General features: G+C 38.3%; 1 protein-coding gene, 2 long non-coding RNA genes and 2 pseudogenes across 15 annotated transcripts; 3 read left to right on the top strand and 2 right to left on the bottom strand.

Moving 5' to 3' along the window:
* Positions 1-7974: 7974 nt before the first annotated feature.
* Positions 7975-10507, top strand: LOC144309696 (bromodomain-containing protein 3-like; annotated as a pseudogene).
* A 49692-nt stretch (positions 10508-60199) lies between these two features.
* On the top strand, positions 60200-226949 carry LOC144309699 (outer dynein arm-docking complex subunit 2-like). 12 transcript variants are annotated; one of them, XM_077890802.1, is made up of 23 exons: positions 60200-60273; positions 64628-64745; positions 64846-64876; positions 65469-65528; positions 69676-69803; positions 93221-93481; positions 99583-99740; positions 102603-102795; positions 103419-103525; positions 103704-103840; positions 106166-106282; positions 125131-125336; positions 126717-126815; positions 134699-134846; positions 153168-153314; positions 153931-154140; positions 156874-157116; positions 157639-157749; positions 159707-159861; positions 161624-161866; positions 191536-191650; positions 224877-225065; positions 226337-226949. In XM_077890802.1, exons 6-23 carry the CDS (start codon positions 93258-93260, stop codon positions 226562-226564), a joined length of 3030 nt encoding a protein of 1009 aa, XP_077746928.1. In that variant the 5' UTR covers positions 60200-60273; positions 64628-64745; positions 64846-64876; positions 65469-65528; positions 69676-69803; positions 93221-93257; the 3' UTR covers positions 226565-226949. The 12 variants fall into 12 exon arrangements, with proteins under 12 accessions (XP_077746928.1, XP_077746933.1, XP_077746929.1 ...); XM_077890807.1 differs by lacking the exon at positions 226337-226949 and adding an exon at positions 217298-217365; XM_077890803.1 differs by lacking the exon at positions 64846-64876.
* Positions 103730-105770, bottom strand: LOC144309701 (uncharacterized). 2 transcript variants are annotated; one of them, XR_013375614.1, is made up of 3 exons: positions 105680-105770; positions 104567-105232; positions 103730-103988 (listed from the first exon to the last, which is right to left on the bottom strand). It is a non-coding gene; the product is annotated as an uncharacterized LOC144309701 (long non-coding RNA). The 2 variants fall into 2 exon arrangements; XR_013375615.1 differs by having other exon boundaries at positions 103730-104089; positions 105117-105232.
* LOC144309702 (uncharacterized) lies at positions 158460-159899 on the bottom strand. Its single transcript, XR_013375616.1, has 2 exons — positions 159421-159899; positions 158460-158628 (listed from the first exon to the last, which is right to left on the bottom strand). It is a non-coding gene; the product is annotated as an uncharacterized LOC144309702 (long non-coding RNA).
* On the top strand, positions 209232-214345 carry LOC144309703 (serine/threonine-protein phosphatase PP1-gamma catalytic subunit pseudogene; annotated as a pseudogene).
* Positions 226950-237119: the final 10170 nt, after the last annotated feature.

The following is a 237119-nucleotide window of genomic DNA, read 5'->3' as shown; positions in this document are numbered from 1 at the left end:
AATTAAGTGTATGCTTTGGGCTCAGGTCATGATCCCCAGGGTCCCCAGCAGGGAATTTGCTTCTCCCTCTCCCTCTACCCCTACTCATGCTCTCCCTCCCTCTCTCAAGTAAATAAGTAAAATATGTGAAAAAAAGAAAAAAACAAAGTAAAACTATAAAAAGAGAGAACAAAAAGGTCATTATTTAATGATAAAAAGGTCAACACATCAACAAGATATAACAACTAGATATTTATGGAACCAACATCAAAGCATCCGAATAAATAAAGCAAAAAAGAACAGAGGTAAGAGATGAAATAAACACTAATACAATAACAGTTAAAGACTTTAACATGTTACACTCAACAATAGTAGATTATCCAAGGAATCTATAAGTTAATAGCAGATTTGAACAATGCTAGAGGCCCAATGGACTTAGACGTATACAAAACATTCTGTGCAATAACAGCCAAACACATTCTTCTTAAGTGCACATGGAACATTGTCTAGGATAGACTATATGGTAGGCCATAAAACAGGCCATACCAAATTTGAGAAAATTAAAACCATATCAAATATTTTTCTCTGACCACAATGATGTGAAAAGAAGTTGAGGGCAGCCCGGGTGGCTCAGCAGTTTAGCGCCGCCTTCAGCCCAGGGCGTGATCCTGGAGACCTGGGATTGAGTCCTGCATGCTGCTCCCTGCATGGAGCCTTCTTCTCCGTCTCCTGTGTCTCTGCATCTCTCTCTCTCTCTCTCTCTCTCATGAATAAATAAATAAATAAAACCTTTTTTAAAAAAAGACAATAGAAGTTGAAAATAAGGAAAACAGGAAAATTCATGAATACTCAGAAATTAAATAACACATTCCTGAACAATCAATGAATCCAAAAAAAATGGGGGGGAATAAAAGTTCCTTGAGACAAATGAAAATGGAAACATTACAAAAATTAAGGGGTGAAGCAAAAGCATTTCTAGGAGGAAAGTTCATACCAATAAATGTCTACATTAAAAGGCAAGAAATATTCCAAATAAATAACCTAACTCTATCCTTAATGAACCAGAAAATAACTGAGCCCAAAGTTAGCAAAGAAAATGGAAAACAATGAAGATTAGAGCAGAAATAAATGAAATGGAGAAATTAAAAACAATAGAAAAGTTAACCAAACTAATAGTTGTTTCTTTGAAAAGATAAACAAAATTGATACATTTTAACAGGAAAAAAAAGAACTCAAATTACAAAATTATAAGTGAAAAGGGAGATATTACAATGAATACCACAAAGGTACAAAAATTCATACAAGGTTACTACAAACAACTATACACCAGGAAACTGACAACTGAGAAGATATAAAAAAATGTCTTTGAAACATACAACTTACTAAAATGGCATCAGGAATAAATAGAAAATAAATAGACTAATTACTAGTAAGGAGAGTGAATCAGAAAAGGAAGAAAGGAAGAAAGGAAGGAAGGAAGGAAGGAAGGAAGGAAGGAAGGAAGGAAGGAAAGAAGGAAGGAAACAGAGAACAAAGGAAAGAAAGAGAAAGAGAAAAAGAAAAAAGAAAAAAGAAAAAAAAAACAGAAAAAGAAGTTCCTATGAAGAAAAGCCTAGAACCAGATGGCTTCACTGGTATATTTTACCAAACTTCTAAGAATTAATATACCAATATTCTCAAACTTCTCCAAAAAAACAAAAAGCAGAGAACATTCCCAATAAGCCTTATGAGGTCAGCACTATCTTCATGCTGAAAGACAGATGAGAACCCTACTAAAAAAGAAAACTATAGGCCAATATCCCTGATGATTATAAATGTGAACATTCTCAGCAAAATACTAGAAAAGATATCAGCAGCCTATTAAAAGGACCATTCACCATAATCAACTTGGATTTATCCCTGGGATGAAAGGATGGCTCAAAATATGGAAATCGATCAATGTGATACATCACATTAATAGAGTGAAAGAAAAGAATCCTATTATCATCTCAATAGACACAGAAAAAGCATTTGACAAAATCCAACAGTCATTCATGAAAAAAACAGTTAACAAATGAGGTATGGAAGTAACATGCCTCAAAATAATAAAGGCCATATTGACAAGCCCATAGCTGATGTCACACTCAATGGTGAAAGGTTGAAAGCTTTTCTTCCAAAATCAGGAACAAGATAAGGTGCCCACTCTCACCACTCCTCTTCAATATAGTACTAAAAGTCCTAGCTAGAGCAATTAGTCAACAAACAGAAAAGGCATCAGAATTCAAAAGGTAGAAGTAAAATGGTCTCTGTTTGCAAATAACATGTTTTTGTATAGAGAAAATCCTAAATATTCAACAAAAAAACTGTTAAAATAATCAACAAATTGAGCCAAGTTGTAAGACACAAAATTGACATACAAAATAAAATTTCTATAGTAACAAATTTTCTGAAAAGGAAATAAAGAAACATATCCAATTTATAATTGCATGAAAAACAATAAAATACTTAGGAATAAATTTAAGGAAGTGAAAGATCTATGCTAACAACTGTAAGACAATGATGAAAGCAATTGAAGAAGACATAAATGAATGGAAAGATAGGGCAGCCCAGGTGGCTCAGGAGTTTAGTGCCACCTTCGGCCCAGGGTGTGATCCTGGAGACCCAGGATCAAGTCCCACGTTGGGTTCCCTGCATGGAGCCTGCTTCTCCCTCTGCCTCTGCCTGTGTCTCTGTTTCTTTCTCTGTATCTTTCATGAATAAATCAATAAAGTCTTTTAAAAAATGGAAAGGTATCCTATGTTACTGGACTGCAAGAATCACTATTATTAAAATGTCAATACTACCAAAAACCATCTATAGATCAATGCAGTCCCTATTGAGATTCCAGTGGCTTTTTTTATTTTAGCAAAATTCGAAAAAAAAAAAAACCTAAAATTTATATGAAGCAAAAAAAAAAAAAAAAAAAAAAAGCAAAGAAATCCCGAGAAAGAACAAGGCATGAGGCATTATTGTTCCTGATTTTTTATATTTATTATAAAGCCATGGTCACTAAAACAGTAGAGTACTGGCACAGAAGCAAAGAGAACAATGGAATAAAGAATTCAGACACAAATCCAAGCATATATGGTCAACAAATATTTGACAAGCGAGTCAAGAATGCTCAATGAAGAATTGTCTCTTCAATAAATGATGTTGCAGCAAATGGATACTCACATGTAAAAGAATGAAACTGAAAAAAAAAAAAAAAAAAAAAAAGAATGAAACTGGGCCCATAGCTTACACCACTCACAACATTAACTCAAAATTAAATAAATGCTTAACTGTGAGACCTGAAACCATGAGACTCCTAGAAGTAAAACACAGGATAAAAGCTCCTTGACACTGGTCTTGGTAATTATATTTTGGAAATCACACCTAAAATGTAACCAAAAAATAAAAAATAGACAAGTGGGAATACATCAAACTAAAAAGTTTCTTCACACCTGAGGAAGCCATCAACTAATTGAAAAGACAGCCTACAGAACAGAGAAAAAATATTCACAAACCATATATCTGATAAGGGATTAATAGCCAAACCAAATAAATAATGCACATAACTCTATGGCAGAAAAATCACCCAATTTAAAAATGAGCAAAAAACCTAATAACCATTTTTCAAAAAAAGATACACAGATAGGCAACAGGTATATGAAAAGATGTTCAACACTTCTAGTCATTAGGGAAATACAAATTAAAACTACAATGAGATACCACCTCATGCCTGTTAGAATGGCCATCATCCAAAAGACAAAAGATAACAAATGCTGGTATGGATGTAGAGGAAAGGGAACCCTTGTGCACTCTTGGGGGCGGTGTGTGTTGTAAACTGGTACAGCCACTGTGGAAAACAGAATGAAGGCTCCTCAAAAATTAAAAATAGAACTAGTTACAGTCCATTTCTGGGAATGTATCCAAAGGAATTGAAAACACAAGAAAAGATAAATGAACCTCCCGATACACAGCAGCATTATTTATAATAGCAGAAACAGGGAAACAATCGAAGTGTCCAATGATGGAGGAATGGTTAGAGCAGTTGTGGCATATATGGTTGACTCCTGAACAACGAGGTGTGATCCTCCACATAGTTGAAAATCTGCATATAAAATTTGACTTTCCAAAATTAAGAGGCAGACTCTTAATAGCTTACCGTTGACTGGAAGCCTTACTAATAGCATAAACAGTCAACTAATACATACTTTGTTTACGCATTATATATTGTATTCTCACAATTAGGTAAACTAAAGAAAGGAAGGCGCTATGATGTATACCTTAAACCTCATTCAGTGATGTATGTCAACTATCTCTCAATAAAAGTGAAAAGAGATGAAAAGATACAATTGTCACTTGCTTTTTTGAAATATTTGCAGTAGCCTCCTACTGACTCCTCTTTCCTGAAGGACCCTAGAGGTCCAAGTTGGGAGTCATTAATCCAGTGAGGGAGGGGGGGAATGTGCTTCTCCCCCCGCCACTATCAGAGTCTTTAGTATCACCCAAGAATCTTCTATTTCTCCATTAGTCCTAGTTTCCAAGGCAAAATTTCCATAGTGATCACCACCACAGCTCCCCACCTTGCAGAGTCTACCCCTGTATACTCCATCACTCCTCTGTTACCACAGATAAATTGTTTGGGTTCCTAGCAGAGGCCATTCTCTACTCATATACTGGGTCACATCCTCTCTTGGCTATTCAACAACTCCATCTCTCCAGAAAATCCTCCCCCCTCTTGCATCATGCACACTATCCTTCTTTATTCTCCACACCTCTTCCACAAGCCTAGAGAAACATGTTGGTAAACTCTCTTGGCCCCATTTCATGTAAGAGCCACCACCTCATTTATCAGTTTTCCTAAATGAAGTCTTAGAGGTTGATGAAAATTATAACTTTCCAATTTTCTCTTGAGCTCCCTCCAATCAAGCTTTCTCCTCTTGCTAAGATCCACAATTACTTCATAACATTGTATCCGAAGTCAATTCGCAGTCCTCATCTTGGTCTATCAGCAATATGTGACAGTTAACCAGGTTTTCCACTATCCTGAAACACTGAGAACTTGCCTTTCAAGACAGTAAATTTTCTGAATTTCCTTCCTTCTTTCCTCATTGTTCCTTTCTTCATCTCTGCTGGTTCTTCCTTTGACCTTGTTTCTAGATCTTTGATCTTCTATCTTCATTACTTTAGAGAACTCTTCTAGTTGCAGGATTTAAGTGTCATCTCTATGCTGATGTCTCACCAATCTGTATCTCCAGCCTGAACCTCTTCCTTGAACTCCAGATTCATATATCTAATTCTCTATTAGACATTTTTTTTCTGGGCAGCCCAGGTGGCTCAGCGGTTTAGCACCACCTTCAGCCCAGGGTGTGATCCTGGAGCCCCGGGATCAAGTCCCATATCGGGCTCCCTGCATGGAGCTAGCTTCTCCCTCTGCCTATGTCTCTGCCTGCCTCTCTCTCTCTCTCTCTCTCTGTCTCTCTCTCTCTCACACACACACATAAATAAAATCTTTAAAAATATATATTTAAAAAATACATCTTTTCCTGAATATCTAACTGGCATCTCCAATGTAATACAACCAGGAATGATCTTCTGAGCTTTTCCTTCAAACATTCAAACATAAGTTTTTCTTAGAGACTCCTAAGGTCTTAGCAGACAGATTGTGAACCTTGGTTGCATGTTATAGTCACATGGGGGGCCTGAGTTCCACCTCCCAATGATTGTAACCCAATTGGTCATGGCATCCAGAGTTTTAGAAGCTCTCTATGTAGCTTCTCCAAAGAAGCCAAGATTGAGGACTGTAGCTCTGGATGGGTTGCTTCTTCCTTTAACCTCAAATCCTATTATTTTTTCCCCATAAACACTCTCCTCCAGCCACACTGGTCCCCTTGCTATTGCTCAACTCACCAAATATGCTCCCCTTTCAATTCCTTCTTTGTGCCTGGAACACTTTTACCTAAAATAGCCTTAAGATTTATTTCCTTATCTTTTCAAGTCTTTGCTTTAAATCACTGTGTCATTGAGATCTACTATGACCACCCTATTTAAGTTTGCAAAGTTCTCTGCCAACCACATCATTTCCCCATTACCCTTACCAGGACTTTTTTTTTTCCTTCAGCATTATGCCCTTCAAAAAGATGTAATTTACTCATTTATTATAGGTTCAGTCTCTCCCCAGTTAGGAAGCAGACTCTGAGAGCAGAGGAATATCTGCATCTTTGCTTACTGTGGGATCTCAGATCATGCATGATATATAGCAGGTACTCAAAAAACGAGCACTAGTGACATTCCTTTTTCTAATATGAAATTTTCTCCTTTCTCATTTTCATCAAATTCTTGGTTCTGTTTAAGAGTTAGACCTATTTGCTGGTATCCCAAAACAACCCTACTTAATAGTTCATCCACTTCTAATTTTTTTCCAAAGGCTTATCTTTCCTTACATTTCCTTAATTATGAGCTTCTCCTTAGGGTTTAGTATTTGACCCTTTATCCTTATTTATATTTACACTTAACAACCTCTCTCCTTTGAAAAGAGGAGACTTCATTTTTCAGACTTCAGCTAGAATGGAAAATTTAAAGTGGTGCCGCCATGTCAAAGTTTTAGTTAAGAACACTGGACCTTCCTCTCACCCAGGTAAATCCAGTACAGTATCAAAGCTTCAATTATTTATGTCAATAAATCCAAATATTGTTTCTCTAATGCACTGTTCTCTTATTAGTGTCAAAAAAAAGTAATGATCTCCTCCCTCCCTCCTGCTCCCCCCCCCCCACTCTATATCTTATAAGTCAAGATAAAAATTCAGGAGTATTACTTAAAACATCCCTTTTCCCTTTCTCCCAAAACTCAGCCAAGCGTTTCTTTATTCTACTTATTAAATTTTTATTATGACCTATCTCTTCCATGTCATTTCTGTTCATGATAATCTCTTACCTTTCCTCTTAAAGCCTCCCAACTGAAACCATTATTTCCCTACTTTCCCCTTCAATACATTCTACACACTGCCAAAGTATAAACATTTAAAGACCTTTAAAATTCATGCAATTGCATTAAAATCCTTAAATGGCTTTCGTATTATTTAGTATAATAATCCTTACCATGGTTACCCTTCAATACATTCTACACACTGCCAAAGTATAAACATTTAAAGACCTTTAAAATTCATGCAATTGCATTAAAATCCTTAAATGGCTTTCGTATTATTTAGTATAATAATCCTTACCATGGTTAAGCTAATACTCAACAAACTTCTCTTGCACATAAGCTCAAACTATCACAGTTTCTTTAATAAATCAAGATTACTTTCCTCCTCACTCATTTTAATGCCTTACCACAGTCCATTTCTTCTGTTTGGAACCTCCCATTTATGTTCACTTAGCTATTCAAATTCATTCTATCACATCCTTTTAAAAGTTAATGAGATTCATATAGTCAATGGATCTTGACAAAGGACTAGACAACACAGTGAAAGAAAAGGACAGTATTTTCAACAAATGATAATGTAAAACTGGACACCACATGCAAAAATACTGAGTCCAGACACAGACTTCACATCCTTCACAAATATAAACTCAGATCACAGTTCTAAATATAAAATGCAGAATTATAAAACCTCTGCAAGATAATGTAGGAGAAAATGCAGGTGAACTTGGGTATGGCTATGATTTTGATCCAACACCAGGGCATAATCCATGAAAGAAATAACTGATACACTGGACTCCATTAAAATTTTCTGTTCTGCAAACAGCAATGTCAAGAGAATAAGAAGACAAAGCACAGAGTTGGAGAAAATATTTACAAAAGAACCATCTAATAAAGAACTGTTATCCAGAATCTATATAGGGAGCGGAGGGACGGCCGTCGGAGCCGCCGAGGCCAAGTGCTGCCTGGCTGGGCCTACAAAGGGGATGTCAGGCCTCCAAAAGGAGCGCAGTGGAAGCGAGGGCCTCCCTGAGCCGCTGCTGTGACGGCCAGTGAGCGAGCCGCGGAGGATGTCCACCACCAGGACGGTCGCGCCCGCGGGGATCCCGGGGAACCCGCGGGAGGTCTCCAACCCCGCCAAGCCTGGCCGCAAGACCAAGCAGCTGCAGTACCGCAGAACGTGGTGGTAAAGACGCCCTGGAATCACCAGCTCGCCTGGCCCTTCTACCAGCCCGTGGATGCAATCAAGCTAAACTTGCCCGATTACCATAAAATCATAAACACCCAATGGATATGGGGACTATTCAGAAGAGACTAGAAAATAATTATTACTGGAGCGCCAGCGAATGCGTGCAGGACTTCCACACCATGTTTACAAATTGTTACATTTACAACAAGCCCACAGATGACACAGTGCTAACGGCCCAAGCCTTAGAGAAAATTTTTCTGCAGAGAGTGGCCCAGGTGCCCCAGGACGAAGTTGAATTATTACCCCCTGCTCCGAAGGGCAAAGGCCGGAACGCGGCGCAGGAACCCGGAGTGCAGGTGGGCAGCAAGTGGTGGCCGTGTCCTCTGTCTCCCCAGCAACCCCCTTCCAGAGCGTCCCCCCACTGTCTCCAGACGCCTGTCATTGCTGCCCCCCCTCTGCCAACCATTACCGCAAACATCACGTCGGTCCCTGCGCCCCCGCCGCCGCCCCACCCCCTCCCTCGACGCCCATCATCCATCCCTGTGGTCCCTCCCACAGCGCCTGTCGTCAAGGAAAAGGGTGCAAAGCGGAAAGCAGCCACCACGACGCCCACTCCATCCGCGAGCCGGAGCGAATCGCCGCCGCCATCGTCAGACCCCAAGCAGGCCGAGGTGGGGGCTCGGCGAGAGAGTGGGGGCCGCCCCATCGCACCGCCCTGGAAGGGTCTAGAGGACGGCGAGGTGCCTCAGCATGCGGGCCGGAAGGGCGAGCTGCCGAGCACTCGCGGCACTGTGACAGCGTCCTCGAGGAAAGGCCGTGCAAGAAGCGTGCGGCCTGCGCCTGGCCCTTCTCCAGCCGGTGGACGCCGAGGCCCTGGAGCTGCACGACTACCACGACGTCACCGAGCACCCGATGGACCTCAGCACTGTCAAGAAGACGGACAGTCGCGAGTGCCCAGACGCGCAGGGCTTCGCTGCTGACATCCGGTTCATGTTCTCCAGCTGTTACCAGTACAACCCCCAGGCCACAAGGTGGTGGCCGTGGCCAGGAAGCTGCGGCCGTGTTTGAGGTGCGGTTTGCTAAGATGCCGGCTGAGCCGGGGGAGGCGCCGGCCCTGCCTGCGCCCGCAGCCCCCGTGCTGAGCAGGGGCGCCGAGAGCAGCCGCAGCAGCGAGGAGAGCTCGGAGGAGGAGGAGGAGGAGGAGGAGGAGGAGGAGGAGGAGGAGGAGGAGGAGGAGGAAGAGGAGGAGGAAGAGGAGGAGGAAGAGGAGGAGGAGGAGGAAGAGGAGGAGGAAGAGGAGGAGGAGGAGGAGGAGGAGGAGGAGGAGCAGGAGCGGGCCCGGCTGGCGGAGCTGCAGGAGCAGCTGAAGGCTGTGCACGAGCAGCTCGCCGCCCTGTCGCGGGCCCGGGAACAAGCCAGAGAGGAAGAAGGAGCCGAAGGGAAAGGAGGAGAAGGAGGAGGACGCGGACGAAGACGAGGACACGGAGAGGCACAAGGCCAAGTCTGAGGACGAGAAGGCCAAGGGGGCCCCGCCGCCAAGCAGGCCCAACCGAAGAGGGCTCCCGCCGAGAAGGCCGGCAGCGCAGCCAGGCCAGCAGGCAGCCGAAGCAGGGCGGCAAGCAGGCATCGGCCTCGACGACCCGGAGAGGAGGAGCGAGGCCTGCCCGTGAGCTAGGCCGAGGGCGCCAGCTCAGCCTAGACCACCCGGCTGCCCGGGGACACGGGGCTGCGGGGTCCACTTCATCCAGTCCCGGAGCCCTCGCTCAGGGACCCAGGCCTGAGCAGAGAGAGATTGACTTTGAGCCTCTGAAACCCACCACTGTGCGGGAGCTAGAGAGATGCGTCAAGTGTTGTTGACAGGAAAAGCCAAGGGAGCCTTTCTCCACGAGCGGGAAGAAGCAGGCGGCCAAGTCCAAGGAGGAGTTAGCTCCGGAAAGGAAGGAGTCGGAGACGCGCGGCAGGACGTCCGTGGGCAGCTGAACAACAACGAGAAGCCTGCCAAGGAGGAGAAAGCGGGCTCTGCGCCCTCGGGAGGGCCGCCCGGCTCAGCAGCAGCAGCAGCTCCTCGGTCCGGGAGCAGCAGTTCGGCGGATCCAGCTCCACTGCAGCGACTCAGACTGAGCGCTGGACTCGCACATCAGGACAAAACCAGCGAAGTCGCACCCGCCGGAACTCTGCAGTGTCCCTTGCTCTGGTTGATCTGCTGCTCTGGTTCCGCGCCTGCAGGTTTTCTTTAAAACTCAGTGTTACGGAATCCAGGGATCCCGGGTGGCGCAGCGGTTTGGCGCCTGCCTCTGGCCCAGGGCGCGATCCTGGAGCCCCGGGATCGAGTCCCACGTCGGGCTCCCGGTGCATGGAGCCTGCTTCTCCCTCTGCCTGTGTCTCTGCCTCTCTCTCTCTCTCTCTCTCTCTCTCTGTGACTATCATAAATAAATAAAAATTAAAAAAGATAAATAAACTCAGTGTTATGGAATCTTCCAGTTTTGGCTTTAATAGGTCTAAGATCTTTCTCGTGTGTATGTGAGGCTTTATGAGAAGGTGTGAACCCGCATAAAGCCTTCCCTTCCTTACTGAGTTGAGTTGCTTGGAGACGGCAACTTCAAACGCTGACCTGATGACCGTAGAAAACCATGTCAGATGTGATCTGAAGTTTCTTGCAAAGCCCCTTTCTTATGCCCAAGCTGGTCTGTAGCTCCAGAAAGCATTGTTTGAAAGGAAGTTTCTCTGAGATGGTACTGCACCGAAGGCTGTCAGCTTTGCAAACAGGCGATGTCTCTGTCCCCCCAGCTCAGCCCCGCGGCTGGGGTCACCTCTTGCTGCAGGGTGGGGGGACTGTGGAGGTGCTGCGGGCTCCAGTCCGGGCTTCTGCAGGGGTGGGGAGAGGCGGGTGGGCACCGAGGGAGGGGCCTCGGGAGCTCCTGGGAGGGAACACGGGGGCGCGTGTGCCACGGGCAGCTTTCCATACACTGAAACTTTTACCTCAACTGAAAAAAAAAAAGATAAAAAAAAAAAAAACAAAACTAAACTAAAGGAGACTTTTTTGTAAGGTTCAGCAGTTTTCTACGAAAATCTAATGTAAATTTCACTATCTACATGGTAAAGTTCTGCAAGGCAAGGAGACATGGGCTGCTAAGGAAACTTGGTGTTGACTAGGGGAGGATCATTGTCTCTTCTTATACTTTTCATACACACTGCTAGTATGAAAATAGAAACAAAATGGACCAGAGCGATACTTACGGGAGAAAAGAAAAAGACTTGAGAAGTTCTGACATACAAGCAAAAACAAAAACAAAAAATGCCCCTTATAGTTCTAATTTATAACTTTTAGAGTGAAGAACAATGATCTTGCAGAAAAATAAAATCCAAAGGAGCTCAAAGAAAAGGCACAGGAAAAAAAACTACTCTCTCCATAGACATCCTTGATAATGTAACTCATTGAAATTTAATCTTGAATAATCATAGAAAAATACTTTCTTATTAAATATGGATCTTATTCTCAATAGAATTTTCAAATAAGAAAAATATTTTATTTTTTTGTCTTGACTCCATAGTATATACTTTATGTTTTATTATTTATTTCTACTGACCTGAATTTCTCTAATCCAGCAACATAATTATCTACGGCAAAGATTCTTCAAAATACCATGGGTTATTTACCAGATTTTACTTGTCTACAAAAAATATATATTTTCCCCCAGTCAGTGATCAGTGACTCCATAAATGGGAAGGAATGGACTTTTTCTCCATTTCTTGGTTTTATGTCACAGTAACGATGAAACTTTTACCTCAACAACTTCTCATTCCAGTCTTTTACAATCACTTCTGTCGAGGGACTGTGTTTGTTCACTGCCAAACAGTGTCTAAATTATAACTTGAGGACAATATGAAGATGACAATGAAAATCCAGTTTACTAAGAAGAAAACAACTAGATACCCTTCTTTCTACAAGGACTTATTTATGAATATGCACTTAATAAAAAATAAGATGCTCGATAATTAACAAATTTAGGTTTATTCTGCAGTTACGTTTATAGAAAAGAGCATAAACTGGAAAAGAAAATAGTCGCTTCATTCCCCATCTTCTATTTTAGGAAGACTTTAAATCTATAATGAAGTTTAAAAATGCCAAATCTCACACACAAAAAAACACTTTCTTGAAACATTTTTTTCACAATATATGCAGAAAAAGCACAGCCCTAAATAGAAGACCAAGACGCACACACACACACACACACACACACACACACACACAAATCCACATGCTCAATATATTCACAGCAAAAAAACATAAGGGGTGGGCAATTCAGGCTTTCTCCCAAAGCATACATGGGATGAAAGAAATTCCTAAATCTCAATGCAGAATAGAACAATTACTACCAGAGGGTAATGAATTAATGAAAACATGAATACAGTTACTACTGGAACTGGCTTCCGAAGCACCAACACACAAACTCATTCAAGACTCTCTTTTAGATCTCAGCTACAGAAATGCCAACCAACATGCCTATATTTAGCAGATATAGTAGTTTGAGGAAAAGCTACAATTAGTATTTTTAGCTTGAAAATGAATATCAGGGATCCCTGGGTGGCGCAGCGGTTTGGCGCCTGCCTTTGGCCCAGGGCGCGGTCCTGGAGACCCGGGATCGAATCCCACGTCGGGCTCCTGGTGCATGGAGCCTGCTTCTCCATCTGCCTGTGTCTCTGCCCCCCCCCTCTCTCTCTCTCTCTTTCTCTCTCTCTGTGACTATCATAAATAAATAAAAAAAATTAAAAAAAAGAAAATGAACATCATAAAAATAATAAATCACTCCTTTTTTCCTATATTGCTCCACCTGTCTTTGCTTAGCCTTTACTGAATCCAAATGCTAAGTATTGACTTATGTGGTTTTCCTGTGAACAGATAAAGTAGAAAATGAGAAATAGTTTAGATCTCAAAAAAAAAAGCACATGACTCAAAAGTTTGCAGGCAGAAATAAATTACAGTGATCAAAAATATTGTTTGGGAATATTAAAATATCTTTACTGTGTACAGAGTTGTTTATGAAAACTTTGGCTTTCTCATCTACATTATACCATGGAGAATAGAACAAAATAATGTAAAAATGTCCTGTTTACACAACGTAGACTTGAGAAAATGCACCACTGGTGCTACTTGATGTATGAAATCTTCATTTTCCAGTATATGGGTTATTTTCTGGGACTAAATCAAGCTCAGTGTATTTTAGTCTGAGAAAGCTAATATGTTTTCACAAAAATAGAAACTTCTGAAGAGTATCTTCATGACCATGAGAGGATTAAAAGCAAATTTCAAAATGCACTTTAAGCACAGACAAACTAGAACATTTCTATTTTGTTGCTTTGACTGTTTTTTTTTAACACAGTGACCCTTAAGGGAAAAAAATGGGTGGGGGGCAAGGTGGCAGGAAGATAGGCTTCATAAAATACACTTAGGTTGAATTAAAGTAGTTGTAGTTTAGTATTTTAAATAAGGAAACATTCAATTAAATAATCAAGATTCTCAATAATCTGCAAATTGCTATAACCTCTAGTTTTGAAATCCCCAATTTTTGAAAAAAATTCTTTTTTCATGCCAAAATTGTGTTAAAACATATGTTTGGTATTCTCTTTCCTAAAAAGTTTGGAGATATTTTAGAAGCACCCAAAACCTAAATCCATGGCAAATTTAATAACTCTTTGGAGGTAAGTAATAGTCTCATCTAAAAGAAAGAGAAATCGAGTTGGGTTACAGATGCTTACAAAAATGAGAAAATTAGGATAAATTTCATTAAAAATATTAAATATCTGAAATTCTAGATTGCCAGTATTCCTTTTAAGGAGGATTTATGTTTATGAATAGAAATCCTCAGGGTGGTATTGTGTTTTTCTCCTCATAGGAAACGCCTGTTTTGTCAAGCAATTAAGGTTCTCTGTGGAGAAACTGATATGTCAGTCAGTCCACCACCAGACTCTCAGCCTAAAATCCATGGGCTTCTCTCCCTTTGCTGCAAAACAAAGACCCCTACTCTTATTCTCCTGAACTCTTTGTCTTTTCCTCAACTCAAGTGTCAGAATTTTTAACACATAGATTCATAAAAATGGGGTAAAAAAAAACAATTTCTATAAATAAAACAGATCCACAGTATAACATTACCTCTGCCAAAAAATCAGACAAAGAAATAAAAATAAATACTCTAGAAATTTGGAGCTCATTTGCTAATTTTCTAACTCAATTCACTATGATCGTGGGTCCATAGCCAAATCATGGTCTCCTATCCTCTTTTCAACTATCTTATTAAATGTAATGTGATTAAATAAATAATTACTAAAGGGAAAGGATATTCTTTTTATTTAAAAAAAAGAACATGAAGAATCACATCACCAAGATGGCAACATAGGATATTCCTGACTTCACTCCCCTCCCAAAACAAATGAACAACTATTCAAGAGCAAGACAAAAAAAAAAAAAAAAAAAGCAAGACAACATTGAAAGAACCCTAGAACATGATGGTGAGGTACTCCCCACACCTCAGAGGCCAAGACAAACTGCATAGGAAGAGAAGGGGCCACACGCTGGCTGCACTTCCTCCCCCAAATCCAGGCCATTTCAGCACCAACCTGAGGTCTCAACTGAGCCTCCAATTCTTCCAGTGGGAAAAGAGAGCACAGGGGGGAATAGCCAGCCCCCCAACTCAGCACTGTGGCTGCTTTGTTTGAACCCCTACTCTGATCTCATGCCTACACAGGGATTGCTGGAAAACTATAAGGTTCAAACACTGGGATTCTAACTGTGACAAAGAATAGGAGAGAGGCTTGCAACAACTAGCATACGACCTTGGCCGACCAAGTTCATACTTGCAGTGTCCAAGTAATAATACCAACCAGCGGCTTTCCTCATTATCAGAACCAAGATGGATATATACTCTGACCAGGGAATTAGCAGAATATAGATCTTATTTATTCTGATCAAATGAATACTGTTGACCATAGAGCCAAGTTTGCCTAAGCCCAGGCAGGGAACTGAATCACAGCTCCCTTCCTCGACTGTGGAGAGTATCTTCTAGTCCAATTTGACAAGAAGGGCTGGAGAAAACTCCTGAAAGCTTTGTGACCCAATAGCAGTCAAGCTGAGAAGCTGGTAGAATTGAAGTTGCACAGCGGCCCTGTTTGGTCAGGGAACTTGGGGAATGGATCAGCCTGAGTTGAAACAACAAACAAAGAACAATAGCAGCTTTAACTGCTTCTCCCACTGCACCCAGACAGGGAATCTAATTCATAACCCTGCTCATTGTTGAATGCCATCAGTCTATCCAACCAGAGAATCTAACCAAAGCACAAGGAAAGCTCTGTAGCCCATCCAACAGCCCTACCTACAGTGGCATTTGAACAAAGAGCATAGCCTGTGGCTTCCCCAGTCTGCAGAGCAAAACCAGTGGCCTCACCTGACCAAGCAACTCAGTGCAGACACTACACTGATTCGGGTCCACCAACAATGAGCTATACAGACCCTGGTTCTATCTGCTGTCGTGCTAGGGAAGGGAAACTAATTCATAGTCTTATCTACTGCTGAATATAGTAGCCAGTCCAGACCATCCATGAAGCCTAACCAGATTAGGAGAGAATCCAAGCAATTGTAGAGAAGCCAGGCAACTGCAAAGCCCATCCTATAGCTTTTCTTAGGGAGGGAACCAAGCTGGCAGTCCTATACAACTCTCTCAGTCACTGGAACATCTCCTATCCCTGACCTTAAAGTATGAAGCATGGCCCCATCCAAGAAAAGACCACAATAGCAGACCCCATTTGCCCAAAGAAATTACCAGCAAATGCCCAGAAACTGAAACTGAGCTGAATGGTGAAGAAGTGTCTCTGCCAAAGCAAACTTGTCAAGTATGGAATTGGAGCCCAATTACTTAAATGCACAGATTCCAACATCAGGAATCAAAGATCACACACACAAAAAAAATCAGGTAAATAGGACACCACCAAAATAAACTCATAAAGATCCAAAAGCTAAACCTTAATAAATGGAGATCTAGGAACTGTCAGAAAGAATTCAAAGTGAACCACCTTTAGGAAGTTAGTGAACTACAAAACACACAAACACAGACACACACAGAAAAGCAAATGAAATTAGGAAAATAATGAATAATAAAAATGAGAACTTTGAAAGAGCAACCATCAAAAACAAATCCAAATATAATTCTTAGATTTGAAAAATAAGTAAACTGAAGAATTCAACAGAAAATGTCAAAAGTAGACTCAACCATGCAGAAGAGGGAATCAGTAACTTGAAAGAGAAGTCATGGAAAATAATCTAGAGGAGCAAAATGAAAAAAGAATGACAGAGTGAAAAATCCTACGGGAATTATAAATCACAATCAAAAGGAATGACATTTGCATTATAGGAATTTCCTGAAGGAGACAAGAAAGGGAGAAAGACCAGTAATGGCTGAAATGTCCCCTAATCTAGGGGAAAAAATGAACATCCAGATTCATCAGGTCCAGAGGACCTCAAATAGGATGAACCTGAATAGGGCTACACTGAGACACATTATAGTCAAACTGCCAAAAGTCAAAGACAAAGAAAGAATTTTAAGAGCAGTGCAGGAAAAAGTTACACACAAGGGAACACCCAAAAGATTATTTACACATTTCTCACAAAAACATTTTAGTCAAAAATCAAAACAAAACATTTTAATCAAGGAATGGGATGACATACTCAAACTATTGGAGGAAAATAACTGTCAACCAAGTATTCTATATTGGCTAAACTGTCCCTTGAAACAAAGCAAGGATAAAGACTTCCCTGAGCAAATAACCAGTAAAGGAGTTCCTTATCACTATATCTACCTTACAAAAGATGCTAATGGAAGTTCTTTAAGTAAAGGAACAATAATGATCACAAAAACATAAAAAGATAGCAAAAATCTCAGTGGTAATGGTAAACATACAGTCATATATTCTGCAATATGGTAACAGGGATAGTTAATTCACTTAAAACTCTAGCTGAAGTTTTAAAAAATGTACTAAAAATAACTATGTTAATCTGTTATTACACAATGTAAAAGCGATAACCAAAAAGGAGGAGAGGGAGTAAAAGTGTAAAGGTTATCAATTTTATCAAAGTTGTATCAGTTTAAAATGAGATGTTATAAGTTTAAGATATTATATGTAAGCCTCATTGTAATTACTAGGAAAATCCTTTAGTAATTACATAAAACATAGATAGGGACTCAAAGCACAATGATACCAAAAGATATCAAAACACACCCTAAAAAAGTAACAGGTTTAAATAAGAAATAATGGGTGTACAAAATAACCAGAGAATAATGAACAAAATGGCAATAGTAAATCCTTATCTATAAATAATTACTTTAGTTGTAAACAGATTTCTTCAATTAAAAGCCACAAAATGGCTAAATGGATTAAAAACCATACCCAACATTATGGTGCCTAAAAAAGACTCACTTTACCCTCAAAGACACACAGAATAAAGCGATGAAAAAAGACGTTTCAAGCAAATGGCACTAAATTACTGGCACTAAATTTACTTACATTACATGTATTATAAAAATGATATGAGATAAAGAAGGTTATTATATAATGAGAAAATGACCAATGCTTTAATAAGATAATAACTATTGTAAATATTTTGTGCATAACGTTGGAATACCTGAATATATATAAGGCAGAAACTGACAAAGCTCAGAGGAGAAATCAACAGTAATGCAATGGATAGATCATCCAGAGAACCAATCAGGAAACAGTATACCTAAAAAACATTACAGACCAAACAGACCTAACACATACATAGAACATTCTCTTCAACAATGGCAGAACAGATATTTTTATCAAGCAGGCAGGGAATACTTTTTAGAACAGACCATAAACTTTGCCACAAAACAAGTCTTAGCAAACTCAGGAAGACTGAAATTACACCAAATATCTTTTTTGACTACCGTGCATGAAATTAAAAATCAATCCCAACAGGAAAGCTGGAAAACTCATGACCATATGCAAATTAAATAACACTCTCCTTAAAACCATTTGATCAATTGATAGTTAAAGGAGAAATAGGAAAGGTTTTTTTATTTTTTATTTTTTGAGACAAACAAAAATGAAAGTACAACATACCAGAACTTGTGGGCTATAATAAAAGCAATTCTAATTGGAAGTTCACAGCAATAAACATCTACATTAAGAAGCAAAAAAAGATCCTAAATAAGTAACCTAAGTCTCTGAGCCTTAAGGAACCAGAAAAAGTGGAACTGAGTCCAAAATTAGAAGAAATAAAAATGAAAGTAAACATAAATGAAATAGAGAATAGAAAAACAATAGAAAGGAATAGCCAAAGTGGGAGCTGGTTCTTTGAAAAGATAAATAAACCCTTAGGCAAACCCTTACGTACACTAACAAAGAAAAGGCAAAGGACCCAAATCAATAAAATTATAAATGTAAAAAAGCACATTACAAGTGATACTACAGAAATACAAAGATCTTAACAATATACCAATATACTACACAACATAGAATAAATGAAAAAAATTATCTGAAATGTACAACTTACCAAGAATGAATCAGGAAAAATTAGAAAATGCAACTAGACCATCTACTAGTTAGATGATTGAATAAGTAATCAAAAATGCCCCAAGGGGGAATAAACATTGTTAAAATGACCACAGGACGCAAAGCAATCTACAGATTTAATAAAATCTCCATCTACCAACAGCACTTTTCACAGACCTACATAATCCTAAAATTTGTATGGACCCACAAAAAACCCCAAAGAGCCAAAGCAATCTTGAAAAAGAAAAACAGAACTAGAAGTAGCACAATCCCAGATTTCCAGTTATATTGCAAAGCTGTAGTAATGAAAATCATATAGTACTGGCACAAAAATAGGCACATGGATCAAGAACAGAACAGAGGGCCCAGAAATAAGCCTGCAGTTATTAGGTTAATTAATCTACAACAAAGGAGGCAGGAATATGCAATGGGAAAACGTCTCTTAACTAAAAGGTTCTGGGAAAACTGGACATTGAGAGCTTGTTTGGAGGTTCTAGCAGGGGAGCGCAGCTACTCGTATACCCTTGACCGAAGAACGGTCCTCCTCTATTGGGGATGGTCGTCGTCTTCCACCGAGCACGCAGCTTCGGGAGGGACGCACATGGAGCAGTGAGAGAGGAAGGGGACACCCGCCTAGCCAGCCAGATCAGCCGAATCAACCCTGGTGATCAATGGGGTGACAGGTGTCGCAGCCAGATCGCCCTCACATCCAACAGCTACAAGCAAATGATTGAAGTTGGACCTACACCATACACAAAAATAAACTCACAATGGATTAAGGACCTAATTGGGAGACTTGAAACCATAAAAATCCCAGAAGACAACATATCTGATATCAGCCACAGAAACATTTTTCTAGATATGTCTCTAAAGCAAGAGAAATAAGAACAAAAATAAATTATTGCAACTACATCAAAATAAAAACTTGTGCATAGCAAAGGAAACCACCAAGAAAAGACAACCTACTGAATGAGAGAAGATATTTACAAATGACATATCTGATAAGGGATATCCAAAATATATAAAGAACTTCTACACTGAATGCCAAAAAAACCAATCCAATTTAAAAATGGGCAGAAGACATGAACAAACATTTCTCCAAAGATGATATGCAGATGGCCCACAGACACATGAAAAGATGCTCAACATCACTCACCATCAGGGAAATGCAAATCAAAACTGCAATGAGATATTACCTCACATGGGTCAGAATGGCTAAAATTAACAACACAGGAAACAGATGTTGGCAAGTATATGAAGAAAAAGGAACTTTTGTGCAATAATGGTGGGAATGCAAACTCAAGTGCATCCATTGTGGTAAACAACTTGGGATTTCCTCACAAAATTAAATATAGAAGTTCTATATGATCCAGTAATTCCACTGCTGGGTATTTACCCAAAGAATATGAAAACACTAATTTGAAAGATACATGCATCCCTATGTTTGCTGAAATATTATTTTTAATAGCCAAATTATTGAAGCAGTTCAAGCATCCATCAATAGGTGAAAGGATAAGAAGAGGTTGTGGGGATCCCCAGGTGGCTCAGCAGTTTAGCGCCACCTTTGGCCCAGGGCATGATCCTGGGGTCCCGGGACTGAGTACCACATCGGGCTCCCTACATAGGGCCTGCTTCTCCCTCTGCCTGTGTCGCTGTGTCTCTGCTCCCCCCCGTCTCTCTCTCTCTCTCTCTCTCTCATAAATAAAATCTTAAAAAAAGAAGAGGTGGTGGACACACACACACACACACACACACACACACACACACACTAGAATATTACCCAGCCATAAAGAAAAAAAGAAATCTTGCCATTTGCAACAACATGGAATGATCTTAGAGGGTATAATGCTAAATGAAATAAGTCAGAGAAAGATAAATCCCATATGATTTCACTCACATGTGGAATTTAAGAAACAAAACAAAAAAGACATACCTAAAACAGACTTTTTAAAAAAAATTTATTTATAATAGTCACAGAGAGAGAGAGAGAGAGAGGCAGAGACACAGGCAGAGGGAGAAGCAGGCTCCATGCACCGGGAACCCGACGTGGGACTCGATCCCCAGTCTCCAGGATCGCCCCCTGGGCCAAAGGCAGGCGCAACTGCTGCGCCACCCAGGGATCCCTAAAACAGACTTTTAAATATAGAAAACAAACTGGTGGTTGACAGAGGGGAGGTAGGTGGGAAGATATGAGCAATGAGTGAAGGGGATTAAGAGTACATTCATTATGATGAGCACTAAGTAATGTATAGAGTTCCTGAATCGCTTTATTGTATGCTTGAAACTAATATAACACTGTATGTTAACTATAGTGGAATTTTTAAAATAAATAATTTTTTAAAGCTGCAACCTCCCTCCCCACATGAGTATCTCCCTATTATCATTACCTGATTAGTTTTTCTCCATACTATAAACATTTTACTTCTTTAATAGCCTACATTCCACTTCTTAAATTTTTTAAAAGATTTTATTTATTTATTCATGAGAGACACACACAGAGAGAGGCAGAAAAACAGGAAGAGAGAGAAGCAGGCTCCATGCAGGAAGCCCAATGTGGGACTCAGTCCCAGGACTCCAGGATCACACCCTGAGCCAAAGGCAGATGCTCAACTGCTGAGCCATCCAGGCGTCCCTCCACTTCTTAAATATAAACTCACCTAGGGCAAAGACTTTTTGTCATTTTGATCAGTGCTCATTCCTGGCATATAAAAAGTGCTCAATAAATATATGTTGAGTAAAAAAAAAAAATGTCCCAAAGAAGAAAAGTCCAGGACCCGGTGGATTCACTGTGAATTTTACCAAACATTTAAATTAAGATTTAAAACCAATACTTATCAAATTCTCCATAAAATTAATAATGAAGGAACACTCTCAAACTCATTTTAGGAGGCTAGCATTATCCTGATAACAAAATCAGAAAAGAATGCTACTAGAAAGAAAAGAAAACTACAGGCCAATATCCTAATGATTATAGATGCAAAAATTCTCAACAAAGTACTAACAAAAAATTCAGTAGCCTATGGGGCACCTGGGTGGCTCAGTCAGTTAAGCATCTGCCTTCAGCTCAGGTCATGATCTCAGGGTTCTGAGAGTGAGCCCTGCATCAGGCTCCTCTGCCCCTCACTTGGTTTGTGCTTTCTCTCTTACTCTCTCAAGTAAAATCTTTAAAAAAAATTCAGCGGCCTATCAAAAGAATCATTAAAAGGATAATTGACCATATTCAAGTGGGATTTATCCCTGGGTTGAAAGGATGGTTCAAAATATGGAAATCGATCAATGTGATACATCACATTAATAGAATGAAAGAAAAGAATCCTATGATCATCTCAATAGACACAGAAAAAGCATTTGACAAAATCTAACATTTATGAAAAAACAGTTAACAAATTAGGTATGGAAGTAACATACCTCAATATACTAAAAACCATATATGCCAAGCCCATAGCTGATATCATACTCAATGGTGAAAGTTTGAAAGCTTTTCTTCCAAGATCAGCAACAAGATAAGGTGCCCACTCTCATCATTCCTATGCAATATAGAAATAAAAGTCCTAGCTAGAGCAATCAGTAACTAGCTAACTAAATAAATGCCATCAGAATTTTTTTTTTTAATGTATGGTCTCTGTTTGAAGATGATTTGTTTTTATATAAAGAAAATCCTAAAAACTCAACCAAAAGCCTGTTACACCAACCAACAAATGCAATAAAGTTACAGGACACAAAATCAGCATACAAAATTTAAAAGAATTTCTACATAGCAACAGCAGATTTTCTGAAAAGAAACTTATCCCATTTTGCAATTGCATCAAAAACAGTAACATACTTAGGAATAAGTTTAACTGAGAAAGTGAAAGATATCTACCCTGAAAACTAGAAGGCATTGATAAAAGCAATCCAGGAAGACACAAACTGGATTAAAAAATTTAATACTATTAAAATGTCAATACTACCAAAAGCCATCCATAGAGTCAATGAAATCCCTATCAAGATTCCAATGGCTTTTTTTCCCCGAAGGAAACCACTCCTAAAATTTATATGGAACCAAAAGAGATCTCAAATAGGCAAAGAAATCACGAGAAAAAAGAACAAAGCAGGAGGCATCAGTCTTCCTGATTTCCAGCCATACTATAAAGTTCTAGTTACCAAAACATTATGGTACTGGCACAAAAATGGATAAGGGATCAATAGAAAGAATAGAAACCCAAAAAATAGACCCAAACACATAAAGTCAACAAATATTTGACAGGCAAGACAACAATACTGTATGAAGGAAGGACAATCTGTTCAATAAATGATGCTGGGGTAACTAAATATTCACATGTAAAAGAATGAAATTGGACCCATATCTTACACCACTTATAAATATTAACCAAAAATGGATTAAGACTTAAGTGTGAGACACGAAATTCCAAAAATAAAACATAGGACCAAATTTCCTTGACATGGGTCTTAGGGATCATTTTTTTGCTACAACATCTCATGCAAAAGCAACAAAGTCAAAAATAACTAATGTAGTATGACTACACTAAAAATCTTTTGCACTCTACAGAAACTATCCACAAAGTGAAAAGACTACCTACAAACTGGTAAAAAAGCATTTATAAACCATTTATCTTCTAAGGGATCACTATACAAAACATAACTCATGAAATTCAATAGCAAAAACCAAATAAGTCCATTAAGAAATGGCAAAGAACATGCATAGACATTTCTCCTAAGAAGATATATAAAGGGTCAACAAGCACATGGGAAAAGACATTCAACAGGGATGCCTGGGTGGCTCAGGGGTTAAGGGTCAGCCCTTGGCTCAGTGCATGATCCCAGGATCTTGGGAATCAGTCCCACATTAGGCTCCCTGCAGGGAGCCTGCTTCTGTCTCTGCCTCTGTGTGTCTCTTATGAATAAAAAAATAAAATCTTAAAAAAAAGACATTCGACATCACTAGTCATTAGGGAAATGCAAATTAAAGCTACAATATCCCTTCACACCTGTTAGAATTGCTACTATGCAATTGATAAATTATCGAACCCTGCATCTGCAGCTAAGTATGTACTACATGTTGGCTAATTCAATTTAATTTTTTAAAAAAGAAAAAGGGTTGCCTACATGAAGCAAAAAAAGAAAAAGAGTGGGTTCTACCAAAAGAGAACAATTATTGGCATAGCTGTAGAGGAAAGGGAATCCTTGCTGATAGGATTGTAAATTCATGCATCCAATATGGAAAACAGCATGGAGAATCCTAAAAAAAAAAAAAAAAAAAAAAAAAAAAAAAGATCTAGTTAGGATCTAGCAATTCCACCTCTGAGAATATACTGAAGGAAACAAAAACACTAATGCAAAAAGATACCTGCACCCGCATTGTCACAGCAGCAGTATTTACAAAAGCCAAGACATGGAAACAACCTAAGTGTCCATCAGTAAGTTAATGAATAAAGAAGTAGTGGTATGCATACACAGATACACACTTCTCTTCTGAATAGCTCCTACAGTGTTTGGCTTTGTTAGCAGACAGCACAAGTCAGATACCACAAAACACAGCGTGTAGGAAGCTTCTCCTTTTGGTTCCAGTGCACTTATTGGTTTTCCTTTCCTTTTCTTTTCTTTTCTTTTCTTTTCTTTTCTTTTCTTTTCTTTTCTTTTCTTTTCTTTTCTTTTCTTTTCTTTGTTGTTGTTTTGTTTTTTTTGTTTTTGTTTTTTTGTTTTTTTTGGCTTGTTTGCTTTGGCCCTGTGACTGCTAGCAATTTAAAGCAACCCAGTTACAGTCCTCCTTCAGTGAGTTTTACAGGCATCCTGATGAATAAATTCTCCCTTTCCCTACCAGCTACTAACCAAATCTAGGTCACAATATCCCGGCAAATTTTTCTACCTTCCAATGGGTCCCAGTAACACACCCTCTCCAATAAAGTCTAAAACTCATTTTTCGGATATGGGGGGGGTGCTCTCATCCAAAATGATGCCTCCCTTGGACTGTCTGTGTCAGAACTAGAAGTAGTAAGTTGCTCCTCACATCTGTCATTCCTCTCTTCCTATTGTTTTGTTTTTGTTTCTCGTTGTACATAACTACTCTTTAAAATTACATAGTTATTCTTTTTATTACATTTTCCTTGTTCACATTTCTAGTGTGGTTTCTGTCTCCTGAATGGACACAAACTGTTAAGAAAGTCTATAAAATGAGGCTAGTAATAGTGACTCCTTAGATTGGTTTTCATGATTATAGGAGTTATATGGATAAAGTTCTTTTTTTGATAAGATTTCATTTATTTATTTATTCATGAGAGACATACAGAGAGAGAGGCAGGGACACAGGCAGAAGGAGAAGCAGGCTCCATGCAGGAAGCCCGATGGGGACTCGATCCCAGGACTCCAGGATCATGCCCTATGCCGAAGGCAGGCTCTAAACTGCTGAGCTACCCAGGCAATCCCTAGATAAAGTTCTTAAACCATGTAGATTGGTAATAGTCTTTATCTATTCAGAGACAGGTTTACAACTGGTAATCCCTGTCAAAACTTTCAATAGATAATTCTTGTAACAAAAACAAAAAAATTTAAGAAATTCCTGCTGAGAAATTATCTACCTTCTTCTTTTTAAAAAAAAAATTATCTACCTTCTAAAGAACACATTCTCCAATCCTTAGAGTTGTAACAACACCTTGTTTAGACCTCTATTCTAATTACAGTACAACCCTACTATATACAAACTATTTCTTACCCAAAGGACTCAGCTTCTTGAGGAAAATCGTCACATTTTATTATTTACTGAATCTCTTGGTATAGTATAGATGCTCATGTAGGTTTGTGATGAGTCAGAGTACAGCTACCTTGCCAACATATCACAACCCAACAATGTCCCTGATTTTTCTCAACTCTCTTTTTAAAAATATTTTATTTAGTCATGACAGAGAGAGAGAGAGAGAGAGAGAGAGAGAGAGAAAGGCAGAGAGAGAGGAGGAAGGAGAAGCAGGCTCAATGTGGGGCTCGATCCCAGGGCCCTGGGATCACGACCCAAGCCGAAGGCAGATGCCTAAACAACTGAACTACCCAGGCACCCTTTTTCTCATCGCTCTGATCTACATTCTGCATGGATTGCTGAAAGAGTCTTCCCAATAGTATGCTCCACCAAACTTCATAAAAATAACCATGCCCCTATATTATCTTGACTCAAAACTACTTGAGTTTCATTTCAGGTATCGGTAGATCAATAAAATCTGATATTCCTATAACCTTCCCTCTTGCCTGACTTAAAGATCTTCAACAGGAATTAAATAATTTTGCAAAACATTGTCCACCAACCCCATCCCCTCCTTTTCCTTAGTAATTTTCAAGGGACAGTAGGATAACTTTAGAGTCATATAAGTATAATGCAGAAAGAACGGATGCACTGCCTTCAGAAAGGAAAAACTTAAAAGAGACCTTCAAAGATTTGTAAACATACAACCAAGCGAGATCTATAGTTTTATGACCAACTTATTTATTGGTACACTATAGTTTGAAAGAATATTCTTCAGTATTATATAGTCTTCTGCCATTAATTTTACTTGAATGGCAATTGTTTAGAGTAAGAGCTAGCGTTCTTATATATACGAAAAAAATTAGTAAAGGAATTTTTATACTATACCCTTGTTCTTGTCTTTTGAGTTCTATCTTGCATTTATTTCAAATTCTACACTCCAACACAGCAAAACCAAAAGTTAAAGAGGTTTTCTTTTTTTGCTACTGTTTTAAAGCTAATCTGGTTTGCTTTCAACTGCAAGTCATTTTAGTTTTATAAAGGTCTCCATTCTGGCTGACTTCATTAAATATTCACTTGAGTAGTGTGCACTTTACATTCAGAGAGTAAATATGACAGTATTCCCCTCTTGTCTCTGGTTTTGTTCTCTGGGGTTTCACAGTTACCCAAGGTCAACCGCACTGCAGGAAGCAGATGATCTTTTTTCTGATGTATGGTCAAAAGGTCAATAGTAGGTTGCCTTTTGTTTTGTTGATTGTTTCCTTTGCTGTGCAAAACCCTTTTATTTTCGTATAGTCCCAATACTTTATTTTTGCTTTTATCTCCCTTGTCTCAGAAGACATATCTAGAAAAATGTTTTGGCTTATGTCAGAGACGTAAGAAAGCCTGTGCTCGTTTCTAGGATTTTTATGGTTTCAGGTCTCACATTTATGTCTTTAATTCATTTTGAGTTTATTTTTATGTATGGTATAAGAAAGTGGTCCAGTTTCATTTGTTTACATGTCGCTGACCAATTTTCCCAGTTTCCTTTGTTGAAGAGACTTTTTCCAACTGGATACTCTTGCCTCTTTTATTGAAGATTAATTGATCACATAGTTGTAGGTTTATTTCTGCGTTTTCTATTGGTCATTGGTCATTGCGTCTATTTTTGTGCCAGTACCATATGGTTTTGACTCCAACACCTTTGTAATAGAACTTGAAGTCCAGAATTGTGATACTTTCAGCTTTTGTTTTAAAAATTGCTTTGACCATTTGGAGTCTTTTGTGGTTCCATATATATTTTATAATTTTTTTTATTTCTATGAAAAACGCTCTTGGCATTTTCATAGGGACTGTATTAAATCTGTAGATTGTTGTGGATAGTATAGATATTTCAACAAAATTTGTTCTTCCCATCCATGGGCAAAGAATATTTTTCCCTTTATTTGTGTTGTATTCAATTTCTTTCACCAGTGTTTTATAGTTTTGAGAGGGACAGGTCCTTCAACTGTTTGGTTAAGCTTATTCCCTGGTATCTTATTATATTAGGTGCAATCTATTGAATGGGAGAAGATATTTGTAAATGGTTTATCTAAAAAAGTTTTAATATTCCTTTCTGATATTTCCTACCCATTTTTTCTCCCTTCCCTTTTATTCCCTTTCACTATTATTTATATTCCCCAAATGAATGAGACAGTATAATGTTTGTCCTTCTCCGACTGACTTATTTCACTCAGCATAATACCCTCCAGTTCCATCCACGTTGAAGCAAATGGTGGGTATTGGTCATTTCTAATGGCTGAGGAATATTCCATTGTATACATAAACCACATCTTCTTTATCCATTCATCTTTCGATGGACACCGAGGCTCCTTCCACAGTTTGGCTATTGTGGACATTGCTGCTAGAAACATCGGGGTGCAGGTGTCCCGTCGTTTCATTGCATCTGTATCTTTGGGGTAAATCCCCAGCAGTGCAATTGCTGGGTCGTAGGGCAGGTCTATTTTTAACTCTTTGAGGAACCTCCACACAGTTTTCCAGAGTGGCTGCACCACTTCACATTCTCACCAACAGTGCAAGAGGGTTCCCTTTCCTCTGCATCCTCTCCAACATTTGTGGTTTCCTGTCTTGTTAATTTTCCCCATTCTCACTGGTGTGAGGTGGTATCTCATTGTGGTTTTGATTTGTATTTTCCTGATGGCAAGTGATGCCGAGCATTTTCTCATGTGCATGTTGGCCATGTCTAGGTCTTCCTCTGTGAGATTTCTGTTCATGTCTTTTGCCCATTTCATGATTGGATTGTTTGTTTCTTTGCTGTTGAGTTGAGTAAGTTCTTTATAGATCTTGGAAACTAGCCCTTTACCTGATAGTCATTCGCAAATATCTTCTCCCATTCTGTAGGTTGTCTTTTAGTTTTGTTGACTGTATCCTTTGCTGTGCAAAAGCTTCTTATCTTGATGAAGTCCCAATAGTTCATTGGTCTTTTTTTTTAATTTTTATTTATTTATGATAGTCACAGAGAGAGAGAGAGAGAGAGAGAGAGAGGCAGAGACATAGGCAGAGGGAGAAGCAGGCTCCATGCACTGAGAGCCCGACATGGGATTCGATCCCAGGTCTCCAAGATCGCGCCCTGGGCCAAAGGCAGGTGCCAAACCGCTGCGCCACCCAGGGATCCCTAGTTCATTGGTCTTGATTGCAACCACTTAACAGCCATTTTAGTGTGAAAGTAACCATAGATGATGTGTAAACAAGTGGATATGGCTAAGTCCCAATAAAACATTATTTACTTAAGCTGGTGGTTGGCCAGATTTGTTCTTAAGATTATAGTAGTCTATTTCCTTCTAGAGTTACTTTGCCCCATACTAAAGTGTACCTTTCTGGAGTTCCTACTGAATACCCTGTGTATTCACCAATCTCTCTCCACTCTGGCTGGTAGAAATTCACATATATATGGCCCTCTGTGGATTCTGGCAGTTTTTCAGTTTATAGCTCCTAGTTATTGCTGTCTTAGAAGTTTGTTTTCTATCTATCCTTTGGGATTTTACCTACAAATATAAAAGCTAGATTCCAAGACTTAAGCATATCTCTTGATCTTCTTCTCTGTCTAGCTCCCTTTCCTCCACCACCCAGTATTGAAAATTCTAGATGTTCCAAACTCTATCTCCTCCTATGTGTAAGCCCATTTTCTGGTAGGCTGACCCTTTAGGAGTTATAGTTCATAAGTGCCTCCATGCAGAAATCTAGGGGTGATCATAGGGTGTGCCTTTTTTCACACAGTCCTGTGTTTCCTTATGTTCAATATCTGAAAACACTTGTTTTATGTATTTTGCCCAAGTTTCTAGTTGTTTGTTGCTGAAGAATAATTTCATACTATTTTTTTTTACTGTTTCTTACTGTGTTTAAATTGGGCACAAATTACTTAATCTTGATATTCTAATTGTCTCTGATTTGACCAGTAAGTTTCTCTAAAAGCTGGCTCCTTAAACCTTTCATTCTAATGCTATAATTTTTTGAGCACTTTCTTATTTTCTGGTACAGAAACAAATCTAGGCTCATTTTGAATTTTTTTTTGTTTTTAGTTCTAAACAGACCATTTTCTCAAGGGGACCTGGCTCATTTTAATGTGAAATAGTATTTAAATAGAGGTTGGGATAGAGGAGTGACATTTAATTATGTTAAAATATCACATGGCTATCTTTTGTTTAATGGACCATAAAGGGTCAAAGGAGATCAGAAAGGAAAGCATTGTAATAAAGTCACACAAAATGATAGTCACTTAGACCAAAATAGTAATGGTGAAAAATTGTATATGAGTTATGAGATAAAAAGTTGTATACACACACTACTGGGGCCAATACTTAGTTAGAAGGTGGGCCTCTATTCAAAATTTGGTTTGGATGTTAAGACTGACAATACCAGTGGCACCTGGACGGCTCAGTCAGTTAAACATCTGCCTTCAGTTCAGGTTATGATCCTAGGGTCCTGGGATCAAGCCCCATGTTTGGCTCCCTGCTCAGCAGGAGAGTCTGCTTCTCCCCCTCTCTCTGTCACTCTCCTGCTTGTGAGCTTTCACTCAAATAGAAAAAAAAAACTACTTTCAGACATGCCTTGGAGCTACCCTTATGTCACAGAAAGCCTCATTATGTGAGTAATAGACATTTTCAATCCTTTTTAAGAGACCAAGGAAAAGAAACTGACTTAGAGTTTTATGGTATTTGGAAGATGGGTCTGGGGTGAGAATTTCTGTGCATTGATAAGGGCATACTTGGTGTGAACCTCCTGCCAATAAGGGAAGCACCTGGACTATCTTATTAGGTTTCCAGATGTGGAACACAAAGGAAGAGCTGTCAGCAATCAAGTCTAACATCAAGAAGTAGAGTCAGACTCTATTACACAGAGCTCCTTACAAGATTTGTTTTGCCTCTGAGTAACTGGTGTTGTAGAGTTGCCATAGACACAGTTGAAGAAAGCTATTAACTTGAAAAAAATTTGGAGGGGAAGAATCAGAGTTTGCATTTCAGCATGTTAAGCTTCAGATTCAGTCTCTAAGATTTATTTGCATTGGAGATTTTTTACTTTCATAATTTGTTCTTTTTTACCAAAAAAAAAAAAAAACCCTGCCCACTAAGAAGGTCTCTGCCTAATGTAAATAAAATATTTTTACTAAAAATCAAAGTTACATAATTTCATAGAAGCTTTAATCCCAGAATCACTTAAAGATATACATCCTCCCTTAGTAGCTGATTTCTTTGGACAAAACAACAGACATGGAAAATAATTTGGAAATAGGTAAATAACATTAGTCGATAATTTTGATTATTGCTTGATATTTAGCAAAAAGGTGTTTTATTGGTAGGATACATGATAGCAGTAAAATTGTCTTTATTAATGTGAAGGGTTTTCTGTTCAAAATTAATATTATGTAATATTTAAATTATTGTATTTTTAAATTATGTAGCTATTATGTTTTAGAACTTAAAAATTATGATTATTCCAAAATATGAGCTGTATTGATTCTGTAATATATTGGGATTTGTAATGTGATTCCATTTAGAAACATGTTCAAATTATTTTCTTATTTGCTTTAAAAGGATTAAATATAAGCTTGATTCAGTCTCTTTGGAGAAAAGTATCTCAAGAACCAGTTTTGTTTTTACTCCCCAAATAAACTGGAATTGACGGAATCAATACAAATGCCTACTTGTGTAAAATTAAATGATCTAGTAATTTCACAGGTTTTCAACAGTCCCATGAGAAATAATTCATCTGGTGGTCAACACCACCATTTCTCTTCCTTGGTGGTCTCGTCTTGTGATAGTTGACCTGGATCACTGCTCTTCTTTTCAAGTCAATAGATTTAAAAAATAGTTCAGAAGATAATAGACCTGGGTGCAAATTGTACCTCTGCTATCAAAAAATCATCAAGTCATTTAACATCTATAATCCTCATTTATCTTTCATCTATGAATGGAGGTTAATGTAAATGATCTCCATTTCTAGGTAGCTCAGGAATGCTTTAATGTTCTGATTCTGAGTCAAGCTCTGTGATTGAAACATTAAAGGTCTTTTGCCTTACCCCCAATCTGCTAAAACTGAACTGGGCAGCTAAATACAAATAGTTTAATCCCACGCTGCAAGAAAAGAAAATGTTAGCAATTAACCCAGACAAGAAAGTTTTGTTAGAGGCAGAATGCATGGTTGAAACTTATTTTCAAAAGCTTTGCAAGTGTAAAGGGCATTTAATTAGGCAATTTTGAACAAGCAGTCCAGAAACAGCTTAACACACAAAATGGCTAGAAGCTTCCAGAACACTAGTCTTCTCCCCCAGTGGTTTCTACATGACATCACATCCATCTCCTCCCACTTCTTCCCTCTTAGCCTTCTATTTTCTAAAATGTGGGACTGACGGAGGACATGAAAGCTTCTTTGTAAAATCTTTGAAGATTTTAATCAGCAGGAGATTTTAGCTTCCAGAACACCTTCCCAACTTACTTCTCAGCTCTAATCCACACCAATCCTCAGCCACCAGACAACTCCAGGCCATAGAAGCTCAAGTAGAAGTAAAATAGGGAGGCATTATTGGTTCCTCTACCTACCAGATAGGAAAGACAGGAAGGAAGAAAGTCTCAGATACCATAGTGTCACAGAGCCTGGGAAGTAGATATTCCAAGATGGATCTTCAAATGGCTTTTTCTACTGAAATATTGTTACCCTGGTGCTATGCCCTATTGTAATATTAGAGCAGGATAACAATTATACCCTAAATGTGAATATGGAACTGCTTTGTCATTTCCAGAGCACTGTATTTCACTTCTCCGTTTATTTGACTCATATTTTTTAGTCACCTACTAATGGCCAGGCACTGTTCTAGATGCTGAGAATATCAACAGTAGTCTCTTCAATGAGCTTAGCTAATTAAGCCAAGTCTCATAGCTGAGAAGTATCAATACCAGGATTCAAACTCAGGTCTTCAAAAACATTGCCCTTTATTTTAAGCTTTGTGGGAAAAAATATTTATTGTTGACATTGCTATGTAGGCAAATTGGTTCTAAAATTCTAAATGATTGACAGATATATGTGCATTTTGAAGGAAAAAAATCTGTTAGAAAGTTGAATATTACTTATATATTCATACACCTGCTTTTGAAGAAGTACCATGTATCTATTTGGTTTCTGATAAATCTTGAAATGTGTGGGTGGTAATGGAATAGACTTCCAAATACAACATAATACATAAGCTCTGAGTACCCTAAAGATTTTGTTTCAGGATAAAAAATTGAAAGCCTCACTTTGGCTTTCAGATCTAATTTATATCCTTGAACTTACAGGAAATGCTGTATGTGAGGCGACTTGGGATACTTTCCTAGATCAGTAAAATGATACTTGATTTTTTTTTTCATTTTGAGTAATCCTCGTGAGTGATCTATTGGGCAAAACCCTGGAGGGGACCAGGAGAGAAGGATAGGAGTCAGATAACTCACATTCCTAAGAACACCATGTTTCTTTATGTGTTAAAGTGAATCTACTCTTACTAGCTTTTAAGCTAAGTAAGGATGTCATGTAGTTTCAGATGTGTTAGTAGTATTTCCTCATCTTCATTTGTTTTCTGTCTTCTAGGTATCTGTCCCCCTGGCTTTCGAGAATGTCAGAACGGCAAATGTTATAAACCAGAGCAAAGCTGTAATTTTGTAGATGACTGTGGAGATGAGACTGATGAAAATGAATGTGGTACCTCCTGTACTTTTGAGAGAGGCTGGTGTGGCTGGCAAAACTCCTTGGTTGAAAACTTTGGGCTTTGGGAGTTGGCTCTCATCAAACCCTAAGACCTCCCAAAGACCACACACTTGGAAACAAAAAAGGTAGGTTATGAGTCTTTTACAGCATCTCTAGAGAGATTACTCTGGTACCATGGCAAGCGAGGCAAACATTTGGTGAGCGTATTTGTCTCCTGGGGCTGCCATCACAAAGTACCAGAGATGTAAGCCACAGGCATTGTTGCACAGTTCTGGAAGCTAGAAGTGTGCGATTAAGGTGTCAGCACAACTGGTTCCTTTTGAGGGCTGTGAGGGGAAATCACCAATTCTTTGCTTCTCTCTTAGCTGCTGTAGACTCACACGTTACTTGGCTTGTAGGTGGCATTCTCATGTGTCTTTACATTGTCTTCCCTCTGTGCACGTCTGTCTCTGTGTCTGAATTTATCCTTTTCATTACGACACATTCTTAGTATGGATTGAGGCCTGCCCTGATGACTTCATTCTAATTTGGTCATCCATAAAGGGCCTATTTTGAAATAAGATCACGTTCACAGGGGAATGGAATTGGGACTCCATCATCTTTGGGGGAGTGGGGGATGCGGGGATGCAATTCGACACATAACGGGGGAGTTACCAAATTTTAATATCATTCTAATAATTGTAGATAGATGATAATTTATGCTGCCATCGGGCACTTTTCCTAAATGGCATAATTTATAATTAATAACCCAAAATTCTATCACTCATGTGATCATTCCTATGTCATATAGTTTTTCAGATTCTCAAATTTCTCATCTGCAAATGGAAAGAATCAAGTTTTCCCTGTGTCCCAAACAAGGATTAGAGAAATGGGATGATATGTGTGAAGGAAGGTAGTTGGGAAGCTGCAGAGGTGCTGTGTCGATGTGACTGTAAGGTCACACATGTCAGAAGTGTTGGGAATGCCTCAATTTTGCCATGAGTAAATGAGGTCAAGTCTCAGACTCAATGGTCAAGGGATGTCAGTAAAGAAGGGACCTCGAATTCCTGGAAGCTATAGAATAGGAAAGATGGTGTCTAAGTGTGGAAACTCCATGGGCTTATGATGAAACAGAGCCCTCCAGGAGCCCAAACTAACCACACCAGAGAAAGAAAGGTCTGAGCCCCGTGCAAACACTCAGGTCTACGTACATAAAAGTATTTGGATACACAAATGTAAAACTCAATATCTTTTTTTAAGATGTATTTATTTATTCATGAGAGACACAGAGCAAGAGAGAGACAGAGGCAGAAGCAGAGGGAGAAGCAGGCTCCCTGCAGGTAGTCCAATACGGGACTCCATCCCCATAAGCCAAAGGCAGACACTCAACCGCTGAGCCACCCAGGCATCCCAAAACTCAATATCCTTCATGGTACATAATAAGATTCTCAGCATTTTACTTGTGCATTCCGTAGGTGACTGAATTTGTGAAAGTACACCGTAATTCCTTTATATATTTTTTGTAGATAGTATCTTTGCATTGTTTTACAAGTGGGTAGTTTAGGGGGTCCATGAAATGATTTCTATAACTATTTTGTTGCTTCAGTGGCATAAATATCCTGTCACATCGGTTAATCTGCATTCTGTGAAGTACTTTGCTCAAAGCACAGACAGTTGGAAATTGTTCTGTCAGTGAGCTAGAAGCAAGGCTATTGGGTTTTCTTTCTGTTTCAAATGGAAATGCCTGTGGCAGCTCATAGCCTATGAAATATACTTAAAAACCCTAAGTAAGATGGAGGAGCTAAAATGATCCCCTCATTCTTGTTCGTGCCCTGTCTGAATGCCGTCCTTGTTCCTAGGACACTTCTTGTATCTGGAGGCTACTCCATTGGGTCTTCGGGGTGAAGAAGCACACCTCAAGAGTGCTGTGTGGCAAGAATCCAGCACTGCCCGCACCCTAAGCTTCTGGTATTTCCTATCTGCAAAAGCCACGGGGTCCATTCAGTCCTCATTAAGGTAGGATCTTTGCCTGTGATTCCTCTGGGCTTATCAAAGTGCCCTACAGGCCGTCCATGGCCAAAGGGAGTTTTTACAGTTCTGCTACCTTGGCCAGAAGAAGCTTCCTTTCATCTGGGATGGGAGCTTCTACTTGTGGTTCACATGTTCTGTGGGGGTTGATAAGCAGGGCATGGGAACTAGCTTTGAGCTCAACATCATACCCTGTGATTATGACTGAATCCCAGAGACTCCTTTTATGATAACATGTAGTCTAAGACTCATAAATTTCTTCTTGCTGTTTTGACGTTTCCTTCCCTATCCTTCTCAGAAAAAAAAAAAAAGATTATTTGTACATCTGAAGGGAGAGTGACTTTCCATTTTAACTTCTGTTTGAGCAATCATTAAGGGAACTAATATTAGACATTTTGGTTCTAACCACACCATGCAAAGGACCGAACTGCTCCGGAGAATGATCAAGGTGTGATTACATTGAACTGCTTATTAACTATGACACAACAATGCATTTTCTTAGTGATGATTCATTGGATGTTTCTGTGAGGGCTTTAATTTAGTATAACAAAGTGACAGTGTTCAGGGAGCAAAATAACAACGTATATATTAATATTAATAAGACCTGATTCATATACCTTTACTCTTTGGCAAGTTAAAACAGCAGCAAAAACGAGATGAGTGTGCATGCACGTGTGTGTGTGTGTGTGTGTGTGTTCATTTGAGGAATTTAGTTAGAGTTCTGAGAGAGCTGGCTTTAAAAACATGCTCTAGAGGCCACTGCTGTTTTATCACACACGAGCTTTGCTGAAGTACCCTAGCACTGTTGGAGAACGCCTGACTAGAATACTGAATACCGAATCTCTTTCGGAATAGGTGATGGCTGAATAGTCTGCATTTTATCCAAAAACCGAGTTAACTGTATATTTTAGGGTTATTCGATAATCAGAAATGCCTACCTAATAAAACACGTGCAGCAAATACCACTGTGATTTATGCTTGCATATAAATGTAGGAGCTTAAATATAATGCTTAAAGTTTGCACAAGAGTGTTCTGCAAGTACATTGCCGCATGTGACACCTGGCTACACAGGGAAGGATTTCTCAGGTGAAAGATTTTGCTCTGCCTTGTGGACTTTGCTTTAGTATTTGTTTCCCTCACATTCACCTTAGTCTCTCTTCTATCATAGTAACAAACTTTATATTACTAATAAAATGTATAATTAAACTATTGTGAGAGAGAAGTCTTCCTGTCAAGTCATGTTGAACTCCTATGATTCCTCCGATTGATTCCTATAGATATTTAACAGTATTTTTAAAAAACTATCTTTCTGCTATGTTTTTTTAAAACCCAGTAACACTTTTTTTTAAGAAAAAAAAACATGATTATCTTCATTTAGTGATATTTATTGCAAAAGAGAAATCTTTCATCGTGTATATTATATTCAGGAATTTTAGAGCAATCGTTTTATTTTGGTAATTAATATAATACATATTTTTGATCATCATTACAAAGTACTTCTTAGGCTTCTCTCTTTGTGGAACCATGCTGGATTTTAACCTGCTCATTAATTTGAAAGCATCCTAGCCAGATGGCAGACATGATAGGAGCAAGAATTCTGCCTTCTATGTATTTATTTCTTTACTTCTTGTCTTTTGAAATGGTCTCAATTTATGCAGGTGTTGCCTCTGGCTCAGTCTCCTCTGTCTCTTCTCAGGAATATCTCCTTCTGTGTTTCCCTCTTTTGCCTCCATACCAAACCCAACACAATCTGGTAGATTGAGCTTTTTGCAAAACTTTCCTTGACCAATTTTGCCCACCATGATTACTCCTCAGAATAAGAAGCTGTGTCCTTCACAGCTCCAAAAAATTCTTCTTTTTCACTAAATGTTCAATTATACTTATTCTGTTTCAACAGGCAGGTCATAAAATCTTGAGAGCAAGACCTTGAAATTTTAGGCTTTTTGTCCTTCTGGGCTCTTCAGAGAAGGGCCTGCAGAAGAGGAGTGGTGCTAGGCCAAAGCACCTCTTTTGGGGACAGTCCTTGTGAAGGAGCGACTGTTATGGGTTACCTGCACAAAAGTAAAATCTAGTCTGGGAAGAGAGGGTAGTTCAAGATGATGGTGTAGGAATACCCTAAATGCAACTCTTTCCTTAGACACAACAAATTTCTAGCTATACATGTAATAATTTTCCTCTGTAAACAAACAAGGAAAGCCCCCTCCCCCCGTGAGAACTAGATGACTAGCCTTTCCACAGTAAGAGACAAAAAAGACACTTTGCAAAGGATAGGAGAGGAAGAGACATGGCCTCCCTGGGCCCTGTCCCGGATGCAATAACCCCACAATAGGGACCAAAAGAATCATAGAACTATAAGGAACATATATCCCACTCTAAAAGGGCTCATCTGCAAATGCATTCACATGGAGATCTAGCACAAGAGGAATAGACTTGAAAGCACCTAAACCATAAGAAGGGAGATGCACTAATTTTAAAATGACTGCCAGAGGGTCAGGAACCTGTGAGGACATTATCCAGGGATGGAAGTGCTGGTGTGTCCATTTTTGCCACTCATCCTAACTTCCTGACGATAGAACAAATGTGTGCCATCTTTGGTGCCCTCCCTCTAGCTAACACATGAAGGTCATGGTCTGCTCTCCCTGCCACATAACGAGGCTGGGGGAAGCTCCCCACATTTCATTCACTCTGTGCATTATCGGAGCTGCATCAAGACCAGGTGAGTGACAGAGCCCGTCTCCCTCATGTAGCAGCCAAGCCACAAGCAGGTCAGATGAGCACCCTGAACTCTACCTATCTGATGCATAAATGGAGTGGGCAAGTGGTGGGAGCCCTGATCTCCCTGCACAGCAACTGTGGCTCTATCAGAGCCAGCAGACTTACTCAAACCATACTGCAGATGCCCATAGAGTGCCTGGTTCTGGTGGCCAGGGGAGGTTGTGCTTCTGGCTCACATGGAAAAACTCCTACATAAGACTACTCTCTCAAGATGAAGGAAGGTAGCCATTTCACCCAATACATACAGAGAAACAGAGAGAGGCAAAATGAGGAGACAGAGGAATATATCCAAACAGCAAGGAAACTCCTCAGAGAAAGACCTTAATGAAACTGAGATAAGCAACACACTTAATAAAGAACTCATAGTAATGGCCATAAAGAGGCTCACAGATCTCAGGAGAAGAATGGATGAACACAGCAAGAACTTCTGCAGGGAGTTAGGAACTAGATGAAAATACCAAAGAGAAGTTAAATCTGAACTGAGAAACGCACTGTAGGGGTTCAACAGCAGAACGGATGGAATAGAAACGTGAATCAGTAAAACAGAAGCAAATCCATGGAAAACACCCAATCACAGCAGGAAAATGAAAGCAAAAAAGAGTTTTTAAAAAGACAAAATGCCTTAAGGGACCACTGGGACAGTATCAAGCAGAATAACATTTTCATTATAGGAGTCACGGGAGGAGAGAGAGAGAAAGGGCCAGGAAAATTCTCAAAGAAATAATGGCAGAAAACTTACCTAATTCAGGGAAGGGAATAAATATTCAAGTCCAGAAAGCCCAGAGAGTTTCAAATAAGGTGAATCCAGTGATGCCTGGGTGGCTCAGTTGGATGAGTGAGCAGCTCTTGGTTTTGTCTCAGGTCGTGATCTTGTGGGTTATAGGATTGAGCCCTCACGTTGGGCTCCGCACTCAGTGGGCGGGTTGCTTGAAGATTCTTTCCCTCTCACCTTCCTCCTGCTCTCTTTCTCTCTCTCTCTCTCCCCCCATAAATAAATAAATAAGTCTTTTTAAAAAAGAGAAAAGATGAATCCAAAGAGAAACACACCAAGGAACACTATAATTAAAATAGTAAAAATTAATAATAAAGAGAAGATACTGAAAGCAAGAGAAAAGCAACACGCTGTATAAAAGGGAGCCATTATAACTCTATCAGAAGGTTTCTCAGCAGGAAATTTATAGGTCAGAAGGGCATGCATGGCATAATATATTCAAAGTTCTGAAAGGGAAGAACTCCCAACCAAGAATTCTCTACCTGGCAAGTCTCTCATTCAGAATTGAAGAAGAGATTAAGAGTTTTCCAGGAAGCAGAAGCTAAAGGAGTTCATCACCACTGAACCCAACCATACAAAAAATGTAAAGAATGCTTTTCTAAGCTAAAACGAAAAGGTACTAATTACTAGTAAGAAAACTAAAGAAAAAAATGAGAGAAAACTAAGAAAACAAATGAGAGTTAAAAATCTAACCGGAAGGACAAGTAATCAAGGTAGTGAGTGGATCAACAACTTATAAAACAAATATGAAGGGTAAAAGACAAAGGTAGTACAATAAAACTACCGCAATGAGTTAAGGGATAAATAAAATAAAAAATATGTTAAATGTGTTATCAACAATATAAAAATGCAGAAGAGAGGAGTACAAATATAAAACTTTGGGATACGTTCAAAATTAACTTACTGTCAACTTAAAGGAGACAGTTATATACATGTTATATGTGAACCAGACCATAACCACAAAGAAGAAAGCTTATAGTTAAGAACACAAAAGTAAAAGACAAAGCAATCTAAATATAAAGAAAACAAACACGAAGTAACAAACCAAGAAAGGAACAGAGAAGGACAACAATAACAGTGAGGAAACAATTAACAAGATGACAGTAAGTACATACCTAGAAATAGTGACTTTAAGTGTAAGGGAACTATCCTTCAATCAAAAGACATGGGATGGCTAAATGGATAAGGAAAACAAGACTCTTCTATAGGCTGCCTTATCCAAACCTCAATGAGGTATCACCTCACACCTATCAGAATGGCTATTATCAAAAACACAAGACATAAGTGTTGGTGAGGATGTGGGAACCCTCCTACACTGTTGGTGGGAATGCAAACTGGTTCAGCCACTGTGGAAATCAGTATAAAATTTTCCTCAAAAATTTTTCAAAAATAGAACTACCGTGTGATCCAGCAATTCCACTTATGGGTATTTATACAAAGAAAACAAAAACACTAATTGGAAAATATATATGCATGCCTGTGTTTCCTGCAGCATTATTTACTATAGCCAAGTCATGGAAGTAACCCTAAGTGTCCATTGAGATAAATGTTAAAGAAGATGTGATATACAAAAGAATATTGTTCAACTGTAAAAAAAAAAAAAAAAAAAAAAAAGAATGAAATCTTACCATTTGCAACAACACAGATACACTTTAAAGGCATTGTGTTAAGTGAGTAAATCAGAAAAAGACAACTACCATATGCTTTCACTTATGTGTAGAATCTAAAAAAAAAGCAAACAAACAAAACAGAAAGATACAGACGACAAACTAGTGGTTGCCAGAGGGGAGAGGGTCAGGGGACAGTTGGAATAGGTAAAGGGGATTAAGAGTTACAAACTTCCAGTTATAAAATAAGTAATTTATGGGCATGCAATGTACAGTCTATGGAATATAGTCAATAACATTGCAATAATTTTTTATACTAACAGGTAGTAACCAGACCTCTCCAGGCGATCATTTCATAATATGCAAAAATATTGAATCGCAATACTATACACCCGAGACTAATATAATATTCCACGTCAATTATAATTCAATAAAAAGTCTGATCTGAAAAATTTGTATTCTGAGATACATACATGCAATCAGATGCAAAAGCTATGCAACCATTGAGCAATAATTCAATATCAATGTTGTTGGAAAGGGTAGTTCTGATTAGACATCACAACCACAGTAGTGGATGCATTCATTGAACATCAAATATTTAATATTTATTGAACATAATACTTAATACTATTTTATGTAATTAATTCTTAGCACAACCCTCTGAGTTAAAATGCAAGTTCCATTTTACTGAAGGATGGGTAAAGGGAGCTTCATAGAAACGTCTACCTAACTAGTCACTGACAGGCTGGGACTTTGAATCTAGGTATATTTACATCCAAAACTTACATTTTTACCCTCACCTTTATTCCCAAGAGTTTTTCACTGATACTATGAGTTCTGCTTTTATAATGAAACACAGATTCTGTTTTAGAGAGATCTATTTTCATTGGCTCAAATCATGGAATAATTTTCTTTTTTAGGAAAACAAAATGAGTAATAGTTCCTAGCATGCATATTTGTGACTCTTAAACTACTCTTGTATTTTTTTTTAAATTTATTTATTTATTTATGATAGTCACACAGAGAGAGAGAGAGAGGCAGAGACATAGGCAGAGGGAGAAGCAGGCTCCATGCACCGGGAGCCCGACGTGGGATTCGATTCCGGGTCTCCAGGATCGCGCCCTGGGCCAAAGGCAGGCGCCAAACCGCCGCGCCACCCAGGGATCCCTACTCTTGTATTAAAGGAGTTAATTTAGGGAAGTATCAGGATAGCAAAACTATTTGTTTAGGAAACATTTAGTAAAGAGCTGTACAATTTTCCATATTCTATATATTATATTTTTATTCTATATTGCTTGCCTACCGTCACATGAGAATTAATTTTCACTAAAGTGATATATCTGGAACAAATGTAATCTTTTTTGTCTTAAGGTGATGAGTGAATTACGCAAAGATGGAAAAAAGTATTTCATTGAGAAATTATTTTTTTCTTTCCTTTGAATTTCCTTTAGTTATATATGTAGAAACACACAAAATAAAATGAAGTGACTTTTTCAAGAGAAATAACTTTTTAAAACATAACGAATTTTTTAAATAACATTGGACAATTTACCATATAGGAGGATAGATCTGTCACTCATTTCTTGGACCAAACCACATTGCGAGTAGGATTTAATCGATGGTAACTGGTTATGTCTTCATTTATGATGAGTCAATGAAAACTCAGAGGGACTAAATATTAAGTCAAAGGTTGTAAGTAAGTGGATGAGCTAGGACTTTAACTCAGGTGATTAAAAATTAAGCTTAGAATGTTACACAATCGGTTTTGTTTCTGTCTTTCTATAGAGGAAAATCAGATGTTGATAATTTAAATTACATTGCCAGGTCTTTTTCTGATTTAGTAATTCTTTTTTTCAAAAAATTTTACTCATTCTTGATAACATGTCTCCTTTTACTTATATTTACTTACCTTTTACTCATTTACATCCAGCATTAAATTTCTTGTGAAGTGTAAATGTATTGCTTTTCAGATCATCTAAGATTTAAAACAAAAAATGAACCAAGTGCTCAGAGGTAGAACAAAGCCGTGTTACATAAAAGTCAACTTGTTTTTACAAATATATTTAATTTTACCTGTTTTTCTGGCTACTTGTTTTCTGATCGGGTTAATTATGGATGAGTTATATGTAGATTTTAATGCTCAAAAAATAATTTGAGAGGAGTTTTTAAATGTACCTGTGTTTGTTGTTTTCATAGGTAAAAGTCTGTTTAACCTCATCAGGAAACAAAAGACTTTTGCATCTTTTCAGCCAGCCATTTGAATAAATGCAGGAACACCTGCTACCTGAAGAGTATTATTATGTTTTGGAACTACTCCATCTGTAATAAACTGTTGAGATTTTAATCAAGATGACTGTGTGCTGTAGGGAATTTTGACTGAAGGCATTCAGGGCTGTTACACTGTTATGATAGAAAAAAATAATATATTCAAGCCAGAAGTGGAGAAAAATAATGTATTTCAGGAGCGTCCTCCTGATTATAGCAACCTAGTTATGCTGAAAGACCATTGCTAAATTAGTTCATTGTTTTATCTTGCTTAGTGGTTCAGAGAATTTTAGAGCAGATGGGGTCACCTGTAATTTGTTTAAACTATTCATTGAGAGATAAAGGGGCTAAGATTATGAGGTTATATTTCTTGCCCCGGCTCACATGGTGTTTTAAGAACAAGAATATGAGTCCAGTTTTTTCTGACTTCTAATTTAGAGCTCTGATATTTATCTATCTGGAAATTCTATCTGAAGATCATATGAAGTATGGAAATACAGATTTTGTTCAATAGGCTCTGAAAAATGTCAAATCAACAAACGAAAGGCCAGATCCCTTTGCCTACTTAGAAGACTGGTTGTTCTGGGTCTGCTTTTACCCGGAAGCTAGTGAACAGTGAGCCTCAGTTTTGTGTAAGGGTTAATCGACAAAGCAAACATTCTCCATCCTTCCTAACTCACGACTATGCCATCCCTGACACATATGCTCACCACAGTCCTACTCTGAGAAGATTTACAACTAATCGCTAACACTACAGGTGTCTAACTATTGGAGTGTGTCAGAAACATTTTCGGATTTAGGCGTATTTTGATCTGTCCAGACTACCAAACGTCTGATACTATTTTAGTCATCTTGGCATTTTATTCATTATTTCAGAGAAAGGAATATAGAAAACATGGATAGAGAAGATACATAGAATCAGGATATAGAAAGTCGATTTTTTTTCAAAGACTGTCTTGTAGATTTTAGATTGTAAATTGATTAAACTAAATCTTTAGTGCCAGAACTTCACTTGCTTTTCCAGAATTGCTTTAGCATGTTAGCAATTCAATTTACATGATTTTGGCTATATTATATATTGACCTGGACCAGATTGAGAGAGAAAACAGTTTGATTTTGGCATTTTAAGCTATAGCACACAAGTAGCAACTTGTGTTTTATTAAATTAGTTGTCACAGGCTCACAGTGCCCTGATTTATATAAAATCAATGTTCCTTTTTATCATCTTGGGGAGTGTGGCAATATTTGTTCAAGGCATAGTTTTGACTGAGATTTTTCTAAAGTTCTTTCTACCCCCCGCCCCCGCCATGATTTACCTCTTTCAGATGTCTTGAATGCTACCCACTATGGCTTCTGAGAAGCTGGTGCCTCTGGAGTCCCTTGTGTCATGAAGAGAGAATTTCTGTTAAGATGCTAACAATTTTAATTGAATTTAATTTTAATTGATTTAGTTTCTCTTTTAACAGAATGATATGGCCAATTCTAAAGAATATAACTTTCATACCATTTTTGCTATTTTCCTTTCATTTCTTGTCCCACAACTGTTGCTACTCTTGTGATCGATTTCCAGTTACAAACTGGTTCCTTTTTTCCCATATGATGTGCTAATTCTTTTGCACTTGTTAAGTCTCTTAATCTTCAGAATAAATTTACAAGATATCGATATTTTATCCTAATTTTTCAGGCCACAGAATTCAGACCCAGGTTATATAAATTGTAATAGTATAATCAGCATTAAAAACCAATTCTAACTCCAAAATCCATCCTCTAAACCATTGCATTCAACTTCTGCTATTAGAACTTAAAAAGGTTCTCGTATCCAGGAAACAGTAATATTAGTGATGATCAGTGCTTTCTAGGGGCTCTGATCCACATATGTTAGAAAGGGGAAGTGATTACTTTGTGTTAAGCAATTATTATAGTTTCGTTTGTTTTCTAACTTAGCTTGTCAACAGCTGGTAACAGTAATTATGTTTATCTAAACCATTCTGCCTCACATCTACCATAATTCAAAAATTTCAAAATCATATTTAATAGCATTTTAAAGTTAGTGAGGAAAGAATGAATTAGAAACCATGTAATTTAATTTTTGTAAGAGCAAAGCTAGCTAGATAAAATCTCTTAATTATATTATTTTTTGTTCAGGGTCTTCCTCTCTCTTGGCTTTTTAAACTTGGTCAATAACAATTTTTCCCTCTGAAGATAGAGACATTGTAAATTAAAAGCAGAATTCTTCACAGTCACCAGTTCTCTTTTTAAAAAAGATTTTTTTTATTTTTATTTTTAGAGACAGAGTGCACACATGTGGGGGGACGGGGAGAGGGAGAGGATCTTCAGGAGTCTCCATGCCGAGCATAGAGTCACATGTAGGGCTTGATCCCAAGACCCTGAGATCATGACCTGAGCAGAAACCAAGAGTTGGACACTTAACCAACTGAGCCACCCAGGCTCACAGCAACCAGTGGTTCTTAATCATGTGTGTTATGTATCTCTGTGTGTCACAAATCTCTTTGGCAGTCTGATGAACTTCTTAATAATACTGTTTTATTTTTTTAATAATAAATTTATTTTTTATTGGTGTTCAATTTGCCAACATACAGAATAACACCCAGTGCTCATCCCGTCAAGTGCCCCCCTCAGTGCCCGTCACCCATTCACCCCCAATAATACTGTTTTAAATATATGAAACAAAATACTAGAATTACAAAGGAAACAATACCAATTATTAAAATATTTTTAAATCCCAAATTTTGACTTAGTAAATTAGTAAATTAGTAAATGTATATTAAGTGACAAGGTCTGAAGGAGAATGGAATAAACACAAATGACTGATAAGCATAAGTGACATTCTTGAGATATTTTCAGTTCTACAAAGTGATATTAAAGCTTTTTTTTATCATTGGTGAGAGAGTCACAGGTACTACTATTACCATGATGTATTGCTTGCATTCATGATTAAAGAAAACACCAAATTTTAGTTGAGGTTACCAAAAATAAAGATGTATTTCCCTCATCCATGTTACACTCTCTTGAAAACCAGTACCTCATATATAAGAAGCCTTGAAAAGTTTTCATTGTGTTCAGCATTTACATTTATTTGTTAAGAAAAATCAGTGTGTCTTCAGTTTCCAGTAACTGAAGCACAAAGACACTGAAGATAGCATTCTATCTGAACCAAGTTCAGAACAGGTGAATTGTACATAGACGTAGGTGACACCACAGCAAAGAACTGGTTCAGCAGGCTAGGTATCAGGTTCACAGCCAGGTACAAGCAGCCATTTACGGGCTTGCTGCTGGGGGATTAATATATTGAGATTTTTCACCCAGATTATGAGTTGTTTTTTTCAAAAGTCAGAAGTAGCTAGTACTATAAAATAGGGGAGAAGGCAGAGAAGAGAAACTGTTGGAATCTACCTAGTTTAAGATGTCATTAGCTAGTTGCTTCACAGGTTTACTGTTCATTTGTTTACAGAAAAGTCATAGGTTGCAATTGTGTACAGAGTTGCCTCCTGTAGGAATCCCATGTGCCAGTTAATTTCACTTGTTTGTTTCCTGCTAATGTTCGCTTTTTAACTGTTTCAAACAAATTTCTCATGGGAAAACAGTCCTTTGTTCTCTCACTACATTTCTTTCTTTCTTTCTTTCTTTCTTTCTTTCTTTCTTTCTTTCTTTCTTTCTTTCTTTCTTTCTTTCTTTCTTTCTTCTTTTTTTAAAAGGACATTGCCTGAAAAATCACAATAGTCCTCAGCACATGGTGGTAAATCTTTTGGAATTCACAGGTTCTCATCAGTTAATTTTTTTTTTATTTTTATTTATTTATGATAGGCACACAGTGAGAGAGAGAGAGGCAGAGACACAGGCAGAGGGAGAAGCAGGCTCCATGCACCGGGAGCCCGATGTGGGATTCGATCCCGGGTCTCCAGGATCGCGCCCTGGGCCAAAGGCAGGCGCTAAACCGCTGCACCACCCAGGGATCCCTCATCAGTTAATTTTTAATGCCTGCTCTGTTAATTTTCTATGCAGCCTGTAACATAGGCTTCTATCAATATAAGTTGGAATTGCTTATCTGTGGGTTGATTATTCTAACCGAAATCACATCTCTGACTCAGAGGCTGCTACAAGATTGGCGATCTGTGTTTACTAATTATAGATCACAGTTAGCAATCTTTGCTCTATAAGAGATGAATATATCACATGCTCCTATTTGTACTCTTTGGTGAATTTCAGCTAAAACAAATGTTTAAAACCTATTCTTTAACAATGAAGAAATATTTAGGCCCAAATTCACATTTTCCAGATGAGTTCATCTCTTTACATCTTCTAAAGAGGCCAGGAATATTTTCTATTAATGTGTGAGTTGTTTCAACAAAGGCCCTCGGCGAGTTCTGCTGGGATTCCGCTTCTGTGGATAGCATTATGTGACACATAAATTAAAAAAAAAAATCTGGGCACTTTAGGGTATACTGTGCACTAATTTATACAGTCTATTGCTAACTAACCATTTCTTTATTGGACTACAACTTTCCTTTGCAAATACTGAGTTCTGTCTCAGTCCCTACTCTGTCCAGGCCTTACTTCTAATTCATGCACTCAAACAAATCTTTGCTGAGCTTCTACTAAATATACTCCTAGCTGACATGAAGCTTGTGAGTTTGAAGTGGAATTAACTGTTTGCAAAAGGCAGCTGTATGCCAGTCAGTCTTTCTACCAGAAGCGGCCAATGCTCTCCCATTAGTCCTTGGGTGTTCTTCAGTATTTAATTGTCCTCTTTCTGAAATTATCCTCTTTCTGAGAAGTGACTTATGACTTCCTGTACTGTATTCTTGGAATGGAACCTTTCCAAGCCTGCACCCTCCCTGAATGGCTTTGTATCCCATACCCCTGGGGCTTTTTTCATGGTCCTACTACCCTGCTGGATGACTCTGTGCATAAAGCTCTGTTTTCCAATGACTAGGAAGCTTTAATGATGAGCAGAGACTGCATCTGCCTTGTTTACTGTCCTATTTCTAGCTGTAGCAGAGTGCCTAGCATATAGTAGTTACTTTAATTGCATGAGTGAAAGGACAAGCAGTGCATAATTACATGCCAGTTACCTACAAAAAGCATTTAATATTCTAGGAATTCAAAAATTATCTAGGAATTCAAAGGCTATCACATGTTTATGTACTGAGAGTGTTGGGAGGAAATAAGAAAAAATTGAACTGGATTTTGAGAGTTAAGGATTTGGATAAATAGAGCAAAGAAGAGAGGGTATTTCAAATGAGAAAACAGAAACATAGGGAAGCATAAGATGCAATCAAAAGACCTTGAATTTACCAATTATCAGTAACTAAAGATATAATATTAAGGAAAAGTAATAAAGTAAGCATTAATTTAACTCTTCAGTTTATATCTGATACTGCAAAGTAACTGTTATTCAACACAATATTGCTTACACTTATTTTTATAGTTGTCAGTTGTTTCTGATGTGTTATCTTTACCTTTTGTCCTTTTTTGGGGGAATACTCTATTTTATCCATGTATTTAATTTTTACTGAAGTATAAATGATATACAAGATAATATTAAGGTATATATCATAGTGATTTGATATTTTTACATGTTACAAAATGATCCCCATGATAAATCTGCTTGTCATCTCCCACTATGTGAAGTTAATACAATACTATTGACTATATTCCCTATGTAGTACATTACATCCCCATGACTTATTTCTTTTATAACTGGAAGTTTGTGCCATTTAATCCACTTCACCACATTTACCTGTTTCCCCCATCAACTCGTATCCCCTCTGGTAGCCTATAGTTTGTTTCTTGTACCTATGAGTCTGCTTGTTTTGTGTTGTGTTTTTAGAGTTCACATATAAGAGAAATCATAAAGTTTTTCTCTTCTTCTGTCTGACATATTTCACTTAGTGTAATAGCACTGATCTAAGTCCATCCATGTTGTTGCAAATGGAAAGATGTCATTCATTTTTATGGTTGAGTAATATTCTGTTGGATATACCTACCACATCTTCTTTCTTCATTCATCTATCACTGGACCATTAGGCTGCTTCCACATCTTGGCTGTTGTAAATAATGTTGCAGTAAACCTAGGGTGCATATATTTCTTCAAATTGGTGTGTTCATTTTCTTTGGATAAATAAGTGAAATTGCTGGATCATATGATAATTCTAAATTTAATTTTTTGAAGAACCTCTAAAATGTTTTCCATAGTGGCTGCACCAATATACATTCCTCCCAACAGTGCGTTGGAATTCCCTTTTCTCCACAGACTCCAACACTTGCTGTTTTTGTATTTTTGAAAGTTAATCTGGCTGGAGTGATTTGCATTTTTCCCTGATGTTGAGTGACGTTGAGCACCTTTCCATATGCCTGTTAGCTATGTTTGTCTTCTTTGGGAAGATGTCTATTGAAGTTCTCTACTCGTTTTTAAATCAGATTGCTTTTTAAATATTCAGTTGTATAAATTCTTTCTGTATTTTGGATGCTAACTCCTTATTGAATATATGATGTGCAAATATCTCCCCCCATTTGGTAGGTTGCCTTTTTGTTTTGTTGATGGTTTCCTTCACTGTGCAAAAGATTTTTACTTTGATGTAATTTCATTTGTTTGTGTTAACCTTCGTTCTCCTTCCCTGAGGAGGCTGGTCCAAAAAAATGTTGCTAAGATGAATGTCAAAAGTTTATCGCCTGCATTTTCTTCTAGGAGTTTTATGGTTTCAGGTCCTACATTCAGGTCTTTAGTCCATTTTGAATTTATTTTTTGTATATGGTAGTAAGATAGTGGTTAAATTTCATTCTTCTACATGTGGCTGTCCAATTTTCCCAAAATTATTTCCTGAAGAGAATGTCTTCTCCATTGTGTGTTCTTGCCTCCTTTGTCATAGATTAATTGACCATAAATATGTGGATTTATTTCCAGGGTCTCTATTTCATTGACCTAAGGATTTTTGTGTCAGTACCATACTGTTTTGATTACTATAGTTTGAAATTAGGGACCATTATGCCTCCAGCTTTGTTCTGTGTCAAGATTATTTTGGCTATTTTGAGTCTTTCATGGTTTCATACAAATTTTAAGGATTCTTTGTTCTAGTTATGTGCAGAGTGTCACCAGTATATTGATGGGAATTGTATTGAATCTGTAGATTCCTTTGAGTAGCATAGACATTGTAACAATATTAATTCTTCCAATCCTTCCAATCCATAGCACAGTATATCTTTCCATTTATTTGTGTTGTCCTCAGTTTCTTTTTTCAGTATTTTATAGTTTTAAGGATACAAGTTTTTCACCTCCTTGATTAAATTTATCCCTAAGCTTTTTTTTTATTTTGATGCAGTTGTAAATGAGATTGCATCATTAATTTCTTTTTCTCATAGTTACTAGTGTAGGGAAGAAACACAATGAATTTCTCCGTATGCTAATTTTGTATCCTATAACTTTATGAAATTCACTTATTAGCTCTAATAATTTTTTGGAGTCCTTAGGGCTTTCTATATATAGTGTAATGCCATCTGCAAATAACGACAGTTTTACTTCTTCATTTTCAATTTTTCTGCGTTTTTTTAATTATCTAATTGCTATGGCTAGGACTTTTAATACCATATTGAATGAAAGTGACAAGGTTGGGCATCCTTGTCTTGTTTCTGATCTTTGAGGAAAACCTTCAGTTTTCACCACTGAGTATAATGTTAACTGTGGGTTTGACATATATGGCCTTTATTACGTTGAGATATATTTCTTTTATACACACTTTGTTGAGACTTTTTTTTATCATAAATGGAAGTTGAATTTTATGATATGCTTTTTCTACACCTGTTGAGAAAAATCATATGATGTTTATTCTTCATTTTGTTGATGTGGGTACATCATGTTGATTTGTGAGTGTCGAACCATTCTTCCATCCCTGAAATAAATCCCATTTGATTATAATGCATTCTCCTTTTAACGTGTGTTGAATTAGGTTTGCTAATATTTTGTTGAGGGTTTTCATATCTGTGTTCATCAGAGACTCTGGCATGTGATTTTCTTTTTGTGTGATGTCTTTGGATTTGATATCAGGGCAGTGCTAGCCACTTAAAATGAATTTGGAAGCCTTCCTTTCTCTTCAGTTCTTTTTAGGGGGAGAGGAATAATTTGAGAGTTATAGGGCTTTAACTATTTGGTATAACCATCAGTGAAGCTGTCCAGTCCTTGTTTTGGGGAGTTTTTATTCCTAATTCATTTTCATTATTCATCATTGACCACTAAGATCTTATTTAAAACAAATAATTTTGAAGATATTATTTATTTGAGAGAGAGAGAGAGAGAGAGAGAGAGAGAGACCACACAAACAGAGGGAGAAAGAGGGAGAGAAAAAGCAGGCTCCCTGCTGAGGAGGGAGCTGGATATTGGTTTCATACCCAGTACCCTGGAATCCTGACCTGAGCTGAAGGCAGATGTTTAATTGACTGAGCCACCCAGGCATCCCTATAATTGACCTACTAAGGTCTTCTGTATCTTCATGATTCAGTGTTGGAAGATTGTGCATTTTTAGGAATTTATCCTTTTTTTTCTAGGTCTTTCAGTATGGTTATGTATAATTGTTTCTGGCCATCTCTTATAGTGTTTTTGTATTTTGTGGTGTCAAGTGTAACATCCTCTACATTTCTTTTTTATTTTCTTCAATCTTTTTTTCTTTTTTTAATTTATGATAGTCAGAGAGAGAGAGAGAGAGAGAGAGAGAGAGAGGCAGAGACACAGGCAGATGGAGAAGCAGGCTCCATGCACCAGGAGCCTGACGTGGGATTCGATCCCGGGTCTCCAGGATCGCGCCCCGGGCCAAAGGCAGGCGCCAAACCGCTGCGCCACCCAGGGATCCCAAGATTTTATTTATTTATTCATGAGAGACACAAGCAGAGGGTGAAGCAGGCTCCACGCAGGGAGCCCGATGTGGGACTCGATCCTGGGTCTCTAGGATCATGCCCTGAGCCAAAGGCAGGTGGAAAACCACTGAGCCGCTTGGCCTGCCCTTCCTCTACATTTCTGGTTGTATTTGTTAATAAATTTATTTTTTATTGGTGTTCAATTTGCCAACATACAGAATAACACCCAGTGCTCATCCCGTCAAGTGCCCCCCTCAGTGCCCGTCACCCATTCACCCCCACCCCCCGCCATCCTCCCCTTCCACCACCCCTAGTTCATTTCCCAGAGTTAGGAGTCTTCATGTTCTGCCTCCCTTTCTGATATTTCCTACCCATTTCTTCTCCTTTCCCTTCTATTCACTTTCAGTATTATTTATATTCCCCAAATGAATGAGACCATATAATGTTTGTCCTTCTCCGATTGACTTATTTCACTCAGCATAATACCCTCCAGTTCCATCCACGTTGAAGCAAACGGTGGGTATTTGTCATTTCTAATGGCTGAGGAATATTCCATTGTATACATAGACCACATCTTCTTTATCCATTCATCTTTCGATGGACACCGAGGCTCCTTCCACAGTTAGGTTATTGTGGACATTGCTGCTAGAAACATCGGGGTGCAGGTGTCCCGGCCTTTCATTGCATCTGTACCCTTGGGGTAAATCCCCAGCAGTGCAATTGCTGGGTCGTAGGGCAGGTCTATTTTTAACTCTTTGAGGAACCTCCACACAGTTTTCCAGAGTGGCTGCACCATTTCACATTCCCACCAACAGTGCAAGAGGGTTCCCTTTTCTCTACATCCTCTCCATCATTTGTGGTTTCCTGTCTTGTTAATTTTCCCCATCGTCACTGGTGTGAGGTGGTATCTCATTGTGGTTTTGATTTGTATTTCCCTGATGGCAAGTGATGCACAGCATTTTCTCATGTGCGTGTTAGCCATGTCTATGTCTTCCTCTGTGAGATTTCTCTTCATGTTTTTTGCCCATTTCATGATTGGATTGTTTGTTTCTTTGGTGTTGAGTTTAATAAGTTCTTTATAGATCTTGGAAATTAGTCCTTCATCTGATATGTCATTTGCAAATATCTTCTCCCATTCTGTAGGTTGTCTTTTAGTTTTTTTGACTGTATCCTTTGCTGTGCAAAAGCTTCTTATCTTGATGAAATCCCAATAGTTCATTTTTTGCTTTTGTTTCTTTTGCCTTTGTGGATGTATCTTGCAAGATGTTACTGTGGCCAAGTTCAAAACGGGTGTTGCCTGTGTTCTCCTCTAGGATTTTGATGGAATCTTGTCTCACATTTAGATCTTTCAACCATTTGGGTTTATCTTTGTGTATGGTGAAAGAGAGTGGTCTAGTTTCATTCTACTGCATATGGATGTCCAATTTTCCCAGCACCATTTATTGAAGAGACTGTCTTTCTTCCAGTGGATAGTCTTTCCTCCTTTGTCGAATAATAGTTGACCATAAAGTTGAGTGTCCACTTCTGGGTTCTCTATTCTGTTCCCCTGATCTATGTGTCTGTTTTTGTGCCAATACCACACTGTCTTGATGACCACAGCTTTGTAGTACAACCTGAAATCTGGCATTGTGATGCCCCCAGATATGGTTTTCTTTTTTAAAATTCCCCTGGCTTTTCGGGGTCTTTTCTGATTCCACACAAATTGTAAAATAATTTACTCTAACTCTCTGAAGAAAGTCCATGGTATTTTGATAGGGATTGCATTAAACGTGTAAATTGCCCTACGTAACATTGACATTTTCACAATATTAATTCTGCCAATTCATGAGCATGGAATATTTTTCCATCTCTTTGTGTCTTCCTCAATTTCTTTCAGAAGTGTTCTATAGTTTTTAGGGTGTTGTTAGGTGTAGATCCTTTACCTCTTTGGTGAGGTTTATTCCTAGGTATCTTATGCTTTTGGTTGCAATTGTAAATGGGATGGACTCCTTAATTTCCCTTTCTTCAGTCTCATTGTTAGTGTATAGAAACGTCACTGACTTCTGGGAATTGATTTTGTATCCTGCCACGCTGCCAAATTGCTGTAGGAGTTCTAGCAATCTTGGGGTGGAGGCTTTTGGGGTTTCTATGTAGAGTATCATGTCATCGGTGAAGAGGGAGTGTTTGACTTCTTCTTTGCCAATCTGAATGCCTTTAATATCTTTTTGTTGTCTGATTGCTGAGGCTAGGACTTCCAGTACTATCTTGAATAGCAGTGGTGGGCGTGGTCATCCTGTCTTGGTCCTGATCTTAGGGGAAAGGCTCCCAGTGATTCCCCATTGAGAATTATATTTGCTGTGTGCTTTTCGTAGATGGCTTTTAGGATGTTGAGGAATGTTCCCTCTCTCACAACACTCTGAAGTGTTTTGATCAGGAATGGCCGCTGTGTTTTGTAAAATGCTTTCACTGCATCTAATGAGAGGATCATATGGTTCTTGGCTTTTCTCTTGCTGATATGATAAATCACATTGATTGTTTTATGAGTGTTGTACTAGCCTTGTGTCCCGGGAATAAATCGTACTTGGTCATGGTGAATAATTTTCTTAAGGTACTGCTGGATCCTATTGGCTAGTATCTTGTTGAGAATTTTTGCATCCATGTTCATCAGGGATATTGGTCTGTAATTCTCCTTTTTGGTGGGGTCTTTGTCTGCTTTTGAAATTAAGGTGATGCTGGCCTCATAGAACGAATTTGGATGTACTCCATCTCTTTCTATCTTTCCAATCAGCTTTAGTAGAATAGACATGGTTTCTTCTTTAAACGTTTGATAGAATTCCCCTGGGAAGCCATCTGGCCCTGGACTTTTGTGTCTTGGGTTTTGATGACTGCTTCAATTTCCTCCCTGATTATTGGCCGGTTCATGTTTTCTATTTCTTCCTGTTCCAGTTTTGGTAGTTTGTGGCTTTCCAGAAATATGTCCATTTCTTCTAGATTGCCTGATTTATTGGCATATAGCTGTTCATAATATGTTTTTAAAATCTTTTGTATTTCCTTGGTGTTGGTAGTGATCTCTCCTTTCTCATTCATGATTTCATTAATTTGAGTCTTCTCTCTTTTCTTTTTAAAGGGTGAATAATGGTTTATCTATGTTATTAATTCTTTCAAAGAACCAACTCCTGGTTTTGTTTGATCTGTTCCACAGTTCTTCTGGTCTCGATTTCGTTGAGTTCTGCTCGAATCTTTATTAACTCTCTTCTGCTGGGTGTAGGATCTATTTGCTGTTTTTTTTTTTTTTTCTCTAGGTCCTTTAGGTGTAAGGTTAGCTTTTGTATTTGAGTTCTTTCCAGCTTTTGGATGGCTGCTAGTATTGTGATGTATTTCCCCCTCAGGACTGCTTTTGGTGTATCCCAAAGGTTTTAAATGGTAGTATATTCATTCTCATTAGTTTCCATGAATCTTTTTAATTTCTCCTTAATTTCCTGGTTGACCCTTTCATCTTTTAGCAGGATGGTCCTTAACCTCCACGTGTTTGAAGTCTTTCCAAACTTCTTGTTGTGATTTAGTTCTAATTTCAAGGCATCATGGTCTGAGAATATGCAGGGGACGATCCCAATCTTTGGGTATCGGCTCAGATCCAATTTGTGACCCAGTATGTGGTCTATTCTGGAGAAAGTTCCATGTGCACTTGAGAAGAATGTATTTTCAGTTGAGTTTGGATATAAAGTTCTGTAGATATCTGTGAAATCCATCTGGTCCAGTGTATCATTTAAAGCTCTCGTTTCTTTGGAGATGTTGTGTTTAGGAAACTATCAAGTGTAGAAAGCGCTAGATTGAAGTCACAAAGTATAAGTGTATTATTATCTAAGTACGTCTTCACTTTGGTTATTAATTGATTGATATATTTGGCAGCCTCCACATTCGCGGCATATATATTGAGGATTGTTAAGTCCTCTTGTTGGATAGATCCTTTAATTATGATATAGTGTCCCTCTTCATCTCTCACTGCGGTCTTCGGGGTACGTTTTAGTTTATCGGATATAAGGATGGCTACCCCTGCTTTCTTTTGAGGACCATTCGAATGGTAAATGGTTCTCCAACCTTTTATTTTCAGGCTGTAGGTGTCCTTCTGTCTAAAATGAGTCTCTTGTAGACAGCAAATAGACAGGTCCTGCTTTTTTATCCAGTCTGGCAGCCTGCACCTTTTGATGGGGTCATTAAGCCCGTTCACGTTCAGAGTTACTATTGAAAGATATGAGTTTAGTGTCATCATGATACTTATTCAGTCCCTGTTTTTGTGGATTGTTCCAGTGGACTTCTTCTTAAAGGGGAATTTTGAGAGTCCCCCTTAAAATTTCTTGCAGAGCTGGTTTGGAGGTCACATATTCTTTCAGTTCCTGCCTGTCTTGGAAGCTCTTTCTTTCTCCTTCCATTCTGATTGAGATCCTTGCTGGATAAAGTATTCTCGGTTGCATGTGTTTCTCATTTAGGACCCTGACTATATCCTGCCAGCCCTTTCTGGCTTGCCAGGTCTCTGTGGAGAGGTCTGCAGTTACTCTAATACTCCTCCCCATAAAAGTCAGGGATTTCTTGTCTCTTGCTGCTTTAAGGATCTTCTCTTTATCTTTGGAATTTGCAAGCTTCACCATTAAATGTCGAGGTGTTGAACAGTTTTTATTCATTTCAGGGGGTGGAATCTCTCTATTTCCTGGATATGAATGCCTGTTTCCCTTCCCAGATTAGCAAAGTTTTCAGATATGATTTGTTCAAATACATATTCTGGGCCTCTGTCACATTTGGCGCCCTCTGGAACCCCAATGAAACGTAGGTTTTTCTTCCTCAGGCTGTCATTTATTTCCCTTAATCTATCCTCATGGTCCTTTACTTGTTTGTCTCTTTTTTCCTCATTTCCCTCTTTGCCATCAACTTGTCTTCTATGTCACTCACTCGTTCTTCTACCTTGTTAACCCTCATCATTAGAACTTCTAGTTTGGATTGTGTCTCATTCAATTGATTTTTAATTTCTGCCTGATTAGCTCTAAATTCTGCAGTCATGAAGTCTCTTGAGTCCTTTTTGCTTTTTTCTAGAGCCACCAGTAGCTTTATAATAATGCTTCTGAATTGGCTTTCTGACATTGAATTGTAATCCAGATTTTGTAACTCTATGGGAGAGAGGATGTTTCTGATTCGTTCTTTTGAGGTGAGGTTTTCCTTCTAGTCATTTTGCTCAGTGCAGAGTGCCCAAAAACATGTTGTATTGGGAAAAGGAGAAAAAGAGAGGAGAGAAAGACGGAAAGAAAAGAAAAAAGAAGAAAGAAAAAAGGAAGAAAAAAGGAAGAAAAAGAGAAGAAAAAGAAAAAAAGAAAGGAAAAAAGGGGTGGGGGAAGCAAACAGAAATAAAAAAATAACAACAACAACAACAAAACAAGGGGGAATATCGTCTGATTCTGTATCCTGCAAGTCGCTTGTCTTACCCTGGAACTTTCCAGTGCTGCTTGGTCAATAACTTGTTTTTCCCCTGTCCTTCTCGCTGGTCTTCTGGGGGAGGGTCTATTGTGCTGATTTTCAGTTGTTAGCACTTGGGGGAGCTGCTCAACCCCCTGCCTGGTGCAGGGCTCAGTGGGGGTTGTTTACCCCGTGAGGCCCCAGTGCGCAGGCGCCAGCGAGGGGCTCCCAGCGTGCACTGGGCTCGAGCGCGGTCCCCCGGACTGACGGCCAGCCGACCCTGCGGACAGACGGGCCACAAAGCATGTCGCCCTGCGCCTTCTGAACCGCGAGCGCCCGAGGATGTCAGCGCTGAGGAAGGTGCGAGCCGCGGGGACCGAGCTGCCGGGGCGACCGGTCGCGGGCTGCGCGGCGGCCTCGTCCCTCGCGGCGCCTGGGTGCCTCGCCGGCGGTGCTTCCCGGACCCTGCACTCCCGCGGCGTGGGTGCGGCGCGGACTGTTCCGGGCAGACGGGCGGGTTGCAGGAGCTGCGGTGCCTGAGGAGGGGGCGGCGTCCGGCTCCCGCGCGGCAGCGGCGAGGGCCCAGGGGCCCAGGCGGAAGCGGCTCGTGTTTAGGGCAGCGCCAGCGGCGGACAGACGGTCCCTGAACAGCTCGAGAGCCTCCGTCCACGTCGCCCGAGGCAGCAAGTGCCGGGTCTGTCCTCCGGATGCGGGGCACCGCCCCTGGGGGGACGCGCGCTACCTTCGTGTCGCCCTGGCACCGGCCGCGCAGGCGCGCTGGGACCGTGGGGCTGCGGGCGAGCTGCACTTGCTGCAGGCTACCGCCGCCTTGAGCGCCAGGGGACCCGCGCCACAGGTGGCATCCGGGGCGGGGCCTGCGCGCCGGCAGGGGTGGGGGAGCGGTGGGGCGGAAGGAACCCCGGACGACAGAGCGCGGCGCTGCCTGGGCTCCCCGCGCTCGCCTGGCCCTTCCCCAGGTGCCTCCGCGCGCCGGCCGGCCCCCAGCGCGCCAGGCCTCCGGGGCGCCCAGTGCGCAGGCGCCAGCGGCGGGCTCCGAGCGTGTGCCGGGCTGGAGCGCGGTGGGGCGCGTGGCGGCGGCGGCGGGGGAGCGGTGGGGCGGAAGGACCCCCGGACGACAGGGCGCGGTGCTGCCTGGGCTCCCCGGTGCGGGTGTGGCCCCTCCCCAGGTGCCTCCGCACTCAGGCGGCCCCCAGCGTGCGGGGCCTCCCGGTCGACCAGTGCGCAGGCGCCGGCGGGGGGCTCCCAGCGTGCACTGCGCTCGAGCGCGGTCCCCCGGACTGACGGCCAGCCCTGCGGATGGACGGGCCGTGTGCCCTGTCGCCCTGCGCCTGCTGAACTCCGAGCGCCCGAGGATGTCTGCGATGAGGAAGGTACGGGCCGCGGGCGGGGCGCGGGCAGGGACCCCGAGCTGCAGGGGTGACCGGTCGTGGTCTGCGCGCTGCGGCCTGGTGCCTCGCCGGCGGTGCTTCCCGGACCCTGCACTCCCGCGGCGTGGGTGCGGCGCGGACTGTTCCGGGCAGACGGGCGGGTTGCAGGAGCTGCGGTGCCTGAGGAGGGGGCGGCGTCCGGCTCCCGCGCGGCAGCGGCGAGGGCCCAGGGGCCCAGGCGGAAGCGGCTCGTGTTTAGGGCAGCGCCAGCGGCGGACAGACGGTCCCTGAACAGCTCGAGAGCCTCCGTCCACGTCGCCCGAGGCAGCAAGTGCCGGGTCTGTCCTCCGGATGCGGGGCACCGCCCCTGGGGGGACGCGCGCTACCTTCGTGTCGCCCTGGCACCGGCCGCGCAGGCGCGCTGGGACCGTGGGGCTGCGGGCGAGCTGCACTTGCTGCAGGCTACCGCCGCCTTGAGCGCCAGGGGACCCGCGCCACAGGTGGCATCCGGGGCGGGGCCTGCGCGCCGGCAGGGGCGGGGGAGCGGTGGGGCGGAAGGAACCCCGGAGACGACAGGGCGCGGCGCTGCCTGGGCTCCCCGCGCTCGCCTGGCCCTTCCCCAGGTGCCTCCGCGCGCCGGCCGGCCCCCAGCGCGCCAGGCCTCCGGGGCGCCCAGTGCGCAGGCGCCAGCGGCGGGCTCCGAGCGTGTGCCGGGCTGGAGCGCGGTGGGGCGCGTGGCGGCGGCGGCGGGGGAGCGGTGGGGCGGAAGGACCCCCGGACGACAGGGCGCGGTGCTGCCTGGGCTCCCCGGTGCGGGTGTGGCCCCTCCCCAGGTGCCTCCGCACTCAGGCGGCCCCCAGCGTGCGGGGCCTCCCGGTCGACCAGTGCGCAGGCGCCGGCGGGGGGCTCCCAGCGTGCACTGCGCTCGAGCGCGGTCCCCCGGACTGACGGCCAGCCCTGCGGATGGACGGGCCGTGTGCCCTGTCGCCCTGCGCCTGCTGAACTCCGAGCGCCCGAGGATATCTGCGATGAGGAAGGTACGGGCCGCGGGCGGGGCGCGGGCAGGGACCCCGAGCTGCAGGGGTGACCGGTCGTGGTCTGCGCGCTGCGGCCTGGTGCCTCGCCGGCGGTGCTTCCCGGACCCGGCACTCCCGCGGCGTGGTTGCGGCGCGGACTGTTCCGGGCAGACAGGCGGGCTGGAGGAGCTGCGGGGCCTGAGGAGGGGGCGGCGTCCGGCTCCCGCAGGGCAGCGGCGAGGGCCCAGGGGCCCAGGCGGAAGTGGCTCGTGTTTAGGGCAGCGCGAGCGGTGGACAGACGGTCCCTGGACAGCTCGAGAGCCTCCGTCCACGTCGCCCGAGGCAGCAAGTGCCGGGTCTGTCCTCCGGATGCGGGGCACCGCCCCTGGGGGGACGCGCGCTACCTTCGTGTCGCCCTGGCACCGGCCGCGCAGGCGCGCTGGGACCGTGGGGCTGCGGGCGAGCTGCACTTGCTGCAGGCTACCGCCGCCTTGAGCGCCAGGGGACCCGCGCCACAGGTGGCATCCGGGGTGGGGCCTGCGCGCCGGCAGGGGCGGGGGAGCGGTGGGGCGGAAGGATCCCCGGACGCCATGCTCGGCGCTGCCTGGGCTCCCCGCGCTTGCCTGGCCCTTCCCCAGATGCCTCCGCGCGCCGGCCGGCCCCCAGCGCGCCAAGCCTCCGGGGCGCCCAGTGTGCAGGCGCCAGCGGAGGGCTCTGAGCGTGTGCCGGGCTGGAGCGCGGTGGGGCGCGTGGCGGCGGCGGCGGCGGCGGGGGAGCGGTGGGGCGGAAGGACCCCCCGGACGACAGGGCGCGGTGCTGCCTGGGCTCCCTGGTGCGGGTGTGGCCCCTCCCCAGGTGCCTTCGCACTCAGGCCGGCCCCCAGCGTGCGGGGCCTCCCGGTCGACCAGTGCGCAGGCGCCGGCGGGGGGCTCCCAGCGTGCACTGCGCTCGAGCGCGGTCCCCGGGACTGAAGGCCAGCCCTGCGGGTGGACGGGCCGTGTGCCCTGTCGCCCTGCGCCTGCTGAACTCCGAGCACCCGAGGATGTCTGCGCTGAGGAAGGTGCGGGCCGCGGGCGGGGCGCGGGCAGGGACCCGGAGCTGCAGGGGTGACCGGTCGTGGGCTGCGCGCGGCGGCTTGGTGCCTCGCCGGCGGTGCTTCCCGGACCCTGCACTCCCGCGGCGTGGGTGCGGCGCGGACTGTTCCGGGCAGACGGGCGGGCTGGAGGAGCTGCGGGGCCTGAGGAGGGGGCGGCGTCCGGCTCCCGCGGGGCAGCCGCGAGGGCCCAGGGGCCCAGGCGGAAGCGGCTCGTGTTTAGGGCAGCGCCAGCGGCGGACAGACGGTCTCTGGACAGCTCGAGAGCCTCCGGCCACGCCGCCCGAGGCAGCTAGTGTCCGGTCCGTCCTCCGGCTGCGGGGCACCGCCCCTGGGGGGACGCGCGCTACCTTCGCTTCGCCCTGGCACCGGCCGCGCTGCGGCGCTGGGACCTTGTTGCGGCCAGCGAGCAGCACGCGCCTCAGGCTAACGGCCGCATAGGGCACCCGGCGAGCCCGCGCCACAGGTGGCATTCGGGGCGGGGACTGCCCGCGGGCTGCGGGGTGGCGGAGGCGCGGCGCTTGCCTGGGCTCCCCGCGCTTGCCTGGCCCTTCCCAGGTGCCTCCGCGCGCCGGGCGGCCCCCAGCGCACCAGGCCTCCGGGGCGCCCAGTGTGCAGGCGCCGGCGGGGGGCTCCGAGCGTGTGCGGGGCTGGAGCGCGGTGGGACGCGTGGCGGCGGCGGCGGCGGCCCCGGCCCCGCGGATTGTTGGCTGGCGGTGCGGATGGACGGACGGGCCACAACGCATGTCGCCCTTCGCCTTCTGAACTCAGAGCGCTCGAGGATGTCGGCGCTGAGGAAGGTGCGAACCGCCGGGGCCGCGGGCGGGGAGCGGGCAGGGACCCAGAGCTGCAGGGGCCACGGTAGCGGGCTGCACGCGGCGGCCTCCTCCCTCGCCCGGGCTGGCTGTCTCGCTGGCGGGGCCTCCCGGACCACGTGCTGCCGGGGCATGGGTGCGGCGCAGACTGCGATGGGCTGGTTTTCATGATCTCCTAGTACTTATCTGTTGCTTTTTAAAATTTTTTCCTTGTTGATGATTTTGAAAAGCCATAGTTTAAATATCGGGGCCGTATAATTAAAAAGAAATCGATTATCTTCAGAAGTTGATTTTTTAGATGTGTTTTCTATTTTATTTGTAAAAGGTTTTACTTATTGATTTGTGAGAGAGACAGTGAGAGGCAGAGACCCAGGCAGAGGGAGAAGCAGGCTCCCCATAGGAAGCCCAATGTGGGGCTGGGTCCTGGGCCAGAATCACGCCCTGAGCCAAAGTTAGACGCTCAGCTTCTTAATCACCCAGATGTCCCTGTGTTTCCTATTTTAACTTATATAATAAGGCATATGTCATCAATCTCAAAGTGATTTGCTATTTGGTTACTCCCCCAGACGCCTTTCAGGTTTCATCCACAGATTAGAAATTATAGGGATCTTTCACTTTATGTGTTTTATGCGGATGCTTATTCCTCTGCTCCTCTTGGTGGTTCATTCGAGAACCAAACTTTTTGAAGTGGAGTAAAGGTATAGACAGAATTCTAGTAAGGGGCAGTTGCCACTTGAGGAAGTCTTAAGAAATCACTTTATTATTTTTTAAAACTCTTTTTTTTTTTAAGATTTTATTCATTCATAAGAGAGCCACACAGAGACAGAGAGAGAGAGTTAGAGACACAGGCAGAGGGAGAAGCAGGCTCCATGCAGGGAGTCCATCAAGCCCTGGCCCAAAGGCAGTGCTAAACTGCTGAGCCACCCGGGCTGCCCAATTTTTAAAATGTTTTTATCAGGGACGCCTGGGTGGCTCAGTGCTGAAGCGTCAGCCTTCAGCCCAGGGTGTGATCCTGGAGTCCCGGGATCGAGTCCCACTTTGGGCTGCCTGCATGGAGCCTGCTTCTCTTTCTGCCTATGTCTCTGCCTCTCTCTCTCTCTCTCTCTGTCCGTCTCATGAATAAATAAAATCTTTTAAAAATTCATCAAATGCCTCTTTTGTGCCAACCACAGGACTACGTGCCTTGTTCCCTTGCATTCTTATAACAATGTTAACCACCACTTCTCCTCTTGCTTTAACTGTACTTTGAGATAACTGTGGATTCATGTGTTGGAAGACATAATACAGATCCCGTGTACCCTTGACCCTGCTTCCTCCAGTGGTGACATCTCGCATAGTTATGGTAACCACGTGGGTACATCGTCACTGATGCAGTCCCTTAGGCTTTTTCAGATTTTACCTGTGTTATATGCACACACTTGTGTATCTGCATACGTATGTATATTTTTTCCTGTCCAGTTTACTATAGGTGTAGATTCCGTTTCTTTTGAACATATGATGGAAAGAAGGCTGAGGTAAGTTATGGGGGGTAAATGAAGTATAGACCTGGTTTGAATCTAGGTCTGTTTGACTCAGAGTTTTGATTTTTCAATAGCAGTAGCGATGGACACTCCTGGGTGATGCAGTGGGTTGAGTGTCTGACTGTTGGTCTCAGCTCCAGCCATGATCAGGGTCATGATTTGGAGCTTCGTGTCAAGCTCCATGCTGAGCGTGGAGTCTGCTTAAGATTCTGTCTCCCTCTGCCCCTGTCCCCTGCCTCTCTGTAAAATAAATTAATCCTAAAAAAAATAATAGTCCTGATGAATAACAGGAATAACAACAATAGCTGAAGCTCACTAAGTTACATATGAAATAGACTATTTACCATATGCCGGGGCTGTTCTAATACATTACCTCAGTTATCGCCCCCCCCCCCAGAACTATACCTCATAAATTATGTTATAGTTGAACTAGTATTATTAATTAAACTAACCATATTTCCAAGGAACAAGGAATTCCTTTTGTTGCTCCTAAATCAATAATAAAATAGCGAAATTCTACCTCCTTTTTACCTAATTTTCAATTTGAACCTCTGACCTTAATCGCTGATCTTGGCAATTGTCATGTTTTTAAAGTTGTGTGTATCTGTGTACGTGTAAAGTGAGACCTGCATTATTATACATCGAATTATGTTGGGACACCTTACAAATAGTTTTATGAAATCATCAATAAGAGCTAGCTTAGGCATGATGCCAGGTTTTTAAGGGAATAAGTGTAAATCATCAAGAATACTTAAGAATGTAATAGGGAGACATTTTCTTCCCCCTAAAGTAGAATAGATCTTTTTGGCCACATGCAGTCCCAGGAATGTTGGAGTTTAACGTCTCATGTTACAGATCCAGCTTTCCAAGGCAAAGCGAATACATTTGGTGAATGATCACTGATTATCAGAATATGATAATACTTTAGGAAGATAATAGATAGACTAATCAGCAGGCCATAATTTATGATTCTTTGCTAGTTACATATCTTGTAAAGCTGTCCCTGTGATGAACAGCAGCACTTCAGAGCAGGAATAACAGCACGCTCCTGTGTCGTAGATCCCAGGAGGTTTCGGTGCTCTTGTAGACAGCAGACAGAAATAAAAGGAAGTTTCTCCTTTTTACCTCGTATAATCCCACTGGAAAGTGAAACGTGTGCTGAGAGTTGATACTGACTTCTTCTAGGTCACCTCCCTGCAGAGGCCCCGGGCAGGCACTGTCGTAACAGTTCTTGGACAGGAGTCTGATGGGCCCCAAAGGAGGTGGGAGGGTTTCTGCAACAGGCTACTGGTGGAACAGGGTGCTACTGTCTAGCCCCAGGAAGCTTCTAATGAGGAGGGCCCCGAGGAACCTGCATCCTTTTCCTTAACTCTTTCAGAGGGTACGGCATACGCCCAGATTGGAGTTAAAGGTAAACTCAGTTCTGTGTAGCTTGTGGTTGTTGCTTTTTGAAAAATGAGCAGCTACAAGAAAGCAACACCACGTATGGCTTAATAGGCCTTAGCTTTTTGGAACTTGAATTTGGATGTAGATAACGCAGATGGTTTTGAAGCTATATATCATTAGGAACTCTTTGGAAACCACAAAACCTTTTTAATGGGCCACTCTATCAATTTTCTGCTCTTCTAAGGAGTTTTTCCTATTCATGACTCCTTTTGATCTTTGGCTAACACTGAGGCAAATGTAGTGACGATTTAGTTTTCTTCTTCCTCTGAAAGCTTGTACACGTTTTCTGCCTCGGGTTGTGTCCGCTTGGATGCCTGGAGAATGTTGACAAAGGAAAGGTTAGGCTAGCCTGTTGATGCTACATATTTGGGCTTTAAAAATCAAAAAGGTTCCTTGGCTTCCGCGGAGAAGCATTCTGCTTGATGGCCCAGATTACTGATCCAGTAAAAACGACATGTTCCAGCCATCCTTCACACACCTTAAGTGAAATTAATGAGATCACTCTATGGTTACGCTTTGTGTTTTATTTTCACTTTCTAGGTCTGTATGAGCTGTTGGCTGTTGTGCAGGCCGGCTGGGGCCACGTGTGGACAGCCAGGAAGACCTGACCTTCCTCTGGGATATGTTTGGTGAGAAAAGCCTGCATTCACCGGTAAAGGTAAAACCATGCTGATGTCAGATTCTCTTGGTGGGAAAACATATGGAAAAATATTTTGTCATCTCATGCTTTGTTCTGTCCTCCCCTACTCTCTATGCAGAAGTTACTCGTCGAGCACCATTTTCCTTTAGGTTAGTGATTTCTGAATTGTATTCATGAAACATTTCCTTAATGTGTGACCAAAAAGCTATTCCCTTTTTCATTTTCACTTTGATTTCGCTACTCTAGATTTTTGTTTATTATGTGTGAATCTGGATCTCAAAAGAAATTCTCTCAACATTTCTTCTTTGTCATATTTGCTCTAGATTATTTTTTTCATATTTGCCGTTTACTCAATTTAAGAAGTTTCCGTTTATTCTGTGTAAAATGACTTTTTAAATGACTAGCCATTGGACTTTGTCAAGTGCTTTTTATTTATTTATTTTTTTTTTTTAATTTTTTTTTGCTTTTTATTTATTTATTGTAATGATCATATGATTTGTTTCCTGTCAGTCTCAACATAGGAAAGTTCTTTGGTTTTTGACATTTTTTTTTTTTACTGATTTTTGACTGTTCAACTGGCTATCATTGGACTATTATTTGAGATAACCTAATTTGTTCATGATTTGTTCTCCTTTACATATAATCTGCTGGAGTTAGTTGACTCCTAGTTTATTTAGAACTTTAATGTCTCCTTTTATGAGACTTCAGCCCATAATTTTGCTTTCTTATCTCTCTCATCAGATCTTCACAATATCCTGGGTAGCCTTATGTTGTGAGGTGGAAGTCTCTACTCTTCTGTGGGTAAGTTTATGAAAGACTGAAGTTCGTTTGTCCTTTAGCAGAACTGACTTGTTGGGTTCCTTGGGCCTGGATGTTTTCTTTTTGATAAGGATATTGGTAACTATTTTAAAGATGACAAGAACGTTTAGGCTTTCTATTTCTTCTTGATTAGTTTTAATGATTCATATTTTTCTAAGATTTGGTCCATTTCAACTACATTGTCAAATTTCTGAAAAGGTTGCTTATAATATTTCACATGTGCAGTTTCTATGCTAATTGTTTTTCTTCTTGGTCCTGATATTGGTACTTATTGCCCTTTCTTCTCTTTCCTCAATATTGCCAGAGTTTTGGCATTAGTCTTTTTAGATATAAACCTTTGGCCTTATTAATTTTCCTCATTGTATATTAGTTTTTATTTCATTGACTTTTTTAAAAAAAATTCTTTTTCTTGTTATGAACGTTTGTTCATAAATTTTCAACCTTCTTCTTTTCCTAACGTTAGCATTTAAGGCCATTTCTCCCAAGGTACTGGTTTTCTTAACTTAGAATCATTTTGTAGTTGCTTACTTAGACTTCTTGAATTTACAAATAAGGATTTTTTTAATCTATCTTGTTCCTGATTTCTACCTTAATTGCTTTGAGGTCAGAAAACCTAATTTGCATTATTTCAGTCCTTTGAAATGTGTTTACACTTTACGGCCAGCTACATATTCAATATCTGTAATGTATCCTGTCTGTGTCTAAAAAGAAGGTATATTCTGCAGTCATTAAGTATAGTTTTCTGTATGTGTCTGTAGATCAAGTTTGTAAACCTATTCAAATATTCTGTGTTTTCACTGATTTTTGTTCGTTTATTCTCTGTTACCAAGAGAAGTATGGTAAAAAAGTTTCCCATTATGACCATGGTTTTCTTCTTGCAGTTCTGTTCAGTTTTTTTTTGTGGTTTTTTTTTTTTAATTTAATTCATTTATCGGACACTGAAGAAGCAGGAGGAGTGACAGGCAGAGAGAGAGAGAGAGGGAGAAGCAGGCTCCCCCCTGGAGCAAGGACCCTGATGTGGGCCTTGATTCCAGGACCCTGGAATCTTGTCGGGAGTTGAAGGCAGGTGCTTAACCGGCTGAGCCACCCAGGCTCCCTCTGTTCATTTTTTGTTGTATATATTTAAATTTGTTATTAAATATAAATTTGTTATTTTGCTGGTGAATTACTACACTTTATACTTTTTAATAGAGTTTATTTTAAAGTAGATATGTTTTTGTTGCCATTTGCAGGATATCTTTTCCTATCCTTTTATTGTCAACTATTCCATATTCCTGCTTTATTACAGCTTTTGTGAATTACAGTTGGAGCTTTCTGAGGTAACAAGTCAGAAGTCTTTACTTTCAGCTAGAATATCTTCACTACAGTTCATTATGACGTATGATCTTTATAATTTAAAATCTGACGTATTTTGTGTTTTCTTGTCCTGATTTTTCTTTGTTTCTTTTGGATTGGTTAGGGTTTTCCCTGCATACAGTTGAGAAGTTAAAACATTCTCTTTCTGTTATTTGAGTGGCTACCTTAGAAATTATGACATGAATCCTTTATTATAAAATCCTATCTTAATCTGTCTATTGTCATCTGGAAAAGATCCAGAAATCTTAGCGCACTTTTGCCGCATATACTTTCCTGCCAACTTCAGTGCTATTGTGTCCTGTATTTTAATTCTCTCTAGAAAACAAACAGAAAAACAAAAACCCCTCACAACCTTGAAGACATCCTTATTTTGCTTTACATCAACGTCATTATTCATTTAGTATAACCACCATTTTGTTTGTTCTAGTCCCAATCTTACAGCTCAGCCTTGTCATCCAGGCTGATTTTTCACCTGTTTAATGTAAAAAAGCTCTAGAATCTCCTGTATTGAGGGTTTGTGGCTATCAAACTATGTCTTTCAGTGAATCAGTACAAGTTTTTATTTCCTTCCATTTTTTTTTCGTTTTATTAAATTATAATCGATATATGACACACTAGTTTCAGGCGTGCAACATAAAATTTGGCATTTGTATATCTTGCACAATGAACACCATAGTAAGTCTAGTTAACATCTCTCTGCATGCACAGTCACGCCATTTGTTTTCTTGTGCTAAGAACTTTTCAGACGTATTTTCTGAAAACAACTTTCAAATTTGCAATATGTTATTATTGACTATAGTCACCATGCTGTGCGTAAATTCATTTTGTAAGAGGATGATGGGACTCTTGATCCCCTTTATCCGTTTTTACCCACACAGCCTCACCCCCTTCCCTTTTGGCAACCACCCATGTATTCTCTGTATTTCTGACTTTATTTGTTGTTTAGTTTCAGGTATAAGTTAAATCATACCATATCTGTCTTTCTCTGTCTGACTTTTTTCACTTAGCATAATACCCTTCAGATTCATGCCAGTTGCAAATGGCTAATTTATTTTATGGCTGAATAGTATTCCTTTTTTTTTTTTTTTTTTTTTTTTGCTGAATAGTATTCGTGTGTGTGTGTGTGTGTGTGTGTGTGTGTGTAAATCTTTTCCCATTCATCCCTCAAAGGAAGGACACTTTGGTTATTTCCATATCTTGGCTATTGTAAATAATGCTGCAGTGAACATAGAGGTACATGTATCCTTTTGAATCTTCAGATAAATACCCAAAAGTGGAATTGCAGGATCATGTGGGAGTTGTATTTTTAAGTTTTTGACTGTTCTCCAGATTATTTTCTGTGGTGGCCGCACCAATTTACAACCTCACCAACGGTGCACTAGGGTCCCCCTTTGCCCACAGCCTCATCAGTACTTATTTTTTCTTGTCTTTCTGATATTGGCCTTTCTCAGAGGTGTGAAGCGATATCTCACTGTGATTTTGATTTGCATTACTCTGATGATTTGTGATGTTGAGCATCTTCCCGTGTGCCTGTTGGTGATCAGTATGTCGTCTTTGGGAAAACGTCTATTCAGATCCTCTGTCCATTTTTTAATATTGAATTGTTTGTTTCTTGTTGATATTGAGCTATATGAATTTCTGTATATATTTTGGCTGTTAACCCCTTATTGGATAGAATTGGCAGTTCTTCTTCCTTCTATTCGGTAGATTGCCTTTTTTGTTGTTGATGATTTCCTTTGCTGTGCAGAAGCTTTTTAGTTTTATGTTATCTCATTAATTTATTTTTGTTTTTTGATGCCACTGCCTTTGGAATCATAAGATCCAAAAAGGAAAAAAAAAATCTCCAAGAGTGATGTCAGAGAGCTTACGACCCATGTTTTCTTCTAGGAGTTTAATGATTTCAGGATTTTCATTCCAGTCTTTAATCCATTTTGAGTTAATTTCTTTGTATGGTGTGAGATGATGGCCCAGTTTCAGTCTTTTATATGTAGGTGTCTAGGTTTCCCAGCACCATTTATTGAAGAGATTGTCTTTCTCCGTTGTATATTCTTGCCTCTTTTCTTGTAAAGTAATTGGCCTTATATGCCTGGGTTTATTTCGGGGCTCTCTTTTCTGTCCCACGAATCTGTGTGTGTGTTTTTATGCCAATACCATACATTTTGATTACTTTAGTTGTTAGATACTACAGCTTGAATTCAAGGAGTGTAATGTCTCAGACTTGTCCTTTCTCAAGATTTGCTTTGGCTGCTTGGGATCTTTTGTGGTTCTATACAAATCTTACGATTGTTGTATTTCTGTGAAAAATGCCACTAGAATTTCAATAGAGGTTGCCTTGACTCTGTAGATTGCTCTGGTCAGTATGGACATTTTTGCAATATTCTTCATGAGCATGGAATATCTTTCCACTTATTAGTGTCATTGTCTCTCCTCAGTGTCCTATAGTTTTCAGAGTATAGATCATTCACCTCCTTGGTTAAATTTATTCTTGGGTATTTTTTCATGCAATTTTAAATGGGATTTGTTTTCTTAGTCTCTCTTCCTGATAGTTTGTTGTTGGTGTACACAAGTGTGACAGAATTGTGTATATCAGTTTTGTACCTGCAACTTTACTGAATTTATTTAGAAATAAGGTTAGAACTAATGTTCTAACAGTCTTTTTTTTCCACAGAGTCGTTAGGGTTTTCTGTGTATAAAATTGTATCATCTACAAACAGTGATGGTTTTACTTCTTCCTTTACAATTTGGTTCCAATTTCTTTCTTTTTCCTTCCTAGCTGCTGTGGCCAAGACTTCCAATACTGTGTTAGCATCCTCGCCTTGTTCCTGATGTTAAGCAGGAAGCTTTTCCCTGTTGAGCATGATGCTAGCTGTGCACTGGTCATACGTGGCCTTACATTTTGAGGTACATTTGGTCTATACCCACTTTGTTGAGTTTTTCTGGGGTTTAATCCTGGTCTTTCATTGGGAACATGTTTATCTGTTTCCTCATGTTGCCTGACTTTGTATGTATGTATGTCTTTGTGTTAGGTGAAACAGCTATCTCTTCTAGTCCTGAAGGTGTGGCTGTGTGTGGGTGAACATTTTTGTTTATAGTAGCCTTGCTTCAGTGTTTGGTTGTCTCTCATACTGTTTCCCCAATTATTCTAGACCTGTGGGGCTCACAAACACAATCCACCCTGGCCCCAGAGTCTCATATTCAGTAGGCATCCCCTGTGTGGGTTGCATGTACCTGCTGGCTTGGAGGCCTCTGGCAGTGGGAGTGTAACTAGAGGTCAGGGCACTGGCCTCCTGCTTCTGGCAGGGCCGTGGCAGCAGTATGGAGGGGGAAGGAGGTACTAGAAGGTTATGGGAATGCAAAAATAGCTCCTGCCAGCATTGGCAGTAGCAAGGTAGAGAAAGCGTAAATATGGCACCCTCCGGTATCTTTTGTCTTTGGAGGGAATCTGAGTGGGCTTTTGCCCTTCTGGTAGATGCTTTAAGATTAGCAAATGGAACCCCTTCACATCTGGTCTAGGCTCCTTTCAAACTGGTGCTTTTGTACTGGGTCCTGAGGCAAATGAGTCTGATTGTGAGCCCTGTAAAAGCAGAGCCTGCACTCAGTACAGCCCTAGGAGTCTCCTGGACGGAAGCTCCACTGGTTTCCAAAGCCAGGTGCTTTGGGGGCTGTCTGTCTGGTGCATCTCCCATGGGTCATGGTGCCTGATGAGTAGTACAGATTCCCTCCCTCAGGGAGGGGTTCTGTATTTGTGCAACCCCTCCTCCATAGGTCGTTGCATGGGGGGAGGTGAGGTTTTCGGCAAAAATACAACTACATCTGTCTCTCCTCCCTGTCTGTTTAATTCTTCGTTGTGGAGTAGCTGTCCTGCTCAGAGATAATTGTTTTATATGTAGCTGTAGATATATTGTGTCTGTTGAGGGAAAGGATTTCAGAAGTTTTTATGTGACTATCTTGAATGATCTCCCTGTTTGCCTGTGTTCTTTTTTTTTTTTTTTTAGATTTTATTTATTTAGTTGTGAGAGAGGCAGACACACAGGCAGAGGGAGAAGCAGGCTCCAAGCAGGGAGCCCAACAAGGGACTTGATCCCAGGACCTCGACCCAGGCCACCTGCGTCTTCTTGAATGGCATTTTTAGTAAGCAAAGAATGCTAGTTAGGCTCTTGTTATCTATCTGTGTATCTATCTCTCTATCTATCTATCTATCATCTATCTATTTATATTTCAGTATAGTGAAAGATGATGAAATGATTATTCCTAAAATTTCTAGTTAGAGGTCAGCTGTCAGGATCTCTGATTTGAAGTAATCTTTCAAAGCATGTTTTTTTCCTCTGGCTCTTTTAAAGACTTCAATACATACATAACTTTTTTTCTTTTAAATAAGTTCTGTTTACTTCTTTTAAAAATGTTCGGCCCAAGTGTGGCAGGATACAAAATCAATGCCCAGAATTCAGTGGCATTTCTGTACACTAACAATGAGACTGAAGAAAGAGAAATTACAGAGTCAATCCCTTTTACAATTGCACCCAAAAGCATAAGATGCCTAGGAATAAACCTAACCAAATAGGTAAAGGATGTATACCCTAAAAACTACAGAACACTTCTGAAAGAAAGTGAGGAAGACACAAAGTGATGGAAAAATACTCCATGCTCAAGGATTGGAAGAATTAATATTGTGAAAATGTCAGTGATCACCCAAGGCAATTTACACGTTTATTTTTATTTATTTTTTAATTTTTATTTACTTATGATAGTCACAGAGAGAGAGAGAGAGAGGCAAAGACACAGGCAGAGGGAGAAGCAGGCTCCATGCACCGGGAGCCCGATCCCGGGTCTCCAGGATCACGCCCTGGGCCAAAGGCAGGTGCTAAACCGCTGCGCCACCCAGGGATCCCAATTTACACGTTTAATACAATCCCTATCAAAATGCCATGGACTTCTTCAGAGAGTTGGAACAAAGTATTATAAGATTTGTGTGCGGGATCCCTGGGTGGCGCAGCGGTTTGGCGCCTATCTTTGGCCCAGGGCGCGATCCTGGAGACCCGGGATTGAATCCCACATCGGGCTCCCGAGGCATGGAGCCTGCTCCTCCCTCTGCCTGTGTCTCCGCCTCTCTCTCTCTCTCTCTCTCTGTGACTATCATAAATAATAAATAAAAAAATTAAAAAAAAAAAAAAAGATTTGTGTGGAATCTGAAAAAACCCCAAATAGCCAGGGGAATCTTAAAAAAGAAAACCATAGCCATGGGCATCACAATGCCAGATTTCAGGTTGTACTACAAAGCCGTGGTCATCAAGACAGTGTGGTACTGGCACAAAAACAGACACATAGATCAATGGAACAGAAATGAGAATCCAGAAGTGGACCCTCAACTTTATGGTCAACTAATATTTGACAAAGGAGGAAAGACTATCCACTGGAAAAAAGACAGTCTCTTCAGTAAATGGTGCTGGAAAATTGGACATCCACATGCAGAAGAATGAAACTAGACCACTCTCTTGCACCATATACAAAGATAAAATGATGAAAGATCTAAATGTGAAAGAAGAATCCATCAAAATCCTAGAGGAAAACATAGGCAACTCCCTTTTCGAACTTGGCCACAGTAACTTCTTGCAAGATACATCCATGAAGGCAAGAGAAACAAAAGCAAAAATGAACTATGGGGACTTCATCAAGGTAAGAAGCTTTTGCACAGCAAAAGATACAGTCAACAAAACTAAAAGACAACTACAGAATGGCAGAAGATATTGGCAAATGACTTCTCAGTTAAAGGCCTAGTATCCAAGATCTGTAAAGAACTTCTTAAACTCAACAGCAAAGAAACAAACAATCCAATCAAGATACGGGCAAAAGACATGAACAGAAATCTCACAGAGGAAGACACAGACATGGCCAAGAAGCACATGAGAAAATGCTCCGCATCACTGGCCATCAGAGAAATACAAATCAAAACCACAATGAGATACCACCTCACACCAGTGAGAATGGGGAAGATTAACAAGGCAGGAAACCACAAAAGTTGGAGAGGATGCGGAGAAAAGGGAACCCTCTTGCACTGTTGGTAGGAATGTGCAATGGTGCAGCCACCCTGGAAAACTGTGTGGAGGTTCCTCAAAGAGTTAAAAATAGACCTGCCCTAGGACCCAGCAATTGCACTGCTAGGGATTTATCCCAAAGATACAAATGCAATGAAACGCCAGGACACTTGCACCTCGATGTTTCTAGCAGCGGTGTCCACAATAGCTAAACTGTGGAAGGAGCCTCGGTGTCCATCGAAAGATGAATGGGTAAAGAAGATGTGGTTTATGTATACAATGGAATATTACTCAGCCATTAGAAATGACCAATACCCATCATTTGTTTCGACGTGGATGGACCTGGAGGGTATTATGCTGTGTGAAATAAGTCCATCGGAGAAGGACAAACATTTTATGGTCTCATTCATTTGGGGAATATAAAAAATAATGAAAGGGATTAAAGGGGAAAGAAAAAATGAGTGGGAAATATCAGAAAGGGAGACAGAACATGACAGACTCCTAACTCTGGGAAACGAACTAGGGGTAGTTGAAGGGGAGGTGGGTGGCAGGTGGGGGTAACTGGGTGGCGGGTACTGATGGGGGCACTTACTTGATGGGATGAGCACTGAGTGTTATTCTGTATGGTGGCAAATTGAGCACCAATAAAAAATAAATTTATTAAAAAAAAAAGAAAAAAAATGTTTGGCCAACATTCAAATTGTTTATACCATAGGCTCATCTTAAGAAACCTGGTTAACCTTTATTTCCAACATCAAAAGCATGAAGTTCCATTCTTAAAGCAGTAGATTTGAAAGAAGAAAGGTTTTGACTATATCACTGCAATATTGCCACTTGCAGAAGCCCTTTGAAGTAACTAGAATGGACTTTATTGGCCTTGCCAATGTCCTACAAATGTTTTGTTTTCATATTTCATTTAAAACATGAATTATTTTTCCCTTTTGATGTTGAGTGTATTTCATCATGGAAAATCAGCATCTTCAACTTGCTCTTTTTTCTTCAAATGGCTTCCAAAATGAGGTATACTCTGGAGTTTTGAATGGATCATGTTTTTATTTTTACAGTTCTCTTCCATAGCAAATCAAGCTCATTAGGTATGTGGCTGACCGCAAGCTGTTCTGTGTGAACAGAAAGCAGCGTGTGATTTGGCATTTGGATACAACTTTTGTTGGGGGGAGATCAGTACATAGAGCTTCATTCTTAAATTAAACCAGGACACTTGTTCTTGTCCTTGTTACTGCTCCTCAAGTATTTATGAATGAAGCAAAAAGTCGTCTTCATGTAATAATGGGTTTTCATTTTTATTTCATTTTTATTTAATTTTTAAGATTTTATTTATTCATGAGACACACACACAGCGAGAGAGAGGCAGAGACACAGGCAGAGGGTGAAGCAGACTCCAAGCAGGGAGCCAGATGTCGGACTCGATCCCCGGTCCCCAGGATCAGGCCCTGGACCGAAGCTGGCGCTAAACTGCAGAGCCACCCGGGCTGCCCTGGATTTTTCATTTTTAAACAGGAAAATCACTTAGTGGCATTTCTCACAGTAGCTCTTAGAGGTGGGCTTTCACTTCTGTTCTATTAATAGTTTTCTTGTAAGGTAAATATCTGCTAGCATACTTACTACATGTTAGCCAGTGACTCTGCTACATTGCGTACTCTTGCTATTACAAAAAGCCCAACCGTCATTTCTCCTTTTGTTGAGTTTTTCAAATGAATGGCTTTATTTATTACAGTGGGTAATAGCAGTAGACTTTCCTGCAGTGACTGTACTGTACTGTATGTATTCAATAAATACTGTTAATTGGTGACAGAAATTTATACACAAAAGAAGCAGGTGAATCAGACTAGACCAGATCTAGAGGGAGATACAGAAGCAAATTCTCTATTTGTTACCCTGTCGTCTGTTAGATTTAATATATTATTCTGAGTGAAGTAAGTCAGTCGGAGAGGGACAAACATCATATGGTCTCATTCATTCGGGGAATATAAAAACTAGTGAAAGGGATTCAAGGGGACAGGAAAGAAAATGAGTGGGAAATATCAGTGAGGGTGACAGCACATAAGAGACACCTAACTCTGGGAAACGAACAAGGGGTGGTGGAAGGGGAGGTCGGCCGGGGTTGGGGTGACAGGGTGACTGGCACTGAGGGGGGCACTTGACGGGATGAGCATCGGGTGTTGTAGTATATGTTGGCCAATCGAACCCCAATAACAAATATACAAAAAATAAGGGAAAAAGAATTAAAAATAGATAAAAATAAACTTCATTTAAAAAGGTTTAATATATCATCTTATTGTGATTATTATCTTAGTCTTTACAGAAATGCCATGTAAACAAGTTGCTGAATATGTTGTGTCTCATGGCATTGTACAGAACTTTGTATGTGCAACAGTCCTCTCATACAGGAATTCTGCCAATAATTTTCATTCATTATGTAGTTTTTGTCTTTCATTTTGAGACTCATTGTATAATCTTAATGGCAGTGGTGTGATTTCTCTTTTAGCTGTAAGGAGTACAATGTTTCATAATGTACATGTAGTTGGCTTTTATTTTTCAGTTTTTCTTTAAGGTAAGATACATGTATAAAATTTGCCATTTTTACCATGTTAACGTACAATGTAATGGCATTAGGTATATTCAGAATGTCGTGCAAACGTCCCCACTCTCTATTTCCAAAACCTTCTCATCACTCTACACAGAAACTCTGTGGCTGTTAAGCGCTACCTTCCCTTGTTGCCCACCCCCAGCTCCGGCAACCACCATTCTACGCTTTGTCTCTATATTTTAACTGTTTTACATAGTTCACATAAGTGGAACTATACAGTACTTGCCCTTTTGTAACTATACCACTCCATGCAATGCTTTCAAGGTTTGTCCATGTTGTAGCATGTATCAGAATCTCCTTCTCTTTCATGGTTGAATGACATTGCACTATGTGTATACACTGCATGTTGTTTGTCCATTTGTCTGTTGATGGACACTTGCATGTGTCCACCTTTTGGCTATTGTGAATGGTGCTGCAATGGACATTGCTGTACAACTATCTGTTTTGAGTCCCGATTGCGGTTCTTTTGGGTAGACACTTAGCAGCTGAAATGCCTGCTTATATAGTAATTCTGTTTAGGCTTGTGAGAAGGAACCATCAAAGTGTTTTCCGTGGAGTCTGCACCATTTTACATTCCTACCAGCATTATATGAGGGTTCCAATTTCTCCATATCCTCATCACTACCTGTTACACTGAGTAATTTTTGATTATAGCCATTCTCGTGGGCATGAAGTGGTAGTTCATTGTGGTTTTGATTTGCATTTCCCTAATGACTAATGATGTTGAGCATGTTTTCAGGTAGTCTTTGGCGATCTGATTGCCTTTTTGTTGTTGAGTTTGGCATTTTTTATATATTTTAGATATTAAACCCTTATCATATTTTCGCCTTGCAAATATTTTTTCCCCTTGTGTAGGCTATCATTTCACTTGTCTGATAGTATCCTTTGTACAAAAGTTCTAATTTCTATAAAGATCAGTGTCCATTTTATCTTGTGCTGCTTATGCTCTTGGTAGCATATCTAAGAATCTCTTTGCAAACCCAAGGTTATGAGGATTTACCCCTTGATTTAAAATTTGAGCTAATTTTTTGTGTATGGTGTGAGATAGGGATCTAAGAATCTACATTCTTGTGCATGTAGGAATCCAGTTGTCCTGTATAGTCTATTTTGTTTTCATCTCTATTTTTAGTGGCTATCAGTTTTTATCCTAGAAAGCGTTAGTTTGTGCTTTCTCTGGAAACAGTTTATTGGCAAAAGGTCGATGTCCTTAATTTAAAAATTATTGGAGAAATTTGGTGGCTTCATGACACTTTATAACGGAATTTCTTAAATGACAAAGCCCTGGAGGTGGGGGAAATTAGCTCTCAGGATAAAGAAAACCTAATTCTTATTATTGTACTTTGTATTCTGACACTGTTTGGGTGGCTTATTATTTTTTTTGGTTGTTTTTGTGAAATAAATGCATTTTCAGTTCCACTTCTGGCATAGCTAGATTCACTCTCAGTGAAGGTCGGAACCCTGTTAGCTTTCTCTGTTGATGTTGTTATTCTGTGGTCCATTTATCTAGTAATAATACATAGTAGGAAAAGGCCAGTTACAATTAATCTGCATTAAACAGGTACGAAAAGAGCAAGAAAATGGTGGGGGAAGTGAACAGAACTTTATGTAGGAACAGGAAATATAAAATGTGACCACATTTGAAATGTAATTAAGAATATTGTAGGTTACAGTTGTAACTGCTAATTCTTAGCATGGATGCATTGTATCCTGCTGAATTTTCCTTTGTTGGCATAATATTGCTGCCAACATTTTATAATAGCACTTTGACTTTTCCAGTTAAAAGGGCAGTTTAACAAAAATATTTGAAGACTTTAGTTTCTCCAGTAGTATTTGGTTTTTGTTCATTTTTAAAGTTCGGTATTCAGATTGTTCCCTTTCAAAGTGGGGAGTTTTGTCAGATATGTTACATTTTTCTCAGTTGCTGACTAGCAGACCTCTTTCAGAGGCTTGTTTACCACCAGCATCACTTCGTCATCATTTTCATCAGCCCTGTGAAGTCCTGTATTTTTGCAGTCATGTTAATGGCATCCAAGGTAAAAACTAATGACAGCATAGAGGGCATGTATTAGGTGGGAAGAAATGTTTAAATGAGGGCTGGTATGAACATTGTCAGTTTATTGGTGAATATCATAATGTCTATATTCCTGTAACCTTGGATTGTTTGGGAATTAGATCCTAAATATTCAGAAGATAGGAACCTCTATGTTTATATTAGTATTTTCTTTATTTTCCCAACATTTGTTAGAGAGAGAGAGAGAGAGGAGAGGGGTAGAAGGAGGAGAGAGAATCTCAAGCAGATTCCACACTGAGTCCAGAGCCCAACATGGGGCTCAATCTCATGACCCAAAGACCATGACCTGAGCCAAGATCAAGAGTTGGATGCTTAATCAAGTCAGCCACCCAGACACCTCTGTATTGCTATATTCAATGACTAGGCTTTTATGAACTAATTTGAAGTCTTTTACCTATCTTAGTTAATTGAATATATGACTTGAGATAATTATAGTTGTATAGTAGAAATTTTCCAAACACAATGGTGATAAGCAATGCTGCGATATTATTATAGCTAAAATTGGTAGAGATTCCAGTGTTCACACATTCATTCTTCATTCAGCGAATATTTACGGAGCCACCTACTGTGGCAAGCCCTGTGCTAAGACAGTTGGAATTCAGCAGTGAGTGACATAGATAAATGTCTTTGCCCCCTTGTGGCTGGTATTTGACTAGGAAAGACTGAACCATAGACAAGACAAATGATGTATCCATCACAGGTTGTGATAAGCACCAAGAAACCTCAAGTGGCTGAGGGGCTGTGTGGAGATTTTAGGAAGGGAGACCAGGGGACCCCACTAAGATGCCATTTGGGGAAAGGCCTGTGTGAGCAGGCCTCTAATTTTTCTAATTTTCTCTAATTTTGAGTGGCATCCATGTGCACAGAGTGTGTCTTTGTCCTTCCTTGTGTGTGGGCCTGTCTTCTCCCAAGAATGTGTGAATAGGGAGTGACTGACTCTTGGCTTCCTTTTTTTTTTTTTTTTTTTTTTTTTCCTGGCTTCCATATGGTATCTCCTCTTTTCTGTCCCTGCACACCTTGGCGGTTTTTTGTTTGTTTTTGTGTTTCAGACTTTTCAGTCACATTCTTTTTTTTTAATAAATTTATTTTTTATTGGTGTTCAATTTGCCAACATATAGAATAACACCCAGTGCTCATCCCATCAAGTGCCCCCCTCAGTGCCCGTCACCCAGTCACCCCCCCCCCACCTCTACTTCCACCACCCCTAGTTCGTTTCCCAGAGTTAGGAGTCTCTCATGGTCTGTCTCCCTTTCTGATATTTCCCACTCATTTTTTTCTCCTTTCCCCTTTATTCCCTTTCACTATTTTTTATATTCCCCAAATGAATGAGACCATATAATGTTTGTCCTTCTCCAATTGACTTATTTCACACAGCATAATACCCTCCAGTTCCATCCACATCGAAGCAAATGGTGGGTATTGGTCATTTCTAATGGCTGAGGAATATTCCATTGTATACATAAACCACATCTTCTTTATCCATTCATCTGTCAATGGACACCGAGGCTCCTTCCACAGTTTGGCTATTGTGGACATTGCTGCTAGAAACATCGGGGTGCAGGTGTCCCGGCGTTTCATTGCATCTGTATCTTTGGGGTAAATCCCCAGCAGTGCAATTGCTGGGTCGTAGGGCAGGTCTATTTTTAACTGTTTGAGGAACCTCCACACCATTTTCCAGAGTGGCTGCACCAGTTCACATTCCCACCAACAGTGTAAGAGGGTTCCCCTTTCTCCACATCCTCTCCAACATTTGTTGTTTCCTATCTTGTTAATGTTCCCCATTCTCACTGGTGTCAGGTGGTATCTCATTGTGGTTTTGATTCGTATTTCCCTGATGGCAAGTGATGCAGAGCATTTTCTCATGTGCATGTTGGCCATGTCTAGGTCTTCCTCTGTAAAATTTCTGTTCATGTCTTTTGCCCATTTCATGATTGGATTGTTTGTTTCTTTGATGTTGAGTTTAATAAGTTCTTTATAGATCTTGGAAACTAGCCCTTTATCTGATACGTCATTTGCAAATATCTTCTCCCATTCTGTAGGTTGTCTTTGAGTTTTGTTGACTGTATCCTTTGCTGTGCAAAAGCTTCTTATCTTGATGAAGTCCCAATAGTTCATTTTTGCTTTTGTTTCTCTTGCCTTCGTGGATGTATCTTGCAAGAAGTTACGTGGCCAAGTTCAAAAAGAGTGTTGCCTGTGTTCTTCTCTAAGATTTTGATGGAATCTTGTCTCACATTTAGATCTTTCATCCATTTTGAGTTTATCTTTGTGTATGGTGCAAGAGAGTGGTCTAGTTTCATTCTCAGTCACATTCTTCTAATCCTAAAATTTCTTCACCTAAATTAACCATAAAGTAAGTTTTCTCTCTATCACGTTGTATCTTTCCAGAGTGTGTGAGTATAAGACAGCGTGTCTGTGAATCCACTCAGAGCCTTTGCAGAATTCTGCGAAACACTCTTATGTAAACATTTCCCATGGTTTTGAACAATGACTGGCATGGTACTTGTCTTGGCAACTTAATTTTTGTTCCATCTTCACAGGAAACTTTGGAAATGGTAACTTTTTCCCCTTTCCATTCATTTGTTTCACTCTGGAAATGAAAATAATCCATTTCAGAGTGGTGATATGCAAATTACAGATTGACAAAGTGTGGTCAGTAGATTCCAGGAACTAATATTAATGACGTTGAAGTATTGACATAGTTGGAGAAGCTAGCTTTAAAAGATATATGGCAATGAAATACTGTTAAAAGTACCCTTGGGTTATAATAGACTCCAAGTCTGAGAACAGATTCCCTTTTAGTTAATACAGTATTCACTGGGATCCCTGGGTGGCGCAGCGGTTTGGCGCCTGCCTTTGGCCCAGGGCGCGATCCTGGAGACCCGGGATCGAATCCCACATCAGGCTCCCGGTGCATGGAGCCTGCTTCTCCCTCTGCCTATGTCTCTGCCTCTCTCTCTCTCTCTCTCTCTCTCTGTGACTATCATAAATAAATAAAAATTTAAAAAAAAAATACCGTATTCACTATTTTCTGTATAAGAATAGGTTCTTTAAGGGACTTACTCCCTTTTATTTTCACCTTTGGAAACCATTGTCGTTGATGAGTATGTTATGAACATCCCCTCATATGGCAGAAAGTGAGAATTTCCTTTAAGCGTGTAAAGACAGACCACCATGGATGAAAACCTAACTTAGTAGAAAGTTGTTTATATTATCCATGGCCAGTGCTTTTGAATTGCATGTTTTCTTTCATCACTATGTGTGATAGCTTTAAAAAAACATGTATATAAATATGCATTAACAATCACTGTGTGTGACATTTAGTTTACCTCTTTAGTGCTGTCTCTAGTTAGAAAATAACAATTAACTTTGATATTATAAATAATATTTAACAAACAACTGATTTTTAGAAAGCTTGTATTTTTTATAGCCATGTATTAGGGCCTGAGAAACAGACAAAACTAGACGATTTGCAGATTTCTGTGTTGTCAAGTGAATAAACACATGAAATCATGTTTATAAATACCCAGATTCCTTGCAGATGTTTTTAGTGGACTCTATTTTTAGGCACTACTGGGTTGAACCACACAATATTAATTAGTACCTAGTAAATAGTAATATAAATACTTAGACTAAATGATTCCTATTATTTACAAAGTATACCATTGATTTTTGCAAATGGCTGGTATGTCAGGATGGGTTAGGTTGTGCTTTGGCAGCAAACAATTCCAAGAATAAATGTTCATTTCTGGCTCATGCTCTCTGTCCATTGCACACTGGTGGGGTGCTCAGCTCCATGTCCTCTCTGTCAGGATTGTGCTGGTGGAGGTGCCATTCCCTTGAACATTGGACAGCTTGGGAAAGAGATGTAAGATTCTCTTAAACGCGTCTTCCCGGGAGGGACAAACCTGATGCTTTCTTTTTATGGGTCAGGGCAAGTCATAAGACCCAAACTTACTTCAAGGAGGTGGGGAAGTGCCGTTCTCTTCCCAGGTGCCTGGAAGAGGAGAAGGCACAGAAATATTGTGGGGTTGCACCACTGTTTAACCACAGTTCGAAAATTTTCCAAAGTAAATGAGTGTCATGAAATTTACTACATTATCTACTTTGGTGTAGCAGTTGGGTTGTCAGTTATAATTGATAGTGATGATTAAAACCATTTACTGTACCCCTAATTTATAGTGTAATCCCCTGGTGTTAGTATCTCTTCCCAGAAAAGTGTGCATTTAACTACACCAATAATTTTTTCTTACAGATTTTATTTATTTGAGAGAGAGAGAGAGGGAGAGAGAGAGAAGGGAGCAAACGTGTGCACATGAGCATGAGCTGAGTAAGGGGCAGAGGGAGAAGCAGGGTCCTCGCTGAGCAGGGAGCCCGCACTGGGGCTCCATCTCTGGACCCTGAAATCGTGACCTGAGCAGAAGGCAGACACTGCACCAGCTGAGCCACCCAGGCGCCCCTAATTACAACGGTGATTTATGTTTGAGTCTTGAGTTCCAAGACTGCCACGCGTGCTCTACAATGCAGGCTGGCTTGTATTTGCAAATGCTGCTTAAATCAGTTTGCTTGTTGATAGAAATAAGCTTTCCTATCTCTTATAATAATCTCGGGATTATTGGGCCACTATCCTGGCTACTGTTAATTTTTTAAAAATATTTTATTTATTCATTCATGAGAGAGACATAGAGAGACAGAGACACAGGCAGAGGGAGAAGCAGGCTCCATGCAGGGAGCCCAATGTGGGACTCGATCCCTTGTCCCCAGGATCACAACCTGGGCTGAAGACGGCGCTAAACTGCTGAGCCACCCGGGCTGCCCCTGGCTACTGTTTAATTTGTAGTAATTTCATTTCTTCCTTAGTCTGTCTTTGAGTGTCACACTCATGTTTTTAATTGTAAAGTGTGTAACATAGAATTTACCATAGTGGCCACTGTTAAGCATTCAGTTCAGTAGTATTAAGTATATTCATATTGTTGTGTAACAGATCTCCAGAACTTTTTTTTTAATATGGCAAAACTGAAACTCTGTACACATCAAACAACTCCCCGTTTCTCCTGCCCTCCTCACCCTTGGCAACCACCATTCTATTTTCTGTTTCTGTGAGTTTGGCTACTTTTGATACCTTATAAAAATACAGCTACACAGTTTTCTTTTTCTGACTGGCTTATTTCACTTAGTGTAATATTCTCAAGTTTCACTCATGTTATAGCATGTGACAGGATCTCCTCCTTTTTTTTAAGGTGAATGATATTCCATTGTTTGTGTGTGTCTGTGTGTGTGTATAAACCACATTTTGTTTATTCATCTATTGATGGACATTTGATTTGCTTTAACCTCTTGGCTATTGTGAATAATGCTGCAATGAATGTGAATTTGCAAATATCTCTTTGAGCTCCTACTTTCAATTCTTTTGGGTATATAAGCCAAAGTGGAATTGTTCAGGGTCACATGGCAATTTCATTTTTAATTTTCGAGGAACTTTCATACTGTTTTCCATAGTGGCTGGACCACTGTAGATTCTCACCAACAGGGCACAAAGTTCCAGTTTCTTTACATTATTGCCAGCAGTTGTTATTTTTTGTGTTTTGTTTTGTTTTTAGATAGTGGCTATAAGGTGATACCTCTTTGTAATTTTATTTGTACTTTCTTTAATGATTAATGATATTGAACGTCTTTTCATGTGCTCATTGGAGAAATGTCTGTTCAAGTTCTTTGCTCATGTATTTTTGTTGAGTTGTAGGAGCTCTTTACATATTCTGGATATTAACCCCTTATCAGATATATGATATGCAAATATTTTCTTCCATTCTGTAGGTTGTCTTTTCACTCTGTTGATTGCTTACTTTATTTCCCAGAAGTTTTCAAAGATTTTATGTAGTCCTATTTATTTTTATTTGTTGCCTCTGCTTTTGGTTTCATATCCAAGAAATCATTCCCAAATTCAATGTCTTGAAGCTTACATGTGAGCAGGGAAACCTGTTTTCTTGTTAAGAGTTTTACAGGTCTTATTTCATGTTAATTTTTGTATACAGTATATGGTAAGGATCCAACATAACTCTTTTGCATGTGAATATTCAGTTTTGCCAACACCACTTGTTGAAGTGATTGTCCTTTCCCTATTGAGTAGTTCTGGCACCTTGGTTGAAGATCATTCATCCTGAGAGTGTTTTTTTATTTTTATTTTTATTTTTTTTATGATAGTCACACAGAGAGAGAGAGAGAGAGAGAAGCAGAGACACAGGCAGAGGGAGAAGCAGGCTCCATGCACCGGGAGCCCGACGTGGGATTCGATCCTGGGTCTCCAGGATCGCACCCTGGGCCAAAGGCAGGCACCAAACCACTGCGCCACCCAGGGATCCCCCTGAGAGTGTTTTTGAGATTATATGCCAGAGAGTATTTTTCCTGGGTTCTCTATTCTGTTTCGTTGGTCTGTATGTCTGTCTTTATGCCAGTCTATCTGTGTTTTGATTACTGAAGCTTCATAATATGATTTGATATCAGGAACTGTGAAGTCTCAAACTTTTTTCTTCTTTTTCAATATTGTTTTGGGTTTTCAGAGTTTCTTGAGATCCCATTTTAGGGCAGTTTTTCTGTTTCTGCCAAAAATAGGATTTTTGATAAGAGTTATAATGAATCTGTTGATTGCTTTGGGTGCAATGGACATTTTAACAATTTTATTTGCATCTTTAATTTTTTTCAGCAGTGTTTTGCAGTTTTTCACTCTATGGGTCTTTTACTTTGTTAGTTGAGTTTATTCTTAAGTCTCTTATTCTTTTTGACACTTTTGTCAATGCGATTGTTTTCTTATTGTCCTTTTGTTTGTGGTTTGTGTTTGAAAACTCAGTTATTTTATTTTGTGGTGATTTTGTATCCTGCAAGTTTGCTGAATTTGTTTAGTAGTCTAATAATTTGGGTGTGTGTGTGTATGTGTAATCTTTTGGGCTTTGTGCATATAAGATCATGTAGTGTTACCTGTGAGCAGAGATAACTTCTTCTTTCCTAATTTATTTCTTGCCAAATTGCAAAGAAATTTTTACTTCTAGTGCTCTCTTGAATAGCGGTAGTGAGGGTGAACATCAATACTTTGTTCATCTTCGAGGAAAAGCTTTCAGTCTTTTAGCATGGAGTATGATGTTAGCTGTGAACTTTTTATATATGGCCTTTATATATTGAGATAGTTTCCTTCTATTGCTAGTTTATTGCTTTAATTGTGAAAGGTATTTAATTAGTCAAATGGATTGAGATGATCATGTGGTTTTGTTCTTCATTCAGATAACATGATATATCACATTTTGTATGATGAACCATCCTTACATCCGTAGGATAAATTCAACTTGGTAATGGTGTGTAATCCTTTAAATGTGCCATTCAACTCAGTTTGCTAGTATTTTAAAAGGATTTTAAAATTACTGTTCTTCAGGCATATTGGTCTATAGTTTTCTTGTAGTATCTTGTTTTGCTTTGCTATCAGAGGAATGTTGGCCTCAGAATGAGCTTGGAAGTATTCCTTGCTCTTCAAATTTGGGGAAGAATTTGATGAGTTTTGGTGTTAATTCTCTACATGGTTAGTAGAATGCTCTCATGAAGTCATGTGGCCCTGGGCTTTAATATGCTGGAGGTTTTTGATTACTGTTTCATATCCTTATTGGATATTGGTCTGTTCAGATTTTAAATTTAAGCCATTGACTTTGTAGGTTGTTTATTTCTAGGGATTTATCCATTCTACGTTATCAAACTTATTGGTGTATGGTTGTTAAGAGTCTATTATGGTCCTTTTAATTTCTGTGACATCAGTTGTTATGTCTCCTTTTTCATTTCTGATTTTAGTTATTTGAGTCATCTTTTATTCTTAGCCTAGCTAAGGGTTTATTAATTTTGTTGATCTTTTGAAAACAACTTTTGTTTCATTAATTTTTTCTGTTATATCTTTGCTCTAATAATTTCCTTTCTTTGCTAACATTGTTCTTTTTGTAGTTCCTTGAGTTATAAAGTTGGGTTACTGATTTTAGATTTCTCTCTCTCTCTCTTTTTTTTAAATGTAAGTGTTTATAGCTATAAACCTCACTCTTAGCACTGCTTTCGTTATATAAGATTTGATACATTGTGTTTTCATTTTTATTTGCCTGAAGATATTTTCTAATTTCCCTTGTGATTTATTCTTTGGCTCACTGGTTGTTTAAATCTGTGTTGCTTAATTTCCACATATTTGTGGATTTTTATTTTTCCTTCTGTTTTTCATTTCTGGTTTCATTCCATTGAGGTCAGAAAAGATACTTGGTGTGAGTTCAGACTTCTTAAATTTGTTAAGACTTGTTTTGTGGTCTAACATGTGGTCTGTCCTGGAAAATGTTCTGTGTGTGCTTGAGAAAAATGTGCATTTTCTTGTTGTTGCATAGAGTCCTCCATGTATGATTGTTTGGTGCATTTAGTCTACAGTATTGTTCAAGTCCTCTGTTATCTCATTGATTTTTGTTTGGTGGTTCTTTCTTTTGAATGAATGACATTGAAGTCTTCTCTTACTGTGTTGATGCCAGTGTTTGCTTCAAAAATTTAGGAGTTCTGATGTCAGGTGTTTACATATTTATAATTGTCAAAGCTTCTTGGTGAATTGACCCTTTTATCATTATATAATGTCCTATTTTGTGTTTTGTTAGTTTTTGACTTCATCTCTTTTGTCTATTAGTATGGCCACCCTGCTCTCTTTTGGTTAACATTTTCATGGGATATCTTTTTTCCATCTTTTCATTTTCAGCTTATGTGTATCATTAGATCTAAAGTTTGTATCTAGTAGACAGCATGTGGTTGGTCTTTTTTTTTTTTTTGTATGTTTTTTTATTGGAGTTTGATTTGCCTATATATATATATATATATATATATGGCATAACACCCAGTGCTCATGCCATCAAGTGCCCCCCTTAGTGCCTGTCACCCAGTAATCCCACCCTCCCGCCCAACCTGCCTTTCTACCACCCCTTGTTCGTTTCCCAGAGTTAGGTGTCTCCCATGTCCTGTACCCTCACTGATATTTCCCACTCATTTTCTCTCCTTTCCCCTTTATTCCCTTTCACTATTTTTTATATTCCCCAAATGAATGAGACTTGTTTTTTTAAATCCATTCAGCCACTCTGTCTTTTGATTAGGGAGTTTAATCCATTTACATTTAAAGTAATTACTGATAGCGACGCCTGGGTGGCTCAGCGGTTGAGCATCTGCCTTTGGCTCAGGGCATGATCCTGGAGTTCTGGGATCGAGTCCCACATTAGGCTTCCTGCGAGGAGTCTGCTTCTCCCTCTGCCTATGTCTCTGCCTCTCTGTGTCTCTCCTGAATAAATAAATAAAATCTTTAAGAAAAAGTAATTACTGATAAGGATGGTATTTTATTCCCATTTTCTTAATTGTTTTCTGTATGTCTTGTAAGTTTTTTGTCCCTCTTTTCTTTTACTACTGCCTTTTCTTTGTGTTTTAGTGAGTTTTTTTTGGACACATGCCCTTTTAATTACCTTTTGTGTATTTTCTACAGTTTTTTTTTTTTTTGTGGTTTCTCTGGGTATTACATAAAATATCTTCATGATTTCAGTTTATTTTAACCTGATGGCTTTAGTTGCATACAAAAACTCTACTCCTTTATGTCTCTGTCCCTCCACCTTCCCTGCTTTGTTAGTGATGTCACAAATTGTGCCTTTTCATATTGTGTGTCTGTTAACATAGATTTATACTTTAATGCTTTTTCCTTTTAAATCCTATAAAAGAATGAAAAATGATTTATGCACCAACGTTAGGGTTCTGTTTTTGGCCTAAGTATTTACCTTTACTGGAGAGCTTTATATTTTCTATGGTTTTGTGTTGTCTAGGGTCCTTTGTTTCATCTCCAAGGGCAATCCTTTAGTATTTTTTGTGTGGCATGTCCAGTGGTGATTGACTCCATCAGCTTTTATCTGGCTGGGAAAGTCTTAATGTCTTCATCTTTATTTTTTTTATTTTATTATTTTTTTTATAGTTTTGCCTGTTTTATTTTATTTTAATTTTTTTTTTATTTATGATAGTCACAGAGAGAGAGAGAGAGAGAGAGAGAGAGAGAGGCAGAGACATAGGCCGAGGGAGAAGCAGGCTCCATGCACCGGGAACCCGATGTGGGATTCGATCCCGCGTCTCCAGGATCGCGCCCTGGGCCAAAGGCAGGCGCCAAACCGCTGCGCCACCCAGGGATCCCTGTCTTCATCTTTAAAGGATGACTTTATAGATACAGTATTCTTGGTAGTTCTTTTCTTTCAGCATATTGAATATACCATACTGCTGCCCTCTGACCTGCAAAATATCTGCAGAGACATTGGCTTTGAATCAACAGAGGTTCTCATTTACATGAGGAGTCCATTTTCTCATGCTACATTCAAGATTGCTTTTTTCCTGTAACTTTTCAGTTTACTATATGTGGTGCTGAAGTGAGCACAGCTTTTCAGTTTCATTATAATGTGTTTCAGTGTTGGTCTCTTTGCATTTACCCTAATTGGAGTTCATTCAGCTTCTTGAATTTATATATCCATTTTTTTGCCTCAAATTTGGAAAAATTTCAGCCACTATTTCTTTAAATAGGCTCTCTATCTCTTTCCTACTTTTCCTGGGTCTCCCATAATGCATAGATAGACTTTTTGTAGTGTCCTGTATAGCCCATAGACTCTCTTTACTTTCCATCATTCCTTTTTTTTTTTCCATTCCTGTGACTCAGTAATTTCACATGATGTTTTCTAGTTTGCTGATTCTTTCTTCTGCTTGATCAAATCTTTTTTTTTTTTTTTTTTTTTGCTTGATCAAATCTGAAGTTGAATCTGTTTAGTGCATTTTTCAGTTTAATCATTGTATTCTTCAGCTACAAAGTTTATTTACCTTTTTTAAAAAGTGTTTTTGTGTCAATATTCTTATTTTGTTCATGCATTATTTCCCTGATTTCATTTAGGTATCTTTTGTGTTGTCTTTTAGCATCTTTAGTAGAGCATCTTTAGAATTATTATTTTAAATTACTTCTCAGGTAATTCATAGATCTTCATTTCTTAAGGGTTGGTTGTGGTGCTTTATTTTGCTCGTTTGATGGAACCATCTTTAACTGTTTTCCTTTGGGCCTTTTGATCTTTTGAGATTAGGGCATTTGAAAAGACAATGATCTCTTTTAGTGTGTTATTTTTTTTTTAAGTTTTTGTTTATTGATTCTTAAGAGACGGGAGGGGGGGAGACGGGGGGGCGGGGGGGGGCGGGGGCGGGGGGGGGGGCGGGGGCGGGGGCGGGCTCGGGCCTCCCCTCCGCGGGGCGGCGACACTCCGCGCGGCGGGGCGTTGAGTGTTTACCGCGCGCCCTAGCAACTGGCGGGCGCGCGGCTGGCGGCGCGGGGCGCGGGGCGCTGGGCGCAGTGCGGACGCGGAGCGGGGCGCTGCAGGTGAGTGCGGCCGTTGGGCGCAGGGCGGCCGCCAGGGACTCGCCGCCGCCTCTCCGCGCCGGGCCCCGCCGCTCCCGCCCGCCCCGCGCAGGGGTCCTTGCAGCCTAACGCGGCGGGGTTCGAGCAATGGGGGCCTCTCTCGCCCGCTCCCCTCGTCTCCTCGGGCCGCGGCCCGCCCTGTCCCGGCCCTCTCCCTCCCCTCCCCTCCCCGCAGACCCCCTGCCCGGGCGCCTCCTGCTCCTCGGCTCCCGAGCCGAGCCCCTCTCCGCGGCTCAGGCGACTCCCGGCGCCTCCCCTTCCTCCTACCCTCCGCCCCTGCAGCTCGCCCTCCTTCCACCTACCGTCCTCCTCCCTGCGCCTTCCTGCCGGCGCCCCCTGCCCCCTCACCCCTACAGACTGAGCTCCGGCTCTAACTAACGCCTGTCGCCGTCTGCTCGGTGTTTTCACGCAGGCTTTAAGTGTACGTGGATTCAGGGCCCTGCACATGCCAGTTCTGAAATTCTGATTTTTCTGTAGCTTCATCATTCCCAGAATGGCACGTGTATGCGCCGACTCCCAATCTGTGTTACCAGCCACATTTCTAGATCTCAGCGTGGATGCTCACCTTCCCTTAGCTCTGTTTCTGCTCAAGCGTTACAGAAATTATTCACGGACGGGTTTCATTTTTTTTAATGCTACGGGAAGCTTGCAGCTAATCCTTAAAAAAGAAAAACAAGCTGTGTTACAGTGATTTGATTCGGACAGAAAATGAGTAGAATAATAGACAAAATGAATATAAATGATTTTCCATTTATGAGAACACGTGCACAGAAACTTTTCTCCATTTAATCATTAAACTTTTCAACAGTCGCACCTTAATTCAAAGATACTTACTACATATTCATGTGTATTCGTTGTAACTGTGGTTCTTAGGCCAAAAGGACTCCTGGATTGGCAGTGGGTAGAAACTGGGGAACAGCCTGTTTTGATTAAAAAAAAAAAAATTTAGTTTTGTATTTTTACCTGAGTTACACAGACCTTTTTTTTTTTTTTTTTTAACACCCCTGGGACTAGTGGAATAAATACGGTTCTCCTGCTAAATGAGGCTATTAGAAATGTCCTAGACTTAACATGAAAAGCTTTAGATTACACTGTTTTCTTTTTGTAATTTATTCACTTACGCCTACAAAGTACTTCTTTCTCTTTCTCTGTCCGTCTCTCTTTTTTTTAAAAAAAAGATGTTATTCATGAGAGACACAGAGAGAGGCAGGCTCCTCACAAGGAACTGGATGCAGGATTCGATTCCAGACCCAGGATCATGCCCTGAGCCAAAGGCAGACGCTCAACAGCTGAGCCGCCCAGGCTGTCCCTCTTTCTTTCTCTCTCTGCTCTCACTCTCATTTTTAAAGGCTTTTTCTACCTATCTTGTTCAAGATTTTGATACACTTTTCCCCCCTAATAATATTTTTTGCCTTCTGGGTTGTCCCAGACCCTCCTGAAATTTTCTTAGACCTCAAATCAAGCCTGTTCATTGTTGCAGCTCCTGCCTTTCCAGATTTAGAAAAACAATTTGAAGAGATACAAACGTGTTATTTTTGTATAGACATTTATCATGATGAAGACCTTTTTGCATTTCTTAGCTCTTTTTAAAGTGTCTTTCAGGAAGTTGCTGTATGGGGTGTTGACTGCTGCTACAGTCTTATATAATCTATGTATGTCCACATTTTCCTTTTAAAAAGTACAAGAAGGAAATGATACACATGTTGTAGTTTTATAAGACCACTGAAACAAGTGGTATGCTTAAGATTAAAAATAAATTGTGCACATAAGACTTTCTATATGTGATAAAGCTGTTTGCACTTATTCTTAGCTTGCACTTACTCTCTTAATACTGGCAAACTCAACAGTGTTACTGATGTAAGCATCAGTACAGGCTTACATGTTTGGAATCAAGCAATAGAAACAAACTACTAGAATACTAAAATAAATGCACACGAAAAAATCTGTACCCTAATTGTATATATTTTATAATTGTATGTATTTGTATATATAAGTATATACACAGATATAAAAATATATATACCTATTTATGTACACATATATCAGCCATTCTTAGCCCTGAGAACTATCATTTTTTATAACAAATATTTTGTAATGCCTTCTTTGCTACTCCAAAATCAAAATCCTAGGTAGTAATTCTACATGTGTGCATAGTTTAAATGTAGGATAGGATATCTTTAAATGTAGATAGGATATCTAGATCAGTGGCTCTCAGTGAGGCAGTACTCATAACTCAGAAGTATTATTAACCATATTTCATTATCAAAATGATATTGGCTACTTCCTGGGACCCCAGGATCATAGCCTGAGCCCAAAGGCAGACACTCAACCACTGAGCCACCCAGGTGCCCTGATGTCTGACATTCTTGGTCCTCATCACTAAATCCCAATGATGTCCCCTAACTGTAAAATAAAGGAAAATTAAAAGGTAAATAATTGCAATACAGTAATAGTATGTAAATGCTCAGGTACCACTACACTAGAATATGTAGTGAAGTAGTCAGGTGCTCCAGCCTTACATAGAATTATATACTGTGAATGCAGTAGCTCCAAATGCAGGCTGATGTAAACACATCATTGAAACTTAAATTGTGTGACCAGCATGGCCATCAATGGTGTGATTTTCCAAAATACTGAGCTCTTGGTAGACTTCCATATAAGACAGAATATATACAACCTTCCTTTGACTTACATGATAGTTGCAATCCTGGAAAATTCAGTGTATGTCAAAACTGTGGAAAAATTACTTTGTAAAGTGGAGTTAGATTCTTAGCGCAGGTATTACTTATCTGAAGTTTTTCGCCCACCAGATGCCTAAAGAGTGTAGTATAATTCTGTCTGGGGACTGTTGTGCACATTGCAGGACATCAGACATTATTTTTTAAGAGTTTATTTATTTATGAGAGACAGAGAGAGGCAGAGACGTAGGCAGAGAGAGAAGCAGGCTCCCTGTGGGGAGCCTGATGCGGGACTCAATCCCAGGACCCGCTCCTGGGACCCCAGGATCACACCCTGAGCCAAAGGCAGACTCAACCACTGAGCCACCCGGGTGCCCTGATGTCTGACATTCTTGGTCCTCATTACTAAATCCCAATGATGTCCCCTTCCTATCATTTTGATAATGAAATATCCTTAATAATATTTCTGAATTATGAGTATTGCCTCATTGAGAGCCACTGATCTAGATATCCTGTTACTAGATTTAGTGCAGTACAAAACCCAAAATCCCCAAGTCATTTCCGAAGGGTCCTGGTACTTCGGAGCTTTAGTAATAATGGGGGAAAGCTAATTCTATTCTATATTTAACTTTATCACCATTCTAATATTCTGGAAGGAAGCCTTTCATGATCCTATTAGTGAAAAATCAAACAAGTATAGACTATCAGGGAAAAAAAAGCCTTAAATGTTCACAGTGAGAACTTGCTTGCTAACTCGGCTTTTACTCAATGTTGCAGATAATGTTCTCTTTTTAAAGAAAGTCAGAATAACAGAGTTCAGTTTGACAGCATGGTTCTAAATTATGCACTGCCCAGCCCAGAAGAGCCTTTGGCTCCAGCAAACCTGTTGGACCAAAGGCCTTGATGCCATCTTCCCCCAGCTCTTCCTTCCACTGTTGGGAGTTTTCTGTTTCTGTTTTCTGCCCAGTTATTTGAGCTTTTCTTTCTGGGGCCCAGGGAAATGAGAAAGTTATTTGCTTAGGGCAAATAGATACTAGAAAATCCAAGTGCCTGTCAGTTTTACTTAGAGCTAGCCCAGTAAAAATGAATATTTCTGTTGCATTAAGGAGCAATTTGATGATGAAAAAAAATTGACCACTAAGATTAAGAAGCAGAATATGGGGATCCCTGGGTGGCGCAGCGGTTTGGCGCCTGCCTTTGGCCCAGGGCGCGATCCTGGAGACGCGGGATCGAATCCCACGTCAGGCTCCCGGTGCATGGAGCCTGCTTCTCCTTCTGCCTATGTCTCTGCCTCTCTCTCTCTCTCTCTCTGTGACTATCATAAATAAATAAAATCTTTAAAAAAAAAAAAAAAAAAAAAAAAGAAGCAGAATATGTGTTGGATGGCTTAAAGGCTTGAAAGTGAGAACGGTTCCAGGAAAAAGGTGATTGCCATCCTGTGTTTCTAACTCTTTCCACTCTGATGCAGGGTGTGTGGTGAGCTCAGATCTGAGCATTGACTGAGCATGGGGGTGGCTCTGACAAGGTCTGCACAGTGGACTGCTGCTGGATATGGGACCAGAACCCTGGAAATTACTCCACTGAATGAAGTGATATTGAAAGAAATTGTGATGTTTGTGGAGAGTTTTATCTACAAACATCCTCAAGAAGCAAAATATGTTTTTGTAGAACCACTTGAATGGAAAACAAACTTGGACCCCTCAGCATTTGAATCAGGATATATTGTCAGGTAAGCTGGTAAAGAGCTTCTAGAGTTTAATGTCTTTATTGTACATATTTTGATAAATGAGTTGTAGGTTTTGGGCAAGTAATTTAACATCTGTGAATCTCAGAAATATTCTGACCCAGGAATTGCAATCAGGAGGCACTCTGCTGAAATCTGGGAACATTCTGTTTAGCACAACAAAATTATGTATGTATGTATGTATGTATGTATGTATGTATGTATGTATGTATGTATGTATTTATGAGAGAGAGAGAGAGAGAGAAGATGAGCAGGGGCAGGGGCAGAGGGAGAAGCAGACTCCTGGCTGGGTAGGGAGCCAGCCAGACACTGAGCTCTATCCCAGGACCCTGAGATCATGACTTGAGCCAAAGGCAGACCCTTAACCGACTGAGCCACCCAGGCACCCCTAATTATTTCTTTCTATCTATCTATCTATCTATCATCTATCTATCTATCTATCTATCTATCTATCTATCTATCTAGATGTTATTTATTCATGAGAGACACAGAGAGAGAGGCAGAGATACAGGCAGAGGGAGAAGCAGGCTCCCTACAGAGAGCCTGTTGTGAGACTCAATCCCAGGACCCTGGGATCATGACCTGAGCTGAAGGCAGATGCTCAACCACTGAGCCACCCCGGTGCCCTGGCACTCCTAATTTTTAAATTTTGATTTGAATTTCTTTTGATAGGGGATGCATTCTTGAGTTCACCACACTCCAACAATTGTTGTTGCTTTATGTTTGGGCTTTCCACTCATCTATACAACCCTACAGGTGTCAGTAGGCATTGGTTTTGTGACCTCTGCTATAGGCAAAATCCCTTCTGGTATTAAAATCTATTAATTCCTGGGGAGTGGTAAATTTCCCTCAATATATGGGAGAGGCTAATTAGCAATTAGCATTGTCCTCAAATGAGAACCTTCCAAATCTGAGATTTAAGAAAAACCTACCTCTACCTCAAACAGGGAGCTGTCAACTTAGCTCTAGAGAGCTTAGATAAAAAATATATATGTATTTATATAAATGTAATCATAATTATATAGGAGCAATTGACATTTGCATATGTAAATCTTTTTTGTTGTTTTGGTCAGCTTCAGTTTATTTTCCACTTTCAGGCATCGGGATCCTCTTTTCTGCCACCGTGTTCCTCCTTAATTTTGCATATGAACTTTTAAAGTGTGACATTATCAAAGACAGGTCACTAATCAGTCAAATCTTCTTATACATGCCTTTTCCACTTTTTCCCTTTGGGATTATTTGTGAGAATAAACTCTGAATTTCATTTTTAGTACTGAAAAACCTTTTTTGAACTGTATTTCAGGAGTGTTTGGTTCTGTTGTCATGCTCTACCTTCTCTCTGAATTTCCTGAAGCCTTTTTCTAAAATTGTATTTTATTTCTAACTCTGCCTATGGTCACTTCCTCCCAAAGTGCTTGTCATTATTCATTGCTCCCACTTAAGTTCAGTGTAGTGTCACATGTTGTTTTTTCTAACCTTTGAAAGATGAACTCATCTGCAAAACCATATAGTTCAAAAACATATGAACTACTTAGTACAGAGATGAATTTAAAGCAGATGTCATAAGAGTATCAAGAGCGTCATTGTATCTTACCTCTGTTTATTTTGTGTTCCAAGGACAAACATGACCACATCTGCAACCTACTTAGGTGGGCTGTTACACATACCTCAATCATATCACTGTTTCTCTTTCTTTATCCTTATCCAATTGCTTTTTGCTCTATTTCCATTCTTATACCTCTGCATACAGTCTTTTTTTTTTTTTTCATACAGTCTTTATGCATAGAGGTCCCTCTTAAGCAGGAAGTCTCAACATTTTGGCACATATATGTTTTGAACCAACTACCTCTTGATTGTCTTCCTTCTGTCAAATTTACTGGACACCTTTTCCTTGGGCCAGTTTTTCTATCCATTATTCTTATTTCTGACTTTTATTGGTGATATCTTTGACCTCGGAAGGGAAAAGAGGGTCTGAAAGTAGCATTTGTTGTAGTTGAAGGAAACCATGCCATTGTGGCTGGATGAAAACCAGGTGGGTACTGATAGTCCTGAAGAAGGCAAAGGATACAGCTGAGATTTTGGTAGTTATGGAAAATTCTAAATGTTTACACATCCAAGTCTTGACCACTCCCCTTGCTCTACCCCCACCCCCCCAAACCAAAGAACTGTCAGCAACCCATAGCCACTTGGTATGCTGTGTCCACCAACATAACAAAAGTGATATAGACCAGAGATGCCCTCAATGGCTGGAAGAACGTACCATTAAAAGAGTCCCGGCTACCTCATTCTTTGCCCTTTTGTACACATGCACTGTTCTTGCTTAGGCTGCTGGCCCTTAGGACACCTTTTATTCATTTATTTAAAGGGTGGAGGGTCAACTGCTGTCCTTTCAGATAGGATTCAGCTCTGTAAGTCCACATAAATATGGATACCTAAGTCATCATAAAGGCTTTGAGTTTGGAGCCTCTGGATGCATTTCTACCAAACCACAATATTATTGGATGTTTTAGGATATTTCTTCTTCCTCTTGGGACTATATGTTCTCTCAGCCTTTTGTTCCAAAACAAGTCAGTTTTATTTACATGGAAAGTCTGTTGAAGTAAGTAAGCTACCCTCTTTTGTTGATCTCTTTTATATTCGCACTTGAGGCCTCATTTCTCATTTGATGTTGCACATCTCCAAATGTACTCTTTGCAGCAGTCCTTAAAAAATTGATCAGCCTTCTTCTGAATTAGGCTAACAGACATCTGACATTGAAACTGATCTGCTCATCATGCACTGAAAAAAGGTTTTACATGTCGTCACCCATCTTCTTTTGTGCAGATCATTGTTGAGTAGATAGGCATGGCACTGTCCACATGTTAGATGACTTACTCTTTTCTTTTAGAATCATTTCCAATGTACAACCCTTCATTCTATAATAACACTGGTCATCGTCTTTCCATGTTCATTGTTTTGGGGAAAATAACTCCACTTTCATTCTAATGGAAATCATAGGTCTCCTTGTATTACCATTTTCAATTGCTTTTGTTCTTATCAGACAGAATGAGATAACTAATCTTTCTAAAACACTCCAGAATGAAACCCAAGTCCACTGTAAGCTAAGGACAAATGACACCCTTCAATGATTAACACCATATGGTGGTGGTATACAGAGCTCAGTTGCTTTGACTCATTAGAATGTAGCTCAGGAAATATAAAGACTGGATAAGTGTTCAGAATCACTTAGTGACAATGTTATTATCAGTTCTTTTCTTTTTTGGTAAAATTACGATTTTGACTCATGTCAGCTTTAATACTGTGATATTTTAGCTTCTAATGTCTCTCTGCTGTCTCAATGATATGTCTGAGTTGGGACAAAATTCTCTCCTGGTAAGAGTGCTGTGTAGATGAGGAGTTGAGCCCCGAGCAGTGACCCTCTTCCCCCTGTCCTGCCCACCGCCCTCACAATTCATACCTTTCTGATTCCTAGTTTTCTTTTTTCTTTTGTAAATCTCTACAGGCATCTTTTTTATTGTTGACTTCCCAATACTCCTTGGTAATGGGCATTGTTTGATCCTTTTACCTTCTTGTTCTAGTTCTCTTATCAATGTCATGAAGGATCAGTTACATGATCTCTGATCTTAAAATTGTATTGTTTTATGAGATGATAATTATTATGTTTTGGTAAAACTTTTCTAAAAGATTTTATTTATTTGAGAGAGAGAGAGAGAGAGAGAGCAAGCAGATGGGGGGGTGGAACAAAGGGAGAGGGACAAGCAGACGCCTCACTGACTGTGGAGCTCAACCAGGGCTTGATCTCATGACCCTGAGATCACGACCTGATCAGAAACCAAGAGTCAGACACTTAACCAACAGAGCCACATGGGTGCCCCATATTTTGGTGAAATGTCCAAATTATGCTATTAAAATCGATGGCCATAACGTTTGTTACTTGAGCTCTTTGTTTTTTGTTCCTGAGAATTACTAACTAGTTTTGCAACTGTAGCTTTATATCTCTTGTTATTTTTTAGGCTCATTTATTGAGTAATTACTATGTTCTGGACACTAAACTAGACACTGGGGATGAAATAAATGTGACATTTTTCTGCTCTCTCACCTTATAGCATAAAGCTATAGTATTTTCAGCTGCCCTCCACAATTACAGTTTGAAAGTCTTTTGATCAGGTCAGTGGATTTCATTTGCAGCACATTTATCTTGACCTCACAAGATGGGCATAGTATTTTTTCTTTCCAGAATCTCTTTCTTCCAGTATTAGAAACTGCAAACCCCGAAACAAACCTGCTCTTCCACATCCTCCCTGGAGCTGGCATTTAGTTCCTACTGCTTTGCTGAGTTACAGGCTTCAACTGGTGGGAGCAATGAAATATGTGTCCTGTGCCCTTGACTTCTCCCATATCTTACCAGGAGTTTCACCTTCTCAAGTTCAGTGGCTTGATATTGTTGGCATTCAGTCAGCTTATAACTTAGTCTTGTCATCATCCACTTAGCACATGTGACCAACCTGGCACAGACCTTTAAGAAATCTCAAACCTGAAGACATTATTCCAAAAGCTTTATTTTAGAGAAAACACACATTTTGTATACAACACACATCACTGGTCAGCCTAGAAATCTTCTATTCGTTTATTCCTCTTCTATTTATTGAGTACCTTCTGTGTACAATTACTATGTAAGTTACTTCCTATGTGAGTTACTATGAAAGTTACTGCTGGAAGAACAGTGGGAAAGCCTGGTAAAAGTCCCTGTATTAGCCTCCTATTGCTGCTGTAACAAATTTTCACATACTTAGTGACTTAAAATAATGCAGATTTAATTTCTTAGGGTTCTGGAGGTGAAAAGACTAAAATAAGTGTGTAGGGTTAAAATCAAGGCGTTGGCAGGGCTGTGTTCCTTCTGGGGGCTGAAGGAAGATCCATTCTTGTCTTCTCCAGCTTCTGGAGGCCACCTACATTCCATAGCTTCTGGCTCTGTGTTACTCTGAACCCTGTTTCCATGTCACGTTGGCTTTTCTGACTTGACCCTCCTGCACATTTCAGAATAGTCTTCCCATCTCAAGATCCTTAACTTAATCCATCTGCATGGTCTCTCTTGCCATGTAAGATAAGGCATTTGTGGGCCTCGGGTGTTAGGATGTGGACATCCGTGGCAAGCCACTAGTCTGCCTCCATGATCTCTATCTTCTTCCTTTTCTAGTGAAATCGTGCTGGTAGTACATCTGAGTCTGAGTCTGTCAGGTTTACTTTTTCTGATGAACTGGCAATACACCACATCTGTTTATCTGCCTTACAATTTAAAATATGTTAGATCAGGTCTTAAGAGGAGAGCAGTTTTTCCAGGGATATCCATATCTAATAAAAACCTAGGTAGCTTAGTTAATGTTGTACGTGGTAGAAATCTATAGAAATATCACTGCCGTAAAAACATCTTAATATTTCTTAAATGCTGACCTAAAAAAAATAATTAAAATGGGCAGAAAGACAAATCTAGGAGACCCAGAAATTTCTGATCAGGAAAAGTCCATTTAGAAAAACTGCTTATTATCCTAAAGTAAACCAAATTAGGGGGTTTGGAGTGGGAAAACATCCACAGAGGGAACCTAGTTTGTCTCTCTCTCTTTCTCTTTTTTATAGCTTTTTGTTCATAAACACAGAGTAGCCAAGAAGATTTCTAACCACTAATTACTGTGGTGTAAACTTTATAAATAAAATAACTTTAGAAATCCCCAAAACATGAATGGTCCTGTAGAACCAGTGATTTTTTTAAAGTTGTCCAACACATTGTTAGAAAAACAAAACCAAAAACTGTGATTGAGTTCATGTAAGTATTCAAGACGTGGCTTAAAATGTTCTTCCTGGGTATATCATGTTGCTAACTATGGTTGCTAATAAGCCTGGGAACTTAGGGATCTGAGTGTGGACAAATGAGGAAAAGACATGAGCTTTTAACAAGAAGTACTTATATTTTGTGTTTTATAATGAGCCAGAGGGATGATTTGTCAGAATGTCTTATGTTTAACTTCACTAGCATCCAGGTAAGCTTAAGATTTTATTTATTTATTTATTTATTTATTTTTATTTCCTAGTGAAACAACAGTCAAGTCAGAAGAAGTTGATAAAGATGGGCAGCCTTTGCTGTTCCTCTCTGTGGCACACATTAAGATCAGGAGCTTGGGGCAGCTGTCACGTTTGCTGCTTATTGCCAAAGACAGAAAGCTGAAGGAAGCACAGGCTTGTATCAAAGGTGATATTTATGCTCCAGTCTATGACTTGAACTTTTAGAAACATAATCATGGGGGAGGGGGAGTTGCAGTCTCTTGAAAAAAGTTCCGTGACCTAAAAGGCAAAAAGTCCTATGTTCGACTTTGTAAAAATGTCATTCATTTTTCTTGGCTGAATGTCATGCTCATATCAAGTTTCTACTTTAAACTGAAAGGCCTAATACTTTACCACTAGCAAGCTTCTAGATTTCTAATTTTAGCATGTGGTTTAAAGAGAGGCTTCCTCACTTCTGGAAAGACCAGAGGCCTGTATCCTCTAAGGTCTACACAGGAGAGAAGACAGATTAGTGGGGCCTGCACCAAACTCCACCCTCTACCCTCAGGCCTGCTGTGACGGATGATGCTCGGTTTCCTCTAAAATGTATGCAGCAAAGATAGCCCAGAGTAATCTCACTTTCCATTGGTCTCAGTAATGTTCCTTTGTAGGTTGCATAGCTTTGTGGAGGTAGTTACATTCACTCAATGGGAAACGTTTTCCTCTTCATTAAGGATGTAGATTTTCATTATTGTCTAAGCATCTAACATGCGTAAAAGAATGTGACCAATTGCCTGGAGCAATTGTTTTCTGAATTTTTCTTATGAGTAGAAATACCTAACAGTACGTAATGGTGTCATATACATGTTTTGCCTGTTTGGAATCATGTGACTAGAAGGACTCAAGCATGAGGTGCCTGGTCTTGCCTCTAATCATTCTTTGCTGTGTCTACTGCTATGACGTGGGAAGATGAACCTTTAAAAAAAATATTCTTTAGGATGTAAATCTTATGAGATGCCTGGGTGGCTCAGCGGTTAAGCGTCTGCCTTCAGCCCAGGGTGTGATCTTGGAGACCCGGGATCAGAGTCCCACATCGGGCTCCTTGCCTGCAGCCTCCTTCTCCCTCTGCCTCTGCCTGTGTCTCTGCCTCTCTCCCTATGACTCTAATGAATGAGTAAATAAATAAAATATTTTTTTAAAAAAAGATGTGAACCTTAGGACAGCAGCCTTTTCTTCTCTCTTGCCTACTCTTCATTATTAGGCTATCTATCTATCTATACCTCATAGCTACCCTGCTGAGGAGGAATGAAATCTTAAGAGTAAAGTTGAATTCAAGGAGGTTGGTAATAGCATTAATTTCAACTTAGTGCATGAACTTAATACATAGACTGGCTGCTATATATCTAGTTTGGCTAAATGTGTATCCTTTGCTGCATTTTGTCCTTTCTGTAAGAGCTCTAGGTACAACTCTTAGTTTTGGGTCCAGATTCCATGGTGCAGGGCAATTTGGGGGGCAGGTTTGTGTCTTTCCCCAGAATTCATATAATACCTTTTTCCATGAGTCTTAATGAGATGACTGCTGTAAGGATGATTGAGATGCTCAAAAAGTAGATGATTCCTAGATCTCTTTTCCCTGCCCCTCCCCTTGTGTGTTTTTTTCTAAGAAGCCCTAAGCCTTTTCTGCTATTTCCTGGTGCCAGAGTCCATCTCCCACTGCAGAGTTAATGCCATCACTGTGCTTCACTCATTTCAATCAGGTGGAGCTTTCTGAACTAGTCCCATGGGCCTCCTTGTTCAAATACATATATATTTCATCTTATTTAAATTCCTCCTTTCCAAATATGGCTTTGCCCTCTTCTTCCTCACTTGCAACTACATGGTTCTTTGGCTTTCACCAAATTCTTTTAACCATCTCTAGAGTTTTAACCATCTCTAGAGTCTACTTTCACACCTATGTCAGCCTTGATCATGAATTAGTATTGGAGTTTTTCACTGTAACTTTGGTATGTGTGTGAGTACTGGCCAGATTTGTTTTTCCAACTTGAACATAAAAAGGCATTGAAAATATAAGCATTGGGATCCCTGGGTGGCGCAACGGTTTAGCGCCTGCCTTTGGCCCAGGGCGCGATCCTGGAGACCCGGGATCGAATCCCACGTCGGGCTCCCGGTGCGTGGAGCCTGCTTCTCCCTCTGCCTATGTCTCTGCCTCTCTCTCTCTCACTGTGTGTCTATCATTCATAAATAAATAAATAAATAAATAAATAAATAAATAAATAAATATTAAAAAAAAAGAATATTTCTTAAAAAAAAAAAAAAAGAAAATATAAGCATTTTGAGGGATCCCTGGGTGGCGCAGCGGTTTGGCGCCTGCCTTTGGCCCAGGGCGCGATCCTGGAGACACAGGATCGAATCCCACGTCGGGCTCCCGGTGCATGGAGCCTGCTTCTCCCTCTGCCTGTGTCTCTGCCTCTCTCTCTCTCTCTCTCTTTCACTGCGTGCCTATCATAAATAAATAAAAAAAAATTAAAAAAAAAGAAAGAAAATATAAGCACTTTGAACAGGTGGAAAAGACTGGTGGTAGATCTTTAGACTGAGAAAACCATGCTGTTTTGGAAAGAAAGCATTTGTGAACACTAAGCCTCAGTGGTTACATACACACACACACACACACGTACACACACACAGTTCTAGTGATGATTCTTCTAAGGAGACCAGTATTTCTCTATCTTCAAATCAGTTCTGGATACACTAATTGAATGACCATGCTGGACAATGCCCTACAGTCAATTAAAAAAAAAGAAAAAAAAAAAGAAGGTCTTGTTCTTTGTCTTATGAGAGATATGATATAGATAGATGATACTGCAGTACAAGGTAGAGAATCTCAAGGAGTACAAGAAAGTTCCTAAATGCAGTAGAATCTGAGAAGTTGAGATTAATTCAAATTGGGTCCATGAGAGAAAGCTTAATGAAGGAAGCACATTTGGGTGGGCTTCAGAGGACTTGTTAGTCATTATTTTTCTTACAACAGAAGACAAGAGAATCATTTTTATTTATTTACTTGTTTGATCAGCTAACAGAGATCCTGTAACAAAAATCCTGGGTTTGGATTATAACACGGTGAAAGAAGACACATCCAGAGTAAATATTCTTGATAAAATTACCAAAGATGAAGATCCTGAGAGTGAGATAAAGATGAAGGTTGGCATGCTGCTTAAGCAACTGGATCTGCACCTACTGAATCATTCTCTAAAACGTATTTCATTGTGAGTCTTTTTAGAAAAAAGAAACCTCTAAAAGTTAGTTACAAAAAATGCTTTCAGAATTTTTTTAAACATACACAAATTATAGGAGTTGTTATTGATTTAACAGTAGATTTTAGGGTATTGCATGGATATTTCTAATTCTAAAATGTAAAGATTTACTGTTAGCTTTGCTAGAGCTTTCTATGGGGTTTCACCTGATTCTGAGGACATGAAGTGGCCTTGTTATTTTCACTCTCCTCAGACAATTAAATAGATGGTTAAATAGTAATGCAAATATCATATAGACTTTGTAAGGTTTAAAACTTGTTCATTTTTGTAGTTTTTTTTCTAGTATTATGCTATTACCACTAAGAAATGAAATGAATTTTTAAACGAATTTATTTAATGTTGCATTAAATATGAATCACTGGTTTCTTGATGTCTTGACAGTGTTGTAAGGCTATAACACAGCTAAAACTAACTGCAACATTTTTGTTGTTGTATAATTTGACTACAATTTTAATTATAAAAAGTGATATTCCTCCTCCCACCAGCCCCCCCCTTGCTAAAATGGTATATTTTCATCTGTTTTCTGGAGATTCTCTTTTAGAGTGTTAAAATGCATTTCTTATCATTCATTTCAGACAAATCTGTTTAAACCCAACAACTGTTAAGAACGATATAAAACTGCTGAAACATTTCTCAGGAAAAGGAGAACAAACTGTCTTGGAATCTATTGACTATACTTCAGGTTTCTATTATTCTCAGATTTGCTTTGTGTTATGTAAAATAATTATTATTTCCAAATGCTTCAATAGCTACATTAGGATTGAGTATTTGAAAAAAACTGTAATCATATTTATTTCTTTTTAAAGATAACATATTTTATTTTTCAGAGCTCCTTTTAATTGATCGATAATTGGTTTCAGATTATGAATTTTCAAATGGATGTCGAGCCCCACCTTGGAGACAAATTCATGGGGAAATTTGTTACGTGCTGGTAAAACCCCATGATGTTGAAACTCTGTGTGTTACTTGTAGTACAGAAGGAGTATTTTTAAATGGCGTAAGTAATTTTTTAAGAACCATGTTGTCTTTGGTGCTTGGCTCCATCTCTGTAAATGCAGGCATGTCTCCAGGACTGAATGCTGATGGCCACAGAAAATGCGATTCTGTTCTGTTGGGTTGAAGCAGATCCCTTTGCTATGTGTTTGCTGAGCAAATCCAAAACCATTTCAGAATGAGCCTCGGTGTTCCCCATTGCAGGTCATTAAATCAGTCTTCTAAGAAATGACCGTCAAAGGAACCCACGCCACTTTATAAAATGAAAACCTCTGTAACGATCAGTTCACTGATTGATTGATTAATTAATTAATTAATTAATTATACAAGTATTCGGGCAAATAAGAGGTGGCTGAGGTAACACAGAAGCAGTAACTATAGCTTTTGCCCTAAGTGTTGAGAGGACAAAGGGAAGGAATTAAAATGTGGGAGCTTGGAGGAAGCACCCCCAAGAAGCTGGGACCCATGTGTCTGGGGAGGGAGCACCACCAGGCTGTGCTGGTTCCTTAGGGTCTCAGAAGATGTCCTTGCAGAGCTGGGACTTAGACCTCTGAGGAGGGGACCCTGCTTACATTGGTTATGGTCCCTTGGGAGTTCAGAGGGGGGACTCCCACAGAGCTGGGATCCATATCTCTGAAGAATGGTCGCTTCCAGGCTATGCTGGAGCACAGGGGGTCTCATGAAACTGGCACCCAGATGTCAGAGGAGTACAATGCCCAGGAGCTGGTACCTCAGGAGCTCAGAGGAGAGGATCTTTGCAGAACCAGCAGAGCTGAGACCCAGACCTTGGAAGAGGGAGACCTGGTTGGTTTGTAATGGGATTCTAAGGAGTTGTAATGAGCCAGGTTCTGGGAACATAGGGAAAAACCCCTGGGAACTGGAACCAACTGTTGCTACTGGAAGCAGCTGCCACTGCCAGGGTTCACTGCTGGGGACAGGGGACGAGGAGCTGGGAGCAGTCCCTTTCTCCCTCCTCCAGCTTTACAGTCTTCCTTTTACTTGCTGCTAACTGAAGCTGACTAGGGAGAAACACAGCATTCCAGATTCCCACCCCTGAGCACTAAGCAGGGTGGTGGCCTTCTGAATCTTCCACATGAACACATTTTATTTTTTGTCTCATACCTGTTCACTGAACTTACTAGGTGGTCAGCTTTCCCCTTGGCAACCCTGCCCTTGGTGTCTTCAATGTAATGTGGGGCCTCACAGGCAATATCTGCAGGGAGAACCTAAATCCTTAGTGGGGATTCCTCATCACAGGGGACTGTTGGGAGAATTGCTACCTCTTGGTTTGGATTGGCTTCAAAATGTGAGTGCCACTTTCTTGATGACCAGCAAGCATCTCATCTGACTTGCCTTATGGTGCATTTCTTCTCAGCATGATCTTCTCAGATTATATCTGCACAGAGGGGGGAGATGAGCTAAATATGATTTAGCCTTTGGTTTGTTTTGATACTCTAAGAAAGTGAAATTTCCAATCAGAAAATAAGAGACTTTGACCTTCTAGAGTGGGGCAAGGACACTTTGTTCCTATCAAGAGCTACTAATCTACATATACCTTTATTTGATATGGAAATATCTAAGTGTTCCTCTCAATTTCAAGAATGAAAGATAAGGAACATGATTCAATAATTACGACAAAATGCATGGCACGCCTGAGTTATATGGGTGTATATGATGTTTTGTGTATGTGTGTGGTTACGTATATATAAAAAGCACACTATGGGTTTTTATATATACATTTGGTTAAGGCAGAGCCAAATCTTTTCTATTAGGATAGGTGACGAAAGGAAAGAGACAAAAAGAAAGAGGTATGGAGAAAAAGGTTGGAGTGTCAGGTGCTTACATGGAGGTTGTAACTCTAGAAAATAATCCCATAGCAACCTCTTTACACACAGAACAAGAACAGAGTGTGACAAATGGAAACAAGCTTTTCTATGGTGGCATTCTAATCTTGGGACCTTTTATGACTTCATCAGATTCTCTTGAAGTCATAATGTTTTTTTTTTTTGTGTGTGTTTTGTTTTTTTGCATTAGAGGAGTGCAGAGGGAAGGAAGCTCTCCATTCTTTGCTAACTAGCAAAATGCCCTACATGCATATAGGAGGTACTCAGTAAAAGCATAATGTATGGATGATGGATGGGTGGATGAGTGGATGGACGGACAAATGGATAACTTTAAGAAGGAAGAATTCTGCCCATATTTTTGATGTATAAAAACTGCCACATGGATCCTCGAGAGAAGAAAACAATATGTGGCCTTGGGTTGTGATGTATTGATCAGGTTCAAATGCTACTACATTAATAATTGCACCAAACTTTTTCTTCCAAAGGGCAAAACAGAAGATGAGGGGGAAATTAATTATGAGAGAAAAAGTGAAATTTATAAAGACCTTGTCACATTTTTAAAAGAAAAATCGGCAAAATTTTCAGAAAATATGTTTAAACAGGTAAGTTTACAGAATCTTGAAATATCATAGCATAGTGTTACTTGACATGTTACCTTCTGTTGAGAATAATTCTATTTTTGGACCCTGTTTATAATTTTTAGAGAGTTTTTCACAATATATTACATAAGAAATATTATAAGTGGAGTACTTCAAGGAAGTTTCTGAACCTCTTTAGGTAATAGGTGTAAAATATGTCAGATTGCTTTCTAAAAAAGCACTTTTTATCTTTCCTTTTGAATTTATAATGCTAAGAACAAAGCAGTCATCCCTGTTAATGAAGCCTAGATGTTTTGATTATTTTTATCTTTTCTGGGCATCCCATGATTACTAACTAGTTGGATTGTCTCAGTAAGTGTGTCAACTGCATATGCATAAGAACTGTACTTTCTCTGTGTCTTGCATGGTTTTTGAAATAGTTTTTGAGGTGGACAAAGGAATCAGTTAATACAGTTATTAAATCTTGATTGAAGCTGATGTGGGTAAGAAGCAATATGCAAGAAATACTAAAGTGATACACTTAAGCCCCAGGCTGATTCTCAAGATGATGTCAATTCCACAAATCCTACATCAGACAGTTTATCAGATCTGTTATTTTCCTTCTGACACTGCCACTTCCAGAGCACTCTATTTTCTTACTATTCTGCTGCTGCTCTTGTCCTGAAACGTCTCTCTGTCATCATCCTGTGAGTTTTTTTCCCCTGGTGTTTGATCACCTATTTCCTGGACTCTAGTTTTCCTTTGTTGTTGTTATAATATACCTGTACAAAACATAAAATTTGTCATTTTAACTACTTCGAGTGTATCACTGAGTGGCATTAATTATGTGCAGCCATTACTACTGTCCATTTCCAAATCTTTTTCATCATCTCAAACTAAAACTGTTCCCATTAAGCAGTAACCTCCTCATGCCTACTTCCCCAGCTCCTAGGAACCTCTAATCTACTTTTTGGTTTCTCGATTTCTAATCAAATATAAATTTGCCTTTCCTAGGTATTTCAGAGAAGTGGAATCGTAAATTTGTACTTTGGTGCTTGGCTTATTACATTTAGCATAATATGTTCAAGGTCCATCCATGTTGTAGCATGTGTCGGAACTTCATTCCTTTTTGTGGCTGAATAATATTCCATTCGTGTATATAACCACATTTTGTTTATCAGTAAATCTATTGTTGGACACTTGGGTTGTTTCCACTTTTTGATTATGGTGAAAAATGCTATAAATATTGGCTTACAAGTAACTGAGTCCCTGTTTTAATTTTGGAGGTTACCTAGGAGTGGAATTTCTGTGTCATATGCTAATTCTGTATTTAACTTTTAGAGGAAGTACCAAACTGTACCTAGATTGAACCATTTTATGCTCCTGTAGAAGGATTCCAGCTTCTCCACATTACCACCAATACTTGTTATTTTCTGTGTGTGATTGTGTGTTTTTTTATGATAGATATCCTAGTAAGTATGAAGTATGGTATTCCATTATAGTTTGGATTTCCATTTCCCTAATAGTAATGTTTAGCATATTTCCATATTATTGGGAATTTGTATATTTATTTTAAGAAATGTCTATTCAAGTCCTTTGCCCATTAAAAAATGGGTAGTCTTTTGTTGTTGAGTTGTAGGAATTCTTTATATATTGTGACTATTAATCCCTTATCAGATAGAATATTTGCAGATATTTTCTCCCATTCTGTGGGTTGTCTTCACTCATCTTGATAGTGTTCTTTAATGCACAAACATTTTTAATTTTGATAAAGTCCAACAAATACATTTTTTCTTGCCTATATTTTTGGTATCATAAGAAACCATTGCCAAAGCCAAGGTAATGAAGATTTGCCCTGTTTTCATCTAATAATGTCATGGTGTTATCTCTAAGTCTTTGATTCATTTTGAGTTAAGTTTTGTATAGGGTGTAAGTAAAGTAATGTGCAATTTAATTCTTTTTGCATGTGGATATCCGGTTTTCCGGGCACCATTTGTTGAAGAGATTGTTCTTTCCCCATTGAAAGTTCTTGGTATCCTTGTTGAAAATCAATTTGCCATAGATGTAGAGGTTTATTTTTGGACTCTTTATTCTATTATTTTTTGTCTGCCCTTATACAAGTCCCATACTATTTTGATTATCTTTGTGGTAGTTTTGAAATTGAGAAGTATGACTCCTCAAACTTTGTTCTTGTTTTTTAAAGACTGCTTTAGCTATTTAGGTTCCCTTGACTTTTAGGTTTGGTTTTACCATTTTTGAAAAAAAACAGCATTAGGCTTTTGATTGGGATTACATTGAATTTATAGATTGCTTTGTATAACATTGTTGTCTTAACAATATTATTTCTTCCAATCCATGAACATGGGGTGTCTTTCCATTTGTTTTTGTTTCCTTTAACTTTTTTTATCAGCAGTGTTTTATAGTTTTCAGTGTCTTCTTTTGCCTCCTTGGTTAAATTTATTTCTAAGCATTATATTCTTTTGGATGCTATTGAATGGAATTGTTTCCTTAATTTCCTTTTTGATTGTTCACTGCTAATGAGGAGAAATGGAACTGTTTTTTTTTTTTTTAGTGTTGAAATCAGATCTGGCTTTTGAATGTGAAATTCAAAATCACATCCTGCAACTTTACTGAATTCATTTATTAACTCAGTTTTTTTTTAATCTTTAGGTCTTTCTACATAAAAGATCATGTCATCTGCAAATAGTTTTACTTCTTTTCAATTTGCGTGTTTTTAAATTTCTTTTTCTTTTCTTTTTTTTAAGATTTTATTTATTTAACAGAGAGAGAGAAAGAGCGAGCGAGCAGAAGCAGGGGGAGTAGCAGGCAGAGGGAGAGGGAGAGGCAGGCTTCCTAGCCTGCCCGGTGCCGCTTAGATTTCTTTTTCTTGTCTAATTACTATGGCTAGACCTTTTAGGATTTTGCACTGAATAGAAGCAGTGAACACTATCTCCATATTTATTCCTGATATTGGGGGAAAGCTTTCAGGCTTTCACCACTGAATGTGATATTTGCTGTAGGCTTTTCATATATGGTCTTTATTATGTTGAAGTTCCCTTCCATTTAGTTTTCCTTTTGTTGGTATATCCCATCATTTTGGTGGAGCTTCCTGAGTAAAAGAGGCATATAACAGGGAAAAAATTGAGGGTTAGCATATGAAAATATCTTTATTTTTCTCTCTGTTATTGTTTCTATAATGATAGTTCAAAAACAATTTTTACTTAGAATTTTAGAGGCATTTTTTTCCTACGTGGCCTGTTTTGACTTTTCCCATCTAACAAAGCCTTTAGGATCCTTATTCCAGATGTTCTGTAATTTTAATGATGATATGGTTGGTGCTGGTTTTGTTTGTTTTTCATTAATGATGACATATGTCCTTCAAAACTAGAAAAATACTTTTTTTGGTATCACATCTTTAATCATTCCTTCTTCTCTGTTCTCTTACTAGTTGGGTGTTGGGCTTCTGAGATTGATCCTCTGATTTTCTTTTCTGTCACCCACCTGCAAATATTCTTTTATTTTCAAAACATTGTACATATCTTTAAAATTTAAGGTCTCATATTTTTAACATTTTATTTCCAGGTGTATATCTCCACAGATCATATGCTTTCATTTCTCTTGGGGTAAAATCTAGGAATAAACAGCAAGATCATATGGTTGCATGCTTAACTTTTTAAGCAATGGGTAAACTGCTTTCCAAAGCGGTGGTAATATTTTACATACACACTGGCAGTGTATGAGACTTCCAGTTCTTCTGTATATTCGTCAATAACTGGTATGGTCAGTCCTCTAATTGTAGACATTCTAATAGGTGTGTGTACTAATATCTCACTGGGTTTTAATTTGCATTTCTTGAATGCATTTTTTCATATGTTTATTTGCCATTTATATATCATATATGTCTATTAGATCTTTCACCCAGTTTTTTTTTATTGGGTTGTTTGATTTCTTTACTGAGTTGTAAGAGCTCTTTTATATATATTTTTGGCTTACGTAATCTATTAGATATATGGCTTGTAAATATGATCTTCTGGTTGTGGCTTGTCATTTCATTCTCCAATCAGTATATCTTCCAAAGAGCAAATGTCCTCAATTTTAATGAAGTCCAACTTGTTAATTTTTTCTTTATAGTGTTGTATCTCATAAAGCTTTGCCAAACCCAGTATCAGAAAGATTTTCTCCAGTGTTTTTTTCCTAAAAGTTTTCAAATGTTAGGTTTTACATTAAGGCCTTTAAATTTAATTTTTGTACATAATATGAGGTGTGGATCAAAGTTCTTTTTTTTTCTTTTGCATATAAATATCTAGTTTTTCCAGCACCATTTGTTGAAAAAGCCATCCTTTCTCCATTGAATTACTTTTATACCTTTGTCTAAAATCAGTTGTCCGTTTGTATGGGTGTGATCTGTTTGTCTATTTTTATACCAGTAGCACACTCTTTGGATTATTGTAGCTTTATAATAAGTCTGGAAGTCAGGTAGTATATGTCCTTCAATGTTTTCTTTTTCAAACTTGTTTGTCTATTTTACATCTTTTGCATATCCATTAGAATGTTAAGGTCAGCTTGTCAATTTCTTCATAAAAAGCCTGAAAGATGGGATGCCTGGGTGGCTCAGCAGTTGAACGCCTGCATTTGTCCCAGGGCATGATCCTGGAGTCCCGGGATCGAGTCCCACATCAGGCTCTCTGCATGGAGCCTGCTTTTACCTCTCCCAATGTCTCTGCCTCTCTCTCTGTGTCTCTCATGAATAAATAATAAATAAAATCTTTTAAAAAATGCCTGAAAGAATTATGGTTGAGATTATGATGAATCTATAGATCAATTTAGAAAGAGCTAATGTCTTAACAATACTGAGGTTTCCAATCCATGAACAGAGTATGTCTCGCCATTTATTTAGGCCTTCAGTTTCTCAGCAATATTTTGTAATTTTCAATGCACAGGTCTTGCATATATCTCGTGAAACCTACTTATAAATATTTCATATTTTAAGAGTGTTAAAAAAGAAAACCACAGGCCCAAAGTGGCATTACTTAGGCCAAGTCAACACTCAAGAATTATATTATTATATATTATATTATATTATTATTATTTATACCTAAATAACTGCAATTTCAACCACCCAGGAATGTAACTTATAACAAGTCAATTGGAATTTCCTGGTCAATACTAGGATATTTACTGATTTACCCCTTCTGCTTCTCTTAAGAGGGCAACCTTGTCTAAAGAATACATTCCTTGCTAATAAATTCCTGTTTTCAAATGGTCTCTCTGCCTTTAAAATTATTTCTTTTGTTTAGCTCAGTGGAACATTTGTCTGCTAGCTACATGGGATGCTGCTGGCTTCATGAATCAATTAATAAAGCTAGTTAGATCTTCAAAGTTGAATCTAACTTCAAAGTTGAATTTTTATTTAAAAAGGCTACGGTTAATGGTAGTTTTAAAATTTTAATTTGTGATTATCTGTTGCTACTATATAAAAATTCACTTGATTTTTATATATCATTTTTATATTCTGAAACATTTACTAGTTTTAGTGTCTGGTTCATAGATCCCAGAGGGTTTCTTATGTATGTGATTATATTGACTGTATATAATGATCATTTTGCCTCTTCCTTTTCAGTCTCAGTGCCTTTTTTTGTCTTTTCTTAATGCATTATCTGGAACCTCCAGCACAGAATTATATAGAAGTAGTCTCTTGCTCCTGGTGGTAAAGGAAAAACTTTCAGTTTCTCATTATTAAGTATGTGTTAGCTGTATATGACATTTATAAGATTGAAGAAGTTCCCCTTTATTTCAGATTGTTGAAAACTTTTATTAGGTATAGATATTGGATAAAAACAGAAAGGGAGACTAACCATAAGAGATTCAACTATAGAGAACAAACTGAGGGTTACTGGAGGGGAGGTGGGTGTGGGGGATGGGAGAATGGGATGTTGGGCATTAAGGGAGGGCATTTGATGTAGTGAACACTGGGTATTATATGCAACTGATGAATCACTAAATTCTACCCCAAAATCAATAATACACTGTATGTTTACTAATTTAAATTTAAATAAAACCAAAACAAAAAGGAATGGATGTTGGATTTTACCAAATGATTACCTATTAAGAAAATTACATGTTTTTTTTTCTTTCTTAGTTTGTTAATGTAATAAATTACATTGATGAGCTTTAAAAAAATAACCATACATTTCTGGAACAAAGCTCATTTGTTCAGGATGTAGTATCATTTTTATATATTATTGGATCTAACTTGCTAAGATTTTAAGTGTCACATCTATATTTATAAGGTTTTGATGTGTAGTTTTCTTTAATATCTTTGGTTTTGGTTATCAGAGTGATACTGGCCTTATAAAATGAGTTGGGAAGTTTTTTTTTTCCTCTCCAATTTCTGAAAGAGTTTGTGTAGAATTGATATTGTTTCTTTCTTACATGTTTGGTAGTGAAGTCATCTGGGCCTGGACTGTCCTTTGTAGGTAAGTTGTTAAACAACAGATTTCAGTGTCTTTACTAGTTTGGGCCAGGCTGGTTATCTGTTTCTTCTTGAGGAAGTTATGGTAATCTTTATTTTTTTTTACTTATTTAAAAAATGATTCTGTTGGAGTAAAGTATACATATACTTTATATATGTATACATATATATATGTAAAGTATACATAACCTTTTGCCATTTTATTTTTTAATTTAAATAATCTCTATCCCAATCTCTATCCCCAGACTTTCAACCCCAAGATCAAGAGCTGCGTGCTCTACTGACTGAGCCAGCCAGGCACCCTGGTAGATTGTCTTTAAAGGAAATTGTCCATTTCATCTATGTCACATGTATTGGTGTAAACTTGTTTATGGTTATTCTTTTATTCATCTTTTAATGTCTGTAGACTATGTAGCTATTGTTACCTCTCTCACTTCTAATATTGGTCATTGGTGTTTTATTTTTTCTTGACTCATCTGGGTAGAGGTCTCTTGATTTTCTGTTTCCTCAGAGACTTAGCTTTTAGTTTCATTGATTTTTCTCTGTGTGTTTTTTTCTACTTCACTTTGGTATTTATTATTTCTTCTCTTCTTTTTACCTTGTGTAAAAAATCATGTGGTTTTTGGTGCTAAGTTCTTTCATATTCTTGCTGATTTTCTATCAGTTGTTGAGAGAGAAGTTTTGAAGTATTCAACTATAATTATGGATTTGTCTAATTTTTCTCTTAGTTCTGTTTTTGTATTTGAAGCTCTGTATATGCATTTAATATTGCTATATCTTCTTGATTGATCATTTTATCATCATGTAATGTCCCTCTCTGTCCTTCATGATTTTCCTTTTGCTGAAGTCTACTTAATTGGATACATTTATAGCCACTCCTGCTTTCTTTTAACCATTGTTTGCATGTTATATCTTTCTTTCCTATTATTTTCTTTTTTAATATAATTTTTTAAAGATTTTATTTATTTATTTTAGACAGAGAAAGTGAGTGAGAGAGTACAAGCGGGGGGAGGGGCAGAGGGAGAAGCAGACTCCCAGCTGAGCAGGGAGCCCAATGTGGGGCTCTATCCCAGGACCCTGTGAGCATGACCTGAGCTGAAGGCAGATGCTTAACCGACTGAGCCACCCAGCACCCATCTTTCCTATTACTTTCATGCTACATATATTGTTATATTTGAAGTGAGTTTCTTGTAAACAGCAGATAGTTGAGTCATTTTAAAAATAAATTTGTGTAACTCAATTGATGTATCTACTGATGTGTTTAGATAATATCCATTTAATTATTGATACGTTAGAGCTTACACTTGCCACTTTACTTTTATTTTGTGTTCCTCCTAGTTTTCATTTTTGTTTTCTTTTTCCTGTGGTTTCTGCAGATTACTTGAACATTTTTTAGAATTCTATTTTGATTTATCCATAGTGTTTTTTTTTTATTGGTGTTCAATTTACTAACATACAGAATAACACCCAGTGCCCGTCACCCATTCACTCCCACCCCCCGCCCTCCTCCCCTTCTACCACCCCTAGTTCATTTCCCAGAGTTAGCAATCTTTACGTTCTGTCTCCCTTTCTGATATTTCCCACACATTTCTTCTCCCTTCCCTTATATTCCCTTTCACTATTATTTATATTCCCCAAATGAATGAGAACATATAATGTTTGTCCTTCTCCGACTGACTTACTTCACTCAGCATAATACCCTCCAGTTCCATCCACGTTGAAGCAAATGGTGGGTATTTGTCATTTCTAATAGCTGAGTAATATTCCATTGTATACATAAACCACATCTTCTTTATCCATTCATCTTTCGATGGACACCGAGGCTCCTTCCACAGTTTGGCTATCGTGGCCATTGCTGCTAGAAACATCGGGGTGCAGGTGTCCCGGCGTTTCATTGCATTTGTATCTTTGGGGTAAATCCCCAACAGTGCAATTGCTGGGTCGTAGGGCAGGTATATTTTTAACTGTTTGAGGAACCTCCACACAGGTTTCCAGAGTGGCTGCACCAGTTCACATTCCCACCAACAGTGTAAGAGGGTTCCCTTTTCTCCACATCCTCTCCAACATTTGTTGTTTCCTGCCTTGTTAATTTTCCCCATTCTCACTGGTGTGAGGTGGTATCTCATTGTAGTTTTGATTTGTATTTCCCTGATGGCAAGTGATGCAGAGCATTTTCTCATATGCATGTTGGCCATGTCTATGTCTTCCTCTGTGAGATTTCTGTTCATGTCTTTTGCCCATTTCATGATTGGATTGTTTGTTTCTTTGGTGTTGAGTTTGAGAAGTTCTTTATAGATCTTGGAAACTAGCCCTTTATCTGATATGTCATTTGCAAATATCTTCTCCCATTCTGTAGGTTGTCTTTGAGTTTTGTTGACTGTATCCTTTGCTGTGCAAAAGCTTCTTATCTTGATGAAGTCCCAATAGTTCATTTTTGCTTTTGTTTCTCTTGCCTTCGTGGATGTATCTTGCAAGAAGTTACTATGGCCGAGTTCAAAAAGGGTGTTGCCTGTGTTCTTCTCTAGGATTCTGATGGAATCTTGTCTCACATTTAGATCTTTCATCCATTTTGAGTTTATCTTTGTGTCTGGTGCAAGAGAGTGGTCTAGTTTCATTCTTCTGCATGTGGATGTCCAATTTTCCCAGCACCATTTATTGAAGAGACTGTCTTTCTTCCAATGGATAGTCTTTCCTCCTTTATCGAATATTAGTTGCCCATAAAGTTCAGGGTCCACTTCTGGATTCTCTATTCTGTTCCACTGATCTATGTGTCTGTTTTTGTGCCAGTACCACACTGTCTTGATGACCACGGCTTTGTAGTACAACCTGAAATCTGGCATTGTGATGCCCCCAGATATGGTTTTCTTTTTTAAAATTCCCCTGGCTATTCGGGGTCTTTTCTGATTCCACACAAATCTTAAAATAATTTGTTCTAACTCTCTGAAGAAAGTCCATGGTATTTTGATAGGGATTGCATTAAACGTGTATATTGCCCTGGGTAACATTGACATTTTCACAATATTAATTCTGCCAATCCATGAGCATGGAATATTTTTCCATCTCTTTGTGTCTTCCTCAATTTCTTTCAGAAGTGTTCTATAGTTTTGAGGGTATAGATCCTTTACATCTTTGGTGAGGTTTATTCCTAGGTATCTTATGCTTTTGGTTGCAATTGTAAATGGGATTGACTCCTTCATTTCTCTTTCTTCAGTCTCATTGTTAGTGTATAGAAATGCCACTGACTTCTGGGCATTGATTTTGTATCCTGCCACGCTACCAAATTGCTGTAGGAGTTCTAGCAATCTTGGGGTGGAGACTTTTGGGTTTTCTATGTAGAGTATCATGTCATCGGCGAAGAGGGAGAGTTTGACTTCTTCCTTGCCAATTTGAATGCCTTTAATGTCTTTTTGTTTTCTGATTGCTGAGGCTAGGACTTCCAGTACTATGTTGAACAGCAGTGGTGAGAGTGGACATCCCTGTCTTGTTCCTGATCTTAGGGGAAAGGCTCCCAGTGCTTCCCCATTGAGAATGATATTTGCTGTGGGCTTTTCATAGATGGCTTTTAAGATGTCGAGGAATGTTCCCTCTATCCCTACACTCTGAAGAGTTTTGATCAGGAATGGATGCTGTATTTTGTCAAATGCTTTCTCTGCATCCAATGAGAGGATCATATGGTTCTTGTTTTTTCTCTTGCTGATATGATGAATCACATTGATTTTTTTACGGGTGTTGAACCAGCCTTGTGTCCCAGGGATAAATCCTACTTGGTCATGGTGAATCATTTTCTTAATGTACTTTTGGATCCTATTGGCCAGTATCTTGTTGAGAATTTTTGCATCCATGTTCATCAGGGATATTGGTCTGTAATTCTCCTTTTTGGCGGGGTCTTTGTCTGGCTTTGGAATTAAGGTGATGCTGGCTTCATAGAACGAATTTGGAAGTACTCCATCTCTTTCTATCTTTCCAAACAGCTTTAGGAGAATAGGTATGGTTTCTTCTTTAAACGTTTGATAAAATTCCCCTGGGAAGCCATCTGGCCCTGGACTCTTGTGTCTTGGGAGGTTTTTGATGACTGCTTCAATTTCCTCCCTGGTTATTGGCCTGTTCAGGTTTTCTATTTCTTCCTGTTCCAGTTTTGGTAGTTTGTGGCTTTCCAGGAATGCGTCCATTTCTTCTAGATTGCCTAATTTATTGGCGTATAGCTGTTCATAATATGTTTTTAAAATCGTTTGTATTTCCTTGGTGTTGGTAGTGATCTCTCCTTTCTCATTCATGATTTTATTAATTGGAGTCTTCTCTCTCTTCTTTTTAATAAGGCTGGCTAATGGTTTATCTATCTTATTAATTCTTTCAAAGAACCAACTCCTGGTTCTGTTGATCTGTTCCACAGTTCTTCTGGTCTCGATTTCGTTGAGTTGTGCTCGAATCTTTATTAGCTCCCTTCTTCTCTTGGGTGTAGGATGTATTTGCTGTTTTTTCTCTAGCTCCTTTATGTGTAAGGTTAGCTTTTGTATTTGAGTTCTTTCCAGTTTTTGAATGGATGCTTGTATTGCGATGTATTTCCCCCTTAGGACTGCTTTTGCTGCATCCCAAAGATTTTGAACGGTTGTATCTTCATTCTCATTAGTTTCCATGAATCTTTTTAATTCTTCCTTAATTTCCTGGTTGACCCTTTTATCTTTTAGCAGGATGGTCCTTAACCTCCATGTGTTTGAGGTCCTTCCAAACTTCTTGTTGTGATTTAGTTCTAATTTCATGGCATTATGGTCCGAGAATATGCAGGGGACAATCCCAATCTTTTGGTATCGGTTCAGACCCGATTTGTGACCCAATATGTGGTCTATTCTGGAGAAAGTTCCATGTGCGCTTGAGAAGAATGTGTATTCAGTTGAGTTTGGATGTAAAGTTCTGTAGATATCTGTGAAATCCATCTGGTCCAGTGTATCATTTAAAGCTCTCGTTTCTTTGGAGATGTTGTGCTTAGAAGACCTATCGAGTATAGAAAGAGCTAGATTGAAGTCACCAAGTATAAGTGTATTATTATCTAAGTATTTCTTCACTTTGGTTAATAATTGATGTATATATTTGGCAGCTCCCACATTCGGAGCATATATATTGAGGATTGTTAAGTCCTCTTGTTGAATAGATCCTTTAAGTATGATATAGTGTCCCTCTTCATCTCTCACTACAGTCTTTGGGGTAAATTTTAGTTTATCTGATATAAGGATGGCTACCCCTGCTTTCTTTTGAGGACCATTCGAATGGTAAATGGTTCTCCAACCTTTTATTTTCAGGCTGTAGGTGTCCTTCTGTCTAAAATGAGTCTCTTGTAGACAGCAAATAGATGGGTCCTGCTTTTTTATCCAGTCTGAAACCCTGCGCCTTTTGATGGGGTCATTAAGCCCGTTCACATTCAGAGTTACTATTGAGAGATATGAGTTTAGTGTCATCATGATATCTATTCAGTCTTTGTTTTTGTGGACTGTTCCACTGAACTTCTTCTTAAAGGGGAATTTTAAGAGTCCCCCTTAAAATTTCTTGCAGAGCTGGTTTGGAGGTCACATATTCTTTTAGTTGCTGCCTGTCTTGGAAGCTCTTTATCTCTCCTTCCATTTTGAATGAGAGCCTTGCCGGATAAAGTATTCTTGGTTGCATGTTCTTCTCATTTAGGACCCTGAATATATCCTGCCAGCCCTTTCTGGCCTGCCAGGTCTCTGTGGAGAGGTCTGCTGTTACCCTAATACTCCTCCCCATAAAAGTCAGGGATTTCTTGTCTCTTGCTGCTTTAAGGATCTTCTCTTTATCTTTGGAATTTGCAAGCTTCACAATTAAATGTCGAGGTGTTGAACGGTTTTTATTGATTTTAGGGGGGGATCTCTCTATTTCCTGGATCTGAATGCCTGTTTCCCTTCCCAGATTAGGAAAGTTTTCAGCTAGAATTTGTTCAAATACATATTCTGGCCCTCTGTCCCTTTCGGCGCCCTCGGGAACCCCAATTAAACGTAGGTTTTTCTTCCTCAGGCTGTCGTTTATTTCCCTTAATCTATCTTCATGGTCTTTTAATTGTTTGTCTCTTTTTTCCTCAGTTTCCCTCTTTGCTATCAACTTGTCTTCTATGTCACTCACTCGTTCTTCCACCTCGTTAACCCTCATCGTTAGGACTTCTAGTTTGGATTGCATCTCATTCAATTGATTTTTAATTTCTGCCTGATTAGCTCTAAATTCTGCAGTCATGAAGTCTCTTGAGTCCTTTATACTTTTTTCTAGACCCACCAGTAGGTGTATAATAGTGCTTCTGAATTGGCTTTCTGACATTGAATTGTCATCCAGATTTTGTAACTCTGTGGGAGAGAGGACTGTTTCTGATTCTTTCTTTTGAGGTGAGGTTTTCCTTCTAGTCAGTTTGCTCAGTGCAGAGTGGCCAAAAGCAAGTTGTATTGGGTAAAAGAGAAAAAGAGAGGAGAGAAAGAAGGAAAGAAAAGAGAAAGAAAAAAAAGGTAAGAAAAAAAACGAAAAAAAAAAAGGAAGAAAAAGAGAAAGAAAAAGAAAGGAGAAAAAAAGGGGGTGGGGGAAGGAAACAAATCAAAAAGCAAAACAAAACAAAAACAAAACAAAAAACAAAAAAAGAACCACAGGGGAGTATCTTCTGATTCTGTGTACTTTAAGTCCCTTGGCTTCTCCTGGAAGTTGTCCGTCTAGCTGGTGTTCTGGGGGAGGGGCCTGTTGTGCTGATTTTCAGGTGTTAGCAGTTGGGGGAGCTGCTGTGCCCCTGCCTGGTGCAGGGCTCAGTGGGGGTTGTTTACCCCGTGAGGCCGCAGGAGGAACAGCCCCAGTGGCGGGGCAGCTCTGGAAACTTGGATTCAGCTCTGGCAGGAACTCCGTCTGCAGGGCCTGGAGGCTCCGGGGCGGGGCCGCTGATCTGCTCATTCGGGGCAGGAGCGTCCTCGCTGTCCTGGGCCCTCCCGGCCTCTGCCTGTCCCGGGGGAGGCCGGATCCTGGGCTGTGTCCCGGCGCCCTGTGCTCCGGTGCCTGCGCTGTTGGATTCGAGCTCCCGGGCTGCGCAGCCCCCTCCCCGGAGCTGCCGCCCGAGCCCCTCCGAGCTGCTCCTGGAACCGCGCAGCCCCCTCCGCACGGAGCCTCTTCCTCTGCCCGAGCCCCTCCGAGCTGCTCCCGCCCCGCAGCCCCCTCCGCGGAGCCGCCGCCCGAGCCCCTCCTGGCTGCTCCGGTCCCGCCGGGTCCCACCGTGCGCGCTGCAGCCCTTAGGGAGCTCGGCGCACTCTCCTGGGTGCGCAGTTGCTCTGTTCCTGTCCCGGGGAACCCGAGGGCATCCCCGCCCTCCTGGGTCCTGCTCCACCCCCTGGAGCCCCTTTCCCCCGGGAAGGTCGGTGCAGCTCCTGCTCCTCCGGGACGGGGCTCTCCTGTCCTGGGGACACCTGCCCCGGCCTCAGCCCGGCTCCTCGCGGGGCCCCTCCCCCTTGGAGGCCTTTGTTTCTTTATTTCTTTTTCCCCGTCTTCCTACCTTGATAGAAGCGCGAACTCTTCTCACTGTTGCATTCCAGCTGGTCTCTCTTTAAATCTCAGGCCGAATTCATAGATTTTCAGGATGATTGGAAGGTTTTCTAGGTAGTTTGGTGGAGACAGGTGATTTGGAGACCCTACTCTTCCGCCATCTTGCTCCTCTATCCATAGTGTTTTGAATGTACCTCTTTGTAAAGATTTTGCATGTTTGTGGTTACTATGAGTATTGTACCATATATACCTATGTAATCAATTATAATCTACTATTTGACATTATACCAGTTTGAGCAAAGTACAGAAACCATGTCGCCTTCAAACAATAATTGTGTATGACTTAATCCCTTGCAACTCCCTGAGATGTCACACAAAAAAACTGTCAGCATAGTCTTTCTTTACAAATATACTATGAGAATTTATGTCATTTCTCTTTCAACATAAACTTCTTGCAAAAGCTATAATACTATTACACTGATGGGACTGAAAAAATAAATACAATTTTAGTAACCAAAAAAAAAAAAAAAGTATCTTCTTTTAAGTCCCTTTACCTCTCTCATTTGTAATTGTCTTTATTTCCTCCATATTCATTGCTAACTGTATAAGACAGCATTATGTTTTGCTTCAAACATCAAACTTCATTTAAAAAACTCAAAAGCAGAATGAATGTCTTTTGTATTTACCTACACTTTTATTCTTTTCCATTGTTTTTCTTTTTTTGCTGTTGCAAGTTTCTTCTTTTATCATAGTCTTTCTGTTTAAGAACTTACTCTTTTAGGTTAAGTTTGTTGATGACAGCTTCTCTTCATTTTCCCTCATCTGAGAATTTCTTGACCTCCCCTTCATTTCTGAAGGAATATTTTCACTGGATATAGTATCCCAGGCTGACAATTCTTTACTTCCAGTGTTTAAAAAATGTTTCTTCTGGCTTCCATGATTATCTGTTATTATTTTAATTGTTTTCCTCTTAAAAGCAAAATATTGTTTATGTCTCATGGCTGTTAAGAATTTTCCTTGTCTTTAGTTTGTCGAGTTTGATTTTTGTGTGTGTGTCTTGGCATGGATAACTTTGTTTGTTTAGGGTTTCCTCAGCTTCTTGAATCTTAGATTTATGTCTTTTTCCAAGTTTGAGAAAATTTCAAATCTTGTTAGAATACATTTTTAGTCTGACTCCCTTCCTCTTCTCTTTCTGTTACTCTGATGACATGAATTTTGGAAGTTTTGTTGTGGCCTCACAGATCTTGAGGTTCTATCATTTTTTTTTGCAATGAATTTTCCCTTCTTTATTCATACTGAGTAATTTCATGGAAGGTCATGGATTCTTCCCCTCTGTCCTCTCCATCATATTGTTAGGCCTATCCAGTGAGGTTTTTTTTTTTTTTTTTTTTTTTGGTTCATAAATTTCAGTTTCAAAATTTCTTTTTGAAAAAAAAAAATAAAAAAAAATAAATAAAAATAAAATAAAAAAATTTCTTTTTGGTTCTTCTTCATGTCTTTTATTTACTTGTTGAGGCTTTTTAGTTTGTTTTAAGTCTTGAAAATTGCTCACTGAAGCATTTTTATGATGGCAGCTTTAAATTCATATCAAATTATTCCAACATCTATTTCATCTTGGTATAAACATTATTCCTACATTATCCTTTCTCATTCAAGTTGTGATCTTTCTGGTTCTTGGTAGGATGAATGATCTTTTATTGTCTTGGACATTTGGGGCATTATGTTGTGAAACTATGGATTTTATTTAGATCTTTTGTTTTAGCAGGCCTTCTCTGGTACTTTGCTGGTGGAGTCTGGAGGTCCTGCAAGATCTGAGTTCTTCACTTTCCATTGACAACTCTGGTGGAATAGTATGCTTCATTACCGTTGGACAGGGGTGGAAGTTCAGTTCCTATGAAGCCTCTGCTGACGCTACCTTGGCTGATAGGGAGGGAGAGTGCCTTCTTACATGCTTCCCATGGGGCCTCCACTTAACCCATGGGAGATGAGCCCATTGCTGCTTTGAGGTGGTGATTTTATTGCATTTCTTGAGATGATTGCACGATTATCCTTCTTTTGTCTGTTGATGACTTTTTTGAGTAATTCTGGAGTAAATCCCAATTCATCATTATGTCTTACCCTATTTGACATTACTGGATGAAATTTGATAGTATTTTACTGAGGATATTTGCATCTATAATCATGAAAGGTATGGGTTAGTAGTTATTTTTTAACATCTTTATCTGGTGTTGGTAGCTGGGTAATGTGGCCTCAGAAAATGAATTGGGAAATATTCACTTACTTTTCTTCTTTCTAGAATTCTTCATACAAATTAGATATTATTCCTTTCTTAAATATTTGATACAATTCACCAGTGAAGCCATCTGTGCCTGTAGCTTTCTTTATTGGAATGTTTTTATATTGAGAATTTGATTTCTTTAATAGATATAGAGCTAGTCCAGTTTCTTCTTCTTGAGCCTTGGTAGTTTGTGTGTTTCAGTGAATTCTTACATTTTATCCAACTTATCTAATTTATTGGCATCAAGTATGGCATTCCATTATTATCCTTTAATGTCTGGAAGATCTTTTGTGATGACTGCTCTTTCAATTCTGATATGGATCATTTGAGTCTTCTCTCTTTTTATTCTTGATTAATCTGGAAAGAAGTGGTTGATTTTATTTAAAGAACAGTTATTTGTTTCATTGATTTTTTTGGCTGCTTTCCTTTTTATTTGATTTCTGCTCTTGATGATTTTATTTTCCTTCTGATTTTTTTGGGTTTAATTTGCTCTTATTTAATCTCTTAATTTGGAAGTTTAGCCATTCATTTGAGACCTTTATTTTTTCTACTATAAAGTTTTATCCTGTAAATTTCTATATGAACACTACATGAACTACATCCCATAGATTTTGATATGTTTTCAGGCACATTAATATATCTGAAGATTTTCTAGTTATCTTTCTTTTACTGGTTTCTGGTTTAATTCCATTGAATTAAGAGAAGGTTTTTTTTTTTTTTTTTTTCATATGATTTTAGTCCTTTTAGCTTTGTAGATGTTTGTTTTATGGACCAAAATGTGGTCAATTTTGGTGATTTCTTTTTTGTTCGAGAGGAGTATGTGTCCTGCTGCCATTGGGTAGTATGTTCTATAATTGTCAGTTTTGTCAATGTAATTGATAGTATTGCTCAGTTCTCTATATTATTAATTTTTGTGTGCTTATTTTATTGATTACTGAAAGAGGAGTTTTTGAAGTCTCATAATTGTGGGCTTATCTATTTTTCTTTGTAGTTACATTTTTTTCTAAATGTACTTTGAAGTTCTGTTGTTTGGTGAATATACAATAAGAGTTGTGTTGACTGTCATTATGTGTCTCCCTTTTTAGGTCTGATAATATTTTGTTTTTAAGTCCATTTTGTTTGATTTTAATGTAACCATTCCTGCATTTTTTGATTATTGGTCGTATGGAAAGTGGGTTTTTAAATACCTTTTTCATCCAATTCAATCCAGTTTCTTTTAACTGAAGTTTTAAATCATTTTTATTTAATGTAACTAGGGATTGATTTGAATTTAAATTTACTAATTTGCTACTTGTTTCTTTTTTGTCTCATTTGTTCTTTGTTATTTTTTCTCTCTTTTCCTGCCCTTTTTGTATTAATTGAGCCTTTAAAAATGATTGTTTTATTTACGCTTTTTGTCAGTTATGCTTCTTAAAAGTTTCATGGTGACTGCCCTAGGGCTCATAATGTATATCTCTAATTTATCCTACCCACCTTTAAATACTGTCTTACCATTTCACAAAGACTTTAAGAACTTACCACAGTAACCTTCAGTGCCTCTCCCTACCCTTGGCACTATTGTCATGCATTTTACTTTTGTATGCTATTAACCCCTCAACACAACGATACTATTTTTACATTAGAGAATCAATTACATTTTAGAATGATTAAAAATAATATGAGGAGTCTTTTATATTTTTACCATTTCTACAGATTTTCATTTCTTTGTATAGATGTGGTATAGTCCTCTTTCTGGTATGTTATTCCTTCTGAATGAAGAACTTCATCGCCATTTCTTTAGCACAGGCCTTCCGGAAGTGAACAAGAATTCTCTGGTTTTGATCATCTATGAAAGTCTTTATTTTGCCCTTATTTTTGAAAGCTTTTTTTTTTTTTTAATCTCTATTTAGAATTTTGGGTTGGCAGGTCTTTTTTAAAAAAAATATTTTAAAGATGTCATTCTCTTTTCCTTTGGCTTGCATTGTTTCTGATAAGTCTTTTTTAATAATTATATTTCTTCCTCTGTCATGTGTCTTTTAAATATAATGACTTCCTCTGTCATGTGTCTTTTATCTCTGGCTAACTGCAAAATATGCTTTTAATCCTTTGTTTCAGAAATTTATACATGATGTGTCCCAGTCAATATAGCATCTGAGTTTAGATATTTTTTTAAAAGATTTTATTTATTCATGAAAGACACACAGAGAGAGGCAGAGACATAGGCAGAGGGAGAAGCAGGCCCCTTGCGGGGAGCCTGATGTGGAACTCAATCCTGGGACCCCAGGATCACACCCTGAGCCAAAGACAGACACTCAACCACTGAACCACCCAGGCAGCCCTTGAGTTTAGATCTGTCTGGCAGTAGTGAGGAGTGAGTAGGTCTAACCCTGCTGTTGTATCTGTGTGTGCTGCAGTGGGGAGGGGAGCTTAGGAACATCACATTTCTGGCAACGTCACTCCAGTAGAGACCTGAGTCCTGAAGTGGCCCTTCTCTAGTGTGTGTCACTAAGCAACACAAGTTAGAGGCATCAGAGACTTCATTTTCTGAAGTTATCACTTTTTAATTTTCAGATAGCACAAAACAATTCAGAAGTGATGTCATTGTAAAAATTACTGTTTTTTTTGTACATAAAGGATATTAGATTCACTGAAGAATGGAAAAAAGAAAATGAAGAGCCTAAGGAGGTACCTAAGAAGGAAGAAGCAGACGCCCTTCCTAAAGCTTTTCTTGCTTCAAGCAAGAATATACTAGAGAAGAACCAAATTAACTTCGGGAAGTTTCAAATGACCAAGAGATTAGAGCCAACTTTAAACTGGAAGGCCACTGTTGATTTCAAAAAGTATGTAGAAATTTGCATGAGGGCTTCTCTGATACATCCTCAGTAACCACATTTGCCTAGTTGTTAGTTTATGTCATGGGAGAAAGTCCAGAGTAGATGTTGACATGTCCCTCCATAATACAAGTCAGTCCCTCCCTGCTCTTCATATTCCAAGTAGAAGTATTTGGCGTGAATACGGCTTATGTGTGGGCACCAGAAGGGAAGGCAAGAGCACCATTGACTCAATTGGTAGGTCAGGGCTAATATCACGTGAAAAAGATGATAAAAGACATGGAGGAATCTCACGGGCAATGTAAACGCAGTGGTAGGGACCTGAAGAAGTTAAGTGCTAGGTGAATTTAGAATGATTAAAATTATGTGAAGTGAATCAGGGAAATCTTGATAGAGACAGCATCTTATCTATTAACAGAACTTTAAGTAAATACCACAGAAAGGCTAGAGCCTCCAAAATATTAACAGGCTTAAGTGAAGCGGACACTAATTTAAAGAATGTCTGACATACAAAACGAGTTCCACTTAGGGACGTCTTTAAATAGGTACCTAAGCACAGATTAAGGCCCTGTGTTTCATAAAAGCCGGCAGTCGGAGATGCCAAGGACACTTTTTAAATTAGCATATAGCTTACAAATTTCAGCCTATTTTTAATGTTCCATGCGGTCCCCGATTGGGTAAAGCAAGAAGTGGCTCCCAGCTGGTCACAGGGGACCCTCACTTGCAGGGATTCTGAGAACCACGGAGTGAGTACATGTTGCCAGCAAACCCAGAGAGCAGATGGAAGGAGTCCTGGGGAAAAAGGAGATGCTCTTGTTCCTCTAATTCTCATCAATTTTGAGGTGTTTGATCTCTGTGACTCCTATCTGAAGGAGTATGAAAATGACAAATACACAGGCTGCTCTGTTATGCTGGAAGGTGAATCTTAAAATACCACTCTTCCCACGTCCTGGCATTTTTCAGTTATGAGTTTACCTAGCCACTATGTAATGAAAACCCACTATGTGCCAAGGACCACGCTAAACCTGGGAATCCCTGGAAAACCAGATCCAGGCCCTGTGGCAGAGTCGGGTGGGGAAGGGAAGTAACCAGGCAACTTTCACCCAGGGCAGGATGTGCCCAGAGTAGAAGGCTCCGAGTGAAGGGGCCTGCAGAGTGACAGTTCCTAGTACTTGGTCCTTATAAAAGAAATACTGGCCAAAATGTGCCTGAAAGACTGAAGGGACATCCCAGGTGTCAGATGAGGCTGGAACTCATACAGTTATTTTCTGTATTAGGAAAACATGTCACACGGGTGCATGAAAATGATGAAATCTTTAGGTACATTTCTATTTTTAATTTCCTATCAATCCACAATAAGTTAATTTTAAAATGTTAATATATTTTTAGGCACAAAAGCTTACTAAGAGACACTCAAGAGAAAAAACATAGAGGAAGACTTGAAAGGTCAGGACCACCTGTTTCACCTGGAAGAGCACAGTTAGTTCGGTACGTATCTATTAAAAGGAACCATCCTTTAAAGCCACCCTTTACCCAGTGGGCTAGATAGCATGCAAATTTCTGGTGTTCTTATCATTACATCGGGGTCCTCTACTGGACCCTTGGACCAACTAGTATTGACTAGTTATAAAAATGATAATACTGAATTTCTTTGAATATATTTGCAAGATATCCTTTTAGTGAAGAGTTCCTTGAAACACAGGCATCTATTGGTACTAGTTAACTCTCTGTAAACAAATGAATTTAATGCTAATTGCCATGAGTTGAGTGATAGGAGAACTGGGCTCTTTGCTGATCTCTTACTTTTGAACAATCCTATCATAGCAAGGGTAAGTCATCTTCCTGAGCCTCATTTTACTCATCACTGGTGGCACTGCCAATCCTAAAGTGATAGATGTTATTTCTCATTAAAACAGCCATCAGGGCAGCGCGGGTGGCTCAGCGGTTTAGCGCCGCCTTCGGCCCAGGGTGTGATCCTGGAGTCCCGGGATCTAGTCCCACATCGGGCTCCCTGCATGGAGCCTGCTTCTTCCACTGCCTATGTCTCTGCCTCTCTCTCTCTTTCTGTGTCTCATGAATAAATAAATAAAATATTTTAAAAAACAGCCATCAATAGAAGGCTAGTAAACTTCTGACTCCATTTTCATTTTGACAACAAAAGCGGCATATGTGGAGGAGGGTCAGCTACTTTTGTTAGTAAGTTTGGGGTAGTAGTGGGAAGAAATGCAGACATTTCACATTATAAAGTTTGTGCACACAGAAAAAGAAGAAACTTTAAGACACCCTACTACATTAATCCTATATTCTTGGGTTCAACATAATAAATTATTTGATTTATTTGACTATTTTTAAAACTTTTTATTTTGAATTAATTACAGATTCACAGAATGCTGCAAATATAGTACAGAGGAATCTCATACCCTTCACCTAGCTTCTCCCAGTGGTTGCATCTTGCATAACTATCCTACAGCACTGAAACCAGGAGACTGATATTGATATAATGTGCATGTATCATTTTCTATCACTTTATTCCATGTAGATGTGTGTGATGACCATGTCAGTCAGTGTGTGGAAGGGTTCCATCACCACTGGGAAGCCACTCTTGCCACCTCTTTATAGTTATGCCCACACCTCTTCCCTATAATCCTAACTCCTGGCAACCATTAACCTGTTATCCACTTCTATAATTTTATCATTTTGGGAATATCATGTAAATGGAATTATACACTTTTGATATTGACTTTGTTTTCATCACTATAATACCCCTAAGATCCATCTAAGTTGTTGCATATGTTCATAGTGCAATCGTTTTTTTTTATTTATTTATTTATTTATTTATTTATTTATTTATTTATTTATTAATTATTTTTGCTGAGTAGCATTCCATGGTGTGGTTGTACCATCATTTATTTAATTATTCACCTATTGGGAGCATTTTCATTGTTTGCAGCTTTTGGATATTAAAAATAAAGATGCTATGAACAATCATATAAAGGCTTTTATATGGATGAAGTTTTCATTTCTCTAAGATAAATGCCCAATTGCTGACACATAATAATTGTGTAGCTTTTTAAGAAACTATCTAACTTTTCCAGACTGGCTGTACCATTTAGTTCCCATCAAACACTTAGGGGAAACTGAGTTTATCCTCATCCTTGCCTTTGCATCCAAACTTTTTTTTGGTTTTGGTTTTGAGCTATTCTACAAGATGTATAGTATTATTTCATCATGGTCTTAGCATTTCCCTAATGGCTAGTGATGTTGAACATCTTTTCATGGGCTTATTGCCATCCATATATATTCTCTAGTGAAATGTCTCTTTGTCTTTTGTTTTTTATGTTCTAATCAGATCACTTTTTAAATGTTGAGTTTCGAGAGTTCTTTATTCTGGATATCCTTGATTGAATATGTAGTATGCAAATATTTCCTTCTCCCTGTAAGTTGTTTTCTCATCCTTTTTATAGAGTCTCTCTCATAGAATAACGTTTTACTATTGATGAGGTTCAATTTATCAATGTTTTCTTTTATGGGTTGTTTTGTTTTTATTTTTAATATGTTTATTTTAGAGATAAAGAGAGAGAGAGTGCATGGGGAAGAGAAGGGGAGAGGGAGAGAGTCTCAAGCAGGCAGACCCTGTGCAGGGCTCAATCTTACATCCCTGAGATTGTGACCTGGGCCCAAACCAAGAGACGGATGCTCAACTGACTGAGCTACCCAGGTTCCTGTATGGGTTGTATTTTTGATGTCATGTCTAAGAAGTCCTCATGAAGCCCTTGGTCCTTAAGATTATCACCTATTGACAAACATTATATGTTCTCATTCATTTGGGGAATATAAATAATAGTGAAAGGGAAAATAAGGGAAGGGAGAAGAAATGTGTGGGAAATATCAGAAAGGGAGACAGAACATAAAGACTGCTAACTCTGGGAAACGAACTAGGGGTGGTAGAAGGGGAGGAGGGCGGGGGGTGGGAGTGAATGGGTGACGGGCACTGGGTGTTATTCTGTATGTTAGTAAATTGAACACCAATAAAAAAATAAAATAAAAAAAAAAAAAAAAAAAAAAAAAGATTATCACCTATTTTTTCTAAAAATGTTTATAGTTTTACATTATAAAGCCTATGGCCTTTTTCTTATTTTTAGTGTGAGACTTTGGTCAAGATTTAGTTGTTGTTGTTTTTTTGTTTGCTTTGTTTTTTTTTAAGTGGAGGTCCAATTTCTCCAGCACTATTTAATGAAAAGGTTATCTTTCCACCATTGAATTACTTTTGTATCTTTCTTCAAAATCAGTTCGGTGTACATATGTGGGGCTATTCTGGGTATCTGTTCTATTCCACTGATTTTTTTCTTTTCATCTAGCCCCTTACCACTACCACACAATCTGTATTACTGTAGCTGTATAGTAAATTTTGAAGTCTGGAAAAGTGATTTCTCTCACTTTTTTTTTTTTCAAAAATTGCTTTTAGTTATTCTAGTTCCTTTCCTTTCTGCATAAATTTTAGAATAATCTTGCTATATCTCCAACAGAAAAAAATCACTGATGATTTTCTTGGAAATTACATTAAATATCTATTAATTTGGGAAGAATTGATATTTTTACTATGTAGACTCTTCCAATCCATGAATATTATATATCTCGGTTTATTTAAGTATTTGATTACTTTCACTAATGTTTTATGGTTTTCAGCATACAAGTCTTGTGTATTTTTTCTTAGATTTACAACTAGAAGTGGAAGTTCCAGTGCTGTATTGGTCAGCAGTGATCAAAGTGAACAATAGCCTTGTTTGTTCTCAATCTTAAGGGAAAAGTATTTAGTCTTTCACCATTAAGTATGATGATGGTGTAGGTTTTTGTACAAATATTCTTTATCAAGTTGATAAAGGTCCCTTCTGTTCTTGGTTTTCTGAACATTTTTATTCACATTTGGGTGTTCATTTTGGTCAAATCTTTTTTCTACATCAATTGTATAATCATGTCATTTTTCTTCTATAGGCTGTTAGTGTGGTTGATTACACTGATTGATTTTTGAATACCAAATCAGCCTTGCATCTCTGTAGTAACCCCACTTGGTCATAGTGCACTCATCCTATTTATAGGTAGCTGAATTACATGTGCTTAATATTATGTTAAGAATTTTTGCATCCACAATCTTGAGAGTATTGTATTGGTTTTTGTTTTTGTTTGCACTGTCTTTGGTTTGATATCAGGCTTTGTAAAATGAGTTCCCTCCTATTCTATTTTCTAGAAGAGATCATATAAAATTTGGTGTTCTTCTGTGTGGTAAAATTCTACAGTGAAGCTATCTGGGTCTAAAGACTTCTGTTTTGGGTTTTTTAATTGTGAATTAAATTCTCTTAATAATTGTGCTATTCAAATTATGTGTTTCATATTGGGCAAGTTGTGATAGTTTATACTTTAAAAGAACGGTCCATTTTATCTAGATTGTCAAATTTATGTGTGTATAGTTGTTCATAGTTTTCTCTTATTATTCTTTTGTTGTCTGCAGGATCTGTAGTGATATCCCATGTTTCATTGTTGGTACTGGTATTTGTGTCTTTTCTTTTTCTTGTCAGTTATACTAGAGTTTTGTCAATTTTATTGATCTTTTCTTTAAGCAGCTTTTTGTTACTGATTTTTCAAATTGTTTTTCTGTTTTAATTTTACTGATTTCTGCTCTTTAGTATTTCCTTTTTTGTTTGCATTGGGTTTACTTTATTCTTTTTTCTAGTTTCTTTAGACTTAAGTTTAGATTATTGAATTGAGACTTCTCTTTTCCAATGCAAACATTTAGTGCTATATAATTCCCTTTATGCACTGTGTTAGCTGTTATCTGTGTACAAAAGTTTTTGATATGTTGTATTTTCATTTTAATTTCTGTTCAGTGTGGCTTTTTTTTTTTTTTAATTTCCCTTGAGGCTCGCTTCTTGGACCCAAGTGCATTTTTTGTTTGTTTGTTTCCAGACTCTTGGAGATTTTTCGTCTTCTGTTTGTTATTGATTTTTTTTTGTTTGATTTCATTATGGGCAATGAGCACACACTATATAATTTTAGTTCTTTTAAATTTGTTGAGGTTTTGTGTGGTCACACTATCTTGGTATAGAGTCTTTGGGTGCTTAAAAGAATGTAGAGCCTGCTGCTGTTGGAGTATTCTATAAAAGTGGATTAAATCATATTGTTTGGTGGTGTTGATTTCTTTTATATCCTAGCTTATTTTCAGTCCAGTTGTTCCACAAATTGATGAGAGAGTAGTATTGATGTCTCTAAGTATAATTTTTCTGTTTCTCATTTTAGTTCTATTTTTGCTTTATGCATTTTGCAGCTCTGCTGTTTGGTGTGTACATATTTGGGATTGATATGTCTCTGTCATTATGTAATGTTCCTCTATATGCCTTGTCATTTTCTTTTTATTGATGTCTACCTAATCAGATTATTTTATAGACACTTCTGCTTTCTTTTGATTGTTTACATGGTGGGTTTTTTTCCTCTTTTTCTTTCAAACTAATGATATTATATCATTACATTTGAAATGAGTTCCATGTAGGTAGCATTTGGTTGATTCTCTTTTCTTTTTCTTTTTGGTACAGTAAGTTAAATTCTTTTAATTGGTGTATTTAGAACTTTTACCTTTAATGTCATTATTATGTTAGGGCTTAAGTTTGTCATTATATATATATTTTTTTCTGTTCATTGTTTTTGTTTGTTTTGGTTTTGGTTTTCTTTCTCTCCATTCTCTCTAACCCTTTCTTCCATGAATGTCTTTTTTATCTATTACCTTTTGGAGCATGGTAAAAGAATGGGTAATTTTTAGGTTTTAATAATGTTTGAGATTCTATGATTCTCTTAATTTTTCTGAATCTTATTTAAATTTTATGTTTTAGCAGGTTTCCTCCTACATCACATTGGTGGAATAAGATGTGTATTGTCTCCTCAGGTTAGAGAAGGAAATTACAAATTTTCAATTAGGCCTTCATTGACAACTTGGGGAGGTGAGCGAGGGGCTTCTCATCATTTTTAACTGGTAATGGAAGTTCAAGCTCTGACTAGGTCTCTGTGGGTAACAGAGAGGAAGAGACTCTGTTTATTTGTCAGTGGGGTTGGGGTTGGTGGAAATTCTGACTCTCCATTAGGTCTCTTCTGACACAGGGATTAGGGAGTTTTGTTGTAGTCTGATAAAGGTAGAACACTCTTCTCTTAGCATTGTTAGCAGAAGTGGGGGTGAGCCACAGTGTTTTCTGTGGTGTTGACTAGAATAGATCATCTGTTGCCTAAAAGTTTTCTATCTTGTTAAGCTGTTCCTTTTCTGGTCCTCTGAGTAGAAAGAGCAGGCTTTTCTTAGGTGCTTTTTTCCCTGTGCCCACTGATAATTCTGCATCACTATCTTCTCTAGTACCCAATCTGGAATACACGAGACAAAAAACCCAAGGAACTCACCATTGTGTTGCTCCTCAAGTCTGTAGATCCTTAAATAGTCTTTCTTCTCCTTTCAACCTGTCAGAGTCCTATCGTGTTTGTTTTATATATAATATCCAGGATTTTTATGTACTTAAGATCTACTTCATCTTTCCTAAACTAAATGTTTGGCCTTACATGTTTCAATTTTAAGTCAAATTTTAGTGAGTCAAAAAAAAATTTAGTGAGTCAGAGAATTCTAGAGTAATAGATAAGGGTAAAGGGGTAGTATATCCAAGCAACAACCATTACTCTGACAAAAATGTGAACTTCTCTATGTCTCTTCTTAAGTGGATATAATGATGTAGTAGAGAAGTATTTCTTAAGGTGGAGTTCATAGGTCAGTGAAACATTGAGATTTGCTTATTTTTACCTCCCAAATGTATGGTTGCTATGGGACAGGACCGGAAGGGAACCTCATAAAATAGGGAAAGCCATTTAAGGTTATATGTCAAAGGGTTCATCATTGGAAAAAGAGAACAGCTTTCCTTTGAGGTACTGATTTTTTTTTTTAACATGATTCGAGAGTGATTGGGTCAACCCAGTGCACCTTGCTCTTAACTCCAGGAGCTTGCTAGGCTAAGGGAAAGTACATTTAGAGATTCTCTGGAGGATATAGGTTATTTAGTATATGTTTCAATCTGGGACCTTTGAGTTAAATTTACATTGGTTCTTAAGTAAGCCTTATCTACCAGATTTTGCTCTGGAACCAAACCAGGTTCCTGACATTTGTTGGACAAGAGAATACATTAAACTGAAACTCATCATGTGGCTTGATGAATTGGAACAGGCACTTCAGTTCAGGATTTCAGTTTCACTCCACTGCAGCCCAGACAGCACAGGAGCATCATTCTGCATGACTCTCTGTGCAAAAGCACCTTTCAAAAAAAAAAAAAATCTTAAAAATTTATAAAACTCAGGGGCGCTTGGGTGAGTCAGTCAGTTAAGCATCTGCCTTCAGCTCAGGTCATGATCCCAGAATCCTGGGATCAAGCCCTGGCTCCACTTCAGGCTCCCTGTTCAGCACGGAGTCCGCTTCTCCCACCTGCTCTACCTATCCCCTGCTCATGCTCTATCTCTCAAATAAATAAACAGAAGATCTTTTTAAAAATTAATAAAACTTGAAAGTTACTTCTGTGCAATTATTAGAAATATGCTTTCTCCTTTGCTTCAAAACAGAATGAGGAAAGACATTGAGAGAAGAGATCACACAGGGGGATTGGAGGGAAGAGAGGATGGAGCGAAAGAGAAAATGAGAATGAATTAGATATGGTGATGAAAGCTTGAGTGAACTTGCTGGTATCCATGGCCCTGATGTTGAGTTAGAAGCTTCTAGAGCAGTGAGGAACAAAGTGTACTCCCTTTCATAAAAGAGACACCCTTCCTGTGGGCATTTGCAGTGCTGCCCAATTGAACTCTCCCTGATGATAGAAATGGTTTCTATCTAAGCTTCTGGTATAGTAGGTGAGTGTTGAGAGCTTGAAATGTGGCTATTTTGACTGAAAAACTGAAATTTTAATTGTATTTCATTTCAATTTGATAAATAAATATAAACATGATTCAATCAATAAATTTAAATAAATATAAACATAAATAACCAGAAGATATTTAACTTCTATGACTTGTGGCTGCCTTTTTGTACAGCACAGCCATAGGACATATACTTAATGCCTTTGTTCATTTCTTACTATTTTCTTTATTATTATTGCATACAAAGCAATAATAATGAACTGCACCTGGTACAGAGACAGGGATTTATTCATCTCCTTGCTTAGATCTTAGCAAAGATCTTTAGAACTCAGAAGGTATTGGTACCTTATACATTGCTTATGTTCATATTGCTGAAATATTAATGATTATAACCACATCCATTTTGTAGCATAAATATGTTTATTATATGTGGTGGTTGTTACTGTTCTTAGTAAGAGTGCTGAGAAGATTGAGGAAATTCTTAGTGACAGCTCCTCAGAGAATGAGGAAGATGAAGAACCACCTGATCGTCGTCAGGAAGCAAATGCAGATTTGTCATCTGAATATTGGCAAATTCAGAAACTGGTGAAATATTTAAAGGTAAGACAAACCTCTTTGTATTGTGTTTACAATGATTCTTTTAATTCCTTTCCTAAAAATGTATATTCTACTTCCAAATTGATTATATATGTATATATATATATATTTTTTTTTTTCAAATAAGAGTAGTAAAAACTCCCGTTATTATTTAAATGTGCATGGGGAATGGTCTTATTACCCTGTGTGCACAGGGGAAGGTCTTATTACCCTGAGGATAGCACGGTTAGTCCTCGTGGAGCAGCCGGTCTGCCTGGTACCAACCCTTTCCCCTGGGCCATGGTAGCCAGCAGCTATTATGACTTGCCATCATTTTACACCTTGCAGTATGCTGTGGCATCAAGAACATGGATTTGTTTTAAAGTTGGACTATAATTTCTAGGCTGTGTTACTTACCAACAGTATAGCTGTTGATTATAGCTTTGAGCCTTATTTTTCTTAACCTATGGAAAATAGGTTAATACCTGTCCTATAGGATTACTTCAGGGTTGGTAAAGCATATTTGAAAGATGTGGATAGTGTTTGGTACATTGTAGATACTTAAAATATGTATCAGTCCCTTTTCATTACTCTCAACATAATATGTGTAAACACATGTTACATAATAATGGCCTATATAATGTATTTAAGACATGAATGGGGGCAGGGCAGGGAAAATGATTTGCCAAAACCCAGATTAATATCAGTGGATAACTGATATTGATAATGTCTAGGTAGGCCAGGACTAAAGCAATAGTTGAGAAGTACTCGTAAAAACATTTTTACTTAACTCATAGTTTCCTCCAGCTTTTCTACATGATTGAGTGAATCAAGGGCATTTGCCAATGGCTTTGCAATATGTAAAGATATTTATGTGGCTCCTAAATTACTTAAGGCTACTTTTCTGGTGCCCTTGAGGTCCTTCAAAGCTGACAGGTAAAATAGTTTATACATACATTTTTGTGAATTCAATAAACATCCTCTGCATGGACACAGCTTTGTAGCTGAGAAAGTTGCTTTAGAAGAAAAATATGCCCCCTTTCTTAGCATGGTCCCAGCTGCAATTCCCTGTATTTCTCAGGAAAAAAAAATCTATGTTTTCCTGAATCCCAAGAAAAATTAGTCAAGAAATTGGGAAAAAGTATTCTAATTCTCCACTGTAACATAGATTTCAATGGCCAGACCAGGATCCAGGCAAGCAAATCAAAGATTTTCATCATTAAAAAAGGATGGGAGCTTCTGTGAAGCAAATCCTAATGCCCACCTTAGGTACTATGCTTTTGAAAGCCTAGTTATTAAATGCTTTGTTTTAAAATTTCATCTTAAGAATAATATCTTTTAAATAGTAAATATTTTTATATCAACTTCAATTTTTAAAATGGCTTTGATTTGGCATTTATTTCGTGGTAATGTTCCCCTCTTTTAGTGGAGATCATTTTTCATGTTATTGCAATAGATATGTTTGAGGTTTTTTTTAATAGAAAACCTCTGAAATTTTTAGCATATCTATTACAAAAAATGATATACTATTTATTATTATGGAAAACTTTTAGGATCATCATTATCACCTAAAAATATATAAATACAATTTGGGAAAAAACATGGAATGATTATCATTTCAAGAATTCCTAAGAATTTGGAGATCTTACTCTGGGATCTTGAATATTCCTATCCTAGGAATTTGGAAACTATCTGGAGCACAGGCTGGAGGTCAGGCCCCATGGTCAGGCACATGCCCTTGGTGGGCGTCTTTGCATACAAATCATGCAGTCAACATAGTGGTTCAGCCTAGCATGCACAGCACCAATGTTCAGACTCAGAAGACCTTCCTGATGGTAGGAAGGTCCGTGGATCTTCCCACCATCTCTCCTGTACTCATAAAGCACATGTCACTCTGGGGGGGGGGGGGGAGGGAAATGCATCAGAGAATTTTGCCATCTAGCATTTGAACAACTTGAGCCAGATGGGAGCCCTGGTGTTTATACAAATAATTCTGGTCTGTTAACTTTATTTCATTAGTCAAAGGAAATAAAGAGTCAACAGGAAAGACGCATGGATGGACCAGGAGGCACACTACCAGAGCAGTTAGAAGCATGACCTTCCATGTTAGAAAGATTCTAATTGGGTCAGGCGTCTGCCACTTACTGGCTCAGTAGCCTTGAGGTATTTGACTGACCTCTGTGAGTTTCAGTTTGTTTTCTCATTGGTCAAGTTGGCAAAAACAAAGGTTCTCATGTTTTATGATTATTATGAAAAAGATCTGACACATATAAAGTGCTTAGCAGAAAGTACTCAGTACTCGTTAGTAATAATAATGGCTTCTGTTACATATTATTATTATTATAGACAACATATGGTGTGGAGTCTTCTGGACTTGCAAAGCTGGCCTTCAACTTTTGCTTTAAATTTTCTAGCAACCAATAAAAGGAGGGAAATACAGAGTTAATACCATGAGGGAAAGACTCTTACCATCATGAGGTAGAAATAGCCCAGTTGCCAATGTGTGTAACTGATCCTGGTACTAAGAGCAGAAAGAATTTTCTCCCTGAGGATTTAATGAAGCAGACAGTGAGTGTGGTAGTGAATGACATCCTTAATAATATCCTCCCAGTGAACATGGCAATGAGCGTTTCTCGTAATAGCCTAACTATTGGATAACTATCTTGAGTTTTTCGACTATTTAGGATAAGTCCATATAAATCAGGCCAAAAAGGGATGCACTATTTCTGTCCCAGAACAGCTAAGGAAAACATTTATTGATGAAGTGCTACTTAAGCTTGCACAAGTTATTCATCAATAAATCATGTGCAAATGTGATACTTTTGGCCAGACAGTAAATTGCTTGGAATTATTATAGTTCCCACAGGTAGATATTCTTAACATAGCCAATAAAAGAAAAAGTATATCTACAAATGATTTCAAGCTTTTTGACACAGATAAATGTTTTATATGGGGACACAAAAGGATATTAAAAGTCTATGAAATGCAAAATTGAATGTCTCTAGGTAATCTCAAAATAAATACACCTGACATTTTAATTGCAGACTTATGCCTTAAATGTAGACTTACACTAGTAGAAAAATGTTAATGTTGACCTGACTTTCTACTTACCATTTTCCAAGTACAGCAATGTCTGTAATTGTTGAAAAAAATTTGATGAGCTCATTAATACCCAAACAGGTCAATGAACTATAGCTTGTTATTTATCCAGAGCTATGAGCTCAGATCTTGGCATGTAAGTAAAGGGAATTTATATTTAATTATTTGGCTTTGACATACATTCATTTCAACTTACAAGTTTTATATATGCATATATTCTTTTAATCTAGATTTTTAGAATACAATTTAATTTTTAAACTAATGAAGACTTTGCATTTTTACTTTTTAACCTTCCAACTTCTTCCTCCCCCCACACACATAACAGATGACTCTGTACCCGAGTTCTAAAAGAAGCAATAAACCACCTTTTCAGCTTCCTTAGCAAGAAACACATTCTTTCTTCTGCTATCTTTATGGTTCAACTTGTCTGTCTTGTCAGCTACTCAAATGGAAAGACCATATTAAACTCACTTCTATGTCTTGCAGAGTGCCTAGCCAGTGAGTACAGGCTTGTCTCTCAACCCTCTGCTCAGGAGGTGTGATGGGGAGAGAATGGGTTCCCAAAGGGCCAGGCTGTGCTGTTCTTCATGCTCAGCTCCTTGAGAGCAGTTTTTCCTCCCTGTGAGCCAGAGTCATTCCTTCTGCTCTTGACATCTTTCCCACCTTCTCTTACCCTCTCCCTTTCCTGTTCCCTTTCTCCATGTAGATATGCAATTTTATTGCTGTATATTCTAGCTTTCTATGGGTATTATTTTTCCCCTGGCCAGGGCTGCTTTAAAATCTCGCAATTAAAATGTTTTGCTTTGGATCGATTCCAGCAATTGGGGAAGATAGTTTGTTAAGGTGCATCCCACACTGATTCTGTGAAGTTTTGTAAAATGTGGAAGTTTTACTACTCAACCAGTTACATTCACAAAGAACCCCTTTATGAAATAGGAGGAGAGTTGCAGAATTTTATTTTGTTTGGAAATGTGGATTAGTCACAAGTATTATAGTATTATAAGTTAATACAAATGGGTACTCTTCAGTCAAGTGAGAGAAAATGTTGAACAGTTGTAACTATAAGTAGGTCTGCATTTCATACACATTATACCTATCATGAAACTGAAGAATGAATTTCTGGACACAAGGTTTCAAGCCTATTGAAATCTATTACTGTGTGGATTGGAGAAGGATTGGGTATGGAACTTAATACTATAGGATAAATAAATCCAGGAGAAAATTGAGGAGGCTATAGAGTGATGCCAAGAATGTGACTGGTTAAGATTTTAGGTAGTTTGGAGGGATCACAGAGACTGGGTCTAGAATCCTGCTCTATCTCCCTTATAGGCATTTCCTTGTCACTTGAGGATAAGATGTCAATACTACTCTGGCATTACCTCCAGGCTCAGATGGGAGATTATTAGCAAGCGGGCTTGTAGATGTCTGCCGCTACTCTGAAGTGCTTCATCTCAGCTGGTCTTGTTCCTGGGTCCTTGAGGCAATAATGGAAGCATCTGGGGTCAATCCCCAGGGCCATCTTCCCAGGTGTGCCTCCTCCTTGCAGGATGCCTATTTCTACACCTGGGATTTTGATCAGAGCCCAGCCAGGGGATCAGGATGATGAAAGCAGGGATTTAGAAAGTTGAGTCCAGCAGTAGGTGGTCTACATAATGAATCAGACTGGGAAGAGACAGAAGACCAGTAACCAGGGGGTTGCAGTGATCAGAGTGTGCTGGGGGCTTTGAATAGGATACTGTCCTTGGAAGTATCTTGGAAGCAGCAAAGAAATGGCTAGGAAAGGAAGCAGGTCAGTTTATGAGGAGGCTTGGGTTTGGATCAGATTGAGTTTGAAAAAATGAAATACCCAAATAGAAATGCCCATGCCGTAGTTGGAAATAAAGGACTGAAGCTCACATTATTCATTAAAAATCGAACTACTGCTTCTGGACCCAAGGGCATGAATGAGCATGTGAAGCATTGTGCCTGTTTTTGTCTTTTTATTCATGAAGGAATATGACCTCTTAATAACTAATCAGAAAGTAGCTGCCTCCCATTCCAGTTAGTACAACCAAGGCAAGTTTTTTTTAAAGATTTTATTTATTCACTCACAAGAGACACACAGAGAGAGGCAGAGACAATGGAAGAGGGAGAAGCAGGCTCCCTATGGGGAGCCCAATATGGGACTCAATCCCAGGACCCTGGGATCACGACCTGAGCCAAAGGCAGATGTTCAACTGCTGAGCCACCCAGCCATCCCCCAAAGCGATATTTTTAGATCAAAATTCCATTATTATTCCAATAGAAGTCTTTCCTTAAATATTAGTTTGCCAGCTTACAAACAGATTGATTCATCAGCTTTTTTTTTTAAAAATCTTAAAGTAGGGATCCCTGGGTGGCGCAGTGGTTTGGCGCCTGCCTTTGGCCCAGGGCGCGATCCTGGAGACCCGGGATCGAATCCCACGTCGGGCTCCCTGCATGGAGCCTGCTTCTCCCTCTGCCTGTGTCTCTGCCTCTCTCTCTCTCTCTCACTATCATAAATAAATAAAAATTAAAAAAAAAAAAAAAGCTTTAAAAAAAAAATCTTAAAGTAACATTTTATTTGGTAATTTTATGCAACTAGCCAGTAGATAAAAAAAGATTAATTAAAGAAAGATAGGAAAGTTTGAAGCAAAAAGAGAACAATGTTTATTTTTAAAGTAAGGTTCCCTCCAGTTGAAAGCTCCTACACCCTAAAACCATAAGGAACTATGGTTCCTTCCTATGATGAAGTCAGGGAAAGATGGGGTTTTTAATGTAAATTCACAAATGTGGTATCATTCTTAAATGTTAAATCTGTGCAGTCGTTGTTCCCAAGTCCTGGGGGATGGTGATATTGTCCAGACATGTGTCACTCAGTGGAGAATGGCTAATGCTGGCTGCTGAGTGACATCATATGATCACAACTGGGCATCACCACACATTCATTCTCTTCCCCCAGCCACCATGTTGTGAGGGTGGTGCCTAATTTTTTTTTAATTGTCTTTGATCAAATTCGTGAAACACTGGTGTTTATTTCACCTTTCATGTGAGCCAGGGGTCTTGCTAGTTACTCTCCTGCTCTGTTACGTATCTGCAAATTGAGATCTCTCAGGCCATGAAAAGTGAAGTTACCCCCCAGCTTTGCAGTGACCAAGACTCTGTTCCACAGTGAGCAGAATCACATCAGAAACTCAAAGAATCACATCAGAAATTCCACAAGGCTTCCCAGGAGACCCCGCAGGCTCTGTCCTTGGCATGTTTTAGATTTCCCCGTCTGGAAGGGGATTCGCTGCAGAGACATTTTGAAACTTTAAAACCTTTGTTAAAGACTACTTTTGTGGCATTCAGTTCCTTAATAATCTTTCATGAGCTGATTAAACACACACACAACCACCTTAATTGGTTAAAGAGTTCTTCTAAGTGGTAATTGGGAGTTATGTGATTTTTCATTGCAGGAATTTGATGTACTTTACAGTCAATTACAGTTAATTAAATTCCTTTCCCCTTACTCGGGTTTTGGGTATGGAGGTGCAGGTAGTGTGATCCTTATTTCATTGGTGGAAAAGCTGAGAAATAGTTCACTCTGGGCCACACAGAAGGCGAGGTGGCCGTGGGCCAGGCTGATGTTCAGGCTTCTATCTTTACTGCCTGTTGCCTAGTTATTCTGTTCCTCTGTCAAGAAACTCAGGACACAGAGGGCCTTCAGGCCTTGCTGTTGTGTCCTCCTATTTACTCTCTTGTTTGGTTTTCTTCATTTGAGTAAGAAACTAAATAAACAGGGAGCATTTCTAAACAAAGGAATTCAATGTTCATTTCTGGAAGGCACTATGAGAGTGTGCTCTTTGGCTAAGTTTATACTGAAAGAGATGGAGAAGATTGTGATAGAACAGTGTTATTTGTGTTCAGCAGAATCCTTAAAAAAATGGAAAAAATGGTCACTTTTTATATATTCAAATGAATGGCAGTAGTTAGAAAGCAAAGTTACTACCACCTTCCTGAGAAAGTCTTTAAGTTAATACATGTGGTGTTGCATTGATGTGGGTTAACTTTTAAAAAAATGTCTCCATGACAAAAGAGTTTTATCCTTTAAAAAAAAAAACACTGTTAGAAATCATAAGATATTTTAAATTGCATCACCTAAAAAATTTCTACTTAGTAGAATTTGCACTTATGTTTTCTTAAATACTGCAAGGTAAGTCATGAACATACTTTAAGTACTTGGATTACTTGAGTTGTGTGTCACTTGTATATTTATATATTGCCCCCCAAAAAAATGATCCTTTGTTACAAAGGAGGTCATGAAAGTGACGGAGAGTCTCCTCATCTCCACAGAGGAATCTGTATTCCACAAATAAACTAATTGAGCTTTTTAGTTTTTGAGCTATAAGCTCTTTTTGCCCCTTGGGTATCATAAACAAGAGTGGAGAAAAGCAAAGATAACTGGATAAGAACGATAAAGTAATGCTACTGAATCATAACACTTCATACCACCATTGGCTGACATTATACAACCACATCAACTTACCTACTGGAAAATGACGATGTTAAAAATCTCAAGGGAGCTCCCTTAAGCTTTAACTCATTCATTCATTCATTCATTCATAAATGTACCTGTGAGCCCGCCCAGCTAGAATACAATTCTATGATATTACACATTGCTCATCTAGCTAGTCATAAGATATTTGATTGTAAAGAACTTTGCTATCAAACTTTTATGTGACTTCTGTTCAGTTTTATGTAATCTGAAAATGTAAAATGGGGGGAATTTGTTGCTCAGTGTATTGCCAGCAACACTATTGTTTGTTCCTCAAAGTATGCTTTCCCCCAAATTTACTTGAGAGGCTAAATAAATGGTAGAAAAGTAGCGTTGCCTAGTTCCCAGTTTGTATAATGCTTTAGGCTGCTTTACTTTTTATTGAAAAAACACATATTCAGGTCCTATTATAAAAGTTTGCACATTGAAGAATCTATAAATAGAAGAGTTAGGGAGTAAAAGGTACCAGATTTGGTATAAGTGATCTTTTCATTTTATATGCATATACTTGTACTGTACTCATTATTAGAAATTGCATATTTGTAGGAAAAATATTAAACTCTAGGTCCCATTGTGGTCCACTAGCCTTTGCTAGTCCCACTGGCAAAGGCTGTGGCTCCTTTCCCAGCTCCTGCTGTCTGGGGGTGTGTGGCTGGCTGTGGCCTTCTGATATTTCTGGGACATGCAGGGCATTGCAGAAGCACACGTTTCTCTTCTAGCCCTCCCTTATCTCTTTTCTGTATTTAAGTTATTTAAATCTTATAAAAATAATACATTAATATATACCCTAAAATTTAAGCCATGCAAAAGAATAACAGGGAAAGCCCCCTTCCAGATGTTTCTGTTTATATAAATATACATATGAAATTTTTATGTATGAAATGAAGTCAGACTACTTGTTATGTGACATTTTGCATTTTATATTTAATGTTTTCTTGGTGATCCTCCATATCTGCCTCAGTTCTTCTAATTACAACATTGTTTTGTACTATATGAATATATCAATAATTTATGTAACAGTTCCCTTACTGATAACATTTTGCCTTGTCTCCCAGATCAATTTTTATTATTACAACATTGTAAATATTTTTACATATTCTTTGGATATGTATCCTATTTCTGTAGGATAGCTACTTTGAAGTAGAATTGCTTGGGTCAAAGACTGTGTACATTTAAAATTTTGATAGTTCTAATGGGGAGGTGTTGTTCAATTGGTACAAAATTTTAGTTTCACAAGCTCTAGAGAGCTGCACAGCATAGTTAACAATATTGAATTGTACATTTAAAAAATGTAAGAGGGTATTTGATCTCATGGTAAGTGTAAGTATGACAAAAAGGGAAGAGACATAAGAAAACTTTTGGAGGCAATGGATGTTCCTGTTATCTTGATTGTGGTGATGGTTTCACAGATGTACGCATGTGTCCCAACTCGTTTTTTGCATATCAGTTCCACCTCAATCTATTTTAAACAAGAAACAATATATGCACAATGAAGTTAGAGAAGTATTACAATGAAATTTTAAAATTTAAAGAGAAATAATGAAAAGTAATAAACTGACCAAGCTTGGTTTGAATAAAAAAAAATTTTGTAGCTACTTACACAAAGCAAATACTAGTTTACACTCAATTAGTAATATACCAATGATTTTTGACCTTGAACACAGTGAAATCAGCCAGGCTCCTAAAAACTAAACAAAGCAAAAATCTCAATGCTCAGGTAATATTCATGGAAGTTTTAAACCAATTGGTGTGAAGTGGGATCTAGGCAGATTGTCTTTAAAATCTTTCCAGGGTGTTAAAATTATTTGTTTAGAAATAAGGTTCATTGTTACAAATTCTCACTAATCTACAGTCTTTTTTTATTTTGGCCAATTCCAAATGGGGAGAGAATGTATCTTTTTTATATATATAAATTTATTTTTTATTGGTGTTCAATTTGCCAACATATAGAATAACACCCAGTGCTCATCCCATCATGTGCCCCCCTCAGTGCCCGCCACCCAGTCACCCTCACCCCCCGCCCACCTCCCCCTCCACCACCCCTAGTTCGTTTCTCAGAGTTAGGAGTCTCTCATGTTCTGTCTCCCTTTCTGATATTTCCCACTCATTTTTTTCTCCTTTCCCCTTTGCTCCCTTTCACTACTTTTTATATTCCCCAAATGAACGAGACCATATAATGTTTGTCCTTCTCCGATTGACTTATTTCACTCAGCATAATACCCTCCAGTTCCATCCACATCGAAGCAAATGTTGGGTATTTGTCGTTTCTAATTGCTGAGGAATATTCCATTGTATACATAGACCACATCTTCTTTATCCATTCATCTTTCGATGGACACCGAGGCTCCTTCCACAGTTAGGCTATTGTGGACATTGCTGCTAGAAACATCGGGGTGCAGGTGTCCCGGCGTTTCACTGCATCTGTATCTTTGGGGTAAATCCCCAGCAGTGCAATTGCTGGGTCGTAGGGCAGGTCTATTTTTAACTCTTTGAGGAACCTCCACACAGTTTTCCAGAGTGGCTGCACCAGTTCACATTCCCACCAACAGTGCAAGAGGGTTCCCTTTTCTCTGCATCCTCTCCAACGTTTGTGGTTTCCTGCCTTGTTAATTTTCCCCATCCTCACTGGTGTGAGGTGGTATCTCATTGTGGTTTTGATTTGTATTTCCCTGATGGCAAGTGATGCAGAGCATTTTCTCATGTGCATGTTGGCCATGTCTATGTCTTCCTCTGTGAGATTTCTCTTCATGTCTTTTGCCCATTTCATGATTGGATTGTTTGTTTCTTTGGTGTTGAGTTTAATAAGTTCTTTATAGGTCTTGGAAACTAGCCCTTTATCTGATACGTCATTTGCAAATATCTTCTCCCATTCTGTAGGTTGTCTTTTAGTTTTGTTGACTGTATCCTTTGCTGTGCAAAAGCTTCTTATCTTGATGAAGTCCCAATAGTTCATTTTTGCTTTTGTTTCTCTTGCCTTCGTGGATGTATCTTGCAAGAAGTTACTGTGGCCGAGTTCAAAAAGGGTGTTGCCTGTGTTCTCCTCTAGGATTTTGATGGAATCTTGTCTCACATTTAGATCTTTCATCCATTTTGAGCTTATCTTTGTGTCTGGTGCAAGAGAGTGGTCTAGTTTCATTCTTCTGCATGTGGATGTCCAATTTTCCCGGCACCATTTATTGAAGAGACTCTCTTTCTTCCAATGGATAGTCTTTCCTCCTTTGTCGAATATTAGTTGACCATAAAGTTGAGGGTCCACTTCTGGGTTCTCTATTCTGTTCCATTGATCTATGTGTCTGTTTTTGTGCCAGTACCACACTGTCTTGATGACCACAGCTTTGTAGTACAACCTGAAATCTGGCATTGTGATGCCCCCAGCTATGGTTTTCTTTTTTAAAATTCCCCTGGCTATTCAGGGTCTTTTCTGATTCCACACAAATCTTAAAATAATTTGTTCCAACTGAGAGAATGTATCTTGTGTGAATTTGCATATTCCTGATTAGTAGTGAAGTTGATAAATATTTTCATGTGTCCAATAACCATTGCATTGTATATCTTGCCTATTTTTCTGTGGTTGTGTTTTGAATCTTAATACAAATTAACCCTTTGTTATAGTATTTGTAAGTATTTTCTTTCAGTTTCTCATGTCTTTTTATCTACTCTTCTGTTTGAAAACTTTAAAATTGTACATTAGTAAATATATTGATTTTCCTTCATAGCTTATAAAATTTTGTGTATTAAGAGCTAAGAAGATTTTTCTGATGTCATTTCAAGAGAACAAAAATTTTTTATTTCCTCCTTGTAGGTTTATAGTTTTAAAAAAATGTTTAGAAGTTGCTTCTATCTTGATGTCATTTTATGTATAGTGTGAGGCAGGGATCTAATTTTACTTTTTTTTTTCTTTGATGGAGATTCAGTTGTATCAACACAGATAATTGGCTTCTCCACTCTTTCCTCAAGTGATCTGAGATATTACCTATATCAAGTATTGTCATCTCATATGTGAGAGTTTCTTTCTGGATCCTTCTCTATTACATTGAGTTATTTGGATGCTCCCATGCCAGGCCCATGCTGTTTTAATTACTGCTACTTTGGTGTATTTTAATACTTGATTGGCCAGAGAGTTTTCTTAAATTCTTTAAAACTACTTTTTGCATATTTTCCATTCCAGATCATTTTTAGAAAAGTTGAAAATCAAATAAAAAAAAAAACCCTCAAAAATGCTACCGGGGATTTTGGCTGGTCTACATGAATTTATAAATTATTTTGGATAAATTGCAATTTTTTCAAGCTTTTATTTAAATTCCAGTTAGTTAACCACAGTGTAATATTAGCTTCAGGTGTACAACTTAGTGATTCAGCACTTAAATACAACACCCGGCGTCCATCACAACAAATGCTCTCCTTAATCCCCATCCCCTACTTAACACCTCCCTGCCTCCCCCCTCCCTTCTGGTAGCCATCAGTTTGTTCTTTCTAGTTAAGAGTCTGTTTCTTTTTCTTGGTTTTCCTTTCTTCCCACCCCCATGTTCATTTTTTTTAATTCTTAAATTCCACATATGAGTGAAATCCTATGGTATTTGTCTTTCTCTAACTGACCTATTTCAATTAGCATTATACTCGCTCTATCCATGCCATTGCAAATGGCAAGATTTCACTCTTTTGATGGCTGAGTAATATTCCGTTGTATATATGCCACATCTTCTTTATCCATTCATCAGTCAATGGACATTTGGGCTTTTTCCATAATTTGGCTATTGTTGATAATGCTGCTATAAATATTCCCTTTTTCCATTCCCTTTGAATTAGTATATTTGTATCCTTTGGTTAATGCTGCTATTTCCTGTATTATAATTTTATCCATTCTGACTGGTGTGAGGTGATATCTCATTGTAGTTTTAATTTGTATGTCCCTAATGATGAGTGATGTTGAAAATTTTTTAATGTGTGTCTGTTGGCCATCTGGATATCTTCTTTGGAGAAATGTCTGTTTATATCTTCTTTCCATTTTTTAATTGGGTTGTGTTTTGGGTGTTGAGTTTTATAAATTCTTTATAGATTTTGGATACCAACTCTTTGTCAACTCGTATGTCATTTGTAAAAATCTTTTCCCATCCCATAGGTTGCCTTTTAGTTTTATTGATTGTTTCCTTTGCTGTGTAGAAGCTTTTTATCTGATGAAGTTCCAGTAGTTAATATTTGCATTTATTTTCCTTGCCTCAAGAGAAGCTGATGTCAAAGGTTAGGGCTGATGTCAAAGAGGTTGCTGCCTGTGTTCTCCTCTAGGATTTTAATGATTTCCTGTCTCACATTTAGGTCTTTAATCCATCTTGAATTTATTTCTGTGGATGGTGTAAGAAAAAGATCTACTTTCAATCTTTAGCATGTCGCTGTCCAGTTTTTCCAACACTTTGTTGGAGAGACTATCTTTTTTCCATTAGATATTCTTTCTTGCATTGTCAAAGATTAATTGACCATATAGTTGTGGGCTTGCAAATTTTAATATCATTCAGTTATCCTATTCAGGAACATGGTATGACCATTCATTTATTTTTAAATTTGTATGTATTTTAGTAAAACTTAATAGCTTCTTTTCCACATATTTTCAACATACTGTGAGATTTACTCCTTGATATTTTTGTTATTATTTTGCTAATACTGGCATGGGAACATTTTTCAAATTATGCATTGTGATTTGTTATTCCTAGTGTATGGGGGAGTTACTCATTTTTAATGTGGCCCTTATATCCACTTTATTGAGCTATTTTTATTAATTATCATAATTATTCAGTATAGTCTTCCAAATCTTTTTAGAAAGGCAGTTATATTTGCTACAAATTTTTCCTCATTGCAGTGACTAGGACATTCCAGCAGATTATCTATTTCTGTAAATGTTCCATGTCTGTTTAAAAGGAATGTGTAGGGAATGCTTGCATTGTTCCTTACCCATTCCCAATAAAAATTCTCAGCAAGCTTGTAATACAACAGTTTGAGTCTAATTTCTTTTTTCCTCTGGAACAATATTTTCTCATTTTCTTTCCTGGAGTTCTATTGAGTCTCATCTCTTGAGTCTTAGGTTTATGAGTGCTGAATCATCAGTATAAAGCCAGTTTGCAAATAAACAGAAAGCAAAGCAATATATTTTACTATTTTGACTTACGTGCTCATATGCCATTCACTCTGAGCATTGACTTTTTACCATTTCTCATCCTGGGACATGAAGAGTATCTGTAAGCCAACCTCTGTGCTGGGTGCCAGGCCCTCTGTCATCATTAATAAACAGTCACTGGCAGGCTTCACTTTTCTTGCTCTCTGAGTGGCATATTTGGAGGAAAAAATGCTGAAATCATTGAAAGTCAGTTGGATGGCTGTGTGATGGCTGTATCTCCTCACCAGGTCTCACCCACTGCCCCTTGATTACAGACGGTGGGGAGCAAAAGAAGGGCCTCCACTCCCGATTGTGCCTCTGACTGCCTTCTTATCTCACTGTCACCATGTGGGACTCTACAGGAAGCTCCAAATGATGGCTCTGGGAGCATGTAGCCTATCAGAGTTTCGTCTACTTGTTTTATAGTATCCTTTTCTGAATCAAGTTACTTGAAGTCTTTATGACACAAATAAGTATCCTTGACCTCTTAATCCCAGTTACCTCCTCTCTGGATAGCTGTAGTAACCTGCATGGTCTCCATATGTTCCATCTGCCCCCTCCCTACAGGGGGCCCTTTAGCTGGAATGATCTTTTAAAAATGTACGCAACTCATGTGAGTCCTCCCACTCTCCTCCAAAACAATACCCTTGAATATTTCCTATTAATCTTGAATGAAGATTAAAATCCTCAACCTGGCCTATGGGTGCAGCAGATTCCTTTGCCCACTTAATTTTTTAGCTCATCTTGGATCATTTGCCACCCAGGCTCTGGGTCTCAGCCACACTGGCCTTCGTTAGGTCTTAAACAGGCCATGTTCCAATCCTCCTTAGGGTTTTACACATACTGTTTCCTCTGACTGGTGTGCCTTTCATCATGTCCGACCTCCTTCACCAGGGAAGGCTCCTACTCTGTCCACACTTCAGTCCAGACATAGTTTCCTCAGGGAAACTTTTCCTGATGTCCTGGCCTAGAGTCCCCTGTTGCAAACATCCATAACCCTGTGCCACTTTTCTGTATAACACTTCTTAAAGTTTTCATTTATTTGGATGGGCTTAACAATTAAGATCTTTCTTCTCCACTAAGCTTTATGAGCTCCACGAGGCAAAAACTAGATCTGTTTTTGTCTACCAGGATGTCTCTAGTTCCTGGTATCAGACATGGTGAATAACTGCAAATTTGTTGAATGAAAGAATTAAAAAATGGTTGGATGGTTGGAGGCATCTGGCTCCCTGATTTAGTCTCAGATACATTCTTCATCTCAATTTCATAAGCATTTATTTCTCTTTTATCAGCAGTAAGAGGATTGGAGGTAGATATTACTCTATGTACCAGATAAGGTAATACTTTTTTTTTCAAAGATGTTATTTAAAACACTGAGAAACATTGTTTAGAAGAGTGCCTATTGATCTTGTCTTTCCAAAAGAAATTTTGAGAAAAATGAAGGAAAAAGCAAGATCTCTTCAACTTTCACATATTAGCAACATGATTGTGATAATGATAATGAACAAAGGCCTCCCAGTCTCAGAAAGGAATGTGAACTGCGAAGTATCTGAAGGCTGACAGAGCCTGGAAATGTCTGAGAAGACGCAGGGGCAGGATGACAACTAGCAAAACAACTTGCATTAATTTAAGAAGTGGAAAAGCTTATTGGAAGCATTCTTCAAAACCCTTCAGAAACTAGTAAAATAATATTTTACTATGTTTTCTCCAGCTCTTAAAACTTCACAAATGCAAATACATGATAAAATGTGAAAATAAGTATTGGCAACTAATTACATTCTCAGGGGAGATTTAATTGAAAAATAAGCATATTTGCACTGCTTCTTCTTAGTAAGATGTTTATGGCATCTGGTCAAAGTAGAACAAACATTTGAAAATCCTTTGACATAGCTGGTATTTAAAGAATAGCAATTGGCTAACATTTGTGGCTCTGTATGTTGAATATTTTGGCTCCCATTCGCTGGTATTCATTCTGAAAGATTTATAATCCTTTGGGGAGTGTGGTCAGTGACAAGAGTAGAACTAAATCCTGAAATGTGGAAAAACTAACTTTCCCTAATATAAAACTGTTCTAAAAAAAAAACTCTCAAGTCTATGAATATGTTTCCAGATTTTCAGAAAAAAAGCTGCTGATTTACAGAGTTTTTTTCTATAAGGATCTAACTTCTCAATGATAAAAGAAAATTTTCCATCCTTTGGCTTCAAAAGTGGCTTAGAGATCATTTAGAAAAATATAGTGTCTTACCTTTTGGGCATCTACCACAAGTACACAATTCCTTAAAATTGTTATGTCATTGGTTATGGTGCATATGATGAAATCAAGCACACAAGATAGAAATAATCTAGAAGAGAAAAATTAAGAGACCTCGAAATGAAATAGGAAAGAATGACTGTGCGGAATGTGTAAGTAGGAAAGTGCTACCAAAGAAAATACAATGCAAGTATAGCAGTCAAGAAAGTCCTCTATCACACACCACTGAGAACGCCAGGACAGCATGCTCTGCCTCGGAGTTTGGTGTGTGTGTGTGGACTCTGTTGGCTTGACTGAGGCATGACATGCTGTTTGATACCTTCTTGCTTTCAAGTCATGCTTGAGTCTGAAGGCACTGCCTAAAGAACTCTATCTGAAGCTCCTGGTTTGCATTTTTAAACTTTTCATGTGGGAGCCCACCCAGCTCTCCTCCTCCAGGTACACCAGGGGAATTTTTGGGCTCCTTTTAACCCAATTAAATTCAACAAAAGAATTGTTAAATAATTGTTTCTCTCGCTTTCTCTTTTTTTTTTTATATATTATGATTAGCATTTAGATTCTTCTTTATGATTTATGAAATATCTGCCTTCTGTTTTTAAAAAGAAAGGCATCAAAAGTGCTAATGTGTGTTTGAAGAGGTCCTGTACCCCAAAACAAGGGAGATTATAAAATTGAATGTAATAAGGATTTACTATTTTATGTTTCAAAATGAACTGTAGGACGATTGGTGGTGGTAAAAATTTCTCTTGATATAAACAAAGACATTAAAAGCTATGGGAAGAAAACTCCTTATTTTCAATGTAAATAGTAAAGTGAAGGCTTTTGCCATTCTCAACTTCATCTTGAATATAGAGGACAGCCTGGATTACTCAGGAAGAAAATTAATATGAAAAGCAGACTGACAATGGTTTCAGCACAGGATAGTGGTTTGTAATATTTTTAGAGATGTGGAGGGGCTTTTATGGACGCATTAAGAGGAAAGGCTGAAGTCTAAACCTTTCTATCTTTTTGATGCTTGCCCTCTTATAATCCCATTTCAGCTTATTTTAAAAGTAACACATCATGTTGTATTCACAAAAGGATTTGTGTGTGTGTGAGATATGAAGGAGGAGGTTGGGCTGCTTGGATATAATTTCCACTTTTGTGTAAATGTATATATTGTATCTATGAACATGTATCTGTAATATAGCAATATAAAGTCATAATCAGCAAATGAGAATAAACATATTTTGTAGGTGTCTTTCTTCAAAAAGGAAAGAGATTTATTTGAGGCCATTCATACTGTGTTTTGAGGTAGAGACCGAAGGCCATCTTTCATGAGCACCTTTTACAAAAATAGTTTATCCTTAGCTCCATTAGAAACATTGCTCTTGTGTCTTATGAACTATTTCGGTGCTTATACTGGAACTCTTATTTACCATCCCGTCTTAATAGGAGGAGAAGTAATATGTACTATGTTGCATCCATCAGAAGATTTTTTAAAGCATTAATGATGGGTGGACATTGCTTAAGAATTCCTGCAATGAATTCTGATTATAATTTCCTGGTGCATCTGTTTCACTGATCAATCATTACATTCTTTTAAATTCTCCCAGATTGTTTTACCTTAAAGGAGCCATTCCCCACTACCTTTTACAGCTGGTGATTAGCCAAGCAGACATTGATCACATGATTCTCAACACTGGGACAGCATTTTGCATGCGATACTGAAGGCTACCTTTTTGTCCTTTATCCATACACGGAGTCATCTCCAGTTCCTAATGGGCTCGCCACCTCCTTCCCAACCCCATGGCCCCTCTCCCACTTAATCCTGGTCCCAGCATGGTTTGTTGTACTGCTTCCCACATGGTTTCCCTTTCCTCAGGTTTTTCCCTGTTCCAGACTGTTCTACATACATCTGTGAGAATAATTTCCAGACACGGTTTGGATTGCACAGTATGCTGTTCAAGAACTCCAGGGACGGCCTGTTACCTCTGCATAAAACTTACATTCCTCAGTGGATTTCTCAAGGCTTGCCCCTCGACTCTATTTAATGTACTAATACCACCTAATGCTCTAGCTGTTTAAAGCAGACAGACCACCTTTAAATGTTGACTCTTAATTGGAATAATGTTTTATGATACTCTGTAAAGCTTTTTTGTGCTTCAACTCTACATGATTCATTTAACAAATTATAACCCACTCGGAGAACTTAAAAAAATTTAACATGCCATGTATGGGGAGACACATTTCCCAGTTCATGGATTCATAACCATTAAGGAAATTTCTATAGAAGCGTGATCTTATTTAACCTTTCCATGGCCTTGCGTTTCGTAGGAAGGAAAAGAGATAGCTACAGTGATTGCATTGCGTTCAATAAAAGATTTCAACTTGGCGCAAGAGACCTGCCAGTTGGCAATCAGAGATGTTGGAGGCCTTAAAGTTTTGATAAATTTACTGGATACTGATGAATTCAGATATAAGGTGAGTGGCTTACCTCACGTGGGTGATGAGCCTTGTTCATACCTCTTTGTGCTTCTCTTTTTACTGATACGTCTCTGCTACCTCTGCCTAGTTCTTTTCTTTGCCTGCTCATCTCACTGATAGCTTGTTCCTTTTGTTCGCTGCTCTTCTCTTCTTGGCTGTGCTTTATCTTCTGGTTCATTTCCAGAACCTTTTCTATGTGCTTCTTAAATGATGAATGTTTGTCTGCATAATTGAAGGAAAATAAGGAGGCTATGTGTAACACCTGGGAACAGAAGGCATTTCCTTTAAAAACTTCATGAGGGGGATCCCTGGGTGGCGCAGCGGTTTGGCGCCTGCCTTTGGCCCAGGGCGCGATCTTGGACACACGGGATCGAATCCCACGTTGGGCTCCCGGTGCATGGAGCCTGCTCCTCCCCCTGCCTGTGTCTCTGCCTCTCTCTCTCTCTCTCTCTGTGTGTGACTATCATAAATAAATTAAAAAAAAAATAAATAAAAATAAAAATAAAAACTTCATGAGGGAAGGATTTGAGGTAGACTTGGAATTTTTAAAACTCTAGGACTGGTTATGTATTAAGCACTTATTTTCACCTCTAACTCCTATTTTCTCATTTAGATTGGTTCATTAGAAATCCTAAAGGAAATCAGTCATAATCCTCAAATCAGACGTAATATTGTTGACCTTGGGGGCTTACCAATTATGGTTAATATACTTGATTCTCCACATAAGAGACTGAAATGCCTGGCAGCTGAGACAATCGCAAATGTTGCCAAGTTTAGAAGAGCCCGACGGGCAGTGAGACACCATGGAGGCATTACCAAACTGGTGAGTACCTCTGCCATTGTCATCAGCACACCACCTGCCACCAAGATGTCACCTCTCTGCTGTCCTTCCTGGCCACTCCTGGATGTTAAATAACCATAGGTGTGTTCCAGGAACCTTCTTTGGTATAACGTCCTCAAAAACTGTTTTTGTGTATTCACATTAGCAACTGGCCAGAAAACAGGTCTGATCTTATTTTTCAAAGATATATACATCTAAATAAGAGATGTAATTTACACCTACCACATTGGTAGGGAGATGTTTATGTGTGTGTGTAATGTCGGGAAGTGTAGTCCATGCTCTCTGCTCTGGTGAGCTCACCATGAGGACTGCCTCCCAAGGAGACTGTCAGAGCAACAGACATTTATTCATCTCATTGTTACTTATGATAGTGACAACTGAAAACTATGTTTACCATATGAGATCAGTAAAATAATATGAAGTGTATCTCGAGGAAACATGCATCATCAGCTATCAGTATATAATATTATATAAAATTATGACAGGATCAAAACCTGATTGACACATATGACTCCAATTTTCAAAGACTTACCTAACAAGTATATAACAAGTTTTCTATAAAAACATGTGAAATAAATACACAAAATTGTACGCAGGTGTTTCCTCTGAAATAACTACCAATTTTTCTTCATATTTTTCCATATTTGCCAATTTATTGTGTATTATTTTTATAATTTAAAAAATGATTATATCAATAACTGTCACTGAAAGAAATAAGTGAACATTCTGTTCAACACTCATGTCAAGAAAACGTAGGGCATTAAGGAAATGCATTTTCATCCACCTTCCAAAGGATCTTGTGTTCCTCCTATAGCATTTACATACTGGACAGTCTCCACTTCTATAGTTTGAGTTCCTTGAGATAAGAGATGTGTCTTACTTATCTTACTGTCATCTACAGCACTTAGCCCAGTACCCTACACATATGAAAGGTTAATAAATATACATTGAATCAATATGCATTTAATAGGAATGCATACACAGTGAAATGTGTTTAGAAATTTACTGAGAGATTCTGTGTACGGATCTTCCTTGATTTACAATGGAGTTATATGTCCAGATAAACCCATTGTAAGTTGAAAATACCGTAAGTTGAAATGCATTTAAGTTGAAATGCATTTAATACAGCTAACATACTGAATATCACAGATTAGCCTTGCCTACCTTAAACATGCTCAAAATACTTAGCCTCTAGTTGGGCAAAATTATCTAACACAAAGCCTATTTTATAATAAAGCATTGATATCTCTTGTAATTTACTGAATCTGTACAGAAAGTGAAAACACAATGGCTACAGATTGGGAACAAAATGGTTGTAACCATATCAGTTGCTTACCCTTGTGATGTTGTGGCTGACAGAGCTGAGGCTTGCTGCCACTGCCCAGCATCACAAGAATGTAACATACATATTACTAGCTCAGATAAAATTCCAAATAGGATTTCTACTGAATGCATATCACTTTCACACCATAGTAAAGTTGAAAAATAAGTTGAACCATCATAAATTGGGGACCGTCTGATGTCACTTGTAATCTGTAGATCACAATAGAGTGTAATTATTTGCTTCAAAAATAAGATAGATTTATGGCTGCATAGATGGATAAATAGATGGTTAGCTATGAGATAAAACAAATGTGATAATGTTAATTATAGAATCTAGGGAATGTATACATTTTTTGCTGTATAATCACTGTACAACTCTTTCAGCCATTGTGTATGTTTGAAAATTTTTCATAATAAAATGTTGGGGAAAGGTAATTATTAGTATGATTATCAGTGTTCTGCTTAAGTAATGAAGTAATACATTAGGCTGATGTGGCTGTCTACTGGAATTATGAATAATGTATAGAATAAATGAATAATGTAACTTAAAACTATAAATTTTAGTAAATTTCTTTTATGAGAGTCTTATATATCACATTCGGGGACTTAGAATTTGGTACCTGAATTGCAATTACTTAGTCAAGATAATGCTACACATTTTAATATAATCTTACATGATAGCTAAGTTAGGAATGGGAAAGAAGAGTAATAGATCAACCATTAATAGACTTGTAATTACTAGGTTGAGAACACATCTGAGAAAGATCAGGATTGGTAATCCATTTTTGGTTTGCTAACAATATGAGGGTAGATGACATACAGATAAGAGTCCCTCACTAAAATGGGAAGAGAGGGAGATCACTCAGTACAGAGATGGAACAGTGGGCTTGTCATGACATCAGAGCAAGGGAATGGAGGTTAAAAGAAGAGCAGGCAGGAGGCCATTGACCACAGTGGGGTTTGGGCACTTAGATGGAGATAGATCTCGAAAGAGGCACACCTGGTAGAAACCTGGGCAGAAGTTAAGAATTCTGAGCAAGCAGAAAGAATGCATCCATGCAGGGAAGGATTGTAAGAACCCGGGCTGCAGATATAGTATACAAATCTTGTTAATATAAATGTAACAGCCATATTAATATTAATACAATCTTGGTGAGATTAAATTTCTTGTAGGAAGGAAATGTAAAGGCTCCCAGATCTGGAGGAAGATATATTTTGAAGGGTTCTGTTTCTTTGCTTTCACTGACTATTTCTGTGTAGTATGAAAATTAATTCGTAGAAGTATTCTTATTTTTGATAGAAGTTAGCTTGGTAGCAGCCCTGTAACTGTTGTGGGAAATGTTGTTTTATTTTAAAGATTCCCACATACATTGTATTTATCTGTTTTTGTAGGTCGCTTTACTGGACTGTGTACAGAGTTCAGCAGAACCAGCTCAATCAAGTCTGTATAATGCCAGAGATGTGGAAGTAGCTCGCTGTGTGGCACTGGCATTATGGAGCTGTAGTAAGAGTTATGCAAATAAAGAAACCATTCATAAAGCCGGCGGCATTCCTTTGTTGGCTCACTTACTGAAGACTTCTCATGAAAACATGCTAATTCCAGTGGTGGGGACATTGCAAGAATGTGCATCAGAGGTACTCAAGCCAGCTCTGCTTCCCTTGTTTTCATTTGCATTAACTTTTTTTTAGTTGAATAATAATTTTTAAGATTATTGTGACTGCTAAGGATTTTTTTTTGAGAAGTCAGCAGTTCTTTAGAGAAGATGAAACTAATAGAACATTAATTAAATGGTTACCTGTGTGATGTATTTTTTAAAATGTTGACTAAATTCTCTTATACAGTTGTGTTAATCTTGGACTTTAGTGTTTTTTAAGAAAGTTTGTTTGGCATACTTATTAGTAAATGTAAATAGATATTTATATTCATGCATTACACATGTAAATATTTAAATTTAAGGGATCCCTGGATGGCTCAGTGGTTTAGCACCTGCCTTTGGCCCAGGGTGTGATCCTGGAATCCTGGGATCAAGTCCCATGTGAGGCTCCCTGCATGGAGCCTATTTTTCCTTCTGCCAGTGTCTCTGACTCTCTTTCTCTGTGTCTCTCATGAATAAATAAATAAAATCTTTAAAAAAATATTTAAATTTGTATTCTTAGGAAAAGTACCGAGCTGCAATCAAAGCAGAAAGGATAATTGAAAATCTAGTCAAGAACCTAAATAGTGAGAATGAACAACTACAGGAACAGTGTGCCATGGCCATCTACCAGGTATGGTGGACTCCCCAGCAAAGTTGTGGTGTTCTTCATATAGTTAAGGTGGCATTTCTAAATATGAAGTTTCATTCTCTGGGGCTATGACTCAGGAATCTGCATTTTTAGCAAGAATCCCCAGGGATTTTTCTGCACACACAGGTCTGCATCACTGTGCTAATGATAGATGCCTGTGTATGTGAGAGAGAGAAGCCTGCTCCAACATATCTTGATTATGTACATTTCTAGAAGGTACTTATATATCTTTGTCTCCTAAAACAAGTTACTTAGTGTAAAATAGCTAAATATATGCATGGTGCCTTTATATTGCTTTTCAAGTACCCTGTTCAAACATACTGATCTTGGGAAATTTATCTTCTGCCAAGACAGATGGATGATGAATGAGTGTATGCTTGTGTATGTGTGTGTATTCCTGTTGTATCTTTTTATTATTTTAATCTTCATTAGCTTTTTGTGAGTTATGCATTTCATAGTACATCAGAAAAGGGAAGAAAAGGTAGCCTTGACAAATTAGTAGATGGCTGCTTACTGGCCATTCCAGCTTCTACCTATCAGAGAAATCAGAGCTGATTTCCTAGAGGAATACATTTTAAAATGTGCACAGTGACAGTATGCCAAAATGACAGAGTTAGAGAAAGGGGTTCATGTCAGTAGAGAATTGTATTAGTTTGCAAGGGCTGCCATAACAAAATACCATACACTGGGTGTCTTAAATAACAGAAATTTATTTCCTTATAGTTCTGGAGGTTACAAGTTTGAGATCAAGGTGTTGATAGTATTGCTTCCTTCTGGAGACTCTCTCCTTGGCTTGTAGATGGTCATCTTCATGTTCACATGTCTCCACATGTTCCTTCCTCTGTGTCCTAATATTTTCTTCTAAGGATACCAATCATATTGGGTTAGAGCCCACTTCAGTGACCTTTTTTAACCTTAATTACCTCTTTAAAGATTTTATCTTCAAATATGGTTACATTCTGAGGTACAGGGGTTAGGACTTTGACATATATCAGTTTTAAGGAAACACAACTCATAACAAGGATATATATAGCCTTGACTGGCATACATGCCTCATATGAGTAATTATGAAGGATTGGTTAGAAATAGTGATTAAGTTTTTAGAAGTTGCAATGTAAAAAACTGAAAATCATAAATAGAAGATAAAATGGCAGGTGCCTTGTGTGCATTTACTGTGAGGATTTCTTCTAGTGGCCCTCACAGATGATGCATGACATGCATCTGTATCATGTGGCCTCACAACCAACTGTATGCCTAGGATGATAACATATATATGCACCAAATTTAGCATCTTTTTTCTCTCAAACCTGGGAATCATGATAAGCTGGGAACATCTATGCAGTACATATTTACTTCAAAAGATGACACGAACATGGATAAACATAATACTTATCTCAAAGGATAAGTATTACACAAACTTCTGGACAAATATATCTGAATATAATGCCATTTGCTGTTGATATAACTAACTGTTCAGAGCATAGGAACTCTATTAGGGAAATGCTCATCTCTTAGATTTGGGGGCAGAAGCATTGAAGATCAGGCTAAAGCTTTATCACTCAGCTATCTTTTCTATACTTTCCCGAGACTGGGGATTGCATGACTGCAGAAATTCTCTGTCCATGCATGTGGTATTCTAGATTTCTTACCAACCTCTCTTTCTGTCTTCATGGAAGCCCACACTACCTCAGAACAGCTTGGAAGAATTTCCAAGCATGTAGAAAGTTCTAGACATTGCCAAAATCCTGTAAGGGAAGAGAGACACTGTCAGATAACTGCCAATATAAAGGAGAATTATATTTTACTTGGAGGCCCCTTCAGAAAATGATACTCTCTGAAAAGAAGTTTTGTAGCCACCAGAATGTCAGCCTCTTTAGCAATCACTGGAAGCTTGATATGCCGTCATCACTGACAGCCTCTGATTTGACTTTTTGTGTAGTGTGCTGAAGATAAGGAAACCCGTGACCTGGTTAGACTGCATGGAGGACTTAAACCCCTGGCCAGTCTGCTCAATAACACTGACAATAAAGAACGGTTGGCTGCTGTCACTGGGGCAATATGGAAATGTTCCATCAGCAAAGAGAATGCGACCAAGTAAGAGAAGCCTTTCAATATTCTATAATAAAAACATGGCCATTGAGGAATAGCTGTATTCTTTTTTTTTTTTTTTTTTAAAGATTTTTTTTTTAAATTTTTATTTATTTATGATAGTCACACAGAGAGAGAGAGAGAGGCAGAGACAAAGGCAGAGGGAGAAGCAGGCTCCATGCACCGGGAGCCCGACGTGGGATTCGATCCCGGGTCTCCAGGATCGTGCCCTGGGCCAAAGGCAGGCGCTAAACCGCTGCGCCACTCAGGGATCCCAATAGCTGTATTCTTAACTCACTGAAACTACATTGTGTATAGTGAGTCCTTCAACTAACATCTTCTCTTATTAATATGTAAATTTTTAAAAAGATTTTATTTATTAGAGAGAGAGAGAGAGAGAGAGAGCATGAGTAAGGTGAGGGAAAGAGGAAGAGGGAGAAGTAGACTCTCCACTGAGTGGGGAGTCCAACATGGGGTTTGATCCCAGGATGCTAAGATTATGACCTGAGGCAAAGGCTGGCACTTAACCAACTGAGCTATCCAGGTGCCCCAATATATAAATGTTTCTAAATAAAAGTATGGATGCCTAAAATTTATGGCCATTAAACTACATTCCCATAATGTTATTTTAATAAAGAATCGGTCCTAATATAACTCCTATAGTTTTTATACATGTACCTTCTAGACCAATTTGGCAGAATCAAGGTATTTTTAGAAATGAAAGACTTCTACTTCCCATCCCACCACCTGGCAATGGTTTTCTGTGCCTCACTAAAGGACTTGCTGACATAGTCTGTGTGTTGAGTTCTTTTTTGGGGGGGCAGCTGTTTAAATTATAAGTATCTCTGATTTCTTGTAGAGAAAGGGTTGATGTGATGGTGAGGGGTTGAATTTCCCACTGAATCTTTAGAGATGGAAGTGGTTCCATTCTTTTTCCTTTTTTAAAGATAATTGAGTCAGCTGGATGCCAGTTAACCAGTTAAAGAGTAGTCATTTTCAAATTATTTCATTGAATTTTAAAATACTTGTAAACTGATTTATTTTAATCTTCAAATTTATCTCTTCATATACTTTTAGAGTTCTTATGCCCTATGATGGATATTCTGAGGCAACCCTTCTTTGTATCAATGTGATGATTTTTTTTTAAGATTATATATTTACCTGAGAGAGAGAGAGAGAGAAAGTATGCATGTGTGGGGAGAGGGTGAGAGGGAGAGAGAGAATCTCAAGCAGACTCCCCACTGAGCATGGAGCCCAACTTGGGGGCATGATCTCTGAGTGTTGAGATCATGACCTGCACTGAAATCGAGAGTCAGATGCTCAATCAGCTGAGCCACCCAAGTGCCCCTCAGTGTGATGATTTAACAAGAAATTCACATCTTACTTAACAGAAGATAGATTTATTTTTGCTTTGTTCATGTAAAATAGTCTCTGTGACATGGGAAAAACACTTGTAGAATAGTAGAACTGCTGACACTGTCATTTGGAAGAAGTTGTAGTTGTCTTAGAGACTGTATAGTATAGTGATTAAAGGTGCAGATGGCTAGATATGGATGCCAGCATCGCTGTGTACCAAGCTTCAAATGAGCTTTCTGAGAATGGGGATTGTGGTCGTACTTGCATCATAGGGTTTTTGTAAGGACTGAGTGAGCATATGGTTGGCATTTGGCAATTTTGTGCTATTAATATTATCAGCTGATTTTATACCAAAAGTAATATCGTTCCTCTCTTTCCCTCGCCCTATCTCTTTTTCTTGTGATGAACTTAGGTTTCGAGAATACAAAGCCATTGAAACTTTGGTGGGACTTTTAACTGACCAGCCTGAAGAAGTACTTGTGAATGTGGTTGGTGCATTGGGAGAATGTTGTCAGGAATATGAAAACCGTGTCCTTGTCCGGAAATGTGGTGGCCTTCAACCACTCGTAAACCTCCTTGTTGGAATAAACCAAACTCTTCTTGTCAATGTCACAAAAGCAGTTGGTGCTTGTGCAGTAGAACCTGAAAGTATGATGTAAGTAGCTTCACAACTGAAAGATTTTATTTGAGAGTGTTAGGGGAAATGCTCAGGTCATAATAGAATAGTGTCATCACTTAGAATTGGCGTGCATAAATGGTGAAAAAGTAAAATGGATTTACTTATAAATAACCACAAGATTATCAGTCATGAGTTACAGAGCCACATTGTTCCTTTGGATGAGCTGGAGGGCTGAGGCTGGGCATATTGGGAGGACTTAACATTCCCAGTAATTAATATCCCACCTGGAAACCTTCATATAATCAACAAAATTTTTCTCTGCTTCCTAAGGAAGAATTATCCATCTATCTAACTGAGACCCTAGGTAGTTCTAGGTGGCATTCTCACAATATCCTTGTTTCTCAATTCAATTCAGCAAACATATTTTAAGCACCTAACAAGTTAGCTGTGAACTAACAAGGGAAAGAGACAAAGAATTTTAAGCTGTGATCTTGTTCCTTAAGCAAATTTTTGTCTAATTAGGAAGAAAAGACTTAAATGTTGTACAACGTAAGAACAATAGCAAGATTATATAGAGATTATATATACATACATAAATATATATTTAAAAATATAAACATTTGTGTATAAATTAAATGTAAATGTATTTACATGAAATATGATTGTGTGTGTGTGTGTGTGTGTGTGTGTGTGTGTGTGCGTGTGTGTGTGTGCAGAAAGGCAAGAATCCATATGGGCCAAATATTGTGTGAGGGTTATCCGGAGAACCAGAACCAACAGGATGAGAAAGGTGGGAGGAGTAGGGGGGATAGATTTAAGGAATTGGTTCAGGTGATTGCGGAGGCTTGGCAAGACCCAAGGCTGCAGGCTGGAGACTCAGGAAAGAGCGGCATTTTGAGGTCAAAAGCAGTTTGCTGGCAGAATTCCTTCTTGCTCAGAGGAAGTCAGCCTTTTTTTCTACTAAGGCCTTCTGATTGGATGAGGCCCACTAAGTCATGGAGGATTATCTGCTATACTCAAAGTCCACCAATTTAAGTATCAATCTCATCCCAGAAAACACCTTCACAGAAATATGCAAAACAATGTTTGAGCAGGGGCGCCTGGGTGGCGCAGTTAGTTGATCACTTGACTCTTGATCTCAGCTCAGGTCATGATCTCAGGGTTGTGAGATCAAGTCCCACATCAGGCTCTATGTTGAGTATGGGTCCTGCTTGAGATTCTCCCTCTTGCTCTGGTCCCCCTGCTGGCATGTATGCTCCCTCTCTCTCTCTCTCTCTCTCTCTCTCTCTCTCAAAAAAATTTTTTTTGATCAAGTATCTGGGCATCCCTTAACCCAGCTAAGTTGACACATCAACATTAACCATCACATATCCACCCCTTGTCAACTTGGTACCCACTCATGCATCTCCTTAAACCATACTTAATCTCCATAGAAAGATAATAACAAGGCCATATTCCTGCCTACCACTATACAACTATCCAGTGTACCACTGAAAATGCACTTAGCCTTTTTCTTAGAAGAGGAAGCAAAGTTCTTGGATGATGTTTATTCTTTTCCTTGATATTCTATAAATACACTGATGTAAAGTTCATCATACTTAAAAACTATGATAGAAAGTTAATGTCTCATTTACATGATAAGAGGATAAGAGGGAAGAAAAGAAACACACACACACACACACACACACACATAATCCATAACAAAATAAGGAGTATTTGTGACAATCACAGTACTTATTCTGTAACCGGCCATGTGGTCATAGCTTGTATTTACAACTACCTTCTTTCATGACCCATTCCATATTCCCTTTGCTTTCAGCAAGCACTTTAGCTGGTTGTGGTTCTTTACCTGGTGGGGTAACCCAAACCTTCATTCCTGAAGGTCTGGGCCATTAGTATTCCTGCCTAGAGTGGGTTGTTACAGTTTTCCATCTACCTTAATCACAGGGCATGGTAATACTTAAGAGATGCCCTGAGGGATCTCCTGTTTTCCAGATATAGTCTTCTTTACCTCCATTGTGGAGTAGCAGTCCCTTGATAATTGGGATCAGTCACCCCAGCCAACATAGTAACTCCCTCCATTGCTTATTGATATAGAGGCACGGGGAGGCCAGAGTGCCTGGGAGGCAGGTTTAACTTTCAATTCAGTGTAACCACTGTTGTGTCTCCTAGTGGAAGCATTCCTCCCTGTGGGACAAAGACCTCCAAACCAGCAAAGTATAAGGTCACAGGAACAGGAAGCAAAAAATTTGCTAGTGGATCAGTCACTAGGGGTAATAGTGAGTCATTTCCATTCCCTGATTCCTAGACCCATGAATCCTGGCTATGTATGAAAGAACACCAAGTTATTTGGCAATTGGTTAGCTCTGTTGGCCTATCCTATATAATCCCAGAGATCTGACAACCTTCCTTCATTTCATCTTTTTCTGTCCACTTCAGTCCAGGAGAGCAGTGTTTATTAAGATGGTTGATTGGATCCATGAGTCACACCTATAATCTTTTAATCATATGACTCTCCTATGTATCTCCCATATCATTTCATTCTGATTCACTCCTTCATTCAGCTCTTCAGTATGTATGACCAGGCACCCAGGGCTGCTGTGTAAGGATATATCCTGCACAACTCTAGGGAGCACCATTCCCGTGGACGTATACAGAGCATCATACTTTGGGGCCATACATAAAACCCTGTGGAAATGTATTATTTCCTATCTATTTTACCATTTGGTACCAGAAGCTTTTACCCTATGCCAGTCGTCTCTGGTAGTGCCCTCTTCCTTCTCACTTTCCTGGCTTTTGTGATTCATTTGTGTTCATGAAGGTCCTCTTCCTTCATGGGAAGCCTGCAATTCTAAGACAGCCCTGAAACACTGTTAATGTGAGTCTCATCTCACTGCATATCTGGAATAAAAGTACTAAAGCCTCTATAATTCTTTTTGGATTTGGCTTCTGGAACCTTAGGCTCAGGGATTTCAGGCACCAAGGAACACTAGCTGTACTCATGATAACTTCAAGGAAAGAAGGGCTTATAAAACAGTTTTCTATTGTATTTCTCTTTCGGAAAAACACATGGTGTTCAGTAGCACATGATAAACACTTGTCAGTATTGGGTTTATGTATTTCTTTTGATCTTTGGCTCTTGCTTACTTTTTGTCTCTCACATCTGCCAATGACACCAGCTGCCTCTGAACTTGTTTTGAATGTATCCTCCTGCTCTCTGCCTTTAGTTGAGGTTCTGGCATCTGTTACCTGGACAATTGAAGCAGGTCCTATTTGGTCTCATCTCACATCTCTCCCCTTCCACACCTCCCTGCATGGCACTGAAATTTATTCTTCCAAACTGTAGGTCTGATAGGGTTGTTTTCTTGGCCTAAAGAACTATCAATGCCCTCTCAAGCTTTGAAAACCCAACCTAAGTTCCTTACCCTGGTATTCAAAGCATTTGCCTCCTGGCCCCTTTCTACCTCTCAAGCTTCATCTTGAAAGTAGAGTGTATAATGTATATATGTATATAGTAACCATCAATTTTTCCCTATAGTGAAGAGTCTGTTTCTTGGTTTGTCTCTCTCTGTATTTTTTCCTTTATTATTTGTTTTGTTTCTTAAATTCTACATGAGTGAGAATATGATATTTGTCTTTCTCTAATTTCACTTAGCATTATATGCTTTAGCTCCATCCATGTCATTGCAAATGGTAAAAATTGTATTCTTTTTATGGCTAAATAATATTCCATTGTGTGTATCGGGGTGTGTGTGTGTGTGTGTGTACACTTGGGCTTCTTCCAGTAGTTTGGCTATTGTAAATGCAATAAACATAAAGGTTCATGTATCACTTTGAATTAGTGTTTCTGTATTTTAGAAGTAAATACTCAGTAGTGTGATTCCAGGATCATAGGGTTAGCTCTATTTTTAACTTTTTGAGGAATCTCCATACTGCAGAGTTGCACCAGTTTGCATTCGCACCAACACTGCAAGAGGGTTCCTGTCTCCACATCCTTGCCAGCACCTGTTGTTTCACATGTTACTGATTTTAGCCATTCTGACAGGTGTGAGGTGATATCTCATTGTGGTTTTGATTTGTATTTCCTTGATGCCAAGTGATGTTGAGCATGTTTTCATGTGTTTGTTGGCCATCTGTATGTCTTCTTTGAAGAAATGTCTGTTCATGTCTTCTGCCTATTTTTAAATTGGGTTATTATTTTTTTTGGCTGTTGAGTTGTATAAGTTCTTTATATATTTTGAATACTAACCTTTTATTGTGGATCTGTCATTTGCAAATATCTTCTCCCATTAGGGTGGTTGCCTTTTAGTTTTGTTGATTGGTTCCTTTGCTATGCAAAAGCTTTTTATTTTTATTAAGTCCCAATAGTTTATTTTTGCTTTTGTTCTCCTTGCCTCAGGAGACATACTTAGAAAGATTTTGCTATGGCCGGTGTCAGAAATTACTGCCTGCACACTCTTCAAGGATTTTTAAAAATATTTTATTTATTTATTCATGAGAGATACACACACAGAGAGAGAGGGAGAGGCAGAGACACAGGCAGAGGGAGAAGCAGGCTCCATGCCAGAAGCCCGATGTGGGATTCAATCACAGGACTCTGAGATCACACCCTGAGCCAAAGGCAGACTGCTCAACCGCTGAGCCACCCAGACGTCCCTCTTAAAGGATTTTTATGGTTTCAGGTCTCACATTTAGGTCTTTCATCCATTTTGAGCTTACTTTTATGTATAGTATAAGAAAGTGGTCCAGTATCATTCTTTTGCATGTAACTGTCCAGTTTTCCCAACACCATTTGTTGAAAAGACTGTCTTTTCCCATTGCATATTCTTTCCTCTTTTGTCAAAAACTAATTGACCACATAAGTATGGATTTATTTCTGGGTTTTCTGTTCTGCTCCAAGAATAAATAACAAATATATTGAATTCCATTCATATAGGTTAGAACTCATTATTGCAAAGCCCCTCTTTCTATTCTGTATCTCTGATTTAATGATTTCCACATAAGTCATTACCAGGTTATCTAGTTGACCTGTAAAAATTACTTTTAAATGTCATCATTACATTACTTTTACAACAGGCCTTCAAACTCTTTTTAATATAACTATATTAGGCAAATTGTTATATTGATTTTTCAGTTGAACCCATTCAAGGAAAAGCCAGAGAAAACAGCTACATTTTTTTTTAATTAAGATTTATTTATTTGACAGAGAGAACACAAGCAGAGGGAACAACAGGCAGAGGAAGAGGGAGAAGGAAGCTCCCTGCTGAGAGGGAGCCCAATGCAGGACTCAATCTAAGGCTTAACCGACTGAGCCACTTGGGGACCCCATATAGTTTTCTTATTCTGAATCTTAACATAGGTTTTGAAGCAACAAAATGTAATGAAAGAACAACTCAGTAATAAACAGCAAGCCTCAAGGACTTTCTGACTGAGTTGAGGAGACAGACAAGTAATTTTACTATGTTAGAGTAGATAATGAAATGGCTATAAACAAACATTATTTGTAAATATACAGTACTAGTTTGAATAGCTTTATGCAACATTTGACTTCTGGTTAATATGAAAACTACAAAAAAAGAAGAGAAGTAGGAAAAAGGTATGTCCTCTCAAACAAGGAAATGCCACAGTTCCAAATCTTAAATGTAAAACACACCTGAAAAATGTAGGTAAATTACTGACCTGTGTGTAATATGTTGACAGCTAACACATGCTGCTTCATATCTCGAGATTTCCCCCCAAATAAGTGTCATGGTCATGAAATGTATAGCCAACCTTTTTTTTTCTTCATAACAGAGACTAGGGGAGTAAATAGGCCTTGGAAGAAGTGAGGAATTTCCCATCAGAGACCTAGTTTTGCACGTAAAACACCAGAAGTGGAGCCTAACGAAAAGTCATATGTACATGTTATTTTATATTGTCTACAGCAGTCTTCTAGCCCAAGCAGACTGTTGGAGACCCCTTGGAGTGAAAAGAATACTAGAGACTATGACTGCTGGATTGCAACACAATGAAGCTATAAATTTTTAGAGATTTGGAGTAAGCCAGATTGACTGTTTGAATGCTCAAAACTGAATGAAAGAGATGTGTTCACAAGGCAAAGAGAATAGCAGATTTTTGTAGGATTTTGAGGTAATTCCATCATAAAAAGAAACAGATAGATTCAGACAAAAAATTTCCCTACAATCACAAGGCTATTAAGACAGTATACTCCCTCATAATAAAGGAGCCAAAAGAAATTACATAAAATTTTACAAAAAGACTTTATAAGACAACTTAAGTTGTTATGACAAACTAGTTGTCAGAGCTCAGAAGAGAAATAAAAAAATTATTGAACTTAAAGTCTGAATAGATGCAAAAGAAGTGTGATAGACACAACCAAAAACACCATCAGGCAAGTGGTATATAGGAAATGTAAAATGAAATGAAGAATATATTAATATTACAATAGGGAAATTGGTAAATATGGAACCCAAGGAGACCCAACTTAAACATAATGGATATTCCTTAAGAAGAGGCTAGAACCAGTGGAATATGATCTTAATTAAAGATAACAATAGAAAAAAATTTTATGTGATTCTGTAGACCAAAAGACCCAACAAGACCTTAGTAATATTGATACAGAATAGCCTACAGTAATGCATCCTGATAAATCTACTTGTATCTCAAAAGTAAAGGAAAAAACAAATATATCTAGGCAAAAGAACAAACCATGAGGACAAAATGCCTTCATATTCCTCCACAACTTCTTTTAAGGTCAAAAAACATTAATTAAAGGATCAAATCCCACAGATTAACATTGTGAGGTAGAAAAAAAATATTACCCAAGAATTTCACATCCAGCCCAGTTGTTCTTCAAGTGTGAAGGTAGTAGCACATTCTCAATCATGCAAGGATTCGGTAAACATAGTACTAGATCTTCTTGAAAAAAATTGCCAATTACAGAAAGTCAATCAAGAAATTAAAGTATTTTAAAACAGCAAACTAGGGATCCCTGGGTGGCTCAGCGGTTTAGTGCCTGCCTTTGGCCCAGGGCACGATCCTGGAGTCCTGGGATTGAGTCCCATGTCAGGCTTCCGGCATGGAGCCTGCTTCTGCCTTCTCCTGTGTCTGCCTCTCTGTCTCTTTCTATGTCTATCATGAATAAATAAATACAACAGCAAAATATGGCTAAAATGTATCAGTAGAGACCATTGAGTTTCTTTAAATATTAAACTAAGGAAATAATGGAGGAGTTATCATTGGAGGAATCATACTATTTTATAGATACTAATGATAATAATTTAACAATACAACTATCTGATAAAAATAAAACAAATACAAGATAAGTGAGTTATCCTCTTTCACATAAATGAATCAGTAGATACTGTATACAACCTTCTCTTATCTGTTTATCATCTATGCATTCATTTTCTCTGTCTATCCATCCTGTTTAGCTTTAGGCATAAAGAAATGTCCAGAATCATTTACATTAATTATCAATGATCATTATTTCTGAAAGACAGGATTTGGGATCACTTCTTATTTTCTTCTTTATATGTTTCTATATAGTCTATATGATAAATACGTATCATTACAAAATTAAAGTTCTTGTTTAATACCTTTCACAATCCCCTTTTATTCTGGGGCGCCTGGGTGGCTCAGTCAGTTAAGCATCTGATTCTTGGTTTCAGTTCCGGTGATGATCGCAGGGTCCTGAGATGGAGCCCTGCATCAGCTTCCCGCAGTCAGCATGCAGTCTGCTTGAGATTCTCTCTCTCCCTCTGCCTCTCCCCCCCTCAAATAAATAAATAAATAAATCTTTTAAAAAAGCGTAGATTCTGGAACCATTGCTTGGATGCCAGTCTTATCACTTACCAACTATGTTTCCTTTGGCAAATTATTAAACTACTTGATGTCTTGGTTACAACATATATAAAATGGGAATGGTAAGGATACCTATCTCATTGGATTGTTGTGATGACTGTGTTAATTAATATGTGTAAAGTACTTATGTAATAAGTACTGGGTAAATGTTCATGTAGCAGTGGGTTCGATTAATAACAATTTAAAATGATAATACGTAAATAGAAAATTAAAGTCAGACTGTCTAGTATCTGTACTCATCTACAGATGAATTCCTTGTTTCTATGTTACTTTTGCATCAAATTAATCATGCTATTTAATTTGCTTTAAGTTGAGAACAAGTGGCCCCTAAATGGGGAATAACTCACTTTAAACTCTCACCTGCAATTAGAAGCTTGGAGGCTGTGGCATTGATATGTAAATAGGCAATTACAATTCAGGCCTTTGCATCATGCTAATACATTTACTTTTTGTTTGAAAGTTGACTGAAAGTTACAAGGTTTTAAGTATAACATGAGACAGAGGATCATGTTAAGGGATCATTGTAGGCCAGAGGTGAAGGTGGCTTAAACTAAGCCAGTGGAATATAATATAATAAAAAATAAAGAAATTGACAGATTAAAGAGATATAAAGGGGAAGAATGAATAAAACCCGGTGAATGATTAAACATGAGTTCTAAAGAAGAAGGAGTAGTGATGGATAATATTTAGGATTCTTTTTTTTAATTGAATAAATTTGATGTGTCACATTATGTGAGTGTAAGATGTACAGTATGTTGCTTTGATATCATATGCATATTTAGGTTTCTGACTTTGGCAACTAGATAGATAATGGTACCACCACTTACTGACATGGGGGATATAGGTACAGTACTAGTGAAGGAAGAAGGAACTTGACTAGGGGAGGAATGAAATCAACTTGTTCATCATTATAGTACCTAACACAGTCCAAGGCTCAGGGTAGACACCCAACAAACATTTCTTATGGAATGGATGGTGAATTCGGTTACAGTTGGGTGGACACTGAGGTTCCCATGGCATGTTCATGTGCTGATGGCGACCAGTTATTGGATTTAGTCGTGTCTAAAGCTCAGGATAGAGATGCAGGTTAGACATAGCGTCATAATATTTGGTAACTGAAGTCATAGCTATACATGAGAGATTGTGAGGATGAAAGCAGAATGAACAGGATCCTACTTGAACCTGATCTTTCAGGGAGAAGCAATGTACAGGAAGTACCTATAAAGAAACAGAAGAATCAGCAAGAGTTGTGAGGGAAATTAAATGAGTTATTGAAAAAAAAAGAAAGAAAGAAAGGAAAGAGAACATTTAAAAGAGCAAAAGAGTTCAAAACTGTCACATTCTCTGAGAAGGCCTCATAAGATAAAGACAAAATTGTCCTTCCTTGTGCAACAAGGGGTTGATGGATCCTTTTGTACTCTTAAATACGGTTTTCCCACAAATGTTTTTATAAACGCACTAAGGTGGTTTCAGAAAACAGTGTTTTGAACTTGGTAAGAATCCAAACAGCATTGCTCTTGGCATCATATTTCAGGCATGGCTGTTCTTGCTAGATTTGTAGGATTTATTGCATCTTTGAGCTTTCAGGTAAATGGTAAGGAAATGACAAACAAATACCTCTCCCGCATGTGAGTCTGATATAATTCATTATTTTAATGACTAGCAGTTTTATGTTTTAGTGATTTGTCTGTGGCTGTGGCTGTGGCTAAGGCTTAGGTCACATAGCAGGATAAACATATACTCATAGCACAGTTTTATGAACTTTGTGCAATAGAATGCATAAGCAGTTCTCCCTTTTAAATAAGAATCAGAAACATCTTAATAATAACAATTTGGCTACTGAATCAAAAATGATTTTTGAGAAACCAATGATTTCATAAAACTCTATTGGCTTTTTTCAGTACTTCAGATGACTGCTTTTAGAAACTCAATATGAATTATTTCATATTAATTATGCCCTTGCCCAGGAGCTAAAATGGAACAGCATTCTGACATACAAAGTTCGTGAAAAAGTAGATTTTTTGTGCTGAATTTTCTCTTCTTGTTGACTTAATATCTACTTGAAATGTACAAAATTCATCTGGAAGTAATCTGGCTTTCAGGTATATGAAATCACACCAACATTGCAAAAAAACACTTGCAGTTTGCGAAATGTAATTTTCTATTAAAAGACTGTAAAAATCCAAAATAAAAAGCATAGAAGCTTAAAACTTAATAAATATCCATGATTTATTTTCTACGTCAGGATCTTAACTTTTTAAAAACATTTTTTAAACTTTTTTTTAAGACTTATTTATTATTCATAGAGACAGAGAGAGAGAGAGAGAGAGAGAGAGGCAGAGACATAGGCAGAGGGAGAAACAGGCTCCACACAGGGAGCCCAACGAGGGATTTGATCCCGGGACTCCAAGATCACGTCCTGGGCCAAAGGCAGGCGCTAAACCACTGAGCCATCCAGGGATCACCTAACTTTTATAGTAGCACCAGACTTATGGAAAAGTTGCAAAAATAGAGAGATTTCCCATATACCCTTTATCCAGCTTCCCTTAACATCCTCCATAACCACAGTGAAATTATAGGACTCTTTGTTGAAGTGTAGATTTTTCACTTTGAAGAGTAAAGTTTCCTTAATGTGGATTTTGTGCATTTTTGTTCAGGTCATTCCTAAGTATTTCATCTTCTTTGTTGATGTTATATATGGTTTTTTTTCCTGCCATTATGTCCCTCAATTAATTGTCTCTATGAACACTATTAAATTTTATATATTAATTCTATATGGAGCTATCTTACAGAATGCTCTCATTATTTGAGTTCATTTTATTATTAACTGTCTAAGCACAGTGGTTGACACACTGTAGCCCATGGTCCAAACCCTTTCTTTATAAATAAAGTTTTATTGGAACACAGTCACACTCATTCATTTATTACTGTCTTTGGCTGCTTTTTGGCTACAATGGCAGGGTTGAATAGTTGCAACAGAGACTGAATGACCCACAAAACTAAAATACTATCTACCTGTTTACAGAAAAATTTGCCGACTTCTGCCCTAGGGTATTCCAGAGAAAATTTTATCTCTTCTTTAGAAGTTCTTTAAATTGATTTCTCTTGTCTGATTTCATTAACTAATTTCCTAGCATAATACTGGATAGTTGTATAGTTAGTGGTCTTCTTTGCCTTTTTTCCTGATTTTAGTGGAAGTGCCTCTAGTATTTTTATAGCAAGTAAAATAACATCTTGAGAACTAAATTATATATTTTATCATCTTAAAATTCAAATTAAATTAAAAATCAATTTCTATTTTAAAGTGTTGTTTTTAATCAGAAAAGTATTTAATTTTTGTCAGAGTGTTCGAACATTTATGGAAATAATCATTATGATTTTTCCCTTTTATGTGCTCATATGGCCTTAAGCGGGTTTCTAAACACTGAACCAACCTTGCATTCCAGAAATTGTTTCATTTGGTTATAATGTACTGTTTTCTTAGTGTAGTATCTGCTTTTGTTTCCTAATATTTTATTTTCTTTTTAATGAAATGAATGACGTTCATTGGCTTGTTTCTTTTTTTTTTTTTTTCTTTTCTGTCAAGTCTAGGTATCAATGTTGTACCTGCTTCACAAAAGGAATTAAGTCTTCTTTCATTTCTTTACTCTGGAATGATTTATTGATCAATGAGACCACCTAGACTTTAAAGGTTCAATAGAAGTCTACTGTGCAATCAAATGGCCCTACTATGTGTGTGTGTTATTAGTTCCTTATTAGCTTTCTCTAGTTCTTCTATAGAATCTCTTTATCCTCCCTACTCTAATGGTCATTTATGGCAATCTGCATCTCCTTGTAAAATGTTCAAGGCAAATTGTATGACAGAATTTATTTGAGTAAGTGGTCTACAAAGTCATATCTTATGATTTTTAAATTTTGTCTTTTTAATGGTATATATATATATTTGTGTGTATATATATATATTTGGTGTATATATATTTTTTGGTATATGTGAGCTTTCATCTAGTATTTTCCTGATCAAATTATCTGGTTATTCTATTTTGATTTTTTTAATTGTTTAATTCTAAAAAAACCCAGGGTGCCTGGGTGGCTCAGTTTTAAGCATCTGGTCATGATCTGGGGAAGGTCATGATCTGGGGTTCTGGAATCAATCCCCACATCAGGCTCTTTGCTTAGCAGCGAGTCTGCCTTTCCCTCTCCCTCTGCCTCTGTGATCTCTCACTCTTTCTCTCACAAATTATTTTTTTTTATCTTTATTAATTCCTTGTTGCTTTCTTTTGGTGTATTTTGTAACTTTTTTTCTAATATTTTGAGCTAGGAAGTTATTTAGTTTCATTACTGTTTAAATAATAAAAGTAATTTGTGCATGAATTTTCCTCTGACATGATTTAAATATCTCTTGTATAGTTGATATGTAGTGATTTCATTATCATCATTTTTTGGAAATCCTTTTATATCAGTTTTTATTTTCCTTTTAGCCCAGGAATTGTTTAATAGATTTTTTTTGTTATTCTACAAGGAAGAACTTTTTAATTTTTTGTTTTGTTAGCTATTTCTCAATATAAAGGCATCACCCACTTTTTGAAAGTTAACATTATGCCACATCATGTTTTTGAAAGATCTACATTAGTACCTGTTCTCACTAACCAAAAGAAATCTGAAGATTTTTGCTTTTTTTAAAGATTTTATTTATTTATTAATGAGAGACAGACGGAGAGAGAGAGAGAGAGAGACAGAGACAGAGAGAGACAGAGAGAGAGAGAGAGAGAGAGAGAGAGGGAGGGAGAGACACTGGCAGAGGGAGGAGCAGGCTCCACACAGGGAGCCCGATGTGGGACTCAATCCCGGGACTCCAGGATCATGCCCTGGGCCAAAGGCAGGCACCAAACTGCTGAGCCACCCAGGGATCCCAAGATTTTTGCTTTTATGGAAAAAAGGCAAAAAGCAAAAATAGCATTCAGCATTCATTTCTCAGTGAGCCCTTACAGAGGTAGTGTGCATTCCAAGCAGTGAGAGTGGCAGTGTCAAGCTCCTTTCCTGGGTACTGCTCTCAGCATCAAGCCACCATAGCTTTGAACTATGTCTTGTGAGCATCTGTGTTTTATCTCAATATTGTGCATCCATTAGCAAGATGTGTCCTAAGATGTGTCCTTGCTCTATTCCCTTTTGGCTAATGAAAAGTTTCATAGGAACACTTTAATTTTGGGTAGCAGGAGAAGCTTGTACTATGTTTTGGTCTGGGCTAATTTTTCAATTTCTACTTTTTATGGAAGTTAGTGATTTTTTACAAGCTTATACAAAGTAAATTTTTGCACAGCATCTTGGGATGAAAATGTATTCTATGTCAACAGAATGTAGAGTTTGATGTATATTATGTTACTTAGCTTTTATCTCTACTTAGCGTTGTTTGTACACTTAAGCTGTGTTATACTAAAAATAGTATAATAAAGCCTTTTATCAGTAGTGTGCTTCTATCTGTATCTTCTTACATCTTATATAGTTTTTACTTCTTAAAGGCAAGTTCTATATAGTTTGGCACATAAATGTTTTTAATAGTTGTTAATTTTGGCTTTTAATATTACAAGGGCTATTCTCTGCTTTGTTTAAAAGAATTTGGGCTTGATTTCTACTTTGTCTGATATCAGAATCTTTACTCCTGCTTTCTTATTTTTTGCATTTTCTTGGGATATCTTGGCCTACCCTTTATTTTTAGCCTTTTTTGAATAATTTTCTTTTAAGTATTCCCTTTTAAAATAGTATATAGATGGGTCTTGCTTTGCAAGCCAAATTAAGAATATTTGCTCTTCTTCTCTTTTTTTCAGTGAGAGAGAGTGGGGTGTGAGACAGAGTGAGAGGGAGAATCTTTAGCAGACTCTATGCCCAGTGGGGGCCTGACTCACAACTCTGAGATCATGATCTGAGCCAAAATCAAGTTTTGGACACTTAACCACCTGAGCCACCCCAGGCACCCAGGATACTTGTTCTTTTAATGAATTGAATGCAGTCACACTTGTTGATATGACTGATACATTTGGTCTCAACAATGTAATAATATTTCATAATCATATTTTATTATATTTGCTGCTGCTTTTCAAAAAGATTTGTAGGGATCCCTGGGTGGCGCAGCGGTTTGGCACCTGCCTTTGGCCCAGGGCGCGATCCTGGAGATCCGGGATCGAATCCCACTTCGGGCTCCCGGTGCATGGAGCCTGCTTCTCCCTCTGCCTATGTCTCTGCCTCTCTCTCTCTCTCTGACTATCATAAATGAATAAAAAATTAAAAAAAAAAGATTTGTAGTCTTTGCTAGTTTTTGTTGTTACTTAGAAAGCTTTGCATTCTTGTTTTATTCTAGTCATTGTCCTGTACCTGTACATTTTTCTACTGCCCTCTTTTTCCTTTCTGTTATGTCATTTTGCTGCTTAGTTCCTCAGTTTTTACTGGTTATCTTTTAACTCCTATCTATTTTCTATATAATAGTCAGTAAGTGTATTCTGTTTTTTCTTTCCCTCTTTCTTTTCCTTCCCTTTACCTTTTTTTTTTTTAAAGTAGGCTCATGACCCTGAGATCAAGATCTGAGCTTAATTCAAGAGTCAGATGATTAACTGGCTAAGCCACACAGGTGCCCCTTTACCTCCCATTTTTTAGTGCATTATTTCTACTTTGTCAAAACATATAATATTTGAACATTATTGTGTTCTTGTTTAGTCATATATATGTGTATATACACACGTGTACACACACTAATCAGTTTTTGCTGAAGTTTTTATCATATTTTAATTGTTTGGAATTCATCCTGTAGTAAAATCTTCATAAAGGATTCATGGGTGCAGAATTCCATAAGGTTTCAAATGTTTTACTTTTTTCTAATTTTTAGAGATATGATTGACAGTTTTAAAATTGTGTATATTTAAGGTATACAACGTTGTGTTTGATATAATGTACCTTGTGTAATAATTCCACAATCAAGCTAATTAGTGTATTACCTCACACAGTTATTCATTTATTTGGGTGTATGATAAGAACACTCAAGATACCAGTATACATTATTATTAGTCTAGTTACTGTTCTGTACCCTAGATCTCTGGAACTTAGGTACTTTAAAACTGAAACATTGTACATTTGACCCATTTCCTCCACCTAGCCCTGGTGACCACCATTACATTCTGTTTCTCTAAGTTCAACTTTGTAAAAAAGTTTTTTAGTTCCAGTATAGTTGACCTAGAGTGTTATATTAGTTTCAGGTGTACAATATAGTGATTCAACACTTCTATACATTATTCAATGCTCATCACATAAGTGTACTCTTTAATCCACATTACCTATTTTACCCATTCCCCCTTCCACTTCCTCTCTGGTAACCATCTATTATTCCCTATGGGTAAGAGTCTGTTTCTTGGTTTGTCTCTCTTTTTTTACCCTTTGTTCATTTGTTTCTGAAATTCCACATATGAGTGAAATCATATGGTATTTTTATTTCTCTTATTTTGCTTAGCATTATTCCCTTTAACTCCATCCATGTTGTTGCAAATGGCAAGATTTCATTCTTTTTATGTCTGAATAGTATTCCATTGTACATATATACCACATCTCTTCCATTTATCTATCAATGGACATCCAAGTTCAACTTTTTTAGATTCCACATATAAGTGATATCATGCAATATTTGTCTTTCTGTGTCAGGCTTATTTCACTTAGCATAATGTCTTCCAAATCCATCCATATCACAAATAGCAGTATTTCTTTTTTAAGGCCAAATAACATTCCATTATTTATATATATACTCACAATTTCTACTCATCTACTGATGGACACCTAGGTTGTTTCCATATCCTGACTATTATGAATAATGCTGTAATGAATGTGAGAGTGCAAGTATCTCTTTGAGATACTGAATTTCCTTCCTTTGCATATATACCCAAAAGTTGGATTGCTGGATCATACAATAGTTTATTTTTCATTTTGGGGGGAACCTTTATATTGTTTTCCATAATTACTGTACCAACTTACATTCCCACCAACATCGTGCAAGGGTTGTCTTTTCTCCACATCCTTGCAAACATTTTTTATCTCCTGTCTTTTGGGGAATAGATTTTTTAAGGAGTGAGGCAATAGTTCATTATAGCTTTGATATGCATTTTCCTGATGATTAGTGATGTTGAGCTGGTTTTATATACCTGTTGTCCATTTGTAGGTCTTTTCTGAAGAAATGTCTGTTCCTTTGCCCATTTTTTTAAATAAAGGTGTTTGTTTGATTGCTACTGACTTATATGAACTCCTTATATATTTTGATTTTTAACTCCTCAGTTTATGGTTCACAAATATTTTCTCCTATTCCATAGATTGCCTCTTTGTGTAACTATTTCCTTTGCTGTGCAGACACACATGTGAATACCCACTGAAGCTATTTTCCTATGAATACTCAGAGGACAGCCTTGCTAGATATAAAATCTTTTATTCCCACTTTATTCACTGAAGTAAAAAAAAAATGCACCATTTTTTACTTGCTTCATAGCTTTTTTTTTTTTTTCTTGGAAGTCTGATTCTAGTCTAATTCTTTTGTCTTTGTAAGTCATTTGATCTTTTTTTCTGGAGGCCTTGAGATTTTGAGGGAAGAGGGGTCTTTAGAAAACTATTTTTATAGGTTTATCTCATAGTTGATTGCTAACTATTTGGTTAAACTGAAATAGAATTAATACAGGAAAGGCAGAAGGATAAATGCCTTTCCTTTCTTCGAAAAAAAGTCAAATTTCAGATATCTGAATTGTTAGGAGCCCTAGCAAACTCCAGTAGTGACAGTAAGGGCTATTTTGGGGATTTATTATGAACTCATGGGTTTTCATGATTTACTTCAGTCTCTACTGTTCTTTTATATGAAATGCCTGGCATACAGAATTCAAAACCTGCTAAAATCCTAATGTCCTAATAATGAATTATTTTTCATTACTTCAAAATAACCTTAAAATCTAAAGGTCGACTTTCAAATATAAGTGCTTACCCATAAGAGTTAAATTTCATTTTCTTTAGAAGATAAGAAAAGAGTGTTTCTATTAATATTCAGTAAATACCCAAGACTTTCAGAAATTTTAAGGAGCAATCTACCTAAATAATGTACTAATTTCCTGTAATTTATTCTATAAAATATTTTCCTTCCACACATTGTAAAATAAACATTTGCTGAACTGATTGTTACATGGTATAGTGTTATGTGATCATGTAATGAAAGACTCTTTTTATAAAACATGTACACAAGGATAGAATTAAAACTTACCATGGAATCTGTAACTCTAAATTTCCTGTCTTCTGTGGTTTAAACATAATTATGTTGCATTTACATAGTTTTTTCTTATTTTTACATTGGGTTTATTTGTTCTTTTTAAAAGAGGGGAAAAAGTAAAGCTACGCTTGTTTGTATACAAAAGAGATTTAATCTCTTTGTGGCTGCCCAAATATTTCTTTTACCACAGAACCAGTCTTTTGACCTTTTAGGGTTTATGCAAGACGTAAAATAGAGTATGTTTTATATATTTGTATCACTAAGAACATTTTTCCTGCTTTTCACGTTTTCTTTTTTGTTGTTTCTCATCTACATACTTTTAAAAGCACATGGATTTGCCTGATAACAAATGACAAATGCAAAGTAATTACGTGAATAATTTCATCTTCTGAATCTTCATTTTCTCATTTTAAAACAAGCTGTAGGGATTTTTGATTTGAAGATGATGTGGATTCTATTTATTCATATTATATATTTTATCCAGTTGTGATGTGTGCTTAGTTTAACACTGAATTAAATGAGCTGTTCAGTACCATTTCTTGTGATAGAAAGAATATATATCTGTGTATGGAAATTAAAACGCATTTTCAAACATTTATTTTGAGGAATGTAATATGTATAAAGGAAAGTACATGATGCAAATGTACATATTTGTAATGTACTGAAAAGGGAAGACTCCTATAACTGCAACCCAAGCCAAGAATATTGTCATTACCCTAAAAACTCCCTGGCTATTCCTCCTTACCGCAAGGTATCCACTGCCACCTCTCTTCACTCCGGGGAGCTCCCTTCTCTTGCCTTTTATGGCATTTCATATCTTGCTTTTGTTTTCATAATTCTTGAGAATGCCTCCTTGTATAGCTCAGTCCTGTCTCTACTTGGAAACAAATGGAAGCATAGTATGTATTTGTTTTGTCTGACTTTTTTTGTTCAAAATAATAGGTTATTTTAACACTTAATAAATGTTGTTAGGAACCTATCTAGTCAATTTGGGAGAGTGGAAATCCTAATAATATTGAGACTGCCAATCCACTAATATGGCATATGTCTCCATTTATTTAGGTCTTCTTTAATTTCAGTGACTGTTTAATATAGTTGTATATATTCAAGTATATCTTTGAGTATTCTTACAACCTTGTTAACTTTATTCTTTCTAATAAATTTTTATAGATTTTTTAAGGGTTTTTTACATATAGAATTATGTTATCTGCAAATAATGAGAATTTACTCTTTTCCCCCAATCTTTATGCTTTTTATTTCTTTTCCTTTGTTGAACAGGCCAGGACCTCTGTTACAGTGAGGTGAGCACATACATCTGTGTGCTGTCCTGAACTTGGGGAGAAAACATTCCATTTCTTACTGTTATGTATGCTACTAGTTGTAGGTTTTTTGTGGATGCCCTTTATCAGATTGAGGAAGTTCATTTATTCCCAGTTTGTTTTGGAGTTTGTTTTTTAAATCATAAATAGGTTTTGAATTTTGTAAAATGCTTTTTCTACAGCTTTTGAGAGTATCAGATAAATTTTCTTTGTTCTATTAACAACAAGGTGAATTTCATGAATTGATTTTTGAAGGTTGAGTCAAAGATTGAGTCAACCTTCCATTTTTTGGGTAAAATCACTGAGCATGTTATATTACCCTTTTCATTTATTCTTGGATTTTATTAGCTGGTGTTTCATATTCTATGTTTATATTGATGAGGTATGTTGGTTTATAATCTTCTTGTAATATTTTTGTCAAGTTTTAGCATATGGATTATGCTGGCCCTATAAACAAGTCAAAAGATCATCTTTCCTTTCTGTTTTCAAATAGAATTTGTGTAGGATTATATCTTAAATGTTTGATAGAATTCACCAGCAAAACCATCTGGACTTGGAGTTCTTTGTGGAAAGGACTTTTGTTGATGATGATTTATTTGTATCTGATGGTGTTAAAGGTAATTATGTGTCTTTAATAAATATGGTACTGTTTAGATTTTCCATGTCTTTTTGGACCAATTATGTCATTTGTTTCTCTCAATATATTTGTTTTCATTTAAGTTCAGTTAATTGGCACAAAGTTATTTATAATGTCCTTGTATTATTTTTATCGTTTTATCAGTTGTACGTTCTGTAATGATAGTAATATGTGTTCTCTCTCTTTTTGTGTCTCTTTTTTTATCAGTCCCTGATGCAGCTCAAGGACCATTTTTAATAACATGTGAGTTAAAAATGGTTTTTACATGTTAAATATTTACAAAACAAAGACTATGCAACAGAGATCATATGCTGCCTCCAAAGCCTACAATACTCACTGTTGTCTCCTTTCATAAGAAGTTTGTCAACTGTTACTTTAGTGGATTATCAGTATTATTCATCTTCTTTTTATTATTTTATTTTACTCATCTCAGGTTTAAGTTTTTGCTTTTTCTGCTCTCTTGAAGTAAAAGCTGTGATAGTTTACATTACAGGTCCATTCTTTGCCACTGTGGGCATTTAAAGCTATTATATATTTCCCTCTCAGTACCATTTTAGCACATCCCACAAATACGGTTTCTTTTTGTTTGATTCAAAATATTTCCTGAATTTCTTTGTGACTTCCCTTTGGCCCAAGGGTTATTTACAGGTGTTGCTTAATTTCCAAAAATTTGAGTATTTTCCAGAAACCATATCATGCTTGATTTGTAATTTAAGACCATGTCAGAGATGATATTCACTGAGATTTTAACTTTTCCACATTTAGCTTTATGGTCTGGCCATGTGGTCCATTTTTGTAAATATTCTCTTTGCATGGGATTTTGCATGTGCATTCTGCAGTTGTAGTGTTTTTAAAATGTTGATTAGGTCATGTTGGTTAAGTGTGTTGTTCAGTCTTCTGTATCTTTACAATTTTTTTTCCTATTCTATTACCCCTGAGAAAGAGGTGCTAAAATTGTTCACTACAGTTATAAATTTGTTTCTAGTTTTCTGTCAGTATTTGTAATTTCTTCCATTGACAATAAGAAACTGATTCCCATCTATACTTATCAGACTTCCCTCCCTGTATATAACCTGTCCTCCATGTTCACCCCTATCCTGTCCCCTTTGCAGATGCTGTTCTCATTCTGCTTTGGCTCTGATTCAACATGCCAGAATGCCCAGGTGCCTGCATGCTATGCTGTCTTTATCCTATTCAAGCTCTGGTACCCCATGCTGGACCACCTTTCCCTTTCACTCTTCATACTGCTTAGTCTCTTATTTCCCGAGCCAGACTTCGCACCCTGTTCAGGCTCATCATTACACAACAGGCTGATTCTCGAGGGGCTCTCTTTTTGCAAGGGTTCCACCTCCCCACTTGAGTTGTACTCCTAGGGGCTGCTCTGATTTAGAACTGGATACCACATTCCTGCTTTATCCTGCATGTAGAGATTCCTTCTTCATCTTCTTGGGCTTTAATACCCCATGCAGGGCCACTAAAGCACTTTACCTTCTACTGTGGTCCCTACATTGTTCTCCCACATATAATGATTTTGGGGCTGAATTATTCCGGGGGCACAGGGAAGGGGCTGTATCATTATTTTTGAAAGATATTTTTACTTGGTTTAGAAGTCTAGATGAACAGCATTTTTATTCCAGCACATTATAAATGCCATTTTCTTGTCTTTTTGTTTTCATTGTTTATTGTGAGAAGTCAGATTTTGTTTTTATTTTAATTCCCTATACCCGATGTGTCTTTTCTTTAGCTGGCTTTAAGACCTGCTTCTTAGCTTTGGATTTCAGTAGTTTGATTATGAAATGCTTAAGGTGTAGTTTTCTTTGTATTTTTTTCTGTTTAGGGTTCACTGAGCTTCTCAGACCTATGGATTAATGTCTTCCATCAATTTTAGAAAGACTTCAGTCATTGTCTTTGCATATATTCTTTGGTCTCATTCTCTCTTTCCCTCTTTTTTTCCTGAAATTCCAATTTGCACATGCTGTTTTATTTAATAATATTCCACAGACATTGAACTCTTATTTTTTCATTTTTTCTCCTTATGTTTCAGTTTGGATGCCTTTTCTTTAAATTCATATATTCCTTTCTCTACTAATTTCAGTTTGTTGTTAAGCCCATCTAATAAATTCTTCCTTTCTCATACTGCAGTTTTCAAGTCTAGCTTTTCCACTTGGTCTTTTTTACAATAGTTTTCGTGTCTCTGGTTGCAGAATTTTCTTTCTTTTGAAACCAATTATAAACATTTTTGAAAAATACATAATCTAAGTCAAATTATATAAATGCCTCTTAATCAGGCAACAACAAATTATTTTATACAATTAAAGGGTATCCAATTGGCAGATTATTGTTCAGTCTTTAGAGCTCCTACCCATACTATTAAAAACAAACAATTAGGAGCACCTAGGTGGCTCAGTGGGTTAAATGTCTGACTCTTGATTTCACTTCAGGTCATGATCTCAGGGTTATGAGGCTGAGCCCCATGTTGGGCTTCTCACTGGGTATGGAGCCTACTTAAGATTCTCTCTCTCCCTCTTTCTCTGCTCGTACCCCTGCTCTCTCCTTCTCTAAAAAAAAAGAAAAGAAAAGAAAAGAAAAGAAAACAAGAATCGTGCAAGTATGGACAGATAAATGGAATAAATTAGATAGGCTAAATAAATATATCTATATATAACTATATAACTACATATCAAAATTTAGGATATTATGACTGATATGAGGTTACATGTCATTGTGGTTTCGACTTGCATCTCTCTGGTGGTAGGTGATGTTGAAAATCTTTTCATGTGTCTCTTGGCCATCCGGATATCTTTGGAAATATCCTTTTTCAGGTACTGTGCCTATTTTTAATCAGATTATTTGTGGGCTTCAGTGTTGAATTGTATTCTTTTTTTTAAAATTTTTTTTAATTTATTTATGATAGTCACAGAGAGAGGGAGAGAAAGAGAGACAGGCAGAGGGAGAAGCAGGCTCCATGCACCGGGAGCCCGATGCGGGATTCGATCCCGGATCTCCAGGATCGCGCCCTGGGCCAAAGGCAGGCGCCAAACCGCTGCGCCACCCAGGGATCCCTGAATTGTATTCTTTAAATATTTTGTTATTAATCCCTTATCAGACGTGGTTTTTTCTTATTTAGTAGGTTGTCTTTTTATTTTATTGATAGTTCCCTTTGTTGTACAAAAGCTTTTTAGTTTGATGTAGTTGCAATATTCAGTTTTGCTTTTATGTCCATTGCCTGAGGAAACAGATCCACCATACTTAATATTTTTTTAAATTTTAGTATACTATCACAGAATGACCATAAAAAAGCTGGATCTCTACTTCCTTCTTATAGACAATTCAGGTAATTAACATATTTAAGTATAAGCAAAGTATATATTTTTTTAAGATTTTTATTTATTTATTCATGAGAATACACAGAGAGGAGAGAGAGAGGCAGAGACACAGGCAGAGAGAGAAGCAGGCTCCATTCTGAGAGCCCGATGTGGGACTCGATCCAGGGTCTCCAGGATCACACCCTGGGCTGCAGGCGGCACTAAACCACTGAGCCACCAGGGCTGCCCAGCAAAGTATATTATAAGAGAACAAAAGAAATATTCAAGTTTTACTATCTGGGGGTGTGGATGGCTATTCTAAGCATAAGTAAAAGATCAAAATCATAAAGAAAATAATTGATAGATCTAATTACACAGGATTTTAAATACTGAGGAAGAATGAAAATGAAAGAGAAGAAAAATTTCCTCTTCCACTGGAAATAACCAGTATAGTAACTTCTTACTCAACAAATTAGTGGTTAAAGGGAATAGATTAAACTTACTCTGCTTTTCTGTAGGATAACTGAGCCCCTAGGTGATGAGAGGAAGCTCTCTTTATTAAAGAATTCAGTCAATGAATGTAGTGGTTTTTTTAATTTTGTTTACTCTAACTCCCAATAAAATAATTATTTTAGGCAAGGATAATTAATAGATGCTAAAACTTTAAGGTAGGGAAGATGTTGTTAGGATAGGACCTTCTTGAAATTTTAGCTGCGAATTATATTATTTCTCTAATTCACTTACAAATGGTTTAGAAAAAATAAACACACATTTATACTGATAGATGACACTGGCAATGAGGTTTTGAAAGTTGTGTGTTATTCATGTTTATTTACCATTAAAAACTAAGTATGTTTGAAATATTCCATAATGAAGGAGAAAAAGAATTAAGGTGAAAAATTAAAGTTTTTGCATGTAGAGACAAAATTAAGATAGTTGCTGTTGCTGGTGGCTGGTAGTCTTATGATCTGTGTATGTGGAATCAAATTGACATAACTTTTATGGAGAATAGTCTGCTATTGTGTATTAAAAATTAAAATATACAAAATCTTTACTGAGCAATTCCATTTCTCAGTATGTGTCCTTAGAAAATAATCAGTGCATTGCAAAAGAATGCAAGGATGGCCTTTGCAATGTTATTTTTATTATTTTGCAAAACCAGAAAGAACCTAATTTCAATTAATAAAGGATCAGTTAACTATATTATGGTACATCAATATAGCAATACTTGTCATTAAAATGATTACTATGAATCTACGTTCATTTGCATTCATTGACACAGAAGCTCCATTACATATATTGAATTAAAAAGGCAGATTATAAAACAGAAGGGGTAGTGAATGGAATGGGTGTCTTGTCATTGTGGTAACCATAAGTATTAATATTTGTGTTGGTCCATTTTGCTCTCTCTTTTGGGCAAGCCATGCCTCAGCTGCTTTTCACACACTCATCTAAATCATGCTTTTTTTTTTTCCAGGGAAGAAAGAAAAAATAAATTATGTTTTATTTGCATATCCAACCAACATACCACATATCATACAGAGTTGGTTAGGCACTCTACTTCTGCTTTCTCATTGGGTAATAAAAGTGTTGGAGTATATGTTCTCTAGGATCCAATATTAATATTGTATGCATGTAACAACTACTGAGTAACTTTCATTTAGTGTTTACTGAAAATGACTAGTTCTTCATGCCAGGGACTGCACTAGGTACCAGAACACTGTTTTCTGTAGCCCTGTGCTAGCTTCTCTCACCCCTGCAGGGGTACTGCCGCATGTTACTGTTGCATGGACAGCCTCCTTGCACCGCCCCCCCGCCACTCGTCTATCCCACCACACTTCTCTGGTTTATTTTTTTTCCAGTCACTTTAATAGTTCATATAATGTGCCAGGTTGCTCTTTTATTCTGTGTCTTTTCCCAAAAGAATATTAGCTCCATGAGAGCAGGGATTTCAGTTTGCTTTCAAGGTGGAAATATCCCCAGTGCCTCAAAAATTACCTGGCACCTAGTGGGCACTCTCTTAATATTTACTGTAAGAATGATTTTTTTTTCCCCTGAGAAAATGTTTCTGGGACTTTTCTAATCATATTGTTTACACAACTATAAAAGGATAGGTTATCATTCTATACTACCAGGGCCAAGAAATTCTGGGACATAACTTTCCAGAGTTTGTCATGTTCACTTTTTTTCTTCAAATTTGGTCTCCCGTAGAATCTCTAATATTTAGAGAGATAAACATAAAAACATTGAGAATCATTATAAAAAAGTAAAATTCTTTTCTAATTGTAGCTTTTCATCGGTGACCATTTAATTCTTTTTTTTTAAGGTTTTATTTATTTATTCATGAGAGATAGAGAGAGGCAGAGACACAGGCAGAGGGAGAAGTAGGCTCCCTGCGAGGAATCCAATATGGGACTCGATCCCAGGACTCTGGGGTCACTATCTGAGCCAAAGGCAGATGCTCAAACACTGTGCCACCCAGGTGTCCCTGACCACTTAATTCTGACATCCTTTTCATGTTTCCATTTTTACTGAGTTGCCAACTTGATTTTAAAATCTATAGATTTCAGTTGCATCCTCTAACAAGGTGTAAGAATAACATGTTCTCTCAGGTCAACCACCTTTATTGTGAGCCATCACGAGATAATAATATTTACCAGTGTACTTTTCAGTGAAAATTGTGAGATTTTTAGAAATCATGTAAAATTATGGTTTCAATATAGTTCTGTTGACATTGCCAGAAAGAAACTCTACAACCTTGGCTATGCCTACTCTGTGGGCACAGACACTTCACTTTTGTTGATATACATGTCCTCAGTGGGCAGGCAAGCCAGCCAACCTTCTTAACAATCTTGGCAAATGTTACCATAACAACAACAACAAAAACCCCTAAGAAACATAACAAGCAGCTACATCATTTTTAGTTTGTTTGGGTTTGTTTAATAGAGTATGAATATGTATTCATCTTTCTAGAACTATTATTTTGCCAGCCACACAGTTTGACTTCTACGATAAAGTTGAAGATTTTGAAAACACAATTCAGTTTTGTGTTTATAATGTCAAAGAATTAATGTAAAATTCAATTGATAATCAAAATGAGAAGAGCTTACTTACTACTGAAAACGAATTCAGAACAAGCTGCTAATCAGATTTAAAAAACTATACAAAAGGAGATAAACCCATTTGCAATGGCCTGTGGGTGTAAACTAATGCTACCTATAAACCCATTGCTGTATATGCAAAAAGCGATAAAGTTCAAAGAAATTTTATGAAAACGCACCTTCGACTTTCAAATGGAAGATTATTCCAATGGTTAGATTTAGAACTTGAACATGTACTTTGAAAGAATGAGGTTAGAAATGAATGTATTTGTGTTGGGAGAGATTTTAGATTCATGGAGCAAAGACTATCTTGTTTTGGATCTGGTATAGGGAAAGGCTCACAGTTGAGAGACTTTCTGTAGCCTGTCAGTAAACTATTGTGTCCTCTTTGTGTTCATATGGAACCCCATGCACCCATCTACTGTATTTATCATAATGGATTATAACGGTTTATCTCCCTCACTAGACTGTACTTTCCTGAAGGACAGTTAAAATCCTATTTGTAGATTCCATGTTTGTGACTTCACATCCCTGCTAAAATTTATTTGTAACCTCCAAAGCAGTACAGCACTTTTGCTGTCATTCACAGACATGCACAGAGCAGGAACAGTTTAAGTCACCTCATGCACCTGTTCAGCCGATACTGAACAGAGGGCCAGGCTCTGTCTTCTTGTTTCAGCTCTTCTACTGTAAACAAGCATCTTTTTTTACAACCTGTGTCATGCCACATGCTTCACATTTTTGTGTTTTGAGTTGGTTATGTTGCTGCTTAACATGGTCCCTAAGCAGAGGGAAAGAGCCGTCTGGTCTAATGTTCCCAAGCGCAAGAAGATTATAACATGCCTTACACAGAAACTACAGGTGTTAGGAAGCTTTGCTCAGGATGAATGGCAGTGCTGCTGGCCATGGGCTGGTTCAATGTTTTTTTTTTTTTTTTTTTAATTTTTTTTTCTTTTTTTATTTATTTATGATAGTCACAGAGAGAGAGAGGCAGAGACACAGGCAGAGGGAGAAGCAGGCTCCATGCACCGGGAGCCCGACGTGGGATTCGATTCCGGGTCTCCAGGATCGCGCCCTGGGCCAAAGGCAGGCGCCAAACCACTGCGCCACCCAGGGATCCCGGGCTGGTTCAATGTTAATGAATCAACAATATATATTAAACAAGGTGCTTTAAACAGAAACACACATAGAACATGGTTATAGATCATTTGACAAAAATGTTCTGAACAGAGGCTCTCAGGGACAATTGTATTTCTCCCTGGGAGAACCAGGAGCAATGGTTCAGTGTTGATTAATTCCCTGTTTGCAATGACTTTATAGAACATAACTACCCCCCAAGTAACGAGAGTTGACTGTATATGTTATTTCTGTATGCTTAGCACTTAGTGTTTCGTGGATGGCACAAGAGTTTTATAAGCAAATGCCCAAATATAGGAAATTGGGAAGAATAAATCAGCTTATTGAAAATGATAACTACTGAGTTCAGGAATCAGGGTTTTAATACCACAGGGGTAATGGGAAGCCATTGGAAAGTTTCTCCGGGAATTGCAGGCATTGATTAAATGTGCGAGGTGGTGTGATGAACAGACTGAATAAACCTGGGGACCTGCTCTCAAGGAGCCACTACAGAAGCTCCAAAAGGTCCTTTAGGAAGATCAATTTCACAGGAATTATAGGATGGATAGAATTGAGAGAAATTGAAGACCCCAAACCAAGGGTGCAGCTACAATAGCCATCCTGATATGATGTGGTAAAGATCAGAATTAGGGCGCTGGCAGGTGGAAGGGGGAAGTAAGGGCACATACTTGGCGCTTTTTTTAAGATTTTATTTATTTGAGATAGACCATGTGCAGGGGGGCAGGGGGAGGGACAAAGGGGGAGGAGATCTCAGGCAGACTCACAGACACTGTGCTGAGTGTGGGTCTGACCTGGGCTCAATCTTATCACCCTGAGATCTTGACCTGAGCCAAAATCAAGAGTCAGACACTCATCCAATTGAGCCATCCAGGCGCCCTGATACTTGACTTATTGTGAAGTAAAAATCAGCAGTAAATAACTTGATACAGAGAATGAGGGAGTTGGGAGGGCCAGTTAAATCCTATAGTCTGCTACCGCCTGACTTTGTTAGTTCCTGTGCTTGCAAATGTGTGTCAATCACGTTTCCCCTCATCTAAGGTTATTACTCTGTGCTGTGCTGAGTCTTCTTTTTTTTTTAATTTATGATAGTCATACAGAGAGAGAGAGAGAGGCAGAGACACAGGCAGAGGGAGAAGCAGGCTCCATGCACCGGGAGCCTGACGTGGGATTTGATCCTGGGTCTCCAGAATTGCACCCTGGGCCAAAGGCAGGTGCCAAACCGCTGCACCACCCAGGGATCCCCTGTGCTGAGTCTTCTAAGGCACCAGTGATGAAGCCACAATCCTCATCTGTTACAACTAAGCAGCTAATGAATTAATTGCCTAAGGTTTTGGGTGATGATTAGGGACAATAGATGTAGTTTTATAATTAATAGTGAATTTTTATAGCTAATTGTGAAATTTTGTCAGAGGGGTGGGAGTCCAGAACACACCGAATTATCCCTTTAAAAGAAACCTGAAAAGATGTGCCATGCAAATGATTTCTGCTCTAATGTCAAGTTATGTCCAGCACTGTCCAGTTAAATATTACCAATGCAAATTTTACTGCTACATTTGCAAGAGGGTAGGACAGACCTATTGTTCACTGAGAAATTAATTGCATGTGAAAAAAATAGACCCAAGGATTAGTATCAATTATGCTTTCAGTGGCATATGTAAGGCAGTAAGATTGTTTAATTTTGTAAAGTAAATCATTCATTATGAAGTGCTTGGTATCTTTCTTTACATTTTCCATCAGTTGAGAAATAAAACTTTTTCTCTCAGCATGATATCGACAGAGAGCTTTACAGTTTGGAAAGCTATTTAGTTAAACTTTGTGTTAAAATACTTTCTCAGTGTGCTTCTTTCTTATTAAAAGTCATTTTCTAAAGAGACAATTTGTATCTTACTACAGGCTGTTTGCATTGCCAGCTATTTTATAAGGTTATGCAAGCCTGGTATCATATTTGGACCAGTTGAAATAATTTTTTTTTCCTGGCCAACTCATCTCCAATATGATATGTAGTTGTCTTTATGTCAGTTTTCAAGAGATAATTTGAATGGTCTTCTAAACTAGTAGTATTTATTCTGTCTGTGGCTAAATACTACATGTGTTTTACTCAAGATTAAAAATCAAAGGAGTTTTGATGTTCTTTATCTTTTTTCATCTGTTTTGAGTTTAACATATCTTTCTGAACAAAGCCATGTTTGTAAAGGATATTAAGTTTTGTTTGGCCATCTTCTCAACTGCAAGTGTACTCAATGGACCTTAATGCAAGGTTATGCTCCCTGGACTGATTGATATATAAACAGAAGACAGATGGTGTAGAGATGACTCTGATGATAATTCATTTTTCAGCTAGTCATGAAGATATTTTGATTACAGTGTGTTTAAGTAATTATAACACAGTCTGCAATGTTAGTCTTGCTGAGAAGGGAGCACATGGAAAACAAGTTACGTGTTATCCATGCCTAACAAAGGGTGCACTGTGGTGTAATGATTAGGACTGGCAGAGTTTAAAATATGTCATATAGTAAGGTAAGTCAATTAAGGGTAGACCAAATAAAAAAGGTAACTTCACAGTTTTCAGGCATAAATATTTGTTTTGGAAAGTATATAGATGTTACTATATAAAGGAACTAGTATTTTGACATTTAGGTAACAGTCTGTGTACAACTCATTAAAAAATTACATGGCTTGATTTTACATTTGTGTGAATCATAATTATCCCAGAGCTTGCTTTCTGTATCATGAATTTAAAACTGAAATCAGAGAGCTTACAGTTTAGTAGCACATTCTATTCCTGCTGTTAAAGTTTTTTTTTAAGTAGGCTCCACATCCAGGGTGGAGCCCAACATGGGGCCTGAACTCAGAACCCTGAGATTAAAACCAAGCTGAAACCAAGATTTGGCTGCTTAACCCACTGAGCCACCCAGACTCCCCGGCTGTTGTTAGTTTTGAAAAAAAAAAAATCTAAGCCAAATGTCACAAGGAGAAAAATAATTAGAGTTGTGTGGATAGATAGGCCACTTAAGTTTCATTCCTAAATACTAATTACAGTTTATACTTCTGTTTTTGGTCTCACATTAGAATAATTGATCGATTAGATGGAGTTCGTTTGCTATGGTCCCTGCTGAAAAATCCTCATCCAGATGTGAAGGCCAGCGCAGCTTGGGCCCTCTGTCCCTGCATCCAAAACGCTAAGGTAAGAACAGACTACAAATCAATCCCTTCTTGAATCTCTAATATTATATTGAATAATGTCATCACAGGTCACTAGTTGCTTTCGACTTATTTTTGGTCTGATTTATCTAGCAGAAAAGAGTACTGAATGTTTGTGCCAAAATAATTTTTGAGCAATGTCTTTTCCTGGTTAGTTTTTAAATGCCAAATGAAACTAGGCTCAGGTGGCAGCGCTTACCGTGTTCTACCTGGCTGGTGCAATTGAAACAGGTATGTCAGGTAAGTCAAGAGGAAGAAAAGTTGACTGTTCTTATCTCTTGGGTGATAAGAAAATTGTCTGTATATACCTACTACTTTAAGAAACATAAAATTACTTCTATCTTATTTATATAGCTTGAAATATGACAGTGAAAGATCGTTAAGTTCTTTGTTACTTTGAAAAAGTAAAATACAAAGAACCAAGGATTAGCATCAATTAAAATAATTAAAATAAAGTAAAATTATTTCATGAATCCCACTTTTCTTAGCTTTCAATAAATACTGGATATAAAACCCATAAATAAAATTTTTACATGACAAAAAAAAAGGCTGAACTGGAAGTCTTTTAGCTCTTTTGTAAATTTATTATTTTCTTTAAAGATCTCTTTTCAGCTTGATTTAAAAAATCTAAAGGATTTTACTCCTATAATAAATTTAACATGACTCTAAATATCATTGTAAATATTTGTGACTAGAAATAATCTTTTGTAAAAAGTGAATTGTGATGTGTATTGATAATAGAAGAAATCTATTACAGACTGGTCAATGAGCTATTTTTTATATAAGAGCAAAATAAGTGTAATAAAACATAAAGATAAAAACACCTCAAGTGTCAACCTACATGAAAATGAACAACAGGATGATACTATGATCATACAACGCAGTAGTGAGAAACAAATGTATTTCAGTAATGTATTCATCAATATCAATACATCTTATAAATATATTGAGCAAAAATACCAAGTTTCAGAAGTAGATATATAACATAATTCCTATTCTTTAAGGTCCACAAAAATTTTTTAAATGTAAAACGTAAATGATAGTATTTAGGGATCATTTAGGGATCAAGAAAGAGTCCACTAAGGAAATATCACTACATATCCTTGATATCGATAAGCCAGTATTAAGAAGCAGAATTAACTTCAGAGGAAACAGATAACATAAGGAATATAATATGAAATTTTAAAAACTTATATCCTCGGAATGACCCAAGGGGAATACTATACCCAAAAAGGCTGTTATATTTAAAAAAAAGATACGTTCATAGATTAACAAAGGCTTTTTGGAGATTAAATATAGATTTGGTGTGGCATCTGGGTGGCTTAGTTGGTTGGACATCTGGCTCTTGATTTCAGCTCAGGTCATGATCTCAGAGTCCTCGGATCAAGCCTCATGTCAGGTTCCAAGCTCAGTGGGAATCTGCTTGAGGATTCCCTCCCTTTCCATCTCCCTCTGCCCTTTCCTCCCTCTAATAAATACATAAACAAATCTTAAAAATATATAGTTTTGGCAAAACAATAAATTTAATAGAAGAGACAAATACTAGATATGATTGAGTAATTATCTGAAAGATAAAGTCTAGTAAATAAGAATGCAAAGTAAAAGTAAAAAGAAAGTAGGCTGGTGATGGGGGAAAGTTTGAAAATATAGCACAAGAAAATACACAAAAGGAAAGAGAGCAATTGAAATAAAGAAAAATCATCATTTAAAAAATGGAGGGAAGATTCTGTAAAGTGAAGAGTTAAAGATTGTAGTCTTCAGATTGAAAAGATCCACTTAGTGCCAAGCAGGAAGAACAAAGACAGTTATCTATACCTTGACATAAATTCAGATTGGACATTTCCAGAAAATTAGAGGAAGGGAAAAAATTACATAAGAACAAGGATCACACCAGTATTAGACTTAACATCATTCACAATAAATTGTAAAAGAAAATGGAACAAATCCTTCACTGTCTTTAGAGGAAAGTATTTTTATCCTGGAATTCTATATCCTATAAAAACTAGCATTCAAGTGAGTATAGAGTAAGGACAGAATAAAGACATTTTTCTTTCAGAAATGTCAAGACTCAGGAAGCTTATTCCCCATAAACCTTTTCTGGAACAAAACCCCAACAACTTTAGACTATTTTCCAGCAAAACAAAACATTCTTTAAAAAAGAGAATAGCATTTGTTATAGAAACAATAATAAGCAAATAACTCACTGGAATTTATAGGTAAATATAAATTTTTGTTGATAATATGTCTCTCAAATTTTAGAAAATTTCTAAGAAAGAATTTAAAATTAATGACATAAAATAAAATAAAGGCAGATAATATTATCACAGTAGCAATCTGAATCTAAATTACTAGATGATTCAAAAAATGTATTGGGATCCCTGGGTGGCACAGCGGTTTGGCGCCTGCCTTTGGCCCAGGGCGCGATCCTGGAGACCCGGGATCGAATCCCACATCAGGCTCCCGGTGCATGGAGCCTGCTTCTCCCTCTGCCTATGTCTCTGCCTCTTTTTCTCTCTCTGTGACTATCATAAATAAATTTTAAAAAATTTTTAAAAAATTTAAAAAAATGTATTAGGTAGTGTAAAGTAACAGGTAAACACATATTAAAAGTCTTTACTTTTCCCAGAGAAGGATGCTGTGGATACTGGTTCATTCCCAATCATCACCAAAAATATAAACTTAAATACAGAATTTAATTTTGTTTTATGATGAGATACCATTTTGTATATAGATTAACAGTTCTACATAGTGCTGTTATGTGTAAATTATGTCCTTTATTCTCATGGATTTTAATTACAAATTTGCCTATTTACAAATTTGCCTATTTATCTTATTATCTGTAATAAGACATTCTGTAAGAGACACACCAGTATTTTCATTTTCATCATTCCTGCCCAGGATTTCTGTCCTGAATATCTGACTATTCTAGCAACCTAAACTGAACCACACTCAAACTAAACACAACCCATCATGCTTGTCTTTTAGCCCCTGGCCCCAAGTCCTACATTGGATCCAAGCCTCCATAAAGAGCTCCTACTTTTCCATTTCTATTGAATCTTCCCTGCGCATTATCTATTCCTACCACTTTAGTGTCTTTGAATTTTTCTCAAGGAAACCTCAGCCCCCATCTTATCACTCCTGAGGAAAGAGCAGATGCATGATCTCTGCTTGTTCACTACTCTTTAAAAAAAAATTCATTTATTTATTAATGAGAGACACAGAGAGAAGAAAGAGACATAGGCAGAGGGAGAAGCAGGCTCCATGCAGGGACCCCAATGTGGGACTCAATCCCAGAACCCTGGGATCACCCCCCGATCAGAAGGCAGATGCTCAACCACTAAGCCACCCAGGCATCCCTGCTTGTTCACTACTCTTACCAAGAACTACACTCCTCTGTATGCACTATCATTTAGGCAACACAAACATTTGAAGAATTTTAAATAAGGATGTGATGTGAGCAGATTGGTTAATTAGAAAATATGAGTAGGTGATTAATTAGGCTTGTGCAGTGGTTCGGGTGAAAATAATTAGAATCTGACCTGACACAGTGGCAGTGTGGGCAAAGAGAAGAGTCAGTACAGAAATAATTGCAGGGGCACTTGGGTGGTTCAAGTGGTTGAGCATCTTTTGATTCCAGCTCAAGTTATGATCTCAGAGTTGTGAGATCAACCATGCTGGGCATGGAGCCTGCCTAAGATTCTCTCACTATCTCCTTCTACCTCTCCCCTACTCTCTTTCTCTAAAAAAAAAAAAAAAAGAAAGAAAAAGAAAAAGAAAGAATTGCAAAGTAGAATCAGATATTGGTGTGTGATTGGTATTGGCTATGCAAAGGTGATCAAGAGAGAGTTTGAGTTTTTGTTTTTGTATTTTAACTTTGACAACTAAGAAATGGTAACTTTACAAAACATGAGAAGACCATGATTTCAGGCAAAGATGGTGGATTTGCAAGGCTCTTGTTTTTTTGAAAAATCCTATTTTCTATGATGAGAAGGTAAATGAGTATTGTATGGTCTCTCTCCTTCATCTTTATAGAACAAAACTTATCTTCCCAAGGTAGAAGGATACCTCAGGGATAGAGTATGAAAGAGGTCATGTGCTCAGAAATGCAAAAAGAAGAAAGCACATTCATAATATTGAAAAATCGTATCTTATTGTGTATACAGATCCCAATCTATGGTTTAAGATAGCTCAATCTAATGGAAATTTCTGTGATTATGGAAATGTACTCTTCAAATATGGTAACCATTAAGCCCCCTGTGGCTATTGAGCCCTTGAAATATGACTAGTATGAATGAGGAATTGAATTTTTAATTATATTAAGTTTTATGTTAATTAAATTATTTAAATTAAATTTAAGTAGCCATATGCAGCTAGTGGCTGTTGTTTTGGGAAACCCAAGTCTAAGATATGCAAATAATGGTGGGTTGTCTTTTAAGGCACCCCTGCAAAGAGCTGTAAACCTGAAGTTTTACATAACATAGGTTACATCCTCACTCTGTAAAATTTAGAATGTAAATAAAAACAAGGAGTTTTATGAGTTTTCTCCTACAAGTAAAAAGTGTTTTTTTAATTAAAAACAAAAGCAAAGGAAAAAAATTACCTGTAATCTCAGTACTTGGGGATAACCATGATTAAGAGTTAGATTGGAGTTTTTCCCTTAACAATGAATTGTGAATACCTCTCTTATTCTCTCTATATCTTTCCACACCCTGTCTAGTTTCCTTAGCTGTATAGTATTTTGTTGTATGGCCATTTCATAATTTATTTACGCATTTAAATTTCCAGTGTTAAAGGAGAATGAAGTTAGTGAAACAAAAATTTTAATTTGAGCTATTCTAAAAACATGTAAAAAAATGAAACTGGACCACTTTCTTACACCATATACAAAAACAAATTCAAAATGGATGAAAGACCTAAATGTGAGATAGAAAATCATAGTAATCTCTCTGACATCAGCTGTAGCAACATTTTTCTAGATATGTCTCCTAAGGCAAGGAAAATAAAAACAAAAATAAACTTTTGGGACTATATCAAAATAAAAATTTTCTGCACAGCAAAGGAAAAATCAACAAAAATAAAAGGCAATCTATTAAATAGGAGCAGATATTTGCAAATTATATAACTTATAAAGGTTTAGTATACAAAATGTATAAAAAAATGATACAACTCAATACCCTCCAAAACAGTAATCCAGTTTAAAAATGGACAGAAGACATGGACATTTTTCCAAGACACAGATGACCAATAGACATGTGGAAAGATGCTCCATATTACTCATCATCAGGGAAATGCAAACCAAAACTACAATAAGATATAACCTCATACCTGTTGGATGGCTAACATTAAAAGCATAAGAAACAACAGGTATTGGTCAGGATGTGAAGAAAAAGGAACCCTCTTACACTGTTGGTGGGAATGAAAACTGCAGCCACTGTGTAAAACTGGAAAATATTTTTCCTCAAAAAATTAAAAATACAACTCCTTTATAATCCAGTAATTACAATACTGGTATTTATCCAAAAAATACAAAAACACTAATTCAAAGGGATACATGCACCCTTATGTTTATAGCAGAATTATTTACAATAGCTAAACTATTAGAAATAGCCCAAGTATCCATTGATGAGTGGATAAAGAAGATGTGGTACACACACACACACACACACACACACACACACATATATATATATACTGGACTATTACTCAGCCATGAAAAAGAATAAAACCTTGCCATTTGTAATAACATGTATGGAGCTAGAGAGTATCATGCTAAGTGAAATAAGTCAGTCAGAGAAAGGCAAATACCATATGATTTTACTCATATGTGGAATTTAAGCAATAAATGAGCTTAAATAAAGGAGAAAAGAGAGAGACCGAGACAGACTAAGAAACAGATTCTTAACTATAGAATACAAACTGATAGTTACCAGAAGGAAGATGGGTGGAGAGGATAGAGGAAATAGAGGATTAGGATTAAAGAATATACTTACCATGATGAAAAAAATAAATAAAATGATACGATGGGGATTAAGGAATACACTTGCTATGATGAACACTTGGTGTTGTATGGAAGTACCTAATATCACTGTGTTTTGAAACTAATATTACACTATGTTAACAAACTGGAATTTAAATAAAAACTTAAAATGATAAGAAAAATAAGCAGATGATAACCAAAAAAAGAGGAAGTGTGGTCCCACATATTAATTTGGCCAGAGATTTTCTTCTTTAGTTAACACGGTCATTCCCAGGTATGTGTCCTTCTAGGACTCTCAACTCTTCATCCAGATTTGTGTTGTAAAGCAGATTCCATGGTACTTATCTCTTTTCACACTAGATTGTCATTTTACTGTTTTCACCATAATTAATTTTATGTATGTAACCTATAGCTTTTTGCATATAGCATCTCAATTAACTGCACAATTATTTTTGCTTCTGAGGAAAGTAAGTTGTCAGATTATTTAAACACTTGCTGAAGATCACATAACTAGAATGGTAACTGAGCGTATGATATGACCCAGTTCTAACCCCATATCCTGTGCTATGGTTCTACCACAAAACAGCTGCCACCCACATCAACAAACAAGTTTCTACAGTTTTCTTTTCATTTTGAAGCTTTTTCTGGACAGTTCCTTTGTGAAGAAAAGCCCTATTGCTCCAGAAAATATGGGATTTCTTAAAGTCTTAGGGCTCTTTTAAGCTTTGAGAACCTCAAAAATGTAAATGCTACAAGCTTTAAAAAAATATCATTTAGTGTGCCACTTTGAGAGAATATTTCAAATATTTCAAATCTTCGATTTGTCATACAATGGGGTACCACTGTGTTGATAATGGGGGGCTGTGCATGTGCGGGATCAGACATTATGGGAAACCTCAGTACCTTCTGCTCAATTTTGCTATCAACCAAAAACTGCTCTAAATGACAGAGTATGTTTAAAAAAAAGAAGCTTTAAAAATCATTTAGAATTGTCATTATTTAACTCTCTTTGACACTTGTTCAGTTTGGGAAACTTTAAAATTTTACCTTCAGTGTTTTGTTTCCAACAGTATTTGCCATCCTCAATGAGAGACTAAAAAACTAAAATTTAAAAAGAAACAACCACATGCTTTTCAAAATTCACAAAATTAAATGAAAATGAAATGCATATAATTGAATTTTCAAATTTTGAACCATTTATACTCTGAAGTAATTACAGTGTAAACCACACAAAGACATTTGGGTCTTGCTGTATTTATTTTAGTAAGCTTTCAACAATGTTTTTATAGTTTATTGAGTAATCCTTTTTCACACTAAACCTAATTAATAATTCAAATCCATGAATTGTTGGGCTCTTTGTTTTTTCAATTCTTTTACCAAAAATTAATCACAAATCAGGAATAGAAAAGATTTGGTTTTGGTTTTGATTCCATTTTCAACCTAGGACATAGTAACTTGAGGGATGAATAATTTTTTATTCCTATTTCATCCACATATTATACCTAAGGAGATACAGCATCTTCCATCACTTCCATTGGCTTTAAGTAAGTGTGAAAGATAGCTCTCAAATATATAACGATGCCTGAGAGGAACATGTTGTAGTATTAATAATTAGTAAATGGACTGGATTTATACTTCTTAAGCACTTACATTTAAATTTTCATTTTGCCTTAAAGAGTTTTGTGACAATACACGAATACAGTAAAGTAGAAGTTAAAATCATATTATATTAATATAATTAATATTATATTAGAAGTCAGCAGTGATTTCATTTAATCTCTGGGCAAATCAGATAACTTCATTAATTCAGCAACATTATTTCGCACTGTTTGCCAAACCCTCTGTAGGTACACATTACATTTTGTATGCCTTTTTTAAATAATCTTAACATAAATGCATAACATTTATGCAGTTGTTTCCAGTGTTAAAATACAGAATGAGGTTAAACAAAATAGTTGAGACTTTCTAGAATGTTCTTTCACTTAGAGAAAGTAAAGTTACCTTTGACCTAATGGTAGAGATACAAACATAGTAGCTCAGGGAAATGTTTTATAATTGACATTGCATCATAGGTTAAAGGGCAATGTTTTCCTTGGTGGTATGTAAATATAATTGCACATTTTACAATCAACTGCCTTTTGGATTAGCTGAAATAATATGGATAAAGATACTTGTAAATGTCTGTATGCATGGAGACAGGTTATGTGTACTGGAACTCTTCTGGGGCCTCATGTTTTATTGAACATCACCATCCAAAATTTATCCTACTCAATTATATTCAATTTAGCATTTTCTTTTTTCTTATATTTTATTTATTTATTCATGAGAGACACACAGAGAGGCAGAGACATAGGTAGAGGGAGAAGCAGGCCCCCTGTGGGGAGCCTGATGTGGGATTCCATCCCAGGACCCTGGGATCATGACCTGAGCCAAAGGCAGGTGCTCAACCACTGAACCACCCAGGTGCCCTCAATTTAGCATTTTCAAGTAGCAGTTTGGATATTCTGTTGTTTTTACTTGAATTAAAATAGTTTTCTAATGAGATTATAAATTCTGAAGGAGAGTAGAGGCAGGAAACATTTTCTGACTATGCAGGGCTTCCAGCTTGCAGTAAAATTAAGGAACTAGAAGATATCTTGCCAGATACTTTGGTCTGTTCTTCCCTCCTCCTCCCCACCCCAGCCCCATTCAAGTAAGTTAATGACTCAACTTTCTAGGAAAGATTGTGTTTTATTTTCTAAGAAAGAATTTCCACATAAGATGCTTTGCAAGTCATTTAAGCTTATTAACTTATGAATGATAGGATTTAGCACCATTTTGAAATAAAGAATTTCTTTGTCTGGATTAAGAACACTGACAGAAATGCTGCAGAAATCAGCTGTCAAATATAGCTAAGAGCAACATAAATGGGAAGAAAGCATAAGCCAAGCCTTCAGACAGCTTATGCTATGTCAGGGTCCCTACCACGTCTGTCAGGCATCATGAAGCCTAAGCACACTATGTTTGAGTCCATGTGGAGTGGATATGGTGAAATGTCAACTGTTCAAAACAGATGTTATCCACTTTTTATATTTTTAACACCAGGTGTATTAGAACACATTTTCAGACCTGTAAAGGAAATGAGATGTGAAAATCAGTTCTAGTGAATGCATTGCATCTTTTCTTGCAAAGGAATATTTAAAGCGACATATCAGTGAATGAGCTAGGCAGCAAAGTACTAAGGTACTGACTTGGGGGATCCTTGAGACAAATAAAGATTCATAATCTGATTTTGTACTGCAGCTGCATTATAGTTGTTAGAGACATAAAACAAATGGAATGTGACATCTTCATAGTAAGGAGGATTGACACTCGCACCACTAGACCTCAATTAGAAAACATAACATTTTCCTTCATTTTTGAGAAAGTCGGTAATAGTTTTTGATAGCTTCTCAGTGGTAAAGAAAATATGGTACATGAAAGAGGTATGTTTTGCAAGCTTAATAATTCTTTGTTTCTTCTTTATATGACCGGAAAATCAGAATGTGAAATACGAACCTGTTTTATGTCATATATAAAACTTGGAAGAATATCCAAGACAGAAAATAAGCATTGTTCATCAGTTCTTGATAGACTGAAGAACAGAAAGCTGAACTGAAATAACCACAAAAAATTCACTGCATATTTTTCTAAGTCATTTTATTTAACAGCGTACCATTGTAAGGTGAGAGTTTTTTTGTGTGTTAGGCTTGAGGAAAATTTCTTGTTTTTTTTCCAATTAAGCTTGCTGAAAAGGATAGAGATCCTCATGACCTCTATAGTGAAGTTATTTAGTAAATTTCATGAGCCCTAAGTATGGTTGCAGACAATTAAAGTACTGTGTAAAAAGTCTGAGAGATTTGTAAATAGAAGTGAAAAGCCATTCCTTTCAAGCTGCATGATCAAACACATTTTTGGGAGAAAAACAGTGGTTGAACAGGTGTTCAGTATTACAAACTTGTGATGCAACAGCTGGGTCTGGCAAAAATCCATGTATTAAATTCTTTGTTCTTAAGAAGCAAAACTCTGCTGCAGAGCGTCAACTCAAATTTGTGATACAGAAACTCATATAAAGAATATATAATTGGTACATTGCTTCTAATTATTTTCTTGTCTTTCACCAACATTTATGAGAACCATTTTCTTTCTTAAAACATTGTTGCATTTTTATGTTATTTCTTTTTTTGTATATTTTTATTGCAGTTTGATTTGCTAACAAATAGTATAATACCCAGTGCTCATCCCGCCAAATGCCCTCCTCAGTGCCCATCACCCAGTCACCCCAACCCCCTGCCCACCTCCCCTTCCACTACCCCTTGTTCGTTTCCCAGAGTTAGGAGTCTCTCATGTTTTGTCACCCTCACAGATATTTCCCACTCATTTCCTCTCCTTTCTCCTATAATCCCTTTCACTATTTTTTATATCCCCCGAATGAGTGAAACCATATAATGTTTGTCCTTCTCTGATTGACTTACTTCACTCGGCATAATACCCTCCAATTCCATCCACATCGAAGTAAATGGTGGGTATTTGTCATTTCTAATGGCTGAGTAATATTCCATTGTATACATAGACCACAGCTTCTTTATCCATTCATCTTTCGATGGACACCAAGGCTCCTTCCACAGTTTGGCAAGATAGTATTTGATTTTCTTAATTCTGTTTCTTTTCGTTAATTTTTAAAAAGTTTTTAATAAGAAAAAGTGGAAGTTCAGATATGTTCATTTGCCTTTTTATCAGGCTAATTTGTATTAAAGTGTTATATTATAGCCATCATTTTTGAATTAGATAGGAAACAGGTATTCTCATTTTTAGAATAACTATTCTGCATGTATTGTAACCCACTTGTAGAATTAGGAAGAATACTCCAAATAAGTAATATATCCATGAGATCATTTGGCTTTGTCACTTCCCTAAACTTGATTTTGCTAGCTGTTTAGAAAATAATGTCTGGTTCTGAATTTTGATCTTAGAGGAAAATAATCGCTAGTAATTTCAAACCCAGTGGCCTAAGGAGCTCCTCCAAACAGAGTAGCTTATCAGAGACATTTGTGAATGATTCCCCAAAAGGGAAGAGAAAAAGTTACTTTCTGTGAGGTTGGAATACACGTTTAGGCAATTTTAGCCAGGAATGTCAAGCACTGAGTGTGGATGAGGCCAGCTTCCTGACTGCAGGTGTGACGGAACACAGCTGATCAAACAGCACAGGAATCTGACATCACACTGTTTACCTTCAGCTGTCCAATGACCCATGCCCAATCAGGAAGCCAAAGAGAAGCTAGAGAAGGCATGTGTAGTGGTGTAGTTTCATACTAAGACTACTGCCATAAACATGGTTTATGAGCTTTGATTTGGTCATGTTTGGACTGTCAAATGTATAGCTGTCCAATGGTGCGCCTAACAGGCTACACAGTTTCGTCTTGTTTTAAATCTGAAAGCTCCTTAAAATGGGATCCATGTTTGTGTTCTGCCTATTTGGGGTCTGCTCTCATTTTAAAGTCACCAAACAGTTTGAAGTATACTCATCTGGCTCCCAGTTCCCCAAATCCTAAAAGATTAAAGTGAATTGTCTTACAAATATTTTTTTTTCCGTATGCCACATTTTCAAGTGGTGGATTCATGAAGGACCAAAACAATAGTGAGGGTGTTAAACGGCTTATCTTCAGACTGCAGCTGGAAGGACCACCCCATCTAAGGTCAAATCTGTGGCTTTCACCTACATTCCTCCCCTGCTCTGGGGCTGCTCTCCCCTACCATGTACTTCTCAGACGCTACCTCCAAAAAGGGCTGCCGTGTAGGTTGCTAGTGTAGGAGGGGATGGAATTGACAGAGGTGTAATATACAGAATGGAAAGTTACAACCAAAGGTATAGCCTATTTTTAAAAAATTTAAATTTTAGTTAACATGTAGTGTAGTATTGGTTTCTAGAGTAGAATTCAGTGGTGCATCACTTACATACAACACCCAGTGCTCATCACAACATGTGCCCTCTTTAATACCCATCACCCATCTAGCACATCCCCACTCTCCTCCAACAGACATCTCACTGATGTTCCTAGTCACAAAGTTACACCACTCTGTTTCTCTAGACACACATATTTACACAAGAAGTAGCCATACACAGTAGTTAGTAGTGTTTTCCTGCCTCCTTTCATGAATGTGGAAGCCCCTGTGTACCCTTGTTTTTAAGAAGTGAAATGGATTTGGGTCCCATGCTTGGAATACTTTTATTATCCTACTTCTAGACCTAAACTCAGCCTGCTCAAACTTTAGCTTCATTGGATTATTTTCTTCTAGGTTTTTTTTTAAATTTATTTTTTATTGGTGTTCAATTTGCCAACATATAGAATAACACCCAGTGCGTCTAGGTTTTTATAGTTCAGGTCTTACATTAGGACCTTAATCCATTCCAAATTATTATTTTTTAATATAGAAAAGGTAAGGGTCCAACTTAATTCTTTTTGCATGTGGAATCCAGTTTTCACAACACTATTTGTTGAAGAACTGTCCTTTCCCCATTGAATGGTCTTGGCAGCCTTGTCAAAAATCATTCCACCACATAGCCAAGGGTTTATATCTGAGTTTCTTATCCTATTCCCTTGGTCTACATGTTTGTTCATATGTCAGTACCACACTCTTTTAATTACCATAGCTTTGTTGTAAGTTTTGAAATCAGGAAGTCTAAGGAGTCCAACTTTTTCTTTTTCAAGATCATTTTGGCAGTTCAGGGTCTCTGGAGATTCCATATAGATTTTAGGATGAATTAATTTATTTTGGCAAGAAAAAGTATTGGGATGTTGATACATTCATTACATTGAATCTGTAGATCACTACGGGTAGCACTGCCATCTTAACAATATTAAATCTTTCAATCTATGAACACAAGATATCTTTCCATTTATTTGTATCTAATTTCTTTACCAATCTTTTATAGTTTCCAGTGTACAAAGCTAAAAATTCATTCCTAAGTATTTTATTCTTTTAGATGCTATTCTAATTGGCACTGTTTTCTAAATTTCCATTTCACATTGTTCATTGTTAATGTATAGTGCAAACACAACTATTTTTTGCATATTGATTTTGTAACCTACAATGTTGCTGAATTCAGTTACTAGTTCTACCAGTTTATTACAGAATTTAGGGCTTTCTACATATAGGATCATGTCATTTGTGAATAGAGATTATTTTTTTCTTCCTTTCCAATTTAGATCTTAAAATTTCTTTTTCTTGGGGTGCCTGTGTGGTACAGTGGTTAAACGACTTGGTTTTGGCTCAGGTCATGATCTCAGGAGCATGAGATCAAACCCCTTGTGAGGCTCTATGTTCAGCATGGAGTCTACTAGAGATTCTCTCCCTTTCTCTGCTCCTTCCCCACTCACACACTCTCTCTTACTCTCTTTCTCTCAAATAAATAAATCTTTTAAAAAAATAAAATTTCTTTTTCTTTTGGACTTCCTAAGTACTATGTCAAATAGAAGTGATAAAAACAGGCATACTTGTGTTGCTCTTGACCTTGGAGGGAAATTTTTCAGTCTTTTCATCATTGATCATGATAGGAGCTGTGAGTTTTTCCTATCTGGCTTTCTTTATGTTGAAATAATTTCCTTCTATTCCTAGTTTGTTGACTTAAAAAAAAAAATCATGTAAGGGTATTTGATTTCGTTTAAATGCTTCCTGTGCAGAAATTGACATGTTCTTATGGATTTTTACTTTCATTCTCTTAATGTGGTATATTACACTTACTGATTTTCTTATGTTGAACCATCCATACACTTTAGGAGTAAATCCTATTTTGTCATGGTGTATAATCCTGTTGAATTTGGCTTGTCAGCACTTTGTCAAGAATTTAGCATCAATATTCACAAACAGTACTGGTCTATGGTTTTCTTTTTGTATAGTGTCTGTCTAGCTGTGGTATCAGAATCATAAACTGAGGTTGAGAATATTAGCTCTTTAATTCTTTGGAAGACTTTCAGGAAGATTATTGTTAATTCTTCTTTAAATGTTTGGTGAAATTCACCAGTAACACCATCTAGTCCTGGGCTTTAACTTGTCATGAGCTTTTTGATTGCTGTTTCAATTCCCTAATTATAGATATATTGATTTTCTATTTCTTCATAATCCAGTCTTATTAGATTATGTGTTTCTAGAAATTTGTTCATGTCATCTAAGTTATTCAACTTGTTTGCATACAACCATGCATAATATTCCTTTTTGATCTTTTTTATTTCTTTAGAATTGGTTGTTATGTCCCTTCTTTTATTTCTGATCTAAATTACTGGAGTCTTATCTCTTTTTTTTCTTGGTCAATCTAGCTAACAATTGGTCAATTTTACCGATCTTTTTCAATAGCCAACTTTTGGTTTCATTTATATTCTCTATTGTTTTGCTATTTTTTTTCCCTCTAGAAAATAGATGGAAATAGGAAATAGAAAATAGTTTCTCCTTTAACCCATTGGTTATTTAAAAGTGTGTTATTTAATTTCCACATATTTGTGAATTTTCCAGTTTTCCTTCAGGTGTTTATTTCTGTTTTCATTCAATTATTGTGTTTGGAAAAGACACTTTGTATGATTCCAGTCTTTGAAAAAAATTTAGACTGGTTTTGTGGCCTAAAATCCTTAGTCTGGACATTTAGTCCTGTTTGTGGCCTAAAATATTTAGTCTTGGACAATGTTCAGTCTTTTCATCATTGATCATGATATGAGCTGTGAGTTTTTCAATGTTCCAAGACTAAATGTTTGGAAATAATCTCTCTGTCCCTTTCTCTCTTTTTTTCTACTGTGACTCTCATAATGCCTATGTTGATCTCTCTCTCTCTCTCTCTCTCTCTCTCTGGCTCTCTCTCTCCCCTTTGCTGCTTAGAATCAGTAACTTCAAATGACCTGTCTTCAAGTTCACTGATTCTTTATTTTGCCTGGTTGAGTCTCTTTTTTATCTCTAGTGAAATTTTCAATTTAGCTATTGTACTTTTCAATTCCAGAATTTCTATTTGGTTCCTTTTTTTTTTTTTTCATTATATCTCTTTGTTCATATTCTCATTTTGTTCCTATGTCATTTTCCTTATTTCCTTTAATTCTTTGTATTTTCCTTTAGCTTTGGGATACTTAAGACAATTGTTTTAAAGCCTTCCTGATACATTTGTTCCTTCGGAGATGGTTTCTGAGGATATATTTTGTTCCTTTGAATGAGCTGTGTTGCCTTGTTTCTTGGTATGTGTTGTGATCTTTTAAGCGGGCATATGAAAATACAGCCACCTTTCCTAGTTTTTCCACATTGGAAAAGTGGAAAGTTAGTTAACAAGATCCTGTCATTTCTATTGGAATCAGCCCAGGGTGAAGCTATAAGGTCTTTAGAGGTCTTTTCTGGGCATGTGTTCTATCTGGGCCTGTGTGTATCCTTTTTAAAAACTTCCCTGTGATTATGGCTGTGTTTAAATATCTTAATTTATCGGGATCCCTGGGTGGCGCAGCGGTTTGGCGCCTGCCTTTGGCCCAGGTCGCGATCCTGGAGACCCGGGATCGAATCCCACGTCAGGCTCCCGGTGCATGGAGCCTGCTTCTCCCTCTGCCTGTGTCTCTGCCTCTCTCTCTCTCTCTCTCTCTGTGACTATCATAAATAAATAAAAATTTAAAAAAAAATAAATAAATATCTTAATTTATCAAAGAGTCTCACTCCAGCTTCTCTTTGGGGGCATAGATGTTTTATTATATTCCTCTGTTTGTAATCTCTTGCCCCCAGGTATCTGTGAATCTAAAGTCCCCCACACCACAATGCCTGCCACTGCCTTCCATAGTTTTTGCCACCTCAGGTCCAAACTCTGCCACAATTTCCTGTCTGAGCTCTGAGTGAGGTGAGATAGAAACCAGTCTCTCTGAGGTAGCCCATAGGCAGGCCAGAGTGTTGCAGATAATTTCCAAGGTAAGGAACTGGGAGTTGATCTGCTTCCTCCTGTGTCATTGCCTGGAAGAGGGTGGGACAAGAGAAAGAAAAAAATGCCAGGAAATTTCCTGAAGTTTTTATTGTGACTTTTTCTTACTTCTTTGCGATAGATCTCTGAACTGGTTTCCAGAGCTCCTATACAGTTTATATTAGTTAGTCTGTGGTAGTTTATCCTACTTGGAATTCATTAAGATACATGAATATATAGGTTAAAGTTTTTCATCAGATTCGAGAAGTGATTGCCATTATTTCTTCAAATATTCTTTTGGGGATCCCTGGGTGGCGCAGCGGTTTGGCACCTGCCTTTGGCCCAGGGCGCGATCCTGGAGACCCGGGATCGAATCCCACGTCGGGCTCCCGGTGCATGGAGCCTGCTTCTCCCTCTGCCTGTGTCTCTGCGCCTCTCTCTCTCTCTGTGACTATCATAAATAAATAAAAATTTAAAAAAAAATTCTTTTGGCCCCTTGTGTCTCTCCTCTTCTTCCAAAACTCCCATATATGTAGAATGGTATGCTTGATGCTGTTTTATAGATCTCTGATGATGTGTTCATTTTTCTTCATTTTCTTTTGTTTCTGAAGACTGGATAGTCTGATTGGCCTATCAGATTCATTGGGTCTCAATAAATCAAGTTCATTGAGTCTCTCTTTTACATGCTGAAATCTGCTATTGGTCCCATGAAGTGAATTCCAATTCAATTACTGTACTTTTCAACTGAAGAATTTCTAATGATTCCTTTTTTTTAAAGAGTATATTTATTTATTCATGAGAGACAGACAGAGAGAGAGAGAGAGAGAGGCAGAGGGAGAAACAGGCTCCATGCAGGGAGCCCGATGTGGGACTTGATCCCAGGTCTCCAGGATCACACCCTGGGCTGAAGGCGGCGCTAAACAGGTGAGCCACCTGGGCTGCCCTCTAATGATTCTTTTTTATATGTAATTTCAATCCCTTTATTAATATTCTCTACTTCCTGAGATACGGTCTCAAATTTAGTTGTTTAGGCATGGTTTCCTTTAGTTCCTGGAACTTATTTTTAATAGCTGATTTAAAGCCTTTATTAAATCCAAGATGGTACGGGCTTCCTTAGGGTCCAGTTTTATTGACTGATTTCTTTCTTTGGTTATATTTTGTGGTAAACATTCCCCTTTCTTTGTATGTCTCATAATTTTTTTTGGAAAGAACTTAGTATTTTAAATAATACAATGTAGAAACTCTGGAAATCAGATTTCCTCCTTCTCAGGGGTTGTATTTTTGCTATGTGTTGCTGTTTTTGCTTTTGTTTCTTTGTTAGTTACTTTCTTGTACTAATTCTATAATGTCTATTCTTTGTCAGTATGGCCACTGAGATTTCTGCTCAGTTACTGAGCAAATGAGTTACTGGTCAGCAAATGAGTTAACAGAAATTTCCTTAAATTCTTTTCACCAGTAGGTTTCTCATCCTTAATGAGGTGTTCTGTGTATACTTTATGGCACACATTGAACACTCCAACAGTTTGCAACTTTCCCCTTTATTTCTGCTTGTGTAGAGCCTCAAAGTCAGCCAGAGATGAGCATTTAGGGCCATCTCAGGTATTTTCTGACCATACACATGCCCTTCACTTATATGTGGCATTTCAGATCCCCACAAAAATGTTGGAGTTTTTCAAAGCCCTCTATGGACATCCCATTTTTAAAATTTTCCTTTTTAATTATGTTTGGGCCAGCCTCTCATTTGTCCGAACTGATGAACTGATATTACCATATCAAACAGGTTTTATGTTAAATAATTGCCACTGATAGTTTTTATGACACGCCTTGAGAATAGGGCTTTCCTTAATGAATAAGCCCTGAGGTAAAGACAAAGCTTTGGAGCTTTTCTTAGAACTTGCCATTAAAGACAACCTACAGAATGGGAGAAGATATTTGCAAACGACATATCAGATAAAGGGCTAGTTTCCAAGATCTATAAAGAACTTATTAAACTCAACACCAAAGAAACAAACAATCCAATCATGAAATGGGCAAAAGACATGAACAGAAATCTCACAGAGGAAGACATAGACATGACCAACATGCGTATGAGAAAATGCTCTGCATCACTTGCCATCAGGGAAATACAAATCAAAACCACAATGAGATACCACCTCACACCAGCGAGAATGGGGCAAATTAACAAGGCAGGAAACAACAAATGTTGGAGAGGATGCGGAGAAAAGGGAACCCTCTTACACTGTTGGTGGGAATGTGAACTGGTGCAGCCACTCTGGAAAACTGTGTGGAGGTTCCTCAAACAGTTAAAAATATACCTGCCCTACGACCCAGCAATTGCACTGTTGGGGATTTACCCCAAAGATACAAATGCAATGAAACGCCGGGACACCTGCACCCCGATGTTTCTAGCAGCAATGGCCACGATAGCCAAACTGTGGAAGGAGCCTCGGTGTCCAACGAAAGATGAATGGATAAAGAAGATGTGGTCTATGTATACAATGGAATATTCTTCAGCTATTAGAAATGACAAATACCCACCATTTGCTTCAACGTGGATGGAACTGGAGGGTATTATGCTGAGTGAAGTAAGTCAATCAGAGAAGGACAAACATTATATGTTCTCATTCATTTGGGGAATATAAATAATAGTGAAAGGGAATATAAGGGAAGGGAAAAGAAATGTGCGGGAAATATCAGAAAGGGAGACAGAACGTAAAGACTGCTAACTCTGGGAAACGAACTAGGGGTGGTAGAAGGGGAGAAGGGTGGGGGGTGGGAGTGAATGGGTGACGGGCACTGGGGGTTATTCTGTATGTTAGTAAATTGAACACCAATAAAAAATAAATTAAAAAAAAAAGTCAAATCACAAGTGTTCTGTTGGGATAGAGCTTTAGGCGGAGCTCCAAACACATTCTTCTCCTCCTATGGTTGCTAGGCTACAGGTATTCTCAGATAACATAGTTTCTAGCTACTATCAAGCTGGGGAGAGGGAGGTGGGAATAGGGAAAGTTTTTAAATGCCACAAAACTTATTGTTCTTACTGAGATCAAGCCATTTTTCTTGCATAAATATGCTGAATTATGAACTTTTCATTATATTCTAGAGTTCTAAAGAAATTACTTTTGCCAATTTTTGCTACTGTTCTCATTCTTATAGAAGATTCCAGAAGCACCCTCCCTCATCTATTCTTTTACTATTATTATTATTAATTATTATTATTATTATTATTATTATTTTATTTATGATAGTCACAGAGAGAGAGAGAGAGGCAGAGACACAGGCAGAGGGAGAAGCAGGCTCCATGCACCAGGAGCCTGACGTGGGATTCGATCCCGGGTCTCCAGGATCGCACCCTGGGCCAAAGGCAGGCGCTAAACCGCTGCGCCACCAAGGGATCCCTCCCTCATCTATTCTTAAACTAAATGTGGGCATTTCAGATCATCATCCATGTACTGACTTTGTAATAGCAACACAGTCTGAATTGTGCACATCAGTCATTCTCTATTCTAGATGCACATTGCCTTCAGAGCTTTAAAAAATATATTCTCATGCAAGAGCCCTATCCCCATTCTATGTATTGAGACTATGGCCTAGGCATTCATATTTCTAAAAAAAAAAAATGACTCCAGGGGGCACCTGGGTGACTCAGTTAAGTGTCTGACTCTAGATTTCAGCTCAAGTCATGATTCTCAGAGTTCTGGGATCAGGCTCCATGCTCAGCAGGGAGTCTGCTTGAGATTCTCTCTCTCTCTCTGCCCCCCACTTCTTCCACCACATGTGTATGCTCTCTTTCTCTCTTTTTCTAAAATAAATAAATCTTCAAAAAAAATCACTCCAGATGATTATAATATGAAACCAAATTATTTTTTTTATTTTTATTTTTTAGATTTTATTTATTAATTCATGAGAGACACAGAGAGAGAGAAAGAGAGAGGCAGAGACACAGGCAGAGGGAGAAGCAGTCTCCATACAAAGAGCCCGACATGGGACTCCATCCCGGGTCTCCAAGATCATGCCCTGGGCTGAAGCAAAACCGCTGAGCCACCCGGGCTGCCCTGCCTGAAACCAAATTATTTATTTTGAATTCCACAACATAAAATAGTATCTTAACATTTATGAGGCTCCTAATTTGCCAAATGAATGAATACATGAATGAAAGTGATTTTAATAAAATAAACAAATTTATTATCTAATTATACTCAAGGACATATTTTTTTGACAACTCATTCCCATTTGGCTCTTAAAACAGGACTGACATGTAGTAAAAATGTTGCTACTTGAGTTATATATATTGAATATATTCATAAGGGTGAATGACATGTGGAATAAAATAAATTTCATGTGCTTATTCCTTAAGTTGGTATTTTGTTGTGCCAACTATTGGTAACATATACATTCTCAAAATATTAGAAAAATAACACTAGTAACAGTTATTATCATATGCCAGGCACCTTGTTATATGCTTTATATGTATCCTTTTAACAACCTTCAGGAGGTAAATACTAGCTCCATTTCATAGATGATGAAACTGAAGTGAAGTTATGTAACTTGCTCAAGGCTTTATAACTAATAGTGATGAAACTTAGATGTGCCCCCCATGTGTTCTCATTATACGACTTACACTCTTAAACCAGTAGTTTTCAAACTTTGGTATATATTGGAGTCATCTAGAGATATGTATGGTTGCTGACTCCCACCACCATACACTTAGATTTAATTGGTATGAGGTCCAGCTTGAGCTTAGAGAAAGTTAAAAATTCCCCCTTGGAATTCTAATGTGAAACACAGTTTGAGAACTACTGCCTCAAAAAAATATTTTTTCTACCTCTCCTAAGGAATTTTTTTAACATAAGAATGCTTAGATAAATTACTTACCTCAAAATATCCAGATGGTTCCCTTGGTTTTTCTAAGTTTTACATAGAAATACATTTTTACAAAGTGAAATTTACATCTAAAAGCTTCTCTCTTTTATATGAAAATTGCTCAGTCCATTTTATGCAATAAAAGGAAGCTGGAAATCCCATAAATGCAGGATGTGGGAGTACTGGCTGTATAATAATTCACTTAGAAATGATACAGGGATTTTGGCTGACAAAGCTTAATGTGAACAAATAGGGCAATGTAACTGCTGAAATAGTAGGTGTGATTGGCCACACTAGCAGAAATACTATATCTATTTCATAGAAGATAGGAATTCCTATGCACTCTCCTCTAGTCAGACCACATCTGACCATGTTGTGTTAAACGCTGGGTGTGTTTTAAGAGAAACTTTGATAAAAAAGAGAGAGGAGACCCATGAAAGTCATTTCATGTGAAAATTAAAGGTACACATCACAGAAGATAAGGTAGACAAGATATCTGGCTTCAAATATTAGAAGACCATTCATGAAAATGTAGATTAGTTGCCATTAGTATGTTATTTTTCAGGTTGGTTATGAGTTAAATAGACTCTTATCTATCAAACTGAGATATTAACCACATATTTACAGAAAAAATGTGATGTAATAGACCAAACAAGTAAACCTTTTGAAAACGGTCTCTCCATAAATGAGAGACTCTTGGTTTTTTTAAATAGTATTTCATGTAGTTAAACTTTTTTTTTTTTCCTGTCAAGATTATGGTTTCAAGTGTCATTCTTAGTGTGGTCCTTGCAACTCACTGTTCAGAGGCATCTGACTGGATTTTAACCTGAAGTTGCTTGACAACTGTGTGTTATTGAGTACAAGTGGGAAGAAGTTGTAAATATATCTAATATTGCTTCTCATGGTTCCGGTGAGGAGAGAAGGAGGAAGCAGAGAGCGGGGCAGTTAGGGGGGATAAACTCAACGTCAACAGCATCATCCAATGGCTGCAGGAAGTGAGAGGGTCCAAGCCTGGTAAGAATGTCCAGCTACAGGAGAATGAAATCCGAGGACTGTGCGTAAAGTCCTGAGAGATCCTTCTCGGTCAGCCTATCCTACTAGGCCTTGAAGCGCCACTCACAATAGTGGTGATATCCACGGGCAAGACTATGATTTGCTTCAACTTTCCCACCAGAAAGCAACGGTGCCTTGGGGACAGGGGAAGCAGTCATCGGAGACTACCTGCCCCTCACTGGCTTACAAAATCAAATATCTTGAGAATTCTTTCTTCTCAGAGGAAAACATGAGTGTGCCAGCATCAATAGAATTTATGGATTTTATGATGAATACTGCTTTAACTGTTTACCGATACCAGCCATCGTGGATGAGAAGATACTCTGCTGTCACAGAGGTTTATCACCAGATCTTTGATCTATGGAGCAGATTCGGCAAATTACGTGACCAACTGATGTACCAGATCAGGGTCTTCTTTGTAATCTTTTCTGGTCTGACCCCCTTAAAGATGTCTTAGGCTGAGATGAAAATGACAGAGGAGTGTCCTTCACATTTGGTGTAGAAGTGGTTGCAAAATTTCTCCATAAGCATGATTTGGATCTTCTATGTAGAGCCCATCAGGTGGTTGAAGATGGATATGAATTTCTTGCAAAGACGCAGTTGGTCACTCTGTTTCCTGAACCCAATTATTTTGGAGACTTTGACAATGCAGGTGCCATGATGAGTGTGGTCGAGACTCTAATGAGTTCTTTTCATATTTTAAAGCCTGCAGAGAAAAAGAAGCCAAATGCCACGTGACCTATAACACCTCCAAGGGGTATGATCACAAAGCAAGCAAAGAAATAGATGTCATAAAAAAAAAAAAAAAAAAGAAATAGATGTCATTCTGACACTGCCTAGTTGGGACTTGTAACATAGAGCATATAACTTTCATTTTTAAAACTGTAATGTATATTGGTCAGCTTGCTCAAATAGTGTTTAGGGGGCCCCCTCTTCCATTTTTTGAGTTAATGAATGGTATTTGCTGGTTATAACAGCAAATGAAAGACTCTCCACTCCCAAGAAAAAAAAGTTTTTTTTTTTGTTTTTTTTTTTTTTTTTTTTTTTAAGATTTTATTTATTTATTCATGAGAATACACAGAGAGGAGAGAGAGAGAGGCAGAGACACAGGCAGAGGGAGAAGCAGGCTCCATGCACCGAGAGCCCGACGTGGGATTCGATCCCGGGTCTCCAGGATCGTGCCCTGGGCCAAAGGCAGGCGCCAAACCGCTGCGCCACCCAGGGATCCCAAGTTTTGTTTTTTTAATTCTGTATTCCTTTTGCAAACAACTTTAATGATGGTGTTAAAGTTGTACAACCCAGAACATTTTATCCTAAGGGGTAAGTGTACAATTGATCTTTTTAAAATTCAGTTCAATCCATGAATAATGTAAATGCTCATTTTCTTTAGGATATAGAGAGCCCTAGGGTGCTCAATCTGTACATGTTTTTGTCATGAAGTGCATACTGTTTATACAAACCACTGTGAATATATATATATATATTTAGTTTTGTTTCAAAGGGATTGCTTTTTTTCTCTCATTGTCTTATCATGTACAAAATATTTTTTATAGTTATCAATATTAGGATTAACTCAGCCTTGCCAGCATCACTGGTATGATGTATATTTAATTAAAGTACACTTTCCCTTACCATATATTCAAAATGACAATTAAAGCCATTATTTAAAAAAATATATATCTAATATTAAAAATTAAATGCATATATATGCACACATATATTTATATAATAGCTATTTTATGATAATTTGACTTACATTTGTTCAGCTTTTTGTACTAATTATATGCTTTTTTCAAAGTCATCATTTAAGAATGTCATTTAATTAACTCTCTAAGCCTCTGAATAGGATACACAATGGTTTCTCACAATTTAGACCTCCTTATTAATATAATAATGTATCTAAAACAGAATCAACACAGGACATAGGAAGATATCACAGAAAACTGTGATATTTAAGAAAATTATCATAAATTAGGCTTGGGAAGTAGAGAAAATCAAAACCATTAAATTTGTTCTTTTTTTTTTTTTGTGATTTAATTTGATAGAGCTACCCTCAAAGTACAATGCATTTTCAGCCATGCAAATCTACACTCTGAGGAGTGAATCAATTATTTTACCTGAAATTAATTTACTTTTACTTCAGTTTAGAATGAAAAGAAAAGGTAATAACTGATATCCTCACCTTGATTTTTGAAGAACTGCATTTGAAAGTTGAAGGTAGTTCTAAATCAGTAAATTTTTTTTAGCTGTTGGACTTGTTAACTCCTAGAAACAGAACAAGGATCTTACTGTGTGACAGAGCGACACAAACAGCCTGTTCTCCTTGTGTATATATGTTGTATTTAAAATTTTTAAAGCATTTGATGTAATGAATATACTTTTAGGACAAGATTTGCCTGTTCAGTTTTGGTTTCTCTGACATGCTGTTCTAATGTGAAAGTAGCATTTTTGGAATTTTTTATATGCAATGTGCTATTTTTAAATCTTTTTCAAATACTGTATTATGCATTGTATGGTTTCTGTATGGCATAAAACAGTATTTTTATAGCCCTTCTGGTTAAAAATTTTTGTTCTTAAGTCATGTTATGCTTGCCTTGTATGTGCTTTAAAGTTGCATTATGTATATCTCACCTCATCAGAAAACTGCCAGTTCTTTTCGCTGGAGGCAAGAGAAGGAATTTCATACCCATTAGTATAATTGCTCTATGCCCAAACATCCAATTTTCTGTTTTATTCATTAATCTGTAAATAACACCTTAATATTTTCCTATTAGTTGAATTTTAACCAAAAGTATTTTGTTACTTTACATTTTTCGTCCTATTTTGTGTATTTGACTTAACTTCGGTTAATTTGAACTTGACACTTTTTCCTGCTTGATTACACATTCAAGCTTTAATAGCATTATAAAGGTGTTTCATATTCTCTCTTTCAATTACTGTTTTGTTTGTCTTATGGACTGTCATTGGCAAAGTAGCTTCATCTCTTTGGAATTTTTAATCCTCTAAATTGTGAAGACTCTTCTCACTGTTTATAACTAGGTCTAATCTGGTAGATATAATTGTTGGCATTTTCTGGTCTAAGCACACAGCGTATAGCAGAAATGAGAAATCAGGAAACATAAAGTGGATTTTTAGTTTTGTCACTAACTATTCATGAACCTTGACCCTTCCCATCTTATAAAAGGGGGGGAGGTGTATCATGCCTCCCAAAGGCAGAGCTGTGAGGATCAAAGGAGATAGCTTTGTGGAAATCCTTTGTAAACTGCAAAAAGCTAGACTGTTTTCATTGTTATTACTATTATTATTCTAATTGGGGGTTTTTGCATGACAGATGAAAATGTGAATTGTGCACAACCAATATCACACCAGTGGCGAGTTGGCAAGGCCTAGTTTTTAAGATATGTGAGAAGGTGGAAAATGTGTTAAATTTGCCCAGTTGTTTAGCATTAGTGAAAGACAGTTTTGGCAGAATAATTACTTTTTCCATTCTCAAATATACTGTCTCCCTTTCCATAGAAACTATGTGAGTCAAGATGTCGTATGTTTAGAATCTTTAAACCTAAAAGGGAAAAAGAGAGAGAGAGAGAGAGAGAGAGAAATCTCACCTTCCAAGCAAATAAACAAACTTTGGCAGGACCTGTAGGCTTGAGTCTAACATTTCACTGTCCCACAGATTGTAAACATTATAAGACCTTGGTGAGCCATGCCCATGATCTCATTGAGATTTTGGCTCCCTCTATCTCATACCATGCACCTTAGGAAGTTCTTGGAGCAGAAGCAGATGTGATCACTTTTGTTATTTCTTCCAGTATGGCCCCAGCGCTGTGACTCACTGTCTCTACTGATAAAGCAGCAAGACAACCAGGAAGACTGTGAGGTTGAATTGGTCTTACCCACTTAGATTACTTTTACATAGTTATACTATCAATACATAATTAATGGTCTTTGCTTTTTAGTATTTGTGACTGTGGCTAAGTATCCTAAAGTCATAGTTCCCTCATTATTTTTATTTTTTTCACAATTCGTCAAACATTTATTGGAAGTCTCCTGTGTGAGGGGCACCTGAGTGGCTCAGGCCTTTGGCTCAGGTCATGCCCTGGGGTCCTGGGATCAAGTTCCACATCAGATTCCCCCAGGGAGCCTGCTTCTCCCTCTGCCTCTCTCTCTCTCTCTCTCTGTCTTTCATGAATAAATAAATAATTTTCTTAAAAGAAAGTCTACTCTGTGACAGACACTAGACCACATTCCAAATGAGAAACAAAGAACAAGACCAGACAGCTCTGTTCTTAAAGAGCTCACAAATAACGGGGAAAGGACCCATTAGAAAATCATTACAAGGGATCCCTGGGTGGCGCAGCAGTTTGGCGCCTGCCTTTGGCCCAGGGCACGATCCTGGAGACCCGGAATCGAATCCCACGTCGGGCTCCCGGTGCATGGAGCCTGCTTCTCCCTCTGCCTGTGTCTCTGCCTCTCTCTCTCTCTCTCTCTCTGTGACTATCATAAATAAATAAAAATTAAAAAAAAAAAAAGAAAATCATTACAATAGAATGAAAACTGTTGCTACAAATGCCATTGGTTTTAAATGGCCAAAGTGGATTTTAGGCCTGGTTGATTCCAGGCTCTCTGTCATTCTCAATATGACCTGTGATGATTATTATAAACAGGAAAACTTCCAGAGGATTCCTGGGTGACATTATCTCAGAACTCACTGATCATAACTGGGCCATATCTAGCCCAGCCCTAAACAAATAATGGTCAAGGGAATGAGACTTCCATGATAGGCTTAGGCCAGTCAAGAATTACCTCTGAGGCATAGAAGCACTTTCTCCAAGTGCTTCTGTGTGAGAGACACTCAAACAAAATCAAGTTGTGGCAACTATGGGAGAATGAAGGAATGGATTTGAGAGGAAAGCAGCTTCAGAAATGTGGAGGGTAGGAGTACCATACTAAGAAGGGGAGGGGGTGGATTTTATGGGGGAAATATTATTTAAGCTGCTATTAAAAGGAGTCACTTTTCAGGGCTGAGTAGGATTTTCTGGGAGCTTAGAAGGGCATCCAGGTAAAGAAAGTGACATAGGCACAAATGTAAAAGAACATGGCACTTTAGGGAACACCAGTAAGCCTAGAGGCTGCAAAATAGTTTATACAAAAGTATACACTTAGAAGTAAGACCAGAAGGTAATAAAATAAAAAAATAATAATAAAAAAAAAAAAAAAAAAAAAAAAAAGACCAGAAGGTAAGGTTGAGCCAGACTGGGAAAACACTTGAATCATGCTAATGACTTAAACCTCATCCTGAAGGAAATGAAGCCTTAGAGCATTTTAAGAAACCTTCCATCCTTTTGTCAATGTCTTTCTAGTCTTTTTGGAGATCTGTCAGTCTCAAGTCGATTCCTCAGAAGGGCCTGTGTTCACATTCCCTGGAGTCTTCCACATTTATAACAGTTTTATACTTGAAGGTCATTTTGGCTGGATATTAAAACATTGATTCACATTTTCTCTTGAGATAGTCTGCATATGTTATTCTCTTTCCCTCAGCATAAAAACATCACTACTGAAAAGGCTAAAGATAATATCTTATTCTTTCCCTTAGAAGTGACCTGGTCTTTTTGCTTAGATGACCAAATAATTTTTTTTTCTTTTTTATTAAAGTCCAGCAGTTGTACTAGAATATTTCTCTATGTTAGCACATTTTGGGCCAATTTTCCCAGGTGTATATGGTGACTTTCCAATATACTCTCAGATTCTATTTATTTCAGGTTTCTTAAATCATAGTTTTAAAAATTTTCTCTATTATTATGTTTTGTTTCCTTCTTCAGGACTTACTATGTGTGTGTTATTTTCTCTGCCTAGTCTCCTGAAGTTTTTGTTAGCTTTCCCCCCATCATTTTAGACTCTTCACATATTCTGTTTATTTAAAGATATTACCTATTATGTATATTCATTTTTGCATTCCTTCTAGTTTTTTTTGTTTTTGTTTTTGCATTCCTTCTAGTTTACTCTTCATTTTCAAAATGACTTTTTCTTTCATTTCTAATCCTTTGCAGATAGGTTACACCTGCCTTTAAGATTGGTTTTTTACTAATCACCTAATTCATGAGCTTTGATAATTCTAATTGGTATTTTTTCATTGCTTCTGTGATTTTCTTTCAGCTCATTCTTTTTCTTATATTAACTCCATATGGAATTGACTGTAATCTTTTTGTTTTGCTCAGTTTTAAGTGAAATGAGTTTTCATGGTGTTTTAGGAGGGAAGTGTGGACCAGAGTTGTTTTTCTAATTTCATGCTTCTCAAGATCTCACTCCTCTTATTTTCCAAGTGATGGAGAGGAGACTCAGGCTCCTTTGCTTCCCCTCACCCCTTTTTACCTGGACTGTATCATTCCTTCATCCCATTATCCCTGTCTTCCTGTTTGGATGCAACTCCCAGTAGTTCTTCCTTAGTACAGGACTTTAACCACTACTTTCAATTGTTGGTATTATGGATTCACAGAACTCAGACCACAGAATGCTACAGCACTGTCAGACCTGGAGACATGTTGGTCTTATCTATTAATCAGAGCCCAGAAAGTCCATTGGGGCTGCTCCTGAGCTTTCCAGAGCTTTCCAGTGAGACCTGGTGGCAGCCTGGACTCCCTGGTTCTAGGGCCTTCACAAGTCCTTCTGCCTTCTCTCTGTAGATTTCTGGTTTCTTACAGCATGTAGTTTTGGTAGTTTGTCCCAATCTGTGTATTCTTGGGGATCTTTGAAGATACCTTGTCATCTAGAGTTTCTGTATTTTTGTTTTGCTGCCACTAATTTCTCTGTTTCTTTAGGAAGATTAAAAAACTATGCCACCATCATCTTCCTGATAATCCTCTAGTCTTTCTAGAGAAAAAGAATTGTTCTATAACTTCATAATTGACAAGTAAATTAGCTTATTGATACACATAATGTCACTTGAAGTTTTGGGGCTACACTTTTGAAGTTCCCTGAAATTCTGAGAGCCATTGTTTTTGCTTTTGAGTTTACATGTACATCTGGACCAAGTATGTGGTTAGGATTATGAATTTATTTCATCCAGACCACGTGTGTGGTAGGGGTTTACATAACAGCAGTATTGTTGAGTGGCTTTGGAGTCAAGCAGACATGGATTCAGACACACTGTGCCATTTATCATCTCACTTTCCACATACTAATTCACTTCTCTAAGGTTTTCCTTAGAAGTAGTACTACAACAACTACTACTACTACTACTACTAAGTGCTTCAAAGGGGAAATTTGGATTAAATTATGTAGTGTATTTGACTGAAGGTTAGTAAATTAACACTTTAATCTTTCAATGTGGTTGCATCCTAGTGCATAGAAGTGAGAAGGTGGCAATGTAGAATACAATTCAAAGTATAGTCATTTCTTTTGTCTTATATAAAAGGCTTTCTTATAGAATTTTAGGGAAAATGGCAAATATTTTCAAAATAATTTTATTAATACATCAGAATGTGAACATATGTCCTAGCAGAAATTGTATTTAAGTGTGGTACTGGGAACAAGGCCAGTAATACTGCTCACACACTTCCCACAGCAATCAGGAGAGGCAACATGATGTGGAAAAGATACTTTCCACTTACACCTGGGGAGGACCTGACTGGGGTCCTTCCTTCACCAATAACTAGAAGTTCAGTTTGGTTTATGTCCTCAGTGAAAGCTTCCTTATGTAGCTATGAGTTTGCAAATTAATTCAATGGGGTTTCTAGAAACTGGCAGAGAAACCTTCACAGAAATTGGGCCTAGAGCAATAAACAAGACAGAAGGAGCCCCTGTCCTCCTGGAACTTATGTTCTAGGTCAAAGGCAAATAAGCCACTACTGCAGAAAATAGTAAGTGCTCTAATATAGAAGAACCAGGTATTATACTAAGAGCAGCTTAACCCAGACTCAAAGTTCAGGAAAGCTCCCTGAAGAGAATGATACCTTAGTCAGCAGCTGAGACCACATGGAAAGTTCCAAGCTAGTCAGAAAATAGACAAAAAAGCCATACACGGGATCCCTGGGTGGCACAGCGGTTTGGCGCCTGCCTTTGGCCCAGGGCACGATCCTGGAGACCCGGGATCGAATCCCACGTCGGGCTCCCGGTGCATGGAGCCTGCTTCTCCCTGTGCCTGTGTCTCTGCCCCCCTCTCTCTCTGTGACTATCATAAATAAATAAAAAAAAATTTAAAAAAAAAGCCATACACAAAGACAGAGACATGCACATAGCATGTTTGAGGACAATAACTTGAAGGTCCTGCACAAGCAGTATTTTCAATACTGACTGAAGTTTAGAATCACAGGAGAGATTTCTAAAATTAAAAAAAAATTATAGGCCCCACCCCAGACTTAATGAACCCCATTCTCAGAAAATGAGTGTCAGGATTCTGATTATTAATTATTGGCATTAGGTACTGGCTTAGGGCTTGCATGGGGCGGGGCGTGTTGAAAAGGGAAATCAAGGCAGAGAAGGTGAGACAGGGAAGCCAGGGGCACACATGCCACAGGGATTTTATCCTTACAGAAGAATTTGGGGGATATGGGGATGGGATGTTCAGGTTTATGATTATAAATTTCACCAAGATAACTAGAACATGGCCCCTTGAGGGATACAGTCTAGTTTATGAAATCTAAACATCTTTGAAATCTAAAATGGAAATAATTTCTCCCTCTGCCTCTCTCTCTCTCTGTGTGTGTGTGAGTGTCATAAATAAATAAAAATTTTTTTTAAAAAAAGGGATCCCTAGGTGGCACAGTGGTTTGGCGCCTGCCTTTGGCCCAGGGCGCGATCCTGGAGACCCAGGATCAAATCCCACGTCGGGCTCCCGGTGCATGGAGCCTGCTTCTCCCTCTGCCTATGTCTCTGCCTCTCTCTCTCTCTCTCTGTGACTATCATAAATAAATAAAAAATTTAAAAAAGAAAAAGAAAAAAATAAAAATAAATAAAATGGAAATAATATCTACTTTCCATGGTTATTACAAAGTTTAACAGATAATTTATGCAAAGTTTCCAATATGTAATTGGCCCTCCAAAAGTATTCATTTCTGTTACCTGAGAAAGCCATGGAGCCAAATAATTGGTCATCACACAGGCACTGCCATGCATCAGGGGAGGTGAAGATTTCCATGCAACTATCTGTTTTCAGGCTCCTCTGACAAATTCTTTTCCTGTCCATTCTCTAGGCTCTGGTACAGAGAGCCCTCATCCCTCACCCCCCACCTCTCACACACATTATCTCAGTTACAGACTTCATGCTGACGCCTTCCCAATCTACAACTCCAGCCTGGTTTTCTTCCCTGAGCTCCAAACACCAGTATATCCAGCTGACTTCTGATGTCTCCACATAAATGTCTCATAGGCACTTCATTCAAATCAGGCCACTAATATCAAGTACCATCCTTTCTCACCTCTAGAAAACAAAACAATACCCTGCCTTCCCAACATTAACGCAATTAGGTAAAGCTAGGAGCAGGGAAATCATTATTGAGTCCCTGGTCCTTATCTTCACCAGTCAACACTCACAAACCCACACTCCTTCCTCCAGAGCTAGATCATCACCTGCATCCAAACTGCCACTACCTCTTACCTGAACCTAGTGAAGTGAAATAGCCTGAGTTTCCAGCACCAGGCTTTGCCCTAACCTCAACTCTGTAATCCAGAGAGGTCTACTGTGAAACAAAATTGATAAAATCCTCTTCCCCACTCCCCACCCTCCCACCAACACACACTCAAACCTTTTGAGTGGCTTTCTTGCACCTTTAAAATGAACTCCATGTTCTCTACCAAAGCTCACAATAAAGACCCTTCAAGATCTTAGTAAGTTTATGCTCTATTTTGCACTTTAAAAAAAAGGCACCTCCTCTCACTCTGTTTCATGATGATTCCTCCACCCTGAATCCCTTTCACACTGGTTAACTCCTCATCTTTTAGACTTAGTTAATAAACATCCTTTTGGTGGCAGTCCTTGAATCTTTCCCCTTAGTGCTATTCATTATAATTATTCCTTTTTTTTTTATTTGCTTATTTTAGAGAGAATTGGGGGAAGGGGCAGAGGGAGAGAAACTTCAAGAAGACTACCCACTGAACACAAAGCCCCACACAGGGCTCTCTCTTTCAGGACCCTGAGATCATGATGTGAGCCAAAACCAAGAGTTGGTTGTGTTGTTGTTGTTGTTTTTAAGATTTTATTTATTTATATATGAGAGACCAGAGAGAGGGAGAGAGAGGCAGAGACACAGGCAGAGGGAGAAGCAGGCTCCATGCAGAGAGCCCGACATGGGACTCGATCCCGGGTCAGTCTCCAGGATCACACCCTAGGCTGAAGGCAGCACTAAACCGCTGAGCCACCCGGGCTGCCCAAGAGTTTGTTGTTTAACAGACTGAGCCACCTAGGTGTCTCCATTATACTTCTTAATGTCCCTACTCCCCACTGGATTGCAAGTAATACAATGGCAAAAAGGTATACACTGTTAATCTATATTCTTCACAAATTCAGTTTGGGAATTTTTGCTTACTTGCTAAAATGTTTGTAACCCTCAAATCAATATTTAGAACACTTCTGTGGTCATTCTTGGACATACACAGAGAGGTGAAAAATTTGAGTCACCTAAAATGCATATTCTCAGCTGGGGTTGAACAAGATGACACTCTGCCTTCTTGTCTTAGCTCTCATACTATTTATTAATAAGCATCCATTTTGTAGTCTACTCAATGGCACATTTTTCATATCTTTGTTGGTTTTGTTGGTGATTTCACTTTTTGTCATGGCTGCCATTGTAGTACCCCCTCAGTGCTCTCTGGTCTTCCTAAGCATCAGAAGGCTGTGATGTGCCTTAGGGAAAAAATTTGTGTGTTAGATAAGCTTCCCTCTGGCATGACTTACAGTGTAGTGTCTACAAATTCAACATTAATGAATTAACAATTTATGAAACAAGAAATCTTTAAGCAGAAACACACATAAAACAAGGTTATATACTGATCAGTTGACAAAATTGTGACCAGAAGTGTGTAGGAAGCTAATGCTGCATTTCCCCTAGAAACAATGGTTCAATATTTACGAATTCAATTTTTGTGATGTCTTTATAAAATACAGCTACTGCAAATAATAAGACTCCACTGTATTTTACTAACTTCTATATCCCCAGTAGTTAGCATGGTAACTCACATAGTAGTTGTTCAATTAATATTTGTTGAAACTGAATTGTGTGTGTAATTATACATATACTTACATACATAGAAATATGTATAATAAGGAAATAAACTGAATTTGTTTTTTATGCCAAAAGTGTACCTCACAGCCTTATCATTACTTTCTACTTTTTAAAAAACTATTAATCATAAGATTATTTTTGGTAACATCTTTTGTTTTTAATTGTTCTCTAGGATGCTGGAGAAATGGTTCGTTGCTTTGTTGGTGGTTTGGAACTTATTGTCAATTTACTGAAATCAGATAATAAAGAAGTTTTGGCAAGTGTATGTGCTGCTATTACCAACATTGCAAAAGATCAAGAAAATTTAGCTGCTATTACAGATCTTGGAGTTGTCCCTTTATTGTCCAAACTAGCAAATACAGTAAGTAACAACATCCTTTTATATTCAATGTGTATTGTCATAAAATATCATGGAATAATAAAAAAAAATAAGCTTAAAGTCCAGAGACCTGGATTCAAGCTTAATATCCATCACCTATGAAGTATGAGATTTTGAGTCACCTCATTTAATTTCTCTGAGACTAATCAATGCAAAAGTGTATTCAAACTGTGTAATTTTATGTGCAAGATCCTTATAAAATAGAGGCTGTTTTTTATTTATTACTGGGAAGTAAAGTGGTAGCAAACATAAATGTTATTGTAGAAGTATTAGCTATCATCTTCTATCCCCACCATCATTATCATTATCTTTAAGATAATTGTTCATGCCAACTTAAGAAGATAAATGCTCCTCCCCAGGCTTAAAAGCTTGGATCGATGGCATTCTTGGGCTGGAAGACTCTGGCAACCACTGTATTATTTATTCAGGGCTGTGCCAGATAGAATAAGCAGCCTTGGGAGATAATGACTTCACCATGACCAGAAGTATTTGAGCATAGCTTGGGCTACCTCTTGGCAGGAAAATCTCAGAGCAAAAATTCCATCACTGGAAGGATGCTTGGTTTAGAAGACTTTTTAGGGCCAGCCTAACACTGAGTTCCAAATTCACTTAAGGACATCAAGTTGTTGCCTCAATAAGGAGAAAAATATAATAAACAGAAAACTATATCCTGTTTAGTTATATTATACCTGTAGGAGTAAGTATACATAGAAGAAGAATATAGTCTGGATAAAGGATAGAGAAAGAAATGTGGCAGACTGAAACATGTCATTGTTTGCTGCATTGTCTTCTCCCTCTTGGGGACCAAGGTGTATTACTGATGTAGAAGTATTCCTAGGGTAAAGGTATAAAGTTAATCACCTATCCCAGTAAAGTGAAATGCCCCCCGTAAGAATGCCCAATATTCTTTTAACTATTTTTTTAACTAAAGCACTTGCTCAAAAGGAAATAAATCCTTGAGCAAATAATAAATGCCAGACACTTGATCACTTTTGAGTGTATTGACTACATTCAGTAGTCAGCAAAAAGAAATTTAAAAAAATTTAAAGCCATAAAAAGAAAACTCAGGATTGAACCTTGGCCCATGGGGGACCAGGAGAATACTAATTTCCTTCAAGACACCATCTGACCAGCCTGCTAGCCTTTTTCCCTTGACTCATTGGCATTTTATTGGGTAATAAACATCTAGCACAGAAACATGACCTCACAGGTCCATTGCAATACATATACCACAATTCATTTCCTTTGTGCAGAATAATGATAAACTGAGGCGTCATCTAGCAGAAGCTATTTCACGTTGCTGTATGTGGGGCAGAAATAGAGTGGCCTTTGGCGAGTACAAAGCAGTGGCTCCATTAGTGCGTTATCTGAAATCAAATGATGCCAACGTACATCGAGCAACAGCTCAAGCCTTGTACCAGCTCTCAGAAGATGCAGATAACTGCATCACCATTCACGAGAATGGTGCGGTAAAGGTATGATTGACTGTAAAGGTATGGTTGACTTTATGGTTTAGTCCAAATTAGGTAGATGGAGGCTGAAAAGAAACTTACATAACAATAAAGTTTCACTGATGAGGGGTATTTGGACACACAAAACTGCCTACTTGTTGGGTCGTGGCTGCAGTTGAGCTATGTGTTAGCATGGTTTATGCTGCAGAAAAGTTGGAGATCGAATTTTTCTTAAAGAATTAAAACATACTTAGTTAAATAATTGCTCTGTAGTTTGAATTGATTTTAAAAATGTACAGTGCATAAATAATCACTGGCATTCATAATTCTACTTAATATATTATTTACTTAGCACTTAAATAACAAAATAGAGGCATGAACTCAACAGCAAAGGAGCTGACTGAAACAACAACTAGACTACAACCTGACAGTCTTAACTGTAATAGCAAAGGACCAATTTAAAGACATATTTTCTCTAACAAAAAAATCTGTGCATCAAATTTTCTTTGCCTTTAGTCAATACACAGGTAGGAGAGTTTCTGCACATAGACCTTTATATATCTATACATTCTGGTCTTGAACAAGACTTGCCCAACCTAACATGCTGTCAGTATAGCCTTAAAAAAATTAAACTGTAAAAATTAAGTAGCATAATACAGTGTCTGAAATATAACATATGCGGAGACAACTGCCAGTTTAAAAAGAGAATTTCTAGGCTACTCAAAGTTTTAAAATTTATTAAGGTTTATGGTTTAATTGACATACATGCCAGCTGCACATGCAATTCTGAATCATTTCTTCTAAGGCAAGCCAATGGATAACCCAAAAATCACTTAGGAATTGTATTCTGCTATGTAAAGTGATGAAACTCTGTTCACCCACCCATAGCTTATATGTGCTAGAAAAAGAAGGCAATAAAAATTATTAGAGGGAGGGGACAGGAAAGAGAAAAGCCAAGAAAGAAAACAAGGGTTTTTTAGCCCTAGACCCTTTCTTTCCTCCTCATCTCAAGGTCTCTTGAGGGCCTCTCCATCTTGCCTATTTGCCTTCCTAACTACCTGTTATTTCTACCAGAGAATAACTGTAAAGAACAGGATATTGTTTTTTGTAAGTTACTCTGTCATGATATAGAGGCAGCCCTAATCCTAAGCTCTCCCTCTTGGGACTGTGGAGGCAGCATATGGACCCATGTCTCCTTTCTGTTGTTTTGTTTTGTTTTGTTTTTAGAGAGAGCGTACGCATGAGAGGGGATGGGGGGCAGAGGGAGAGAGAGAGAGAGAGAGAGAGTCTTAACCCGGCTCAACACTCAGCGCAGAGCCCCATTCAGGGCTCAGTTTCACAACCCTGAGATCATGACCTGAGCCCAAGTCAAGGAGGACACATAACCAACTGAGCCACCCAGGCACCCCTCTCTGGTTTTCTTTAAGGAGGAAATAAATGTGGATGTGGTGAGTGAGTATCAGTAGAATAAACTGGGCTTGGTGTAGTGGTTGGGTATGAGGACTAAGGAAAGGGTTGAGTCAAAAATGACTCCAGATTTGGAGCTAGGTGAAGAGGAAGATTCTATCACCCAAGATCATGCAAGAAAATATTTGGCATATTTGTTTGGTTAACAGTACCTGCTGTGAGTGTCACAATGTGTAACTGCTAACACTTTTTACTCCAAATCCATATAAACATTATCCACTATTTTGGCAAATCCCCAGTTGTTTTCATTCCTAATTGCTACTGTGCCTTTCTAGTCAAAATCTTATAGTGTTATTTCCCAGTCCTACATACATTCCCATTACAGCTGCCCATGAGCAAGGTTGACAATTACCAGACTCATCCTGTCACCTGGTTCATGAGTAATTTATCCTAGAGTTAGTTCCTTCATCTTACCTTTTCCTTAACAACAGCAGCTGATGTTACACAACCTATCTGTCTCATGCCAACCGATGTTTATTCCATAATAACAGTGAGCAGGCTTGAGGGTCTGGAATAGATTGGTTTCAGTTTCTACTGTGTTCGATTTAAATGGTCAGTTTGAATTTCTGGTCTAGTGCAGTGCTGTCCAGTACAAATGTAAAGTAAGCCAAATATGTAACATTAAACTTTCTAGGGGGTAGAATTTCAGAAAAGATAAACAGAGGTGAAATTAGTTTTAGTGACATATTTTATTTAACCTATTATATCCAAAATATTTTTACTTCTACATTTAATCAATACTATTTCACACATGCACACACATATATATGGGTGTATGTGTATATGTATATAGTATTTCTGTTGCATACTGGCGGTACACCTCCATTGGGACTAGCCATGTTTCAGGTTCTCACCAGTGGCTAGTGGCTTGCTTTCTTTCTTTTTTTTTTTCCCCAAAGATTTTATTTATTTATTCATGAGAGACAGAGAGAGAGAGAGAGAGAAAGGCAGAGACACAGGCAGAGGGAGAAGTAGGCTCCATGCAGGGAGCCCGATGTGGGACTCGATCCCGGGACTCCAGGATCACGCCCTGGGCTGAAGGCAGGCGCTAAACCGCTGAGCCACCCAGGGATCCCCAGCTAGTGGCTTTCTTATTGGACAGCACAAGTCTAGAGGCAGGAGAGGGGAAGATCAGGAAGTATCAGTGAGAGGTAAAAAGTCACGAACAAGGGTAGATAAGTTGTTTTTGGCAGAGAGTTTAGAGAAGCCTGGGAAATGTCTATATTTGCATTCACGGAGCATGTAGGCTAGGAAGAAGAGCTGTCAAAGTAACCTTGGGAAGTTCACAGGTTACCTAGGAGTTCTAGAAGCCAGAGGAAGAGGGAGTTTCCAAAGGTTTTGTGTTTAAAAACTGCGAAGTGATCAATAAGGATTTCCTGACTCAATTATGTTGAAAAATAATCCTGGGGTTAGAGCCTTTCCAGATAAGAAGTTCTGTACAAACTAAGAAATCGCCTGCCCTGGTAAATGCGACATGAGAGGAATAATGCACTCTTTATCCTCTTTATGATTTTACACAGATCTCTTCTCAAAAGTATCAGTACAGGGACTTGCATTATTATAAAACCTGGTGAACATGCATGCAGATCTGTTGGCAACTCTATTGAAAGCATAAGTCTAGGAGATATAACAGTTACTGCTAATCATAACAAAACCGTACATAAGAAAGTAATACAAGGAGGAAAAGAAGTTGCAGGAAAAACTGAGCAAGACAAGCCCTTTCCTAAGACAGAAAAAGTGATCAGATAGAAAGATGATGAGCACCTATAAACAGCATTAAGCTCCCTTCCCCATGGTGACTGGATTTGTTTTGCAAATGTCTATACCAGGCAAGTGAAAGCTACATTAGAGCCTATCACTTTTCTAGAAGGCAGGAAATTGAAGAGATTGCAGAAAATACAACCAGAAGTGGGTCCAGCAGAGAGTAGAAGGAACAGTTCACATTGGGTGGACCTGCAAGGGCCATCTTGGCAGCCTCCCAGACTAAGGTGGCATTCCAGAGAGTGGAGAAGATGAACCCAGAAGCAAACACACCCTCTAGTCCTTGAAGCCTGGCACCAAAACAAAAAATATCACTAATACTTTTGAGTCAAGGAAATGGACTTTAGAGGCTGAGATCACCCAAGAACTCTCAGTGCCTCTCTGTAGTCCACATAGTTAATGCTTGATAGAACTATAATCTTTTCTGCTGATGAAAACTCTTTCTGTAATTGTATGGGTCTTGTGCACTTTCCTCACATTCCAGATATTCCCTGGAGTGCTGGGGATGGTCTATTGGTGATATGCTATTGAATTACTTAGCACTTTTAGGTATCAGTAACTATGTGATGATACCAAAGATAGAGTCATATACAGACTTGTTTCTACTTTATTTTTTTTAAGATTTTATTTATTTATTTGAGAGGGAGAAGAGAGATAATGAAAGAGATGGCAAGAGAGAGCATGAGCAGGGGGAGAAAGAGAAGCAGGCTCTCACTGAGCAGGGAGCCCAACATGAAGCTCGATCCCAGGACCCTGGGATGATGACCTGAGCTGAAGGCAAATGCTTAACGGACTGAGCCACCCAGGCACCCCCAGATTTCTTTCTGATTGACTCGTTATTTGCATTTATCCTTTATTTTTTTTTTATTATTTATTTATGATAGTCACACACACACAGAGAGAGAGAGAGAGAGAGAGGCAGAGACACAGGCAGAGGGAGAAGCAGGCTCCATGCCCCGGGAGCCCGATGTGGGATTCGATCCCGGGTCTCCAGGATCGCGCCCTGGGCCAAAGGCAGGCGCCAAACCGCTGCGCCACCCAGGGATCCCCTGCATTTATCCTTTAAAGTGAGAAAGAGGGGCACCTGGGTGGGTCAGCCGGTTGAGCATCTGCCTTCAGCTCAGGGCATGATCCCAGATCTGGGGATCAAGTCCCACATCAGTCTCCCTGCAAGGAGCCTGCTTCTCCCTCTTCTTATGTCTCTGCCACTCTGTCTCTGTCTCTCATGAATAAATAAATAAAATTTTTAAAAAATAAAGTGAGAAAGAAATGTATGATTACTTAAGGATTCCGTGAGTTCGATTAACTCTAATATCTTACATACACAAATGTTTTCCTTATTTCATTTCTAACTTAAAATACGTAATAACTTTATAATTGACATGCACATATCAAGAGTGTCAGTGTAATAAATTGTGAGGTATAGACACATACCCACAAAGCCAGGATCAGATCAGGATAATGATCCCCTCCCCAAAGTAGATGAAGTCTAATTTATCTTGTGGTTTCGTTGTTGTTTTTTTTTTATGGACTGTGCTTTTGGTGTTATGTCTAGGAAATATTTGCCTAACACATAGTCACAAAGATCTCCCACGTTTTCTTTTGGAAGTTCTATAACTTTTGGTTTTACATTTAAGTCTGTAAATCATTTTGAGTAAATTTTTGTTTACCATCCTAGGAATGAATTGCAGTTCATTTGGGGGGCATATGAGTATCCTTTGTTGAAATAGTGCCCTTTCCCTGCTGAATTTCTTTTGCAATCTTGAAAAAAAATAGTTGAATATATGTTTTGTTACATTGTTCTGTCTATATTTATACCAATACCATATTGTCTTAATTACTGTAGCTTTGTAATAAGCCTTAAAGTTAGGTGGTGTCAGTTTTCCTACCTTTTTCTTTTTTTAAGTTACTTTGACTATTCTAGCTTTTTACATTTCCATATAAATTTTTAATCAGTTTGTTAATTTTTACAGGAAATGCTTTCTGAGATTTTGTTTGGGATGGGCAATGAATCTATACATCTTTTGGGGGGAAATTGACATCTTAACATTATTGTCATCTACTCATAAAGAAGAAATATCTCTCCATTATTTACATGTTTATTTTTCAGCAATATTATGTGATTTTCTTCACATAGGTTTTTTACATCTTTTGTTAGATTTACTCCTATATAAATGTTTTTGATGCTACTTTAAATGTAATTTTAAGATTTTCAATTTTTGATTGTTCATTGTTATATAGAAATTTAATTGATCTTGTGTGTTATTAATCTTATATCCTGCAACCTTGCTAAATTCATTTATTAGATCTAGTAGGCTTTTGTAGATTCCAGCAGATTTTCTACATAGACCAGGAGTCAGCAACCATTTTCTCTGAAGGACCAAATAGTAAATATTTTAGGCTTTATGGACCACATTAAGTCTCTGTTACAGATTCTTCTTTTATTGTTGTTGTTATTACTGATTATAACTGTACAAAAAACATTCTTCATTCTTTAAGCCGTACAAAAACAGATTGTCAATTGCCGCATAAATAATCATGTCATCTACAAATAAAGACTTCTCTTTCTTCTTTTCTAACCTGGATGCCTTTTATTTCTAACCTGGATGCCTCTTTTACTGATTGCATGGGCCAGTCATTCCTATGCAATACTGGGAATAAAACAATAAGAGCAGATATCCCAGTCTTATTCCTGATCTTGGAGGGAATACATTGTTTCACCGTTCAGTTTACTGTTGGCTGTAGGTTTTTGTTAGGTGACTTTTTTTAAGTCTCTATTCCCAGCAAGGAGCCCAATGTGGGGTTTGAACTCACAATACCCCAAGATCAAGACCTGAGCTGAAATCAAGAGTTGGGCCCTTAACCACCAGTGCCACCCAGGTACCCCTGTTAGGTGACTTTTATCAGGTTGAGTAAGTTCCCTTCTATAACTACTTCGATGAAAATTTTTTTTATCAGGAAAAGATACTGGATATTGTTAAATGCTTTTTACTGTGTCTATTGAGATTATATTATGGCTTTTCTTTTAGAGTTTGTTATTATGGAGAATCACATTGATTTGGTTTTTAAATGTTAAACCAACCCAGCATTCTTGGGATGGACCCACGTAGCTACAGTGTGTTATCCTTTTTCTACACTGTTGAACATAATTTGCTAAAATGTTGCTTAGAGTTTTGCATCTGTGTTCATGAGGGATGTTGGTTTGTAGTATTTTTTTCTTGTAATGTCTCTGTTTTGCTATCACAGTAATGCTTCCGTAAATGAGTTGGAAATTGTTCCTCCTTAAGTTTTCTGGGAGAATTTTATAGCGCAGATATATCTCCCTTAATAATATATATATATTGTTCAAATATTATACATCTTTCTTACATTTCTATCTCATCAGTTCTTTTCTTCATGCATTTTAGAGCTCTCTTATTAGCTACATGAGTATTTAGGAATAGTATGTCTTCTTGAGACCCCTTTATATGTATGAAATCACCTTGATGCCTTGTCATATTCTTTGCTTTGAAATCTGCCTTTTCTCCTGCTTTCTTTTGGTTGGAATTAGTATGCTAAATTCTGTAGTCCTTTCTAAACTTTTACCCCATTTGTGTATTTTAATTTATTCACTATTTGTAGGCAGCATGTAGTAGGGGCTTGCTTTTTTTTTTTTTTTTTTTAATTCAAATCACAACCTCTGCCTTTGTGGGCAGGTTATAGAGTGTCTACACTATTTGCATTTAATGTGCTGTTGACCGGGTTGGCTTTAAATGTCATTTTATTTGTTCCCTTTTTTTCCCATTTATTCATTGTTGTCTTCTTGGCTTAACTGAATATTTGCTTAGCATTCCATTTTATCCTTTTTGTTTTTATTATTTATTTATCATTTAGTTTTTATGATTATTGTTAGTTTAGTGGCTGCTTTGGAGTTTACAGTATACATATATAATTTAGCACAGGGTACCTTCAAGTTTTATTACACACAGAAACATGTAGTTTAAGAATTATCCAACACTATGCTTCCATTTTTGTCCTCCTGGCTTATGTGCTATTGTCATGCATTTGGCTCCTATATATATTATAAACTCCACATTGTTCTTCCTTTTGGCTGTAAATAATCAAATATCACTTTCAGAACTTTAAATAAATAGGAAAAAGTGCTATTTATTCCTTTCTATAGATGCAGATTCCATCTGGTATCATTTTCTTTCTGCCCAAAGGACTTTTAACATTTCTTGGTATAGCCCTGTTGATAAATTCTTTTATCTTTCATACTTCTGAAAAAGACTTTATTTTGTCTTTGTGTTTGAAAAATGTTTTTGGGGAGGAGGGGCAAGACGGCGGAAGAGTAGGGTCCCCAAATCACCTGTCCCCACCAAATTACTTAGATAACCTTCAAATCACCTGAAAATCTACGAATTCGGTCTGAGATTTAAAGAGAGAACAGCTGGAATGCTACAGTGAGAAGAGTTCGCGCTTCTACCAAGGTAGGAAGACGGGGAAAAAGAAGTAAAGAAACAAAAGGCCTCCAAGGGGGAGGGGCCCCGCGAGGAGCCGGGCTGAGGCCAGGGCGAGTGTCCCCAGGACAGGAGAGCCCCGTCCCGGAGGAGCAGGAGCGGCACCGACCTTCCCGGGCAGAAAGGGGCTCGCGGGGAGTTGGAGCAGGACCCAGGAGGGCGGGGGTGCCCTCGGGCTCCCGGGGACACTAACAGACACCTGCGCCCCGGGAGAGTGCGCCGAGCTCCCTAAGGGCTGCAGCGCGCACGGCAGGACCCGGAGCAGCTCGGAGGGGCTCAGGGGCGGCTCCACGGAGGGGGCTGTGGGGCGGGAGCAGCTCGAGGGGCTCGGGCGGCGGCTCCAGCAGAGGAAGAGGCTCCGTGCGGAGGGGGCTGCGCGGCTCCAAACTAGAAGTCCTAACGACGAGGGTTAACGAGGTGGAAGAACAAATGAGTGACATAGAAGACAAGTTGATGGCAAAGAGGGAAACTGAGGAAAAAAGACAAACAATTAAAAGACCATGAAGATAGATTAAGGGAAATAAACGACAGCCTGAGGAAGAAGAACCTACGTTTAATTGGGGTTCCCAAGGGTGCCGGACAGAGGCCCAGAATATGTATTTGAACAAATTCTAGCTGAAAACTTTCCTCATCTGGGAAGGGAAACAGGCATTCAGATCCAGGAAATAGAGAGATCCCCCTAAAATCAATAAAAACCGTTCAACACCTCGACATTTAATAGTGAAGCTTGCAAATTCCAAAGATAAAGAGAAGATCCTTAAAGCAGCAAGAGACAAGAAATCCCTGACTTTTATGGGGAGGAGTATTAGGGTAACAGCTGACCTCTCCACAGAGACCTGGCAGGCCAGAAAGGGCTGGCAGGATATATTCAAGGTCCTAAATGAGAAGAACATGCAACCAAGAATACTTTATCCAGCAAGGCTCTCATTCAAAATGGAAGGAGAGATAAACAGCTTCCAAGACAGGCAGGAACTGAAAGAATATGTGACCTCCAAACCAGCTCTGCAAGAAATTTTAAGGGGGACTCTTAAAATTCCCCTTTAAGAAGAAGTTCAGTGGAACAATCCACAAAAACAAGGACTGAATAGATATCACGGTGACACTAAACTCATACCTTTCAATAGTAACTCTGAACGTGAACGGGCTTAATGACCCCATCAAAAGGCGCAGGGTTTGAGACTGGATAAAAAAGCAGGACCCATCTATTTGCTGTCTACAAGAGACTCATTTTAGACAGAAGGACACCTACAGCCAAAAAATAAAAGGTTGGAGAACCATTTACCATTCAAATGGTCCTCAAAAGAAAGCAGGGGTAGCCATCCATATATCAGATAAACTAAAATTTACCCCGAAGACTGTAGTGAGAGATGAAGAGGGACACTATATCATACTTAAAGGATCCATCCAACAAGAGGACTCAACAATCCTCAATATAAATGCCCCAAATGTAGGAGCTGCCAAATATATCAATCAATTAATAACCAAAGTGAAGAAATATTTAGATAATAATACACTTATACTTGGTGACTTCAATCTAACTCTTTCTATACTCGATAGGTCTTCTAAGCACAATATCTCCAAAGAAACGAGAGCTTTAAATGATACACTGGACCAGATGGATTTCACAGATATTTACAGAACTTTACATCCAAACTCAACTGAATACACATTCTTCTCAAGTGCACATGGAACTTTCTCCAGAATAGACCACATACTGGGTCACAAATCGGGTCTGAACCGATACCAAAAGATTGGGATCGTCCCCTGCATATTCTCAGACCATAATGCCTTGAAATTAGAACTAAATCACAACAAGAAGTTTGGAAGGACCTTAAACATGTGGAGGTTAAGGACCATCCTGCTAAAAGATGAAAGGGTCAACCAGGAAATTAAGGAAGAATTAAAAAGATTCATGGAAACTAATGAGAATGAAGATACAACCATTCAAAATCTTTGGGATGCAGCAAAAGCAGTCCTAAGGGGGAAATACATCGCAATACAAGCATCCATTCAAAAACTGAAAAGAACTCAAATACAAAAGCTAACCTTACACATAAAGGAGTTAGAGAAAAAACAGCAAATAGATCCTACACCCAGCAAAAGAAGAGAGTTAATAAAGATTCGAGCAGAACTCAACGAAATCGAGACCAGAATAATTGTGGAAAAGATCAACAAAACCAGGAGTTGGTTCTTTGAAAGAATTAATAAGATAGATAAATCATTAGCCAGCCTTATTAAAAAGGAGAGAGAAAAAAGAAGAAGAGAGAGAAGACTCAAATTAATAAAATCATGAATGAGAAAGGAGAGATCACTACCAACACCAAGGAAATACAAAAGATTTTAAAAACATATTATGAACAGCTATACGCCAATAAATTAGGCAATCTAGAAAAAATGGACACATTCCTGGAAAGCCACAAACTACCAAAACTGGAACAGGAAGAAATAGAAAACCTGAACAGGCCAATAACCAGGGAGGAAATTGAAGCAGTCATCAAAAACCTCCCAAGACATAAAAGTCCAGGGCCAGATGGCTTCCCAGGGGAATTCTATCAAAAGTTAAAGAAGAAACCATACCTATTCTACTAAAGCTGTTTGGAAAAATAGAAAGAGATGAAGTACTTCCAAATTCGTTCTGTGAGGCCAGCATCACCTTCATTCCAAAACCAAAGACCCCACCACATAGGAGAATTACAGACCAATATCCCTGATGAACATGGATGCAAAAATTCTCAACAAGATACTAGCCAATAGGATCCAACAGTACATTAAGAAAATTATTCACCATGACCAAGTAGGATTTATCCCCGGGACACAAGGCTGGTTCAACACTCGTAAAACAATCAATGTGATTCATC

This window comes from Canis aureus, unplaced genomic scaffold, assembly GCF_053574225.1.
Source record: "Canis aureus isolate CA01 unplaced genomic scaffold, VMU_Caureus_v.1.0 ptg000175l_RagTag, whole genome shotgun sequence".
In the NCBI taxonomy this organism is placed as follows: domain Eukaryota; kingdom Metazoa; phylum Chordata; class Mammalia; order Carnivora; family Canidae; genus Canis; species Canis aureus.
Note: the sequence above shows the minus strand (reverse complement) of the source record. Positions and strands in the feature narration are given on the sequence as shown.

Bases quoted from the DNA above. Each gene is read 5' to 3' on its own strand.
- LOC144309699 (XM_077890806.1), top strand. From the start codon at position 93,258: ATGGGGGTGGCTCTGACAAGGTCTGCACAGTGGACTGCTGCTGGATAT. The intron at 103,841-106,165 runs GTAAGTAATTTT...TTTCTTCCAAAG, and splicing joins AAGGAGTATTTTTAAATGGC to GGCAAAACAGAAGATGAGGG. The intron at 225,066-226,336 runs GTAAGTAACAAC...TCCTTTGTGCAG, and splicing joins TGTCCAAACTAGCAAATACA to AATAATGATAAACTGAGGCG.